Source organism: Rissa tridactyla, chromosome 3 (assembly GCF_028500815.1).
Source record: "Rissa tridactyla isolate bRisTri1 chromosome 3, bRisTri1.patW.cur.20221130, whole genome shotgun sequence".
Taxonomy (NCBI): Eukaryota; Metazoa; Chordata; class Aves; order Charadriiformes; family Laridae; genus Rissa; species Rissa tridactyla.
Genome location: NC_071468.1, coordinates 41,148,519 through 41,436,876, shown reverse-complemented (window position 1 = coordinate 41,436,876; position 288,358 = coordinate 41,148,519). Strand labels below are relative to the sequence as shown.

General features: G+C 37.7%; 2 protein-coding genes across 13 annotated transcripts; one reads left to right on the top strand and one right to left on the bottom strand.

Annotated features, from left to right (window-relative positions):
• Positions 1-66,226: 66,226 nt before the first annotated feature.
• Positions 66,227-171,814, bottom strand: CEP170 (centrosomal protein 170). Of its 6 annotated transcripts, none has more exons than XM_054194951.1 (19): positions 171,603-171,814; positions 147,917-148,062; positions 142,206-142,295; positions 136,702-136,780; positions 136,007-136,065; positions 135,738-135,900; positions 133,834-133,968; positions 125,141-125,617; positions 121,905-122,551; positions 107,119-107,268; positions 99,497-99,623; positions 92,230-94,059; positions 85,863-86,097; positions 80,876-81,053; positions 79,291-79,458; positions 78,919-79,007; positions 72,688-72,781; positions 70,242-70,293; positions 66,227-68,593 (listed from the first exon to the last, which is right to left on the bottom strand). In XM_054194951.1, exons 2-19 carry the CDS (start codon positions 148,019-148,021, stop codon positions 68,307-68,309), a joined length of 4,965 nt encoding a protein of 1,654 aa, XP_054050926.1. In that variant the 5' UTR covers positions 148,022-148,062; positions 171,603-171,814; the 3' UTR covers positions 66,227-68,306. The 6 variants fall into 6 exon arrangements, with proteins under 6 accessions (XP_054050926.1, XP_054050928.1, XP_054050929.1 ...); XM_054194953.1 differs by having other exon boundaries at positions 80,906-81,053; XM_054194954.1 differs by having other exon boundaries at positions 85,863-85,989.
• A 139-nt stretch (positions 171,815-171,953) lies between these two features.
• SDCCAG8 (SHH signaling and ciliogenesis regulator SDCCAG8) lies at positions 171,954-286,300 on the top strand. Of its 7 annotated transcripts, none has more exons than XM_054194070.1 (19): positions 171,954-172,227; positions 183,532-183,690; positions 183,802-183,881; positions 188,432-188,545; positions 188,956-189,081; positions 189,371-189,511; positions 190,883-190,947; positions 193,148-193,336; positions 194,506-194,644; positions 197,824-197,976; positions 200,712-200,846; positions 204,120-204,236; positions 216,427-216,569; positions 236,012-236,139; positions 238,270-238,378; positions 245,220-245,351; positions 279,963-280,089; positions 281,604-281,686; positions 286,003-286,140. In XM_054194070.1, the coding sequence occupies exons 3-18, from the start codon at positions 183,840-183,842 to the stop codon at positions 281,652-281,654; spliced, it is 1,911 nt and encodes a 636-aa protein (XP_054050045.1). In that variant the 5' UTR covers positions 171,954-172,227; positions 183,532-183,690; positions 183,802-183,839; the 3' UTR covers positions 281,655-281,686; positions 286,003-286,140. The 7 variants fall into 7 exon arrangements, with proteins under 7 accessions (XP_054050045.1, XP_054050038.1, XP_054050039.1 ...); XM_054194063.1 differs by lacking the exon at positions 171,954-172,227 and adding an exon at positions 172,239-172,470; XM_054194064.1 differs by lacking the exons at positions 171,954-172,227; positions 286,003-286,140 and adding exons at positions 172,239-172,470; positions 283,835-285,242.
• The last annotated feature ends 2,058 nt before the right edge of the window (positions 286,301-288,358 follow it).

Sequence of the window (288,358 nt, the reverse complement as noted above, 5' to 3'; positions counted from 1 at the left end):
AGGTTGCCATGGAAGACTATTATTCCATTACTTGCTTAGCTAACACACTTAAAGAGAATTATCAGTGTAACTCAAGGTACATGCATAGTTTCACATTACTACCTGATGGTGTTACAAACCCTAGATACCTATCTCATCCTAAGTACTCCAAGAGTTCGATTTTTCCTTGCAGGTATTTGTGGAAAAATCTAATGATTAACCAATCCTTTTTCCATAGTAGCTTTTCTTACCTATAGCAAGAACACCTATGCTTCTGTAGCTATTACTATCAGCCATTCTTATTTCTAGCTGTTTTCTGTTCCAGCTGCTATCAGGAGATAAATTCAGACAGAATGTATAAGAGGATTAGGCATGAGACATGGAGGTTTTTACCAGAAGGCCTCTGGGTTCTGCCTGTTCAATGACCTACAGAAAATAAGTTTGTCTCAGTTCAGACTCCAGGGGACAAGCATTCTCACTGCAAAAAAACAATGCTACAATTCTTTTTGATTTTTCTCCTTACTTGTAGGCTTCAGAGAACATGAGTTTTAGAAGGACAAAGGCACCAAGCTAACTTCCCCAGGTTCCTGAAAATCTAAGACATGAGAAATTGTTAGTGCAACTTTAAAGAAAGCTTGCAATGCACTTGCCTCCACTGATTTGCTTTTTTTCTTTACAGTATCCATAAGTACTAATTTTATCATTCATTTTTTAAGAACAGAGAACGTAGTTTTCAAAAAGATATCAAGTATTGGCATGAACACAATATAAAGAAGTATTGGCATACTTCTTTATAGTACAAGCAGTGACTACAAATATGCTTGATAATACATACAATCAGCTGTTTAATCCTTCTACAGATCAAATCGTAGATTTACATGTGCAACATTGTCTCTAAATGGTGGTAAGCAGGCAGCCTCCTCCCAGACTCTCATTCAAAACAAAACTTTCTTTGGATTTTTTTCTTTCTCTTTTCTTTTCAATGTAGTTATTCAAGTCAAGTTAATCATGAGAAAGCCATACGATTTTTTTAGTATATGAGCAGTACGCTCAGTCATATACACATTTGAATCCTGGAACAGAGAAGCAATTAAGTTCTTTGCTGTGGCTCAGGGTTTACACTGAAGGGGTAAATAGTGTCTTTGTGACCAACCAGAAGGGGGGCAATAATTGTCAAGGCAATCATTTATATAGCGCTGTAAACAAATTCAGAGCCAGACACTGTTTATTAAAGGCTGAAAGTGTGTAATCCATCCCTGCTTGCACTAATGCTTGACAAAGCTGCTAGGGGTTGATATGTTATTTTGGGATACAAGATATTTATCCTCCACTCAAATGAGTTTTTCTATCAGATATTTAGTAGCAGAAAAAGACAAAAAATAACTTTAAGGAACATTTTTAGAATATGAGTCAGAGTATTCCTAGCCTATTTAAGGTAAGAATCCTTGTACCTCTGGCTATCTTTTCTTCCTACAGACTAACCTACATCAAACGGAATCAAGTAAGGTGGGAAATCACCAAGAATGAGCCACATAGTTACAGGCTCTGGTCCTGAATCACTGCTAAAAAACATAGAATGGTGTCTAGAGAAAGTAACCTCTTGTTTCCCACTGTGATTTTTCATTTAAAAAATGAAAATTTCATTTTCACTGTGATATTTCATTTAAAACAAGCAAGAATGGGGAAAACGTGGTTCTCTGGAATCAAGTAGCTGACTTTTTCAGTTTTTTTAATGTCAGCTGAAGCCAAGCATACTTTAACAGCTCTGAGACGCAGAAGAGAGATCCTATTTGTGACCTGCAACCAGATGGATAAAACGAGTGGTGAAGCAGGGCTGGTCCATATGACCACACAGAGTACTTCAGTATCTCAAGTCCCTTCCCAAACAGGTTAAACAATGTGCTTTCAATCCTTTAAAATGCGTCTGCAAAGTGATATAGCTTTAGGTGAATGCAAGAAGTGGTAAAAGAAGTAGGCAACACCAATTTTACTCTTCAAGTGAACAGTTTGGGGGAGGAATGGAACCAGGAAGTCATCGGACCTCTTAAAAGACAAGGATGATGCACTGACATGTTAAAATTGCTACTCACTAAGCTAATGATCAGTTCATGGTTGCCTGATGCTCTTTTCAGTTTTCTTGCTTTTAAATCTACTAGTTATGTTTTGGGTTGTTGGCTGGTGGTTTTGTTTCATATAAATTGGATACGCTCTTTTGTGGTGGCTGTCCTTCAATTGCACCACTAAGTTGTATGTTTAACATATCACAGGCCTCTAAAATTCTTTCTGATTCACATTGGAGGAGTCTACCCACATGCTGGATCACAAGACAGGATGTCAGGATTCTTCCCTCTCTCTGGAAACTTGTTTCACTGCTACAATATTCCTTAATAAATGCATTTGGTATTCCTTAATAAGAGCATTCTTTCTACTCTGAGTGACATACTAATACATAACAGATTTCACATTTTGATGACTTTTCCCTTAGCATTTTTTCTCAATATGGTAGTTTATACCATCTTAACCGATATTTGTTTTTCAGCTGCCTCAAGCAAGTCCCAGACTCTTGAATATGTTCTGCAGGGACCCTCCCAATAGGCTTTCCACACAGATATCTGCTGTTGAACAAGAGACATTTTACAAGGACTGAGAAAAGGGCAGTACTGAAAGAGAAATTCCCAGGAAAAATTACTATATATAACTATTTCTCTAAAAAAATAGATTAGGGTAATAAGACACGCGAAGAGTATTCAGTGTAGAACTAGTCTTCCCCTCTTCTTGCATCTCAAAAGACAGCAGACAAATCTATGTCTTCAGTCATCATTGAACAAGTGTTTTGGATATAAAATCCCTGGAGAAGGTTGCTGTTTCTGTTTACTGCCTGGGGACAGTGTGCTGGAAGCAAATAAATAGCTTGCAATTCATAGATAGAAGCAAAACCAGCTGGTAAAATTCCACATAGCTACAGCCTTCTGAAGGTGCAGGCTCTGTTTTTTCAGGATTATTTTTTCCTGTTCTGCATTCTGTACTGACCCAATGCAAATGAACAGTGCTGATCTCTGAGAAAAAAAGAACAAGATCATCTAAAGTAATTGTAACTATCTATTCAACACTGAAAAATGAAATAGGCACAAGTAGTTTTAGATTCGTTACAGCTTTCTAACTATTCTGTATGCCATTCTTTTAGAATTCTCAAATACCAACATACTTAACTATTGACTGCCGATGTGGTCAGTAAATCTCCTGCAGTGAGTAAAGAATATTCGTACAATGGAAACTGACAGTAAGAACTTCCCAAACAGATTAAACAATGTGCTTGCAATCCTTTAAAATTGGTGAGGTCCTGTGCAGAGAAACTCCCAAGCAACAGGAAGCAAAAAGCTGTTCTAAGGCCCTGAAGGGCAAATATGCACATGTCCAGCAATCTACAGGGCTGCCTGATGACAATGATCAAGTATGCAACGTAAACCGTCAGGTTTTACTTTGTATTTCTGGGTCTGAAAGCTGCAGTGCCATTGATTCTTTCTTTGAAGCCAGAAGGGTACAAGCTGTGAAACTTCAACATGTTAACATGGGGATTCCCAGCTGCCAAGACGTAATCTATGGCCTGAACCTCCTTTCTCATTGATTAGATGCATTTACAAAATTGCAACTGAAATATATTGTTACCACTAACAGTAGTTTTTAAAACTTTCTCTTGACTATACACCCTAAGTAAGGCAACAGCCTCAAAATATGTAGTTGTAGATAAAGCGTCCACTGTCTCATTAATATGATGAAGCTGAACACGCGTTGTTCTGTATTTTTTCAGAGGACCCAACACTAACTATAAAGCATTTTTGTTATTTCAGGAGAAAAGCAGAAAGATTCTAATTTCTAATTTTGAAACTGTTCATGCATTGAACATGTTTGCCATATCTTTTAAGGATAAAAGTTTTCACTACAGTTTTCAGCTGTTCAAAAGTGTATTCTAGATCTCAAAAGTACAGGTAAATGCATGGTCATAGTCTAGTTACAGAGTTGATGTTCTCCTGACTCAAATTCTTCATTCTAGGGAGATTTATTTATATGTGTGTGTGTGTGTGTACTTCTGCCTTATTTCTGACTGTGCTGCAAGTTTCTAGATTTGAAGTTCTGTGGTTTGAGCTTGGAGGCTGTGGGGGTTTTTTGTATTGCTTTGGTTTGGTTTTGTCAGAGATGGCCTCTTTCCAGTTATGGTATGGAGATTTCAGTTCATATACATTTTGTGTACCTTCAGGATAGACAATACAGTAGTATAACTTTACTATTAAGTATTACCAATTGCAAAGTAATCCTTACAACCAGTCCATTCATTAAAATTAAAATAAAAAGTTGAGAAAAACAACAGTTGATTTAATACTTAGTGAGCTGAACAACTAAGCTACCATAAAAATAGCACTTCTTTTGTTTATAAAAGTACAGAACATATTTCCTTAAAACCTATTACATTTTTGTGCTTGTTGAAAGTAAGCTCTGTCAGATATGTAGAAAAACTGTCCTACAAACTCAGAAGCACACAGAAAATGTTCAACAGCGTGAGTAACTAATATAGTGAATTATCCACATAAGAATAGAGAACCTTTCTCTTTGTCAAGAACAGAAATAGCTATATCTTTGTCATCAGCTTTGAATGGTATTAAAAAATGTTGGCTTACATAACTGTATAAAAAGACTCCCTCCAAAAACCAAATAAGCTGAATCAAACTGTAATACATTTTCAGAAGTGAAAGAAACTCTGTTCAAGCGAAAAACAGTCAACCAGAAATCCTAGAGAACGAGCCCAAAGCAGGATCCTCAGACTGGGTACAGATGTTCTCATGTTTGACTAATCCAGTTCCAGCTTGTACTTCCTTTCTTCACAGTATGTCCTTGACATTTGTTCCCCAACAGCCCCACCTTTGTCCCACAGCAACCTCGATCTCCCCATCCTTCCATCCACAAAGCTGTGGAAACTATTTGCGTCTCACTTTACCCATTCTGCTTTTGTTCCTCTGTGCCTTTTAGTCTAAGCAGATGGCATCTCCTTCAAGACAGAAGCCCTAACCTATTCTCCGCTTTGCAAAATACTCAGGTACTGGAGGGACTTGAGCGGAGAAGGAAGGAACCCTAATATGGCTTTGGTTTCTTAAAGGAAAATGTGGTGAGTACTCCTGCCTCATGTTCTGGCCACATAGCTGCTGCAGTCCTTCCATTTATATTAGGGCTGTGTCTCCGTTGAATGCCTAATACCAGACAGTCATGCTCCTGATCAGCCCTTAAGTACTACAATAAAAAGTAGTTATAAATATGATTCCATATAAAATGCACAAGTAAAAGCAAAGAAAATTACTGAAGCATGTCTAGAAAATGTTTCCCTACTGATGGATTTCCTTGGGCTGCCATAAATACTGACTTGACTGAAGTTCATGTAAAGTATTGACTTTTTAAAATTGAATGGAAGGAACACCATCATCATCATCATCATCATCATCATCATCATGCAAGTGCACTGAAACTTGCTTTCAATCAGATATCCCAGAATGCTCAGCACTTGCATGAGATAGGCCATGATAATAAAATATTTTGCAAAGGGGTCAAACAGGGGAACTGAAATGAAATTTTATTGGAACAAGTCTGGTCCTTACAATGTCTCATGGAAGAATACTTCCTTATTGCGTGGTGTGCTCCAGTTCGCAACTTCCAGCAAACTCTGTCATTAAACTTCAGCCAGCTAGTCTGCTGTAGTCTGGGAAAACAATCCTGCCCACAACAGCTTTCATGACTTCTAGCTTCTTCCAGTGTTCAGGTTTCCTGCCCTTGCTAACCATAGGGGAGGGCAAAGCCTCTCCAATCACAGCCAAGCTTTTCTGAATGTAGTCTACCCCTTACATTTCCTTCACAGGCTTTTTGCATACTGCAATGGTTCTGTACACATGCTTCCAAATGAGTCCTCAAGGAATACTTACAGACTAGATAAATAGTACTACCAACCTTTTTAATGGCTGGAAAAAAACTGGGATAAAGAGGTTCTAATTCCACAGTGGCTCAGAGCTAAAATTAAAACTACTCTTTCTCTCAATGTCTACTTTCCTCTAGATTACACTAACTAGAACTAATGGCAAAGGAGGTTCTAGTGAAGGAAGTTCAAAAACTACCCTACACTTAAGAATAACACATAAAATTTCATGACATCTCAGAAGAATTCTGACATTCTGAATTTGGCTGTATTCTGCATATTCCAAATGTAGGTTCCAAATTATTTTTTCTTTTTAGTTGAAAATAGCTACTTTAAAATATTTTCAATAATTTGTAACAAAATTATTTCACACAATTAAAAATCTTTATTCCTAATGTAAAAAATTTAAAATACATTGTCAGTATCTACCAGCATAGTAAATATTTTAGGCTACTTTACCAATGTCTTGAATTACTTCATCTTTCAGAAGATATTGTAATATTTAAAACCCAATACAATGACAAGCAATACCACTAGGAAAAATCCAAGACTAGAATGGGGCAGAATGGCGGAACAGGATTCTGGTTCCAAAGACAAGCTCTAGAATACAGCAGCATCTGTCTGCTAACTCAAAGCTAGTAATCCACCGAACTTCTGCCCTCCAAACATAGAACTTTTCTTTGCTATAAAAGATTCTTAATAAATTATCTTGGCAGACTCTTTTTCTAGTACTTAATCAGTTTATATTAAAAACTATTTAATAAAACTTTACTAGGACCTAATCAAAGGCACTGTATATTAAGCATATGATAGTACCATAAATTAATAACTTGTTTCACAAGCCAGCAAACGATGAATTCTTCAAATTTAATCTCAAAAAGCTGTTTCAACAGCGTTGTCTTATTTCTCATTGGCTGAAAAACACTCTTCATAGAATATGAGAATTCTCTTAGACTTAAACGCTCTAAGTGCAATTGCAACTCTCTCTTTACTTGCACATCCTCACAGGTGCTATTCTGCTAACTGTTGCACTGTAAACAATGCATCTATACATCCACACATGTTCAAAATAGCCTATTTTTTATTTAAATTCAGAGATGAGGTCAACTATGGACTAAATACATTGACAAACTGAGTCAAAATTGGACTGCAAAGCTGAGAGTCTACTGTAATGTCTGTTAGAGAAAATTAAACACAGAAAGGTGAAAAGGCATGAAATAATTTAGATGAATGCTGCTGCCAAAAAAATAACTAACATGATAATTTCATAATCATAATTTCACCTGGTCTTAGTGGGAAGTTTATCCAACATTTCCTAGAGCAAACATATAGTAAAATTTAATCTTTCTGCAGAAAGCTCATACAGGTCTTTGACAACTCAGCCTCACAGTCTGTACCCCATGAAGATTATTTTATCACTTAAAAATAAATTGAGACAAGATAGTATTAAGGAGAGGCTATCTAGTTAAAAGCAACATCAAAAATCTCAAAAAACAAGTCAACTATGAAATCAAAGCTTGAAGGTGACATCCTCATACACAGATCCTTTCAAATTATAGTTCATCCACAGATCATGGAAACAACATAGATGCATAGATTTCACAACCAACCTGGATAGGCTGAAAATTGCCACAAACCCTTAGACGTTTAAAGTAGGAAAAAAGAGGGACAGTAGTGAAAATCAAGAACACACATTTCAATGTGCTTACTTTTTTTTTCACCAGATAATAGAAAAAAATATTGGAAATACCAGTAACACAGATGGTTTTGGCTAATAAAAAGTGACTGGCTTGCAGCTGCTTTAGGCAGGTGATATTGGTTTTTCTCACTCAAGTTTTATTTGTTAAGTGTAGTAGAAGTTGTGTGTGTTGTACCGCCAACCCTATTCTCGCACAGAAGATAACGTAGTTGTGTGAAAATATTTTAAAATTAAGAGAAGATTTTTAAAAATTACTTTAAGCCTGTCCCTTTTTTGCTAACATTTACTGCTATTTAAGTGTATTTAACTCATTTAAATCTGGACTGGTGTTAAGTGGCCTCTCTTCAGCAAAGAGGACAATTGTACTGTATGTTTCCATGCTCCTGTTTCTACATGGTTACTAGCACTGTTTTGTTTCTTCATAACGTATTCAACTTCATGGAATTCAGTCCCATTCCATAGCTAAAGAACTTCCTTTTAAACTTGCTTTCTGAATGAACTTGGCTCCTGCAGCAAGGAAGGCATTAATTTAGCAACAACCTGTTTCAGCAAAGCTTTTTTGTCCATGAAATGATTTTGACTTTGCCTCAAAGATAATTCTGCTTTGTGATATTTTGCACTCAAACATTTTCAGATGGCATTCATGGAAATACTAATAAACTGCTTAATAAAGAGCCATCCAAGGTTTTGATTGAGATGGGTCATGACATGTGAATTTAATTTCATAAAAGGAATTGAACTGCATAACTTTCTATTATTTCTGAAGTCTTCTGTGTTCCAATTGTCTATTCTGGGAGTTGTCTCTTTTTATTCTATTGCTATTTAATATATGCCATCACTCCATAATGTAGGAAACAATGGAGTGCAGTTGCAGAATCAAAGCCAGTCTGAGTGGGAGGGGCTATAAAATGTTTTAAAAAACACCTGGACTCACTGCAGGAAAAGTCTATTTCAAGGACACATAGAAGCAATGCTAGAAAATGAAGTTAACCCTAATATTCACGAGGAAAATAATGCACCCAACATACCAAAGTCCCACAATAAACTAATATTTTAACATGAATTTCCAGATACTTTTGGGAAAGCTCCGATAATAGCTCACTCTAGAGATATACTCAGAAATACAGCAATATAATTTGACACCTAAAGGTGATAATATATGAACTGCACAGAAAGCTTTCAAATACCAGAGTAGGCCAGTGGAGGTGGGCAAAAGGATGAGGCACAGCAGCTAATACAGATTCCTACCTCTGTCGTCTTAAAGTATGTACCTAAGATGTAAATAAAATACAGTGGAAAGAGTTAAGTACCTTGAAAGAGTGATTCAATTACTAAGTTGGAATCTTAGAGCTAAACCGTGTAAAAATTTCCCTCACAGAACATTAAAATTGGTGAGAAAAGTGTCTCCTTATATATGGAGGCTGTATGGAGAAAGCAGATCAATCACTTGACGGAGTTGCCATTTTATGTTCTCCTTGCCTTTGAGTAAAACTCCATACCGATGTTGAGATGGGTTGTCTGCAGAAATGCCCCAGACAGCACAGCTGAAAGAAAGGCAGCAAGGTGAGAGTTAAAACCAGAGATTCCATCTGGATTATAGCTGCCCACATCAGAATTCAGTTCTATCAATCAGGACTGCAAAGGATCTTTCAGGTGGAAATGAAGAGTAAATCCACAAGGGAAAATGTCAGGAAAAATCTGATTTTGATTAAAATCTCTTCACATAAAGCAACACCAGAGACTCAGAGCAGAACAGTAAAAGTGAACTCTGGATTTCCTAGCTGAATCTCTCTTTTGTTCTCTTTACACATTCTCTTTATACACTCTATATAAAATGTCTACATATGTGCAATATATATTGCATTGTCGTTTTTAGAATAATTTTTCAAGGAACTGCAAGTTAAATGTCAGCTGCTTTTACACGATTTAAATTTCAGGTTGTTCGTGAACCACAGAAATCCTGGAGCTTTTACAACTATTTGACTTTGAACAGGGATAAGGAAAGTATGTTTCTAAAATAACACAATGCGTAGAACTATAGATTTCATATTCAATTCTAGTGTGATGTTCAACATACACTCTCTATTCTTTCAAGATCAACACATTTCTTATCCAGTAAAATGGTGCACATGGATAGGTCAGATGATAGCATTAATAAAAATAATCAACTTGAAACACAATCATTTATTTTCAGTTATATCACCTTTACTTTCAACAGCAGAATAAAGATGCATACAGTTAGCTATGTTCAATTCCCCAAAAGGAGACAAAGAGGGTGGAGAGAAGAATCATAGAATGTGTTGGGTTGGAAGGGACATTTAAAGGTCACCTAGTCCAACACCCCCTGCAATGAGCAGGGACATCTTCAACTAGATCAGGTTGCTCAGAGCCCCATCCAACCTGACCTTGCATGTTTTCAGGAATGAGGCATCTACCATTTCTCAGGGCAACCTGTTTCACCACACTCATCATAAAAAATCTATTTTAAATACCTGATCACATGTTTACAAAATAATTCTAGTATGTCTTAATGTAACCTTATTATAGAAATTATGGAATGTATAGTTTGTCAAATTGAATACAGATCTTTCCTGATCCTTCTGATCCCACTGAGACTAAGATTTACAAACATAATTCTGAAATGGAAGATAGGTCATTGGGCATTCATTTCACAGGACCAGAGCTGAGCTAGCCTGAATAAACCCCTGAAAGACATTGTGAATATCAAGTCCTCAGCATCAACCATTTCACTCTACCATTCTATTCTTACTTCAAAACAATACTTGCTTATGAAGACGTATCTGGAAACTCAACTTATAAGTATGCCTCCTATAGGAAAAAGGACAAAAACTTTCCATGTTGCCCAATTACTTGACTGGTTCCTGAAGATAAAACAAGAGTTCTGCTACAGACAGCATCAAACACCCTAAATTCAACAGAATATGGATGTATTACCTGTTTCTATTGACAGCAAAAAATAATCTTCCAGAGTAACAGCTGTCTATATCAAAGCCATAAGTTTGGTCAGGAGTGATACTGGATTCTTACAGTATCCAGGTAATAAGAATTTTTCTCTCATTTCTCTCTTAATTTGCTTTGAAAAGGAAAGGTGATAACCAGAAATCATATATATAACTGTTGTTATACATTCAGTATGAAAACAGTAATACTTATTAACATAGTATGGGGGTAGGTCCAGCAAAAGCAGTTACAAGCTGGATGGAGAAGTTGTGTGGCTGCTCCTTTGCCATGCCTACATGCACCATTCTGGGGTGCTAATGAGAAAGGGTACAGCAGATTTGAGCTCTTTTATTACTCATCTGTCTTATTAGCACTGAATGTGCCCCTGGAGGAGATTTCGGGGGATACAGGCCGAAATGATACAGGTATCATTTTAGGAAAACATAAATCAGATCTGCTGTTTTGGAAACTTTCAAGTGAACTATACTATTGTATAGCACCTTAAGGCATCATGGACATACATTATTTGCTATTTTAAAAGTATTGTTATTTCCATTCCCCAGATACCATTTAAAAACCTGTAGATTATAACTTCAGCAGGTTCACAATAGCTAAGTGAAAAAGTAAATGAGTGTTGATCTGCACTAAGGAGAAGAGAAGAAACTATATTAGGACAAGCAGCTTGCTTTGGTGTTTAGAATAGCTTTCATCTGTGACTGCAAATTCTCTTGGGTTCCTAAGCAGCTGGCCTTTCTTTCTTCTGCAGTCTTACTAAATTGATTTTACATACACTATCTTTTTTAATGAGTTAGCCAATCATTTTGCTCAAAGCAGTGAAGCTCTAGCTATCATGTCATTTCTTCTTCACCAAAAATCCTTTCAAAAATAAAATAGAATCAGAGAAGACAATATGTTCCATATCACGTCTTTCCATTTCCAGATATCCCTAAGGCAATGAGAAAACACTTACAATGTAATAACTCTGTATGTAACTATGGCAGTGATTACACACCTTGCAATTGTTCACACACAAATTTGGATAAGGCATTACAGTATATGTTAGAGGGAAATAAAGTCGGTTAAGATACAGGTTCTTAAACAATTATTCTGAGTATAACTCATGATCCTGAGTACCCTTTTTAGTTGTAGAATAAATTATATGTTCAGAAATACCAAGCATGATTGTAATGCCATTGCTACATGGACAGATATAGCTTGAAAAAACCTAGTGAAACAGGATTAAATCTTCAGGAAGGAAACATAGTTTCCAAAACTATCTTCCTTACATTAGGTAGACTACAACAAAAATCAAGGAATTTTCTCTCTACTTCTTTTCTAAAAGGTTGTGCAGTGTTCAGACTCTCACTTTGTTAAGCAATGTCTTCTATAACAATACTCAGGCTTCCTGTTTAGAGGATGACAGATTTAACCCTGCAGCTGGTGCCTAGTAGTGCACCAACACAGCAGCAAGCCAGGGGACTGCTATGTGAGGTCTGAGTCTCAAAACATTCTGATCAGTTCACTGTGTTTGACTTAGACATGATCAAAATAATCATTTGGGGAATGTTAATAGGTCAAATTGTAACTTGCACATTTGCGCAAGCAAGCAAGTGCTATTGTGTCACCCAAAACAGAGGGAGGAAATGAAGGCAGAGAAAGGGAAGCAGAGGACATCTACACACCTTGAACAGCTAAGAAGCACTATCATTATCTGCATACAAGGAAAATCAAACAAGTTCTAAATGCAATTAAACATTCCCCTACATCCCAAATTTATCTGTGGCATACTGCAGACTTTTGGGTATTGTTTAGTGTCTGCACCAGCTCAGGCATAAAGAGCTGCAGCTGACAGTAGTAGAACACTGATCTCTCAGCAGTCATTATAGAATGAGGAGATAGCTCCTTTAAGAGCAATCTTTTTACCCTGAAAACATGTCCAATGACACCACGTTACACACAGACGTACTTCCACAGGGTATGCCATATGTCTACCAGAGTAACCTGCAGCACAATCACTTCCATTCGGTTTCTTAAAAAATTCCATCTATTAAGCTGCACTGCTCTTGCACAGCTGTTTGGCTGCTGTCTCGTGCTGAGAAATGTTCTCCAAACACACTAGTGATGCATTGGCACACTACAAAAATCAGGCTCCTCCTATCTATAGATACAACAGTGTTGTGCCTTGCTCATTTCACATAAATTACATCATTTGCCATCTGTAATCTCTCTGCTATTTTGCATCGAATATAGTATAAGCATGAATTTACCAGCAGGGACAGGTGCTTGTTTCACTCTCCTAAGCCCTGTCCAGTACAGCACATGCTCCTGTGTTAAGAGACCTGTTTGAAACACTACAGCTGCCCAATACCTTTTTTTTTTCTCCTCCCTAGATTATGGCTGAAACCCCCATTTAGTCATATACTTTATGCTCCGGACAGACTGTGGCTCCATTGCTTAAATATAAAATAAACAGTACTATATCCTTCAGATTCATGGTAGCTGCAATATAATTCACATTCTCTTTAATGGGATGCGTACCATACATGCATGGTCTGACATTATAGCTTCAGTAACGTCGCTCCCACTGTGACTTAGTGAGTCACAGAGCATTCTTCTCAGCCAGAGCTCTTTGTTTCACATATCCTGCTCTCTCTTGTTGTTTTGCTTGTAATCTACTACCAGATCTTATATGCAATTTCTTATAGATGGTCGTGCTGAAAAGTTTGTCTTCTTTTCTTCACTTTTGGGAATAAAAATTTACAGTATATTGTGCAACAGCAGATAGCACGAAAGATTATTTTTTCCCATGTCAAAATCAAATGAGGATATAACTTCTAGTACCACGAAAAGAAAAAAAAAAAAGCTAAGAAATCTGAATGCAAAGACAGCGGTCTTGAAGAGAAAAGATTGTGTACATACATGTTTGTATTTCTTCTTTTGTTGTGCATTACAATAGCAAGAACTGAGAAGAGCTGTACATGGAATAAAGCTGATGCCACACATTAAAACAGACATAAACACTAAACTCCATGTCTATTACAGAGAAAATGTAAGCCTATTAAACTTTTCTTTTCCATGTTAGATGGCTGATAAGATAAACTGATACAAAAAACATGTGAGTACAGGCTTTTGTAACTAATTACTTGAGTAACAAAAATTTCTATCTATCACCATCTGTTTTCATTCCATATGTACAAAGATATTAATAAATGATGGGTCTAATTAAAAGCATGGAAAGATATATTTAAGTGTGCTTCTTTTAAGAAAGGAGAAGAACTTTAAGAATTAAAATTGCATTCATTCAGAATTGAGAAATAAATTCTCAGAGATACCATAAGTTAGATCTTGTCAGTCTGACTGCTCTGTGACTTGTGTGACATCAAGCAAAGAATGGTTCTGTTTTTCCAAAAATACTTGTTTTCATATAATAATAATTATACTTCTATTTATTATAATTACAGCTACTTGCTCAATACGAAGGTTTCACAGGTATAAATTGTGTAAATTGTTTAGATCTAGCATGCCACAGAAATTTTAATACCAGTATGTTTCAGAACTAAGTTTCAATAATACGGAGAGATGAGTTCATTTCTTGTTTAAAGAATATACAGATGAACTTCACTGAACTCTAGTTCAGCGTTCAGTCTTATACTACAAAACTAAAACAGCTTTATGAAGCACTACAGGGAACACTTCAGCTCACTTCAGACATAATGCACTCCGGTAAAATCTTTCCTTAGTTTCCAAAAAAAGCCAGACATTTGAATGCTTTTCTGTAAAAGTCAGGAAAATGTTGTTCTCACTGGCCATAGAGAATTTTACTTCCTCATCAATTGTGCCACTATTTTCAATTAAAACGTGAAAAAAAGGATGACAAAAACCAGTAGCGCACTCAATTATGGACAAGGTTAACAATCTCAGGGAGGATCAAAGACAAGGGAAAACCATGTTAATTTGCTATAAAATTTGTTTTTGAACTTAGATGAAGAAAAGCACTCCTCCCTGTTAGGAGTTTTCCATTCCAAATATCTTTCTGTTACAGTTAAGAAAACTAAATTTCCATTAGAAGTGATATATTCGTGTCATCTTCCATTGTCAACAAATAAACAAAAGTATCCTAAAATACAGTGACTGCGCAAAAAAAAGTAAATCCCAAATAACCCATTTCAAACAAAGGCTCAAGAGTTACCAAGAGTTTGCAGAAATCTTCAATATTAATATGCCTATTAACATGCCTATCAGAGAGTATAATGATAGGTAGATTTTTTCAGTTATAATAAAGATAAATGGAGAAAGAACTTAATAAAGCCAGTTCTATACATTTAGGTATTAGTTTGATGATTTCTGTAGTTATGCTTGTTAATACAGATATGGAAGCGTAGACCTTAACAAGGATGCAGGTCTCCTGTGTAAAGATGCTTATACTAGTGCAGACCAATCCTTTTCTAAAAGGAAAAAGTGCTAGCACTATAAGCATTCAGTTCTGCCACCACTGTGACCAGAGTGGGGAGGAATACAAAGGGAAAGGAAGTGCATTTGCTTGTGCTGCATTAAGCAGGCAATATCAATTTCAATGGAAGAACTTGTGTCTGAAGGCAAAGCCTTACATTTCTTGTGAATGTAAAGTCCATCTTTCCCCTTCTGATTTAGCCATCAGGTCTCTCCCTCCTGCCTTTCATGTTGTTGAGTGAGGAAAAGGATTCAGAAACTTAAGAACAGGAGATGCAGGACAACTGAGGCCTTTTCTTCTATCTCTCTGTCTGCCTCCTTGTAAACTAATCCAATATGCCTCATTTTTTCATTTAATCTCTGATTAGAATCCTCCCCTTTCATACCAAACGCAAATTATTGAGGGTTGTCATAGCTGATAAGACTACCTTGAATTCAACATTTCTGCGTTGAGACTCTACTCACTACAGAACTAAAATCCCCATTGGTGACAGAGGCAGGGGGAGAACTCAGACGTCATCATCTCAATCTTCCTGTTATCAAATACTCAGCCACTATACTTAATATATGTTCTCATCAGGGAATAAACATTTAGGATACAAATGAGCAAAGTACTGAAAACACATGCTTAATTTGAGGCACATCTTGGTATCACCAACTCACATGCTTAAAACCAAACATTTGTTACAGCACACGTTGAAGAGTTTCACCTACATAGGTCCTGTACAGAAAAAAAGAAAGAAAATCCTTGACTCACTGAGCCAGGGGAGGAGGGCCCAAGCTAGGCTACAAAACTGCATGCTCTTGAGAAACAAATGGAATCAAATGATTCTTTAAATGATTATCTCATTCAATATTCCTACTTTCCAGAGTTTTTTAATGGTGAAAAATTAATGTCCTGATTGATTTTCCAATCATCTTTCATTTTCATCTGTAGACAAATGGCATTAATATTGAACTGCCCTGTAACAATTAGAGGCTTCTTCACTCTCTTAATTTCATAACCTATTATATTCTGGACAGTTAAAAATGTCTAGTTTTCCAGCTATGTAATTAACTTTTTGTTTTAAACAAGGGTCATGCACATTTCTTACTTGTATCATACCAATCATGTAATTTTTATTTTTATATTGCTATCTAATTGCATTTAAGAAGATGGAGCAAATTCAGAGCTGAATCTAAAGGAAACAAGATCACTATCAATGACCTCTTTTTCTGACCTCTATTTTTTTCTTCCATGTACTCCCTGGACTAAATTAGCCTTTGCTGTAACAACATGGAAATGAAACAGGATTGTAGCTGGATGAAGCTGACAGACAGAGTGTTTAATTCTTTTACCCCGTGAGCACTATGCACAAGTAAAGGTATAGCAAAAGGGAAGTATCCATAACTACTCTCTCTCTCCCAAATAGGTTTGTGCTACTTTTGGCCCTAGCGTAACTTAAGCAATCTCATAGCTGTCTAAACTATGCTAAACAGTGTCCTGAAAGCAATCTCAGCAGTTAGATACCTTTTTTACTGTGCCATAAAAGCAGGGTGGAGAGAAGTAAATTCAAAAGCATGAAGCAGCCTAGGGATTCTCTACACTGAAAGGATGTCTTACTGAACTGCTATTTTTAAATATTCTATTAGAAAAATTGGCACAAACTTGTAGGCTTAATGACTCACTTGAAACTATTTATTGATAAGTGATGCGCATATCTTTTTGCTCTCTGAGCTTTATACTGCAGTTCTCATATAGTAGTCTTTAAACTGCACTTTATTAACACCTCATTAGAATCTTATTAAGCTCTTCAAAAATATGTAAGAAACCACATGACTATGAAGAATAGGAGAGAAAAGCCAAGAATCCCATCTGAGGCAGTACATGTCAGAGCAAGGTTGGTTATGTGATTGATTTCTTTAAATACTGTGAGGTACCAGACATGTGCAGACACTACTGATACTACCCCAAATTAATATGATGTGGCATTTTTGTGGAGCTTGTCCTCTTGTGGCAAGATAAAGTGTGCCAACGTAATGAAAACATTAATGCACACACCAATACTGTATGTTCTCTTCTCAATAAAAGAAATAAAAGAAAATTTAGAAGAATTAATGAAAGATGAGGACAAAAAAGAGGACAGCCTTACCACATTTTGCATTGAGGCCATCAATAGATTTTTCTCTTCAGGTATGTTTTATATTGTTACGAAGCAAGCTATCACTGCAAAATGAAATCTCTGACAATGCATTTGTATTTTTTTAATTTACTGAGTCTTCTCAGCAGCACAATATAGTGTCACTTCTCACCATTTAATACCCTTTCTTTTATACAAATATAGAGCCCTTGGGAATCACACAGGTGCTTGAAATGCTTTATTTTGGATGAATCTTTATGTACACATGGGTATTATAAAACATTGCTTCAACTAAAGACTAACTCATTGATGTCAGTATCTGAAAAGAAATCTACTTTTTTTTTGTCCTTAAACATGGTGCTGAATCCAGCTTTTAGTCTAGCCCTTCACGAAATGAGATTTATAGAACACATTGGTCTTTTCTCCCTCCCATGTAACTTTTAAGCCCATGGGCTAAATTTTCAACAGAAGGGTAGCGTTTTCAGAAAGTTAGTTCTGACAAATTCTAGGAAAATGGGTAATTGGTTGAAGGAAAAATAATTGATTAGAAAGCAATTTTCTGAATGAAAGATGGGGATAAATCAGCTTTTTTTCAACTCCTTGGCAGTGGAAAGCTGCTCTCAGTGCCTGTATGGTAGTTTACTTTTAGGCATGTATCAAATTTTGACAGAGTCATGGTACCTGCTCTTTTTGCCTAGAGAATAAGTAAGCACACAAAAGAAGGTAGCAGTATTGGTACAACCTGGCATTATTTTAGGTGTTAGGGAGAGAAGGTTATAGAGTATATGAATGAGTCAGAAATCATGATTTGCTAATGCCGTCACTTATCTACTTATTGTAAGTCTAAGACAGCAAAGTTTATTTACTTTAGCACAAAGAATGTATTAGTGCTCATTCCGTATGGTTTGATTGTAAGCAATGGCACAAAACAAACCTTGATTTAAATCTGTGACTTCATTTTTTAATGGATCTGTTACACCATGGATTAAGTTGGACAGTGGCCAATACAATGGCCAGTATTGTTCAACATCACCATGGACTACTCATACTGTTTTCCTCAGTTTCAAAACAGAGATTGTAGTATTTTCAAATGACTAATTTCTTTTCTTGTCTGAGTGTTTTGGCCACACAAATTCAAACACCTGAAAGGCACTAGATATTATGGTACTGTTTAGCTGTTTAAGCATCAAGCTTACTTAGAAAGGATCGGGTTAGGCACCTAAATGTTTAACATATAAAGCAGGGGAAATTAATGGTCCTCTTATTTTTACCTTAGGCAAAAGCTCTTATTAATCATTTTCCAGTTAATCTTGTCTCTGTCCTCTCCCCTTTGGTCTGCTGCTTTTGTATTTTTCACCCACTCTTGGTTATGTTACTCATTAGCTGACTAACAGCTGGAATAATATCCCAGGAAACATACAACAGCCCATTCATATTCCTCATTCAATATCTCTTAATGAAGTGTATATATTTCAAATTATTCCAGTTCTAAAGTCCACATACAACACAGAAGGTTTCACTTTTCTTGCAGATGTATATGATTTTCATATCAGAAGTGGTAGAAGCAATTACGAAGACTTCTTGGGAACAGGGAAGGGAGTTTAGTTTAAGGCATTACAGGGAGAACAGTAGCTCCAACACTTAATGAAACTCCCCCAGATAGTGTAAGGGGGTCTAGATTAAACATGAGCAATAGCAACCATTCCCCAAGCTATATAGGGAAGAGTGTTAATGCTGGAGAGAAGTCATTTTCATTCTTCACATGGTGAGCACAAGGTGATGTGGGACATCAGACATACAGCGAAAAAAACGACAGACAATAGAATGTCAGAAAATAGAAGGCAGAAATAGATGAAGCGGCAAAAGAAGAGAAATGAGAGAGGAAAGAGAATAGAAAAGCAGATAAAAGCTGAGAGATTATTTCACACATCAGAATAATGGATCATGACAGGTAAATTTATTTGCATTTGGTGGAGTATGTGCTCTCCAAGTATCTGATATTCAGAGAGTATCCTTCTAGTAATCTGGCACTCTGCCCCATCCACAGAATCATAGCACCTCCTGTATCCTGAAAGCCACAGCTACCGTCTGTCACAACTACAGATTCCTTATCAGATTAAGCTCAAAGAATGCACCATTCAGATCCCTCCTTTTTCCCTTACGCATTTTTATTGCCATTAAAAAAAAATATCTGGATGTGCAGCCAGGAAGGGAGGCACACCCTTCTTCAACAGATGTTCCAATCATCCAGGCTCATGGAGTGTGCCTCTTTCAAATGATAAAAACAGCCCTTAAGAGTAACGCTGTATAGTAACATAAAAGTACAGTATAGATAAACAAAACTCCTCTATGAACATGCACTTATGTCAGAAAGTAACCTCTGACTGCGAAATTCTTGAAGAACAAGTCCCCTTCAAATTTTAGCCAGCTTACTTTACCAATATAATGAAATAATATATTTAAATATATCATGTAGGACAACAGTTACTTGTAGTGCCTATCTTCATCTCCCTCTGCTCACATTTTTCTTTCCCATTCTTCTTTTTTCTTTTTAGAAAAAAGAAATGGAAAGTGACCCTTCAATGAATGCTTCTCTGGTTTTTTTACATCAGTCCTGATTTATACTTTGTTTATACCAGCAAAAATAATGACTGAATAAAAAAAATGGCTTTTGTACACTCAGTGAACCATAACTCCATATACCATAATTTATGCATAGTATAAACATACATTATTTTCTTTTCCTACGCTGCCAAGCACAAATGTTTAAAATGATCAGGTAGAACCCTGGATTTTCATATCAATCATGTCTAAACTTACGAAACATTTTGCTTCTAACTTTTATTTAGTTGTTTGATTTTGTACTTTGTGCACAATCTGGATATATAGACCAAAAATATTTTAATACTCAAAGGCGCATACTTAGCAGCCATTTTCACGCTCTGCTCTGGTCCTGAGGGCACTGTACATATGGACACTTTGATGTATGAGATAATAATTCTATTTAAATCAGTTCTAGGTTTGCTTTTTGAGAAACTTTCCTGTCACAAAAATGTAATTGGCAGGCATGTCTTTTTACATTTTAGTGTCAAATAACAGGTGAGGTCTTACATCAGAATCTACTTACATATTCCAATACTCTTGATGGTCTTTCTATTCATCCAAAGGCTGTAGATTGGCTTTACGGTTGCTGTTGTTCCACTTTATGTGCTACAGACATTGTTATGCTATTTTAAAGAAAGAAGATTTAATTTTAAAAAGCTTGTAGCAATTTATTTGAAATACACTGACATTCTGCTTTCCCAATTTGTGTCAAATGTATTAGTCTTTTACGTTTTTAACCAAGATTTTTCAATATTTTTAATGTGTACTTTCCTTCCCGTACACAGTTCACTGGAAGCCAAAATAAAACCCTGAACTGAGGGGTTTTCACCTTTACGAACATTTGTGTATCCAGTCACAAAACTTCCCCTCTGGACTAGGCAGAAATTAACACACCACCTACATTTATGGTTATCATATATAAGGCTTCTAAGGAGGCAGACAGTTAGTAGGAAGTACAAAGGCAACAGCATGCTCCGCAAAACACAGCCCACTTTGCAGTCTCTCATGCAGTATTAGCAGAGCACAGTTCTCCTTTCCACTGCTGCATTCGTCACACCTGCATCTTGCCCTGCTCCTTCCAATGGCTCCCACGTGCATTAACGGTGGAATAAGGCTAAACGCTCCTTAGGGTGACTATTTACCTCATGCCCAGTCCCGTGCTAGAGGAAACACTACTCTATAGAATCATTCGTCTCCTTAACGCTCATGTCGTCCGTGCTTTAACCCCAAAGAAATAAGCGGTACCAGTGAGCGACTGACGAGAAAGCAAAGGACGAACACCAGAGACCGAGCGGGGCTGCGGCACCTGCGGCTGCCACCCTCCCCTCAGTGACAGTGAAGGGGGATGGGGGGGGGGGGGGTGCCGCTGGAGTCCGCAGGCCTGACGGCCGTTGGCCGTTAGCCGTTGAGCGCGAGGGTGCCGGGCGGGGACACAGCCGCCGCCGCCGCCTCGCGCTGGAGGCGTGCCGGCGTCGCGCGCCGCGTCTTTCTTCGGAGCTGAGGCGGGGGAAACGGCGGCGGCCCAGGCAGCGTGCGTGGAACCCCGCGGGTGTCACACGGAAATGCTGCCCGTCAGGCGCTGAGGAGATCTGCCAGTACAGACCCTGTATACCTACTGTGTAGGCCCGCAGCCTTAGGCGAGTTTTGAGTCTGTGTAACGGGATTTAAAACAATCGGCTTCCCCTGGTAAAGGGCCCCAAAAGAAAGACTGAATAAAAGTCAAAGGCAGGGCAGTGACAAAAAATGTAAACGATTTATAACAAAACCCAAAGTTCTCTGATTCTAGCCCTCTGCCTTGCAACTTTCTCTGCTTTCTAGTCAGTATGTAAGTTAATCTATCTCAAAAGTCTGAAGGAGCAGTATCTGAAGCGCCTAACGGTATGGGTCACCTCGAAGCTGGGATCACTTTTTTTTGCAGTTTCAGGTTTGTGCAAGCTGAGGGAAGCCAATCTCACCTGCGAGGTCCACAGAAAAAAAAACAAAAAACAAAACACTTTGACATATGCCTTTTTCTCTGTGAACATGAAAGCGAATCCATGCTTCTAGTGGTGAATGTCTCTATGCCTGTAGCTGGAGGCGGTGGGGGGTAAAGCTGTACCTCAGAGATCTGCAGATATCACGTGATAGTACTCGCTTGCCTCAGAAGGTTGTTGACAGGTTATGTTCACTAATTTTTACATGAGTCACACTGTTACTAAATTGATAGAGCTACATAAAAGCCTACCAGTGAACAAAAATAAATAAGAACATTTCTTCTCCCTAACTCACCATCTGCCACAAGCTTATGATACCTCCAAATTAGTTCAGGTAGTTAAGGCATATTTCCATAGACTAGCCTCACTGTTTACATGAATTTTCCTCAGAAAGTGCAAGCAATTAACATTAAATTAATATGATCCTGGGGAACCATCCTGTATTTGGTCCAGTCAACCACATCTGTGGGGTTTTCTAATTGCATTCAAAAAAATCACAAATTCAACAGCTCCATGGACTTGCCAACAAAAATTGCTCAGATTTGAGTACTACTAGCAGGTATTTTCTGAGTTGGAACTTAGTGTGACTAGCATAACTACATAAAGTCAGACCATACCCAGGACTAACTCCAACAGAGACCAAGAGCAGGTGTCTCAGGAGCAGCAGAAGAACAAGGCAAGCCAATATGCTACTGCTCAACAGTGCTTCTCTACCTCAACACAGGCAGTCCGTTTTGTGGCAGCTCCCCTTTTTAGCAGAGTCAGTTACGGTAAATGAGACAGCTAATCTTTTAGAATTATAGTCACTTTAAGCCAAATGTTTTCTTCCAGTTCTATTATATCAGCAGTGAATTTGGAACCAAAACCTTTTGCAGTCCTTGGGTACGCAGAATGAAGGGAATACTTAGGTTTGACCAGGTGGTGAAACGAATCTATAAATTACTATCTGTTATTTCATTCTTAAGAAGCTGTTGGTTATTGTGTAGTTTTCCTGCATATATAAATTTTTTGCATATTAGCAAAAAAAGAAGAAAAGCTATATAAAATTACTTAACATTATTACAAAAATGGATGTTTTTTCACTTCTTAGAAATACTATCCAGTGAAGTAGATGGTTGAATAGTTGAACTGAGATTGCCATTGCCTTATGGATTCTTCTATTAAATAAATGATTAAGGACGTCATTCAGTGTTTTCTGATTCCTGTGTCTGGGCTTATCTCAGCAGACCCTAACACAGTTTGTCCCACCTTTATCACCCATATTCATAAATTGAATTGCTGGATTGTGTAGATCCACAGTCTAGGATGCTTGCTGGTAATGGTTTTGGCATACAATTTAAAAATAGCAATTGCACTACTGCCAATTGTTCTATTATTGCTAAAGTGGTGCCAAGGTTCAAAACTACACAGGATTGGGAGTTTGGTTTATTGCTGGCCTTCAGGAGCAGGAGGAAAAATTATGTGACATGAACAAATAGCTTCTGATTAGCTGCAGGCTGTTACAGTTCACTGCATTTTGGCTAAATCCATGCCTCGGCATAGGAGTGCAACTAATAGTACTAGGGTTGACATAAGGATTCAAAACAGAACAAGACAAGGAGCTTGCTTTAGTTCTGGTTCCTGAAAGGCCTACAATAGCAGGATAGTGTCTGTTATTTAAGGTTCCTTCCCAAACGGAAGATTCTCAGTGGGCAATGTTAGGATTTGAATTTGGATCCTGCAACAGAAAAAGGGTAACTTGAGAAATGGTACTGGCATTTACTGCTAGCAGCAGTAATGCATAGCTAGTCTTCCCTGCGTAGGATGCCCTGAAAAAACAAGGGGTTTAGCCCTTTTTGCCATACCTAACCCCATCTGCAGTCGTCTTCCTAACATTGTCTCAGATGAACATGAAACCTGTACAACCAAATAACTTGCTGCTGAAGTACTGCTGTGCTGCCATTCAGATCAAGTTTAGACTAGACTTGGGATTAGTAGAAAGATGATAAAGATTCAGTTTATGATTAGATGAACAAAGACAACAAAGATGACGGCTAATACTCACTTGGGCAATTTTTCATGGGTATTTCTGGAGCAGATACAGGATAGCAGGCTACAGCTGGATGGTGGGTTAGCAGCTAGAATTTGTGTAACAGGTAGTGAAGGGCAAAACTGTTGTTGCATCTTGCAGTATTTGTGAGGCAATATGTAGACTAGAGAAGCACAGGGATGTGGCTCATGATTTGTTAAAGTTAGGACTGGGTTCATTTAGGCCTCCATTTTCATGGATGCATATACTCATGATGCCATAGAGAGGACCATTATTTGCTTATTCTACAACCTACTCGCCCCCATCACAGCACTTGGGTGATTTGCAGAATCCATCAGAAGAGCAGTCCTTTCAGTCCCTACTGTTGTGAATACCAACTCTAACCCTATACTTGAACTTAGTCTATATGCTGGTCCAGTAATATATATTCACTCCACAACTAAACATAAAACCCATTGTCTGTGTTCTGCTAATCCTTATCCTGCTGATGGGTATTTTGCATGACCTGTCAATCAGCCTAAAACTTCATTCATTCCTACTTCTATCCATAACTGAACTCTAACATGAGACCCAATTCTAAACATAGATTTGGTTTGTACCTCACCCTGCGATTGGTAGGGAATTAACCCATTCTGTCACTGATCCTAAAGTTAGCTATCTGGGTTACAGCAGTTACAGCCCCATTTCTCCTTGTTTTCCTATGTATCTTGCAGGATTTAGTGACTAGCCTTAACCTTGTTCTCAGAATTAATCAGGAAGCAATCGTCTTGCTGGCTTCAGCATCTTTATGTCTTGCAGTATTCAGTCATAATCATAAATACTTCAGTGCCCGCTGTTCTAAACCCCGACTCTTATACTTGGGCATAACCTACTATTCCATTAACCTTTCCTGCACAGACACAGAATTTCTACTGCTGGAGAACTACTATCCTTTCAAACAACGTTTAACCTTTAACTCCTTTTTCAGATTATGCCATAAGAAGCATGTGCTCTTTAAGTTGTCTGACAGCCGAAATCCAGGGTAGAACAAAGTGCTGTCATCAGACTTAAGTACTGTCATCCTGAACACTACAGCATCTAACTAGGATATATTTGTATTGGGTGCAGGGCAGTTCAAGGCAGTATTGTGTAGAACTACAAGCTCTGGATGAACTGATAGTTGCAGTTTTAAAGCCTGAAACTTCAGGCCATGAAAAAGTTATTTCTGCATTATTTGGGTACCTCAATCTAAGGTATGTGACAGTGCCTCCAAGCACGTGATTGTGAAGCCATGATCTCGCTTCCAGACTTAAGTACTGTCACATCATTTGTGCAGAGATGGATCTCCTGCACATAGTAGCAAAGTAAGTCAGTGGTAACACTCAGATTTTACAGTATCTTAGTAGCAGGAGCTAAATTCTTTTCTAGCTGTCTGGCAGATCTCCTCTGATGAGCACACCAACTATCAAGCTTGTGGATTTCCACAGTGGAGAGCACCAAGAGCCACTAGTGAAGCTGCTCTGTTTTTTAAAACTAATTCGAGAACGACTTGGGAAACACAGTAGATACGGCTTTCCAAATAAGTGCTTAGGATTATAAGAACTGATCAAAGGAGGAAGACGTGAGCTCCAGTCACTTCTCTAAAGACTGTTCATGCATTTTATTCTTCAGTGTTTTCATACATAAGCAGTTGGGACAAACACCAGGTCTCATGTCTTCCCCTCATCAAGAAAAGTGTGAGGTTAGAGGGGCATGCACAGTTTACTTCCTTCTACACTTAAAAGAAACCATTGCGCATCTTTCTTTACTACCAGCATTGATATTGTTAGTTCTCAAAATATTGGTAGATTTTCAATGAAATTCACTATGAAGAATTGGTTAAACAGGCTAATTAACTCTCATAACAGTTCCCAAAAGAACAAGAGTATATAATATATAATGTATTCTTATCCTATATATAGGGAATACAGAATATAGTGGAACTGAGTGATGCATTCAGTCATAGACACAATCCAGTTCACAGCTAGGTTTTTAATTAAGTGCAAGCAGTTGATTTATGTAGGTTATCTCGGAAAATTCTAGTAAGAGCGGGGAGGAGTATGGGTACAGTTTGGGATCCAAAGTGAATCACAAGCCCCACTGAGGCCAGCGGATGCCATGAGCATTTGCTGTCTCAGCTGGAGCAATCCAGTCCCACTCTGTAGTAATAACAACAAAAGGGAGCTACAGCCCGAGTACACTGGGCTGCATAACCAGTGCAGAGGGGAAGCACCTATGTCAGTAGTGGGTGTAGTGATTGCCACTGCAAAGGTTCTGGGTCACTGGTTGCAGCCTGTGTGGCTTGCAGGAGAAAGGCAGCAGCAGCAATTGCAAACATGACTAATTGAGAGCATAGACACAACTTGTAGAGGTCAGGGTACAGGAGATGTGAGGATTTTGAAATAAAGCCGTTGCCCGCTGTATTTAAAGAAATATGACTTCATGCATGTGAACAAGATTAGGCCAGAGACTGTGCCAGACTTTAGAGTCTGCCTTTAAGTGGAACAACTGAAGTCAATAGGTTTGAATCATATGCTAAAAGCAGGTACCATATGCAAGTATTTTCCATATTTATGATCTCTCCTTTTTTTTAATGAGAAGCCAAATTATTCAAAGCACTGAAAGAACTGAGGAAAAAAAGAAAATCAGTGACTGCCTGCATGCCTCTGTTTCTTGTCCATCAATAGCAGCTCTGAAACTTGTGGCCTAGATACTATAAACATTATACTCAGGTTTCGGTTTATGCATATTAGTCATACTGAAGACAACGGAATTTTGTTTGAGTAGTTCCTGTACTATTTAAGAGACCAATGTGTAAAAATGACTGCAATACCAAAGTCAGGGAAAGCCATTTATTTTCATAATTCTGTTTCTTCCCCCACAAAGAAAAGGAAAATACAGAAGGCAGCCTAGAATTTAACTCAGGACAACAGGCTTTTCAGTCTTAGCAATGAATTAGCTGAAATAATTACGGCAAGTTCCATGTTGCTAATGCAGATATTCAAAAGCAAGAGATATTATCATGCTCCTGATGTCAGGTTAAAAATAACTAGTACAAGCTTTGAGTGAACACAAATGCATTTCTCTCAATAATGGCTTTCCAGAAGATTAACACGGAGACTTTGATTCTACAAGGATCTGTATTTTTTCATTTATGAGAACAAGTAGTTGAAGTAAATCTACTGAAATGAGATGCAATATTTGCTTAGAACTTTGCCTTGTTTGATAGGAGACGATATAATTATCATAAAGAGTTTTAAATCAAAGGAATGTGAAGATATATTTTAACTGGTTACATAGCAAAAGGAAAACATTATGAAATAAAGACATCATGGGTTTCCTATCAGTGAGTGATGTTATGTGAGTAATGAATATAAAAATGATTTATCAGCACTAGATGGTAAAAATCTGTCCATTATATCTTAATGTCTTGCAAAGGAACAAGCAACATATTAGATCTGTTTCTACTATTCTTCCATCAGAATAAGTGACTTAAATAGGGTCTCTGTTATTTCAGAACTGAAAGGATGAAGAATCAGCCTGTCTAGCTCTTAGAATATTGTATTTGACAAAAAAAATATTCCGATGAGCATACTGGGAGAGGTTAATATAAGTCACACTGTTTATGAATCTAGAAGATTGTCTTCAGAAATTGTGCTTAGTCAAAACATGTTCCATCAAAGTGATAATGAAGGTGTCACAACTAATCATATAAGGAATAAAATCACTTTACAGGACAACACAAAACAATACATCCCACTTAGTGGGTGAGGGAAAGGCTGTGGATGTTGTCTGCCTAGACTTCAGTAAAGCCTTTGACACTGTTTCCCACAGCATTCTCCTGGAGAAACTGGCTGCCCATGGCTTGGGTGGGCGCACTCTCCACTGTGTAAAAGACTGGCTGGAGGTCTGGGCCCAAAGAGTGGTGGTGAATGGAGTTAACTCCTGTTGGTGGCCAGTCACAAGTGGTGTTCCACAGGGCACAATACTGGGGTAGATTCTCTTTAATATCTTTACCAATGACTTGGACGAGGGGATCAAGTGCACCCTCAGTAAGTTTGCAGACAACACCAAGTTAGGTGGGAGTGTTGACCTGCTTGAGGGTAGGAAGGCTCTACAGAGGGATCTGGACAGGCTGGATCGATGGGCCAAAGCCAATGGTATGAGTGCCAGGTCTTGCACTTGTGTCACAACAGCCCCATGCAATGCTCCAGGCTTAGGGAAGAGTGGCTGGAGAGCTGCCCAGCAGAAAAGCACCTGGGGGTACTGGTTGACAGTTGGCTGAATATGAGCCAGCAGTGTCCCAGGAAGGCCAACAGCATCCTGGCCTGTATCGGGAACAGTGTGGTTGAGTAGGACTAGGGAAGTGATTGTCTCCCTGTACTCTGCACTGGTGAGGCCAGACCTCAAGTACTTTGTTCGATTTTGGGCCCCTACAAGAAAGGCATTGAGGTGCTTGAGCGTGTCCAAAGAAGGGCAATGAAGATGGTGAGGGGTCTAGAGCACAAGTCTTATGAGGAGCAGGCGAGGGAACTAGGATTGTTTATCCTGGAGAAAAGGAGGCTGAGGGGAGACCTTCTTGCTTTCTACAACTACCTGCAAGGAGGTTATAGCGAGGTAGGGATCAGTCTCTTCTCCCAAGTAACACGTGATAGAACAAGAGGAAACAGCCTCAATTTGTGCCAGGGAAGGTTTAGATTGGATATTAGGAAAAACTTCTTCACCAAAATGACGTACTTTAAAAACGTAGAATGTACTTTTAAAAGTGTAAAATATATTTTAGAAGGTAGAATCTCTCATTAAGAACAAAGAGCTGTAAAAAAGGTTACAAGGCCCTGTGAAACTAGATACTTGGTATAAACAATAAATTCCTTGCTAATGAATACATCCTTGAAGAAGAATAGAAGGCTGATAACAAGGAACATCCCACCACAGGAGGCACTGAAATCAGCTGAAAACCAGACAGCTGGAGGTATTTAAAAGATGTGTAGATGTGGTGCTGAGGGACATGGTTTAGTGGTGAACTTGTCAGTGCTAGGTTAATGGTTGGACTGGATGATCTTAAAGGTCTTTTCCAACCTAAACAATTCTATGATTCTATGAGCAACCATGATTCTGCTAGTTAATTTGGATATGAGACTTAAAAAAGAACCCGATCCTACTGAAGATTTCTACTCCTTTTCCACTCCTAAGTCGAAAGAAAAAACAATGGATATTCTGTCTCTGCTAGGTAAATGTAATTCTGTAAAACACACCTTTGATACAAAGCAACATCGAATGAGATCAGGATGAAGAAACCAATCTCTTCCCAGTTTTTGACCTATGTTGAGAGTCATATGGAGCCAGAAGACAGAGAACAAAACAGGGACATTGCAAACTTGAAATCTGTTCCAAGCTCTCACATAAATCTTCTGCATGACTTTGGACAACTCACACCACATGCCTTTCATTCCCTCATGAACACTTTGCCCGTTGTATGTCGTTCGATAGCAGTCCCTGTGAGACAAAGGCTTTTATTGTGTGTTTGTACAGCACACACTGCTACAATGTCAGGGCTTAAATTAAAGTCTCTAGGTACAATAAATAAACATGGTTATGTTCAGCAAAAATAAGATAAACAACAAATGAGATTGTACATGACAGTATAATCAAACAAAGAAAATGGACTGTTTGGATTTGACACTATCTGGCTGTTAAATGTAACACTGAGTAGAGGTACATAGCATAGTTTTGATTCTTGCTATTGACATCAAAATGAAGCTAGAGGGCAAGTTTAGGATTTTTGTAAGACAAGTTCTGCCTCGCAAAACATAATTGAATCCATTGTAGCAATTACTCTTAAACAGAGAATCACAATTTTCCCTTTGATAATTATGTTACAAGGTTTGAAAGAGATTTGAATAACAATGCACCTAATTGTCCTTTCACACAAGTGAAAGTTCCCAGTAAAGCTGATAGAGTTATGTGACTGAAAGCTGAAAACTCAGGCCATGTGAGATATGGCAGTTCCAGCAGTTAGTTATTATCCGCTACTCCTACTCTTAGACTTGCCTTGTTTATTACAATGTCCTCTTAAAAACAATGGGGAGATCACTCCTCATGCAGCACAAGAAGAATAAGTTTTAACTTATTTGAAGACAGCTTCATTGCATCAGAGAAGTAAACTTAGTCATGTTTTTCATTATTGTTAGTCAATCTCTCAGATTTCCTGGGCTCTAGATAGCAAGCGCTTGGAGATAAGAATCTGACCTTGTTTTTTCCCCTTGTAAGGAAGTCTGTGCAATGAACAATAGATCTGAAGAGTTTGTGGTAAGCTGTGTTGCTGAAGAGAAATAGTGCACCATGCTGCAACAGATCAATTTTCCTGAGTACTTAGGATTTCTTGCTCATTTATAATGTCTCAGAAGATATTACGAAGACATGAATAACTGAAGCCAGGTTATTACTTCAGAGTGAGAAAAGTCTTCTAGCTCACAAGAATTCCCAGGAAGTGTCACTTATCACTGCTCAGGGTTCTGGATGCTTGCAGGGACCCTCATATGTCAAACATAAATTGTTCAAATGTGTGTGAGAACTGTTAACCAAAGCAGAATACATTGTGCCTTCTCCCAAATGGATTCCTACAAGCTTCATCATCACCTCTATTTTGCTGAGATTTGCAATGAGGTATTTATCCTATAGAGACAGACTTTTTTCAAACACCATCCCAAAAATGGCAGCATGTGCTTATGTATGTGGTTTAAAATGGGAAGCATAGCAGGGAAACATTTGCTTATTGATGATGTTCAAGAACATGTCACCTATTTCATTCACTGGAATCATGTAGATGTTGCCTAGGACCAGTGGACAAGTGATCATTGTGAGATTTTATAATGAAAACGTCTGTTAGTAAAGAACTTTCTCATTACTATTCATCAGATGTGTCCATCCAGGAAAGATTCAAATCATTATGGGCACCATATATTTTAGTTATTGCTATTACTAAGTATATCCAAATCTTAAATATAAGTATCTTTTAAATTATAATGAAATGCTTTTAATTCCATCAATAAGTAATGCAGAAAAATAGTCAGTAGGTACTAAAGTTGCATTTTTTTTCCGTATCTGGCTAATGAGCTGGCTACGAATTCTGTGAGTTCCAGGGGGATTAGTAGAGGGAAGCTGCTTTACAGAAAATGACCTACGGGTCCTGGTGAACACCAAGCTGAACATGAGCCAGCAATGTGCATTTGTGGCAAACAAGGCCAACAGTATCCTGGGCTACATTAGAAGGAGCATTGCCAGCAGGTCAAGGGAGATGATAGTTCCCCTCTATTCCGCACCAGTGAGGCCACACCTGCAGCGCTGTGTCCAGTTCTGGGCTCCCCAGTACAAGAGAAATATGGAGCTACTGGAGACAATCAAGCAAAGGGCTGTGAAGATGATTAAGGGACTGGGGCACCTGTCCTATGAAGAATGGCTGCGACAGCTGGGACTGTTCAGCCTGGAGAAGGGAAGGTGCGGGGGAGCAGAGGGGAGCTCATCAACATGTACAAATATCTGCAGGGAGGCCGCACAGAAGACAGAGACAGCTATTGCCAGTGGCGTCCAGTGACAAGACCAGAGGCAACAGGCACAAACTGAAGCACAGGAGGTTCTGTGTGAACATCAGGAAACACTTTTTTACTGTGAGGGTGGCTGAGCACTGGCATACTGAGCATTGAGCATTCATTGTCCAGAAAGGTTGTGGAGTCTCCCTCCTTGGAGGTATTCAAAAGCTATCTGGACATGGTCCTGGGCAGCCTGCTGTGGCTGGTCATCCTTTAGCACGAGAGTTGGACAAGATGACCTCCAGAGATCCCTTCCAACCTCAACTGTTCTGCGATTCTATGAGTGCTCTGAATCATTCATGCTGATGTTTGGTAATTCTTGGAACACTGGCAAAATTCTAGATAATGGAAGAAAATTTATGCTATTACAATATTAAAAACACCTATTAGAGACTATCAGTCTGACATCAGTCTTGGCCAAGAGACCAGAGAGGCTGGAAAAAACTCTGTTAGTGAGGAGTTAAAGATGACAGTGTAATTACAGCTAAGCAGCATGGGTACAAACAATGGATATTTTCATTAACTTGATTATTTGATGGCATTACAATTTGGGGTGCAAATACACCACCACCCAAAAAAAAAAAAAAAGAAAATGTTGATTTAATAAATTGCATTGTGACATTTTTATCAAAAAAAAACTTTGACAGAATTTAAATTACATGTATAGAATCTTCACATTTAAGCCAGGATACAGCAGTTACATTTATAATTAATTTCTCCAGGTTTTCATTCCTGAATCTGAAGTATGAACTCTGAACCTAAAAGAAGATATAGAATCATAGAATGCATTGGGTTGTAAGGGACCTTTAAAGGTCATCTAGTCCAACTCCCCTGCAGTAAGCAGGGACATCTTTAACTAGATCAGATTGCTCAGAGCCTCATCAAGCCTGGCCTTGAATGTCTCCACCACTTCTCTGGGCAACCTGTTCCAGTGCCTCACCACCCTCACAGTAAAGAACTTCTTTCTAATGTCTAATCTAAACCTACCCTGCTCTAGTTTATAACCATTCCCTCATCCTATCACTACATGCCCTTGCAAACAGCCCCTCCCCAGCTTTCCTGTAGGCCCCCTTCAGGTACTGGAAGGCTGCTATAAGGTCTACCCGGAGCCTTCTCTTCTCCAGGCTAATAACCCCAACTCTCTCAGCCTGTCTTCGTAGCAGACGTGCTCCAGCCCTCTGATCATCTTCGTGGCCCTCCTATGGACCTGCTCAAACAGGTCCACGTCAAAGCTAATCACACCTTAAAGTTACTCCCAAGTCCTTTTCCGCAGGGCTGCTCTCTATCACGTCATCCCCCAGCCTGTGCTGATAACAAGGATTGTCCCAACCCAAGTGCAGGACCTTGCATTTGGCCTTGTTGAAGTTAATGAAGTTTGCATGGGCCCACCTCTCTAGCTTGTCCAGGTCCCTCTGGATGACATCCCGTCCCTCTGGCACATTGACCGCACTGCTCAGCTTGGTGTCATCTGCAAAGTTGCTGAGGGTGCACTTGATTCCACTGTCTATATCACTGATGAAGATATTAAACAGCACCAGTCCCAGTACGGATCCTTTAGGGACACCACTTGTCACCCCTCTCCATCTGGACATCGAGCCATTGACCACTACCCTCTGGATGCGACTGTCCAGCCAGTTCCTCATCCACCAAACCATCCACCCATCAAATCCATATCTCTCCAACTTAGAGAGAAGGATGTTGGGAGGGACTGTGTCAAAGGCCTTGCAGAAGTCCAGATAGTTGATATCCATATAAAATCACGAATAAGATTTACAGGTGAGATTGGAGAGATAGAAAGTAATTAAAAGGATAGATTACTGACAAAAGTCAAACCAGGTTACTAGGTAAACTGTCCATAAGTGAGGGAAAAAAACTAAGCAACCAGATAAACAGCCCATACTCACCAAGAGAATATGGGATGTTTTACTTATGTCACAGGAGACTATATGCGATGTCTTAAAAAGATTATGTATGTCCAGCACTGTATGGTCACATCAATATGAGCACACTTTGTGAAGCTGTGACCAAGAGGAAATAAGACATAATACAGCTTGGAACTCAAAATTGCATAGGTTAAAACATTACTACTTTTTGTACCCATGCTAATGCCACTGGAGTCATGTGTCCAGTTCTAATTGTTAAGCCTCAGGAAGAATAGGAAATAAATTACAGAAGATTTAGAAAAAAATAAATCACAAGGATAACTAAGATGTGGAAAATGTTCCTTCCAGTGGACAACTTTCAACTGCTTCCAAAAAGCAGACTAACTTATTTAAAATGAGCGTAAATCTCTCTGCATTACATGGTGGTGAAAATGTCATCATATCTCTGAGATAGCAGTATCTTCAATCCAGTAAAGTCTAGTTGAATGCTGGAACATGCTTAAGCATAGCATCAACTACATTTAATTGGGTTTTATGTTTCTCTAATTCTCCAGCCCACCCTTTCAAGAAAAAATCTGCTGGAGATCTTCTTAAGACCTCCCAGTGGCTGATGACTCACACAGTAAAAGAACTTTGTGCAGCAGAAACATAATATATGCAGATAGCTTTTTCAGCTACCTCAGAGAGTCCCTTTGGCTCATCTTACTAATTCAATGCACATATTTGAAATTTTATGCTTTGAATCATAACTTCTTTTCCCTTTGGAATGAAAATATTACTAATTATACAGTGGAATTCCTGACATTTAGCCTCTCTCAATTGTTCATAACTTTAAACTCATGAATTTGTCTCAGACTGCTGCTTATCTCTATTTTTCTGTGTTTCTTTTTCAATTGTTGTAGCAATGCTCAGGTTATGATTTCAGGCAGGAAATATCCACAAGGATTTGCTGAATGCTAATAAGATGATCACATAGAAAGTAAATTTCTTTAGTAATAACAAAAGTGGAAGGAGATACAGATAATAAGGAATGGTACTGTGGCAGAAGCATTCTAGTTTATGCCTTTTATGATGTTCCTTTAAGCATCAGGCATCCAAACTGTAAATGACACAAGCAAACAGTAACAGGCTCTTTTGTGCAGAAAGGAGCGAACAGCCCCACTAACAATAGTATTGTAATCCAGCAATATATCTTTGAAGTTCGCAAAAGAAACGACCACTGAGATTAAATGATTAGCCAAAATCTGTGTATGACAAGAAAAGATGAGTGAAACAACTATCACTTTGATGTATAGCTGTGTAGCTAAATACACCTAACATCAAGAGCCTCAGTAAGAATCAGATTGCTGATAATAGCTTTTGGCTATATGTCTGAGTGAAGCCAGAGAGAAAGGTGAAAGGTAAAAGGTCAACACCATATCTCAAAAACTCAATATAAATGTGCTTGTCATTTAATGAAGCCAAGTAAGATCTTTTAAAGCCGATGATTTAACCAAGTCATTCTGAAGCTATAACCCCACAAAAGACATAATCCAAGTCTTTGAATCCATGGTCGCTAAACAAAAAGCTCTAATTGCAAACTTCAGCCTCCCTTGACTAATGTTTTTAACAGAATCAGGCACTGTTGTGACAGTTCCTCTGAATTCTTACCATTTTGTCAGATCATTTGCTTCCTTCAGCATCACTTGTACGTTGCTGGTTCTGTCAGATAGGCCTCTGACATAAACGCACAAACTTAATTCATCATCATCTTAAATCTGTTGTACTTGTCTATCTAATGCAAAGTGGAGTAGATGATAATGTTCTGATTGAATAGCACTTTTTAAACTTGCCTACCATAGATATAAATGAAAATGTAGGCTTATGTAAATTTTTATATCTTTATTGGTAAATTCAAGTTACTTTAGAGAATGAATTGAATTAGTATAGAGTCTTATTTAAAATACGTTTGTTTGCTACCATATCATAAAGAGAAATGTGTCATTTGCATGTCTCAAGCTGTTAATGCATCTGATTTTTTAGCACTGCAGTATATCAGAGACAACTTCTAAGTTTGTAAACACCAACAAATTAATGTCAGTCCCTCACGTAGGAGTCAATTGCATTTTCATATTAGCCATGAGTTGCATCTATTTTCCCTAGAGATATTAAAACATTGTTTAGAAACAGTCCCTTGGAAGGGAAATGTTTTTATCACTTTCCATAGGATGACAGACGTTGATTTCAGACTGTTGTTTTCTGTCGCATTCTTTGAATTTAAACCAGCGATGTCTGGAACTAACTTGTCTTTGTATATACAGACAGCAGAAAAATGCCAGCCTGCATCTAAGTGATATGAAATTCTGTTAATGGTATGACCATTTGCAATCATTGTTTAAGAAGTATGCATCCATCCAGTGTTTTGTGGCAAACCATGCCATGGTTTGTAGCTTTTCATAATGGCTTATGCACCTTTCTTCAGCAGCACTGAAAAACACCACCAACCTTGTCACTGTCACTTGGTTCAGCAGCTTCTCTGTAATTAGCCATGACTGGGCCCTTCCTCAGACTTTTCAGTTAGGTCCCACCTAAAGCTTTAATAGGTCTTGTTTCATAATATCTGTAAGACAGAGTCTTTCACACTTTTGCACCACCTACCCAGGCCTTCTTCATCTTCTTTTTTACCCACTGTAACCTCCTCTTTATGGCTTTCACAAATACATTTTACTCCATTCTTGTGCATTCAAAATGCCAAGGGAAGCTCAGTTCCCTGTCTCCCTGCTGGTTCCTCCTCCTTCACCAGACTGAAGAACTCAGTTTCCCTTTTGAGTAGCAGAAGGATAAATTTCGACACTGCTCATTTCCATCACTGAAACATAGACCTCTGCCAGTCCATCTGTTAAATTTTCAAACAAGCAGCTGAGCACTTTCTACCATGCCCCAAGAGGTCCCAAGAGGTGTAAAGAGGTCTTCAAACATAAGTGTCAGAGCCCTGAGAGCATGTCCCTTCTGGGAGATGCAGCTCCCAGGGCTAGGGCCAACTGAGAGCTGGTGGAGCTGAGCGTGGCCCCCTTCCTCTGGTGCCCTTGGAGGAAGGGTCCAAGGCAGCACTTTGAGGAGGCCTCAGACAGCCCCGAGCCCCCTTCACTGGCTTTGAAGCTGAGGCTCTACCAATATATCACCTGAGCTACTTACTGCTCCTGCTACATCACAGCCATCTATGTGGCTTGGCTGTGAATCCCCTTGATCCGGACTCTGACTCAGGCTGATTTCCTGGCCTGGCTTCAGCCTCACCCTGTCACCATCCTGAGACTGTGTCTGACCCTGGTTGCCTTCAGCAGGCCTGATCCTGCCCGCTACCCATGAGCTGGTGGCCTGTCCTGGCCTCGTCCCTTTCCCAGGGAGGTGCCCAATGCCCAGGGCTGAGGCTGCCCCTGCCTGCCCCCCAGCCTGCCCCACTCCCTGCCTGGGGTGGTGGGACAGACTCTGGCTGGTGATGCCCTTCCGTGCCGGCTCCTGGCTCCCTGGGACGCCAGGGAGCTGCCAGCCCACACTGTGCCTGGACAATAGGCAAAACTACCTGGTTACCTTCCTTCAAAGCCCTCCCTGTGAATCTGATCTGTGGTGAAAATCAAAGCTAAATCAAAGTCTGATTTTGTTTAGTTTGGCTTAGTATATTCATAGTGCTTTGTGTGGACCACTACACAGTTACGTGTTGTCATCCCCACTTTCTCTTCATGTTCTTAGCTGTTTGTGCAGAGCCATGTAAAGGAAGATATTCATTCATAGCATATTGAATCACTGGGAAATCTTATTGTCATTAGAAAAGTCAGTTTGGACTGCCTTTTCAGTCAAGTAGCTTGGAAACTTTATATTAATCACTCTTACCTGGAAACCTGGGGTTGAAGCGCTGAATTATTTTACTTTAAATTAAGCCACTGCTCTAAAATGATTTCTTTTATTTTAGTCTCTCCACAAGCTATATGATTTTGAAAAACCAAACAAGAAATAGAAGGAAGTTGAGTATTTTGCATTTTGAAATCTTGCTATGCCTTGGCAATATTAAATGCTTCCCATGTGGAACTAGAGGCCCCTTTTTAAATCTTGGTTGGCTGTACAGTGAACAGGAGTCCCTCAGTCTGGGGAAGACAATCTGAAGTATTTGGTATCTCTGAAAAGTAAATATCTTCTCTGCATATACTTCCCATAAAATTAGGTCAAATTCTAATATCATTTTTGAAGTGTAAATCAGAGTCACTTCATTGACTTCAGACTGGAGACCTGGAGAGTTCTAGTACTTACATAATTTCATGTTTTCTACTGTCATCAAGATGGCAGCCTTCCCAAAATCTGTATGGATGACAAAATTATATCACCAGTTACTTCCCCCAGAATGATATTGATTAGTTTAATAGGTTTTGGCACTATGTCCAGAATTGTCTTTAATAAATAATTTTCCTACTCTCTAAAGATTTTTTTCTGTCTTGAATTTACATAGTTTTTATAACAAGTCTCTGATTAAAAGCACTATTATATATGGTTAAGAATGAATGGAACCAAATTTGAGCAATTCATCATTTTCGATTCCACAAGCCAATATTGGTAAGTATGGAATAGCTCTGGCTGTCCTTCACTGAGATATGGGTAATTTTTCAAAGCGTAATGCCTGTCCAACCTGGAAAACAGCCACAGCATATCATAAAAATTCCATTCACCAGCATTGTTGCAGCTATGATGCTCAATAAGACTCTGCACTGGTTGTTGACTGGTCTCTGTAGAGTTTACAGTTCTTCCAGACTGTAGGTAACAGGTTTGCTATGGCTCCCTCTAAATGACCTTCTTACACTTGCATTATTTTCACTAATAGTGACTAGATTTTCTTTTTCCAGGCAGGTATTCCTAAACTCAGACAGAAAATGGAACTACAAGCTTTAGGGATCTGCATACTCAGGTGTGTGGTCTGCAAACTCAGAGGAGGCAAATCACTGATCTTTCATCCAAACTGTTTTGTCTAATGTACCCAAGCCATGTTCACCTTTTCCCATTCTGTACTTGTGGGTATTCTCTGAATGGTGTTAGGATTCAAAACTAAAGGATTTCTAAGACATGGACAGACTGACAGGGAATGATGTCTGTGGTGGGTTGACCCCAGCTGGCAGGTAAGCCCCCACCCAGTCACTCACTCACTTGCCCCAGTGGTGTCGGGGAGACAATCAAAAGGGCAAAAGTGAGGAAAAAAACCCCTCGTAGGTCAAGATAAAGACAATTTAATAAGTGAAGGGGAGAAAAAAAGAAAAAACCCAAAGATACAAAAGCAATCACTCACTACCAGCAGACCAATGCCCAGAGCAACGCCACCCAGAAACAGCTATTTTGGAAAAACTCCCTCCTGATTTGCTGCTGAGCATGATGTTATATGGTCTGGAACATCCCTTTGGTCAGTTGGGGTCAGCTGTCCCAGCTGTGTCCCCTCCTAAACTCTTGTTCACCCCCAGCCTGCTCACTGGAATGGCAGAGTGAGAAACAGAGGTGGCCTTGGAACTGTGTAAACACTGTTCAGCAATAGCCAAAACACTGTTTTGGTCAACCATCTAAAACACAGCACCAAACAGGCTGCTGTGAAGAAAATTATCTCCCTCCCAACCAAACCCAGTACAGTGCTTTTCAAGAAATGGGTGTATGTACTCTTTCCCGAACAACCCCTAGGGCAGAAGTTATTTCAGCCCACCATCAGTTGTGTGGAGCTTGTTTGGCTTAATACACTGAGGGTATTTCCCTGGCCAGAACCAAGTGTCTTTTGGTGATACTTTGCTTAAGCACAGTCTTCAAATTTCAGTTTGTGGGAGTAATCATTCAGACAAAGAGGATTCTTTAATATTACAGAATAGAAACAAAATGGACACAAAGGTCACTAAAGTACTTTGCAAAACAGAGCTGAAAAATATGATAAGTACTGCTGCCTGTCCTGTCAATCTGTCTGTTCACTGAAGAACTGCAGCATAGTGGAATCATGCTCATCTGCAGACACAACTTGGCTAAGAGCAGCTCCTTCTTCCAAGAAAGCAGGTGTGCAGGCTATCTTCTGTACTTTTAAGTAAAACAAAGCCAATGAATGGTTCCCTGGCCTTGAAGCCAAGTGGCATGGGCTACATCCACACTGGCTAGCACCTGACCCACATTCTCCCCTGAGTTCTACGTTGAGTTTGATTTTCAGTTCTCAGGGGCTGTGCTGCCATATCTCAGAGAGGTGTTTTTGTAGGATGAGACAAAACATGTCTCTTCTTGCCTCTCTGAGTGTGACACAAGGGCAGGCAAGAGCACCTGAGCATACAAAACCCACTGGGCAGTGCTGAAGGATAGTGAAGGACCGAAGGAAGTAAGTCAAGTGCAGCGTTGTTCACACAACATATTGGAAATGGCCTCTGGCACATGCTTTTTCCTGGACTGTTCCTGGGCATCATCTCAGAGAGTGCTAGCTGGCACAGACCGAAATGGTGTCAGGAGTTAAACAGTGTGAAGGATTAATGATACCTTACTCAATCTCATGTCTTCACCCAGATCTATTCCGCAACATAGACAAAGCCACAGGGTCTGAAAAAGACCTTTTGTGCCACAGCACACGTATAAAGAAGGCCGTGGTCTTACAGATGTGGGCTTCTATTGCTATCAAAGATCCAGCTTCCCTAGACTGCTATAGTTGCATGGCTAACCAACCATTGGCAAGTGACTGTTTTGTTGCTAGTGATGAAGGGTTATATTGCTCTTGCCAACTGGCAACTCTTATTTTAAGAATGTACCTGCAATTAAGTATGGTTTCCAGATAAAGTAGATTTCCAACTGTAGCATAAGAACTCAGATGTGTATAGTTTATGCTCAGACAAAAGAGTACAAAAGAGTACCATGTCACGGATTTGGGAAACCATATGAACATTACTGCAAAGCAGTGGCAAGTTGCAGCGCGGGATTCTCAGAATATCCAGCATTCATATTCTTTGACTCTGGCAATGATGAAGCAATCATGAGGATGCTTTTGATCGCCTTTGTTTTGGGACTTTCTGTCTTTTCTTTCCCAGCTGAGGAAAAACCCTGCGTACAAACCATGTGTCTGCAAAGAAATTCCAATATGCTTTCAGCATTTGGTGCTGGAACACCTGTTTGAGAGGCTGAAGGAAAAGTGGCACTTGATTCAGAAGCACAAAAGGCAAATATTACAAACTGCACAGAACTGCAAGTTCACACCAGGATACTGTGTCTACAGAACTAAAGAGAAGTATTCTATGTGCTAAAGTTCACTGTTGTTGAAGGACTCTTTCACCAGTTCACACAAGTGCCCTCTCCCAAGCAAGAGGGAGCTAGGGTCAAGGAAAATTAAGATGTTAACATCTGTGCTGTACATGGTGGTTGTAATAAGTAATCAATTGCTAATTCTTATTTTGTTTTATGGATTGTGAAATACCTTGGGACATGTTTTAATGACATGCTACAAGGTACTGAAATACCTGTTGTGCTTATTTTTTTAGACTCCTGGTGTGAATGCACTGCCAGTCTGCAAGGGTTACGGTATGCCAAATTAATTTTATAGATTGTGTTGGTAAAGGTCGATTCATTTAGCAAATAAAATATCAGTTAATTGTATCTCTGTGCTTGCTCATTAGGGACATGGGGTGCCATTTAATTGATTCATGTAAATTGCTTGAGCTTTTGTATGTGTCTGTGCCCATTTTAATAAAAACTTTTTGCAGATCAGTGGCTTCCTCTTTCTTACATTTAAAGCACTGAAAATATGTGCTTTAACATGGTAACTTAGAAAAATACTGACAAGTAAAGGTACTTCAATCACTAAATGAGGTTCAACTTGTAATCCAAAAATGGATGGGGAGGCATCTTTGTAGGAAGAGAGAAGGATTTCTCAGTAGATCAGTACTGAATTCAGTAGAAAGGGAAATTTTCTGGTTTGCCAAGTATGTTTGTCTTAATTATTCTGCATCTCTTTCCCAACACTGGATTTTCAGCATTGCCTACCCCAAGGTGGTCACTGCCCACATACAAAGAAACTGGAAAAAACACAATCCAAGCACTAAATATAGTACTGCTTCATAAATGTAACAACCATAATGCATCATAGGCCAGTTGGGAGTTGTTGCCCAAGATCAGATGCTGGGAGTGCTTTCAGTCACATCTTCAAATTGCACAAATTTTTTTTTTTTTGGCTTTGCCGGACTGCTGGTTAGCGTCTTTTGTCTTTCGTGATTGTTCATTTGGCACTGCTACCCAAACCTATAAATGCCCATCTTAGTGAGATTGCATTATGAAGATTAATTGTTTTATTATTCAAGCCAAAATTATGGTGCTTGGCCTATTCTCTTCATCTGTTTACCAAAATATAAGTATCCCTCTCTGTGCAATTATCTGCATAGGAACACATCCTTAGCTTCCTGTAACAGGAGTTAGCTGGCCATCAGGAATCAGCATGTCTCTGCTGGTACCATGTAGGAAAAATGAATGCTGAATAGGGCTTTCTAAAATGCCATCTACCTTCCAGTAAGTAAATGGACAGAATGGTCAGAAGACCCACAATCAAGGAGCTGTAGGGAAAACAGGGGCTGGGGCAGTGGTCATCTGTACTCGAGGCTGTCACTTGCATCTTCATGACAATCTTATTGCAAGCTGAACACATAGACAGGCCAGAAGTAAGAGACTGGCAGGTACTTGAGGCCTGAGGAAAAAGCCTCAGGATGGGGCCTGAAACATCATTGCTACACTATTGGCATACTTTAAGTGGAATCCAGGCTGTTCCTGTGAGAGTAGGCTTTGAGGAAGAAAATAACCTCATAAAACCTTACAGATAAATGCTGTAGAGAAGTAACTATAGCAGCTCCCAGGTCTTTGACCATCTTAGTTTGATGGGGGTGAAGAAAAGCATGCAGTGAAAGACTATATATTTTAAATGGAAGAACAGTAACCCGTATGATATTGTAAATATTTATTACTCTCTTTGCAGTAAATAATTTGAATTCCCTTCTGATTTGGTGAACATTATTTTATCTTCTCTGTGTGCTTCTGTGAATTACAGTTGGAATCAAGTTCACTTTAGTTAAGATAAGGGCATCTCTCCATCCTACGCCCTATTCTGCTGTCAGTAGTCAACTATACACAAGAAGAGCCTCCCTGGAGCAAGGTACTTTGGAGTGAAGGAGACCCTTAATTTTTATTTGTGAGTGTAACTTGATGGTTCAGGGCCAAAGCAAGGTAAAACTTCAATAGAATTGCACCACTCTAAAACTACTGTAAGCAAGAGCAGAATCAGTAAAGGTATCGTTCTGTATCTCACGCTGTTGAGAGGGCCTCAAATCAGAGCTGATCCTGAGTTGCACTGCCTCCATATTTAGTGTGGCATTGCAACTGTTTTAATATCCCACAGACAGAAAGGGGATGACTAATTGAAGAACGTTCTTTTATTAATGACCTAGATATTTAATCAGCAGCTGTTTACTTTATCCACCTTTCCGCTATTTAAAGACACTCTGTTTGCTTATCTTTGAAGTTCCTTGTTTACCCCTCATTGAATGTGACGAGTTTTGACATACTGTGCTAATTTAATTTTGTTTTCCAAGTCTATGACATGAGAACAGATCTTCAAGCTGGTTTTCATTGTATTTTTATATTCACATAGCTGAGAGATAATCAGCTAGATTCTTCCAGAAGCTCTGGATGTTGTAGTACTGTCAGTAGAAAGAAGATGGAGCACTGCTGCAGCCCAGAGCGTGCAAAGTCCGCACATGGGCTGCATCATGGCATCTAGGTGCTGCGTAAGGCAGCATGATAATCCCCCCATCTCATATCTCCTGATGTGAATTGCCTTGAAACATACCCATGATATAACTAAATAGCAGTGCGTGTATACTGAGACATCTTAATAAAGGTTGCATTAAGCTAGTCACTGGGGGCAAGAAGGCCTTCAGCTGATGGTTTAACTGCATTTATTTGGTGAGGAATAATAAATTATTGTTGCTATGAAGCACGAATATTTTATGGGTAGTGCTATCTGTTAATAAATGTCTGTTAGTTGTGGGGTAGCAAGGGGAGAGTTAATGCCAGGCTCTGTAGTGTTAAAACACAAATCAGGTATTTCTTGACTTAAATAGATAGGATAACATTGACTTGCCCCAGTGGAATGAATCTCACTGACAGTATGATTCTTCTGCTGGTACTCATTATGGTCTGGGATGCAAATGTAACTGGTTTGTTTTTTAAAAAACTTGCTATCTGAAAACCGGTATTTTGCTCGTTATAACAAATTACCAGTTATGTAGATGAGTGACAGATTTAATAGTGCTGCAGTATGTTAATTGGACTTATATCAGCAGTACCCTTACAGCAGGAGTGCAAGATTTGTTTGTTTCTATCTCGCATGGCAGTGGAATATACTTGAACACAGAAATATTTTTCAATTGTAGAAGAATGCATTCAAGCATTAACCTTCAGGGTATCAGTCATTATCTGTGATTAACGACCGACTGGTAACAAACAGCTCAAAGCAAAGATAAAATTAATGTTGTAGCCAAACATCAGCAGATAGAATATGGCTGAGCAACTGTGTTTCTAAATCAACTGTCACCTAAAATGTCACATAATCCATGTCATATTCTGAAGTAGATGTTTTGCTCAAAAGAGGATCAACTGATAAGTATGCTGTATTGTTAAACTGGAACTGGGCTTCACCTGTGAGGCCTTTTTTCTTATGCTGACAAGTAGCTGCCCTGCTGGTGAACCTGTGCTGGCGTGTTTTCTTTTTTCTGTAGATGGGAGTTCAGACGCTGGGCATTCCCGAAAGACAGAAAGAAACCCAGGATGCAAAGCCCTCATTGTTTATACGACAGTTTAAATGGGATAAACGTGTTCATACATAATACTGCTGTGGTTTTTTCTAAGAAAACAGGGAGCAGGAATGTAAATTTCACGTGATTTCACTGTTATAGTTTCCCTACAAAGCAGACTAGGGAGAAAGAAGCTGACGCAACTGAAGAACATTCAAGATTTCTGAAATCCTGCATTTGACACAGTTTCACTTTCTTCCTTCTCTAAACTTCAACTCATATATTTGAGTTCATTTTTGTGGGCACAAAACACAGAAGGTCATTTTCTTAGGTACAGAAGGAAAGCTGCCAATACTTTGAGTGATGTGACTGATACCAAGATTTTAGAAAATCATCTTCAATAATCTAAGAAATGTAAGTTTTTTTCCAGAGCTCCTGATTTATATGAATGCCACATGAAGGAACACACATAATAAATCACGCACATGCAGGCTCACAGGACAGGAAAGCTACTAAGCTGGGCTACTGCCTAGAAATGAGCTCCAGCAGCACCTTGTTACAAACTACTGCCCAAGCCACACAGTGCTTGTGTGAGTTGTTCATACTGGAGAGTATGAGAAAAGGTGCTACATGGAGTAAGTTTGGCATTCAGAATAAGCAGCCTTTTGCCTTCCACTTTGAACCTTCTTGGAGGTATTTGGGTTAAAGTTTCAGAATTATTTCCACAAGCATAAAGATGTCACACATTTTCCTCATAATAAAATAGGTGTGGTCCATACCGGTAACATCATTCCGTGGGCTGCAAATTAAATAAGGCATGTTGTCAACAAAGCCTACGTTGTAGCATGATGATAGTGTGAAAGATGTTGCTGTGGCTGTGTTACCTAAAGCAAGAATGTCTATTCTAGTGAAGCGCTTCCTCACGGATAGTTAAACTCTGTAATGCTACTATTGCCCAAAGTTAATTTGTATAGCTTGAACTACCAATCAATAATTTTTCCATTAACTTTGCAGTAATGAAAAGTACTGGAGTGAAACTATTGATATATTCAATAGCTAATTCCCAAATAATAGTTTTGGAAAGGATTTGGGCTGACATTATTTATCATCTGTGAGAAAGGTTTAAGTTTCCAATATTTTAAGTTGCCCATAGAAGCTACAAAACAAAACAAGTCCCTTAATCTTCAGTGCATATTCAGCCATACTAATTTCTGTACCGGCACTGGGTCTTTTCTTCACTATGCTTCTCATCTGTCTGGGTGTTCTCTTTATCTTTTCTGATTTTTTTTTAACTGGTGAAGGTGTAGATTTTCATTATGTGTGGAACAGCATAAAAATACCTATTATCTATAAGTAATCAGAGCCTGCCATTTCTCAGATTCCTGAAAAGGGATCAGATGAATGTCTCTTCTAAGAGATCTAAGACCTGATCCTGGATTTCTTGTCCAAATCTTCCACTGACTTCAGTGTGATTTTAAGGACTATGAGAAAAATGGATGAACAGTCCAAAGAAGACAGATTATCCCACGGTGTTGTCAGGGTCTGGAGTGATTTATTCACGAACAGCTTTCCTCTTCTTTCTGGCTGCTAGTTTTTTTCCACCAAACAGAACAAGAAGCCTCCCTCATCCAAGACATATAAATTATTCATCCCATGTAGAAGCAGCCTATAAACCACAAACCAACAAATCCTAACCCCTTCCCACGCTCAGGTACGGATGACAAGCAAGACTTATCGTTGGTTTCTGTTCCACAGGACAAAGAATAAACTCTCCACTGATCCAAAAAAGGGATATCGACACATCCCTCTTTTTACCCCAACCTGCACCATGTGGTCATGTTTCTGACTTTTCTCCTGAGTATATCAACTGAGAGAATCACCCTTAGAAGTATACAACCCGTCTTAAAAAATCTCTGGTAAAAACACACTACCAATGGTGTCTGTCCCTGCAGCTTTTATCTGCTTCAAAAACTGGGACAGTCCTTTAATTCCTACCCAAAGGTCACAGCAGAACTGTTAGCTCATTCCTGAAGATTGAAAATTCAAGACTTTCCCAGACTTGGTAAAATCTAATCATATTTTAGAATTGGGATTGAACCCTAAGAGAAGGACGAATCCAATTGCAAAGATGCACCACTAATTCTCACATTGCACCAATAGTAAAGGTCTTTTACCAAATCAATTTCTGTAATGTGAGAGAAAAAAAAAGCCAGTTGTTGAATTAATAGCCTTTCCCCTGTATTTTAACTGAATCTAAATTTTCATTTAATGTATGCTATTATAAATGGCCAGCCCCACAACTCAGGACAAAAAATACTTAATGCATAACAATTCATAATTCATAAATGAAAAAAATATTGGGGGGGAATAGAAAGCCACTGAATTCATCTATGTTCAGGATGAGTTTTACTGCACAGTAGAACTGAAAATGAGCCTGATGTGCTGATTCTCCTGTGGATTTCCTGCTTCATTACAGAACAGCCTTACCAAGACTGAAAATTATTACTACACTTTAGTAAGCTTCCAAATCTGCCTGGCTTTTTCCAGTGAATTGAGAAGAGTTAGGGTAAATGGAATGCTTATGTAATTAATTAAAGAAATGCAACACCTTCTCCACAGATAGACATCAGTCCTGTGTTTTTACTATTTATTAACCCTCTGCCTTCTTTTTAGAGTCCAGAACTTGAAATTACTTCTGATCGTGAAAGCTCACAGTAGTCTCAAATGCCAAACCCAAGCATTTTCTCAGTATACAAATACCAGTCTCAGGGGGTAAACCACAGCAGAAAACAGGTAAAGAGAAAGATTACCGTGAGCAAAAGACAGCATGCAAGGTAATCTCTGCACATATCTCTTCCTCAAGAAGCCATAAAATTGTTGGAAGAGGTGACTGCACTGGAAGTTGTTGGAAAAGAAGGTGTTTTCCACACATAAGAAAACAAATCCCTGAAATATGCTGCTAGTCCCAGGGCATTGCAGAAATTCATGTTCAAGTTACCCATCCCACTAAGCTGCAGTGGGCTTCTCAAACTTGGCAGAAGTTGGCAACTTCGTAAAGAATGAGGGTTGAGGCTGGGGGGGGAGGGGAGGAGAAAAGGGCAGTAGATAAGGGTATGAGGCACTTCTTTGTGGCTTAAAATAAAGACAACACACAATACAGTGTGCTGGGCTCTGATTCATCGCCCTTTTTCAAATTTCAGGAACAGACATCTGAAATAACATCTGAAAGCACCTTATTGAGATACCGGAGGGAGCCTACACCTCTCTATCTGAAAACTAATATAACAATCCTTGTTATCTGTCCTCCACAGGCAACTTATTTTAGTCACTTACAAGAGGAGGTCCTTCACATGTTCTCTTAAATATGAGGTCCTAGATAACAAAACCTGCTTCAAGGAGGCCCTGGTGCGTACAGTCTGACCTGACCTTCACCTGCTTCAAGTACAAACCGGACCAGTATGTACAGATGGTAGTCAGACAGACGTCTTGATTTTTTTTCTCTCCCCATCCCTATCTTGGACACCAGTACCTAAACGTCAAGTGTCTGTATCTAATGTAATGTATTATACACAGCGCAACAGCCTCAGAAAAAGCATCCACACAACTGTATTCCTATATACCGTACTGGGACTTGTATGCACCGGCACGTGTACATACGCACACACGCGCGCACACAGAGCAATTACATACATAATTACTGGCTGTTTTCCATCTCTAACTTGCTGCTTGTCCATGCAGTTGCTATAACAGAGAGCAACAGCACAGTGATGGTTCTGAAACTTTAGACCGATGTGCCATCTAGTGACAATGCAGACGATTCTGAAAACCAACCTCAGATTCTTACTACCATTTTGCCTGAAAGAGAAGTTACTGACTCTTGCCACATGCGCTCACTTCAGTTTGCAAGAGATTTGTGTTTTCAATTTTTTACTTTGTGCTGCAGGAGAAGCTTTGGACTCTGTACTCAAGAGTTTCCACACAAACCTCTGTGTTTGTTCTGAAACAATGCTGAGCCTCCAATGGACAACTGTGTAGCTGCTTTTGCCAGCATCTCAAGTTATGTTTACTACCCACATCCTTAGAAAGTCTTCCTTTATGGTGGTCCAAGAGCCTCCCAGGTATTCAAGACGCTATACCAGACATTAATAGTCCTTTCCTCTTCTCTTTTTCCTGTCTGCAGTTCGAACAGCTTGATTAGTTTATAATGGGGTTCATTTATATTTGAAAATGTACCGTTGCCAGGAAATTAGTGTAGAAAAAGCAGATGAGGGAGGAGAAATTAACATTTTATTCTGAAAAACGCCCTTAATTTAGATATTAGCGAGAGGTGATCATTCAGCAGAGCAATAGCATCGTCTGCATTGCAACCATACCTGAAAGGCAGTGAAAAGATATAAGGAAGATGACAGAAGACCTTGAGTTTAATTTTGCATTTTTATGATTTGCTTGAGGTTTTGTTTTAAATAAAACATTTCTTACACTGGCTATATATTGGTTACATATATGTTAAACATTTATACATATCAACATACGTATAAAAGTTTAAAAATAGACACCTGTCAAATTAATGTCTAAATAAAGATTAATTACTCCAAGAATTCTTGAGTGAAGGTTTCTAACGGTGAATGCAAGAGAGAGAGAGACAGAAAAGAGTAGTACAATGTACTTACCTGTACAAGGCAGCTGACATGGGTCAGAACTGGGATGATAAAACACTGGAACAGTCTACCAACAGAGGACTTGGCTAAAAGTCATGCATAAGATACACTTAAGCGTGAATAAAGGTCGAGAAAAGGAATCGACTGTTCTCAATCATTTTATAAGCAGAAGATAATCACTATTCAAACTTTTCTTTTTTTTTTTTTAATTAAAGTTACTCACTCAGCTGATACAAAAGTGGAACAAGATCAGAAGAGCAGATCCAAGCTGGAAAGTACTTGAGGACCTCAAAAGAGAAACAGACAATTAACAAGAGAAACAATTAACAGAGAAAAAAGCACAGTCAGCTCTGGTAATAGAAGTGGCTGCTGTCGTAGCAATGCAGTTGTTATTCTAGGTGCTGTTCAGCCTAAAGAATAAATTCATTCATCTAGGCTAATGTCAGAGTCATGTTCTAGAGACAAGATGTGTACAGCAGCGACCATTATAACTGTTTTTACTGCCTTTTTTTTTTTAAAGTGACTAATGAGATTGATTGGCTCTAATTTTGACATCCGAAGACTCCAGTTTACAGGATGAGCTGCACAGCGATACCTGAATATACCTTAGCCTTGTCATTTTTGAAAATTTCACCATAGAACTATATAGCTACTTTTAAAAATTATTATGATTTTTGATTACTCCTGCAATTTTATTTTAATTCATTTTAATTACTCCTGTTCCCACTAAGTCTTAGTTAGTGATTTCAGAAATCAAAATTGGGTCAGGTGCCAATCCTAAGCAGCTCGCAGGCTAAGATTGGTGATGCCAGAGGGTAGTGTACTGATCATCTCTGTTTAATATGCCCGTTTTCCCCACAAGCAAAATTTAGCTTTGACTACACCACTCAACAATCCCATCTTTGTAAAGACATTGTCCTTTTAGTGATGTATTCAGTACAACCTGCAAGAGAGTCTGCAAATCTCCACGTCATTCTAAAAAAATAATTGCTTGTAAAATTGTCCCCGATGAATTGATGTGTCTCTAAGACAAATTTCATGGGCTAGACTAGCCTGGTTTGCCTGCCGCCTTTTTGCTATCATTTCTCACTCGGAACTATCAAACTTTAAAAAAAAAGGTGCAGGGTGCTCTTTGGGATGACAGGTGATGCCAGTTCCACGCCTGCAGTTAGACAAGCAGTAGATCAGAAGCAAAACTGCCCTCTCACAAGCTTTCATGGGTACAACATTCATAAAAGAAGAAGAAATGTTGTTTCATCTTCTGAGCTGAAGTTTCTGCAGAGGATGTTCAGCAGCAAAGATACAGAAAGATATCTATAGTCCACAGAGGCACAGTGTTCCCTTCCCAAGGATGACCCATATCATTAAAAGGCCACCATATAGATTCAGTCTGTAGTCTGAATACATCGGTCTCTAGACTTCAGTCACAGGATACACAGCTTTACAGCAAGGCCCACAGAAATTCTCTTCTTCCAGAGCCATGAGCAGGAAAATAGGCAGAAACAGCCATGATAGCACTGTCTTTATCAAGTATGTGGTACACCATGACTTCTGTGGAGCTGTGAAAGGCCAGGTCAGCATGAAATCCTCTCTCCCTGCTCTGTGATGGTCTGGAGCTAGCAGCTAGCCAGAGCTCATGGTCTCAACCAGGTCTTTTGCTTGTGCTCAGATCCAATGGTGGACCAGTCCCCTCCTCTCACTTTCTTCACTGAAGTTTCCTCTCTCAAGGTCTGATAGGACGGGACTGACTGATAACAGCATGTTACTAAACCTGACTCAAGCAGCACGCAGGTGGAATACCTCATCATAGTCGGTATCTGTCCTGGAAAGGCTGTAAACCTGGGAAAATTTACAGCTGGATAGGAATTTCAGACATTACTACAGCAAATAGCAGTTATAACAGTGAAAGAGCTATACAACTTGCCATGTATCTGTATGCAGATAAACAATAGTGAAGGTCAGATTTCCTTTTATTTCATATTATCTTTGTTTCCCTTTTGGAAACACCTTTTTCAGTAACATAGGTTCAGGTAGTAACACCAGTTTCCTCTTTTATGTCAATGTTATTGTAAAATCTGCATTCCGAGTAAAGCTGTTGCTCAATTTGTAGTTCTTCAGTTATGCCCCACGAGCTGAAGCCACGCACTCCAAGAAGCACCCCAAGACACCAAGGGCACCCTGGGTCAGCCCCTAGGAGTTTGGTCAGACCCCACTCAGGTTGCCCCCACGGTTTCTCTTACTCAAAACTATTAAACTACCAATGGTGTACAGAAGGAAGAGCCAAGCTCCTGCTGAGTTCAGCTGGAGTCTAATGGAGAAGTTTGGAGTAATTTGCATGTCTGATGCGTTTCTGATAGCTCCCTGATAGCACAGAAAAAGGTAATAATAATGGGTACAAAGTCAGGGCAAGAGCATCAGTAAGGATGAGGGGATGAGGCAAAGTCAGGCAGTGCAGGTCCCCAGCTCCCCTCAATCGCACAAGACTAGAGTATCCCTGAAGGGTATTTTGCACTATCTGTTACCCTGACGGGTAGCAATCCACAAGGCAGAGACTCCATGCAGCAGGCAGACACGGGGAACATGGACAATTACCATCTTCCCCTTTCTATTTCTGCCCACAGTGGTTAGTGAAAGGAGCTGAGTGGGCAGGCAGAGAAGAGCTCGTATGCCAGCTGTGGGGAAGAAGTGGCTCCAGCCCCACACCATCCAGTACCCTCTGCTTTTACTTCCCTTCTTGTATAGCTCCACTCTCCTCCTCCTGTACCTGCTAAGTGGAGGAATGGTAGCACAAGGAGCTTTCTACATTGTATGTGGCAGTACTTCTCCTTCAGCCCCCTACCTACTGTCATACAGCAGCTACAAGCCCAAATGACGTTTCTGTCCCTTTCTCCCATGACTGCTGCAGTAGGACATCATCCTACCAGGTCTCAAGTGTCTGAAGGAGACAACACCTGAGTTTTGCTGTGCATTGCTACAAAAACAGCAGATTCAATGGCTTTTAAATCCAAGACCTGTTTTTAAGAATTGTGATGTCTATTTGAGTCAAGCAAGGCAATTTTATGGTTTCTGAAAGCCCAGAACAATCCAGCAACCAGTTGCAAAACTGGTCTGAGTCACTCACTAGATCAGATTTGGTATTTATAAATAATTCTGCATGGGTGTATATAGGACAAAGCACAGTTCAGCCATCTGCCACACAGCTGGATGGCTCATGTCTCACACTGGCTGACTTGAAGGTTGACAGGTGTAGCTTTCCTGAAAGAAAGAAAGAGAAAAAGAGAGAGGCAGAGAGAAGGGAACAAGTAGTAGTGCAGAGGCACAAAATCTCCACAGTCTTTTCTAGTTTATGTTTGCTCTTCTGTTTCCTCAGCAACGTGCTATTTCAGCACCTCCCAGGTGCTCATTCAGCCACAGAGCTGGTGTATCTAACGCATATGAGACTTGTGTGCTTCCTTTTTTTGAGCTCTCTGGTGAGAAACAAGAGCCTGTGACGGTGAAATGCACATAGTGGAGGGGACAGAGGCCTGACAGCCACCACCACAGTCTGCTGACTCCCTCGTTTTAGTTACAATGAATGTTTGAGTTCTGGATATGGTCTGCATTGCAAAGAAAGTAAGTGTAGAAACACTTCCACCAATATACATGTATTAAAGAATCTGGTCTGATCTGTTTATTCTTCACCAAGACAACAGCACCTTAGTTTGCCATCTGGTGACGTGCAGGATGTGAGAGAAAGAGGTACTTTTGTGGAGCTGAGACAGAAAAGTTTGTGGAAGAACTAGTTGCTGACCAGGAGCAGTAGATGGCAGAGAGAACAGAAAACCTGAGCATCTGCTCTTCTTTTCTAAGGCTTCCCTTCTTGCTGGGCTGGGAATGATTGAGAAGCAGGAGACAGCCAAGCGTCTGTGCCAGGAATCATGACAACAATTGTCTCGTAGTCCCTACATGGTAAATAGCCAGGATAACCTTATAAATGTTTAGAAAAAGCTCAGTATGAATGTGGGCTGACACGGCTAACATTTTGGGTTGATAGAGTGTAGTTCAGGCACTCAGTCTAGAAGAATCGACCCGATTTTCAGCAGTTCTCATTACCCATATGCCTTGTAATGGAGTGAGTGTCTGTGAAGGGTAAACAGCTGAAACGCGGCAGTGTGAACCCTTGGTTTAAGTAGTAGAAGGTAAATCAATATAATACAAGTCTTTCTAATCACTTTGTACTTCAGCTATGTGCCTCAGCAAAGTCTCCGGAGATGAGGAGTTAAAGGGAAAAAAAAATGAAGGAAGGAAACTGAAAATTTACTAGTTCTTTGGATCTGAAAAGTCTAAAATTAGGGTTTCATATCATATCTGAAATCATGGTTTTAGACATGATTTCACATGTTTTCTCTTAACACCTATGCCATATTCCAAATGTCTATAGAATAAAAATCTAAAGCTTCAAATCGCTAACTCAGAAGCGCGGTGAACTCCTTTCATCTCCAGATGCCAGTCATGTGTGAAATGAGTTTGATATGTTCAATTTCTTTTCACAGCTAGCAGAAGTCTTGGTTCCTTCCTTAGCACCAGACATATATATGAATATATGGTTTGCAATTCTAGCTCACATTACAAATTATCATCAAAGTTCATTGGCAAAGCTGCAGGGAGTTGCTTGCAAGGAGGTGCTTACAAAATGTCATCTAGTTCTTTTAAGTGTTTCACTACAAATTCCTCCTATTAATGAAAAAAAATCATAAAGATAAAGCAAACAGCTATACATAACATAAAAAGGAACGAGGATGAAAGATAAGTTCCACGTTCCTCAAGAGACTGATTCTTCTTTGCAGAAATCTGAAGAAAAGGGTAGAAATTCACAGTGTATATGGGAAGTAGGACTGAATACAAAGCAAAGAAAATAAATATTTTTGTCAGCTTACCTTGCATGCCCAAAGCAATACCACAGCCAAAATTTGCACCAACAAACACCAGTTATTTTTTACGTCAGCCACTTTCACAGCCTGACCATTAATTATCTTTGTCTGAATTGCTATATTTGGTCGCGCAGCTGGGACAGGAGAGTTGAAATTTAGCAGGAGCTATTGCATATTGCACTGCGAATCAGGAGGAGGTTTTAATGCCATTTGAGAAAAGCCATGTTGTAGTTTGAACTTTAATTTGATATCATTAACTGTACTCCATGACTAATGCTGAAATCCTAAGGGCTGTTTCTCATGGCCTCAAGCTTAATTCCCTAATGATTAACTATCACGTTACCCTCTCTGTCTGCCATTTCTCAAACATGCACGGGAAATGTAAACGCTACAAAGGCAGATTTAAGCCTTCTGTTGTATGATGGAAAACGTCTGTGGAATTATAACCAAAAAACCCCGTAGCTTTCTTACAAACCACTCTATCAGATTCTTTTCTCCAAGCTCAGTAAAGTGTCGCGACATAGATGAGACAAAGAATAAAGTACCCTGTCAGTGATGAGAGCAAAACACCCAAAAATCAGATAGTGAACTTAGTTGTGTCGCAGTGTTCTGAAGTGTAAATGTAATGGCGGGAATCAAAGGCCATTGATACCAAGATTGTAACGTTTAGTATCAAATAGGAGACAGATGTAACTGTCGGTTTCATTTTTCTGACTGCAAAGGAGCCCCTTCTAGGTGAAGGAAAGCCAGACGAGGAGACTGACCCAGTACTTTCATCTTCTCATATGAAACAATATCCCTTATTCTCAGACCATCAGGACCGGGCACTCCTGCTGAACAAGCCACAACATATCTAGGACTATACTTCGAGGTGTGCTGAAATGTGAAAGAAACACCAGGGCCTAAGGTTCAATTGGGTCTAAAAAGAAAATGGTGGAGGCAGAACAAGAAAAACAGCAGTAAAAGCTGGTGCTTCATTCAGTCTCAAGGCTGGAGATGTTGTTTGGTTTACATTTTTTACCTTTTCATTTCATGGACAGTAAGCATCCCGACTGCCTGCAGCACACTTCTTTCAAGACCTTCCAGTTCAAATTCCTGCCTCTTCCTCCACCTCTCCGAAGCGCACAAAAGCACGGCAACCTGCAGCGCCCGGAGTTTTGATATGTGACCTGGCTGGTGATGGCCAGCCTTCCTCCCGGCCAAGGCAAAACCTGGCCTTTGCTACAGCTGTTCTTCCCTAAGTGAGCCACAGTTGTTTTAGTCCTCCCTAGCTGGTTGTTTACAGGAGCTGGCTCTCCACAGCTGCGCTGAAATCAGGAAGAGTTGTTGTTGTTGTTGTTGTTCAGCCCTTGTAAGCATCTGGCCGTAGCAATAATAATGTCACTATTTAAGTACTTAATGCAGAATCTCCTCACGCGTTCCGCTGCTGAGATTACACAGCACAAATTGCTTTTTGTTTATTAAAGCTATCTCAAGCTAATTTAAATTAATTCCGCTTGGTCATTTCTCATCTAATAGGTATGGTTCATCACTGCTCAGGTAACTCACACTCCTGGAAACAGTCAAATGTGGGAGCCTACCCTTTTCATTTATGTAAATTTTGAAAGCTCAGTTATAGGTCATTGATTCAGCTTTTGCTGTAAATAAGAATACAGGTTGCTGAGAGCATGACAAATCTGGAAATCAAGAAAAGTACCAAATGGCATTTTGCAGCAAAGGGTTAGCTTCTCAACATGAGCACTTAATGACATTGCTCAGCACAGCTGACATGTATTAATTCTTATTGATGTTCCCCTGGAAAACAGTACAGAGTACTAGGGAATGAGTATGGGCACAAACATACCAAGCTGAAATGGTGCTTTTGCTTCTTGTGTGGTGTCAGTGGGATGGAGTCTCTGTGACTGTTCCTGTGTAATGGATGCAGTGACAGAGGAAACGGTTTGGACTTGTGGGAGAAGCAGTTTTTCTGATGAGCTCCATTTTGGGCTTTCTTAGAAGTGACTGACTAGAGAAGCTGCCAGCAACCAGAGAGGCAGAGAGAAATGTGGATGGTAAATTGCAAGAAAACACAGAGCCTGAGCTGCTGGAAAATGAGTCAGATATAGAAACAACCTGCAAACAGACAAAATGTGTCACATAAGAGGCTCCTAGTTACCCAGCTATGGGGCTTTTTCGGTCCCAACATCCCATTTCCATTACTGTTGTGATCAACTCCATACAAAGATTTGCTTCGAGTACCAGATGACAGTCAGGAAAGCCTTGGATGCTCATGATTGATCTCAGACTCATAACAAAACCATGAAAATTCAGATTTCTTTGGTCATGTTGAGTGTGTCCAATGAACCTTGCACTCTCCTTGCTCAAACACCTTTCCTCACCTTCTTTAGGAGAAGGTGGCATGTCCCAGAGTCACGAGGACAGACTCCTTCACAGCTTCTGTTCTGTTTCTGTATGAGTGAAATCAAGAGCAGTGGGTCCTTCAGCTTTTTGAGGTGTCACTGTCATCTTGTATATTTAGTCAAGGAGCAAAAAGATAACAAATTAATTCAATTTCATTTGTAAGTGTAGAGGCCAGTCTGGCAAACGCCCTCTCAGCTGTCAATACTTGACTCAGAGTTGAGATGCAGTGAACTTACAGGATTCACTGTACAGGATACAGGAATTCTTGGCTTGTTACACAATCCCAAAATGTTAAGTTCTCTTGAAAAGAGGAGCCACTTTTCTGACCCGGTGGAAAGGTTTCAGCGACCACCATGCAGTTTAAGGACTGCAGAATTAAGTTACATCTATCTCTATCCTGTGGATAAGAATTGATTTATCTTGGCTTCTGCTTTTAGAAAGAGCTCTTTAACAACCTAAATGGAAATATGTGATCCTGTTTTGCTCTTCAGAAAGCTGCTTGATAATAAAAGACAAATAAATGACTAATCTCTGTTATGCTAGGCTATGGTAAAACAACACAAAGAAAATCAGCCGAGGAAGGTTCTCGTGAATCTTTTAAGACACGTTTTGCTTTTAGTCATAAGTTCCTCCCATTACAAAATATAAGAGTTATTAATTGTTGTAGATCTAGATAAAAATCTATTATTTTGAGGAAGATGCAGATTCAGTTATCAGTGAAAATCCGGTCAAACTCGTTTAACTTCAGTGTAACAGAGATAGGAAGTTTTGCTGAGGTACCGTGCAACGCAGAGCTTTGTTGTGCATTCACCCTGCAGTTTCTGTGCTTCATCACTTGAGAGCAGCTGCTTGATATTCCTTCCTGCTGAATATCTGACTCTTCAAAGTGTCCCCTCTACAGAGAAACTATTTGTGTCCGCATCTTAAACAGCTCGTGCTGCTCCACTCCACCCACCAAGCACTTTGCCGTCCTACTTTACTACCTTTATGTGTAGCGTTCTATAGTCCCTGTGCACTCACTTCTTTGCAACAAGACTGTGAGGGTACTGAAAGGCCCATAAAGTGGTCTTCAAACAGCTCTTGAGATGGTGACATTCCTTTGAATGCAGGGATATTCGGGACTGGAGCGCCATGGTTAACTGGGCATGAGCAGTAATTCTTTTGAATAATCCCATGATGGATAAGGACCAGAGGAATCAGCCAGAGGCATGTAGGCCACAGAAAACTTTTTATTTGCTCAATCGTAATGTTAATATTAGGGATTTGATACCCAGATTATCAGCTTTATTTTGACTTGAATTCTCTGCAAAGCACATTTGGATCCTTATAATCCAATTTTCTGGTGGGAGAAGAGGAGGCTGCTTTTTTCCACCGTGTTCAGTCTTGCTGGCCAGGCCGAGGGCAGCCAAACATGTGAGGAGGTGACGAGCAGCCATCAATCACGCAAGCACTTCTGGAAACACATTGCTGTCGAGGTGGTCCCATTGGCTTCCACTGCACTGCTCCAGTGGTGATGGCTCTACAAAACTCTTGCCATATGTTGTTTATCTTCATAAATTCAGCTGGAGAATGAGAAGGATACCGTGTAAGAGCTGCAATGGGAGCTTTAATCCCTCAGAGCCCTGGGGCTGGTATGTAAAGGCACCAAATACTCAGGCAATGTCCGACCTGCTTGTACAGGGGTCTTTCTGCGTGGCAAAAGTTGGAAAATGCTCATTCCTACAACATTGATTTTTCTTCTGAATATTGATCATCAGGCGAAAAAAAAAAAAAGTTCTTACAAAAAAAGTAAGTATAAGCCAAAGTTATTCTCTTTGTTATGCATGTGTAGGTCATGTGCTGACATGGAGAGATAAAAATATTCCAGTTATTCAAGTTCCAAGTAAGTCAAAACAAATGTAGAAATGATAAGCTAGTAAATTTGTAAGTTTAGCCAGAATGACTCAAATTACATCTCTGACATGAAAACCTCACTTTAAAAAACGAAAAAAATAATTTGGAGAAACTTTAAAATGCAGAAGGATATAAAATTTGAGGAATAAAATTATTTTTGCCTGGACCACATATAATTTCCATGCAGTGAATACTCAAGATACCTTTCCATTAATTTTTCTTAAATTATTTCCCATAATTAAACCCTGACTGGTTGTTAGTGCTCTACCAGCTCCATCCGCAAGCCCAAAGTTCAGGGTCCAGCTTTCTGATTTTTAGTATCTTGAATTCCCAGTCATTTTCCCTGTTTGGCCCCAAGCGATAGCATCTTGGCGTCTCCATTTGTCAGCATTATTTGTACATCTGGGCAAAAAACTACTGTGTTTGAGTCAATGTCCTGCTTTTCTTGATTCTGTGGATCGTATTCACTTCTGCAACGCCTTTTATTTTTTAACACTCCAGATGTAGCAACACCAGCTGACTGGTTCTGGTATCCCAGTGCAGCAACGGCCCTTTCCTCCCCTCTTTCATGTTTTTTGAACAAGTTTAAGGGATTTCACAAAGCCCCTGAGGCATTTTTTTCAGTTGCTTCAAGCAATCTCATGTAAGAACCACTGCTTCACAGATCTATCGTTTAACTGAACATCTGTTCTCATTTTTGCATTACCAAAAGTTTCACTTATTCTAAGAAACAGATATAAGCATTGACTCGAGCTTTCAAAAGTGTGCAAAATGTAATGAACTGGATCAGCACCCTATTTTTCTCCCATAAATTAGACACAGAGGAAGTCTCGCTTTCCAAAGCCCTTGCTGGCATTTCCCTCTTCTTCAGTTTCTGCTGGAAGGGCTGGAAGGCTGTCCCCGTCCCACCGGCGACAGCCTACAGCCGCTCCGACTGCCTCCACGGCTCCCGTGCCCAAGGTCTGCCAAACTGCAGAAACTGCCCTGCCAACTGCTAGCTCCTGCAGTCCTTGCTGTTCCCCAGTCAGAAAATTAATGAGTTAGAAAAGCGCAGCATGCCCTTGTACGCGAGTCCTCCTGGGAGAGGAGCGAGCCTCCTCTGGATAGCTTGATTTTCCATCCAGGCAATCATCTTCCATAGAAATCTCCGACACTTTGAATTTCTTTGCAGCATGACCTCTTAGTTGTTGAAATCCAGACTGGGAAAGTTGTATCTGGGTTTGCGGGTTTACCTGAAAATTTGATAGAGGTTGGACCAATCAAAGCTATATTTTCCTCAGTTCTTTCTGGGAAACTTAAATCCTTTAAAAAAATGTTTTCTGGGAAGTTTCTCCTCCCCCCACCCCCGCCATTTTATTTACTTGGGAAATTTCTAGATCTGATGGTAATGCATTTGAAAAGCTTTGATTCTGGTAAGACCATGCATTATTTGTTGTAGCTTGGTTCAGCAGGAGTACCAGGTCACAATTTCTTCCTTTAGAAGTTCTGCTGCTACAAATAGCAGCACTGCTTTGTCTTTATTATCCACCCGTAGGACTTCAGCACACTGGTTTCTATCAGAGAGAAAATCAGCGAGACAAATCTAGTATATTCCCTGGTGAAATTGCCTTACAGGAGAGAAACAGGAGAGCCAGAGCCAGGAGGGGCCAGGAAGAACTTGACTGTCTGAAAATGATCACTGCCTCTCCTGACTCTGGTTTCTCCTTTGACAGTGATGCCAAAAAATCTCGTACAGAACGTGGGATTATCCATTTAGCTCTGTCCTTATGTGCCCCAGATGAAAGCTTGAGCTGCAGTCCTTTCTGGTTTGTCATTAACTTTATATAATTCAGTGGTAGCCATGATAAAGAAATAAGGACATTTGATCATTTTTTCAAAGGCAGGCAGATTTAATGGGCCATGTGGCTTTTCTCAAGATAACAACTTTAACATTTGAATTCTTGGTAAAATGGCAGCTTAACTAGAATATTTTAGAGGCTTCAGATTATTTTTTTTCTTCTAGATGCAATCATTTGCTCAACAAGGTGTATCGCCATATTTTTCTTTTTTCCTGAAAAGCTGACAGGCAGGTGAATGGCTTTAGGTCTTTTCTGAACTGTATATACTCTAAATACCAATTTATTTTTTTTTTTTGGTACCACGATCCTGTGGACATTTAACATACATGAACAATACACACACAACCGGTAACTGAGGCTCTAGACCAGAGCGTTTTTACAAACTCTCCAGAAACACCTGGGGTCCACAGCTGCGTACTGTCCTATGGTGAAACCGTTTTGTCACTATGTGTAGGTACAAAATATCATCTTTCATATATTCCTGATAACTTTTGGACAATTGAACAAGATACAGTTGCTTAGGTGCCTTTCACTCTGGGCTTCTGCATACATTTAGAAATGGAATCCTTACATTAGAAAACTAAAACAAATGGCTACACCAGTGCGTCTGCAGTGCTGCAAAACTGGCAGAAAATACAAAGCCCCAGGTATTGGTGGCTGAAAATTTCTATTGATACGATCTCTGTTAGCCCACTAAATCTTAAGATAAAAAAAAAAACTGGACACTTTCAAATATATGCACATAAATCAGGATAATTTGCATGAAGAATTAGCACACTTCAAGCACAGGCAGACTCTATTAATTAAAATAAAACTGATACACATCACTGCATTCAGCATTGTCTAAATAGGGATGAACCTGCAAAATAGATTTTCAGGAGACCTGTGAAGATTTTGAGATATGCACAGCTCTAAAGATTACGCGTGACGATTCCATGTATAACGGAAAGAAGAAAGTATTCCAAAACGCTGAGTTAGCCTCCTGTTCCGACCGACCACTGGGGAGGCTGCCGAGACCAGCAAGTTAACGCAGCTCGCTGTGAGAGGTACCTACCTCTCATCAGCTCCGCATATGCCAGCAAGGAACACTGTTGGAAACCCAGACAGGGGAAAAGAGGGAGAAGTGAGCAAAACCGATCTGGCTGGAAAGACACGGGTCACTGGCTCTGTCAAATCCACTCAGGAGTCAGGGATGACTTTGATATTAAAAAATGGGCACTGTCAGATCAAATGGTGCATTATTACGACCATCGGGCTGTATGTTGTCACCTACTGAGATGTCAGCCGTGGCAAAGCCTTGCCTCAGCACTTTCTAGACAGCAAATACAATAAGAGTTTTCTTAGTCTGTTTTCCCACCTGTAAGAGACCAGGACAGAGCTATATCCTCATAGAAATTTCGTAACGGAATAAATGTTTGTGAAGTGCTTGAAAGATTTCAGAAGGAAAGCACCACTGGAGGGTAAAATCTTGTAACTGTTTCTTTGGCTTCAATACTGCAGTGCAAGCCTACAAGCAATATTGATGTTCATAAAATTATCCGGGCCAATCCTCAGTGCCGCAGTCGGGGAGGCTCCAGAAAGTGGCAAGACTGGTTCATTGATCTGCAGTGATTCTCCAAAGCTCGTTTAGCTTCAGGCTTTTCACTGTGTCTCCCTGAAGAAAATCCTTAATTAGAAATTTCCTTCAGCTATACCTTTTCATCATACCTATTGCTTTATAGATTTTTTTTTTTTTACTATCCTGTGCTTTCCATTTTTCGGCTCACTGCATTTTAAGCAGCAAGACGAGTTCCAGCATGTTCCCTCGTCTGGAGGAATTTAAATATCAATTAAAAGAAACCATTGATGTCAGCCAGGATGAATTTCTTCCTACTAATTTTAAAATCATTGCTTTTGCACCACCAGGTTAAAGCTTACAGTCAACTCATTTAAAAATGCTTTAAAAAATGCCTGTGCTGGGGTGCAGCTTTTCCGAATTCTACAAAACTGCATATAAGCAAAAACCAAATGTAGTGATCTGGTTTTGCACTCAGTTAAGCAAGTACACGAACATGAACGGTTATGTGAAAACCTTTCAATTGACTTCATGGAGACCAGCTCTGCTTAACTTGTAATTGAGTGCTGGAGCGTTAGGGCACAAATGCATGATTTTATTGAACACTTTTCTCCCAGTTGCAGAAAATGCACATCATTAAAAGGGAAATTATGGCTTTCCATGTTACTGTCACTTTGAACTTTGATACTTAAATTGGCCGAAGTTAGAAATTTAGATACTCACGCAGCTTAGAAGCCTAAAAACACATTCTCAAAAACTCCAAGAGGCCAACGCTGCTCACAGCAAAGAGCAAACCCTGCTCATGTCGATTGAACCTCTCCTCAGCTCAGCATGCCTCCACTGCGATCAGCCACTAAGCTGTGTTTTCAGACTTCTATTTGAACTTCTGCTGCCCTCAGAACAATAACTTCAGTGAAGCCACAGATGTGATTTTTCAACAAATACCAGCATTTTTAAATGTGCAAAGGTGTTAGAGAGGAGCTATCTTTAATGAGGCTGTACATTTAGAAAATCAACTCAAGAAATCACTACAGCAACATTTTTACCTCACACTTGTCCTGGGAAGAAAGCAACTGGTAAGGTCTTAAGAACATTGCATAAGTTGCATTAAAAAAGCACTAATTTTTGTAAATGACCATTTTATCAGCTGTTCATCATACTGAAAGCAGCAGTGACATGAGGAGTTTGGCTTGAGTATATCTTTGCATGTTTGGAAACAAAGAAAGAACGAACACGGTTGTGTGGTAAATTTTTGCTAGCACTTGAGTTCCCAAGTGTGTTGAGATCAGGTATTAAGATTACAACATTATACACCCGCATCTTTAGTCAGTTAAATAAATTTCATCTGTGAGGTGCAAAAATGTTTTTAGGAAAACAGCACAAAATAAACTGCACTGGAGGACATGAATTTGTTTGGGTTTTTTTATGCCACTGTGTGGAAAGAGCCTTCTCTTGTTTCAGTCATATTTATTTGAGGAACTCCAGCTATTCTGCAGAGTGAAAAATGATGTGATTACTAACATACATCATAATTCCTAAGTATTTCCAGCTGCCATCCTCTGCCAAGGAGCAGGGAGGCTGGAGTCTCTCTTGCACCTGAGGTACATGTTGGAGTAGGAAGTGCGTATCCCTGCACAGCTTCTGACCAGCTCTGAAAGCACCATTCTCGTGGCCAAATTCTTATGTGCCATCTGCATCTCCCAGTTCTCCTTTGCATTAAAATTGCCTCGAATTAGCTGCGCCGCTCAGTAACACATCCTGCCCTAGCCTGGGACTCGGTATTCCCTCCCCACCCCCCCTGACTTCTGGTCATCCGTCATTTGATTTCTTTGTAGAGTTTTTACAAAAGTTTGCTTAGCCTTTTGTGCTTTATTGATTCTCCTAATCCAATAATGTCTGTTGAGAACACAGTATTTTGCCCACCCATTTATTAATCAGTTGTCACACTGGAAAATACCATTTATGTTACTTTCTCCAATAACATTCCTAAGGCATTTCATTTCTTAAAAATTCTAAAATCTCCTGATTTATCTGCAGTCATCTGTCTCATCTCTCAACAAAATCAGCCAGTGATAACCTGAACCACAGCTCACATCCCCATCAGTATTACTTCCTCAATAAATTTTTCTTGACTTATAAATGACATCTTAAAGGTGATGCTGTGAACGAAAAGTGAAGTCACCCATTAACTTTTTAGAATTCTACATATAATCCTCGTTCTTTGCGCCCAGCTTCTTGTAGGCCCATATGGGCACGAATAAACGTACGGAACTTAAAAACCTCACATTGCATGTTTTTTAAAAGCCTTATTATTAATTCAGCTTTTTCTGTTAAGTAAGACCACAGGTTGCTTGAAAGATAAGTCATGCTGCTGCTAAACTGTTATTTTTTAATAAAGACCTCTAGAGTCCTGATAGTGCTTTTAGTTACTCCATAGGAGCAGAAAGCCTTATAAATTATAAACGCGTGTATTAATTTTTAAAACAGGTCAAATAAATGCTAGCCCTAAGGAACTCATGGACTGGAGTAGCAGATCTTAGCAAGGAAACACATTAACTGGTAAGTGAAAACAGGGTTTATCCCTGAAATGAAGAAGTCTCTGTCCCCTCACTCCACCCCTAAGGCCCTAATGCTTGAATAATTTTGCAAGTGTAACTTGAAAATGTTGCCCTGCATTCCCATGAGGATATTCCAGAACCACAAACTCCTATTTTAATACCGACTCCCCAAAGAGCACATTTCATAATACCCTGTAATTTTAAGAGCTCTCCTCAGATCTGAGGTAAGAATGTTAAAATCTCACAAAACAGTAAGGGCTTGTGAAGTTGTCAGCAAGACGAAATGAGCACTGGGTTTATTTTTTCGCTATTAACGCTGGTCTTGTTGGAGCAGGTGAAGATCAGGATCTTTGACTGCAGGCTTACAGTTATCTTGTCCTGCTTTAGAGTACTTCCACGGCTGCAAAATCCCACTTATTTGCTAACTCCATCTTTTCCTCCAGAAATATAAGAATAGTAAGAAAAGAATCTGAAAAGGCAACGCCTTGCTCCCTAGACATCTCTGTTGGCTGTCACGTGCAGAAACAGCAGTGAGTAAGGCTTACCAAGTTAAAAATTGTTTTTACAAGATTACTGAGCTAGTGCAGCTGGAAATGCTGTTCTTTAGCAAGAGGCAACCGCCCTTGGGCAATATTGCCAAGACCGATATTGTCGGATGTATTTAGTATAGTACCAGGACTGTAACCTTGTCAGCATTTACAGGTGTGCTCTACTTAAAGATGATATTCTTATGATTTTAAAAATCCGATTATTCATCAAGATGAAGCGAAGCAACTTGTATGGTGGGTGGCTAAGTTTCTTCCTTGTAATTCTCTCCAGATACAAAAGACTTGGTGGTATGAAATCTCCTTGGCATGTAGCGAGCGGCCTCCTTTTACTGTACACACTGTTTCACAGAATGCTTCACGCATTCCTGCATACCCTGACACGGCTGCATGTCAAAGAAGTAATTGTAGATCTTTTCAATGCTTGAAATCTTTCCAGTTAAAATTACAAAGGCCTTCCAATGGGCATCGACTGAAATTCCATTTTTGGTATGAAGTGGTATTCTCTTCAGAGACTGAAGTACCAGTTGCTGTTAGTATAACATACATGCTGTAGTGAAACACCATCTTGCTGTTACCGGGTCAGGCACACAAATTATACTCTTATTTCTGTATGCTACAGCTAGATTTGAGTGCCATTAGAAGTATTTGTTGGGTGTATAATTAGACCAGAGCATGTAGCTAAGGGAGGAACCAACAGTGCTGATCAGAAAAGGCTTGAACTCTGCTTTCTCTGTGCCCCTGCACGTCAGCCCCGCTTGCTGATGTCAAAAGGAAGCAGGGGACTGATGCAATCTGGCTGGATTTCCTAAGTACTTCTGAAAAACATCTCTGCATAACCTTGGCTCAAAGTACTGGGGAGAGATGAAAAAATTACATGGGAAGAAATAACAAAATGCTATGCTATTGCTTACAGAAACGGGGCTCTGCGGATGAGAATATTAACCCAGAAGCGCATTCCCCTTACTTCTGCAAAGATAAAGGGATACTGGCAACAACCGAGGAAACAACAGCACCTGAATGAAAAAGTCCTGAGCACCTGGAAAGCCCTTCGAACTTTTTCATGTCTTTGACTATACCAAACTGGCATCTCTGAACATCAGTAAATACCTCCTGCCCTTCTAGAGCTGAGTGCTCTTGAGTGTCACTATGTGCCATTACTGCAGTCTTAATGCCATCAGACTGTGGATACAAAGGAAAAACAAGTGCACAGAAGGGCAAGACCAGAGCTGGCTGCTGCCAAGTCACAGCAAAGCTTTGCAACGCTGAAACATGTAAGGAATTCTTGGAGCTTTATACTAAACTCACAGTTTTGTTCCTGCATGAAGCGAGCTACAGAAGAGGAATTTTAGTGTTTTGCAGGAAAGTATGTATGGAGTCAAAGCCGTTGACAGAAGGAAAAAAACCAACTCACCGGTCTGTAGCCAAATCAGAATGTTCAATAAAGTTTTCCAATATATGAAGCAGAAGGAAAGCAGTCTGAAAAGCATCTACTGTTGCACCTCGCAGGTGCATCAAAACTCATTTACTTTTATTCTACAAAGGGAAACACAGTCACTATTTGGTGACTGGCATACTGGATTATTATTGCCTCTAGCTTTGCACACAAAAATCAATTCAAGTGTGGAAATGAACCCGAGTACGGGAAAGTGAGCCAATACTGTCAGCACAGAATAAATGATGCAGGAGTGATAATAATATAACTTTTTCCAAAGAAAAGATGTTTATGAAAAACTGTCATTTCCTATTTCAGTAAAGATAAGTTAGATCGCAGGAAGACTGTGAACTTCCCAGCTCTCAATTACATATTCACACATTTGTAAAGTTCCAGAAACACTTTATTTAAAAATGGAGTTGTAAATGCATATAACAAAATAACATACATAATAAATGTAACAAAAATAAATAAGGAGAACATGTTCATACAAAATAAGAACATAGTAATGCAAAATGCTTATTACAGAACGTAAAAGTATAAATGCCTGAAAGAACACAAACAGAATCTCGCATGAAGAGCCTGCACCTTTAATCATTCCTAGCCATTTTCTACTTTCCACTCGAGTCTGTGGTAAAATTATGTTCCCAAGCATTAAACAAAAGAAGGAATTATGGTGATGGTTTGGTACACTCGCTTTTCAACACCTAGCTCTAGTTTCGGTTTATTTTTGCCCTTCTGCACCTTCTAAAACTTTTCTTCTAGCCTCTGTAAACTAGTGTAGTTCAGGCTTCCACAGTTAGCTGGAGTAGAGCATATTGAGTCATACATGAAGGCTGTTTGCTTTTAATTTTTTTAAAGAAAATATGAAATCCATTATACAACAGATTAGTGGTTTCGTTTTTACATCTCTACAAAAAAAGTTTTTGCGTTTTTATTAACTGGTCCAACTTTTACTGACTTCTGAAAGCCTGTACAATTTAAAAGTGTACAGAAAGTAGCTTTTTAAAACAAATGTCATATAGGATTATTGCTGAAATATTAAAGACCATTTCATAAAAGCTGCAAAACTGTATCTTCAACCTTAATATATAGAGACTGATGCAAACATAGGAAAATTCCAGTCTATTAGTTACATTTAACAGAAATAACATTCCTCCAAATTACAGTGTTCTGGAAATACAAAGTAATTTACTTTTATTTTTATTATTATTTCCAAATGTGAAGTTACTGGGACAACTTATAAGGAAAATAGGCTTATATAGGAAACTTTAAATAGACTTGCTTTTCAGTGGTATAAGCAAAATGTCTATGTTAGCAGTCATCTTCCAGAATCCTTTCAAATATGTAAGACAGAGACAGCTTTACTAGCAAGACTACAGGAAAACATACAGAAGCAAATAAAATCATTTGCTTGGGAGTGCATCTATCGATCAAGCAAATCATGACAACTCTATTTCCAAGTCCCCTAAAGAAAATTTTACATCTCATGATCATTCCAAGGAATAGTAATTTCTTCCGTAAGCTTATGTTGCTTTTGAATTGGTGAGAGCCCATTTGCCTCAATATGCTTTAAAATGTCCCATGTTGCTGTATGTTTAAATTGTTTTTCTAGTTTCAACAAACATTTGGACAGAAATGAGATATGAAATACTTCTACTTTCATTAACATCAAAAAGACATTTGAAGAAGATCAAAAAGTGCCAAATAGTCCTTTCAGAAAGTGGGTTAAAACACTGCAATGATAATACAAGTACAGTATTATCAGATTTTATGTACACCAAAACACTGCTTGCTGTTTAATGATATCAATATGATCACCTATCACTCCCAGCAAATCTTAGTGCAAACATAATACGTGAACTTTATGTAAACCCCAAGACAATTTACGCAGCAACAAGGTTATATAAATCACAGAACTGTTTGAGATTTTCCATACACAAGAATGAATACTTTCTGAAATCTGTCTTACTTTTTGTAGTAATGTGTCGTTGTAGTCAAAGATAATGTTTCATATATAAATCATCTAATTCAGAATCAATTGTAACTGTTCAACAGTTCTGTACAAACTTTAGTGGAGGAAGTCCATTCATTAGAGCAGCTTGGCAAAGAGATTTGGGGTTTCGGTAACATTAAATGTTAGACTGCTTGCATGGCTTTTAAAAAGAAATAAATCTATTAAGGGGAAACTGCTGATATAATAATTCTTCTGCAAAGCACACAACCACAAAGGGCAAACCTGCCACAATCTGCTTTCCTACACTGGTATCTATGCGTATCTTTATGATTTGAAAAGGATTTGTGTGACAATCAAAGCATCACAGTTAAAGAAAATTGGTTTAATAAAACAACCGCTGTTTGACCAAGCCTTTTTTTTTTAAAAATTATAAAACCAATATTATATTTTTTCCTTTACTCCTAAACATTTCACATGAAAGGTTTTTGTATCAACACTGAGACGTCACTCACGCAGTGTGGCATCTTCCTCTTCCCCATCTGGGTTAAACCTATTGAAATGTATGCTGAAGTCTGACTCGGATTCAGCATTCTCAAATTCAGGTGCAACAGGGACGGTGGCCGGTCGAACAGCCCGAGCTTCGGGCTGGCAGTTTGGCTGCACTTGAGGGCGAGTACTTTGGGAAACGGGACTGGACTTCGGCTTCGGCTGAGCTGGTAAGATGGGGCTGACGAATCCCAAGTTGCTCAGAGCATCCAGGGTACCATCAGGGTCAATCATAGCATTAATTGCTAAGCAATTAAGAAAAGATGAAAGGGATAGGGAAGAAACCATAAAATTTACAATTTTCTGTTATCATAAAAGACCAAAAATCCTGTTCAAAAACTTTTATTTTTATGACAGATGTGAGCTTTTGTGTTCTGCCCACTACAAAAGAGTAGCGTACCCGACATACATGTAGCTGATACATATATTTAAAAGCTTTTACATATATTAAAGCTTTAGAAAAAATGAAACTACACAAACGAAGCACTGCCCGATGTGTGAACAGGAAATAGAGATGCCAAACTGTCTATGACTAGCTTATAGGGACTGAAAGATGGGATTTTTAGGCAGCTTTTTCTCTAATATTACCATTACACTATGCTTCATTCCATCCCACCCCACATATGCATACCTGCTAATTCCATGATTGAATGAAATTTGTATGAGAGAGCTATCATTTATCCTTTTTAATGCATAAACAATGGATTTATTGTCCCTCTCCCTCCGCATAGTGAAAGCAAACTGAAGCACCTAGTACGATTTCATTTTACTGTAGTGTTAACACATTTGTCTCATTTAACAGAAACGTTCTCTCTTTATTTCCAAAACTGTGCTAACATCTATTTAAACACCACTGCATGCACAAGGAAATGATTTGGCCTCTTTCTCTGGGCCTTATTTCTTTGTTATATTCTCTAAACACAATATAATTTACAATAAATTAACATTTTTTAATTATGGCCGAACGTGAAATAAATACTACTTTGTCTCTAAAGCTGGCTAATGATTCCTCCTGAAACATTCCTTTTTAAAACATGTTTTATTGTAGGATTAAATCTGAATACTAAAAATTACAAATATAGGAAATTTACATCAAATGCAGTGAAGATTACATATAAGCAGCACTAATCCATTTGACCACTCCAATAAACTAAGTATAAACAATAAACAAATAAGACTGCAACTTCTTTTTAAAAGATACTAAGTTTCTAAGTTGATTTTGATAAACATATGTGTCAAAATATCGGACTTTGTAAGCGCAACATACTCTTTCCATTTTATACATAGTTAAGTCATCGCAGGTGAAAAGCAAAGTAACTTTTCTATTTTGTAGTCTTTGGGCTCCACAGTTACAAAGAGTGGATTCAGTAGTGTGCAGGGAAGATGTCAAGAGCTAATCCTCAATTTTCATTTTATTGTATTGGATAATTATATTATTTTTTTTTGGATTTCCTATAGGTTATGGTCCCAGTGCATTCGTTACACTGAATTGTGCTACACATGAGGGTATTACTGATGTGCAAAGACTATTTTATAAAGCCTAATCTCAGGATTCTCTATCACCTAGTCTTCAATACTTATCCACAAAAAATATTTCTATTAAGAATGTTTCACAAATAATTCCTTTGAGAGTCTCTCGACTATTTCATTTTTAGTTGAGTCTTTTCTCCCTTACATAAAAAGATATCCTCACTCTCCTGTTTTAAAATAATTCTGTGATGTTTCTTTACCAAATGTGCCAGCAATTATATGATACTAATGTATGTAACCAATACTGTGAATGTATTTGAATAAAATGTGATAACCTTGTTTCATGATATACGTATGTGGATACATATTAAAAAAAATTAAAGCAAGCAACAGTGAAAGAGAAAAATGAGAAAAGATTTGTACCTTGCAGCTGTTTCTCAACTCGTTTCAGTTCCTGTAAGATTGATGATATTTCCTAGGAAAGAAAGAAAGAAAAAAGCTTCATTAAGGAAAAAAAGAGACTCAAACTACCTATCAGCAGTAAACAATCCCCCTCCCCAACCTTTGCAAATACGCTATTTGGGTTGTCCCTCCTGGCACCAAGAACACCCTTGCTGGTGGTGACCCAGCCACATCCACCCTGTGTCCTGGGAGGCAGTACTTGAGGCTGGACAGCCATGGCCCACTCAGAAATCAAGAGCTCCTCCGCACTGGTAGATTGCTAGGGTCAACAAAACCTCACTCTGACCCTTGCTCATCTGCCTGCACTACTACGTCTCTAGCACAGACTTACAGACACCATGGTTCTGTAGAAATGGGGCAAAGTAACAGCAAACCCTTAAAGGAATGTAACAGTACAAACCCAAACCCAGTATTAATAGAATAGCGTGGTTTATAACCTCATTCAGATGTGAGTCAGAATAGTAAGATGACTGCATCGGGATTTTGTCTGCAGCCATTGGGCCCTGTGCCTACGAGACCCTGTACAGCACACCAATGTTGCATCCTGAGCACTCTTTTGCCTTACAGATTTTTCTCCTCTGTGCTGCACTGCTTGCTAACACAGACATAGCCACAGCAACACACTCAGAAACACAATGATCATTCAATGTACTGCATCTTAAATTACAAATATGTAAATCCAACAACTGAAGGATCCTACACTGAAGGATACTGTTAATCCAGCTGCTGAGGAGAGCTACCAGTGGTCTTCAAAAGCTGAAAATTTTCAAAGGCACTGATTTCAGAAACCCATTTAAACCCATTTAACCCAGTACAGAATGAGTTTTTGAAATAAGTAATGTGATTTTTGTGGGTAGCAGAGATTGATTACCTTGGATTTTACAAAGTCATTATTGTTAAACAGATTCCATATCTGAACTGGACATAAGTGTTCCAAGGACAAAACAAACACCAGTTACAGTTAAGTGTTAATGACAGTTAACTTTTAATGACATTCTGTGCTATAAATAAGCACTGCATTTGAACAATATATGGCTCTGGAAACTGAGCAGAAACTTGAAAAATCACTGCATAGGCAAAAAAAAAACCCCATACACTTTCAAACAATGTGAGATGTTTTACTGCATTGAAAAAAATATTGTAAAATGCTAAGTTTAGGAATAAATATATAACTAAACTTTTTCTTTTTTTCAATGAATGCCTCAAAACCCCACATTCATGGCATTTAGAATGTAAAACACTAAACTTCAGTCTTATTCTGGAAATGGACAGGATAAGAGAAACTCCTTATATTATCATGTTTCTAAAATCAGAAACTTCCATGAGTAACTTGCTTAATTAAACTTTAAAAAAAACCCAAAACTGTCAGTGTATCTATTAAATTATAACACTGAGCTACTAATGACTGCTCTTAAAAAATATACCATTCTGCAGAAATTACAAGCCAGGTTTTTAATATTTCCATCAATCTGTATGAGTTTAGTAAGGCATGATGAGGTAACAGAGAAGTGTTAGCCAGTTCAAACAACAGAGGAAACGAGTTCACATTTTGCTTCTGAGCAGTCCAATATGAACTATGTGAGAAGGAGTTTCTTCTCCCACCTTTCCCTCAGAAAAGAAAACTGCCTCTGCAAGCTGACATTCATGATACTCCAGACAGGATAATGTAGCTGGACTCTTTGTCTGCTCTCACATGCAGAGATGTTTTTCAAACCCTACACTCTGTGATAAGAAGCAGAGGAGAAGTATACTAGGAAACAACATGTATGCTCCGTTCCCTCACACCATCACACAGTCTGGTCATGAAATGTCCCTAATTAGGCAGGGGTAGAAGACTATGTGAATCAACTAGAGCTGTAGTCGATTCCCTACATTTATCAGTTCCACACAAAATCAACGTGTTTATTTTTCATTGAAGAGTGCTTTCATTGCAATGTGTCTACAGATTACTGTCATTTATATATAGCAAAATACAACTAGTTCTCTAAATATTAATAATCAGTATTAATAGCACGAAGTATATATTAGGTATTAATAATCAGTAGGGAAAGCAATCTTTAGATTGTAAAACAAGTTAATACGAAAGCAATCTAACATTCAAACTAATGGTTGTTACCTTTTCTTAAACAAAAGTACTGATGGTCTCTATAGAGTTCAACCCCTTTTATTCCATTCTTTATCTGATAATTTCCCCTGAACAATTACTTAAGACTGTTTCTTTATAAGATAGTAAGTCTTAGTAATTATCAAAGGAGATCGGGTTTATTCTTGAAATATACCGAGTATCTAAATAAAACCTGTTAAAGATTTTTGCCTTTGTATCACTGAAAATAACACATTCCTCTACTGCTCATTTAGAAATTAGGTAAGAGGCTCAAACAATCCCAGTAAAGATAACAATTCATACCATGCTTGATGTTTTCACAATAGGAACTTCACTTTCAGCTCGCAACTTGTTTTCAATTTCTTCCCAATTTCTATCTTTGTCCTTAAATAATATTCTAGAAGAAAGGAATTCAAGAACACTGTTTAAAATAGACAAATATAACCAAACTAGAACTGAAAGATTAGATAACATGATATGAGAAAGCAGCACGGGGAGCACTGAATAGAAGTAAAATCTGAAATACTGAAAACTGACAGAATCCAACCACACAGTTTAAATTTTCAGGGAAGCATACAGGGTTTCAGCAAGATCATTATTATTGACATTAAAATGGCAGTTCTGTAACTAAATAATTGCTTATGGTGTTGAAAAGACACAGCTGATTCTTTCCTCCAGCACTGAAAGATTTTTTGAAAAATCCAACTATTTTACAACAGTCAGAGAATTCCCTATTAACACTGCATTTTACAACAATGCAAAACACAAGAGAAAGATTAAAAATGGTAAATAAATGCAAATACATTTGTATTTTATATTAATTTAATGAAAAATAAAACACAACAGGAAATTAAAAGAAAAATGCATTCCATAGAAGTTTTCATTGAAAAGTTTCAACACACAAACTGTGTAATGATTTAGTAATGTTAAGTATCACTTGTATTACACACTTAAAGAAGTCACTTCTCTTACGTGTACAGAAGTGACTTCCAAAGCATACTGTGAGATTCCCCTTTTTTTATATTTTGCTTCCCTTTTTGCTTCTTTTCCTTGTGATAAATATTGTTTGTTTTCATTGGCATATCTTGAACACTGTTTAAACTGTCTACATTTGCACAATTAATTTCAGACTTAAAAGTATAAAAATAGCTGCAGTAAAACTGCTAAGCAAACAAACCAATTTAAAATCATGACTGAAAAGTAGTACATTTTGAAGAAGTAATTAGTGCACGTAGGTGTCTGAGGAAATAACTTTTAAGGTGGAAATTCACGATACCTTGAATATCATAAATACCTTCAAATTAATAAGAATTTGAAAGAAAGCTGGGAGACTTAGTACTGCATTTCTGTTAATCTTTCTTCAGTTACTTAGACCGTATGGAAAATCTCACTCTCTATTATTATCCTGTGTCAAGAAAGTCTAGTTTTTCAAAACATGTACCCTGTCCTATTTTATTAGTACATAGATATGCGTAGACAGCCCAACCAGAAGATCCTTTAACTCTTCTGTCTTTGAGATCTTCCCTCGCTGCTGCTTCAGAACCTGATTTTTGTCAGATGCTTCACTGAGAGGAAGTGCTACTCTCATGACACAATGTCATGGGATCAAGGCAAATCACTGCTTTTGCAAATGACTTTCGTGTATTAACGTACAAAGCATAGGAACAGTAAACATTAATACATACATCTTTTGGGGGAAGGAAAAGATAAATTAAAAGAGATAAAAACTACAGTGAAGAAAGCATGTAACACTTCATGTCCTCAAGTAGTGCCATCATCTTATTCAGCACCAGAGATCTGACAAGATTGCTTTTATGTTCTGGAAGAGAATGCAAAAGCTTGCAAAGCAATACAACTGAAAATCTGGATACCAGAAAGTACAATTAAAATGGAAAATTTAGGACTTCCTGACACTGATGAGTTAGAATAAATAAATAAAATGCAGAGCCAATTAAATCCTTTATAGGATCTTACACTAAAAACCAGGCATCTTCTGGAAATACTTGGATTCAGTATACAGAGAATCTTACGCAGCTAAACTTTCTGTACTTTAATAGCATCTATATCACTCTGGAAATCAGCAGGAACATGGAAAATAAAGTTTTATTTAATACTAAACAGCACTAGTAGGAAAAATATGCAAGTTATTGTGACACTCCTTGTTTTTTTTTCATTTGCCATCTTGCTCATGTTATATTAAAATACTTCTATCTTTATGTATGTGATTAGTGCCTTTGCTTTTGTATCTGGTGTTTTCAGTCTTACTCTCCTTTAGAGATAATGTTCTTCTCTTTTACGATTTGAAAGCTTTCCATTTCAGAGGTCATTTTATTAAAAGAAAGAAAAAAAAAGAGGAAAAAAGTGAAAGCAGTAGTTTTAAAAATGTTATTATTTCCACTATAAAGCAGACAAGACAATTTGTTTTTAATATAATTTTAGGAAGCGTATTTCCTTTTGTCATGGTTTGGGCCGGACTTGCCACTGAACCTCAAACCAGGATACCTTTTTTCCCAATACTTCATTTAGTACATTTTAACCTCTTGGAGTGGTCTTTGTCTCTGTCTCCTTTGCTCTTCCTTCTTCTAATCGTACCCTTTATATTAAAAGAGCATATTTATAAATGCCTGCCACTTTCTGCTCTTGCCTTTCCCTACTTTGTGGGGCAAATCTGCCTAAACTTTCATATTTGGTTGTGCTCAGTTCCCATTTTTCTTCCATTGCACTTAACAGGATGCACAGCAAACCGCAGAGACTGACAAGTAGTACCTGCACTGACCTGAATGCTTTGCCTAGATTTTGCCTGACTGAAGAGGTACCTGCCTGCTACAAAGCAAGCCAATAACACTGCAAAACACTGATAAAACCACGTAGGTCTTCTCACTGCAAAACCTACTTACCCCCATAATCTCTGAAAATTCTTGCAAACTCATTAAAACATATAAAAGGCAGAAAAGCAAACAAACTGCGTATTTGCTTCCTGAGAAGCCACCACAACAATTTGTTAGCAAAGAATGGATTATAGGATACACGGCAAGAATGCTGCAGAATTTTTAAATATGATGTGGTTTTGTGTACACCAGCAAATAAGAACCTAACTGATTATACAAAGTAATGAATAAAAATAAGTTATAAAAAAGTAACTTAGCAATACCCAAGCTATGACCTTATCCAGAAGACAATTACAAATATATAGAGGATTTGGTGAAAGGAAAGAACCAGGCACCTGAACTGGTTCAATCTGAACACCATGCTAGGACTCGGGGAAAAAAAACCAAACAGTTTGGCCAGCACTGGGAGAAGTTAGCCAAAGAATACAGTGTCAAAAACTTCTCTCAATCCTATTTCTTGATATAAGGTAGGAATGATGATAGAACTCAGTGAAACTCAGAACATTATCTATAAATTAGAAAACAGAAATGGCCGCTCTAATGAAGTGGGGAAGAAACTAGTCAAGCAAAAAGATATATATTTCCTTTCATCCTCATATTAGTTTATTTTCATGATTGATTTCAGCTCATTTTAATTTCTGATAGGTCTGCTTGTCAAGAATGACTGAAAATACTTATGTTCTTAATACTTCAGCCAAAGTAAAATGGGTCTTTTTGTAAAGCTAGCTATTGCAACTAAAATATAAGAGAAAGAAGAGTGTTCGCTTGCACAGGAAGCACATCTTCCTCCATTTGGACCCAGACAGGAAGGATGCAATTTGTTAATAAGTATGATGCAACTTGTAAGGACTGTAATTGCTCTATACTGTCTGTGCTCTCAGGAGAGAAGTTTACATGGGTAAACAAGAAAATTTGAGAGAGGACTTTTAAAACACAGAAAGGCTTACTGGCTTACTCTTACTGGTGCCTCTAAATTTCTCCTCTCCTTTCAACTTCAAATACTTTGAAAAAATACACAATTGCTTGACAAATTCTGACCGATTCTCATTGTATTCGTTCTGGGCAGAAATTTTAACTAGCTTAACTCCAGTAGAAGGAATAGAAGCACACCAGTTGGTTGAAGTCATGGACATCAAAACAAAGCTAAGGTAAAATCTGTAATATGTCTTAGCTGCCTTATACGCTCTCTAACAGCAATTCTAAAACTATTGTTGCTTTTCTGATTCAAAATACTAATGCCATTATAAAGAACATCATATTATTCAAATCCATTCTGAGAAGCAGGAAGTTTTGATCACAGCTCTGGGGAATATGCTAAATAATTGCTTATTAAAGTTTCTCCACTGTATTTTTATAGAAATATGCAATGCCACTCTCTTTAAACGTACATAAAATGCTTATAGGTAAGCTTATATTTATAATATTATACACAAACACATGATTATTTACATTCCTTAAAATCTTGCTGACTTTACCTTTTAAGCTCAGAAAATTAATCAGAAAAGTGTAAGACTCGATTTTATAGTTATCTGCTTTTCTCAGAATATATCTGCATAAATAATTTGTTTTAACTCACTGTAGTGAATTCAAGTTTAGGTTAAGTAAACTACAGCTGTGCTAGCAACTTATTTACAGATCAGAAACTGCCAACCATCAAGAAAAATCAGCATGACAAAAAAAAAGTAGAGCATCTACTACTGCACCTGAAGAATTTAAGACACATATCATCCTAGACGCCTACCACAAATAAGTAGGTCAATAAGCAAGATTCTTGTTCCAATGATGCAGCTTCAAAAAGAAAAAAAAAATATATATAGGTAAGCAGAGTTCCTTATGGATGTCACTGTATTTTCCCAGAGAATTATGCACAAAAACCCCCTTAATGTTTAATATTTTGTTTCTATTTATGAATTTCAAAAGCATTTTAAAATTACTTTCGAAGAATGGTCACGCTTAGTTACCTCTTTGCATGTTTTTGCTCATTTTTTTAACATCAGCTATTAAAGTAAATGATAGTGTGCACTCAGAGGTTGATTAAACCTGAACAAGTTGTGAACTTTTGCATCATTTGTAACAAATTCTGCATAATGAAGTTGAACTCTTCTAATTTGACACAGCTTTTGAGAGTAACTGTATTGTACACCTGCATTTCACTAACTCATTTGTATCTGAAATTTACATAGCAAAAGACATTTATGTCTTTTTTTAAAGATATTAAAATAAATAGTATGATACATAGAAGAATGTATCTGGGGAAACCAAAGAGGGAAAGGCAGCAAATGGCGTAATTTGCAATATTATAATCCCACAGCCCCAAAGCGGTGAGTTGGAAAAAGAGAACTAAGATGAACATCAGTCCAGGAATTTGTTTGAAAATAGTGGAAATAAGGTACTCACAAATATTACCTGTAATTACCAGTAAAAACAACACATAAAAAACCTTATAACAGAAATTAAAAGAATGGGCTGCAGGCTTTTAAAGATTTGATTCTTCACTCAGTGATACTAGAAAGAGCAGGACTAAAAATGGCAGATAACCAACAGTTTTTACCAATTTAGAGATATTTTTTTTTTCTTCTTGATTTCTATCGTCAAGTCTTTTTTGGTACTCCCACGAGAATCTAACCTTCAGATATGTTAGTATTTTGCTGCTTTTACTAGTTACATCATCCTATGCTGAAATAAATTTGTGATTTGGTGACTGATCTGTAACCCATCTAAGATTTCAATATTTAACACTTCTAGACAAACAGATCAATTACAATATTTTCTCACATTCAGAAAATTATATATGAAGTTCATCCAAATGACTTTCTTTCTTTTAATGTACTCCATTTTTAAATTATTAACTGCACAAAGACATGAAGAAGGACATGTGAATTATACAATCCTGAACTTCGTATTTAGAATTTTCATTTATCCTTGTCAACCAAAGCAGTCATCAAATGGTTGTACACTCACTCATTCAAGTTAAATGGAGCTGTTGGTAGAGCAATATGTTATAATTTTTGGCATGTCTATACTTACTGTTAATATGACATTTTATTATGCAGGAATCTAACTATCTAGGCAGGAATTTTCAATTAAAAATAACAGATGGTTACATCTGTCATTTTAGATTTAGAGCTCAATAGCAACCACATTGTCTCCAGAGCAAATTCTTTTTCAGAAGGATTTACTGAAACAGCTCTCCTTTGTACCATTTGTTTTTCTTCCTGAAACCAGTGATCCCTACAATAACTTGGCAAACGTACAGGGCTCAGTTTACAGTTCAGCAACATTTTAACCTTATCTTTTAACGAAGGGAGTTTTACAAGACTTGCATAGAGGTCATGTAGATTTTGCACAGCCTTTGCATGTGTTGGAACAGCTCCTCTGCTGGAAGTATGATGGATATTGTTCTGTGCATGTGAACTTTGCTGATACTTATCTTCATGTAATGTGAAATACACACAAGCAATAATGGAAAAATTATTAATCACAATTCTTCCTGAATGCTAAAAAGGCCATAAGTAACATCGCTTTTTTAAAACACAAGTTGCTACTAAATACGTTTCCTCTATCTGTATTATACAAATCTCTTCTACTAGTAGGAATGGTGATGAAAGCAGAACATTTTCAGTAATAATAATTTTTAAAAACCCACCTGATTTTGCCAGCTGTTTTGTCTATGGATTGTCTTATCTTGCGAGAAAACTGGAAGACTGAGGACAACAGCAAACTGTCCCCCATAACCTGCAATTAGTTTTTAATAAAGAAGGGTATTATTAGTTTAATGAGAATTACATACAAACAATTCAAATTTTAACTTTAAAAAAATCATACTTATGTTCTAATTGGTATCATACACAATCATATTTGAATATTTTGCAAATTAAATAATACACCATTTTTTTCCCCAGTATTAACGCCACCTGCTACAGGTAGGAAAAAAAGAATAGCGTCTAATTAAGTGGGTAGACAACTGTAACAGCTTACGATAGACACATTACTAGAGAGAATCCTGTTGTGTACTCACTTCATCTCTGCTCCAAGTCCTTCTTCGGGTAATTGTTGGGGGATCGAGGGCATCTGTTAGCTGAGGTCTAGCATCATTAGGCCGACCATTCCCCTCTGGTGGTTTGGCATGCACTAGTGGAGGGATTTTTCTAAAATTGAGACTTTCATCAAATACTCGGTCAACCAACTGGGGGGTAAAAGAAAAATGCAGTTTATGAAACCTACTGCATACATGCAAGATCAGATTAATATTTTTTTTCCTTCTGAAACAGTTTACAAGAATCCTATCGCATAAAAATCATTCTCCTGTCTCGAAGAGTATAAAATGATGCATCTCTTATGTAACAATACCTTGTATAAATGAAAGCATTTTTTCCAAATACCAGACATACATGGCAAAATTAGACAACGTACAGAAATTTTGATTATGGGCAGGTAACATGATAGTTATGTATAAACTGGTATTGAATAATTTATTCACTTGATTAATGGAATATATCTGTGGAATTAAGCACGTTACTATCAAATTTAGGGTTTTTTCCAGATTAGTCATGGTGTTACAGAAACATCTGTACCTACTTAAAGGAGATACTGCCACCTGCAGTAGTACGTACATACTGTACAATATTTTTTTAAGAAGGAAAATAATTATCTAGTAATATAAAAATCAGAGCGATATAACTGGATCTGAGAAAATGAGCACTTTATTACTTTAAAATTTAGCCATAAGTCCATGAGAATTAAAAACAAAATTTATGTGAGTGCAGTTACAATTTTTCTGAGTACACAACTCACAGATTTCTTATCACTGTTTATATCTTTTTTTCCACAGAAAAAGACAATATTATACTAAACACACTAAACTAATGTATTAACCAAACTTAATGCACACAAAAATGAATAAATACATTTTGAAAGGAATACTATGAAGAAAAAAATGCAGTAAACATTTACAACATATTAGGGTGAACTGTAATATGGTAGAAAGTGATGACTCAGATTAACATGTTTACCAGCATTAGACCTGTGATGGTTACTAGAACAAGTTAGTCAATATTTTCACAGAACAGCACACCAGAGATAGTAAAAGAAAATAAGAATTATTAGAAGCACAAGGCAAACTTATTTCAAGGCAGTTTTTACAATGTTATTAAGAAAGAAAATCTAAAGTAATTGTTAACTGATGGTACCTAAGTATTTCAGTGTTCAGAATGCGAAACTTTATGAACTTTATGAAGAGAGGGACTTTTTTGTTTTTAATAGCTACGGAAAGTATTAAATGTATACATTTACATATATTTGTGCATACACACTAATATCTTTAAATGCACTTAGATACTATCCAACGGTATCTAAGGCTACATACAAGTAAGAAACAAATAACTATCTTGTCCTATGTTTCGTGGAAAAAAAGAGACAGACAGATAGTCTGCATTCTTTTGACAAGCTGCATTCGTAGAATAATTTCTGGGTTGTTTTGTCGAAATGTAAAGGAACTTTAAATCAAAAAACAATGTAGAGATCATGCATACGGGTTGAGTGGAAATAACTAAAAAGGGCTATGCAAAATGCTTAAAGCAAAAGAAATAAAGAAAAGGAAGAACCTTATGCATTTCTCCATGAAGATCTCCTACCTCTTCTCTAGTGTCTATGGCAGAGCCAGGGGTGGTGGCAGCAGTGCTTACTGTGGTACTGGGGGCAGTGCCTGATGAAGTCACTGAATCTATCTCTCCTGCTACATCGTTGATTTCCCGTGCGATGAGAGCCAGATCTTGACTGATCCTAGTAACAAAGAGAGTGTTACATTCTCCCCTACAAATACTTCTGGATCAGTAGAGCCCCACCTGCAGCCTTTGAACTTCTTAGTTCCTGATAACTGTGCTATGAAAATGTGTATGCCCTTCTAAACTGAAAGTTTACTTGTAGTACCATAAAAGCAAATTTTTAACTGAAGCTTTGAATAACTTGCCTTTCTAGACGAATAAGGTAGAAGGCAATCTCAAAAGACACAGCATCCTTGTATCTTTCTAGGATTCCCAGGCACAGATGTGTGCAACATGCAGTAAACGCAACACACGGGATGCACTGGAAATATGCTGAAAATACTGGACAGATGACCTGCATACATACAGTAAATCTGAAATGTCCAGAACACATTTAAGTTATACCTCAGTTTACCTACTTGCAAAGAACTTCTTCAGGACCTCTGATTATGTGGCAGCCCTGCAGCTTGCTCAGATGAAGCTGCTTATGTGTCTGAAATTCCAAACCAGTATCCTAAATTCTCGAATTTAATCAAGACAAGCTTTCTTGCTGGAAAAATAGAATATGCCTGCAAAAACCTGGACATGATGGCACTACATAAATACATGTGAATTCTCAGCTGAAGATTCCTTTTCCTTTCTTCTGATCCGTCGCATCAACAAACAGCTCTGCTGTCCATTCTGCTCAGCACAGGAAGGAAACTTGCCTAGTTCTGCTTGTGCTACTCCGCTCCAGGACACCCCAAAAGAAGGAGGGAAAAAAACCTGATGCAAAGGAAAAGCTAAAAGCCCCCTACTAACTACAGCACCCTGAAGCTCCAGCTTAGATCAAGCAGTTCAGAAGAGCTAGAATTCAGAGCAGCCCACTAAGTGATCCCCTTTCATACTTCCGTCTGAAAGGAGTGAAGGCATAGAAGTCAACAGTGCTAATTCTGCACCACCAAGGACTCTGTGAACAGCAGCACCTGCCACTTAAGGGGAAGGAGTTGCACAGCCATGTGACAGTGATGCACACCATGCTGGCCAGTGCGTGTTAAAGGTGAGCTTCTTTCTGCTCTTTGTTTTCACTTTGTCTTCAAGTCAAGAAGAATGGACACCATTGACCTAGAGATAGTTTAAGACCGAGTGAGCAGAATTTAAGAAAGGCAAACACAATTAGAGACATTTCCAGTCAAATTCCAACACCGGATTTTGTGGCTAACCATCAGCAACCCACAATAAAGTGCAACCTTGTGTAGCACAGATACACATATACTTGGGATAAAGCTGTAGAAGAATAAGCAGCTATCACCCATGACCACTCAAGACACTATTTCCGAACTCAAACTATCAAAGACTGGAACATTAAAGCAGAAACAAAGTCAATTAATCATTTTAATAAATTGAAATATGGTATGTGCCTACTACTACATTAGTTACTTAATTACTACATCTTTTGGGTCAATTTTAATTTGTATTTCGTGTTCTCATACATACATTACATTAGAACTCCAAGGTTTGAGCTAATATTCTGAGTAGTAGAGATACTAGAGCACCTACTTCCTTTTTTCCACACAACCAGCTCGCTTTTTTCTTAAACAGAAAAGTTGCTAATAATCACATATGAATTTCTGGGACAAATTTTGGTATTTAATGAATAGTTGTGAAAAAAACAGATCCCAGGAAATTTCAATTATCAGTAAATCCTCCAGAAGACAAATGTCATTAAACACCATAATGAAAAGTAGTATCAATCAGCTGGGACTTAACTCTCCACAGAAATCAACAATGTGTCAACATGCTACAGCCACTTCAATTGAGTTCTTACCAAGCAATCGTGTAAAATGTCAGATGTCTACATTTAAAAGAATTCAAATGAATCCTGAAAATATCATAAGAAATAACTCTAACATGAATGGCACGCAACTTGTTAGACAATCATCAAACACTAGTCAAGTGAAAAAATAAATCTGGAATTAGTTTCAATGTTACAGTAAGCTACAGTCAGTACTCAATAATGTTTCTGTAGAAACAATATAGATAGAGCACTAAACAAAAAGCATCATGAAAAAGAAAATTAGAAACCAGCTGAGAGCTGAGCCTGACTCTTCATAAATGAAGATTTCAAGTCATTCTACATTAACATTTAGAAACAGGAAGTATTGCTTAAATATAAGGAGTATGTTGTGCATAATCAAGGACAACAGACTTAGGCTTTAGGTACACACTATTTATACTGTGGCAACTGTAGGTTGCCTTGCAGGTTTCTACTGCTTTCTGCATCAGACTTAGCAATCATACAAGGCAAATCAATTCAGGGAGGGAAAACTAAACTTAGCTTCAAATTCCCTAAACCCCGCCAACTGGCTTCAGGAAATGTTGCTATTAGATTTGCTCAGTGAGCAAACTCCCACAGCTGCATAGCTACATTAAGGGACAGACACAGTTTCCAACACAAGGGAAAAGGTGAGAACACAGGGCTTGGGATAGGGAGAGCATGACCATCTTTTTCAACACCCTGGAACTCTAGTTCTTATTTACCTGTAGTGAAAGAATACCCACAGTATCAGGATAAAACACAACGAAATAGGAATACTTCTAAGATATCTGTAATAGTTCTGAGCTGCTGGATTACTGAAAACATTTTTATGCTTAGTATACCATGTCACACTTCCTACACTGAGTCAGTTTATTGTCTAATGATACTTTAAAATCCTTAAATAAAATATATATGAAGCTTCTTTTATTCTGAGGGTGTATATTCTCCTTGTGCCAAAGTGGTTTTAGTTCAAATTTAGTAATTCCATTAGTTTTTTTAAACACCTCTTTTCAATTTTCAGTTTTATTAACAACTGTAAATTGTAGAGTCTGTGAAAACTGCAAACTGGGTCAATCTTGGAAGACCAGTTAAAAGACAATATGATGGTAACATGGATGCAATGAGAAGTTGTCATACAGTCTCTACGCTACTTTGAGCTGCACATTTACTTTATGAAATAATTACCTTTACACCTGCCTAATCTAGTCAGGTATTCAATAAAAAAAAAAATTAAATCAACTAATTTTAATGAGATAATATACCTATCTTTTCCTGTTTTACAAAACTCTAAACAGAGTTGAAGGGACTCTGATCATAGAAGCTGGGCTGAGAAGGAAAAAACCCAGGGTAGACTATGGTTAGGAAGGCAAAGGGAGCAGAGATAAAAATTATCTTATAAAGGACAGAAGTTAAACTTAAAGCTATGGGAACAACAGTGTGAATCAGTACAAAGAGATACTGATGCACAGAAAGGATCAACTAGTGACCTAGAGCCGGGCGTCTGGTAACCAAGGAAACTGGTGTCGGAAGCAGTGACAATACATGACAGCAGTCTAGCAGTTCTCAACTGCTGACTGCTAGCTTTCTTAACCTTATATATGCTCATTTAATGCAGTTTGTGTGAAATTTCTATACACAGTCACAAGTTTGGCAATACCGATTTGAGCCTCTCACCACTTTCATTAGAAACAAAGAAGCTGAAAAAGGTAGGTTAAGTACATAGCCTTCAAAGCAAATTTAAGACCAGTATATAAATGAAGAAAATGGTAAGAAGCCCAAGGGAAGTAAGAAACCTGCAAACCTAACCACCGCATAAGTTTGGACTGAATCATCAATTACTTCCAGTGGCAATCTCTTCTAGATCAGCAAAGCGTACCAAGAAGTTTCACTGAAGTAGAGGTTCAGCAGCATTTTTTATGCAGATGAAGCAATACGCTATGGCTATCTTCAATTGTTTTCCACATACACACACATTCCTCCCTATATCCATCTCTATACTTCAGATTCTTGGAAAGAAATGTTCTAGGAAGATGCCTTTGAAGATGTTTCTTTCATGATTTATGAGGATGCTATCAGACTCCCTTAAATATTTTCCCTTTGCACAGACCACACTAGAAAAACAAATGTTGAAAAATATTACCAATAAGAGGGAAAAAAAATTAATCACACTAAGCAAAACACAGTGCTTCACAGCTGCAAGACCACAGTGTTAATATTAATTTTAAAAGTGCAACACTTTTTTTGTTTCGGCTTCCAAATTAAGTTCTGTGAAAAGGTTCAGAACCTGGAACACTGGCATCTAAGTTTTAAATAACATTTATATGTTAACACAGTTTTATTTATTTGGTGCAAGGTATCTGAAGTTTTCACTGCCTGGGTATTACATGATATGCAATAATTGGTTACCAGAACGTAGAACTGACTACCTTTTCCTTGATTCACTTGAAGCAGTGCTATTAGCAATAATGGAGGAATTGCCATACTAATCTCAGGGACTCGCAACAAAAAGAAATTACTTTTTGATGAATACATATGATTTAAATCAGAAAATACCTAACATGAAATAATGTCTAGATAAACAAAAAACTGAGAACATGGTCTCTCTCATTGCCAGAATCACTTGTTCTCACTCTGTCACCTATGCATTTATCTGAAATTTTACCTTGATATGTATGTAAAGATCAGATAGACTTCAGCCTCAGGAAATATACCATTAGCAACTAATAGTTCTACACAAAGTACCTCTGCAAGTCCTACTAAAGCGTCCAGAAGTTAATATTCTGGGATCTGGCTGTCATAAATCAGAAATTATTAAAATTTTCCATTAGAAAGAGATGTGCTGGCAACATGAGTGTTCTATCTGCCAGTATGTCATAAGAAGAATTTTAAATTACCCCTCCAGTTTGTGAATGAAAATGTTAAGTAGAGTGATACAGAAAACCCATTAGTTCTCTTTCTCCTACATAGGTACCTGTATAACTGTTTGGGTACAAATGTTTGTTATTTTACAGGCACTCCTTTAAAACCAACCTTGCTATTTCTTCTCGGTGAGCAGTCCAGTCACGAATGTAGTCTTCCTGTTCCTTTATTCTGTGTTTGAATGTATTGCTACTTTGAGCTGCTGTCCCAGTGCTCTGCAGTCGCGTGGTTTTCAGGGCTGGAGAGGTACGTAGACGGGTATGTTTAGGGGAATTACGGTTTGATCCGAATTCATCTTCTGAGGTGGAAGCATAATCTGTAGGAAAGCGCCTCCATCTTGCACTTACTAAATTAGTTTAATTATTAAAAGAGAATTATTATTGCATCTTTAATAAGAAAAAAACAATATTATTTCAGTAACGTCACAAAAATAAACAACTATTCATTATCAATCCCCAGATACCTCACAAAAGGTTTATTTACTACATCTTAAAAAGAAAGCTACAAAATTTGTGTTAAATAATAAATATTAATAAAAACATAAAATGGATGCTCTTTGTATAATGATGAGTGAAATAACATGTAAAAGCCAGTAACTGTATATGAGCTCAAGCAAACTGTGTTACAAAACAAGGGCCCAATTCATTAACATTTAAGTATATAGTCAGATTGCACTTTTTCTGCAGATTTTTTCCCAAGTTTAGTTCAAGATTTACGTGATACACGAAAAAAATGAAGAGACATGAAGGAAGGATGGAGCTGGCACCAAGCCTGGAATGCATGCTTACATAAGGAAAGCGTAAGAATCCTAGATGATGCATTATGTACAGTACAGAAAAAATATTTTAAAATTAACATTGTGTTACAAAAATCAGCAGCACATCTACAAAAACTGCAGGCCTCAGAGCAAAAAGCATATATTTTCACATGTAGCACATAAAGGATATACAGCTATGTTGCTGAAGACAGCCTGGAGTATTAGAGAGCTGAAACTAAATAGGAGGCTCTCATCCCCCTATGAATTCCTACAGTCTAGAAAATGCCTTCCAGATATGCTGTCCTGAAACATTCCCAGCAGGAAGAGATATCACGAAGTCTAAAGGAATGTTCATCATGAGAACCTGCTAAATTCTTGCAGGGGATTTAGTCCCCCAAACTTACTGACATTCATGAGGCTCTATAATTACTGTAGAAATTTTTAAGAAGTGTGTGATCACCTCTTGATAATTTAAAAAAAATAGATTCAAGTAATGTATATTGTTTTATTACAAAAAAAATGCAAGAAGTAAGAATGATTTCTCCTGAAACATTTTGAAAAATTGCAAGTGAAGTAGACATCAATATGAATATAAACAACAAATAATGAAAATAATTTTTAGGTGAGAAAGATTTTGTAATGCTCTCAAAGGTTACAGTATGTAGAATATGACATTGGTGTATAAGCTTACATCCCTTCCCTCATATAAATAATGCATCTTTAATCACTGAAAACAAAAATATGCTCGTGTAATTTTTTTCAGGTTCAATGTGGGCTTCACATCATGTCCAGTTCTACTAGTTTTTTTAATATTCTAACTTTACTGAAAAAAATAAAAATGTCTCTCCAGTCACTTACTGTTCTCTTTTTAGAGGTTTCAAACATGTTTTAATCTTAGGGAAGTACAATATAAGCAGAAAAAGCACATTTCCCCACCAACAGCATGCAAGCAATGTGTGACCAAAGTCCAAAGAGCTTTATGAGTTGGGCCCGTATTTTATTATCAATTTTTGTTTAAATTCTTTGTCCCAGTTCAAATTATATACCTCAAAATAAATACATATTTTATCTTAAAATCTTTCAAGTGCAGCAGCTCAGCACTGTACAATGAGCATATGTAGTCATATTTTTAAAACTAAAAATTGAATGAGAAGTGAAGTATCAGAAACAGATTTGATTTCTAGTACTCTACCACTGTAAGTTTCAACATCAGGATCTGGGTCTGGGAGAAGCTTGGATTTCTCTGTGTACAAAATAGCGTTTTATCATGTTAATTCGTATTTAAACATTCAGATTAGAAGCATTTGCTTAAATAAAATATATTGATGATATTAGTCTTAGGTCCTCTTTTCCACCCACACTTTTCAGGAAAAGATTCTTAAATTATACATTCAATCATAAGTTATGAATTTTGTAACGCGTAAATGTTTCAGAGATACTAACTGAAACTACATCAATAACAATTGTCTACACAGTACCATATTTTTTAAGACAATTAAATTTTAAGGCCTTAGAATGTTGTTTATTTATATATTATCAATGGATTTCTCATTAATATGGGGAAAAAGTTATGTAGGTTTAACATTAAAAATCTCAAAGTTCTATGATTCACGACAAGCAATATCCAAGCATGTTTCCCATTAAGCTAGCTATACATTTGCACATGTATGATTTTAATACTGCTCATAAATAACGCAGCCCCAAAATGTCATTGTAGTTTACGTATATTTCTGAAAGCTATTATGCAATTAGTTATCTTAGATACCAAAGACTGTGAATATCAGCACCGATAACTAAAAAATCCTCCAAAAACCTGGCTAAAATAATCAGCAGACAAACCTAATTTTGTGACTACTCTGTGAGAAGTACAATGTGTTGACAGCACCTTAAGCTGGCAAGCTTAATGACTGGACACACCATAATCTCACTTTTAACACTTTTAAGATCTGAGGACAGACTTTATTAAGCATATCCCTTATAAAATACTCTTCTCTTATTGATGCATTGCCTTCTCGAGGTTCATCAGTTTCAAAGATTCTGAAATTTGGTGCTCAGTAGTGCAGTAATGCTAAGGAGCAGTTAATAAGGATTACTTTCTCTCTATGCTCAAACTTTGATCAACCTACCTGCTAGTTATTTGCAATGACAGCTAGGTCAGCAAACCAGCCAAACACAACTAGTTGCTCAAGGTCTCTCTGTTCTGACTCAATGCTTAATTTTACAGCTACAGCTTAGCACTTTTTGACTAGGTCTGATCTGGTTGCTCGTTTTCCCAATACATAGCTCATTCTGTAATATCATCGATTTTCCTCCGCAATTGTGAAAAACCATCTTTGGTCTTCTCTGTTTTTATTGATCACACTCTACTGTTAAATGGTTCAGTGCCTTGATTAAATCTTTCGTTGCTTGTGCTACAAAATTACTAATTCTGTTTCGCAGGTCTTCACAGTGTTGTCAGTTATCAAGCCTCCTACCACAGAAACATCCTGGTAACTACTTTAATGCTGGTAATTCTCATCCAAGATGTTCCATTTATCTGCCTACCCTTTCATTTAAAAGTAAGCAATACTTAACTGTATCAAGGCTTAAAAAAGATCCTTGAAATTATGGACTCGCTGACAGCTCTGACAATTTTAATGCTATTACGCTGCAATTCATTCACATGAAGTACAAGGCAATAAAAAAATCCAATGAATGCAGCTTTTTTTGCCCCCCTTTTACAGGCATGTATGTTCGAACATTCAAAAACATTTGGGAAATGCAGAAATAATTTTCTCTTTGGTAGACTGGATTTAAGAAGCAAGATTCTGTTGCCAATGTTTAGTGATGTACAATGTGGTAATATTAACTGAACTCTGATGAGAAGACCAATGGAACATTTTTAACACTTCAGCAGCAACCAGTCTTCTGGTAAAAGAAAAAAACAAACCAAAAAACCCAAACCCTATCTTGGTAATGATTATTCATTTTCCAGTCTTTCTAGGTCCAGGGATAGAAGAAAATACATCACTGTTATCCCTTGATTAAATGTGCCCAAAGTAAACCACATTCAAACAGTTAAGGCACTTTTGTCAGGCGCTTCATTAATAATTTCCAAAAGTGCTAGAATCAAGTTAATTTTTGACTGTTCTAGAATTTTTTGAATTTTGCATTTTTCACATTTTGAATTTTGACTTTTCTAGAAACAAAATTAAATTCAGGAATTATATGCTTTGCATTGAAAAGCTTCTGCTACATTACATTTGTATATATTGCATACAAGTAACATTCTAGTCAAAGACGTTTTAAATATGTATATCTAAGGATAGAATAATAAATAATATTATTAATAACCTGAAGCATTGGTTAGTTATTAGCATCATTTTATAAGATGCTAATGGAAAAATGGGGATGTACTGGAGTAGTGGCTTATATATAACAGGGGCGGGGGACGGGACGGGGAGAGATACTCCTATATATACTAGATAACATCACTTTTAAAGCAATTCCCACTTTCCTAAAGGATACTCTAAATAGTCCAGTAAAAAAATTATACATTTAAGCTTACAGATACAGACAAAATCCAGAACTCCAAACCGTAAACAGTAGTAATAATATTCTTTACTTACATCGTAACAAGACTTGACTGATTTATTAAGCCATGATTTTGTTTTGAAAGTATCTGACTGCTTTAGATACAGTCAGATACTCCCAATTTCCAATTTTTGCCTTTGCATTGAAACAGGTTTCTCCCTGATTTTGATATATAAACTGATAAAGCTTTTCAGGAAAGAAGCAATTTCTACTGTAGATTTTTTTAACAACGGTCTTTTTAAAATACCTAGCTTATTATGTGGGGGTAGCTCATGGGAAGGTGGCATCATTTCTCTCTTGAAAACATAGTATGAAATGAACATTAAACAAAGATGGCCGTACTAGACTAGTAGACTCACAAGAGAAAGATACACCCACTCCCCTGAACAGAAGCAGCAAACCACTACAATGCAGCAACCTGAGAAAACTTTAGGAAGCATGCAATAGTTCACATGGACACAAAATCCATATACAGGTTTGTGAAAAACACAAGACTTGAAGTGACAAATAACATCTGGAGTTTATCTTTTCAAAAATTAGCAATATCACAATGTGAACTAGTGTTAATTATTACAGTAAACATATAGAAGCAGTCTTAACTGACGCTCTTCCCTGACCTAATGTTGCCACCTTTCAGGCTGTACACATAAACTTAAAACTTTGATTAAAAATGAAAACATGCTACTTTTACAATGATATCTTACAAGGAAAGACTAGAGGTTTTCTCTGAAGTTTCACCTTTTTTTTTAACCTTTGTAGTCACCTGTCATAATATTAAACAGATTCAACTTTATAGTTCAGTTAACAGCCCATTTGTGTCTCTCCAGAATTTTCTATTCAGCTAATAAATGACACAGCCAAAAGATACCTCTGTGGGGAATAAGCACTGCTAAGAAAGCTAAGAAGGTACATTTATGATATACAAGCAACAAAAGGGCAGTAGGACTGTGGGAAATGTAAGTATCACAGAAGTTTGTATCAACTGAATGGGAAGCAGTAAAAGAGAATATATAATCCCAGTAGCAACACACAGCACTGGAAGCTTTTTTTTTTTTCTCTCAGATTGGATTGGCTTCAAATAAGGTCAATCTGGTAGTATGACAATTCCAAAAGCAAGAGGACATCAATTTCAGATGTTCATTACACATGAAAGTTGACGTACTTAGAATTACTACATTTTACTTTGGTTGATTTAATATTGCTGTTGGAAAAAAACTAGCAGCCTTTCACACTGCTTGCACTTAAAGTGTTACAACAACTTCTAAGAGAATAGTATGTTAAAATTTTGATTGTACAGATTTTACCTTCCATACATAAGATAATACTATAGCAAAGGAAATACCACACAATAGAAGATTAACATGATTTCAAAATCATGATGAAATCATGAATCGTCATGATTTGTAACAAAGAACAGAAACTTCTCCAAGGCCAGGCAAATATTTTAATATAAATTACTTAACTTTATGATATTTAGCTAGGTAGTGTTTGTGTTTAATTTTTACATTTGTTACTTCATTGTTATTATTCTTACCAAACAGATCTCACTTCTGTAGATCATAGAATAGTTTGGGTTGGAAGGGACCTTTATAGGTCATCTAGTCCAACCCCCCTGCAACGAGCAGGGATGTTTTCAACTAGATCAGATTGGTCAGAGCCCTTTCCCGTTTTGTAAACTAATCTTAAATTATAAATACAATTATCCTACACATGCTAAGGGAACACTTGCTGTTCAGTATATTTACAGGCCTACCTTACAAACAAATATTATATCTTCTATGTAGTAAAAAGTGCTGCTGACTTTCTGAACTTCTACTACTATGACCTGAGCAAAAAAATCTCTGTTTTTTTAACTAATGCAAATCAGCGCTGCCACATCTGAATGTCTCAATGCAATTCTTTGTTACTGGTTTCCAGTTAAAAAAATACATTCAAACAGTTAAAGCTTTAAAATTTCTCATCTTTGTGATTTTAAGTGAGAAACATCCAAAAGCCCTGCCAAGGAACCCTCTTCCTCCAAAGAGAAAGACTGCATCAACTAAAACTCAACAAATGTTTTGTAAGAACTGCTCCTCAAAAAAAAAAAACTCCTCCAAATATGCAAAACATCTAGTATTGTATAAGACTAGTTCAAATAATCTCACATACCTGAGGGAGAATTATGAGCTGAAGCCAAAGATTTGGATTTTGAATCTGAAAGTCGGGAAATGCTATTGGCTCGAGTTCTAGCAGAAACTTTACTACTATCTCCTGCTGATGTTAACCTTGCACCACTTCTGATAATAGCTTCTGGGGTACGAGATGAGGCAGTGCTTCTAGTTATTGTTGCTTCAGAATCACTACGTGCTGATAAAGAGCCAAGTCGAGTTCTGCGAGGTTGAGCAAGTAAGTCTATTCTGGAAATATTTCTCCTCCCTGATGGAGGTTTTGACGTAGAACTTGTAGTGGACACTTCAGAAGCCACTGAAGCCTTATCAGCATCAGCAAGCTCGCTATCCGAGGCTTCACCAAGACGTGCTCTGCGCAAGAGAGAAGTCCTTGTAGGACGAGGTCTTGGAAGAGTGGTAGATTTACTAGATTGCCCAAGTGCAACAGGAGAGGTTTTTGATTTAGATGACTTTCCTTCCATTTTGGAATGTAAAAGTTCATCTGCTGAGGCAAAAGGAACTCTTCCATGTGATTTGCCAGAGTAGGTTTCCTGGTCAGATGATAAGATATCAGAAATGGCAGAATGAGGTACGCTAGATGTTTGGTCATCATCTGTCAAATCCACTGATGGCTGTCTCATTCTTCCACTGGATTGCACAGTTTTGCGAGCTTCAGCTCTAGACCCACCATCTGAAGATCGATTTTTAGTTTTCTTTTCCATCTTTTCTCTGGCACTTGTCACAGAAGATTTTAAAACATCCTTTGAAGGGGAACCAGAGGAACATCTATCTTTATATAAGGTTGTAAAGCTCTTCCGCTTCTGTGTGGATTTTCTTTCAGTGTCACCTGTAACGAGGCTGATTGTGCTAGCTGTATCTACATCTGATTCTGGTGATATGGAATTATCTCTGTTATAGCTAGGAGTCTCAGGACCTTCATCAGTTTTATTTTCTTCACGCAATTTAGCTTCAAGGAAAGCCATTACAGCTTCTGTGTCTTTTAAAATGAGTGTTGTATCTAGACTGGAATCAGTGTCCATTGAATCACTTCTGTCACGTATCCTGTTTCCAGATGCTAAAGGGGCGGCAGATCCACTATGCTTATTAATGTGAGGAATAAGTTCTATAGGTATATTAGTGCTAGGTTTATCTATAGTAAAGCTACCTTGCCTTACTAATGGTTTTGAAGATTCCTTTTTTTCTCCTCCAGATGCTTTGGGACTTTGTCCTTTAATGGTTTCCTCATTTTTTCTTCTTTTTCCCTCACTCTGTGCCAACTTCATTTCTGCTTTATCTGTAACATATGCAGGAGCTTTGTCTTGAGTATCTGAAGTTTTGGGTGACATAGCAATCTCTTCCCTACCTGTCTCAACATGATTTGCAGCAGGTTTTGCAGAGGATAGTTTTGTGGGTGTCCAGTGTCCTTGTTCCTTTCTTTCTTGTTGTTGAATTTTTGCTAAAGCTTGTTTCACCACAGAAGTTTCTCTGCCAGTTTCAACTCTCTCTTTACTAGAAGAGCTAGGGAAAGAAAAACCTTTGTCTCCAGTAGCTTTGGGCGAAAGACCATTCATCGTTCTGCTTGACTTAGCTATACTTCTGCTGTCAGCATCTGAGGCACGAGCTGGAGTTTCTTTCTCCTGAAGTTCAGTGTCTTGCTTTTCACCTATTTCTGATCTCTGATGAGATGTAGTTTTTGCTTTTGAGCTTTCATTCACTTTCTCCTCTTTGGGAAGCTGTGGAAGCGTCCTCCTCTTTCGTTCACCTTGGCTGGTCATAGAAGCAGCTGAACCAGTGCTTCTAACAGAAATACCAGACTCACTGATGTCTGTGTCTAAAAATGAAAAAGAAGAAGATAGCTGAGAAGTCATTCAATAGCAAGGTAAATAGAAACATTAAATCCTTAAGACTGTGTGAGACTAATAAAACCACATAAAAGCGAATTGAAAAAAGTCATTAATCCATCCCTCTGTTCTATGGCAGGATCGATTATACTTAGACAAATATACATTTAAAAACATTTAACTAGTTCTTAAAAATCTCAGTTGATGGAGATTTGACTATCCCTAGAAGCTATTTGGGTCGATAACTCTTTAAATAATTTTCTTATTCTTTGGTGAAAGCCCAACTCATGTTAATTTAGACCATTACTGCCTGTCCTATTCTCATTAGGCATCATTTCCTCTTTACAGGAAAAGAGTGGAAACACTCCTCTTATTACAGAGTGGAAACTCTGTTAGTGAATTACATTAACTACCTCCAAACTATAGTAAGTTGTACATAACTAGCTATATTACTTCATTATTTCATTTCACTGTTGCAATATATTTTGTAATAAAACACGAACAAAATCGTGTGCTAACATAATTTTAGAACAGGTTTCTCTAGACTGGATATTACATATATCAAAACAATATTTCTGTATTACTAGAAGTAGAATGTTAGAGTGTTGTACAAAAGAACATTTCATTCGATGCAATCCAAAGTGCTGATGCTGAGCACATATCTATCAAAACAATGTCTAAAAGGTTGCAATGGAATTACTGCAATGAACCATTTCTGGTTTATCACAGAGACGTGACCAGGACAGAAAAAGCCATCTTCCAAAAGTGTACTTCCTAGAATTAGCAAATTGCAGGAAAAGGGAAGGAGTCATTTCAGAAGCAAAGACAGAACAACCTTTCCTCCTGCTCTGCTACAAACAGGCAGAATTTCTTCCAAACAGGAATCATTTTGGCTGTGATTAAACGATCCCCTGTTTGTGTGACATCTTGGGCTAATTATTACCTTGTTGACACTCTGTGACTGTATTCTGGGAAAGGGAACACTTCACGAACATTTGTATCATTCTTGCAGAGGGACTATGGTATTTTTTCCTGCTTCATTGTAATTTCAGTATGTATGTTGCCTAATATGGGCTAGGATGACTCTCATATACAAAGGAAAGTTTTCATAGATAGAAGTAATTAAGCTACATGAGATATGCTCTTCCTATAATGAAACTCTTCTAGCCATCAGTGTACACTGGGACTGTATATATGAACCTAAAGTTTTGTGCTCCCAGAGTAGGTTAAAATAGGTACACAACAAATCACTATTATATCAGCAAACCATTACAACAGGGAGTGGAAAGCAAGTCTTAAATTCCTAAACACATTCAGCACCAGATTGCAAAGCTACTGTGAAGAGCATGATCCCTGTCCTTCCTCCCTACTTGCCTGTTCCACAGCTCAAGGTCTTGTCTCACCAAGGGGCTACAGCCTCTCCCTGATAGACCTCCCCTCAAGGAAGAGGCTGCAGTGCTGGAAGACACTCTTTCAGCAGTACTGAAAAGCCCTACTTGTGAAGAAAGAGCTTATGATGGTTGAGAGAGCAAAAAGAAAGCTTTTAACCCAAACAAGACACTGTAGTATAGAAATACAGAGAACATGTATAAAAAGCATCAAAAGAAGGCAGTACTACCGCTGACGCACTTTCATTGAATTCTTAGTGGATATAGAATGCTCTTTAGGCAGAAAAATATGGCCATCCCATGAACTGTTGCAAGGAATAATTGATACTGAATAACCCCATTTTAGAAACTTTGTGTTTTCAGTGATGACTGTGCCCTCCTTGCCCATTTAACAAACGTAACAGTTGTGCTGTCAGAAACAAGACTTTATTACTCAGAGATAATATGAATTTCTCTATGAATTGCTCTGAATTTGAATGTTGTTTAGAAAACAATTCCTTTTGCAAGTTCATTTGCCAGTTGTTGCAATATAATGTGACATACTTACTAACACACATCTGTTGAATCACTTTTCACCAGGAGAGATCTATAAACAACTGCTCTGCATTACCCTGTTGGGATCTTTCTATCAAGGCTTGCCACCAACACTGGTTGTTACAGGAATATAAACAGAAGTATAGGGCTTACCCCTCTGCAAGAAGTCTCTAAGCACCTAATTGAATATCAACAATCATACTATATGGATACAATTGTACATACTGTACATATGGTACATATGTGCTACTTTCTATCTGAGCTCTTCAATCTTTCTTTTATCTTTGTACAGTGTGCCACACCTTTGATGAAGAATGCAAAATGACTCACACATTTTTTGTATAATCCATGTTAGGACATTCATTTGAGAAGTAGGAAGTACCTCTGAAATCTAAGCAAGGTTTTCTAATTCTTGGACTATTTTTCTCAGAAATTATAAAAACATTGGAGGTTCAATGAAAATCAGTGTGATTGCTATCTGTGAGGACTGACTTCTCTCAGACATACCTACCAGACCAAATCTTTTACATATATTTAGGCACGTAACTTGCTTCTTGGTGAATTTCAGTCTTTAGTAGAATAAAGATGTAGATTTGTTCAGCATTGTCTCTGGCCGTGTATGTTTTGTGAAGTTTAACTGCTAAGATTTCCAAAGCCAGCAAGAGAGATTTGTCAACTGGTCTTTGGACATACATATCAAACTGTATTTTCATTACATCTTTGGCGCCTGAATGTTTTCAGTATTTCTTAACTATTTTAGAATTCTTGCAGTATGGGTATGCATTGTGCAGTAGTTGCTTCACTTAAATCAAAAAGTTCTTATAATGGTAAAAGATCTGAAGAAGATCCTGGTTAGTGTCCCATCTGAAAGTGGCCATTTAAAACAATACCAAAAAAAAAAAAAAAAAAAAAGAGAGAGAGAGAGACCACCAACCCCCCTAGTTAACCACCCAAAGGATTAGTCTCAACAGCTATGATTTTACATGCTGTGTGTGTACACCTCATCCTTCCAAGTAGTGCAAATTTTGCTCTTGATTGCCATTTTTCCATGTACAAGGTATATCAAATAATTTAATTTTCCCCCTTTCCACCTCCATTGACTTTTAGTATCCTATGCAAAATTCAACTGCTATGAGGAGCGGAAAAGCTACTATAGAAACAGCAGTTACTGGTAAGAATTCTTCCATGCACTAATACAGAAGTTTGCATTGCGGAAGATCAGAAGTAAAATTTCTCTGTAAACTTCCCCAAAAAGTAAAATGAGACTATGAACTTGGAATGTTATTTTATTGCTTGCTTTAACAAACAGCCTCACTTTCTATGATTTCAAAACCATGTGAACTTACTTCAAGATCTAAATTATCCGAAAAATATCTGCATCTGATGAACCATTTAATCAAACATGCTTACATATACTTGCATCTGCTGAATACAAACCTGACTAGAAATTCAGTTACTAATCAATACATAAGAGCAGCTTCATTTTGGAAGAAATTTCCAATAATATTTCAGTTTCACCTTTTTATTTTTTTTTAAAAAAAGTAGTTAACTTATTTATTCAACTTTAGAATTAAAAGTCATGTTCTTTCTCTTCCTTTCATTGTGCCAGAATAACACACAGAATTAAAAGCTAACTCTTTTGAGAAGAAGCTAACTGGCTTTTTTTTCAGTAAAAAATAAATTGTACAGGTAAGATCTCTATAAAGAACACAGAAAGTATCTAAATTAATTGATTAGTGTTATCTAAAATCTGAGGGCCGTAAAATAAATTTATCACAAATCCACTTAGGAAATGCATGCACTAGTTAAAAGTAAGTTATGGTGCAAGAGAAATAGAGGGAATTTGAAAAAAAAAAATTATTGCCTATGGGATTCAAGGTTGAGCAGTTCAGACAATGGTTCAGTTCATCTCATGTGGGCCAGGAGCAATGGCCCAATATCTAAATTTATCAAGAAACGTAAAAGTTGGGGAGAAAAATATGAACAATATAATTATTTGGGTTTTGGAACCTCCTCCCCACTTTTTTTTTTTCATGTATCATGTAAAATAGACAAACACTTTAGAGAAATCTCTGTCACTATTATTTTACACTGGTCTGAGGACTCAAAGTGGTGGTGGTGGGAAAAATGGTGAAAAAACGAAGAATTTAGTAATAGGCAATTTTTCTTCTGCAGAAGACCTGACTGCTGGGCAAAGTGCTGGGACCAGAATCACAGGGTTCCACTCTGAAAGCAGTAAAGACTTGTTTTTATCAGTTGAAACTGCAGTCTTCTGGGAGACTACCTTATAGGTCAAAGATGTAGTTTGCTCTGAAATTGTAACAGACACATGGATTCTTGAAAACCTGAAGAAAGCCAGCAGCTATAACAAAAAAATAGGGAACACTTACTACACTTGTGAATGTACTTTTTGGGGGGGAAAAAAAAAAAAAACAAAACACAAAAACACCTGAAAAAAGCCCAAACTAAAAAGATGCTCAAATCCATAAAAAAAAACCAAATAAAATTATTCTACTCACCGATATCTAACAAGAGGTTATTAGACATGTTCTGTAGATGGTAGTATACCTTCAGAAGTGGTTTACACAGGAAAGCATTTTTACTTCTAAACGACATTTTTTCCCCCTAATTAAAAATCTTTTAAACTTTATTTTGATGCTGAAAATTTCAAAGTTGTCTGGAATAAGAGGAAATGCTGGAATTGCAGGAAAAAAACATCTCTCAAGTAGTACACTGATAATTAGTTACTTCTTGATCACTAAAGAGCGTATCACTTTCAGAATATGAAGCATTCATTAATATGACATTGCTTTGTAGTTACCAGTCAATTTTGTAATGAAGAGGTACATTAACTGCTCCTCAATACACAAGTATCAGCATGAAAAATACGCTAGAATTCTGTGTTAAATCATCACATCTAAGGTGAAATCGAGAGCAAGAAAACAGCGGAGGAGAAGTAAGTTAAGCAACTCCTTTGTAGTCAAGAATGTAGATCTTAAAGAACAAACCATTTAAAATAAGAAATGTGAATAGTTTAACTAGTGAGAGACATAGCATGAACACCTGGCACTCACAAGAAAGGGAGATAAAGTTGTTCATCACTGAGGAGGTGGTTTCTACGGTTTTCAAGAAATATAAAAGGTTGGACTGTTTAACAATCAATCTGTCCAGTTTGGGGCCAGTACCAAGAAAGATGTAAGGAAAGAAACATACTATGCAGACTAACCCAAGTAGCATTCAAGTGTAAGTTTCTTTAATATTAAATAGTTTATGTATTTTTTGTTTTAGTAATGTTCAGTTTAATAGTGGCACTCTTCTGCCGTGCTGAACAACACTATTGTTGGGCTTGTTTTTATGCTGTTTCTTCTCAACAATGTGGAAGAACTTCAGGTGAAGATGTGGCACTAGTGTGAAAAAGCTACTGGGGTAGGTACATAATCACTCTTTTTTCCCCTTCACAGGTTCCTTCAGCAGAAATTATGACAACAAGAACAGCTTTTAATACCGTTTTCTAATGGAGCAGGCACAGATGACTCCAACCTGATGTCATCTTGGTCATGACGTGTGTGATTGGCAGCCAAACTGGCCCACTGTGATACCCAACGTTTACCTCCAGGGGCAGGAGAACCTTCCTAGAGAAGAAAAAAAAGCAGAAGAAAAATTACAACTGTTTGATAAAAAGCATGTCCTCTTTCCATTTTTTTCCTGAATAGACATGTCAGACACTATTTACCTGGAGGAAGCTGAAAAAGGAATTTAACTCAATAAATTTTAGAGTTACCAGCTCTAGAATAGCAAACAAACGAACAAAAATCTGTACAGTTGCAGAATCAGTACAGAATAAACAGCATTTCCTATTGCAGAGAACTTATAAACCTCAGAACCTGTATAAAATATATTAGAACATGTGCTAATTTTAAAACCGGGTTAATTTCAGTCCCCAGCTCAGGAAAAAGAGCAGGAAAAAAACAAGGGGTGTAGGGGGGTGTGTGTGTGTGTGTGTTCAAAAAACAAAAACGTGCTTCAGGAAGACAAGAAAGCGACATTTTACCAGTTTAGAAGACCCTCTTGTCCAGATGAAATATTGTATTTACTTCATTACAGAAAGACTACCTGAAGGACTGAGAGAGCAAGATTACTTATGATGGAAAGGAAAGGAAGATCAGATCATTTGTTTGGCCTAAACAAAAAAAGAAGCAAAGATTAGTTTAAACCATCCTATTGGGTAACAGTGAAGTCAATGTAATCACTATCTGATCATTTTTCGCAGCTGACCTAGAAAAGAAGTTAATTTACTTTCTTGATGGTAAGCCTTTTGAAACCTTGAAAATTTCTAAAGTGTAATAAAAGTAAATATAAAATTAAACAATCTTCTTATGTTGTTATAGTATCTGAAGTATTTTTTACTTAAGACACATGCACACACACGTGGGCTGTACGCTATCAAAGGCTTTATAGAAGTTTACATATTCTAATTTATTGGACTCAAAAGGCAAAGCACTGTAAATAACAGAAGTCATTGACTACAGTTCCAAAGGAGTTACATAAGCCTAGGCAAGTCAAGTGAGAAATCACAATTCAAGATGAACAAAAGAGGTGGAAAGGACATGGACATACCAGTAATTTGCTTAACAAGGAAATTTGTAGGAGCTATTTCAAAGGTTCTGCCTCTTCAAATCTTGGCACTTCCATTCAAAATGCTGATTTTTGCCTAATGCCTTGGCTACTCCTGGATTCTAGTCTGACCAGGAAACGACTCCATAAGTTTTATAAAATTTATTTAGCAGAAATGGAGTGGTGAACAGTGTCATCTAGAGTATGATGACTTCTTTCAAATTAAAAGTTACTTAGACATTTGAGAAGATGATCTTGAATTTATGATCTTGAATTTATGATCTTGAATTTCTCCTGATTAAAGGAATGACCCTAATTAATGCAAACAAACGCAACATCACTAATCTCTTTCAGAATATTATGAATGAAGTAAGTCAGAGATGCACCAAATAATTTGTTTGAACTACTACGTGAACTTCCACATTGTGAATTCATTTCTTAGAATCAGAATGCTATAAAATTCAAGTCTAATAACAGCAAAGGAAGGCAGTTCAATGTTTCTGTTATTTATGGGCATTTATGAACACAATGCAAGGAAAAGGGTGCAAGAACAAGTATTACAAAAATACCATTCAAAAATGTGCAGCATTTACGCATCAACAACTATTGCTGAAGCCTCATTTTTCTTTCATATTTCTAAATTTTCTTTTCTGGTTTCTTGTCCATACTAGTGAACTTCCATCTTTAATAAAACGATTAATTACAGCGAAAACCAAATATGACAGATGTCCCAATTATCTTTGCTACAGAAAACTCCCACTATTTCCTTGTGTACCACCTAACCCATTACACGGATACAGATATGGTACATATTGGAAATCTGGATTCCACTTCACAATACAGAAATATATTAAGACTTTGCAGATTAACTGTAGTAAAGCAACATGATAAATTACTTTTCTCTGAAAGTAATTACACTTCCAAAAAGCCATTTTCTACATAGCAGCGGATGTAAATGTGTGTTTTGCCAACTCTCGCTATATACATGCACAAACAACAAAGCTACAAAAAGCATTTCTTTGGATAGTAGTTCAAGCATATTCAAAAGGTGAAAGGTTTATAAAACACACATTAAAAAAGTCACATTTAGTTATCCTAATGTTTTTCCTATAATCCATACCGATTTGCATCTTGCAGGCTCTCAAGGAAGCAATCCTCCAAATCTTCTCTTGAATACCAAACAGGAATTTCCTAGTCTTCCAGAAAAGCTGGTTTAGGTAAAAGACACCAGCTTTTAAAATTTGTATTAACTCTGCTTTCCCTTATGCTTATTGCATATGCAAACTAAACTGGAGTAATAGATCTTCAGAAAATGTACCAATGGATTTCTGTGGACTTAGTATTCAGCCTGAAGATTTAGGGCTTCAGGCTCTACATCTGAAGAAAACCCCACAGCACACACACATGACCTGACATACTTGGCATTTCAGAGCAGAATACTATTTTTTTAAAAATAAATTTCAACAAGCTGTATCATAAAACTTACTCCACTTACTCCAGTCATCTCCAGTAATCAATTTGTTGGCCTTCTATGACGGGGTTACAGGATTGGTAGATAAGGGAAGAGCAACTGACGTCGTCTACCCGGACTTACGCAAAGCGTTTGACACTGTCCCACATGACACCCTTGTCTCTAAATTGGAGACAGATGGATGCGATGGATGGACCACTTGGTCGATAAAGAATTGTCTGGACGGTTGCACTTAAAGAGTTCCAGTCAACAGCTTGATGTCCAAGTGGCGACCAGTGACAAGTGGCGTTCCTAAGACGTTGGTACTGGGATAGTGCTGTTTAACATCTTTGTCGGTGACCTGGACAGTGGGATTGAGTGCACCCTCAGCAAGTTTGCCAATGAGACCAAGCTGCGTGGTGCAGTCAACATGCTGGAGGGAAGGGATGCCATCCAGAGGGACCTGGACAGGCTTGAGGGGTGGGACCATGCAAACCTCATGAAGTTTGACAGTGCAAAGTGCAAGGTCCTGCACGTGGGTCAGGGCAATCCCAAGCACAAAGACAGGTTGGGCGGAGAAAGGATTGAGAGCAGCCCTGAGGAGAAGGACTTGGAGGTGTTGGTTGATGAGAAGCTCAACATGACCCAGAAATGTGTGCTTGCAGCCCAGAAAGCCAACCGCATCCTGGGCTGCATCAAAAGAAGCGTGGCCAGCAGGTTCAGGGAGGTGATTCTGCCTCTCTGCTCTTCTCTTGAGAGACCCCACCTGGAGTACTGCATCCAGCTCTGGGGTCCCCAACAGGAGGACATGGACCTGTTGGAACAGGTCCAGAGGAGGGCCATGAAGATGATCAGAGGGCTGGAGCACCTATGCTATGAAGACAGGCTGAGACAGTTGGGGTTGTTCAGCTTGGAGAAGAGAAGGCTCCAGGGAGACCTTATAGCAGCCTTCCAGTACCTAAAGGGGGCCTGCAGGAAAGATGGGGAGGAAGTCTTTATCAGGAATTGTAGTGACAGAATAGGGGGTAGTGGTTTCAAACTGAAGGAGGGTAGATTTAGATTAGATATTAGGAAGAAATTCTTTACTGTGAGGGTGGTGAGGCAGTGGAAGAGGTTGCCAAGGGAAGCTGTGGATGCCCCATCCCTGCAAGTGTTCAAGGCCAGGCTGGATGGGGCTTTGAGCAGCCTGGTCCAGTGGGAGGTGTCCCTGTCCATGGCAGGGGAGTTGGAACTAGATGATCTTTAAGGTCCCTTCCAACTCTAACCTTTCTACGATCTCATGTTGTAAGAATCATATTATGCCATCCTTTCATAAATTGAAGTGCGTCTTGAAAGCAGTTCTTTTAGCCCCTCCCCAACCCACTCCCACTCTTTTTTCAAATTTCTATACTCACTTTATTTACAGCCAATGCCTTCATGTTTGTTCCTGGAACAACACTGATACCTATTTTAAATAGTTCTTTTTCCTTTTGTTGCATTTACTCCACTTATACAGCAAAACCCATCTCAGCTACTACTTTGCTAGACTAAATGAATTCTATCAATCCGTTCTTATAAGGTAAATCTCAATTTCCTTAATAATCTGGGTAGACCTCTTTGTACCTTCTCTAGTCTTGTATTCACCCTTCTTAAAGAATGGTAACAATTCTACTGCCAGTATTTCATAGGAAGTTTTACCAACACTTTCCACCCTGGTGACAACACTGCCCTTTTCTACTGACAATACATTTTCCAGGGTATCCAAGGGTCATATTTGCCTTTTCACAGCCATATGACATTGGTGACGCACTCATTCTATGTTTCAGTATAGCATCTAAGTTCAAACAAAACTAAGTACCAAACTTCAGACTGAATGGTTTGTTCTACAGAAAGACAGAAAATTAGTGTAATTAGAGAGGACAAAGAAAAAGAAATACAGCCTCTAAATATACACACCAGTTCCCAACTTCTAAGAAGCAATATAGCAAATATTTACTGGAATGAAGTTATTCAGTATTCAGAATGTCATCAGTATTATTTATTTTATCTTCAGAGGGAAACACATGAAATGGGCATTCAAAGTAGAAAAAGAAACACTGTAGTCAATGGCACTGATGTCCCTGCAGACGCAGAACCAGGTTTCTAACTGTGCTGCAGTCTTAATAAAAACTTTAAAAAAACCTCACAAACCAAACAAAAACCACGTATGTCCTTAAGATGCACATCACAGACAATGTAGATAAACCACGTGTTATTTAAGAACTGTGGTTAGCATAGATAACTGGCCGCTAAAAACTCAATGGAAGCTGATGGATAAATCATAGCCCAAATATCTGCAGTATTTGTATTAATCAAGCTCACACAGTAGGAATAACTAAATATAACAACGACAACAACAATAATATTCTCTTTGTTCTCTATCTTATTTAACTTTGGTTCTTAAATCACACTTACCTTGGTTGGCAAGTGGCAGCTTATAATATAGAAAATAACAACATTTAAATATTTTAAATAGACGGAATTAGTATTTTTACTGCCTACCTGTAATCACTGAAAAAGCAAGAACCAGTGCATGCAGGCTCAGTCCAACTGTGTCAGACACTCACTCCACAGTTCATTTAGTCTCATGACATACACTAGTCCAAAGTACCAAAACGTACCGTATCAAAGGAAAAGCTAATAATTTCTTTAAAATAACAGCAGTATTTAGATCCTTTCCACACACCTTGTTCATGATACCTCACAAGCGCTGTAAAGTTAAGATATTTAAGTTCAAAATAATCTTTCAACCCCAAAATCCATTTTATAAAATTGTCATAATTTCCCGAGACGTCTTTTCCATCTTCCTGAATTGAAATCTCTAAAATGTTTATTCTTGAATTTTTCTATGTCAATCATGTTCTGGATTCACCTTATTCTACTAAATCATCTATGGATACAACTTTGATGGGCAGCTGGAACAAGGTCCACCCACAATCTAAGTGGATGCAAGCCTGGAACACTGAGCTCCCCCGAGGTTACCTCACTATTTAGCCAAGATCTTCAATAAAGTTTATTAACTTATCATCTGCAGCTCAGTCTTCCAGTAATGCAGCAAGTCTTCCAAAACCCACAAGAAGTAAAGTTTGTATATAACGAGAACATCATACCTACGTACTTTACAAATCAAACACATTTGCCTCTCCCTTTCCTAATGATACAACAAACAGAGTGTGAGTTTTGGTAATAAGACTTTAAATACTACAATCTTCTCTCAACAGTTATCCTCATCATTGTTTTCCCATTATGAAACTACAAAACACACCTCTGTTTTTCTGAATTAGCTTATCTTTTACTTATCAATACTTATATACATATATATATCAATATGTATATACGTATCAGCCAACTTCTATTTTTAACATTTCTCTAGTATGCTTTTTCCACCTTCATCTATCCTCAACTCTTCTTATACTAATTCTTGCTATATCCACATTGCTTATGTCAGTTTTTCTCCTTTACCTACCAATTTTCATTTTTCCCCTATTATGCCTCATAACAATCTTGTAAATTAAGACTATGCCAAATAACCCATTCCCTTTCCAATATACAGACCTTTTTATTCAGCAAAGCATCCACAGTAATAAAAAGGCATCATCCGTTGTAATTTCAACCCAAATCAAAGCGAGTTTTAGTATGCCATCGCCAGAAGGATCCTTAAACCTGCCCTATGATTGCTGAAGTCCCAGTCCTCTAAAATCAAACCCTGTTATTTGCAAAATATGACACCTAGAAATCTCAATTATGTTCATAAAATAATGTCTTCTTTTGATTATGAAATTATAGAAATGGAAAAATATCAATACTTTTAATAATCTTGAAAACTGATATAGCACAAAAGAGCTGAATGCTGCAAAAGGCATGAAAAAGAAGAGAAGGAAAACCTGTGGTTATAGATTCATGCAAACAGGCAAGGTGAAAGGCAAAGTTTGTCAAATTCTTCCACCTGATATGCCCATGCTGTACAGCAATAATTTGCTTGAAACAGTAACCTTAGAGAAACTATTCAAAGATACTAATCGAGATACAGTAACATACTTAGTGTATCAAGATTGCACAGTAGCTAAAATACAACCATGACAAACCACACCTTCTCTAGGAGAAACAGATTCCTACATACTAAAACCAATATATTTGCATAGCAGGCACACACTCATACTTTAAGCTCTTGATATATTCCAGAAAATTTGATCATTTTTAAAGTTTGCTAATTTACAGGATCATACTTCAGAAACAGTTTGCCATGGCAAACAGAAGTAAGTGTGGTGTGCTTCGTGACTGTTTCCAGATTAATTCTGCTCCAGTGTAAGCCCGTTCTGTTCCCAACACGTTTTAAGTTACAGTTTATCCATCACAACGATATCAGAATGTCTCCCAAGATTTCAATATGAAATACGGTTAACATCTAGCTTGTGTGCATATTCTGAGTCATATATAAAGAACAGGCATTTTCCTTTGCATACTTTTTTACCAACTGATTACACTGCTTCTGAGGAAATTAACATAAGTGACTTCTCACGAGTAGCATCTCACTTGGGAACTCAAACCCTGAACGCAAAAAGCTAAAGTCCTTTGGCTTTGGAAGAAAATTTGAAATGTATTATCCATCATTTTTTTCCTAGGTGACCTTGTATTTCACATTGAATGCATACACCTTATTTCTGAATTTGAATACAGTTGATTTGGGCTATAAAACATATCAGTTTTTCCTCAGTTCTGCTGCAAAACTTACAAGAAGTATATATTATGCAAGTGTATGTTACAAACATAATGTCGCAAGGAAGCTCCTGCTACATTTCCAATACACTGGTGTTAGTGCACATAGAAAGGTAGCAAAGTTTAAAACACCTTCACAAGGTAACGTGCCTGTCTCTGACAGAGAAGTTTTGACAATGCAATAATGGCCTAGGAAAAATAAAATACTTATAGATCTGAGCTAACGTTTTCTAGGCAAGGTTTTGTTTGCTGTTTAACACTTACTGGTCAGTTATTAGTGCTCTCTCTTATTGGAAGAAAAAAGAAGACCATCAAAAATTAAATTCTACCTCTGTGTCAAGAAATCCAGTTGTACTCAGTGGTCTTTTTTCTTCCAGCACTACTGTAGCAGAATTTATAGCCCAATCTTTTACTAAATCTTTCTGGTTCTCGTTGATAACAGGCCTATTATAATCCTGGCTGTCATCCACTCCAAATACCTGAAAATGAAACAAACCATTACATACATTAACCCAATACCATCCCGATACAATGTTCAATGTTAATGGATGGATGGTGGCATGCTGGATAGTGAGTTTAAAGAATTTTTGTTGTATTATGCTTATCTGTCATCTTGGCGAAATCTACAGTTAAATAGAAGAAATGTCTACAGCAATTAAAAAAAAAAGCAGAAGTCTATGTCAACACTGTGAAAATTGAAAGAACTGCTAGTTGGAATGGTCAGATATGAAAAAATGACATTTTGATGAAAGAAAGAAAAGGTAAAGGCAAAATCATTACAAAAAACATTTTACAGTCCATTTCCCAATTAAGGAAAAAACAATTAAGGAAAAATGGAACCACCAAATTTTCAGATTTTTGCTATTATCTAGTGAAAACAAGAAACACAAACACTTACATCTGCTACTCATACGCTTGTTGAATTATTTCTCTAATACAAACAAAATTTCCGCTTTTCATTTGTTAGGGACTTAGCAGATGTTAAAGTTCACCAGTTCTCACAAACCATGCAGACACATCTCATTCAAGAGGTGACTTGCCATGTTTCTTCTACTACACTGTTTCCTACTGATACTTACATTAATCCCTTCTGCTTCTGAGAATAATTTTCCTACGACATTTTAAAATCATTGCTCAGAGAAAAATACTAGAAAAATGTTATTACCAAGGAAATTTAGTGATAAGGACTTAAAGAGGAGAGCTAGCATATTGTCTACCAAATTTCTCATGAGTCATAGATACTAAGGAATATGAATTGCTTTCAGAACTGATGTATACTTCAAAGATATTTTACAGAATATTTTGTATCTTGGAAACATAATTTATAAAATTTATAAATTTCTGCTATGAAATAAATTCACTACTTTACTACTAAGGACTTGGACATTAAAAAAATTACAGAATAAAAATGGAAAAACCCCATGCACATTAACATTGACTGCTAAAAAGAAACTGTTAACATCAAAAATTGTTTTGTCTTGGAAAAAGACAGAAAAGAAGGAAATGACCTTGACAGATGTTATCCTCCCGTACAAAATACTACTAGTGCAAAAGAGAAAAAGATATACAGAATTATTTTTTACCCAAAACTGTTTTGTAATTCAGTTTTGCACAGCAAACCTAGAAAAGTGGTTTATTAAAATGCTGAACAAGTTTAGTGTATTTAAAAAGGATTCACCACTAGATGGCCACAAACCATAATGTTTTTTAGTGACCAAGAAGCAGATGAAGAAAAAAAATAAATTAGGCACCCTGTCATTCAACTGCTCCTTATGCTCTTCTGAATGTCCAGAAAGATGTTGCCATAGCATTTTATACATTCATAACCGAGGAACCTTTTACAAATGCATTAGATTTGTATTTTGCTCTCATAAGAAAAGTCTGCTTTCTGCAATTCTAAAATTCAGGCAATGCTCCCCAATTTTCAATTAATACATAAATCATGTCTAGATACACTTATGCACCGGTTGCTTAAGAGTATTTAATAATATCTATTTTCTTTTAAAAAAGTATGATATAACTTTTCTCTTTAATGATATACTTTTCATTTGTAGAGCTGTAGCAATTTTTGAAGATATAAACCAGTTATCATTGACTGTCTCCTTTCTTTGAGTATACTGCTATTCTGCAGCCACTTTTTTCCTTGTTTAATGTAGTTGCACTGACTACAGAGTTTTACATGTTCTTTTGAATGAAAGGACGTTCTGATTTTATCAAGTAACCATCTGAAGGAAAATACGAATTCAACACTTCTATATCTGATTGGGACTACAGGAGTAAATTGCTGCCTGTAAATTACTTCATATTATCCGGTGCCACATTAATTTACCATCTCAAATTTCTTTACTTGTATCACAAACAGCAGCACGTAAGGCTTCTTTCTTTCAGCCTTACCTTTCCTATTTAAGCAAATTTTGTTATTCTTCCTCTATTACTGAAATTACTGCAAAACCAAATTTGAATATTGCCTATTTTTTCTGTGGAAGGTAATATGGATATCAATAAGATACAGGTAATAGATTTACCTCCCAATACTACTCCTAATGCTCCCTCTGTATATATAGTGTGGATATCATAGACCAGAAAAGATAAGCAAAATATTTGGGGACGCTATTACTAGAAAGAAAGGGAAAGCATCTTCTTCAATAAATGTATATTTTTGCACTACACATTCATTCTACATCTAGGAGTACTGGTACATGCATGCACCCGCCCTGTTGAAGTTCCATTGCTACACAACTGTAAAGCTCCTATTCTCAGCAAGAAAGAAGAGATTCACAAAGGTGTGATCTAGTCCAAAGCCTAATTTCAGAACCGTGATACATAAAAGCCCTTTGAAAACAACGCCAACAGACTTTAAATATGAAAACTATTAAAAAAAGTAAAACAACTCATGTTTAATATTTGACAAAATTTAGGACATCACTTACACACCTGTCACACATCTTCAGAAAATGAATACCATCAGAATTTCACGATTAACCAATCCACTTATGCTGTTTGCCAATTAGTGAGAATCTACCCTCATCAGAAACAGTCATGGAATAACTTGAAGGTTTCTGCTGGAAACAATCTCTCTACCATTTAGAAAAATGCAATTTGAACTTGATGGATAGCTATGATAAGGTATGTGTGCAAACACTGGGCTGTTGTGATTGAAGCCTGAATGGATGGACACCTGTATCTTCCTGCAAAGACAGAATAACATTCTTCAAGGCTTACAATTCTTCAGATGTTTCTGTTCTTTAAATATCTTCATGATTTCAAAGTCATTTAAGTGGGGTCTAGGGAATAATGTAACCAAAAAAATCCTGATGACACCCATCACTGCATCTCTTATCTACTTATACAAAAAGACTGAAGTTTCTTTCTGTAAAGCTTGTGTTTGTCAGAGACAGCAGCTATAGCTTTAAACAGAAGCAACCACCATCTATATTTTGATTAACTGTGTTTTGGGGAAGAAAAAGATGAAGCCAGATTCCAAGATACAGGTTTGGACATGGTGAGATGTTGGAAGAATGACTTTTTTTGTTTCATTTTTGATAAAGGAAGTAAAGAGAATCTATGCATTCTATGACTTCAAGAACTTTCCTAACCATCTCAGATCACACGTATCCACAGAGCTGTCAAAGAAAAAAGAAGCCTCCTAAATCTTTTACACTTTTTTATATCACTGTAAACAATACAGACTTTCACAAAATCATGATCTTGCTTTTTTGGAGAGAGTCTGGGGAATGTGGAGTAATATGTTTATTTTTTAACTTAGGTAGCTGTATGCACCATGAAGAAGAAAATTCCTAGAAATCTTTTTTTTAAAAAAAAAAACAAAAACAACACAACAAACCAACAGATATTAATGCTGATTTTTAAAGAGATGACATTTAAAAATTAAACTACTGGAGAAAGGTATTTTCAAGCTAACAGCTTCCTATAAGCAATCATTCTGGAAAGTTAAAATTTTCTACCCTGCTCTGTCCTGTTATTTATTTTTATGAAATATTTTATATATTTTAGCATAAAAAGTAAATTATTTCATCCTAAATTCTTCAAGTTTCATAAAGTTACAAAACAAAAACCAGGTTAGTAATTTTCACAGAATCCCCGAAATCTGACTGACAGGGAAAAATCTGGGCACTGCACCAACCTACACTGTTACACAGGGTTCCTGCAGGGTTTCTGCCACACAACTGTAATAGTGGAACTGTCGGAAACATCATATGAACTGTGGTGGTGGTGTTTAAAAATAACTACTTCATTGTTATGGAGCATGAAACAATTTCCATTGTATATCAGGACATTCTGAATGGCAAGGGAATGACCACAACATTGCTGTAGAAAATCAATCCCCTTTTATGAAATGTAGTCAACATAATTTTGCTTAACCTGCAATCCAGTTGACCTCTTAAGCAAATGGATTAACAGGTGATAGACCGTCCAGTTGTGGTCCCCCCAATACATGAGACATTGTCTAACTGGAGGGAACTCAACAGGGGTCACCAAGATGGTCAAGGACTTTCCCTGTGAGGAGAGTCTGGGGAAGCTGGTCTTGATCAGTCTGGAGAAGGGAAGGCTTTGAGGGAGCCTAACAGCAGCCCACACTACCTATGGGGAGCATACCAAGATGACAGGCAGGCTCTTCACAGTGGTGCATGGCAGAAGGACAAGGGTAACTTGCATAAATTGAAACAAGAGAGGTTCAGACAGGATATAAAGAAAAGCTTTTTCATTCTAAGGACAGCCAAGCAAGGCTGCCTAGTCTCTGTCCTTGTAGGGCGTGAAGGCCCAATGGATAAAGTCCTGGGCAACCTGTCTGACCTCAAAGCTGTCCCTGCCTTGAGCAGGGGGTTGGTCTAGAGACCTCTTAATGTCCTTTCCAGCTTATGTGATCCTATGATCCTTAATAAGAGTATCCTAGGTAATAACTTATCATCTCAGGTCAGCCTTCCAAGCTCAAAGAATCAGCTTTGAGAAAACCCAAAGGGAAATCCAGCAATTTCTCAATTGCAGAACTGCTTACATTGTGGCTGACACGTAATGAAATCTCCTACATTAGCAGGGAAAAAGTTCATGAAACACACTTTTCAATTTCAAAGCAATGAATGGTAAGCTCACCAAAGATTCCTCCCTACGATACTCCATTTACAATCTGTGGTTCTACAAGTAAAACAAAGGGACAAAACAGCAGGCTAAAATATAGCAAGTCCTATGCATGACGCTGTTACTTGCTGGAATGCAAACTCAACCTGAAAAGTGGAGAAGTACAAAATAACTGATAGCAAAACAATTGCACCTTGATGTAGTCATCAATAAATTCCGTCACTTTATCTCAGCAACAGTCTTTCCAACATTGTAACTGAGAATATAACTTTATCTAAATAAACAAGTAATTTTAAAAATTCTTTATCCAATAACAAACAAGAATTAACACAATCTATGTAACACAATACAAGCAAGATGCAATAATTGCAAGTACTGTTGTGTTTTTGGAGACAGTACGAGTTACAGGGCCAAGCCCGGGCACATGCCTTGTTCTTTTCTGCAAGGGCTAATTTTGTAGAAAGTGGAGTAATCTGTTTTGGCAGGCCATACACATTTCCCTGTGAAAACAGCTCATGACTCAGAGCACACCTGCTTGTCACAATAGCTGAAACATAGCTTTAGCACAAGCTAGCTTTAGTGGACTGGGAATTGGTCTTGTTCACTCTCCTTTTCCCCCTTCCCTGTCCCCTAACACATGAATTAATATCTTTTGTACCACAGATGAACTACACTAGAAGTCAGTATAATGACTTTAATTATCAAAAGCGATGATACTTTAAAACCACAGAAGCAGTTTTTCTTTACTGATGTATGTGAGACCTTCCAGAAATTAAAATAAAAACTGATCAGAAAAATTAATGGCACAAGGAACCATTTTTCTGAATCAAAAGGAAGAAAATGGGTTAGCTAAGAAAAACCCAACAAAACCCGACTTGATGTCTTCCTTAGGTGCTATTTATAAAGTTCTTGAGTAAGAATAAACTTCTTCCAGTTGTATCTCATTTACGTGCCTTTCAGAGTTCCTAGTGTTGGGAGACTTAATACTTACTTTTATTTAATGCCAGGACATTAATTTTAAACTATTTCATGGTTTATGAAGATCACACTGCAGTTCTACAAAATTATAATTACTCAGTACCTAACATCCACAGATACAGTTCCTCAGGCAAATCATTGCTGAAGATACTGATATCAATGGAAAAAAAGGTCTTATTTGAGACTCCTAATATGTTCACTCAGTTTTATAGCAAATTATGTGTATTAGAACAGAGATTCTATTGCTCTGCATACATACTTACTACACAAAGCATTAGAAAGCATTCTGAAGAGCACTAACACAAACTAGGAGCATAAATTTTATTCAAAATAAAAATCTGAAGAATTCTATCTAGTTTTAAAATTTGGTGTGGTCTTAACAGATAGGCAACAATTAATAATAATATTAATAAGATTAACAGAAAACCAACAAATAAATAATGATTCTAGTTGCAATTCAGAGAGCTACCCATTAATAATGGTATTTGTAAACTAAAAGTATTTGAGTAATTCCCCTTCTGTTCTTTCAGATCCTAACAACAGTTACAGCCACAATCTGGAGATGTATTTGAAAAGGATGATGACTTAAATGTTAATAATTTCAGTGTAGAAAATCTGTACACAAGGAGCAGAACAAAACCCAAAGACAGAAAGTATGTAAGAGGGAATCCAAAGGTGAACCGTTAAAAAGGCAAACCAAATCAAAGCGGAGAATAGGTGAGGCACAAGGGACTGTACTCCACAGTGCATTAGACAGGACCATGGCAAAATAAAACAAGGAGCAAGTGATTAAATTTGAAATAAGGTATTCACCATCGTAAAGTGATGGGAATGTAAATTATAATAGCAATTATGTTTCCTAACTTTTTAGGGGAAAGGAAGATGAGATTTGATTTTCAGGGAAGTAAAATAAAAGTATGTTTCAGAAACTGAGCTGCGAACTGATACAGTCAGACCAGCAAGAAAGGAAGAAAGAAAAAAGGGGAAAAAAAAGAAACAGGGAAGAGACATGAATTTGGAAACACAAGCAGGATTTGGACACAGTTTGGATGTACTAAGCAAAAAGAAGTGTAAATAAGCCACACTCAGAGGATGCTTGATTGACAGGAAGAGAGGATTCCAGACAGCAGAAAAATGGAAGAAGCTTCAGATCGTTACCGCAGATCATCTTGGCAATGTGTTCAGACTGAGCTCCTCATGATTCTTCCAAAGAAGATAGTCCAGACATCCATAATATACAGTAAATTGGTTGTTAAAAGTCAGAGTTACTGATCAGATAGAAAAGACAAAAGGCAAGCATTTTCTTCCCGCCTTTGAGAAAGCGTGATAAGTCAGAGCACAATGCCTAAGTTCACTTGGTGTTTAGCTACTGCATGAACTGTGTTTAACCAAGTTGCTTCTGAGAAGTCTGATTTTAATAGTTTTTGCTTGTTCTTGGCAGTTATCCTAACCACTCCAGGCAAACAGACTGTGTTCTGTGCAGGGCATATCTCACGAATAGCCACGGATTTTCACAGAAGCTGTTTATGTCATTTTAACTATATAATGAAGATATAGAATCAGATGCAAGACAGTCTGGTATAAAAAAAGCTACGTAAGCGAATGAAAAGGATCAATGTGCCAAGTCTAATAACTTCCTGTTACCAGACGCCAGTTACATATTTACATGCACACATATTTTATACCTATTTGCTATAGTGAAGGATTCATTTTCTTTAGAATTCCAAATTCAAAAGGAAACAATAAGATTCTTCCCCTCAGAAGAAAAAAGATTACAAACATCCTTGGAATTCTTGACCAAATACTCAGATGATTTGATAGGCTTCAACTGTTCTACTGCTTTTTCAGCACTGTATTTATAAAATATGGTCATTCTGCAACCAAGACTCTCTGTGGGGCTAAAAGGCATTCTTTATAGATGAAACTGCTGAAGCAATGCTAAAAGCAATTAAACCTAGAGGGTGTGTAAAGACAGATGATCTGAAAATCATTTTCTGAAAACAGATATTTGGTTTCTTAAACAGTCATTGAAACATGCTGAAATTTTTTTTTCTCGTAACTTACTCCCTGTCCCTTGATTCTTTTCAGAATATACATTTTCTAAAAAAACTTGCAGATCTTAAAAAAATGTTTTGATTTGGTATATGGCTCCATGTTTTAAAATCAATCCCTGCTGTGCATTGTACACTATTTACAAATGATAGAAAACATCTGAATTAGTCGATACTTCTCACAGTAGAGTGATATATACAAATATAACAATGCAATAAAATACCTACTTATGACTTTGTCACTCTGACTTTCAAAATATTTAGAATAACATTAATCTTAAACTTGTCAGTCCACAATTCTTCATTTAGCAGTTATTTTACACTTAATACAATGTTTCATGCTACCTGCAAGATTATTGATAAAACTTCAAGGTTTGAAAACAGAGAAGACAAGATCTGGTAAAAAAGCTTTATGAAAACTTAAAGCAACAACAACAAATCATTCAAAAATAAAGGTACGGAGTCCTTGAAGAACACATTAGCCAGTAACATAATATGGTATGAACATACCCTGCGAGCAAAGCGAGTAAGGAGATTCCATTTTATTATAATTGCCTTTCAGAATAGATTCCCATTCAAACACATACTCAAAAAAGAAACAAAAAAAAACCAAAACAAGAAGAGGCAAACTAAACTGAAATATAGGTATCATCGCAAGCAGTAAGATGTAAAAAGCGAAAATGGAAAACCTGGTGTCCGTATGAACAACAACACAGCTTTCCCTCCAAAATTTTAGTTATTCCAAATTTTTAAAGAGGAAAAAAGAATCTCTCTCAAGATTGCGTCAATAGAATATTATTTTATGTATTCTCTTTGCACAGTATATAATAAAGTAAAATTAAAGATGATAGCATGGACGTTAAAAACAAGGTCATTACTATTATGGCCTGGGTAGCTATGTAAACAAAGCCTTTAAAACAGCATCGTTTTGCGATTTAAAATAAATTGGAACATGATCTAAAATATGAACTTTGCAATGAAAACAAAATCATTAAATAGTTACAATAATTCTTTTTGAAGATGGCAGAAGGATGGACTGAGGTTTGTTTTTTTCGTTACCTTTTTTCAAGTTTTACTTCTGGTTGGAAATCAAAATGTTGAATTTGAGATTTAAAATTACTTTGCTAATGAAAAAAATCAATTATTTATCAGGAAATTTAAATAAATATAATATAACTGAAGAAAACTATTTTGTGACCAAACAAAACTTTATCTAAGCTTCCATACACATATTAGCTGCTATAGCATTCTAGATTCCCTGGTTAGCTAGGCTGATGAGAATTGAAACACATACATAGCCTCTATTCTGTTCCTTCCCTTCCCACACATGCACAGAATAGTTTAACTCTGCTATAGTTCCACAAAGTATTTCCACTCAGAAATACCCTGAAATGAAATTGGCTGAAAAACAACAAAAAAAACACAACACAAAACAAACAAAAAAGGACAGCCCTCAAGAAAACCCTGGCAGAGCTTGCAAAAAACTCATTGAGTTGCTTTTTATTTATTGCAACAGCCTCAAAGTATTTAATATTCCAAACACATCCAGAATTATTTGCACATTCATTTATTAAAATTTATTACTGGTAGTATTTTGCTTTATTGAAAAAAGGAAGCTCATTAGCCTGATAATTTTCAGTCTTTTTATATCAACAAAAAGGAAGATGAACTGCAGAAATATAATTTTGAATTCCTTCATCCACTGACAGACTTACCTTTTGTGTGTCCTAGGAAGATTTTTTAACCTGATACGATGGCAGAGAATAACCTCCTTCTAACAGAACAAATTAAGTTATTTAAAAAACGTAAAACAGATGATAGAAAATTTATAACTTAGTGCAAAATAGAGAGCAATTGCTAAGTGTTAACAGAAGAAAGCACTGAACCTATCTAAGGGGCAGAACGGCTGGATGTAAAGGAAAAACAAATCCTACAAACTGCCCCATTTACTTGTGTATTGTATGGGTTAAAATTAACACTGAAAATATGTTCTAAATCAAATAGAAATCCTGAATTTGTTTTATTTTGTACTTATCTGTCCGCTGCAACAATAAAACTATTATTCTGCTAGAAAGAACTGTGGCTTTCTGAAGCTATTTGAGTAGAGAGTATTGTATGCCTGGTATGTTCAAGGTGGTCTTTGTAGCATGTAAGAGCAGGTTTTCTTCTTTACACATTGATGAAATTTCTCTCAATGGTAATTTTGAAGAGAACTCTACAAGTATAAAAAGTGAGCCAGCATCTATTATTCAATCATAGCTTTCTTTCACCTTGTTAATGTATTTATTTTATAAACCTGTTTGCTTACTAACCAATTCATACTTCTCTATGAATTTAAGTGACGTTTGAACACCTCGATGTAGAAGTATCATTGGCTAATGAAAGGACTTTTAGGAAACAAGATTTATTGCTATTTTTCAAGTGTTCTCTATTTATAAAGAACATTAAGACACAACCACACATTTATACTGTAGAGAACAAATAAAAATATCTCACACATTTGTGAGGAATAGCACCAATCTTGCTTTATATTTTGTAAAATAAAGGTAACAGAGGACCATATGGAAACCTATGATAGAATAAAAATGCAGGTAAACTTAGTGATAGACGAGGGAAATATACAACACATTTCCATACCAGTAATAATGGCAGTATTTGTTCTATCTCTATATATATCAAAACCAGCAGGATTTGAAAGAAATAGTAACAATGTCAAGTTACTGAAAAATAAAATGAGTCAGAAGTACTAGGACGTGTTTTGGCAAAAATCTCAGTAATACAAGTTGGAGTTTGTGTGCATGGGTTTGTCTTACTTGTGAAAAGCATAGCTGGATCCTATGTAAGCACAGAAATATTGTGGAGGTAGCATTCTCACCAGTTGATTGACTCACAAGAGAACACAGTTACAGCAGGTAACAACTGCAGATTGCAACTGTTTGCAAATTATAACCGCTATCTCTAAAATGGGAGATCTTTCCATTCAGAAATACCATGAAATGAAATTCGCTTAAGCAAAAACAAAACAAAAAACCCCTAAGCCATACCCATTTTTCTTCTATGATAGTTTCATGTTTTGATATTTGCCCTGGAAATGTACATGTATATGCCTTATATTTTAAAACAGAAACAACTACGAAATCTTCTTATGAGGACTGCTTCTCTGTCTCTGCTTAGTAATGTAGCCAGAGATTTCTCCTAACCTCTACAAAATCTGATGCTGTTTATTTTTCTACTTATTATTTAATTTTTAAAATTTATTTTTTAGTTATTCTCCAAGATGTTTGTTTTGTTCTAAAAGACATAATTAGAACTGGTGTGTCATAAGCAACCTGTTCAAAGCTGGCCACAAGGCAGAGATATTTACTTGCTCTGACAACACCTTTAAGATTTATGAATAGAATTCAAATAACAGCACAGAAGAAATAATTACTAGTATTTCTGAAATAATAAGTAATTACACCAGTTCCTATCATGGCTGGCATGAAGCACAGAAGATCTTAAAATACAATCAATCCAAATGATTAACTGACATACAAGTGAAACAGGAATAATCTTTGGAGGATTCCAGGCATGTACAGGTCTATTTTTTTTAAACCTTGCAAATTTGCAAACAATTTAACAAATTTATCTTTTCCTACTCAGTTCAGTCTCTGTGGGCATTTATACAAGCTGATTTTATTCCAGTGACCTTGCCTGTCAGATCTTGATATCTTGTCTGATTTTAATTTCATTGGCTCAGCAAATTATTTACATGTTGAAAGTTGCATAAGACATGAGTCTCAATGTTTTTGGAAGTGACAGAAGTAAATTTCATTTTAGGTAAGTGATAGACATTCACTCTGAGAAGTCATCACTGCAGATAAATGATTACACCTCTCTCTCAGGGAAAAGTATCTCACACTAAAAAGCTTTCCTCTGATACTTAGAAAATGTCTTCTTTCCTTCAGACTATTTTTTCAAAATTCTCTTTTCAAAAGCCAGGCTTTAAAACGTTAAAGAAAAAAAGAATACGTTGGTTTTTATTCTACTCCTTTTCTGCTGTAGAGACAATACTTTTTTCTTACTGACTGAAAGAGGAGCAGTGGAAAAAAATGGACCGTTGTCAATTAAATCAAATCAAGATATTGAAAAAGCAGGAAAGCATTTTTGGATTTTTAAAATCATTTCACACAAACATCTATTTTCCTTGAGTCTACTTCCTAGCAACTTTAGTAAAAGGCTATATCAAAAAAAAAATGGTACTTTTGAAGGAAAAAATATAGCTCAATATTAAGGTCTCCCCCCCCCTTTTCAAATTATACAGATAGATATTTTTTCCATTTTTTTCTGAGAATTTTAACTTCAATTTCCTGCATATCTCTCTTGCATTCTTAATTCAGAGAAGGATTATTAATCATGCCTTGATTTTTGACAAGTTAATGCCACTCTTGCATTTGTGGTTTGCTTTTATGTTTCTTTACAGAGAAGAGTAGACTCTACCTACAGGAGCAAGGCTAAGGCTAAGGTTTCCTAAGTGAATGAGTCACACCGAAAGTAATCTTTGTGTATTTTGGTCATTCTCACCCTTTCTTCCAGTAAAAGAGAAAAAATACCCAAATCCAGAAGTATTTTATTCCATAGGAAATTCTTCAGGTAAACCAGACACGACCTCAGCACCATTCTAGTGTAAATTGTTACTGGCAAGACTGCATTATGTGTGCAAATTTTTTAGAAAGTTATCCTTGCTGTTTGCAGTGCATTTTCACCCCAATCTTAGCAAATGCAACTCTTGCATCTCAGTCAATCTTTTGAACCAACAGACACTCTTAAATGAGACTCAATTGAGCATTGTAACTGCTGAGAAAAAGGACTGACCTGACAACAAAGAAAGAGAGGTTACCCTGGAATTATTGATAAAAGGTACACCAATAATTCTCTTAAATCTTCAATAAAGCAGCACGGCAGTAAACAGGCTAACAGAAGTCTTTGTCTTATTCTTCACTTACCCACCTTCAGCAAAGTAACAGACTGCAGAGCATTAGCAATTTAAAATAGGAGGGAAGCAAAGCTGAGCTCAGCTGGAGGAAGAAATTTTGGCTTCCATTTGGTTTTGATTTTCTTCACTGTTTTTCTGCACTTCATAAAAAAAATTATACTTCTTTCATATTACCAAATCCAATAAGAATTGTGCAGCAGGACTCTGAACTGGGTGTAAAATATACTGTTCATAATGCTTCAGTACAGATACTAAGTGAAAAGACACAGAAGATCTCAAAGAAAAAACATCTGTGCTTTACTTCCTAGTAAATCTTTAAGTTCCAGTGGTGACACTTTTTAGGTTAGCAGTAAGGGGTATTTATGATATCCAAAAGCTTTTTATATAATCCTAAGAATATTAACCAGTACTTTACTACTATCCTTAACACGTACGTTCACTTCCTGTTCCTGAATCTCTCCTGTAAGAGGAGAGAATTGTTTCAAACAAAAAACTGACTGTGGATATCCTGAACAGATATTAAAGACCACAAATAATTTGAAATCTTATTAAACATTAGACAGTATTAACATTCTTATGAAGTACATATATTGTGGATTTCCAAATGTTATTATTTTTTTCTGGTTTCCAAATAAAACCTATTGCTCAATTATACTTAGAAAAACAGGACTTACACGTTTTCTGGTGCAATTTAATTGAAGATTTATAACCTAAGAATTAAATGTAGATATTTTTAGTCACTACGTCAAAGCAATTACATTCTTCAATATTCACTTGCTTCATTTGGAATGAAGCAAGTTTAGTTCTGAGAAATTCTGTGAATACTGACTCAAAGAAGTCAAAAGTCCCCTTTTCAGAATTTGTAAGAGGTGAAATTATTTATGATTTTACTGAAGGTGATTGTTTTAATCCCTCCCTCCCAAATGCTCCATAAACAACTTTTATAATATAAAGCCATCTGTAATAAAATTTCCCATTTCGCTACCAGGTCAGCATTTTTCTACAAAATCAAAATAGAGAAGCTAGCTTTTCTTTCAAAAAATATTTTTCAACATTTAGTCAAAATTCATTCTAAATGTATTAATGTATTTGTTCAGCTCTGAAAAAGTTTTAGACACACAGAATCAACCGTTAGATAATTTTATAACAAGTAAGCTATTAATTTCCTGTTAAATTGGCCAAAAAATTGCCTAGATTTGGATGCCAGCATTCTACCACAATGGATTGTTTAGGAAAACACAACAGTAACTGGAAAAAAAAATAAAATCATCTTCAACAGTCAGTTAAGCCGAATGATTAAACGTAGCTTTGCTTACCCATATCTTCCGGTTGAATCAAATGAAAGAGTTATTTGCAGTTATTTAACTGTAATTGCGACTTGTATTGTTATTTATATTGTTACCAAGAAGCAAAAGTTGGTCATCATAAGATTCCTAAGCCTAATGAAGCATATACCTATATTCAGACTAGGAAAACGATATTGCTATCACGTAAAAAATTTCAGAAAATGAAAGCATTCTTATACTTACTTTTTAAAATGGATGCTGAAATTTAAGCTACTGTCATTGAATATACTTTTTTTGTAAGTATAGAAAACATTTACATGCTATTCTATATGACAAATAGGATGGAACCAATTTATATACTGAAAATTACAGAGACCATAGGATTTTAAGAACAGGTGAGTATTTCCACAGGGACATAATAAATTCAAATCTAACAGTTCTCATAAAAATACCAGGTAATTGAATTTTGTTGCCTAGTATTCTTACAGTACTTAAATCTTTTGAAGATGCATTAAAACTACCAAACTAGAAGAACAGCAGTATCAAACAGGAATGATTTTTAACCAAATGCCTGCTGCTGCTTTTATGACATTCCACATTTCATCATTATAGATCGGTTAAAAAACTTGTATTATTGCAGTAGCTTTAATAAGTAGAATCAAAGTGGTAGACTGTTGCCCACACATCGCATACCACTTTGACATCAGTATACATTTTAAGTTTCTCACCTTGTCAATCATTTTACGGGCTTCCATTTCTTCAGAATTAGGATTTTCCAACTCAATAGTGTAAGTACCTTTGTCACTCTGGTCATCCTCATTGTCCTTTTCAGTAGCAGCAGAAACCTGTTGGCTTTTCAACTTTTTGTCCATCTCCTGGTTCTGACTAGGCCTATGGCCAAGGCTTCCTGAACTCCTTAACAATGCAGCTTGTAAGACAGGTAACGCGGCAGAGGGTTCTTCTGATTTTTGTTTTAGAAGTTTTGCATGAACACTGTGTACTGCTCTGTGATGTGATGAGCTGGCTTGCACAGATGACGGGACTGTTTTCTCTCCTGATGTAGGTTTCACTCTTTCAGCTCGTGCATGAGGTGTTGGAGATGGAGATTCTGGGCACAGAGCTCCTACATTCTGAGAAAAAGAGTAAGAACGTCTCTTTCGAGGATGGTCTTCATCAAAAAACTCAATCATAAAGGCAGTCTGACTCAAACCAGTTTGCTCTTGCTGCTTTTCTGCAGAATGGACTTTCTGGTGTGACTTCTTCAGCTCTGCATGATGATGCCTGAAGTGTTCTTCAAGTGCTGCCCGCTTACTGTAATGCCGGTGTGCACCAGCATTTTCTGAATCACTTTGTGTGCCATCATCATGCTTATTCCCTACAAGAAAAGCAGAAGAATATATAGCACAATGGAACAAACAAAAAAACCCCAAACCCCAACCCAACACATACAAAAGAAACCAGCAAAATGAGAAAAAAATTTCAAATTGGTTTTCTGTTTAGACACCAACAGCTTTCAGCACCTGTCTCTGCAAATTTTGTGCAGCTCCTGAAAACGCATTCAACTTTCTAGGAGTCAAACAATGAATTACCCTTTTCACCAATATTCTCACCTGTGAATACTTATCAGTGACTTACAAAAGCCAGTATTTTACCAGCTGTACTATAGTATGTTTCCCATTTATATTAATTTTGTTAGACAGCCAGTTGATTACAAATGACTTCTGAAACATTCTAGGCAAGGTTAAGAGGAAAAAGAAAATCCTAAAATAGTCCCTTTTGGTAGCTGAAAATACCATTTGAAAGCCACAATTCATATTGTTGGATTCCTCATGCATTTACAACAGTTTATCATGAGAAATGTCTACTGAAAATTGGAATGAATTCTTTATTACTCTTTGCAAGAAATACAATGAGTTTTTCCGTCACTCACTGCCCTTGGCATCTGATGTATGCATGTGAAATGGTTGGTACTACTACTTCATTCCACATTTCCACATTCCATTCATACTTTGAGATATATAAATAAGGATTTTGAGATATATAAATAAAGATTAAGTATTTATTAAATCATATATATGCTTATAAATATACTTTGTAATGATACCTGAAAATGCATGGATGCCTGGATACTCATACACATTAAGTCACTTTTAACACAGAGCAACTTCGTGCACTATGAAAGTATCTACACTTTTGAGTGTTATCTCAGTTCCTGGGAAGGAACAGTTTTACCTTATTTGAACTCTTTTGGATCAAGTGTTACTCATGTGTACATAGAATGTGCAACTATTTTTTTTTTTAAGGTTTTCTCACTTGCATAGTTAGCATATGCTGCTACTATTCAGTTAAACAGTAATCACATATTGGGAAACCTTACTTATCAGATGAATAGCACTGAATACAAAGCTGAAATCCTAACTTACATTCCTGTTTGCCACTTACTTATACAGTGCCTAAGAAAACAAGATGATGGTTCATATACTTCCAAATAATAACAATAAATATCAACACTACAGTGAGAGTCATACAACATAATTTTAGCAGTGTGACTTCAGTACAGGATATTGTATGAAAAAGCTGAAGATCTATTTATTTATTCATTTATTTATTAATCAAACTTTAAAGTGGCTAAGTATGTTCTCTACCTTTACAATTTGAAAAAGGACAAGCAATGAGTGAGAATACAAACAGATCACAGAAGCTTACAAAACTCAGATATTTATTATAGCCATATGCACCCCATAATTTGCACCTCTCAGATGAAAATTTATCAAACTTTGAGCAGCTTCTGCCAGGAAAAGGCTAAGGCCTTGTAAACAAAGCCCTGCCAATTTATCAAAGTGACATGGCAAATATTTTAAAGAATGTTCATGAATATAATACAGTATCATGAAAACCAAAGAATGCTCTGTGATATACTCTATAAGAAATATTATGCTATTATCTTAATGTTAGCTCATTGGTAAAATTCTGTTTTCAAAATTTTATTTTTTAGCTTAATTTGGAAAAAAGTCAGCTTTAAAAAGCAGACTTCTGATCAGTAAGACAAAGCAGGTTGTACCCAGTCTCAGCTGGTTTAAGAGCTATACATGGTAACGTTGCAGAATCAAGAAAAATCAGAATTGTAGGGTTAAACTGCCGAAATTAAAAACAGAAAGTAAGAGAGGCTTGAAAAAGTTCTTCAGAAGTTTTCATTCTGAAAGTTTGAATGTCACCAGAATCTTCATCTGAACATCTAAACTACTTTCTTCTCTATTCTGCTAAGTGGCATCCAAAAGAAAATACACTTTTCACACTTAACATGTGATTTAATTTTCTTTGAAATGTCACTGTCTGCAGTAAATGAACAAGTATAATCACCTGGAATGCCATTACAAATACAACATTCTGCAAGCTTAGTATAAAAATTGAAGCTCTTGGTCTCTTTCAGATTCCTGACTCAAACTTGACTCTGCTTAAATCAGATCATACATGATCTGATTTAAGCAGAATAACTATATGATGTATTCTTTGCCATAAATTATTTTCTTAGAGTACATGAATATTCACAGAACATATGCTAATGGAAGAGTTGCTAAAAGCATAATTTGAACTTCAGAGCTTTGATTCTAGAAAGCAATTCAGCTTTTTAAAGTCATGCATGGGAAAATGGGAAATATATAAAGTTTAACTAAGGTTTAGTGTTTTTCCTTTTCCCTTTAGAGATCAATGTTTTAAATTTTTCATCTGTACTATAATACCTCCAATTAGTATACTTATTTGTAAGATGATTTAGGATTTGGTTTTCTATCCTCTTTATAAGACTTAATACTGCAATAAGATTTTCCAGCACAGATCCTTGCGCGCATGTGGAGTATCTGTGACTTTAACTGAACTCCGCAAGGGCTCAGGGATCCAACTTGCTGGATGCTGGTGAGGAATCGTTGCTTTCAAAAATAGGCACATCTGGAATTATTCACTTTACCTTTCAGTCTCTTCAAGTACACTGGAACATCACTCTTAATACTTTTGGAATCCTCCTCTGTTGGTTCCCATATCATTCTAGGGGGATTGTTCTGTGCTAGCCAATCTGCTACTTTGCTCTCTGCGGCCATCATCACCGTTTGAAGCCCAGGCAGGTCCTGACCACTGGAGGAAGAAGGCTTTTTTGACTTGTGACGCTGTTCCGATGTGAATTTTGTCACGTGATCTTTGATTGTTACTTTTCCGGGAGTGTTGTCATCAAATTCAATGGTAAAGGAAGCATGCCCTGCACCTGCTGCATGGGAGCTTTGGGTGTCTTTTGTTGGAATTTCATGAATAGTGCTCTCTGCTACCTGCGAAGGTTGCTGGAATTCTTTTGTAGGGATTTCAAAATAACTTGGTTCCCTACAGAAAGGATAAAGTTCTTCACTTGCAGCTGCAGATTGCTCCTCAGCTTGCTTGGCATCTGTGCTGCATCCTATTAAGAAAAATAAAAAATAGATTTCACAATACTTGGGAACTTCAGGTTCTTCAAGAAGTTTTCGAACTCCTGTAAGGGCCACTTGAATAATTTCTGGAATAAACAGTAAGACTGTGGAGAAGACTGAGCAACGTAGTTCTGGAAAAATACTTCCAGAATTACATATAAGAAGTATCGCTAAAAAGACAGCACAAGCTTTGGCTGTACAGATTATAAAGTGGCAAAAAGCTCACTTAGAATTTGTCAAAGGAAATTTGCATTCCAAAAGTTTTTACAAGACGTAAAGGTCAGATGACTTATTAGCACATTGAAAACAGGGAAATCACATTAGAGAAATAGTTGAGATGATCATTACTGCAATTCCAATCTATTGGAAAAACATAAAATCAAGGTGCTCCCAAAACAAGTGCTAGTGATCTGGCTTTCATCTACTGCAGTGAATAGCTAGTATAATTTTGTTTGGTAATATTCTTAGGAAAAACAATTCACACATTAACTCAACATAAACATCAATTCTGGCTTGAAAAGTTTAACAGTGATAAGCATTGGAAAGTGTTTTGGAATTCAAACACTTTATGTTTCTACAAAAGATAAAATCAAAGAATCAAGCTAAATCCTACTGTCATCTGCTCTTATTTCACTTGTTTCCATAATTTGTAGATGAACAGAAAAAGCAACAATAGCTGGAAGCATGCAGAATGTTACCAAACCATGCTCTAACTGGGTAAAGAAAGCAGAATGTGGAAAAAGCACGGGGTAGTAACTGGAAGTCCCACTGCATAGCCTGAAAAAAGGCTAAACAGCTTCTTGTGGTTGCTAGCAAAGCTACCAATGTGCCTTTAAGAAAACAAACCTTTTGGTTGCATTTCATGAACTAATAAGCTAGCCAAAATATCTGCTGTAGAGATGTGCTATAAGCAATGGATGCTTATGATGTCAGTAGCAATGGCAGGTTACACTCCAGCAAAAGAATTCTGAATAGCTCCTACGTGATTTATCATGAACCACATTAAGATGCTTAAGAAATCATTTCAGATTGCCAACTAAAGGAAAAAGAATGTAATTAGTAGATTTCTGGCGATAAAAATAGCTACACTATATCTGCAGAGAGAGTTAACATTGGTGTATGAAACTATTATGCAATAAGGTAGCAACAGAAACATTCATACAGGAGTCAGGAGTTTAAGGGGTAAAGGATGCAGGATGGTATAATGTGCCTATGGTGTTCTTCACAAGCACATGCTTCTTGTGAAGATTTAGGAAAAAGTCAAAAATCAAGAAAGGATGGTAGTTTGATACAGAGAAATGGAACTAATTATGGGACAGGATAATAGTTGGAAAAGTTAAAAAAAGAATGACATTATGGAGTGATAACAAAAATAGTATACATTCTTTATTATTGCCATGCTTGGATACCAGCACGATAAAATAGCTCTGATGCAGGTAACAAAACTGTTTTAATTTATTTTAGCTAAAAGTAGGTGATACAAACACTAAAGATGTTCAGAATTCAGACAGTTTTTTATATTGTGCTGTTGCATTCCAAAACCACCGTAGCTAATGCTTTTCACTGCACTGTCAGCTACCTCATCTCTGTGGGGTAATTTTCAGGCACTACAAGAGCAACTCACTACTCCCCTCCCTAGGAAACGGAATGCCTTTTTAGTCTCCTTCCCCAAAACATTTATACCAGCAGACAAACAATATAGAATGAATCTATTTTACTGATGCAAAGGTAATTTAAAAAGCTTCTATGTTTAGACAGAAAATGTACAGAAATAAACAAAAGCCATGCTTTGCAGCTACTAGATTTCAGGTAAACTACTATCACTCTCTGTTTGCTTCATCTAGCTATCAAGCTGGAATGGTTCAAGCTCTAGTAGGATCAAATCTAGAGCCAGGATCCTTACAGTCAGCAACACTGTCATTGAATAGGAGAGTAATCCACCAGGGAGCCAGTTCATATGTACCTTAGTTTTTTTCCCTGTGGTTCTATTCAGAGCTGCAAGCCTAATTTCATGCAATTCCTGTAACAAATAAGTAATCAAAATATAGTGTGGAATGCTCCTTCAAAAGATAACTGGCTAATACAGTATGTTTTGAGAAATATTTCTACTTTTGGGCCTGGCAAGAGTAATCTACTGGCCACACAATAATATTTTTCAGCAAACATTAAAAAACTGGTTCATCAATATCTTTTGAAAATTAGCCAAATTGCATCAGATGTGTGGTAGGGGTATGATGAGGGGATCTGTAACACTGGCTTGTCAGCATAGACGGACAACTTCATAAAAAAATTTCCCCTTTAACATAATTTCCCAAATTTAACATCTGAAATCAGCTCTTTGATCTATGATACACACAGTATTTGATTCTAATATTTTTGATTAAACAGATGCTGTAGTATCATTTGAATCTAAATTATGACAGTTTAATCAAAAGAAGTGAGAAACTGAACTACAACTAAATTGTGAATTCTTCTAAACTAGAAAAATTCTTAGAAATGATACAATGAAAAATATCTGAAGTACAAGTTAATTACTTAAAAATCCCATTTTCAGTCTGAAGTACTTGCATTTTTAGAAGAGTTAAATACATCAGAATTTATTACAATAAGGGATTGAAAACAATGAGGAAACAAAAAATTAATACAGATTCTGATCTGAACCACTCTTTGGAATTTTTCACACAAATTCTAAATGCAAGTCCTTACAGCTTTCTAAATATTACAGAGAGTCATCTATAAAATAGCCTTACCTTTGAAATCCTATTATAAAAAGTCATCTGCCAAGATGAAGGAAATTATGTATCAGACTAAATACAGGTAGCTTTAAGAGAAAACCCTCAAGCAAATACTGAAGATAGTGGTCATCACAGCTCTATAATTTTTAAGCAGAGCAAGCACAGTATCTGTACAGCAAAAAAGAAAATTGTGTGGAACTGAAAGCGTATTTTGGGAAAACGAGGGGACGGACAGACACATTGTGAACTGCTATCTCTTCAGGAACTGAAGAGATTTTTTTAGTTGGCAAGGGTGAAAGGAAAGGGGCAGAAAAAGAACAAGGGTGTCTGTAAAGAAGACGTTCTCATTCTACAAAGTTCTAGAGCTACAAAAGGCAACTGTGCAATAGTTTCTGCAAGGCAAGTAAGAACGCAATAAGAAGCTATGTATTACTTGGGAAATCATAGGCTTAACCAAATGGAGATTCAGGGAGACTCTTTACTAGAATAATCCGAGAGATGATCATTAGGAAAGCAACATTCACCTTGTGTCACTAGCAGAAGCAGAACTGATTACATCTTTTAGGAATTTTTGGTTTTTTTAAGTTTTATATCTTAATCTGTTACACACACAAATGGTCAGAGTCTTAAAATTTTACTTGCCAACCTGGACAAGAAATGTCATAGGTGTTCTGTGCTACTCAACATCATCTATCAGATATGCAAGAAATCGCCTGGGTTTATGAGTATATTATCATCTGCAAAGATAGGATGAAACCTCAGAAAACATTTTGCAGAGTTTTCAGATATTTTAGAAATGTTCTTTTTTTCTGCCTTAAAAATACAATTTTAAAAATGAAACTTGTAAAAGAAAATGATCTGGAATTTACAAAGCACTTGAAAAAACATCTGTAAACCTGAAGCAAAATATTTATTTGCGGAAGGTATAAGAAGCAGCCAAAACATCCTATTTCCATAATACCCCAAAATATTTTTTATATGTTAGCTTTATATTGGTACTGTGCAATATAATTTTGCAATATAATTTGGTTTTTTCCTTTCTCTTTCTCTCTATATTACTACTTTTTATTTCTCACTTACCTCTTAGGTTCTTTTTTTGCTTTATGGCTAAAGCATATTTTTCATTTGTTATTTAAATACAAGATTATGAAAAGTACATGTAATGATTCACCAAGTATTAAATAAGATCTTTGTCTTTTAATGTTGTCATAACCTGTCTTATGAAATAATATGAAAATTGCTCTCTCTAAATAAAAATATAAAATAACATTACATAGAAATGCCCATCTCTTATAATAAATCATTTAACAACATGCTTTAAAGGAGTTAAAGTGAAAAAAGTGCAAAACTAATCTTACTTAAATATGTTGGTGTGATGGCTCTAAAGTTCTGTAAGCTCCCCATGACATACCGTGCACATTCACTGCTATAGCTTTGCAAAGCAAGCCTTATATATCCAGAACTTGCATGTATTCCAGAAACTTTAGGAACTTCTAGGAACTTTAATGTTAATACTAATGATTAAACACATGTGTAATCTTTTACTTACAGTGATTACTCTGGTACGTTCAAAATAGTAGTCAGCCTGCTTTAGCTTAAAACGACACTGTTTCTTAAATGTAAGGAGAGTTTATCTCATATATTGTTACACAATACTGTAATTAAAAAACACTTCATGCCAAATGGAAAAAATACTTTGGATTCTTAAAGCCTGTTTAAAAATTGACTTCTATCTTTTCTTAGACTTCTAGTAAAGGCATTAATGACATGAAATTCTAGAACTACTACTGAGATCAGAAGGGAATGCAGTTTTTGCTTTCCCAGGAAGTGAGGGTGTAACACATGGCAATAATAATAATTACACACCCAGTAAACTTGCCAATAACATGTAAGTTTAACAGCTGCAGCACCGATAAAGTCACACCATAGGTGTATACACAACTGTCCATTTTAATACAGTCTAGTAGATCTACAGATCACTAAATTAGAGCAACATGCATGTCTGAAAAAAGCAGAAAGTTTTTTTCTTTTTAAAGTTTTCCAGGCTATTTTGCTCTGTTTGCAAATGATTTCCATTAGTGAGTTTCCATTGTGACAGAAAGACAGTAGCATTGAAATAATCTTATTAACTTGAAACTGTAAAGACTAATTGTCTATAGTTGGCTTAGCAGAAACAAATCTCCCATTTCAATCTCCTCATTAAACCTTGCCCCATCTGTTACAATTCATGCCTTCTTTTCTATTCAGCGAATAATCATGGACCAAATCATTAAAGCATGAAGCAGGTTCTTCATAGGATTAATTTGTTAAATGATAGCAGGCTTTATTGATTTGAGTTACTGAACAAAAAGTTTATGTACTTACATATGTGAATTCACCTGTAATGTACTTACTTTTATGCAGTTTATATTAAGAAGCATGTTCCAAGTTGTTGTTTTAAATGCTTAATACAATTTAGCCCATGAAAGAATAAATAACTGCATTGATCTTGAATGCTTTTTATTGAAGTTCGTTTTTATTTAAAAGATAGCCAAACACGAGTCTTGTGAAATTTCCCATTAAAGTGTTCCTTTATATTGATTTCCAATTATTATATTATCTATGTTATAAAACCTAAATGCATGAAGAAAATATATACTAACTTGTTGAAAATTAACTTAATGTTTTCACAGAACTTAACTGTAGGCTAAAGGGGCCCAAAAAGCTTGTATCTGTTTTATAATTGCATGAAAACATTGGGGATAGTTTTTTTGTACACATCTACACAGACATAGTGTTCTGAGATTGAGAAAAACGTGTCCATAGAGCCAGATGTCAAGTCTTATCTAGTCTGTCAGGCTCTCCGTCAACACTACTAAAAAACATCTACAAAAATCAAAAGCCAGACTAGTAAAACATATGACTAATGTCTACTGAGAGATTAAGTGATCGAGATAAATAAAACACTTGTCTATACATAGGATTTTAGTTCCACATCCTCCCAAATTAAATTGTTTTGCAAAAGTGTCAGGTTTTGTTTTTTTCCCAGCAGTGTCTTCCCATAACATTTCACATAAGCTTTTGTTTAGTATGTGCTTATTCAAACTAAATTCCATTCTTGCAGATTTATTACTCTTTCAGTTTGAGGAAATAGAAGCTATCCCTACACTCTACTTAGATTAATTTTATTTCTTGGAGATAAATTAATAATTAAACAACAACAAAATAAACAAAAGGGATTTCTAACACGTACATTTAAAAAAAAAAAAAAAGAAATGTATTTGCAAAGAAGGTTCCATGCCCAAGTTTTATTTTTATATATAGTGTATATATATATGGAAAACAAACAAACAAAATCAGTTAAACAGTGTAGAAAATATTAGTCCATCTTCTCTATTCATCATTTACCTTATGATGACTTCACTAAGGTAAAGCATGTCAAAATACAACCATCACTGATGTTCTGTCTAGAACAAATTTGTTTTCATCTACTACTGATGCATCTCCTTGATTAGTTTGAGAGGAAGTTGGAACCTTATTTTATTTTGAACTCAGGAACTAAGACAGAAGCACTGATCGATCACATTCTGAAAAATCTCTTGGTAAAATAAATACAACAGAATATAAACGACGATGCAATATCGCTTCTGAAAAGCAATTTAAAGTTATGAAAAAATAAGAATAGGCTTGCTACTAAACAGAAGCTGGAATCTTGTATCATACCTTGTTAACAGCATGGCGCCAAAACCACAGATTTCAGGATACTACTTTTTAATACTCCCTATATTTAATGAGGGCAAATAACATGCATGTTTTTTGAAGTAAAACAACGTAGATAGATACATGCGAGTATAAAAAGCTTGATGAATTGATATTTTTGTTGTATTAGTTTGCTAAACACTGGCATCTAAGCACTAAAACCACAGACTACCATCCCTGTTTTGGCATGCACAGGAAGATACAGTCACAGGTTTCATAGACAATATGTAATGCTTCCTGTAATCTGGAAAGCAAGGAGAATCATGTGGCTAGCAAGTCTATCACTGGCATGACTTGAAGGTAAGGACTTAATTCTTTTTCTTTGTAACTGATGACATGCATGCTTTTCCATTCTGTTGAGAAAAATCGAAGTGGAACAACATCTAACAGTCACTGCCTCTCACTATTATTGACATTAGGAACAAAATTTGTATTCCTTAGGAATGCTTAAAAGTATTTGAAGAACACAATTCTAGACAAGATTTGAACTGCAGTTATAAATTACCAGTGCAGGATATTAAACCTGTAGTTAAAATGTCTCCACAGGAGCACACAATAGCATACTCTACTCATGCTGCGTACGGTAGAGAAGTTTTTAACGAAAAACCCAACCAAATGAGAAAGTGTTTTATAATTGTACTGTTATATAACACAGTTCTTTTATATGCAACAAAGTTAAGTTGCACAAAACTTGTCACTAATTTCAATGTTTTCACCTAGTTTCTTTCTATTAGTCCAAATCTCAAGAGACTGACTTTACTATCTTTCTCATGACAACTTTAGACTAATATGAAAAAGGTCATTAAAAGCTATGACAAAAACTTAACACCAAAGACGTTAACATTATTACATTGGACTGTTAGCTTCATTTAATTTTACATGTTTTTAGAGTTTACTCCAACTACTGCAAACTAGGATTCATGATAACCAAGGCAACTACTATTGCAGGAAGAGAGACATTCCCACCTCAGCTAAAGTACTTTAATAATCTGCAAATTTAAAACTGCTGGGCCTTAAATGCATGTCTAAACAGCTCAACAAACATGGCTGAATTTTGTCCTAACTTGAGTAAGTTTTAAGGTTATTATCTTTATTAGAATACCGGTCACTTTATTTATATGCCTGATGATAGACTTAGAAGCCTAATTATAGCCATTGAGTTTTAAGATTTGGCAAGACATACTGCGTATAGGTAAATAACAATAAAAAAAAAATCTGTGTTATGGGGAAACAAACATTATCAGTTTAACTTTAGATTATGTGAATCTTTACTGCAAGAACTATGAAATGCAATTCCCACTAATGCAACATTATTGAATTACAGGAGAGAATCTTAGTGTAGATCACCTTATATAGCTAAAAGTCAAATACAAAAATAATATAGCACCATTTATATTCAGAAAGTACTTTAATGAAATATCCCTATGAAATCTCTAATTTTGAGCACATAAAATGACAGGTATGGATTAAGTTGATAAATAAGACACACTGGTTCATGTAACGTTATTTTCTATATCTGCTGATAATAAATTGTATTATATACTAGAAAACATACATTATACATGAAATTGGTCTCTGGAAATACACGGTTTAAATTTTTTAAACTAACTTAATTTTAATAGGCTTTCATCTATGCAAACTGTCTATGAGACTTACAAACATTAATATTTATTTAGTTAATTAGTTAAGAATGTATGTACAAAACCCCCACAAAAATAAGACAACAGACTTACCTGAAGCCCCCGCCTCATGCACTTTTTCTTCATGCTTGCTATCTGGCTTACAACCACTTTTTTCATCAGCTTCATCATCACCCCACCAGGCTGGCTGCCCATACAAAGGTGTCCCACGAGGCATGGCAGAAAGATCTATAAAATCAGCCCAAAGCAGAAGAAATTACTTTTCTGTTTAGTTGTGATATTTAAGTGAAAATCGTATCTCCTGGAAGCTGATATGAATTGGTTGCATGCATTTGCCTAAATACAAAACAAACTTGGAGGCTAGATAACTGATCTGGGTTCTAAATATAAAAGCTTACTAATGACCTGATCAAAACTTCTGGCGCAAACATTTACGCAAAGGCAGCTGACATCCCTTATTGTTACCCTGATATATCTGTAAACATTATTTTCTGCTTTCAGTTTGAAGTCATCAGCATAGCAGTACATTCCTAAAAGCTGTCTGCTGCTATTTCTGAGAGAAGATTCTCACTTTTACCCACATTGACCTTTCAGTGAAATCTGAACTCACTGCACAAAAAACTGATCAAATTTTGCAATGTTGCCAAGATTCCAAATTGCTGACAGCTACTACAGAGTGCTGAAAGTTACCTTGTGTAAAACTTTACTGAGTGAAACCATTTTTTTATTTTTAAAAGGTAATACTTAAATTACAGTACAATTAAAAATGCTATTACTTATATAAGAAGTATATACATGATTAATTAAACACATTTAAAAATAAAGAATAAATAAGAAAAAACCCACTGATATAATTAAGATTTCTACCTGGATACATTGACTGGATTAGTTTTGACCTGTTCTCTTGGAAATATAGTTCACCCTACTGAGATTTAGCTATTCTAGTATCATACAGGTGTTCTGAAGATACTTTAAACAGTCTGTATATAAAATAACATGATCTGTTCAAATCCACCCTAGTAGCTTGTCTGTAACTTTGCCTATTGTGAATGTCAACATTTTTATTCAATGTTTTATTCACTGACGTTCCAAAGATGATACAGAATTTCATAGCCATGCCAAAAAATTCCATACAATTTGAAGATACTAAGTACTTAGTTTTTTAAACAGCATTGCACTTTAGTCAATGGTGAATTCTTTTTAAAAACTTGATGGCTGATACTTGTGCACTGAATTAGCAATAGTAAACAGCTATGTACATATACAGCAACAGTGAGACAATCAATCTCCATAAAGCTTCTGAGAGTTGCACTCAAATATAAATCCCTATCATTAACTTTGACTGTTATTTTTGGAAGAGTGAAAAGAAAAATGGAAGATGAGGATAAAAAAACCCCTCTGTGCTACTTTATGAAAATTTAAGAGGACTTGAATGCTGAAAAGACATATTGAATAGGAACACTGAAGTACTAGGTAGGCTTTATGTACCCTTAATAGGATGTGAGATCAACCAACAAAACAAACAAGTTAATTAGTTATACCACAGAAAAAGAAGGAAAGAGGGAAGAGGATGAGAGAGGAGGAAAAAAAAAAGGAAGAAAAAAAAAGAAACAAAAAAAGAGAGCACTTGACAATAGCGGTGGCAAAAAGTACAAACTGTTCCTGAACAAATATTTTCAGATTTTCAGTAAATCTGCAAAAAAATAGCACACTTTCCTGCCACAAATGTTGAAAGTTTGAGATTTTGTAAAGAGAAATGCAAAAATCTGATAAATGCTGATTAAATGTCCCTTTATGAGTTTTCTTAACATGTGGATACTACAGTAAAAAAGGCAAAAAATTCAATTCTGAAAGTTATTAATTACACTTAAAGTATGTTTAAAAATTCACATATGTGAAGTTTTTACATCTATCTATAGAACTTCACAAGCATCCTAGCAAAGCAAATAAATATCCCTTACAATTCTGTGTGCTTCTGCAGGAAAAATGAACCTTACCCATTGATTTCTCTTCAGATTTCAATGCTTCTGGAGTTTTGTGGTGCCCTTCAGCTGTGGAGTCTGCTACCTTGGACTCTGAGTTTTTGGAGCTAGTTTGCTTCGACCCTTCTGCCTCTGAAGATTTTTGGGATAATTGGAGTTGGCTTGTGAATTTTTCATGCTACATGACATTAAATAGAGAGAAAAAACACCCTTAAAGAATGAAAAAACCCCAATGTTACCAATAGACAATGACAGAAGAACATCTAGGAACTGCACACTGTTACCTTAAGTGCTTCTTCAGGGACTCTCATCTCTCCCCTGACAACAGTAAAAAGATTAGTATGTAAGAAATGCTAAGGAAAACAGTGGAAAGATTTCTCAATTCACAAGAGGATTTTACAGAAAAGCAACAGTTCTGCAGCCTATTCTTACATAGACATGGTGACACTTGTTCTACAAATATGTCACTGTTAGGACTAGCATGTACAATCATACTCATCACAGCAAACGCAAACCACAATATAATTATTTACCATTTGTAAACAGAACATTGAGTAGACACATTACTGTTGTAATAATATAAGTTCTTTTTTTTTTATTTGATAGTTTACTGAGTAATTACTTGTAATTTTCTCTCCTTGTATACAATGTCATCTGATACAAATATTTGTATATTTGCCTCAAAGAAAAGTAACGTTGCTTTGTAAAACAGAAGTTGCATGTTAGGTTTTAAATAGTAATTGGAATTTGAGGTTTCCTGCCGTGAGAAACAATGAAATGTACTTTATCGGTGGTTCTGACCAAGATACAGTATTCTAAAACCCGCAATTTTCTCTACTGTAGGCATTTTTGTAGTAACGAGAGAGATAAATATTTCGAAGTTGCTTCTCAAGTAGTATGAGAACTCTTCATTTAACACCGCCATACTTTCAGCAAGAAAAGCGTGTCAGGACATTGTGCATTTTTATGACAAGGATATCATATCCAAATCTCAATTTATCTTCTAACTTCAGAGTGATGTATGTCTGTTCTGGAATCCTCACATCATTCACAAACGTCTACAGAATTAAACAAGGACAGAAAGAGATACTGTTAAATTCCAAAATAATAAAATGACAAATCACTTAACCGATTTTATAAGAAAGTTTTCAGCACTGCAAATATTCTACTAGTGATTCACTGGGGAATTAAACTATAAGTTCAAATTGCCACCTACTTCACAAAATATTTCAAAAGAAAGGTTAAACACCAACTGCTGACATCACCTTGGCCTTGAAAAGCTTCTTACAAGTTTAATCTTGTTAGCAGTATTTACTAAATTGTTGATTAATGTTCCCTCAAAATTTGCACCTCCACTCATTATTTTTCTTGTAGTTTCCTTTTTCAATTTGAATTAGCTGTCAGAATTGATTCATCATCACATTTGTACAGTACTTAATGTTGGATATGAGAGTTCTGAGGTAGCTTATCATTTCTAAACATTGTCAAACGACTTAAAGGAGAAACAAATGAAGTTATTACATCTGAGTAACTCCAAACGCAGTGATAAAGAATTCAATATATTGCGACTCTTTCAAGAGTAGGTATAAGAACATCTGTAAGCAGAAATAACATTATTACACCATCTAGCAGCAAAGCAGAACGAATTCTGTAGGCTTGACAATACTTTTTGAAAATTCAGTTATTGTAAAATAAATAATCCTCTCCTCCTTGAAATCACTGTTGGAAACATAGTTGGAGACTAGCTTTCAGTTATTTGGAAAAGAATTTATGTATCTGAAAGTTTGCCCAATTTCACCAGCCATATCAGTTGACTGTTAGAGGCAGTATGGAATACCAATGACTCCGATTTCAAGGTCTGGATTAAACCTAACAACAAAAAAACAAGGATTTTGCAAAAACATGCTGGCATAAATTCCAAGAGAGCACCCGAGATATATAGAACGACTAATTACAGAGGCAGCAAGAAGGAAAAATAATACATGTTCAAGTAAAAATGGACCTCAGAGATGTAATTTGGAAGGAGCTGGAAAACAATTTCATCTCTGTGGGAAAAAGATTAAATGAACATAAATAGGGCTTGAAGTTAGATTACTCAAACCCTAAAGAAAATTCCAGGAAGTCACTTACATAAAATTCTAAAAGAGAAACCAGACCTTGTAAGAAATGGGGTGGAGGGGGGAGCTCATTCCTTCACTGGAACTGAGGCTGATTGGCCTCCCAATGACAGCTCTCAAATTGACCCTTCGCTCATCTCAAGTCATACCACTGCTCTTAGAACTCTCCAGATTAGGCTGAATCTCTAACTGTGAAAGTAAATTGCTTCTTAAATGGAATTTTTTACCTTCAGAGAACTCTATATTGTGTCAGTATCTTCCAAATTCATTCAGTGACAGACAAATATAAAAGGGTGAAGACATGTTTTGTCTACCAGAATAGAATATTAAGCTCTCTATTACAAAAACTAGAGATCAGACTACATAGAAAAACGTAAACAGTAAATGTAACTCTGAATAATATTTAAGACACTTTCAGAGTTATAGATCCCTGAAAACTCCGTCCACAGTGTGAGCTGGCAAAAAACTTCCACACAGCATCTTGCCATAAACTATTCCTCAAGGCTTGATTAAAATCTGTATTAGGAAGCTACAATTTACACTCTTAAGTTCCTCTCCCCCATGTTCTCCCCTGGCTTTCTTGAAATCTTCCCTCTTCTTTTACCTGAAAAGAATGTAATATCTGAACTTATAAGAATGTAGCATCTTCCTTGTACGAAATATGAATAATCAGCTGTATGTGATCAGTCTCTTGTTCCTTGGTGTTACTTCCTTCATCTTCTTTTAAAATCCAAAATGAAGCCTTAATTTAGGGCAAATAAAAGATTTATGGTTTAGCTGGCATGAGATTGTTACATTGTTTTATGAACTATTTATCAGTTTTACATTCTCCCATACCTTAAAAAATGTACAGCTTCTTGCTCATTTTTACTTTTCATAACAACTACACATTAATACTGCAGGTAGATGAAACATCCAGGGTGCTTTTCTGAAATACATTAACTATTGGTTTGTGCCAGTTTTGAGGACTCAAAATATTGCAACCCCACAGGATCATCCTATTTCAAACTTAAGAATTCTACGGCAACATGTACATGTTTCTAACAAATGCAGCAACTGAAATATGCCATTTTTGAAGCACTATGAAGTTAGGGACACACAAATGCACAAAAAATCTTGAATAATTAAGCCAGCCAAGAATCTGAATTTTTGAACGCTTATGTTGCTCACCTAAATCTATTACTACTAGGTGAAGCCTGGAAAGACAGAAACAATGTCCTTGCCCAAAATTGTAACAGGATCTTCTGTTTTATTTTCTTTTTCTAAATAAAAGTAATGTTCAGTTCATTATTTACAAAATTGCTTACCTACATCATAGAAAGTATCTTCTGTGAGAAATAAGAATTAAAGGTCCCACCATTTACTGGTTTGTAAGCACAAAATTTTGAGTGGTGTTCAATACATATTTATTCCACATTATGAGAGTTCAGAGCAAAAACCCAGTGAAGATTATCCTCAACACAGTCTGAATTTTAGTGAATCACCATAATTTAGGTTGCCTTGAGGACACGAGTGTATATATGTGCATTTATCCTTCCAGGTCAGGGTTCTGAAATGTGTGTGCAGTCTGAAGACATCTCATGACTGAACTGATCGCATACAATAACCAAGCCTCGGTAGCTTTGTCAATGGAGTTTTGAAATTCCTTCACAGGCTTTGGGATGCAAGACAAAGCTAGCTTGAAAAAGCTAGTTTCTACGTAAATAAGAAATCCTTTTCCCTCTTTAAATCATGCTACACACATTTTTATATATTCACATGATTTCCAAAGCTTTATTCTTCAAATAGTGAGAGTCAACTCTCCTTATGCCACCACGAAGTTTGCCGAGCATTTCGCAATCCAGCCCTAAAATATCAGTGTGAAAGAACTTCGCTGTTTTGCAATTATCCCTGAGAAGAATGTTATTCAACAGGGCCATAGATGCTTGATATTTTTTCTGGTATGTTTTTGAGGTGACAAGGAGACAATTCAGTTGAATTCTGCTGATATTGGTGAAATAATAGATTATATCTTAGCAACTGTACACATTTTTTTCAGAAAAGATAAATTCCTTAATCTTTTTTGTATGAAATAAAAGATAAGTAGGAATGACCAGGAGGAGTCATAGTGGAAATAAAACTTTATTTTGGAAATAAAACTTTTACATCATGTAAATCTCATTAAAATTTACTTTTGTTTTATTTTCAAATCTAGATCTACGAAGTCCAGGATGAAGACTGCTGTAACCTTTTCACCAAACTGAGTGTGAATCAACCATATGGATAAAAATATTCAGGCATTAGGGCATCAGGTGCAATCACAGTTCATCTCGTGAAAGTATCTGGGACTCATAAAACTCAAAAGAAAAGCCCTATGTATTGGTAGTAGACATCTCCCCTTAAACTCTGAATTATCTTGAGCAGTTAAAGTGCATTACACCAGAAATGGAGCAGTCCTGTAAACTAAGAAAAGTACATATCTATTCTCCAAAGAAATGGGACTAACAGGAGGCCAAAATAAACGTTTGCTCTTGATGAAGCAAGCAAAATAAGAATTGGTAGAAGCTGATGAGGCACTAAACGAGGGGCTTGGCTGCTTGGGATGTGATGTTCTCAGTGGAAATAGTAGCTAGACTAGAAGAATTAGTCTAGCTAATAGTTCACCACATGGTACAGAGGCATTGCACATATTGTTCTGCTACACAATGTGGTTTAATTATGATGTTACAAATTATGCATTTCTTCTTTTTACCTGAAAGCAGGTAGCTAGAGGTATGTAAGAAAAGCACAGTTGGAAAGAAATTGTAAGGGAAGCACTGAGAAGACAAAGAGCAAGGACTGAACTCCTAAGACTTAATATTCCCTGTCCCAAAACTGGGAAGAAAGAGTTCCTTTGATGCCTCTGGGTAAACAGCTATTGAGCAACTGACGCCTCAAACTTCAGAATAAATCAGATCAAGCGAAGCAAATACATGAAAGCTCTTTATTGGAGGCAAAGAAAGGAGGCGAATGAAGGCTTTTTAACATATATTTTTTCTAAATCCAAGTTTTGTGACAAGGCAAGGAAAATCTGAAGATATGACTATTGACTAAAGGAATAACAGGAAATAAAAATCAAGTGGCTCAGCCAAAAATTACTATGTGCTGAATTAATTTTTTGGTCACAGCCTTGAAACAGCGCACTGACTTTCAAAATGCAGAGGTATATTAAATATTTAAGGAGCAACATTCTCATACGTCTACAACTGTGCAAAGGAAATAATCCTTCAGGTTATACTGTTTTCATATGGACTTGAGACTCTGAGTCTTTGGAAGGCTGAGTTAGTTACCCTAAAATTACAGAAAACCTAATAGAGACAAACTAACAGGGTTTTTATTTTGAAATGCACTTCAAGATCAAAAACCTAAATCAACGCTTACAGGCAGAACCTTGACATGTCTCCTTCAGCTTCTATTTTTTTAAACCTTTGACAATGCTTATTTGAATTGAAATTTAGAAAGCTATTGGTAGTGAGTAGCTATCACAGATGAACTCACAAGTTTACTCAGTACATATTCATGACACGGCCAAACATTTAAAAGTTATATAAAATAACAACCATAACTAGTGAGTATAAACAGTTCATAAAGAAATATCTAAAGGGCTACAAAAATATGACAAAGTTACTAAGTTTTTAATAATCTGTTCTACTATTCAAAACATTTATAAAAGGTGAAGCTTACCTAGAATATTGTATACGCAATCCCTAGAAAAGCCTTAAATGTAAAATGACATATATAACTTTATGTTTTCCCTATATTGGTTTGTGATAACTTGACACTGACACATTAATTGTAGACCTTTTGACACTGAAAGGATACTGAAAAACTAAATGCAAATACACAATAAGCTAAACAGGTTTACATGCAACATGGTTATTGCATATTTATTTATTTTTCCACATATGAAGTACAGTTTAACATTCTTTTCTGTATGAAAAAGGAGAAAAAAGGAAGAGCATATGAAATAAAAGTCGATTTCTTAACCAGACATATTAGAGACCGAAATGCCTTTTTTTTTTTTTTTACAATAGAATCAAGATTTTCTTTTTTTTTCCTTATATTTCTGAAATACGGAAGAGTAACACATCCCTTTTTATTCTTTTGAGGTTTTTCCTATCGCCAAGACCCTCCTTTTAATGGAATTTACTGCAGACCTTTAAAGAATCTGCAGCAGAAAACTCCCGCAAAAGCTATATTTGCCTTTCAAATGTTCCCCATTTTCAAACTTGCATTAAAAAAGGTACTAATGTACACTTGATAGGTCATATTCTCCTTGCTCAAAAAGACCCACCAAACAATCACAGAAAAGACTATGGGGGGCTATCCATTTCTGATGGTAACTTACCCCATTCAAGCTGCCCAAATCCTTGACCAAGTGTTCATCCGTAGAGGCATCATAGTTCAGTACAGCATGTTGCTTGTCCACACTTCGTGACTAAAATATATATATATAACAAGAAAAAAAGGTATTTAAAAAACATATCGAGATAGCATTTATCACTATTTCTCAGAGTAGCACAATTATTTTCTTTCTACATAGCATATTTCTTCAACTGATATTAAAAAATTAGTCCCACACATGAAAAAAACTCAATCTCTAACCATACCCAACTCTGGCCCTGGGTGCCCACAGCAGAACCCTAAAATTAACTCAGAAGAATTATTTTCTTACTGTTTCCCCATTGTGATTATAAATCAGATCCACGCATATCTTATTCAAAAATATTATTTTTCTGGTTCATCATAGTATCATAGAATGGTTTGGATTGGAAGGGACCTTAAAGATCATCTAGTTCCAACCCCCCTGCCATGGGCAGGGACACCTCCCACTAGACCAGGCTGCTCAAAGCCTCATCCAGCCTGGCCTTGAACACCTCCAGGGAAGTAGTATCCACAACTTCTCTGGGCAACCTGTTCCAGTGTCTCACAACCCTCATAGTGAAAAATTTCTTCCTGATATCTAATCTAAATCCACGCTCTTCCAGTTTAAAACCATTACGCCTCATCCTATCACTACATGCCCTTGTAAAAAGTCCCTCTCCATCTTTCCTGTAGGCTCCCTTCAGACACTGGAAGGCTGCAATAAGGTCTCCCTGGAGCCTCTTCTTTTCCACACTGAAAAACCCCAACTCTCTCAGCCTCTCTTCATCAGAGAGGTGGTCCAGCCCTCTGATCATCTTTGTGGCCCTCCTCTGGACCTGTTCCAACAGGTCGACATCCTTCTTGTACTGAGGACTCCAGAGCTGGACGCAGTACTCCAGGTGGGGTCTCACCAGAGCGGAGTAGAGGGGGAGAATCACTTCCCTTGACCTGCTGGCCACACTTCTTTTGATGCAGCCCAGGATACGGTTGGCCTTCTGGGCTGCAAGCTGGACCAACATCACTGATGTTTAATCTAACATCATCAATTTCACCTTTATTTCTCTCTCCTTAACTACATGCATCTTTCAAAACATGAATATGATTCTACGGTATTACTGTTCTTTCTGAACCATAACGTTTCCTGTCATGCATCAGTAAATCTTCCACTGTGTTGCCCTGGATACTTACCATAGTAAACAAGCATTCAAATTGTTTCTCCTTGATCTCAATTTCCTGAACAAATTAGCTACGGATTCTTCACTTAATGCCTGAGTGGCTCCTGAATTACTACTCCCATCAGTTCTGACTCGTTTTCTTTGATCAGTCCTTCCTTAAGCACTTAGGCATTTATTTAATTAATTCTTTATTTTCCATCCAAATGTCCACCCATAGATCAGAAACAATCCTTGCCACTATTTTCTCTGAGAATACCACCTCCCTAACAGCCAAGTCCCTCTTTTAGCACTTGCCCATGGCCAAGCATTTGTAGCCTGAGGTGCTGACTTCAAGCAAGGAAGCGGTGGGGCTGGATATACGCTTCCTGGAAGCATGCATGTGGTCAGCACTTTGACATCTAGAAGAGTTCACAACTGGATGCAGGACACAGCTCACCTTCCCCAACTGTGCACTCAGTCTGTTTTCTGGCAATTCTGCTAGTGCCCATGTCCTGACACGATTGCATAGCAGCAAATTTCTTCCAACGATATTCTTTCCAGTTTCAGGTTCTCATCTTCTGTCCTTGCTACTCAACTCATTGTTCAGGACTGTTCAGGACTCAACTCATATAGCACTGAGAATGGTAAATTTCTAACTAAGACTTCTGTGCTTATTTTTGTCCTGGCACCTGCAGTCTGACAGTTCCAGCAGTCCCAGGTTACCACAGCATTAGCCAGTTCAAGGCATCAGACCATGCAATCACGATTCCCAAGGAAATGCTTTCTCTTCTCAGAATCCCACATTTATCATCTTGTTTCTTCTTTATTTCTCGAGACTTGATAATATTATTTTCCTTCCTTCTTTTCAATTTACTTTCTTATTCTTCCTTTCCATGTCATCACTTGGCTACCTCACTTTCTCCTCAAAGAAGTGAGATCAGTCCTCTTCTGCTTATACTTACTATGTTATTTTTAGACTTATCATTTGAGCCAATTTTCTCTGCAGTCTTGAGGAGTATAGAAGGGGGACCAGGATGTAAAAGTGTAGGGGAGAATTAAGGAAGAGATAGAGGACTGAACAATGAGGTTCATGCCAATAAAAGCTGCACTAGCATATATCAGTTAAGTGTTCTTAACGGTAGATGAAGATATACTAGTATAGCTCATTTTCTATTAACATAATAAGCTTGTTTTCACTTGAAGAAAGATATCTCAGTAAAATAAAATCCACTGATGTGGGTGTTCTGCTGAGCCTACAACATCAAGCAGAGATTACACTTTTCCACACTCAAGTGATGCAGTAATGCAAGAATTATCCTGTCTTCACCTAGGTTATGGGAAAAATTTCTCAACTCCTTTCAATTATGTTATTCAAATAGAAATTGTATCGGTCATCAATAGTTTTATTACCTTTATGTGCTACTTCCTATTAAAAATAAGGCAAAATGGAAACGACCCCAAGGATCCTTAAAGTTTCATGATATTCTGTCACATCTTCCAAAATGATAAGAATGATTTCGGAAGTCTGTGACTTTTAGAGAAATACCTGAAATTTTGCAGAACATTATCGTTCTCCTCAGGCTCAGATTACTAGCATATAATCAGACACATTTTTTTTCATCGCAGACAATCTTTACAGGTGAAAGATCGTGCAAATCTTTCAAACGCCACTTTTCTGCTGGTTTCTTATTGCAGCTCTCCATTCAAATTTAAGTACTATCAAAATTACTTTTTATAAGACTGTGGTGCCTTGGCTGGCAGCTAAGCACCACACAGCTGGTCACTCGCTCCCCTCTGTCCCAGTAGGATGGAGAGGAAAACAGGAAGAGCAAAAGTAAGAAAACTCATGTGTTGAGTTAAAGATATTTTAAGTAGCAAAGGAAAGAGGAAGAAGAAAGAAGAAATAAAACAACTGATGCAAAGGCGATCACTCACCACCTCCCATAAGCAGACCAATGCCTAGCCAGTCTTTGAGCAGTGGCTCCCTTCCCCAAAGTCCCCTCTCTCAGATTTATGGCTCAGCATGACATTGTATTGCACAGAATATCCCTTTGGCCAGCTTGGGTCAGCTGTTCTCATTGTGTTCCCTCTCAACTTCTTGGGCACCCTCAACATAGACACGTGTGTATAGGAGTAGGAGGTGCAAAGCAAGAAAGAATGCCTTGAAACTGTGCACACACTGTTCATAACAGCCAAAATATTGGTGTGTTTTAGTCACAAATCCAAAACATAGTACCATAAGGGCTTCTATAAAGAAAATTAACACCATCCCAGCCAGACCCAGTACAGAGATTTATACATGACTGCAAAAATAATAAAGACCACAGAATAATTTTGCTAAAAGGTATACGAATATAAAGAGGCAAACTCCATCCTCAGTTAAAATAAATTTGCAACTAGCATTATTTCAGACAAAGACTCTTCAGTCCAATTCAGACTACTAACAAAACGTTCAGAATACAGAAAATAAGAGTATTCTTCTTTGGAAATAATTTTTATATTATGAATAATGTACAATTTTACACTTTGGGGATGATTCCCCTATCAAGACTCAAAAACTTTTCAAAGTTTTCTAAACATAATGGTGAAAAGAGAGGAAAATGTGACATTTATCCACAAGCAGGGTGATGCACTGGAGTGGCTAGCTAAATACAAAGACTGCAAACTATGTTTGAGCATATTTACAAAATAACCCAGTGAAAGCAAATCTGTATTCCCAGACATGAACAAAACCTCTGTTAGAGCAACAGTGGTTAGGTACAGATCTGAGGTCTACTTCTATCAAGCATGCAACAGAGTTGAAATGTTTTTTAACAAGGCTTTTATAACATGTTTTCTGTCAAGAGATTATGAATAAAAGCATTACTTGCTACTTTCTTTATCATGCATTGTCCACATGCTTTGCAGGAAGAGAACAACCAAGTTGTCAGGAGTGGAAAGGAAGGGCCTATACAAAGAGCTATACATACAGAACAAGAACACATTATTAGCTTCTCCTTTGGTGAGTTCCTCCCCCTTCAGCAGTATGTGGTGTTACAGTCATGCTGGCATGTAGACCTAACATAACAGCAGGCTAAAGAGAATATTCTTGAAAATCATCAGGCCCCTGATTCTTTTTACTACCTGTGAGGTCAACACACAACAAATAACATTGGTAAGTGACTGGAACCTACTCACAATATTGATCAAAGAGGAAGCTACTTTTGAAGGTGATGATGAATGAAGTTTTGTAACACAAAATAATAAATGCCCGAATATTCAGCTGATCAGGACTGATCAGCCACAGACAGGAGATGGCATAGGGGAGAGAGAAGGAAGAAAAGGGTCCCTTATTCAGAGACAACAACCCATTACAACAAGCTAGTGGTAAAATAAAAGCATTTTTTGATTATGATCTTCTGGGCAAGAACGAATGGGGTGGGATTTTTTGGTTGCTTTTTTTGGTCCTTTTGTTTGGGTTTTTTTAATACTTCCCTCATAAATCACCAAGACATCATACTGTCTGTCTTTAAAGAGAAATTAAGATTATTTTCAACTACTTTCTAACACGACAAAGTATTTCCATCACCAATAAAACTTTTGTACGCCTTCTGAGGTTGAGAGCTAAATGCAGTTTACTAGAGATATTACATTCTGAGTAACAGACATAAAAATAGGTTTCTAGGCACTTCATTTGCAAGTGAGATTTGGCCTTTAATGGCTGCACACACACTCTTGGGAACAAAAAATCCAAAAGAAAATATTTTATTGAATGGTACAAAGGGTTGAGAACATTCGTTTTGAAGTTCAGTTCTCCTAAGAGTTCTACTGTAACCAAAGACAAGAATTCAAGAAGAAACTCCCCAAATATTACAATTAACCATTCAAAAATATACTAGAAAGAAGCAGCTCAGAAGACTACAGCTTCAATAAGACAAAGAGCATGAAATATGGCTACATAACAATAGTTAGACACCTCTAAGAGTTCCGCATAGCGATCATGAAAATCGAGGAAGTTACTGGAGTATCAAACTATTTTGACTAAGACTTGTATTTTTACAGTTCCACTGAAACCATTCTGTGACACTGAGTCATTTAACTTCCTTAGAGATAGAGAAATACTCTTCTGTACTAACTTCATTTGCCTTTGTACAACAAGATCAGGACATAGGGTAGAGTTACATCAAATCATGTGACTAAATTAGATTACAAGTTGCAGAAAAAATAAAGCTCTTCTCAAAAGCATCCAGTGCACTTAGCATTAACACATTTTATGGGAGCACACAGTCTACTTTACTGGTCATATGGCAAAATTTATTTCATCTTCTATTCTTGCATTCTGTATGTGATTCATATTAAGGAAATGTGATCCTCTGTACTTCGACAGTGACTATATGTTTGATGGCAATATATTTAAACTAACTTTTCCCATGAACACAAAAGATTAATGAAAACAATTGCTCCACCAACATCTGGGAAATTTAATTTTCAGAAGGAATATAAAACTGGTTTATTAAGTTCACAATTTGAGCAGTTGCACATATAAGGCTGATGCAATTACCTGTAACATCAGCTCACAGTCATCTCTTCCAACAAAAATCATTTCTCGTGGCAGCCTATGGCGGGTGCCTCCACTGCTCACCAAAAACCAGGATGTTAAGCTCATTTTCTGCTTAGCTGATAAATCCTTGGCAAAGCTACGTCATCCTGCAGCGAGAAAGAGAGAGAGACAGAGAAATTCATTTTAGTTATTTTTAGCTACAGTTCCTGCTCAGCAAACACTGTGAACAGAATACATAAAGCCTTTGAAAATACAGCATTCTCAATCGCATGTACTGAATCCAGCAATCACAGGAAGTGACAGGCTCCAGACTTACATAGTCTGAGGCTTTATGCAACTAGGCAAATTTAATCGGAGGTAAGCTTCAAAATGAACAAGCAGCTAGTTAATCCCAAAGTCATATGTCAAGTTGTCAGAAAGCTTTTAACATTTGACCACTTATTATCAAGATAATTGCTACCTTAATGTTTCACTATCACAACCAATAAACAACGTGGCAAATGTTCACAAAATACAGCAAGTGACTTGCATGTGTGTCATTACAATTTCCTGTGAAAAAGAAGTACCTCATTTAGCTTTAAGCTCAGGTCCTCTGTACAGCACCAAGTGAAAGCTTAAATTAAAGCAAGTTCTGCTTCTTATTTAACATTAGATTTTCTCAATAAAACTAATATTTCAGAAATGTAACAGTGTACATTTAGAATTATAAACAAAGCAGAGCAAAACTAACAATTTAAAACTTATAAATAAGTAATAAAAACAAAAGAAGTGTTCCTACAAAACTTTACCTTTATTTTCCAATAAACAAAATGACATACAACATACTTACACAGAAAAAAACCCACAGCTATTTAAAACATCGTAAAATACAAAAGAAAACAAAAACTTGGAAACTGGATAAAATCTTTTATGGAAAACTTCTTCACATATTATGGCCTACTTGACACCAGACAAAAACACGATAAAAAGCACTCTCCAAAGTAATTCAGTGGCTGATGCTTGGAAAAGCCTTTAAGAAGCATTTTAAGAATGCTTCTCTCTTTAAGAAAAAGCAAGCCAAAGCAATCATTTAATTCATTTGTTACCACTCCGTATTCACTAAAAGGGAAGCTAAAGAAAATAAAAAGCAATCAGTCTGCATTCCTCTCAGAACCAAACAGCTGGCATTTCTCTTCTCTTTTATTTATATGTCATGTAGTGAAATTATGCAAGGGTAACAAACGTACTGTAAGTAGACATAAGCCTGTAGCAGATTTGAGCATAATCTGCATAATAACAAGAATGCAGTGAGGTTCTCAAAACCAAGACGAACATGTAAGCACTAAGACGACAATGCCAGCACTGCCCCATTAGGCAAACTACAATCAAGGAGAGACACTGCAAACTATGAAAATTTATAAAGAGGACTGAGTTAAGTCAAAACTGCATCTGAAAATGACAAACCAGACATTTACAAAACAGTAAGTAGAAAGCATACCATGGCAGGTGCTAAAATGAACCAGCAGAACTGTCAACCCAGTTAAAAAAAAAAAAAAAAAAAAAAAAAGGCAATTCAAATGGAAGAAACTAGAAAGATTTAATGTGCTAAATATTTACTTAATAAAAAAGTAAATACACATTGCAATGAAGTGTTCTCTTTTACAGTGATACCTACAGTACCGTTATCTTTCCACAGCAGTATCACAACAAATACTTAAAATGAAAAGTTATATCCACTTAATGTTCTTCAACTCAATGGAAGAAGTGATACAGCATCTCTATTACACTTTATACTTCATTCATAGAAAATATGAACATTACAAATTACATCTACAATGTAATCTACAATAACTTGCTGAAATCAAAATTAAAGATCTCTTATTACCCAGTAAGTGTTTTAATAATTAAAACATTTTATTCAGCACCTTTGAAAGAAATTAACATTTGCATTTTTAATTTAACCTAGTTTAAAACTAGAAGATAATCTAGGTCAATCAAATGACATATTTCCATTCTTTTTAAGAAAGGAAAGGGAAGTATCAAAAACAGCCAGCCTAGGTACCAGCTTTTGACAAGTAAATTAAATGGATGTTTGACAGAAAGCATGCTGTTCAATATCAAAGCTCCTCATTCCGTTTATATTTTACAGCCTTTTAAATCTCCCATCTGCTTATCATAACAACATTTACACCATTTGGCCTTCCTGTTCTAATTGGAAATTCATATGAAAATCTCCAAGAAGATATAAACTATTTGAAAAAGTTCTTACTCAAATATTATATGCTTCAGTTTACATAGGAAGACTGTCAGTAAAGAAGAAAAACTATTTTTATTTATAAAACAGACAAGTAGGTCAACAACTCCTGAGCTAGAAAAAAATCCCAAACCTCACACAAATGAAAAGCCTGACAACAAACAGATTAATTTAATCTATCTGAAATAATTTTTTAAAATGTATTCCACAGAGCAATCATTACCACACAGCATGGCAGCACATTTGTAGTTAAAAGCCCATCACCACGTCTATCGAACTTAATAATGTTGTTCTTTTCAAACAGTACTGTCTCAAATGTGACGAAACATCAACCTAGATACATACTTTATTTTCAAGTATTCTTTAGAATAAACCAATGCCTTTGATCAAAGCCATGCTGAAATTCTGCATAGCAAAACTGGCTGAAAACAGAATACAGTGGCAACAGTTGCTTAATATCTGAACAAAAAAGTACATTAAAAATTTGATATGAAACTGCACACTTAGTTATATAGACAGTATATGGAGAATTATATTGCACCCCAAAAACTTCACAAAAGCTAACAATATTTTAATACACTGCTCTGTTAAGTACTCTGGCTGTAGTATTCTGAAAAACACAAGGATGAAAGATTGTTCACTGTCTAGGAGATACCAATTAAGTTACTACAGGACAGGTGCAAAATCATCAGAAGAAATGCTCTTTACAAAGTGTAAATTTAGGTCATGATAACTCTTGCAATGAAATTTTATGGATAATAAAAGGTTACACTGGGTTCAAAAAGCAATAAGTATTCATGGAAGAAAAAATTATCATGCCTATTAAATGCAATGACCCCACTTATAGCTCGGGTACTTAATGAGTCAGGCATTTTGAGAGGCTGGGAGCGTGCTCAAGTGAGGTTTCACTTGGTATCGTCCTAGTTAATACACTCTCTTCCTTACCGTGCCTTGGTTTATGGGGAACAGGATACTGGTCCAAATGGACCTATCTTACTCCAGTACAGACAACACTTTTTAGACGATGTATTTGCCAAGAATATGATGATTTCTTGCCTAAAAAGAATGAATTTTAAATGCTTCACTGAAACTGCCTAATATAGCAGTATTGTGTTGTAATCTTTAAATGAACTAGTAAGCATTTAATCATTTAGACTTGATTATTCAAAGCAATACTTCATTCTAGATACGTGGAAGTCAGTTGCTGAGACATCTATTGCAACTGCAAAATGTCTGCAGAAGAAACAGCATTTTATGGTGAAGGACTACGAATTTCAAAAGGCAGTAACCAGAGTGTAAGAATGAATACATGGGTGAGAAGTCATTTGAAACAGATGATGCAGCAACAGGGAAATTGGCTGCATCACCCCCTGGAAATATAATTCAGTCCTAAAAACTAAAGCCCTGCATTATGTAGCCAAAAGATGGGTGTAACCAATTTGAAATATGTCTAGAGAAACACTGCCAAGATTATATTTTTGATACAGTAATGTTATTGTAAGCAAAAATCCTTAATAATCTCATATTTGAGTAATCTACAGTCTACATTTTTGTATTTGCCTGTAAATGAAAACAGCCAACTGTTTTCTCCAACTATTAGCAAGTACTGAGACACCGATCCTACAGAGAAACAAAAAGCTATGTTTAAAATTTAAACTGAATGCTGACTTTTAAGCACTGCAGCCCTCCATATTCACTGAAAACAGTATAATTTTAATGATACACAATTATCGCATTACTGTACAACCAATTTTATTTAAGAATATTTTAAAATAACAAAAAAAACCCTGCATCAAGCTGAGACACAGCTTGATGATAATGTGCTGCCCATTATTTGCCCTTAAAAGTTCTCGTTTCCAGCTGCTAAAAAATTTGGTAAAATTATGTTTACCTTCTCATACAATTGCCTAGTACTGTTGGGGAAGATTCAGAAGAAATGACTCAAACATCTCCTAAACAAGGCTAGAGAAAAATATTCTATGTTATTGCCTTTAAAAAAAAAATAATATAAGTGATACCCCATATACAAAAACTGGTAATGTAAATGTGACAAGAAGCCTTAGTATCAGTTTGTACCTTTTACTATTACTCTTGTGCGTATCTATCCAAAAGCAGACAAACAATAGGCTTTTGAAAACTTCCCATGTGTATATTAATTCAACAAGTATACAGATAAATTCTCTCAACGCCATCTGTCTACACACAGCATGATCCACAATTTACTTTAACTACCTGTTTTTAATGTTATAGTGCTAGTAAGAACCAAAACCAGGGCACCTTTTCCCTGTACTCTCAATTCATCCACTGTTGCTGGTAGAGTACAAACGTGATGGTAGAAGACTCAGGAAAGAACACACCTGGGCAAGACACTTGAGCTGGAGCTAGGCAGCTGGAATGAGGAATCAAGAAAGGCAAACATCAGGCATAAGCCATGACAAGGGAGAAAACAGAATTAAGAGAGCACTAATGGACCCTGTAACGACTAGAGAAGACCTGAAGTTGAAGCTGATTCCCAAGTCACAAAGAAATGCTGTCAGTAAACAATGCCCACTGGAAAAGTGCCTACCATGACTGCTACATTGACTATTCAATGTAATTAAGGATACTGGTGCCAGCAGTACTATTTTTGACTGAAATGGAGAAATTTACGCTATAGAAAGAAAAGAGCAAAGTCAAGGTAATTACAGCCCTGAGAAGATTACTCTATCAATATAATTGATATTAAAATGTAATCTATAAAAATAATGGATTTAAGTCTATGAAGTTGTTAAGTGGAAAACACCATGATAATATTGTCTATTCTGCAAAACATTCTGAAGCTGGGCTGTATCACAAGCAGTGCTCCATGTGCAATCACAATTAACCTACTTATACAGATGCATTAGAAAAGAACCTTTAACTACATCACATAATATTTTAACCAGGACTCTACCTTATTCAGGTTAAAACAAAAGCTCGAGAGTCAGTTAATCAGTATTTTTCCCCCTCTCCTCATCAATTGATTAGCCTGTGCCTTATTTATTACACATCGCTAAAATCCTTTTGTGAATTATTAACTTCCTACTGACTTTATCTGCCATGCTTATCATCACAGCATGAGAAATTCATTAACATTTACAGTAAAATCTCAACAAAATCTCTATGAAGGGTTTATTATAAATGAGGAACTGTAAAGAGCACTTTTTAACAATGAAGTATCTTAATCTTGAGTATTTCAGTTCCAAAACCATCAGCATTTCATCTTAAAGTACCTAGTTTTACACAACACTACAGGTGTTCAAAGGTTCTCATTTATTTGTAACACTGAATGCCTAATTCTTTTGCAAGTAAGGTTAAAGCCACACATAGAGTGGCTAGAAAATCAAGAGACCTTTCCAAAGTATGGATAGATGGCTCATCTGCCACCAGAGAGACTAAAAATACAAGAAAATAATTCATACTCTAGAGTAGCTTCTAAATATTTTAGGCATAAAACTATCCTTGGTGCTTTCATAATTCCCTGCTTCCTTCACTACTCACATTACTGTCATCCCAGAAAGGGAGACAAAGGGCTCCACAGACAACAGCCTCCTGGGTGAAGCTATTCTCACCAATTCCTAGGGCTAGTCCATCACGTGAATTTGTTAATAAAGGGGGTATCTTATGCTAGAAAACAAACAAAACAGAAAAGACACGTGGGTGAAGAACCTTTCATTGGGAACTGGAATTCAATCTACATAAGCCATCCCTCATGCCACAGCAGTGTACAATGTTGCTCCTCGAAACCCTTAGGTAAATAAATACTCATCTAAATTAAAACAGTTTAGGCTAATGATCAATAAAAATACTTCTTTAAGAATTTATGGACCTTCTGAATTCACAGCGCACTTCACAAGGGGAAGTAAGAAAACTAGAGTGTTGGCCATTGCTTGCAAACAACATGGGATACAGCTATAAAAGTTTAGCACAGTGAAAAGACACTACCCAAGTAACGCTTTGGTCAAGTCAGGTTGAATGAAGTTTTCAAGTGACAATACTTTTCACTTTGAGGCTCAGGTTAGTGTCATAACAATAGCCATCACGGTTAATAAAAATACACCCTTAAAAGGCTGTAAAAAAATAATAATAAAAAAAGCAATGGAAGCATAAATAATAAGATAAATTATGCTTAAAACCACTGAAACTCTCCATCAACATCCCCAAGGAAGATGAGCTTGCATACTTTGGAAAACTGACCAAAACAACCCTAGATTTTCAGCAGTTGTCGAACAAGCTATAATTGCTATTATTGAATTATTTCACTGACTGGAAAATTCACCTGAACACATTCCTCTAGAAACATTCAAATGCTATATACAGTCCTGAAGAAGAAACTGTTCTCATTCATACTGCTATAAAGAAATATTGCTATTAGTTAAAAAGTTCATGAAAATTTTATGCAATTACTCTAGGGTTACACTGACATAACAGAGTAGAACTGGACAGCAAGCATACAAACAGGTAAAGGGAAAGAAAACAAGAACCCAAAGTAAGAAAAGTGAAGCATTCATTCAATTTAATTTCCTTGCTCAAATGGAGAGCAGCACTCTGTTTAGGATGACCATCCCTATCACTAAACCAAAACACCTCATAAAACCCACAGTCCTCCTTGGTTTCAAACGTACTAAGTTTTAGCTGACAAGGCAACTGAATGACAGCCTTGGGTATTTATTGTGCTTCAGAAGTATTTGACCTGTTCTACCTTAGCTCAAATATCCAAATTTGGCCACAATTTCTTGGAAAAAAAATATTAGAAAAATCATACTGAAGCCTTATACTACATCTAAAATACACAATTTTCAGTGTGCATTGAAAGATGTAGCTAAGAATAAATTCTACAGAACAAGGGAACCACTGAGAGCAAAGAAACCCTCTTAATCATTACCCTGCAACTGTTCTCTTCCCCTCTTTTTGCCCCTTCCCCTTTTTATTCTTTTTTTTTTTTTTTTGTACACAGAGACAGAGGAGGACAGAAGGCAAAATAAGAGTATGTAAGCCTCCTTGAATCTTTAGTCTACAAAATCACCTGGACCTTTTGCTTACGAAGAAAATTGCTCACTTGCAACATCTGCTTGTTCTTAAAACTTATTTTAAGAAGAAAAAAAAATTAAATATAATAAAACATAGAACAGAAACAAAAAACAGAGCAAGAAAATGCCTTTAAAAAGCATAAGGAGATCAAGCTGGGTCATGCCCCCCACTTTTTTTTTTAATTAGTACACATCCAACACAGGTAGATATGCACATTACCTATATTAACTATCATAAAAGACTGACTAAACCAACAAGAGTTAGAGCTATACCAAACCAATAAGGCAACAGCAATGTATTTCTCAGGGGGTCTCTGCCTGGAAAAAAAAGGAAGAAAAACAAAACAGAAAAAAAAAAAGGGGGGGGGAGGGGAACAGGGAGGAGGAAGAGGAATTGAACCACACCTTCTGCTTTACAGTGATGAAGCTGGAGGGTGCAGCCTGGCACCCTGTCGATCTGGCCCTAGGGTCAGATTATCACAGCAGGCTCCTCAGCAGCATTTGTGGGAAGAACCATTTCTTCCTCATATTTTAGTTACAAAAACGCATAAAAGCCTTGTAGCTGGGAATGCTACTAAGGACAGGGAGAGATTTTCCGCCTCATTCAAAGAGTTTGAGATGTCTACAGAAGGGACACAGATAGCTGTCTTGCCCTACAGGTTGTCCCATGCATTTGATGGAGTAAGGACAAGTCACTTGGGAGGCTGTTGCCCTGTGGCAGTCAGCAAATCTATCCTGTAATGTGGCTACAGCTGTGGGGTTGCACAAGCATCTTCTCCCGCCGGCCCAGGTCAGAATTAGTTCTACGTCTAATTTCTTGCTGTGACACACAGGAATAGCTGTCAGAAAAGCAACTGAAATAAACCCCTTTTTCTGCTAACAGTGCAGCTGCACTGAAAGGTGCTTGGGGTTTTGATTTTGAGGGACAAGGGACAATGACTTAAAAGACCATATCCTACTCCACTTTTGATGTAATAATGACTAAAAGAAAAACAAAAAAAGCCCAAGATCTTTTCCTTTGCTATTATATCAATATCAACTTAAAAATATTGCAGAGAAATGTACAAAAATAAGGCATACCTGATGGCTATTGATCATTTGAGTGTCATGGTGTCACAGTGCAAAAAAATATTATTTGCATGAATAAACAATCAGAATGTCTACAAGAAATAAAAAGTCCAACATTAAGACTTTCTAGCAAGTGTAAGCAAACTCCCACAACTGAAACTAAATAATCTCCCACTTAAAGCACCTAAGAAAAGGAAACTAATGTTACAGGTACTATGAAGACAGTCATGCCGCCCCTTACCACAAAAGCCCCCTTTCCAAAGAAAAACCCCACAAATCCTAGTAGAAGCTAGGAGATCAAATTGTATTAAGAATAGCAGTTAGAAACAAAGACTTCAGCAATTTAACAAAAAATAAAATACTCGGTTATCTTTACAGAGAATACTGGTAAACACACAAATTCTTAAAAGACTGATTAGAAAACTTTGCACGAGACTGGTACTGTATATGGAAATAGTCTTATACAACAATCATAAACCTTTTTATGCATATATTTTTGTTACAGTAATCAGGGATACCTGAAGGTTAAAATCTAATTTTTTTTTTTTAAAGTTTTATGGTATTCTCAGTCTAAACATTAGATTTCAAACTGTTAAAAGCATACTCAGTTATTAGCCACCAGGATAAAGCCAGTAAGACTTCAAAAAAGCAATCCTATTTTATTCTTTGATAACAGACATTAAGGATATTTTGCACTTATTAAAGAAAATGGACAGCTCATTTTGCATTCCTAATCTTCACATTCAGAAGAAAAAAAAAAAAGTTGTTCTTCCCAGCCTTCCTGCACTGAAAGGCAATACTTTTCAAAAGCTGCTTTCAATAAATAGTTGAAATAAAGGGTAATGACTGCTTGTAAGGGTAACTTAACTTATGGTCAATCAATCAAGTGCTCACCTTTTGTCCATCACTCTCATTCAGATTAAGGAACTGCATAAAGAAAAATATTTTGAAGTTGTCCTATTTCACCATAATCAAACAAGGTCACCTATACAGAGATTAGCATACCCAGTATGATAATAAAATAGTACAACTTATCAGTAGCCTTTAGAAATGATTGCAGCAAGCAGGCCAAAGAAACCATAACCAAATTGCCTTTGGGAAAAAGCTTACTTTAATGAAAGCTACAGATATACTTCCTTCCCTCCCCCTCCATATCAGACTATATTATCAGGCTATACTATTGCCAAGATAAGCAAATAGGAAAATAAATAAATAAATATGAATCAGGCATTGCACTGAGGTAGAATGTAATCTTAAAGAAGCAGTCAAGTCCTCCGCCTCCACTTCCTATTCTCACTGTCTCTGTTGTGGCATATTCCAAGTTATTTTCTGGGCTGTGTATGAAGAGGAGATTTTATTTACGTTGGCCAAGTACTGACCACAGTCCTGAGCACTACTGAAAAGACAAACACCACTTTGCAAATAAAATTGGACCTCTTAACCTCCCAAGGGTGGTGATTTCACTTTCCCCAAAATTGTGAAATATATAGGGTTCATCCCATGTCCCAAGACACTTAGTAAGATTAAATTACACTGAAGGCAATGCAAATTTGTTCTTATTTAATATAAGGAATTATTTACTTTGTGAGTACAAAGGTAACTACACACTCCAAAGAAAAACATATATTTAAGTAATTTTTTACTTTCAGTTTTCAATTCCATTGTACTTCTTGACACAATACAGAAGTACACAGAACATGATACTGGAAGTAATAGAGGATGATACTTTAAACCAATGTTACTGATCTCCACATCCACTCACAGTATTACAGATATAAACTGAAAAAGGTATTCACTTATTATTCTTTGCTACATCTCCACTGTAACATGAAAAACATTTATCATTCCAAGGTAGGCTCCATACAAAATATTTGATACATTCTACCCTCTCCCTTATGGAATGCTTTGGAGCTTTTTACAATTATTCTCAACAGCCAAGTCCACAGATGTATTTTTCTTGGAAATACACTAAGTTGTTTGTTCCAAGATCAGTAACACAGGCCTTACATGAAAGAAAAAAAAAAAAACGTTGGATGTACTTATTTTACAAAATAACCAAAGGCTCAAAATTGTTCCTTAAAGTTGTAAGTGATGTTTGCTCTAGTCAATCTTCACTGTCTGAAGACAGGGAGACTGTGTGCCATGTGCACACACATAATAAAAGCCCATTGATTCTGTATCATAATTATGTTGTGCTATGTGGATATTCCATAAAGGATTTACTGTCATGACAAGCTTAAAACCAAAATTCTTTAAAAGTTAGCTTGACAGCTGTGATGTAAAGAGAGCAGTTTTCTTCATGTTCCATGTTTTCCAATCTCAGACAATAACATGGGACTTGATATTTAAAATCTTTATCTGATGGAAAGTCCATCTCTTCCTGGAGATCCATGTAAAAATAAGAGCAGAACAAGGCTTAAAATGCCTGATATCTTAATTATTTGTTCAGTTCTTCAGTCACATCCCAAATCATTCAATAGAAACCTAGTCTTGCAGTTTGGAGTATAATATTTCTTTGATGTCTGCGTCCTTCCCATCTCTCTCTTTCCCATGAAATGAAACTGAAGGGTAACAAATACAACACAAACACTTTCCCAATGTATGAGCACATGAAAACAGCTGCCAAAAATACTATATCAAGAATTTAGCAAGACACAAAGCAGGATAAGACATTTGCTCAAACAACAAGAATAACCATGGTGTTAATGAAAAATATTACTTATTGCAAAGATTTTAAACCAGTCTGTAATTAGTACCTAGCAAATGGTTTCCCTAGAGAGAAGCTATTCCACATTTGCTTGCGGTGCCTACTCGCTCCTCTCTTGTATGCAGCCAACAAATAAGAATATAGCTACTAGCATGGTAAGTCTTAATTCTATTTCTTACACTGCCTCTTATTTATTAAATGTGATAACAGTTATATGTGAAATTGTCACTGTAAACTCTTAGAACTAACACATGCAGTGTGTATGTAGCTTGATGTTTTTATGCAAGGACTTGTTTGAGCAAGTATAGTACAATCCCTCAACTAAATCATGATCAGAAGCCCTCATTGCTATGTAAGCAGGATATTTTCCTTTATAAGCTGGTTTAGGAGTCACTGGTGAGAACTGATTTAAACTTGATTTGGTGCAACATTAGCATATGTTTTGCAGAATACTACAATGAAAATCTGATTAACTTTGGAACATTTGGAGACCACTGGAAAATGCTTTTATTTGCATCATACTACAAATATTTTTAAAAGCTATTAATTGAATGCAAGTGTGTCCTTCAATAGAGAGAAATCTGGAATTCAAGTAGTTCTATGGGAGGAAATCTATAGAAATTTTTCTTTGTAAGTTTAATAACTTTGTTGCCTTAAAAAAAAATAAGTAAAAGGATGAGATGTGAAAGGGAAGGCTAAATGGGAAGAGCTCTGAACTCCACACACACTGCTCCAGGCATGGAACCAAACGAGAGGAAGCGGTACTATAAACCCCTCCACAAAAAAGGATCAAGTCATCCCTTTCATTGGCACTTTAGTGAGCAAGTCTGGGGTTTTGGTTTTCATTTTTTTTAAGAACTACCCACAGTTACTACAAAAGCTACTCATTTTATGTCTCCAACAAAATGAATTTACTGGGAATTTAGTTATGCTCAGCTACATAAAAAGTAAAAGGTATATAAAGCAACACTGACCATGCTGCTGCAACAGATAAACAGTTTTCTGGTTTACCAAAAATACTTTAAATCACTTTAACATGGAACTAAATATGGACAAAAGCATAAGAAGTTAAGACAGATCATCATCAGTTCCATTTTTAAAGGCTGCAACAATTTACATCCTTTGTTCTTTAAGTTACACTACGTTTCCCTGGTATAGAAGTCACTATCATTATTGATACCCGATGAGCAACACTTCTGATAGTTTAACAAATAACACATAACATCTTAGATGTAAATGACTGCTGCATTTCTACGTTTGTTTATTTTGCCTTGGCTCTTCCTGGACTTTTTCTTGTATATTTCCTATTGAGAAGATGGTAATTATTTATTTAGTATATATGTCACATACAAGATCAATATTATCTCTTGCTTAATCCAAAATAGACCAGTTGTAGTTTTCATTTTATTTCCCCAGACATATTTTCAAAAGGCACATTTTTACTTCAAGCAACAGCGTGTTTTTTTTAAACAAATGATTTATGTTTTTTTTTAACTGCATTCTCCTTCTGCCACAGAGTTAGTAATTAAAATGCTTACTGAAACCATTTTTAGCTGCCTGAGGAAGTGGGGCTCTTTTTCTGCCCATCGCTCCTCCTAATAGCAAGCGTTAGAGAGCTGGAAATTTCAGAGATACAAAGCTCCTAAAAGCTTTGGGAGAATGGAGGACTGAGCTGAACAAGTTCAAAAGAGTAAGTCTATCATCCCACCAGCAGAAACACTACACTGCAAGTTCGACAGTTCCCAGCTCCTTACAGCCTGCTGGCTGACCTGTGCTCAGAGGGCTCCATTGTGCTCTGCCTTTGTAGGCTATTTGCCATTCAGGTTATTTTCCCCACAGAATATTGCTCATTCCCAACCAAGTGGGCAAGAAAGAGCATATGCGCATGTTAAGGTTCAGCATAGTTTGGGATACAGGACACACTCCTAGAAAATGAGACACTACTTGTTCTCTTGCACATATTTTTCCCTCCATTTTATCTTAATAGGATTGCTTTACTTTGAACCAAAAGCAAAGTGCTTTTCCAATGTTGCCAGAAATTCAGAAGTGGTTTTTTCCCTTCAACCTTGGGTGTATGTGCCATGTACTATTACGAGTTGGAAGGAGGGAGACAGAAAATAGAAACTTGTTCCCTGTATTTGGTCCACAAGATGAACAGGTTGAGGGCCATCCCATCCAGGCACACAAGCATTTTTAACAGAATGAGTGCATTCTCATGGTATTGCGAGTATAAACACACAAGCACCATAATGGATTAAACAGAAGATATTTCAATAATAAAGGTCCATCCATGTCAGTCAATACATCCATAAAAGTCAAGCTCTACAGTTAGGAACAGCTGCTCCACAATATACCAATAACCACCAATTTGCAATCTTCTGCAGACAGAAAGACAGCTGAAATTTAAGAGAATACTGAATAATCATGACAAAACCATTATCCTTTATTATTTGTATTTTAACTCTAAGAGTTCAACTCAACAGAGCTCCAAAGACTGACTCTTACTCCCACTTTCTCCTCAAGTTCAAAGTGCTTTTCAGATGTTTTTGAAAGTTTGGTTCAGAGAGAAAGTAAACGCATTTTATTTTCAAATCCTTCCATAACTTTTAATATCTGAAAAGGTTATAAAATTCCAGTGTATATATTGTATTCGGAATTTATAAGGAGATTAGAACAGCCTGTGCCCAGACTTTTACAGGCTGAAGTGCAGAAGTTAGCAGCTTAATTAAATTTAAAGATCTAAATATAGGAACAGTTTACTGGTCAGCTGTATGGGATGTGAATTTTATTATCAGCTCCTGCATCTACACTTTAACTGCAACAAAGCTCAAGTAACCTACTTTGCGTGAACTGCCTCGTGTTCCTTGCACATGCCACACAGTAGGAGTTCCTATGGAAAGTTAATACATACAAAGCTAATACATAAATTACCCTGTCATAAGTTGCTTGCATGTCCAGAACTTCACTGTATTGACTTATTTTCAACCTTAGTGTTGAAGACTCATCTGAAAAGCAAATGCGCAGTTTTAACCCTCATCGTATAAATGCTAAACTGAAGAAGCTGGGGTTCCACATCAGCCAAAGACAGCCTCACTGCTGTCAGGATCCCAATCCTCTTGCCCTGCCCCAGGCCCAAAGTCTCAACTGCTCCCTTTGCCTTGGCTGCAGAACTCACGTGGCTGAGCAGCTAAGCTGAGCTATTTCAGCATGTTCAACTAGTGACAGACTAACTTGCATGCTCTTCACTCCCACAAACAATTGAATGGTTCCCAGAAACTAACACACAGCAACCTAGCACCAAAGCAAAAGGAGGGGAACAAAAGGGAAGAACAGGGAAGGACCAGGACAGCCAGCAGCCAGTTCTTCTGAGGCTGCTATGAGAACACAGGTCAATTACACCAAATCCACCTAAGCCTCACAGGACTTGTTATATTTAGAGAGGTCTATAGTAACTGTAAGAAATATTAATATAATAATTATTATTAAAATATAAGGTATTTTTTCATATTTACCCATTACAGACTAAAACTATATACTTTTTTAAAAGATTCAGTGTGTATTTTTAGTCTTTTTTTCCACTTGCCTCAACCGTTCTTACTAATGCGTCACAATCCAATGATCAAATCTTTAGTCTCTCACCTCACGATACACTAATGCAGTCTTTCTTCTAAATCTGCCTTAGATCAGTGACACCAAATGTGAATAAATATCTTGAAAAGAAAGAAAGGAAGAATTCCTGTGGAAATAACTGTACAAATAAAACAATACACAGACATCTTTGAAATGTTTTTTTTTGAAGGCCATGGCATTGTGCCCCAAAAAGCGTAACAGATAAAAATAGTTCAGCACAATGCTTTTCTTGGTTTTTGAAATAAAACTGCACCAAGGGAAAGACCTACAAAATATAGGATCTCAAGGATCTTAATCTGATAAATCTATCCTTCTCGCAAAGTGCTGTTTGAAGGAATTTTATGAATTGCACTAAAAATAACAGTATGTTTGTTTACTTTATTTTTTTTTTTAAACTAAATCAAAGCTTTCAATTTGCCTCAACTGGGCAAGGAATGACTCAGGACTTCCCGGTTCACTGTTTCTTTTTTTTTTTTTTTTTTTTTTTAAGCCACCTTACAAAGGACTTTACTATGTGCTATAGGCTGCCCAGACAATATAAAAATAAAAATGAATTCCCCCTGTCAAACATTGAACTAAATACCCATCAGTATTAACTGGACCAACTGAAAACGGTTATTGTGTAGGGTACAAGTAAATAGAAGTATAGACTGTGAAAACAACGTCAGAAGCTCCAGCAGAAAAAAACTTCTTGCTTCTTAACAAACTAGAGCTCAAGGCGTGACAACTAAGAACTTTAAAACACTTCTACTACGTGTGGGTACTGAGATCTGATTCTGACATCAGGAACTGAAGTTGTTGGATAGTTTAGTTCCTAGTTCTGTTACAAACACTGACCTCCTCAAAGCAAGTAACCAGGCAGCATTTTGAAACGATACACTTGAAACGATAATCTTGCAAGAGATCAATGCAAACCAGGTTCTGGAGTATCAGTCTGCCCTGAAGGGGGAAGTTGACTGTTGCTATTTGCAGTTTCAGCAAGACAACACCTGAACACATTTAACCTTGACATCTGAAGTCGCCAATACAGTATGCTAAGGAAAATACAAGCAGGCTAAGGAAAGCTAGACAAAATACACACGCAGTATGCAAGACAATTATATGTGATTTAGAAGTTGCAAATACTGAAGAAAGAAACATTTATTCTAGGAAAAAAAAGAAAAAAATGCAAGGAAAGAAAAAAAAAAAGACATGCACACTGGATAATACCAAGCAATAAAGTTCCTATAGCAAGCTAAAGACTATAATGCAACGGCCTTATATTGGGCCTTGCACTGTTGTGTAAAACAGATCCCGTCGTACACAGAAGTCATCTGCAGTACCTGAAGATTCACTGACTTCACCAAGACCTAGGGAAGACAGAAAACTTACCCATGCTCAAGGAAATCAAAAATAAAATTTTGAATGAGAAAAAGAGCCAACAAAACAAACAGGGTATGAAGACCCAGCACAAAATAAATTTTGTGTGGCAACCTATGAGTAATAGAAACAACAATACATTTTCTGTGACGGTTACTGTATTTCAAATATTGTTATTGCCAAACTTAAAAAAAAAAAAAAAAAAAGAAGTTTGTGACATCGCTGGACTTTCAAGCGATTGACTTAAGTTATACCCAAGCCTGGCATTTTTTTGTGTCAGTATATTTTCTCATTGCTAATTCTTGGGTTCTTAGGTTCTTTTTAAAAAAAATATTTATTCTTTCTTGCAACACACATAACTGACTATATCCAGCTACTCCTTTTCACTAATACCAGTCCTGTGCCAGCAACATTATCTTTCTTACTGTTCTCCAACTGAAGAGAATGAAGCCATGCAGTAGCACCTACAGAAGAGGAAGAAAAAAAAGTTTAAAAAAAAAAAAAAAGCACGTTCATCAGAAGCCTCTGTGCAGCTCACCATAAGACAAGTGGACACAATTCTCTAGATTAGGAATCTGTTTTTTGAACAAACGAAAACCAGACATACGCTTCCATTCTTTAACTGATGTTTCAGATCTTTGTGAATGTGCACCTCTTTTGTTATGTTACATAAGACTTATCTGTAGGACTGATACTGGGCATGCAACTGCACCTCTCAAAAGACCACTAGCAAGAAAAAATTACATATAGGATTCCTTGCAATATATTAGGACTGCAACTGGTCTGAAAAGAGATCACAAGGTGTATTTAGAAGCTGATGAATTAAGATTTGATTAATTAAAAATATGCTACAGAATTTGTGATACAAATGGTAAAAATAAAAACATTTATTTTAACAAACACACATGAATTATGACAGAACGAATTTCACTTAGGTTGCTAAAGATAGTTAATGTAGACTTCACCAAAAATAAAGGCACTACCCAATTATTTCCAATATGGCCCAATAAAATAATTAGTGTGATGTTTAGAGGACTATTAGAGTGTGATGACTGAGCAGCATTTAGAAGAAAAATAGTTTTTGAACAAGACCTTTTATTGTGTTTATCAGCAAGACCTGCAATAGGAAAACAAACACAAAATGACCACAGAGGGCAATATCACGTGTAACATGAAAATACTGTAGTTGTTCCATAATCCTTACATCAACCAGTTGCGATTACTCTTCAAAACTCTCTGCTAATTCAAAAGCTAAACAAAAAAAAGTTCTGGGTTCTGAGAGGTTTGTGGCAGTGTGCTCTCCCCTGCCCCCTGCCACAGCTTCTGCTCAAACCATAACTGTCAGTGGGAGTTGTGATGGGTTTAGCATGCTAAACTTTGAAATCTTAGCTAAGTGATATAAAGGATTGATTGCGCATATATAATCCTTTAGGCATAAACCACTGACCAAGTCTGGGACTAAGACTGGATCCAGCTGCACCTAGAGTCCTCTGAGAAGAAATTTAGAAAGCAAGGAGGCCCTTTCTAAACGTTGTGACTCAACGGGAGCGTCTCCCTGACAGTTTTGTCTGACCCTGTCCTCTATGCAGTAAATAACCAAATGTGCCTTGCCATGAAATCTTGTTAAAATACTGTCGCATTTACTATCAAACTTTGTTAAATCCCTGTTTTACATCAATAAATAGTTCGCTGCTGCTCCCTTATGAGTGAATTGAATCGCTCTATTCATGACAAGGTTCTCCAATGGCTTCCTGAATAATTTCTGCTTACAATTAAAAAAAGATTTGTAATGGCCAGTTTCACAGTCAACTTAAAGCTAAAATCAAAGCTGTGGTTTTGACTTGTGAATCACCTCAAAAAGCATTTTTCACAGGAAGGGCTTGACAGGATACATGACTTTCCTCGTTGGAAACCAAGTAGAATAAAAAGAAAACATGAGCATTTAAAGAAAGGGGAGATGGATGAGCAGAAGTGTAATCTTCATTAACCTCACAGAACTGCAGTGGCATTTTTGTAATAAGAAAAATATGTAGGAAATCAAGCTTTTAATTATTAAATTAAGCTGGTATACAGCTGAACATGTGTAAGGAACGAAGACCTGAAAAATATAAATGGCCATTTTTGCTGAATTGTCTTTTCAAGACATAGCTGAAGAAATGTAGATCAAGTGGAAGGAATAATCCTTAACAGAAACTACATCTGAAATCAAAAGTTCCAAGCAGCAAAAAGATGGAGACTAGCAATGCCTTAGCAGAAAATACCATATACGCTTGCACCTTTCTTATGTCTCCCTTAGCACCAGGTTACCTATTCTTGGAGAAAAGATACTGGGTTTGAGACAAACTGAAGATACATCTATGTGGCCATTCTTACATTCTTGAAAATTCCAAGGGAAAAAAAATAATTAAATAAAACTACAATATTATCCATTAAGTGTAGTAAATGAAATTATAAAATTAAGTAGGATAATTCCTTACATCAAGGTTCCTACCATGGTATTGTTACACAGGACTAAATAATTAGTTAAGTCATGGAAGCAGGGGGGAGAAACTGAAACTAATGAAAGCAAGAAAAATGTATGTTCATGAGAACACAGAAAAGATATCATGACATACCACCTTCCAGCATTTTTTTTCCTAATCTTGAAATGTTATCCATGATGAGAAGACAAATAAGAGATAACTGAAAAGGCTTTGGTTTTGAACACAGAACGGAATGCATATTTAGATGGCCAAATATCTGCAATTCAATAGAAAGATCATCAACAAAATTATTTGAGCATGGCATTTTGACGGAAAAGTCAGAAGTACATCTGATTTAATGCATTCATAATGCATTAAATGGTTAGCTAATGGATTGATTACAAGTTCTTCATGCAATACCACAGCTGAAGACTAACAAAATACCCTGTGCACAAAGAAACGTTTTGGAAATGCCAGGGAGTGGCACAACTTCTGTTATTATTGCTCTGAAAAGCTCAATAATTGCAGTTCTTCCTGGAAAGAAACAAAATGAGCAGAACCAGAATGTCATTTGGAATGAGGTACAAAATGAGATGAGATCTAGAAAGCCCATCACACAGGCTTCCGAAGATTCAGCTATTCGCCAAGGAAGATACCCTCAAAGTATCATGGAAAAGATCAGAATATAAAACATTTTAGTTCACAGGAATGAAAACAAATCAACAGAGCAAAAAACTATCATATTTTATTGAGCATTCTATTCAGGGGATGAAAAGAGAGAAAATGCTTCATATTTCTGTTTTCAATTAATAAAAACAATTTCTCTAAACATATACCAAAAAGCACTTTTCTACAATTCACAAAAATCCCACACCACAAAACTAGTAAGTAGGCAAGAAAAAACTATGAAAATATTTGAAAACTTACAGCCTTAAATTCTGTGAAAGATAAGATGCCAATATTGGCTTGGCACAAAAATCCTGCTTTTCCTTGCACAAAGACCACGCCACTTAACAGAACCACTTCTCCTCCCTCTTTTCCTATCTACTTTGCAGAGAAACATTTTTTTCATCCAGTGATATGTTCTGAATATTTAGTCTGTGGCTGTGGACATTTTACATTTCAAGGACAGTAAGGAAAAGCTAACAACAAGAACAAACCCAGTATCTTAATTATTCTGTTTTCTTGGATTTATACATAACCCACCCCCTTTCTGACTGCAGTAGTTTACAGTGGCACAGTCAGATAGGACAGCTAAGCAGACCAAATGTATCTTTGCTACTGGAAAAGGGAGTATTTTCTTCCAGGCTTGACACTGCTGTCCCTATTCTGTATACTTACCCTGGCACTCATCTGACCACAAAATAAGATAATGCAATTTGCCAACCCAAGGGAGGTGGAAAAAAAAATTCAAGCAAAATAAAAGGAAAAGAAACAGTTTTCTGCTGGGTTAGTTGAGTAAATCAACTTCTCATTTACTTAGAAAAGTACCAGAGCCACTGCGACAGAGCAGTACAGACATGCTCTACCAAAACCAGAGGAGAGTGGGTAACTGGGACTACTCCAGGCAGAAGCATTAAGACACGAGAACTGCTAGTCAGTCTCTAACATCCACCTACTGCCAAGACTTACTTCTTATCTACCATCTAAGAGCCTGCATGATACACCTCAGTGTATCATGCAGCATTGAGTACTTTCCCAAACACAGGTCTCCCTCTCTGAAATCTAATTCTATCAGCAATCTACTAAAACATCTTTGTGGGGTTTATTTGAAAATTCTAGGACAAGCTGCTTTTGACATAACACATGATTAAAAAACATATGTTAGTTTAAAATATATGGGGTTTTTTTGAAGGTCAGAGAAAATTCTAATTAAAAAGGTCATTCTACCTACAACTGCACCTGTAAAATAAAAATGGCCTCCCACGTTTTTTGGGGTAAAGTAGGAGAAACTAAACTACAAGAATGAACCAAGTATTTGCAATTTATTTCAGTATTTTTAGGCTTGTATAACTGTACAACAGATACACAAAGTTCTTTAAACAAGTAGTCTGTACTCTCTTCCCAGTCTAATTTGCATGCATTATGTTACAGTTTAAGTCACAGAATCACATGCTATTTTTTCCCCAGGACATCTGCCTCATTCAGTGCACTGGATGAATTCTGATCCAGGAAAGCATTAGCACTGTGCACTGAAGGAAGCTGCTCTCTGTAGACCAGTCCACTGAAAATGTGTAGATACACAATGATCAATACTACAACGGAAGAAATGCAGGCATTCGGTAAGAGCATTATAAACCTAATAGACAACGAAAGACCCCCACAGGCTCACTTAGCACAGTGAAGATGTGTACCTTAGAAAAGATACACTTATCTAATGCTAGCTCCCAGCTAGCAAGTTTGAAGCTCCATCCCCCAGTAACAAAAAACGTTCTTATCTCAAATTTCAAAGAGTCTCCTGGTCGGAACCACATAAATTTTTACCACATTATCTAGCATGTTCTTCAAAGAGGGGGAAGTGCATGCCATTGTGTCGTTTTACAACCCCAGAAGTGCTAAAAGCAGATATGAGAATCTCTGCAAGTAAATTCTGCTATCTGCATGGATTCAATGCCTGACACCCCTGTTCAAAATTTTCTCAAGGAAAACAGAATTTCACAGATTTTCTGGGCTTTCTAGCTAAAGTAAAAAAGATCTGTTTTATCTCAGTTCCATTCTGCCTGCAAAGCCAAGAAATGCAGCGCTGACATGGAAACTGTCTTTTTAGGAGACTCAAGGAGATACTATGGTATCAATATACATTAAATACTTTTTTCCTGCATCTGCAAGAACTGGAAACAGTACTTCAAAATCAATTTCGCAAGCTACTCATGCCTCAGGTTTCCTTCTAGTCACTCAAGAAGGCTTCCTAACTCCCACCTATTTGTGAACATAGACTTTTCCAGTTCACTTTCCTAACCCAGTCCTTTTACGGCTTGTACATTATCAAAGAATTGTTAAAAAATTCTGCCTGCCAAGTCCATTACAGCTGATGAAGCACAATATAGCAAGAACCCATTCTTCTTTGCAAAAGTCAGTTAGAATAGATATGGGAAGCAGTCACCTGTCAAAAAAAATTGCAATACCATGATAAAGTAAGTTTGGTAGCAACTTTTATGTCAGAATGTTTCTCTTTAAAGGAATTAAAGAAAGTATTTTTATCTGATCCATTACAAATAACTTTTAGATTCCTGGGATTTTGACAACATTCTGTGTATCCTCAGCTACACTATTCTCACTATTCAGCCAGCCTTCCTGACCTCCTTTCAGACAAAAAAAAACCCAAACCCAAACCAGCAAACAACAACAACAAAACATTTACATGAAAGTGACAAAGTCTTTAAAAAAATAATAATCAAAGAGCAAAGGGAGATTCTTTGTGGTATTTATGTTTAACTTTTTTCCCCGTTAAACAAAATTTAAAGTTGAGGAGCTTCCACACTAACAGAGTTCAGTTCCAGTGAGACAGATTTCTCAGCATCTGGACATAAAGTAATTCCCAGAGGAAATTAATCACAGGAAATCACAGCATATTTAATCATGTCTTAAATTCAGTTTATAAAAACTCTCCCGTCCCACGTATCATTTTACACAGGCAAGCCCAGGGCCAAGAACACTGTCACAACGTCTTGAATGGCATTCCAAAGGCAGAAAAGATGATCATCGCAGTGCTAGAACAGGCTCTATTCTTTCAAAGTAGTTAAATATTTTATGAGTACCTTTGCTTTCACTGGGAAGAAAATAATTTCTTCAAAGCGCAGATCAGTGGGTGCTATCTGTAATCTCTCGTCGTAAGAACGTAATTCTTGTGTATCTTCAACTCATCAGCACAGCATCTGCATCTTTTTTTTTTTTTTTTTTTTTTTGATGTAAAGCCGTTAAGAGCAGACGGACTAATTGTCAGCTCGTCATAAAACCGCCCAAAACGACGCCCCGAGGGCTGGCACGCCCCATCCCCGGCCCCGTTGCCGCCGGGCCCCCTTGGGCTGGTACCCGCAACACCTTCGACACCCCGACGGACAACGGCGGACACGCGCGCGCGTCTCCCAACCGCCGCCGCGCGAGCGCCCAACCGCCGCCGCGCGAGCGCCCAGGCGTCGCGCGCAGGGGCGGAGGGGGCGTGTGTGAGAGGGTGGTGGATGTGCTCGCCCGCCCGCCCCGCCGCTCCGCTTGCTCTGCTGCAACAAGGCGCTTTCTGCTCGAAAATCGCCATCGCGTTTTTGTTAGCGCAGAGTAACCCCTTCGTTTCCACGCCGGAAAGACAAAGTGGGCCCGGCGCTGCGTCTCTCCACCGGGAACACACACACAAAAAAGGTTATTTTACGTTTTTGTGTTACTGTTTTGTTTTAGTTTTTGTTTGGTTTTTTTTTCCCCTGGGAAGAGCCTGAAGAAAGAAAAGATCACGCCTTCAGGGGAGTGTTTCTGGACGCGAAAGACCCGCATATTCGTTGGGTGGAAATACGCAGTAAGAGAAAAGGCAAACCCAGCTGATTTTCTCCGTCACCCTTCTCAGAAGACATTGTTCTGAGGGGACGGGGGGGGAATCACCGCACCTCAAAATGAACGGCAGTCGTGATTTTTACATCCGGACAAACACGCCACCTCCAGCCCCGGGGCAGTTCGTGAAACAGGGGTAATCGAAAAAAAATAAAAATAAATAAAATTAAACCTCGGCAAACGTCCGCTCGAATCACGGAAATCGGCGGGGGGGAGGGGACGGCAGGCTGCGCAGCCCCGCTGCCCGCGCCGCGGGCGGGCGGGTGGGTGGGTGTGCCGGCGGCGGGGCGGAACGGGGCAGGGAGAGGCGGGCAGCGGCATCGGGCAGCAGCGCCCGCATCCGCAATCTGCGCCGATGCCCCCGGGGCGGCGGAGCCCCCCGCTGCGTCTGCGGGAAGGCGGGGGCGCGGAGCGGCGACGGGGGAGGGGGAGCGGGAGCGGGCTCTGCCCCCACCGCGCTACCGCCCCCTCCGCCGGGCGCAGCCCCCACCGCTCGGCGCCGGGGCCCGGCGGGCGTGGGCCGCCTGACACAATAGACACTGGGCAGATGGCGGGGCGGACAAGCGGCGCGACCCCCGGCCCCTCTCCGCGTCACGGCTCCCGCCTGACCCGCGGCCAGGGGAGCGGCAGCATCCTCACTCACCCCTTCGAGGAAGCTCGCCGCGCCGGGGAGGGGCCGTCCCTGGTGTGGTGGTGCCGCCGCCGCTGCTCACTGAGCCGGCATCCCCGCGGGGCGGGGGCGGGGCGCTCCGGTCGGTGTCCCTACGGCAACGGCTCCGACGTTATTCCCAGCACATAGCGGCTAACGGGCACCGCGGGGCACGGCACTGCGCAGGCGCCGCCCGAGCGCACACAATGCGGGGGGGGGGGGGGGAAGGGAGGCAGTGCGCAGGCGCCAAGAGCCGAGCGGCGGAGGGGCCGAGTTGCTCATGCGCTGGCGCCAGACAATAGCTTGCTCCGCGCCGGGCGCCCACTGCGCATGCGCCGGCGGGAGGTAAACAGCGCCTCCCGCTTCTTCCCCCTCCCACCTCGGCCATGACTGGACCTGCGCCATCCCCAGCCGCTGCTGGCTCGGGGACGTCGGCGGAAGATCCACCCTGCGCGCAGGCGCGAGTTGCAGCGCGCAATCCGCAACAAAGGGGGAAGCAGAGGCCGCGGCCGCCCCGCCTGCCGCCACGGCCTGCGGGAGACGGGAGGCCGGTGGGGACTACGCCTCCCAGGGCGCACCGCGCGGCGCGCTGTATGCTGGGACCTGTAGTTTTCCTGAGGTGGGGGCGTGGCGGGTCCCGCGCTGTGGCGGCGGGAGACCGGCGGCGGCGGGTAGCAACGGCCCACGCTGTGGTGCTTGCGGGGGCCGGTGGCGGTTGCGGAGCACAGGAAGGCGGAGCCGGGTCCGGACTGCTGTTATCCACCGGCTGCTTCCCCGGGAGCCGGCGGCGTCCTCATGCGGGCGCCCCGCGGGGAACCCGCCCTGGAAGAGTCCCTGGAGCGGTACCAGAGGCGGCTCCGAGGTGAGCTGGCGGCGGGGCGGGGTCCGGCTGCTTTTTTCCCGCCGGCCGCTCTCCCCTCAGCCTCTGCCCGGCTCCGCGGGAGGACTCCGCCGTACCCGGCTGTCCCCTGTCCCGCCGAGCGCCTGCTGCTGGGGCTGTGCGGAGCCGGCGGCGCGGGGGCCGGGCCCTCCCGCCGCTCTCCAGAGCCGCCGGGCTGAGGGAGGGAGGCAGCGGGCGACGGGAGTGAAGTTGCGTCTGGTCCTCCCTAAGCCCGATCGGTGGTGCAGTTAATGCTGTCACAGGTAGTCGTCTGATCGTAGCTTGGGTTTGACAGGGACCCTGCCTCTTCTAGTGTTTTTTGGTTGTTGTTTTTATTTTTATTTTGTTGATTTAAGATATTGAAACATCGAATTCTAGGTAGAAGTGGGTGCAAACTGATTCTTACGAGAGCGATTATTTCCCATGCCATAAGCTGTTTTCATACCTGCCTTCTTATCCAAGAAGCATTGCGTATAGCCTGACAGAGAGCACCTCAGTCTCTCAGCTGCGACACCTGGGCTTTACCAGACTTCAGACTGTCTCTGACTAGTCAAAGTAAGCGTCCAAATTCTGAAGAAAGCCAGTAGATAATTTGTGGGTACGTCACCCCACTTGGTGCCAAAAATTGTGTTCCAGACGTGGTGCCTACCCATCGCGTGTTGTGATGCTATTGAATTAAATGTATAGTTGCAATATAGGAAGCGTCATTGCAAAAAGATAAAACAATGGAAATATTTTTAATAGCTACTTGATACTTGACTCTTAGCAAGTATTTTATATTCCCTTCTCAAAATAGCATCAGTTCTTTGCGCTGAGGATGGATTTTATTTGTTCCAGAAGATAGAACTTTGAAGAATCATCTCTATTTACTTCTGTAAATTAAGTGGGCATGTAGCTGCTGCTCGGCACTTACAGGTAGAACAGTTAAAGTGACAAATATCAGAGCATCTCTTGATATGCATAGAGTTCCTTTTGTGATATGTAAAAACAATGAATAAAAACCTATGAATTGCCACACATAAGACATGAGTTATCTTAGTACTGTGTCATGTCTCCTTTTTCTGGGGATGAATATGGAAAACCATGAGATAATTTTCCTGTACTGGATTTGGACTTTCATGGAGGCAAAGGGTTTCTGCTATGACTTTTATTGACAAAGGAGGAGTAATAAATTGGATTTTTAAAACTATAGTTGAACACATACGATTTTGCCGCTTTATAAATCTTCTAATGGCAGTGTGTTTCTGCTTCAAGATAGTATTGTCAGTCACAGAGGCATAGCTTCATTTAGAAAGGCCACACTTTAAGGGTTTTTGTTAATTTCTGCATAGGCATAAGTACAAGCTCAACCAATATGTCTGAAATTTGGTGTATTTCACAAGACGTTTATTTTTAGAGTGCTTGTGATTATCTTTTACCTAGAATACTTTTTCATGCTTGTTTGCTTGCTTTTTTGCAGATGTGGGAAGAGGCTACACTGTTACTCAAACATTTTATAAATCGATGGTCTCCTCCTGTGATAGCTCAGTGGTTGACCTGCCTTTTCATTTTAGGCAATGAAGGCCAGTGAATGCTGGCAGTATGGATTACTGGCAAGCCCAAAAGGTGGTATGCAGGCAGTGGAGAAGGCAGATGTCTTCTGTTCATCCTCATCTAAGGAGATGTGCAGATGTGTTGGTGCCTTTAAATATCTGAGTGTGCAGGTGGCATGCTCTGCTCAGCACCCATCCTGCTGGGGATACAGCCATCGTTGGATACAGTGGTTATGTTGAGCCACCTGGACTCCCTGCAGAATGCAACATTCTCAGCTTGCTTAGGGGGTAACAGCGGGTGAAGCCAAAAACCTTTGGTCTCCAAACCTACCATAATTTCAGGATGCTTAATACTTCTTGTGTGGGTGTAGTTTGGTAAGCTTGGTAAGGACTTTATAGTTCATTTCTTCAGACCAGGTTTTTCATGAAAGTATGCTTTTGTAGCATTTTGCAACAGAGCTCCAATCTTCCTGATTTTTGTTTTAGGCTCTTTGTGCATTTTAAATGTTTCAAAGGAATTTCTCTTTCAACTAGAAAACCTGTTGGAGTGATTGGGGACTGTCATATATGTTGATATCTTCATAGATGTGATAAGCTTTTAGGCTTTTGATATGTGTAGTTTTGAAGCATGCCTTTGTACCAAGTTACCTGGATGTTGTGAGTGACCTCTTTAATTCTCTTGTATCTTCAAAGAGCCTTTCTTAAAAATTTTGCATCTTGGGCTGTTTAACTGTTTATAAGACTAGTGTTAGAGCTCACTGTATGAAATTATTGGATGCATGTATTCTGTTCATACAACTTATATTCATTTTCTCTATTTCTGACTGGATCCCCTTACACTGGGTCCATTACTTTTTTAAAATAATTTAAAACCATGACATTCTGGTCACTGTTTCTCTTCTCCGTTCTGGAAAAAATGGACTTTTTCCATACAGTGCCAGGATAGGTTTTCTCCAAATTCAGCTCATTCTTGTCATCTGGATTCTGTAATTTCAGGTGGCATGCCTTGGGCATTATTTGATTGTTTTGAACTAGAACGTTCTTAACTGCCTGTAATGCTTGACGTTATCTGGACCTAGATAGGCTGATAGGTGGAACAGGTTACTGCCACCCATGCTGGAGATCAGAAGAATCATTTTACAGCCTTATTCAGTTTGATGAAAGGGTGTGTAGGTTCTCAAAGAGCAATCGATTACTGCAGTGCAGCTTCCTTTGTTGTAAAGGGAAATCCCTCAGAAGACTGGCACATGGGGAGCCCGGGTGTTCAGTAAACTGAGTCTAATGGCCAGAGGACAGAAAATCAGACCAGAAAACCTGACTAAGACAGAACTGGTCTTAGAGCCCAACAGAGAGGTTCTGATGAAATAACAAAGGTCCTGTAACAGGGCTTTTCCTGAATAGTGTAGACCTTGTATAACAAAAATCTTTAATGTTGTGTGTAATACGGAGTTACGAGGGTGGTATTTGTACAGTTGGGGTTATTTACTGTGTAAACTTTCCCACAATTGAAACCATTTCAAATGAACCTCAAAGTCTTTAGGAGATAATAAAAAAGTTATTCTCAAGGGAATAGAGGTATTTTGTAAAGGAGAGTAAGAGCTGTGCTATTGTATTCACGTTAATACTGAAAATTGGCAGGCGCAGTGTGAATGTCCAATGGGCCTTCTACTACACCAATGCCAAGAGCAGAGTGTAATGGCTTCCTGCTACTTTCCCCTTTTCTCCCAACAGCAGTAAGTATAGGGAGAAGACTGTTTAGAGCCCACTTCTTTGTTTCTAGCATTCACCTGGTTCCTTGGACAGAGAAGTGTTATCTTATTTTTTTTATGTTGATTTTTCTGCCTGTTTAGTAAACAGCACTGGGTCACTTTTGGGGAGGAGCAAAGGAGGGGGAGACCGTACTTTTTAGGCACAGTGCCTGATACAGGCATCTTGTAAATCTACCCTAAGAAAATGTGGAAATTGCATTCTGTATTCCACTGTGTTACCGAGTCAGTGTCCTGTGTAATTTCAGAGAATGAAGATGCAAGCTGTAAGAGGAACAGATAAAAATATAAGACTTCTACAAATGAAGTTTCATTCTGTGGCTGCTTTATGTGACTCCAAAAATAAAGTAGGAGAGATTCAAAGTCAAAGCCATCCTAGGAAAAATGAGTATGTGGCCCAGTTACCAGCTCTCCAAGTTAGCTGTGACACTGAAGCAGCTAAGAATTAAATTGTAAATGGTAACCTAGAATTGTAAATTTTTGGCTTAGGCTTTTTATTTTTATTTGGCAATTGTTTCTAAGTGTTCTGCTGAACAGAGCACATATCCTTTAGGTACTGGAAGGCTGCTGTAAGGTCTCCCTGGAGCCTTCTCTTCTCCAGGCTCAACAAACCCAACTCTCTCAGCCTGTCTTCATAGGAGCGGTGCTCCAGCCCTCTGATCATCTTTGTGGTCCTCCTCTGGACTTGCTCTAACAGGTCCATGTCCCCCTTATGTTGGGGGCCCCAGAACTGGATGCAGTACTCCAGGTGGGGTCTCACCAGAGTGGACTAGAGGGGGAGAATCACCTCCCTCGACCTGCTGGCCATGCGTCTTTTCAGGTAGCCCAGGATGTGGTTGGCTTTCTGGGTTGCAAGCCCGCATTGCTGGCTCATCTTGAGCTTCTCATCCACCAACACCTCCAAATCCTTCTCCTCAGGGCTACTTTCTATCTGTTCTCTGCCCAACTTGTATTTGTGCTTAGGACTTTTTGAGGCCTGGCTAATGAACAGCCTGGTATCAGTCATGGTTATTGTTGAATGTTTATATGTAAAATCCTATCAGCATAGGTAGTGATTGATAGCATACTTTCAGTCTCAAAGCTGCCATTTGGTATGTTAGTAGCATGGTAGCACAATTGTATTTGGCAACCAATAAAGAAGAATAGCTGCATATCGGAATGGTAAGTAAAGTAAATTCCAAGACTGCACAAACACAATAAAAAGTTACAAACAAATTCTCAGTTTCAGTATTTTTAAGCAATTATTTGGCTGAAACACTACTATTTTAGACTTCTAAGTGTCGATAGAAACAAAGTCAAAGTTGATATACTTTTGGACAGTAAAATTTTCTTTAAATAGGCATCATCTTTCTGTTTTCACTAACTGGTCCAGTTGTCTGTTTTGTTAGTTACTGTTTCACATAAATTCTATGGTGTTATTTTTTTTAAAGACCTAAAGAATCAGTGTAATTCCTTCTCTAACTTCCTAGGGCTGTTTTCTGATTGGGATCCATGGGATATCAGAGAGTGACCCGTTTGTTGAAATTATAGCCACCAGTAACTTCTAGTCATCTTCCTGTAAACATTATTAGAACCGGACCATTAGCTTTAGATGACAGACTTATGGCAACTTTTTCATGCAGTTGTAGTTTTTCTTCACTTTATGTTGCTTAACACTTCTACCAGCTGGAGTTATTTTCCATGTCTTTCAGGCAATTCTGTTGTTTTGGATGGTTGGTTCCTTTGCTAAGGTCTCCGTTAGCTCCCAGAGTATTTTCTATGGCATTTCTGAGTTCATGAATGAGGTAGCTTTGGTGCTTTCATTTAAAGGAGTGCTTTTTATAGACAGTCTTGGGCAGTGTCTGAAAAAACATCTTTTGTTTAGGCAATGCAAACGCGGTTCAATGCCTTCTCTGTTTTTTCTGTTTTCACTTCAGTGGCAAATTGTTCTCACAATGATATTTTTTTTCTCCCCCCTTTCTCTCCTCCCCAAGCTGATTACTTCTTAGGAAATACAGCTACCTCTTCTGTGTTGTATTTTACTTCAGTGCCCTGACTCTCACCCTTATCTTTTTTTTTCTTTTTTTGACAAGTTGAATGGATCTGTACTGTGTCTCCAACATAAAAAAAAAAAAAAAAAAATGTTGTTGTTCAGCAGTGGTACTGACATTCCTGCATAAAAAAAAATACAAAATTCTTCCAATTATATTTATACAAAAATACTTCGCTGTAAAAAGAATATCTATACTATATTTTCATAGTGTAATACTTAGATTTTGTAGTTCAGTGAGTATTCAAAATAACCAGAGAGATCAATGCATCCTTCAGGACAGAGAAGTATCTTTATTCAGTGTGTAGAATGTACGGCATGCATTTTTTTGAACATTAATGAATGTTTCAGTCAGGGCCCGATTGGTTTTGTGTAAAACATTATGCTTAACTGAACTTAATCTAGTCCACAGTTGCCGTCATGTTTAGATGAATTGAGGGGTAGGAATATCTTTGTACCTAGAACACTATAGTCTTGATCCCAGGTTAGGATCACTGGTTGCTGCTGTCTCTGAAATAATAAGCAGTAATGTATTTCTTTCTAATAGGTGTTTGGTCAGCTATGACATTCATAGAATCATAGAATCCTAGGGTTGGAAGGGACCTCTGGAGATCATCTAGTCCAACCCCCCTGCCAGAGCAGGGTCACCTAGAGCAGGTTGCACAGGAACGCATCCAGGTGGGTTTTGAATGTCTCCAGAGATGGAGACTCCACCACCTCTCTGGGCAGCCTGTTCCAGTGCTCTGCCACCCTCAAAGGAAAGAAGTTCCTCCTCATGTTTAGGTGGAACTTCCTATGCTCAAGTTTGTGCCCATTACCTCTTGTCCTGTCCCCAGGTACCACTGAAAAGAGCCTGGCCCCATCCTCCTGACATCTACCCTTTAAGTATTTATAAGTGTTGATAAGGTCCGCCCTCAGTCTTCTCTTCTCCAGACTGAAGAAACCCAAATCCCTCAGTCTTTCTTCATAAGAGAGGTGCTCCAGTCCCCTAATCATCTTGGTAGCTCTCTGCTGCACCCTCTCCAGCAGTTCCCTGTCCTTGAACCGGGGAGCCCAGAACCGGACACAGTACTCCAGGTGCGGCCTCACCAAGGCAGAGTAGAGGGGGAGGATGACCTCCCTCAACCTGCTGGCCACACTCTTCTTGATGCACCCCAGGATGCCATTGGCCTTTTCGGCCACAAGGGCACATTGCTGGCTCATGGTCATCCTGTTGTCCACCAGGACTCCCAGGTCTCTTTCAGCTGAGCTGCTCTCCAGCAGGCCAGCCCCCAACCTGTACTGGTGCATGGGGTTATTCCTCCCCAGGTGCAGCACCCTACACTTGCCCTTGTTGAATTTCATAAGGTTCCTCTTTGCCCAACTGTCTAGCCTGTCCAGGTCTCTCTGTATGGCAGCACAGCCTTCCAGTGTGTCAGCCACCCCCCCAGCTTTGTGTCATCGGCAAACTTGCTGAGGGTGCACTCTATCCCCTCATCCAGGTCATTGATGAATATATTGAAGAGGACTGGACCCAGTACTGACCCTGGGGAACACCACTTGTCACTGACCTCCAACTAGACTCTGTGCCTCTAATCACAACCCTCTGAGCTCTGTCTTTCAACCAGTTTTCTATCCACCTTACTGTCCATTCATCAAGCTCGCTCTTCGTAAGCTTCCCTATGAGGATGCTGTGGGAGACCGTGTCGAACACCTTGCTTAAGTCAAGGTAGACCACATCTACCGCCCTCCCCATTGCTGAGGCCTTAGGTTATTCCTGTCCCTTGTGGCAAGTACTGCCTGTGATTTATACGTTATAGTTGACAACTTGACAGAACTTGACAGCGGTTTTGTGGAGCAGTTGCTTCTTTTTTTTTTTTTTTTTTTGACGTATTGGGTTTGATCCATCAGGTTTTGTTGCTAGCCCGCCATTTTTCATAATCATCTCAGATCCTTTAAACACTGAAAACCAAAGAGCTATATAGTAAATAAAATTTATTTTTTGAAGTTTCAATCCAGATAAGTCCATTTTCATTTATATCCTCAGTTGTTCCTACAGGAAACATTAATGAAGTTTATCATACAATGGAAATACATGTTCAGATTTTATTGAATTTTGATGTGCAAATCACAGTACTGCATGCGAGCAGTTTTCTGCAGTATGTTTTTACTGAGGCCCTGTTTCTATAAAATGTACTATTGCAGGAATAGCCTAACTGAAAAAGTTGGGTTGAGTGTGTGAGTCTTAAACATTAATGCCTTCTAAATTCATTACAAAATAATCATGTTGTCTTTAAGCACAGGTTCTTTGGTGTCCAGTAGTTTGCAACACAGAGGTTCTTTCTACTTATTTTATATTTTAAAAGAATATTTTTACGTTGGCAGAAACAACAAATGTGTACCTTCCCACTTGGCAATGCATCTTCTTTTATCCTAATGCCCGAAATTATGTCCCTTATTTAGGAAAAAAATGTTATAATGTACTTATTCACTTTTAATGTCCAGTTCAACTCTTACTGAAGTAAATGTTAGCTCTTCGGTGCCTATTGAATGTAAAGACAGAACATCGGAAGCTCCTAACTCCCAGGTTCCCACTTGTGAATGCTTTGCTTGTGGCAGGAACTTTTGTAATTTGGAAATCAGCAAGCTTTTCAGAAACTGTGGCAGATGTGTGGTGAAGCTTTAAAAGATGTGGTGACGTGATTCCAGAATCAGGAAAGTGTAGGCAAGAAAAGTAGACATTGGTGTGCCATTGATAATGATTTCAGTGTGTTACGCTACTACTGCCCGCTATGTTCATGGAAGAGGACATAGCATAAGATCTATGTTATCTTCAAGGATAAAGTAGTAGCTTGGAGTTTAGAAGCCATAATATTACAGAGAGAGAAAAGTTCTGGGAAAAACTGTATATGAGCCTGTTTGGTTTTGCTTTGTTTTGTTGTTCTTCGCTGGCTATAGAGACAAATATTGAGACTCTAGGGTTCTTTGACAGTGAGTGGGGAAATGAAGCAATTTTATTGCTATCAGAGGACACATCACATAATACCTTAACTGACATTGAACTCTTCTTGGCAATAAGTAGTTGCAGCATAGTTTGCTAAATATTTAAGCCATTGCATCAGTGACATACTTCTACCATTTCTCAATTAACTCTCCCACCCTCATAACATCCTGGAACACTCAAGAATGGATGAATAACTTAAATAGAATCACAGAATATCTCGAGTTGGAATGGACCCATAAGGATCACTGAGTCCAACTCCCTGCTCCTTGCAGGACAGCCTAAAACTAAATCATATGACTAAGAGCATCATCCAGATGCTTCTTGATCTCTGAGAGGCTTGGTGCCGTGACCACTTCCCCGGGGAGCCTCTTTCAGTGACTGACCACCCCAAGTATGTGAATAGATAAATATTTGACCTAAACTCCTCTTTGACTCATTGCCTTCTGAAATGTGTTTGAATTTATTATAATAAATTATGACTATTTAGAATGCATGTTTAATATTTTATTTTATGTTAACTTGGTTAAAGGATGGAGTAGCCAAAAATCAAAAGAGGTGATGCTAGTCATGACTGGGATTAAAGAATGGACGCTGAGAGATGATTCGTATGTCAGAAGTGTCTCAGGTTTTTATTAAAAACTAGAATCGCTAAAAAGTGAGTGATGTCTGGCATGCTGGACTGACAACCATGTTCTTAAATGTGATGTTTGGGGGGAGGGTATTTGTATTTCATAAGCTATTGGTAAGTTACAACCAAGCAGACAAAAAGACTGAAAAGGACTGTGAAAACCATTACAGTGGGGGGGAAAAGTCAATTTTCCAACTTCAATCAGGATGAGCTGAACTTGAAAAAGACAGATATAGTGAAGGCAGAAATACGTATCTAGCTTTTGTTCTCTGACTTGAACTGCTATTCACTTTTTGACTTGGAAGAAAGGAGCTATTAACATTTGTAACCAACAGCGTATATTATACTCTGAGGCATGTCTTCTGAATTGTACCTAGCAAATGCTTAACTCTGGATGTTTTTGAATTTTTGTTAAGCTTTTTTTGCCTATGAGAAAATACTTTTGGTTAGCTATTTACATGTCATATGAATTTACATCTCACAGACGCATAAGAATAAAGCAAGAACATATATGCTGGAAAGCTTGCCATTTTTCTAGTTGTAGCAGTTGCTCCAATAAAAGATGTTACCTTATAAGCCTTGTCTTGCAAGAGTGAAATTCCTGTTCTGTGGGCATCTATACCTAAGTGTTTTATATGCTGTAGTCCTAGGGGAGAATAACTCCCTGAAGAATTCAGGGCTAAATGAAGAAAACAGCCATGATTTTATGTTTCTGAAAGTGAAGTAAGGTTTTGAGAGCTTGGGGGGTTTGGTTTTGGTTTGTTGTTTTGTTTTAATTATTAATAACTTAACTATTCATGAAGCCTCTCTGACTCAGGGTAGTTTTGCCTGGTAGTTACAAATGACAGTGGCATTACTTTGGAGAAAAATGGAAGAAACATGTCATCGTATATTCCTGATAAAGTGGCTGTGAGTTGTGATGGAGGACTGTCTCACTGAACATGTATGCTCTGTGACTGATGTATGGGTTATTTTGTCAGTTCACTTGATATTATAGTCAAACCTAGAGATCCTGCTTTGCTGAGCATTGCATAAAGCCATACTACTTAAGTTATTGCTCTGTCTTTTCTTGTTAGTATATATGCTGCTTAAAGGGAAGATAAACTAAATACTCGATCTCCATTTGTACACAGGCAGCTGAAAGAAAGACATAATATGAATTGCCTGAGGTCCTACAGTATGAACCAGAAGTATCATTATTTAAAACCAAGCCCATATTTTCCGATTCCCAACCCAATCATCATCTCTTAGCTACAAATCTCTCAAGTTTCTTTTCTGGCATATTGGAAATATTCAGCTGTATTGGAGTGATATGGCATATGGTTAGAAAGCTTTTGATTTTTGTGAAGTCATATGAATGAAATAAATAATAATTAAAAAAAAATAATATAAGAAAAAGAGAAAAGAGCATTACTGTATCACCTCACAGTAATTTGGTTGGTTATTGAAGGAGGTTTTTTGGTTTTGTTTTTTTCCAGAATGATGAGTGTTATTATTTATTTTTCGAACTTGTTCAGGGATTATCGATCTTTATTCAATCACTGGTTTATGTTGAGTCAATTTGCTGAGTTTTTATTTAATTTACTCAGATATTTTTCAGTTGTTCTAGATGTTGCTTTGTCATGTGCGGTGTCATCATTAGAATTCAAAAAAGCTGTTCCTGGTGCCGAGTCTTGCGCATTGTATGAAATATAGCATGAGCTTTAGGTTCATTGAAAAGTATCAAAGCTGCATATGCTAGGAAGTATTTCAGGGTCAAGTACATGATTAGTTGTTGAAACTTTGTCTCTGCTGGGGATTTCTAATAGTAGCTACTTGTGTTCCTGCAGAGTCCTAATTTATTGAAAGACTAGGATGGTATTTATAGCTTCTTTGAAAATGTAGTAAATATTTTTTCTGCAAATTCTGACATACAGTACTTGTTTTAACTGTTTGCATTAGGTAATTGCCACTGGAGTGGCTGAGTTTAGATCAAGTAGTCAAGCTAGACAGATGCCGAATGCTTTTAGTTCTCCCATTTTTTTTGCAAATTAAATTACCAGTCAGTAAATACTTTCTTTTATGTTATTTATTGTGGCTAATAATGTGGGTTTTTTTTTTTTCAGAACGTGCTAGTGAAAGCATCCATCAACTGAAATATGCCTTAGAGGAAAGACAGCTTGCAGAGGATGAGGGTGAAGCTAGATTTGACCAGTGCTTCGTGGACAGGGGCAATGATGGCAGCAGGAATGCAGCCTGGCAGGAACTGCGGCACAGTCACGCAGGTAAAATTACTCTTGAAAGCAAATAGTTTAAAAATTGTTAGAAATTGTACTAATTTCAATTAAAAACAACTAAATCTTTTTTGTTATAATGTTTTTTTTATCTCTTCCTAGTTAATCAACTTAAAATTTTGTTGCAACATCAAGAAGGAATGGAAAGTGAAGTCACTCCATCAAGGAAGATGTCATTCTGCGTATGTTTCGTCTTGTTTCTTTTATGTTGTTTGAGTGAAGGGCATGCATGATGAGATCAATTTTCTAGTGTCCAGGAAGAAAAAGAAGCGCTAAATCACTTTTGTATTCTGAAATATAGGAGATTCTTGAAGCTATGGCCAGAACTTGGTATGTTTATGACTGTAGAGGAAGAGAAAGAAATCGCTAATACAAGATTTAGACTTTTCTCCTCTTTTGTTGACCATGCAGTGTGGGTCACAGTCCAGCAAAACTTCATCCTTTTTGTTTTGGAAACAGTTGGGATAGACTACACGGAGAAATTTCTGTAAAAGGAACTTCTGTTTTCCTTTGACTGTACTTTAAGGATTTTCAAAGACCTCCTTCTGCTGTAACTATGCTTTTTCTTTGGAGGATTAGAGATGTTCATGTAACACCAGGTTTTGTAGCTCTCTGCCAAATGCAGTGATCTCTGTCAAAGTTAGTTTGCCCCCTTAAATGGGCTTCTCAGATTTAGCCTTCTTGCAGCAGAATGTGCACCAAAGTACATGCAACAGAGTTGAATTACTAGTATCTAGCAGTTGCTCTGTATCCCTATAGGGAAATAATTCAAAGGCATTGTTCCTGTTTTGTATTTTGATGGCCTCCACTGACATCTTTGGTTTGTACTAAGCAAGACAAGTAGCTCTTTGCTGTCAAAGTTGAGGTAGCAGCAGAACAATCTAAAGCCTGTATTCCTGCTGTGTTGCTTTGAGCCTGTCTAATGAGCCTAGCTCTACTGTTCTGACATTGAGAAATTTTATTTAAAGTTCAACTTTTCTGAATGTTCTAAAATCCACAAGTTTAGTCTGGTTATCCTGCCAGGTGCTTTTGCCTCATAACAGTGCAGGGTAGAATTAGTGTTTTGTAGCTCAAGGAAACGATGTATCAATGATTCATCTTGACATGACACAAATCACTATCAATTTGTATTTAGCCTTTGGATGCGAGGGAAAGCATCTTTTAATCCATCTTTATCAAAGCTCTCTACTTACATTAGGAAATTATAAATAGTGGGAAAACTCAGGAAACGGGATACTTATTTCTAAGAAACATGTGATAGCACTTTCAGGGAGTGGATTAAAGGATGGGGGAGTAAACAGAGAAAAGATGGGAATTTAGTGTATTCATAGGGCATTGTCCTATTTCTTGCTCTTGAAGCTTCCAATGAGAGAGATTCTGTGAAATGATTGCCTTTTTCTCCTTTTCAACTGTCCTCCATCTGTTTTCTAAAGAGGGTGTGAAAGTATTCTGAAGACAGACCAATTGTAAAGCTCAAAAAACATGGAAGTACAAAAGTGCACACACACCAAAAAAAACCAAACCCTTATAAAATACGAGCTTGTCTGATGGTTTGCTGGACACTGCAGAAGTGTTTCTTGTATAAGAAGAATCATATTCTTCAGAGGTCAAGGAAAACAAACTTAAGTTATGAGTAACCTTAACCTTTTGCTTTGAATTATGCTGAAATACCTGATGACTACTGAATGGTAGATGACTGCATGTGCCTATAGCTAATATAATATTTCACAGAAAGTATACTGTTTAGTAAACTTTACAACATAATATTGTCTTAACAAAATTTCCTTCTCTTGCCCGTTGATAAAAGTTGCAGTAGATATCAAATGAGTACGTCTTTGATTACACCCAGGTGGTTGGGCAGAGATTTTCCCTTTGCTCTGTACTTCATCACCTGAGGTCAAGGCCCAGCAAGATTGCTTCATCCAGCTGCATTTCTACAAGCTGAGTCTTGGCTAACCTAACTGTACCCAGCCTGGGTTCCTGACACTGTTGTTGTACCTGGAGTTCCTATGATTGATTCCCATTGTTTCTTGCCAGTTTGCAGGGCAGCAGAAATAAGACTGCCAGCAGGAGAGTGTCTAATTCCGGGGTTTAGAGGTTTGAAATTTGAGGCATTCTGGAAAAGTACAAGGTGGGCCAAATTATTTAGGATGTTGGCAAAACTATTTGTCACAGTGGAGATTGCTGGCCCCTAAAACTTCCAAGCATTTGTATTTTATAAACCCTTGTGCTTATATGGTAAACTTTTCAATATTAAGAATGCAAATGTGAACAGCATTTCTGAGACTCAGGCATAAATGTTTGGTAATTCATACTGATCAGATGTGTCTTTCAGTTCTGATTTTAATATTTGGCCTACTTAAAATATATTCCTCCCCTGACCTCTGTTCTTTCATCTTAGAGCACGTTACCTCATCAGAATATTAATGAAAAATTCCCAAATTAATTTATAATTAATTGATAATAATTGTGTACTAAAAAAGGTAAAAAGAAATAAGTCACAAATGATCTACCAGGCATTTGCCACATGAAAGGGCAGGTAGAGTCTTCTAAATGAAATATCCTAGTGACAGTGCTGTGAGTTAATAAGTTGTGCTAAGAAGTCTTCCGTTCTTTTTCTGTTGGGAAAATATACTACGTGTTATTTTCCTTTTAGTGAAACTATTCTTTATCACTCTTGTATGCATTACACTGATGTTTCTCAGGTTAAACATTACCACTGCTTTTCAGTGAAAAATAACCTGAATAGAAATGGAGTTTTTCACATTTTTGAACACTGCTGTAGTGTAATCTTTTCAGGGAGGCAGCTGGAGGTCTCAGCTGCAAGGTGTCTGTTGCACTTTCAGAAAAGAGGGAGGGATGAATGGGAGCCAGAGGAACAGAATGATGAGTTACAAATATTATCGGTGCTATATTACATATACTTTAACAAGTGTGATTCATTTTTTAAAACTTTATAAAGCATTTGAGGTTAGCAGTTTTAACAGACTTAAAAGCAAGGTGAATTGTGAGTCAACAGAGCATGGAACTTACGTGCAGTGAGCCAGGTGGAGTACACTGCAAATTCAGAGTCCTGTCTCTAAATGTTTTTCTAGATGGTTCCAGAAAACCCTCCGTTTGTCTCCGCAATCATAGTTCCAGATTTCTCAAGAATCCCCTGTTTAACATGGCCAATACTTACATTGTGTATAATTTGACAGGAAGGCTTTTGTTGTTAGAAACCTTCCCTTCAAATCCCCTGATTAGTGGATTTTATCTTTAAAGGTTGGGCAGGGAATCTTAATGCTTTGTTGAGGAAAAAAGCCGTCCATTTTTGGCAGAACCTGTACATAAGATAACTAGTACATGTAATAGCTAGCCGTTAGTAGCTTGGTTTGGATTTGGGGGTTTTTGGAGTGGTGAATGTTTCAAAAATAATATTTAAAAACAAAGATATAGGTGTCTGGATCTTTTCGGAGATTCAGGAGTCCAACTGTTCAGTTAGTTCCTGAAAATGAGTTCTATGATCTTTAAGACCTTAAGTATATTTGAGAGTCATGGAATATTTTTGCACAAAAAGGTGCGTATCTGACCTGAGCTCACAGAGGTTAGAACTGTATCAATTTCAGAACTAGCTAGGGCTTGCATTGATACGCTTTCTTTTAGCTTCAGGAATTAAAATAGTTCATATGTGTCAACTAGCATTAGTTATTTCAGTGGATGAAATCTACAATAGTAGAATATCAAACTAAGGTGGTAAAACAATATTGAAATACATAAAGAAGATGAGTGAGGATCTGATAGTAGCTGATTTATTTAAATATTTAAATATTTTTGTGATTATTCAAAGGCAGTTTCATTGAAGAATTTTATTAGGCATATTTATGCTTAATACTGTTAGTCCATTAAATTTATTTTAAAGTATGTTATACTTCATTAGAACTAAATAAATTTTTAAACTATAAAAAATATTTGAATAAGTTCTTTTTATTAGACTGACGAGGACTGTTTGTTGCTAATAGATCAAAGAGAGGCTGTAGTTTTCAGGAAACTATTTTATTTATGATTTTAAGGACATTTTAGTAATATTTACTTACAGTCTTTATCTGCACTGTATTCTTAGGAGTAAAAGCTGTAAAGTTATAGTCATTGTGTTTTTCACATTTTGTAAAAAATGTAATCCCTGTTTAAATCTTGCTGAGAAAGGCAGGGATGTAATTGTGTATCTTGAATGGGCAAGGATTCCCTTCGTTACCTTCTTTAATTAATTATTTGTGAGGCTGTCAAAAGTTTTACCTATTTATAGAGACTTCAGAAAGGTTTTTTAGAATTGTCTTAAAATACTAATAATTAAATTCTTTGATAAACACAGTATCCATTTCCTGTATTTCTATGGAGGTACTAAAATTGCAGACGTAGTTGTGTTTCTGTAGCAATCATTAATGAATATTTAGAGGAATTGCCTTTGATGCACATCCACAACTCATGAAAATTCAAGGGATTTTTATATTCATTTCACAGAGAAGAAAATACCCCCTTATGTTTGTCTAAAATGGATGATGCGCTTAAACAGCGGTATGAATTTCATTTCCAAATCGTTTTGTGGATACGATTGAATCCGACTTTATGGATATGCTTAATCAAGCAGCTGTACATTTTGACAGAAGTGACATATTTACCGTGTGCAAGCAATATCTTGTTGCAATAAATGGAAAACCAGAAAATAACACATGCTATTCTTTACTTCCTTCAGAAACCCCCAGAAGGTGCAACTGGAGACTTACCAGCCCTTTCTGATCTCGTTCCTATAATCAATGACCAGTCACAGTACATTAACCATTTAGAAGCAGAAGTGAAGTTTTGCAAGGTATTATACAACATATTTCACGTACTACAACCCTGGTTATCTAAATATGAAGAATTGCTTTAAAAATAGCTTACACTTAGTCTTGAGACTTACTGTTGTAATGACCAAAACTGAGCCAAACGCAGTTCGGTAGATACTGAGCCTTACCATGTGTCTTGGTGCCTATGTAGTGTTTGAGGGTCTTCAAAGACTTTTTTACATCCTATCACAAATACAAATAAGCAATTTTTTTAAAGAAGGTATATGGAAATTCAAGTTACAAAAATACAAAGCCTGTCTTTTGAGTATTCTTACTCTAAGAGGGGTAAAATAATTGAGAAAGTTAATCTAGACATTTGGTCTCAAGATGTATTTAAATGTTGATAGCCATCTCAAGGGTTCTTTTACAATGGAGTTCCTGTATCCTCTAGGAGGAATTGTCTGGGATGAAAGATCGAGTACAAGTAGTTGTACTTGAAAATGAGGAGCTCCATCAGAAACTGAAATTCTTAACTGCAGAACGTATGATGAGAGAACAAACTCTTCTAGATGCCTCGGTAAGTTTTTGTTTTTCTGTTGTTGTTTTAATCACTGTTCAGGGACCTGATTCTTTTTAAGGAAGGCTATATACATGGTTATCCACAAATTGATTTTTAATGAGAGTTTGTAAACATGGATTTCTGTGGATAACATCATTATCATAGGTTGCCATCCTAATTAACTTGCTTATTGGTTCTTATATTCTACTGTAATAAAAATTATAAGATTCAATACTTATATAATTAACATTTGTTTAAAAAAACAGCCTGCGTAATTGTAACTGAAGCATTAATATTTTTATTTTAGGCAAATACACAGAGCTCCTGGCCTGTAGGTGGTAATGACTGTAGCGTACATCAGCCTGTCACCTCATCACCAGCACATAACAAAGATCAGGCTTTTGTTACAGCAGCGGTTGGAGAAATAGAAAAATGGCATGTAGAACTGGTTGGTATTAATTTTCTTTGCAGAGTCATACCTTTGCAGAAACCTTTCGGTGTTTTGTTGTTGCTGCAGTTCTGATGATTAATTTTGTAACAGACATACAGGAGGAGTTTTGGTTGACTGAACCTTAATCTAATTTTATTCTCTTAAATCTAATTTTATTCTTTTAAAACTCATCTTCTCGTTATACTCTAATTAATATTATTATCCAGTTAGACACAGATGACAGGTTGTATCTGAAGATGTGGACTTCCTAGAGATAAGTCTTATTTTAAGAATGGCCTGTCGGTGATGGCTCCACTGTACTTTGGAGATTCTTAGCAGTAAAACAATGCACAAGCAGGTGGCAAGTAGCTGCTATAATATAGGCAGCCCTCCAGGCAAGCTCTGAGTCTTTGTCCTCCTGGACTAGCACAGGGTCAGTAAGGTTCAAAAGTGTCTTTGTGCAGTCTGTTTTCCCTGACCTAAATTGCATATTTTGTGCTTTAGAGATACCCTAGTGCTTTAGAGAGCCCTAGTGATTCAGAGATGATGTTTACTCTATCCTGTATTTTTAGTTTGGGAAGATATTCTAATTTTTTTGCTCTGAATTAGTGGGGTAGCATTGCCATCTTTTGGGAAAAACATGGTTAACTGAAAGTTTTGATGTTTTCTATCCATGTGCATATGTGTGCTGTGGAATTTAAAGGGTACTTTAATTCTTCAAGATAATGATATGTATTTTTAAATTTTTCCCAGTAAAATATATTTTTTGTTGGTTTTGCGCCTCATCTAGAGCTGTAAACCTCTTCAGTGTTCCCTAATGCCTGCAGTTGTTTGAAAGCTACTTTTTACAGTAATTGCACTTCTTATCTGCCACATCTACAGCAAGAGAATCATACTGATTGTGACTTATTTCTAAGCGTCATAGTGAGTTAAATTTCTGGTGTTTATCTGGTTCATTATCACCATTGTATTTAACATTGCTGTGGTTGATTTATATATCTAGTTCTTTACCAGGTAATAAAAGTAACTCACTGTATTATAAATTAATAACCTATCTACTTGAAGTTTTGTTCCTGATTACTTGTGGGAGAGTAAGAGCAAACTCAAGACCATCAATTTGTATGAATCATTGTAGAAGGCTGCAATTTGAGCTGGGACAATTTACCATATGAGGATCTGGCAAGATGTATAGAAATAAGAAAATGGGAGGGTTATTCATTTTGTAGACTTCATAAGTGTGAAATATTTTGATTTCTATGACACTAGTGTTTCAACAAGTTTATATCTTCAGGGGAAAAGAATGAATGTGGCTAAAGTCTAGATTTATTTGTTAAGGCAGTGTTATGAAAAAATCAAAAGACACTTCTTTTCTCCCATTTTTTTCTAAAGGAGAAACTAAAACTTCTTTATCAAGAAAAAGTCAATATCCTTGATGCTCAAATACAGTCTCTAAGGTAAAGTGAAATATGTATTTTTTCCTTAAAATTATTGTTAATGAATTGTCACTTCATAAGCGCATGAACCACTCTTACTCTGAATTTAAGAAAGAGAATGCCTCAATGTCTGAATGTCATGTTTTCTGATAGTGTCCCTGAAAGCTGGTTTTACATTAAGTTTTCTCAAATACAAATGTCGCAAAATTGAATGTACTGCTATTATATAGCAACATTAGCAATATATAAATTTTACGACTTCAATTGACTTGTACTTAAAGAAATTACATCTTGATATAAAATGTCTTTATCCTTTTTACCCTTTTTCTTTATAGAAACAACATGTCTCTTAAGGTATACTAATCAAACAAAAAAAGAGAAGTTAAAATTTTAACTTTTGTGAGGTCTTCCATAATTATTTTTTTTTCTACTAATATTTTATATCATAAGTTTTGAAATGTTAAACATCGGACTAGTTTAGGCCACATAATGATTTTGGAGCAGGAAAACGTGCTTTTGAAGCATACAGGCAGTGTTTCCAGTCATGTAACCTGTGTATCTTTAAACACAAAAATATTTGAAAATAAGTCCTCATGTACTCCTCAAAATATTAAAGGTTTGAATAGATAGCAAACTATGGAAAAACAGCGATAGAGGCAACCACTTTAGGATTTGGTGTTCTGGAGTAAACTTCCCCTTGTACAGCTGCATTCATAATACTGCTGCTGAATCTGTCTTAATCGTTGTTTTCCCTAAATAAATTGTGCTTTCATATGTCTGAAAATTCTACACACGTGTGTGTGTGTTTGTGTGTAAAAAGAGTTACTGGTAGGGCGACAAGTTTAAATATACCCTCTGCAGTGGTGAAATCTTAAACACGCAAAGACAATTGTGCTGGTGAAAGTAAAGGAGGATCTTAAATTTCAGCTACGTAATCCTACTTTTTAATTTCTTTTTCCCCCCACTTGGCTTGCAGTGTTATATATACTCAGAAATAAATACTGGAGGCTAAAATAGTCTGAAAATTTCCACAAGTACATTATTCAGCCTCTTGATTTCTCCAAAGGGGCATGATCTTTCAAACTGTAAGCTCTGCAAAGCACTTGAGCATTTGTTAAATTTTAATTAAAGTGAGAAATTATATTGCTTTCAGTGAGACTATCCTTGTTTTTAACATTAAGCATGAATTTAGGTGGGACTTGCTGATTTCCGTCCAAGATTTCCCAACAATAGGTCTGTTGTACCATGGCTGTGTAAGGATATATGCAGAGCAAATTCTGTTCAGGTTATAGTGGATTATATTTAATAGACCAACTACTAAAATTGGAAAAAGTGCACAGAAGATTTCCCAGATGGAAATAAGCATGCATGCAGTGTATATATCATGTGCATAGTAAATCCAATGCAACCAGAATGTGTCAGACTTACTATGTGTGTGCTGCCCAGATGGCCCGCATAACAAACCAAAAGCTTTGGATTCATTGCACAATTTGTCAAATTGATCTATATGTGCACAGTGTGCGTTTGTCTGGAACTTCCTGATGTCAGCATTCCTACTGCTTGCGCTCTCTCCGGCCTGACAGATGCTTGGAAATTCTGGAGAAAATTCTTCAGAGCACCTGGTAAAAATTTTGGAGACAAGTAAAAAATTTAGCATGTTTTTCTGGAGATGTGGTTGACCTCAAGTTTGTGTGTTTCACTGGATCAGAGAGAATGTGCTGAATACATCTGGATTTTGTCTAGAGAGCATGGGTGACTTTTACTATATATTGTAACTTTACAGTTAATTTGAGAGTAGAGAGGTCTGAAGTTAGTGATGGCATTAGTAAAAACAACAGAAAAAATGTTTGGTAGGGTACTGAAATATTTATATGCTGATAGCGTTTCTTGCTAATGAATCCTTTACTCTGTTCAGATAATATGTAAGCCTACAAATTTTGTCTAATAATTTTCTGTGTAACTTTACTATTTTCTGATACTACAGAGAGAAGGAACAAATTAATATAATTTTGTTTTGTCTATTCATAATTTTGATTGGGCTATTAAACTATTATTTCTCTGTTAAAGTCGTCCTTAGGCTGCTGAAATGTGTAAAATAATGTTAATTCCAGGGATTCTTACAGTTGTTTTTGGGTTGCATCTGTAATTATATATTGCATATAAGTATAACCTGTAGAAATGTCTGATTGCTCAAATAATATTTTGTATTTCTTCTTTCTAGAAAAGACCTTGCAGAATCTCAGAAGACATGCAAAGATTTGGAAGGAAGGCTAAAACACCAGAAGTCACTTGTTTCAGCCACGAATTTGAGCCGGGTTGGTGGTCTGTGTCTGAAATGTGCACAACATGAGGCAGTTCTTGCACAGACTCATTCTAATGTTCACATGCAGACCATCGAGAGGGTGACAAAGTAGGTTTGGGGGGTGTTTATTTTCTCAGTGAAAGTACAGTTGCTTACTTTAAACCGTGTAAGTCTCAATGTGTTGTATTGCATTCAGAGGGAGATGTGTGGCTGTGCAATGATAGAGTCCCAAATTGATGTTACCATGCTAAAACCAATGTCAGAATATGAGCGTACATCCCAACCACTTAGAAATCCATTGTAGTTTTGCTCCTTATTTTAACTGGGAAAGAATGTTAGATTAGACATTAGGAAGCAGTTCTTTAAAATGAGGGTGGCAAGACACTGGAACGGGTTGCTCAGAGCGGTGGTGGAGGCCCCATCCCTGGAAGTGTTCAAGGCCAGGCTGGATGGGGCTTTGAGCAGCCTGGTCTAGTGGAACATAGAATGAAGGAAAAAATCTACAAATCCAAACAAAACAGTTTTCAGGTAGAATCTCTAGTTGGACCTAAACCACAGACAATTATATTCTTCATTTAAAAGCTTTCAACATACCAGAATAATGAAAAGGTGACGGTAAGTATTGCAGTTTTACTGACGGTGCTTCACTGTTTGGTATAGATCTCTCTTTCTTAGTTAAAAAAAGTTCAGAAAGGGTGTACTTATTGTTTAGTTATTAAACTTATTGTTTATTAGTTATTAACCCTATTGTGTAGTCTTATTGTTTGTTTTAGTTCCAGTTCCAGCAAAGGTATATTGATTTTCATTTGACATACTTAGTGATCTGAATTACTTGTTGAACCTAGCCCTTCCTTTTATTTTTTTTCCTCCCTATTTTACATTTAACGACAGTGTAATTTAATACTGCTTCAATCTCTTTTTTCAGAAACTTGCCTTTTCCTTTTTTTATTCAGCATGGATCCCTGTTTTCTAATGCCAACAGAATGTTGCTCAGCTTCAATAGATTTATGACTTCAGCTCTGTTGTCGTTACTGGCAGTTTCACTAACAGGCCATCCTTCTGAAGTAAAGGACTGGTCAGCAAGCAAATGGTATTTTTAGCACCTGCCAAGCTAGCAGAATGCTGTCTTTCACTCTTAACCCATGCTGGTTTTAGTCTTGCTTCCCTTACCACCCTTATGTCTTTTATCTGTTAACATTTTATATTTGATATACCTGTTGGGTTTTTTCTCTTGAGAAAAGATATGGAAGAAATACCTGGTTTTTCTTTATATGCAGAGAAAGAGATGATTTGATGGATGCACTTGTTTCACTGAGACGAAACGTGAAAGAGATGCAGCAAAGAGAATCTAGTGCTTGTGAGCAAGTTAAACAAGCTGTGCAAATGGCAGAAGAGGCTGATTTAGAAAAAACAAAGGTAAATTCAACAAGAAATGAGGGCTTTTCAGTATTCAGATCTACTGCAAATGTTAATTAGTTTCCATGCTAATGAGCGAATTTACGCATATGACCTTTATAGTCTTTATAGCAGTAGATTTAAAAGTATTGCACTGCGTGACTGTTTCTGAGCAGTAACATGAACTCTGTATTTGAGTTCTGAAATTCTTACCAAGGCTGTAGGGTGTGTTGCATTCTAAGGCCATCACTTTAATTCTGACATAGTTTCACAGCTAGGTGATAGAAATTGCATGGTAGAATTTTTAAAGGCATTCATGACATGTAGGAGGACAATTCTCATATCACATTTCTGAGCTGATCTGGAAAGAGAACTTGAAATGCTTACAAACAATTTTTTTGCCTCAGATGGGTTCAGCGCAAGCACTGATTAGCTAACAGAACTCTTTGAAGATGAGAAGTCCTGTCTGATGCTACCTACAGGAAGCTTTTGGTGCTATGTAAATAATAATAATGACAAAACCGGTTTTGATCTAATGCTTGCGTTAGCCCTAGTTACTATATACAATCAAACGATACTGACCTAAATTATTTCCTTGATATTTAGTGACATCTACTGTATTATTAGTGAATTACTATAGAACTGAGAGAGGGTTGGTGGTTGTTGTTTTAATAGAAAAAGCTGTTGTTTTAGTGGTGGACAAGATTGATATAATTGTTCTGTTGATCAAATAAGCAGCAGTGGTTGGTGTTATTCATCCAATGCTGTAAGAGCGTGTGTATGTAGAGTCTTTTAACTATAAACAGTGGTGAAAAAAAATGAGAGTTGGAAATCCTAGGTACTTCTTAAATTTAACTTCAGAGTATTACAGCTCCTTATTTTTTACTGAACAAAGAGAGAAAGAATCCTTATGAGCCTACTGTTCACCTGTCACATCCTGTCCCTGAGGGGTTAAATTTTTTAATTGCTTACTTGTTTACTTTTTTGGGGGGAGTTCTACAGTTGTCTGATAGAAGTGTTATTCACTTACTGCTCTTTAAAACTGCACAAAATACTTTTCCTCCTCTATCCAATGAAGTGATCTGATCATCTTTCTTCATTTGGTGTTGGAAATATTTATTTTAATATTTAAATAGAAAATCCCTATAAAGTCTTATTCAGTGTAGCTCAAATTACGAATGTGGCCTAAGAATAAAACTTAGTAAGATGGATTAGTAGAACCTTTAATAAAATGGATCTTCATACCTGTACTATTTCTGCCACATAAAGACAGCAGCTCTGTACGGTCTCTACTGGCCACCCTCTTCACTGCAGCAAGGAAATGTGAAGTGCTATCTGTGTGTGTACAAGACTGAATAGTAGTCCGTTTATTCCACGCTCAAAAACTGTTGTAATATGAAGGAACAGGATGAAATATTTTACTTATGCTTCATTAATTTAGCATCTTCACATGTAGTGGTATTTCTTTTGATAAGTACAAACCATCCTTTATTTTCCCAGTCCTATTCTACTCCTAAGGTGAAGCGCTGTTTTTCTTTGTAATTATCATGGAATCCAACAGAAAGTCTGTATAAGAGAACCGAGGAGTTAAACATTTTTGGCTTCCAAATGCTCTAATTGCAATTTCATAACCCTGTTGACAGAAAGTCTAACCTCAGGTGCTTATCATTTAAAGCCACCATTTTTTCTTGTCTTCAGGTTGTCTCTGTAGTTTGTGGCCTCCTCCCTATTACATAGAGCAAGGAGGAGATTTGGTAAGGTTAAACTTCCATAGTTGAAGCAAATTCAGGAGTGTATTTTCAACATAAATGTCATAGAAGAATAATTGTTTGAACTGCTCATTATATCATCAAAACAGTGAAGCTAACAAAATACACGTCTTCTTGCAACTTATTTCTTCTAGAGTTGCATTGTTTTACATGTTTACCAAACTACACCAGTCTTAAGCAGACAATTGTTTGCCGATGTTGATGATACATTCCTACCAAAAAGGATTTAAAGCAACAACAGAGGGATTTCCTCACCAAAGTAGACTTATGATAGGAAAGAGACCCTGAGGAGGGTCATGTAGAATTGACATAAACCTAATGGAGACTGTTAGAGCATTATCTACAAATTATAGTTTAATTTGCTTCCCTTGTGAACAGTCCAACATCAAGGAAATTGCATATAGGGAATTGATGTTGAGTAAAAGAAAAGTAAGCACTCTAAACTAATTTGAAAATAAAGGGTAATAAGGTAGAATTCCCAGAAGGATGGTACTTTAACTTCCTTGAAATAGGATATGCTGAATATCAGTGAAATGATGACATGAAATCTAGTTTACTCATGGGCTAGCAAGCTGCCTTTAGGGTGCTTTGAATACTTCGATTTACTTATATTGGAGTAGTGTATTTCTGATTTAAACTGACATAACACTCAACTCCTATCCCTTTGGCGGGGATACATCAGCATAAATTGACAGATTTTTTTTTTTTTTTTCCCCTAGCTTTTTTAGAAGATAGTGTCTACTGTGCTTGTTGCATATCAACTTAAGTTTCTTCTGTTTTGATAGAAAACACATCTATAAAACCTATGGTTTAGCATGTCAAATTAAAGCAGGTAATTTATGAGTTTTCAGTAGAATTAATCTTCATTTGACAAACCTGAAACTAAAAAAAAAAATTCTTTCTTTGTATCTTTACTTACTACTTCCTGGTTTCTTCTTAGCCTTCTGCACTCAGTAATTCACTTCAGGGGGAGAACGACTGGAAGTGCATATATTATTTGTTTTATTTTTATTTCAGCTATGCAGTTAGGCAGTAACCACAGTGTTTACAAGGAGTCAAATATTGGATGCTGATTCTAGTGATGTATATTTGGCAAGGCAAATAATAATCTTATTTTTTGAAGAACAGCTACTTATTTGGAAAATACACTTTGAAAAATGCCTCAGTCTTCGCCATGACTCCTAAAACAATTACATTTCTAAATTACAGTAGGGCATGTATATATGTGCAAACTTATATATCTGTTTTCAATTTGTTAGTCCTATTCTAGAGGTTAACACAGTAGGGTATGTATAAACATCATAATAACTTTGTAAAAAAACAAAATACATCCTTTCTAATAGCAAATTGGTTTCTCTGAAGGCGTTAGATAAATACTACGTTTCTTTAAAATTTTAGGTTTCTTCCACTTAAAAAAAAAGTTTTTTCTAGGCTCTAGTCCAGTGTGAGCAGCTGAAAAGTGAGATGGAACGGCAAAAGAATCGTCTTGAAAGGGAGTTAGCTGCCCAGCTAAATAAGAGGACTGACGAAAAAGAAGCACTGCGGGAAGAAATGAAGAAGGAAAGGGAGGACTTGGCAGCAATGGTATGTGTTGGGCTTTTTCTGTTTGTGTATTACAAGTGCATCATCCTCTTTAAACTTTCTATTTGCTTGTGTTTCATTTTGTTTCAGTTTTGGATTTGAGAGCTCAGTAAATTGCTTCCACCATTGCTTTAAAGCAGTGGTAGATAAGCGATCCTTTGAGCTGAGTAATTGGGTTTTATGCTGTGTCATTAGATACATACTAAGCTGTTGATGTTATGCATTTTATTTTAGTTTGCATAATATTTTCTAATGCACTTTGTTAAAGTAGGAAAGGGTTAACTAATGTGTGCTGCAAGGTTTATACCTAGCTGCTTATAAATATTATTATTTAGGTTGCCGAGTCAAGCATTCAGAACTTAGCACATGTCAAATTTAGGATTCTTTGCTACTTTCAGCTTACATATACATATATATTGTGAGGGTGGTGAGGCACTGGAACAGGTTGCCCAGAGAAGCTGTGGATGCCCCATCTTTGGAAGTGTTCAAGACCAGGCTGGATGGGGCTTTGAGCAGCCTGGTCTAGTGGGAGGTGTCCCTGCCCTTGGCAGGTTGGAACTAGATGATCTTTAAGGTCCCTTCCAACCCAAACCATTCTGTGATTCTATGATATTCATGTTACAATATCATAATTGCATTCTAATATGGTATTTTTCAGAGTGATCTTATCATATGCTTAGTTTGCTCACCTGCAGAAATGTGTTGGAATATCTTTTCTCACTTTTACTGCTGTTTATAAACTCTCTGAGACAGAATCTTTCTCATCATTTATACTGTGACCATCACAACAGAGCCTGGATAACCTTGTTTTAGACTTCTACATGCTAGTGTAATCTGAGTATAAAACGTATGGGTTTTCTGCCCAATGGAATCTACACAGGAAACCTCGTGCTAACAGCAATAAGACTGTGAGACGTGACAGAGGAGCCACTTTTAAGGTGACTGGAGAAAGAAATGGGAAGAAGAGTAGAGATAAATGTTCCATGAATTAGTGGTTTTCATGCTTGTTTGGTATTTAACCTCTTCAACCATTTTCTGGTGAAGGTTTGGAAACAGTATAGTGAATTTCTCCTCTGATTGTAGGCTTTTTCCATATTTTTGGGCTCTTCTTAGCAATAAACCATACAGCTTATAAAATCTAGAGAGCACAGACTGAACAGGATAAACTGGGTGTTTAAAAAAGAGGAGGTTCTTTAGTGGTGTTGCTGCTTTTGAAATGGCTAGAAAGGTACTAACGTAAACAGGGAACCAAGGTGATATGGTTGTATTTCTGGTATTATGAGATGGTGGAATAATGTTCTGAAGCTGCTACAGGAAGTCAAACCCTTTGACTCCAGTTCTAGGTATTAAAATAGGAATTATGCGTAGTGGCAGGGGCTAAGTCAACTGCTATAAGTGGTCATCAGAAATCTGTTGCCAGGGAAACTGAAATTAAAAAATTGACCTCATACTGGAGACAATGAGACATTATTAAGCAATTCCTTGTTTGAGTCCTTGCTATCTATTGGAAGCTATCCCTCTTAGGTGTTTAGCTGCTTTGTTACAGATTTACTTTAGAGCAGAGTACGCACTCCAAAATATAGCCTATTAGCTAAGCATTCCATACCTTTTTTTGGTAGAATAGTTCACTCCATGTCACCACATTACTTCGTATTTCATCACCCACTGAGAGGTGTTTTACTGGAGCTGATTCCCACTTAGAGGAGTTGTCCTTTTTTAAATCCTGCATGCACCTTAAACAACATATAGTGACACTATGATGATGTCATGCTTGGTAATTGAAGATATGGGATGACTTTGTAGAAAACTATGACCTGAATGAACAATTTATGCGTACGTATGATTAAATACTTTTATGTTTCAGGATTATGAGATGGTAGAAATCGTATACTGTGCATCAAGTCAACCTGCATATGAATATTTTATCACTTGCTTTATGAAATTATTTGTTTGAAGGGGAGAATTGACATGATACATAAATCAGGTGGAAGTATAATGACTGAAGAATAGTTATGAATATATAATCCTCTAGGTTTGGCTTTGAATTCCTGTAAGTTAACCTAGAACTGTCAGACACCATTATTTCCACTTACATTAGTAAGCTTCTGGGCTAAATAGCTGAAGGGTCACTGTCTCTGTTTTATTGTTACAGTTTTTTACCATTCAGCAAAATTTGATCTGAATTACATTAGAATTTTTAACACACTATTTCTGTATGGTTTTTGTACAACATCATGCTTTGATCTATAGTGCTGAAATGTTTTCTGAACTTGAAATTTAAGTTAAGATCTGTGGTTGCAATGACAGTTTTCTTTAGCTGGGGGAACATGATTTGGTGTAAATCAATCTATGTTAAGGATGGATAAGAAAGTGTTAATAAATACTCTTACAGCTGTGAGACTAATGCAGCCAGCTGCTTCTGACACTTTGTCCATACTAACAAGTCCTGGAGAGTAGTCTGGTTGATGAAAAATTTCAAGTGAACTACTGTATGATAAATTAATTCAAAATAATTAACCTATTGTTTAAATATTTGGGCCATATTCTGTTATATTTATGTTTATGTTATATATATTATGTTATATGCATTTTTATTGTATACGGGAGTTTTTGTATAATTTTAAATCCTGCGTATTTTGGCTACATACGGTTGCTCTCAAGGAGAAAGTCCTTGAAAGAAAATTTAGATCTGTGATTGGTCAAATTGCATCATTACAACGTTCTTGGGCTTTTTGCAGGTGATGGCCATGTCTGAGAATGTGGCCATGTTGGAGGCTCAGGTAGAGAGAATTACAAGGGAAAAAAACTCTCTGGCTAACCAGTTAGAAGAATCACAACATCAGCTTGCATCTCATGAAATGGAGACGAATAAGGTAGGCACATTTATACATGAGTATTGAGTTTGAGTTTCCTTATCATTGTGGCCTGAAAGATGAGAATATTTTTTGTTCCGCGTTTTCCTCTGTATTGGTAAAGAACGTGTGATAAATGTAAACTTCATCTGAATATCCCAGAGGCAGGTTTTATGAGTAAAAAGATAACTTTTTCAGGCTGCCAAGTCACCTTGTGATGCAAAAGCTAACCTTTCTACCTTGCAGACTATGCAAATCACTATTTAAAACTGCGATCCAGTGTTTCTTCCGAATTGCATTCGGTGTGAATGAGACAATGTAGTATTCAACCCTGTCCTGTAATTGCTACCTCTGGGATATGCAGCGCTAAAGGGAGATGTATCAAATCATTGTTTTTCAAGTACATTCCTGTAGATTTTGTATGTGCTATACTGCTTTATTAACTAATACTGGCAGTATGCCTTTTACAAAGAGATCTTTCTTCCAGTTAAGAATTATAAACGTCTATCTATGCATGTGTATCACTTCTGGGTGCTTTATGTTGCACATTTCTCAATCTATTAGAGCCTTAACGTGGGTCGTAAGATGAGAAAGAAAAAAAAATTTCCATACAAAATGTGTGCTGGGAGATGACACAAGAGATTATTTTATTAGCTTAGTTAAAGAGATTATTTTATTAGCTTAGTTTCATAATTCACTTGTTATAGAAGTAATTTCAACTTCATGAAGATGAAGGGATGCTAAATTTCTGTAGAATAGACGATTTGAGAATTCAAATTAGTTACATCCTCTTGAAATGTCTATATACTTTACGAATAATCCCAGGGCCAGTCCTACCTCCCCAGTCATTAATTGCAAGGGTTTCAGGAGCAATTAATTCTTTAGGCCTCTGGCAACTTCTGGAGGTTTTCAACAGTTCCTGTTTTCCTCTGCTGGTAGAAATAGGTGAAAGTATTGCAGAAAATTTACACCAAAAAGTCATCCAAACTTATTAGAAAATTTAATCCCATTTCAGTTGAAAGAAAAATGAAGGAGAATTTTAAGAACGTCAAAATGACTTGATTTACCATTTCTAAACCACACTTTTGGTTTTTTCACAGATGACTAGCACCATTTACATGGGTGGGAAAGGGGAAGAAATAGTAGGTCTGGAAAGAGCAATTTTATAGTCTACTGATTTGAAGCAGTCTCTCAGGAGAGCGACACTGTGGTTCTAGTCCCTGCTTCAGTTCATGTTAATCAATGCAAAGTTGAATAGGTGGCCACCTTGCAGTAGTCTATGCTGTGTTTTTATCACAGTGCCCTCCTGAGAGGCTTGAATGTTGCCTTTGGGTACTTGTTCTGAGTTGAGAAGTCTCAAACATCCTGGAGGAAGGTCCTGACCATTGAGCTGTTGGGACTACGTGCATGACCCTGACCTTTTTCATTGGCTATGGAAGCAACAGCTGTGTCTGTTTGTGAATCTGACTCCTTGTTTCCAAACTTGGTTTGCCATTATTGAAAACAGCAAAGAGCAACATTTTTCCTTTTCAGTTTTATCTGAAATACTTTTTTCTTCATGCATTAGAAGTCAGGGAAAAAAGTTTGGAGTAAAAATCTCTTCCCTTCATTGTGAACTATGAGGAGACTGAAAAATCTCTTATCAGCACCATCTGCTGATTCTTCTGCATTATTCACTTTGTATGATGTACGTGGGAGCTGAAGGCGAGGATGGCTGTGTTTTATTTTTTATTTCGCTTGGAGGAAGTGACATATCCCACTTTGTTACCTCCTTCATATAAAGAAAGGAGGAGGTAGAAAGACAGGGTTGGCAACCCATGCAGTTGCATTTTAGGATTTTTAGTTGCATATGATATCTCAGTATTTAAAAAAAAAAAATAATGCTTTAGAACTCTGTCATTCTTCAGAGCATTTGCTACTTTGCATTAATTGCAACAGGGCTAAATTCACAAGCTGCTCTTTGATTTTATGCTGCTTCTTAAAGTTATGACAGTTGGTTTTGTTTTTTCCTAAGGTGATTTGTTTCCAGTATGCATATTTACTTTTACCCTGTCTTTTTTTTTTTTTTTTTTTTTTTTTTTTTTTAGAAGAAGAGGAAAAAAGGTAGGCGGTATGAGACTGAAAAATAGAAACTAATTTGGGCTGTAAAATGTGCGTAGGGAGATTGAGAAGAACAGAGGATTGTAGCAGCAAATAAAGTGTGCACATTTAGGAAGCATAAGAAGCAAGTCTGGTGGAAGAATGTAAATGGGGCAGGAAAGCAGAGTGAGTTGGAAAGAAAGTTCTCTAAGAGTAGCTGCAAGCAAACACATTTGTGTTCTCATTAGAGAATGTTCATGTATTTATGTTTGGTTAATTAAGGTGAAATGAACAGGCACAAATAGTCGGTGATTACACAGGATAAGGACAACAAGTGGACAGCTTGTCCACCATCCTTCTCCATTCCCAACAGATAAGATCAAATAGAATCCTTTAAAAGTCTGAAATTGGACAACGGGAGAATAACATCCCTGCCCAGCAGTAGTGAAAGTTATGTGGGAGGGATGGTGTAGGGTATTTTTTTCTTTCTCTTTCTTTCCCCAAGCCCCTCTACAGACCCTCTGAAGTTGAGCTGCCTGCAGGTGGACAGGAATGAGGAGATAACATAACAAACATCCCAACAGCAGAGAATAATTGTTGCCCTTGTGGAAGTGATACTAGATTTCTTTAAACATTGCTTTGATCCCTTTCTTCTGACCCATGCATATATTTGAATTAGGTATTGTTTTTAAGGAGTTTACCTTCAGTTTGTCTATAAAGCTCTGATATAACTTTGAAAATTGTTGTATTAACATCTAAACATTTTCTTTCTTAACAGTGGAAAACTGGCAAGATAAGAAACTACGCCCTTATATAGGAGTGTGATAGATCCTTTACTTCTAGGTTTTGAAAGTGTTGACATAGACTTCCTTGGGATTTTGGAGAGAAAGGGAGAAGAATATAGAACCAGTGACTGTAGTTTAACTGTATTTAGTAGCACATATATTTACAACATAAATATTTATACTTAGCAAAATCTTGATCCAAATATAATTGAATCTAGAAGGCACTGCATATTTCAGAGTTAATGACTATATAGAGAATTCAGATCCACCTTTTTATATAAAAACATTTACCGTATGTAGTCTTACAATATCTTAAAATTAAAATATGTTGTATTTAAATGACCTCTAGAGGGCACCAAAAGATCTAAATGCAAACCATAGGCTATGGATTCTTCAAGCTACAGATCGTGTTGTCTGCATAATCTAACAGGTGTGTGGAGAAATGCGCTATCAGTTGAATCAAACCAAAATGAAGAAGGATGAGGCAGAAAAGGAGCTCAGAGAGTACAGAACAAAAACTATAAGGGAGCTTGAAATTAAGGACCAGGTAAGAGATAATACTGCTATAACTTTGCAGTTATTAGAAGCCTAAGTAGGGTTATTTCGGAAGCTGGAATGATTCGTTTTTCTAATAGTGGTCATTTATTACTGTTAAATGGTTTTTAAATTAATGGCAACAAGCCAGCGATTACTGTTAAATAAATACCTCTTGGTTATCTTATTCTTGTTTTCAGCCCTAGTATGTTCAGGTTTACATAATACTCATCCCATGCTTTCATATAGCATTACTCTATCATATGTATTCATACAACGTACTTAAATTGTATGTACTGTATACATATGTTTATACACTTTTTCTCACAAAGAAATCCACACATAATTACGTATACATGCAGCCTGACAAAACATTAAAGTCTATAATTATAACTTAACTATACCAAAAATGAGAATAATTTATCTTCCAGTTTTTTAAAGATTCGAGGTTAATGAATGCTAGGATTCATAGAAAAGTTTTAAAAAAAAAAAAAAAAAAAAAACCAAACCAAAAATAACCTTCTAGAAAAAATAACTATATAAAAATTACACGAGGCATTAATTGTTGATTATCTAAAACTGTGTTTTATAATAATATAAAAAACAGCTTATGGTTTACAGGTAGTCTGTGAGAAACCACCCCATGCAGTAATAAAGATTATTAGAGTAACCTGCGACATACTTGGCAAAGAGCTTGAACAGGTGTAATCTGCATCTTTTAAAGTGCCCTTTTTGTGTAGGTTCTGTCTGTTTTTCTCTAGATACTCAAACCTCCAGTTATTCCTTTATAAGTTGTGATTTCCACATGAGAGTGGACGTCTTCTGAATACCCAGATATATAAGATGCACATGAGGATAATTTTTTTATATGAATTTTGTTATTAGAGCAGCCTATCCAACAGGTTTTAAATTATTCTTTTTCTTGTAAATAAGTGAACAATTTAGTCCCTGTGTAAGAATATATGTAGAGAAAAGTGCAGTCTTTCTGAAATTATATTTTTATTTACCAATGCCCCAAAATCTTCATGTAGGACAGTAAGTTTATTAACTTAAAAGTACGAACTTAGGCTAGAAGCAATATTAATTTAAATTATAATCAAGAGATATGTAAAATCCAAAAGTGAAGTTTACTAGATAAAATAAGTTTTCAGTATGTCTAGATAATCATACAGTGCAGAAAACAGGGGCCTTAAAGCATTTTATTTTCAGGGTTGGCTTTTTTTTTTTTCCCCCCCACTCCTGCATCCTTTAGGCCTAAGGACACTTTAAAAAACAAAAAACAGGCTTGTCGTCTGTGTCTTGACAGATATCACAGATAAGAGAGTTGGCATAATCTTGGCATACAAATAAAACAGGATGTGTTTAATAACATATTTGAAGAAGTATCTTGGATTTTTAATCATGTTCTCCAACTTGCCTCAGGATTACCTTTTGAGCAAATTGCAAAATTTAACAAAATACTTTAACCTCATTTATAAACATACTGGTATTTTATTCAGTGTGGAAATGAATACACCAAAATGTGGTGATTTATAATTTGATATAATTAAAGTGAAGTGATGGGAGGGCAAGTTCCTATCAGGAAAGATTATTTGAGTAATTTGGTAATTACATAAAGTAAATTACGTAAAGTAATTACGTAAAAAAAGTATATTTTTCAAAAATGGTTGTTGTTTCCTTAAAAAAAGGAAGACAAACTATTTTGAAATTCTCAGGCTCTGCATCTAGCAGCTGTTTTATAGCTGTGGCTCTAGTAAACAAGAAAGTTCTATATAGGTCCTATTATTATTTAACATGTTAAAAGGCAATGAAAAATAGTGTGTGTCCGTTTTGGGGTTTTGGTTTTGGGAGAGGTTTGGAGGGCATGTTTGTTTGGTTTTTTAAAATCAAATGTTAACAAATGTTAATAAGTTGTTGCAAATTATTTCATTTAAATTAAATGAAAACAGCTCAATCACATCTAGCTTTGTATTTAAAGAAAAAACTGAAATGTTTCATCCTATATGGTGAAATTACTAAATAGCAAACAGTAATTGTTCTTTGGTCTCTCAGCCATGACCTGACCTTCTGGCTAGGAGACAGAGTTGATACCTTCCTTGGCCACCATCTGTTCATAATAAATACATATTTATTTTTTAAAAGTAGAGAGGCAATAATGTATGAATATTTTCATGCTATTTTATATTAAATGGTTAATTTTTCTGTTTTAAAAGCAAAGAATTGTTTTTCAGATTGTCTTTGAATACATTGAAATGAGTTTACTGTTTCTTGAGGTATGATTGTATTTTTATTTGTGCTGTGGATAAATTTTGGGTTTGAATATGTATTTGATTTTATATGTAGTGACTTTTTAAAATGGATTAAAATTATTCAGATGTGTCAGAATAGGCAAAAATCCCAATATGTACAATTTAGGATCATCAGATACATATGTCAGTAAGTACAGATATGTATTAATCATACACTGATATTTATAAAGTTCTTCAAAACTGAATTTGTATCATTTAAGAATATTAAAGGGAGTATATATCTTTGGTATCATTCTGTTTTATTCTAATATCTCTTTTCCTATCTATTACTCAGTTAGGACCAATAACAAATATTGGCACTTAGGTATGACTACTGGTTATTAATATTTGACATGAATATTTTTTAAACTAAAAACGAAGCAGCAATGAGCAGTATTACCACTTAAATTGAATGAGTGTTTTGTAATATCATCCATCATGATCCTGATTAACATTAGGATTATGGAGGACGGGGGGGAGAAAGCCATATACCACACAGTTTCTCTACACAAAACCTGCATCTGTTCATCTGGCCCAGTATGTTGTAAAGTAGCATACCCTACTGCCCTCTCTTTTTCGCTCTCAGCCCTCCCATTGTGGACGTAGCTGTGCTGAAATAACAGTGCCTTACTTAATACTTTTTCTCCTTAGGAACAAGCTTTATAAGTTATACGGATATAATGCCTTCATGGCAGTAAACTGTGTCCACACTAGGGGTTGTACTAGCACAGCTATAGCGGAGAAAAGTCACGCCCTAACCTAAATAGCTGTTATGAGAACAAAAATTGTGTGGCATATTTGACACAGCAGGACTTCACTTTTATAATACTTTTTCCATGAATTTCGAAGCACTACATGGCATAATTTGTGCATTTCTAATAGAAATCATAGTTCTAACACACTATGAAATCGTTTCCTCAGATTAGCATCACTTGCTCTTTTCTGTTCTGCATTATAAAAATAAAAATGAAGTACACTGTTAATCTTTTGCTTTCTGTTTGTCTGCAAATCACTTTTATTTAGTTTATAAAAATCTTGCAAGCTTCAGCATGTAAAAGTGAAAATGGTTTTGTAGTACTGGTTTATGTGGTCCCAGCCAATTTGGGTGTCATCCTTATTAGATAGTTCTTACCGGTAGCGTTGCACCACTGAGAGTTCTGGTCTCCTTGTAATAAAGCAATAGGACATCGTTAAACCCAACTTCAGAAACTAAAGGAAGCTTTTAAATTTTATTTTACCATGTTTTGAGGAATCAGATAAATACCTCTTGTAGAAATAAATCCAGGCTGGTGATCTTAATCTGTAAAAAGCTATTATTTTAATAGTGCCTTTAAAATTGGGCGAATGTAGTTTGAAGTGGGTGACTACAGAATTCTGCTGCCTACCTTGTAGGTCAAAGAATGAAAAGCTCCAGAAATATTATAGTAAAACCCACAGGTTTTTAAGAGTTGCCTGTATGGAAGTTCATGAGCCCAAATGAAAAGAAGTTGGAGAGTCACTGATAGGCACAACCTATTCAAATGGAAAGGGCCGCACATCAAAGCATTTTTGTGTAGTATGACAGAACCTAAATGATGTCTCTGTACGCTATAGACCAACAGTTTTTCAGACAAATAAAAATCTGGCAAAATTGCAGTCCAAAGCATTTTGCCAAAAGGTATTTTGGGAATGTTTATTGCATTTGTCATAAATCCATGATTTATAGTAACCTAATTTAGTTTAGAGATTATAAGTGGAGAGATTACTGACTCTGTCTTCATCAGAAATAGTGCAGGCCAAGAATTGTGTACATGTCCTGGAAGTGTTGCAGAGTATCCGAAGCAAGACCAATACATCCCTCTGAAGTCACTGAATCACTGAAACAACTTTTTAGGAATAGGTATCAGGCTTCCATGAGTCAGGCTTTAAAAGACGATTTTTCACAAGCTGGGCCATTCAGGATATCACCCGATGTTTTGAAACTTAATAGAATTAAATGTTTTAATAACGCTGCTGAAGATGGGTTAGGATTGTGTGTTATGTGTATTCTTGTAACCGTCTTATATGTGAGATTTTGTGACCTCGTTAGTTAAAAAGATGCTCTGGAAATTTTGTTTTGGAAAGAAGTTGTGTGAAATCAATAAACGTACTTGAATGCTATTTGGCAAGGAGGAGAAAACACAAAACCTAGCAGACAGCTTGAAACTCTTAGCATCAAATTTTCTTACCTGCTCTGACCTTCAGTATAATGAACTTAAAAGCAGCAAAACCAAACTGCTTTTTGGACAATAAAGCATTAAGAAGATGTGATAACCCTTGCTGGAACTGATCTCCTTTTAATGTATCATTTTCAGTTTGAGGCATTCAATGCGCTAATTTGAAAATGGGTAAATAAGGAGTAAAATGATAGTACTTTTATGACTTGCTATGGTATGGTTTTTCTGACCTGTTCAGGAGGAGTATCTTTTTTTTTTTTTTTTTTTTTTTTTTTGGAACTGAACTTACTAGCTCATCTCCAGATTTTTGAGGAAAAACATTCATCTAGAACCCTGCAAGATATAACAAAAGAAACGTTTAATTACAATTATGGTTGCTGCTTTTCTGCTATGGCATTGCTTTCCTCTGTCAGCCATCCATTCCTCAAGAATCAGTGGTATGAGCAGCCTTCATTAAATTCATTGTCATGTTCTCATAAGAAGAATCCCTGGGACCGGGATTCCCAGTAGTAGAATTTTCTGTACTGGTCTGCTTCCGCTAGGCAGGTGGTCTGCTAAGAGGAATGACCTAGTTAGTAACCAGGTTTTTATTGTTTATAGGTACAGTTGGCCCATGTAACCTTGAGCCATGGTCTGTCATCCAGTGTGATGTCACCCCGTTAGTATACCGAAAGAGAAAATAATTGATGTGGATTAAACATTATTCAAAGTAGGAAAAGAGTTTCATAGCTCTTGGTATAGTGCGTATATGCATTACATATGTAAAGAAATGCTTGTTTTCTGTGGTTTTTTTCTTCCTCCTTGGACTAGAAAAATGGTTGTTTTATCAATAGTCATTGTGCCAACAATCAGAAGAAAAAGAGTGTAAAAGTCCCTGACTATCACTTGTCGGTTGTTACAGGCGTAGGTTTTCTTTCCAGCTATTCCTTAATGCTGTCCAGGAGAAAAGAGCCAATCCCATATCAGTAATCTGAAATATGTGTTGAAAAGGATAAAAAGTGTAAGTTTAGTTCTCTCCTGTTTTTCAATAATGAAGTAGGAGTAATCTTCCCCTACCTTTTTTCTGTATGTATCCCTCCTTTTCTCAAATTCCTTTATCAGCAAGCAAACCATCTATTTTGTACCACCCCGTTCTCCTCCTGTCCCTGTGCCCCCCCCACCCCGCCCCTACCGTCAGTGAAATCCATTAAAAATATAATAAAAAAACCCCCATGTTCCACTGTGGAACAAAATAACTTTCTTATCTCTGCTGGTGGCTGCTGAGCTAATCTGTAGTACCGCAATGCTGGCTGTTAAAACGTGTAGTAATCTCTATGTGTTTGGAAGTTTTGTTCCTGGAATAGTATTGCAGTTCAAATATTTTGGCAAATTGAAAGCAAATATTTTCAGGGAAATAATGAGGTAAAATCCTTGTATAACACATTTCAGCCATTCACTCTTGTCTGTTTCACAGGTTATTTATCCACGGTATCCAGGGGCCGTATTGTTCTTTGAGAGTTTGTACAAGGACAGGCACTTAAGATTACTGCTTAATTAAAAAATCGTGTGTATGTATTCATGAATATATACTTAGTAACGTGAATTTTTCCTTGCCCCAGGTAACAATTACAGGTAGAAAATTTGCTTCAAGGGGACTTAAAGATGTGTGTATTTAAGAGCAGCCCCCCTCCATGCTGTTCCCAGGAAGTTCTTCCAGCGCCCCTGCTCTTCCTAGCAAACTGCAGCATCCCCTCTTGGAAGCAGAGGGCTTGTGGCTGCTGCCCTTTGCTTAGGTAATGGCTCTCATCTTGAGGCTCTGCCTTTTAGTGGTGCACATGGGGTGCCACAGTACTGCCAGGTCCCGTTACATTTCTTTGCAGTTCAAGTGACAAAGTGGTCTCTAAACTACCTCTCTTTGAGAAATTCAGGAGTCCTACCGGATCAGACTATACTAATCGCGGTCCAACAAATGACAGTCTGTGTTGCTTATCTAGGTTATGTCTTTGCTTGTCCTTCTGGTCTGTAGAGGTCAATTGATTTGTGAGCCGGCCATAGGGTAAAACCCTTCAAAGGAACTGTGGGTATTTAGTGGGGTAACTTCTCTTCTTGCGTTTCTGCCTAGGTTAGTTGCCTTTCATGTCATGAAAGGTTTTCATATTTCTGTTTTGGGCTAAATGATTTGTAAAATTTGCAGCTGTCTTATGATTTTTGTGAACTGACCTCTTCAAAAGAGGTGGTCTTTGTGGACTCCTTTAAGCTTTGTGTACATTTTATTTTTTACTATTATTTGTACATTCTCATAGCTTTATAATAAATCTACTTCTGGAAAGGAGATTTCCCCTTTAAAACCAAATTTAGTTTTCAGAACTGCTTTGTATCCTCATTCAAATTCAACTGGGAAGCAGCAGTAATTCATATAGAGTGCAAAAGGGAGAATAACATTGTTGGGACGTGGTGCGGGTCAACCTCGTGATGGCCCTAGCTTTCTTTACAAAGTTGGATAGTTCTTCAGGTGCAATATGCTATGTCAGATGGCCGTGCCTGGGAGGTCTGAGGTTTAGAGACCACTCGGAACCTCGAGTTGCTTGATTGATATCAGGATTAGGATAGAAATGGCTGCAAGTGACCCCTGCTGCATATGAACCAATAGTCATCTTTCCAAGTGAAATACCTCGAAATCTCGCTACAAAAATTGGCTTGTTCTGTTGGGCTTTTTCAATTAAGAAATAAAAAGTAATTTTAAAAAATTAGTGTTATAGTAGGGTATGATTGTTCTGTCCCTAATCAATTAGTAAAGAAGGCAGCATGGATTGAGATCAGTGTCAAACGGTGCAAAAATTTCCTGTCACTAATGTACATAATATTTAAAGGTATGTGAATGCCCATACTGGTGGCACCCGTTAGAAAGACCTTAATTATAGTCTCGGTCCTGTGCGCTGTCACTGATTTTCATTGCTTTCAAGGGCTACTTTAGTAAATGAAACTTAACATGTGAGCATCAGGGCCTGTAAAATTTTACTGTGTATTAATTTGAAGTGTATGTGTTTTTATAGAAGTTGATTGGGGGTGTAACTGCAAATACCATCTACCATAGTAATTACATGTTACTTTTTATTACTTCATATTCGTTCTTCTGGTTTTGGTTCTATTTTATGCCCCTTTAGTCTTTTAATAATGGTAGACAATGAGGTACGAAACAGAAAGAAAGTATTGGAAATTCGCAAGAATATTTTCCCCTCCTGAATTATTTTATTGCAGAATTTGTGCAATGGTATAGTCAGTGCAGAATTTATTTTTCAGGTTATATTGCGTATTTTCTTACCTGATGTGTGAGCATACTGGTACAACAGTGAATGTCATAAATCACTTATGAATTCATTTGGTTTTAGTATATTTTTGATTGGGTTCAAAGTCTTCTGAAGTTGCTTTTGCATCTACTTCAGAGTACAAGTTCTTTTATCACTGCTTAATCATTCTCATTTGTTTGAAAAAAAAGCATTTGTCTTTTCTGTCAGTTTGCTGCTATTTAAAATTCTGTGAAAAACATCTGCTAGTTTGGAATTTAAAGTTGCATTTTTCTGCATACAATAGAATCAGCAACAGTATGAAAAGAATTAAACAATTATTTTAATCTTTAATTTGGCTTGTTTTGAGTGAAATTATTATTTCATTTGATCAGATTTTGTAGAGATAAAGAGATGCCTAGTTAATTAAACAGCACTTTTTTACAATGTACATAAGTATTGTTAGATGAAGATAATTTCAGATAATCTATGAAGAGGATATTTGAAGATTGATCCAGTGCTTGAGAAATAATCTTTTATGTTTTCCAATAAGTTGCATTTATGTCACTGAATAAGAATCTCCAGTGTGTTCACCTAAAAATGCGTTCCGAAAATCAGAACATAATTTGTAAACTCATCATAAATGAATGAGAAGTGAAACACTTATTTTAAGTGTTTCAAGAAAAAAAATAAATAGAAGGGTCCTATATGCATCAAAGTGGACAACTTAAAATATAAAAGGTGGTTGGTGGTAATACTGAAAAAAGAATAATTGATATAAAATAAAATTTTACTGCAGTGTTATTTCACCAATGGTTTAATTTTTGTTTAGTAAAACTTCTTTCTTGTAACTGAGTTGGATATGTGTGCCGAATAGTATTAATGTATTTCAACTTACTAATAATGACGATTCTCTTACTGAGGTTTAGCCTGACATCTTTCAATGGCAAAGTGCCTGTTGATATTCCTGGGAGTTTAGGCAACTGCAGTGCAAGACAGATTAAATAGTACTTTTAAAATTATGTGCAGAAGTAATAAGAATATTAAAGTTGTGGAGTTAAGCACCAGAAGTTGCCTGTTCCAACCTTAATGTAGTCTTGTTGTGCGTATACATTATGATAATTCTGTTCCTTGTTATACTGAAAATCTGTTTCAGATTTTCTTAAATGCAAGATTGTCATCTGTCTTTTTGCAGTTCTGTGCTCCATCTCTTGTCTCTCACATACATTGAAAAGTTAAGTACCTTGAAGAAATACTCTCTGATCATGTTGTAAAAAGCTGTATCACAAGTGATAGGCACTGAGGGATCAAATTAACGCTGCATGAAAAGCAGTTGTCAGCAAAATACTTTAGTTTGTGGTTTGTTTCTGTTTCTGTCCCTGCAATTACGTTGAGGCCCAGATAGCAGCTACAGAACTGCTTGCAGCTTCCCAGTAGAAGAAACGGGAGCTAAAAGTAACACCAAAATTAGTTTGAGTGAGTAGTTTTGGAAAGATGCTGCCTGATAAAGTTCCCTGCAGGAACAGTGAAGAAGACTCATTGGTTCTGTAATTTCTCTGTATTTTAAATTCTGATTATATTGTGATGACCTAGTGATGGCCTGGACTTGACATATTTCAGGGTAGAGTGTATACATTTATGAGACTATTATTGTTTGCAGGAGAGAGAAGAGGTTGGGTTTTATTGTGTGAAGAAGTCTCAAGTTCTGAGGCTTCATAGGTTTCAAACTATTGTCTGAGTTTTTAAACCAAAGTAACATGTAGCATTCAGAGTACGGGCTCTCTGTTTTCAGCATGATGGATGGATCCTACCAAAATATTTTCAGGGAACGTTTTATGGTGTTTCAAAAAGAATTTAGTTGATATCCATAAATATACCTGGATTAGATGCTTCTGGTTTCTGAGTTGCTGTTAGCATGTTCTCTTGGATGGCATTTTTCTGCCATCCCTTTCTCATGAGGTTGTCTGCTGTTTCTGACGTGGTCATTGCTGGAATTCTTGAGTAGAGTTCCTACTCTTCATGTAGGTCATGCTGGGAGTACCTCTAAATATAGGTATTTTAAGATATATTTCTGTTTATCTATATACACCTACACACAAGTGTGTGTGTAAAGGAGCTGATTCTGAATTTTGGAATTACTGATGAAAGTAGCAGAAGTAAAATTGTTCTTCAAAACCTATGCTTGCTTTCTTGACTTTTTTTTACAGAAATCATAAGACTCCTGTGAATCTTTAAAGATCCTGTCATGGAGTCATTGTCTGAGAATTTCTCTCTGCACTTTGATGACAACTGAAATCTATGGATGTATTCTTGGGTTCAACCCTGCAGGTTCAGCATCTGGCTGATGGAAGCAGAACATTTTCACCAGAGGTTCTTGCACTTGGAATTTGCTTCCTTCTGTGGATCTGTGTCAAAACCTGACTGAGCCTGTTTAACTCGAGGCAATGGTGTAAAGCCCATCTGTTCCTTGAAACTTCTCCCTGAAGGAGTCATCTAGAGTGTATTTATGTTCTCAGCTGTGGTTGTGCTTTTTCAAATACTTAGTTGATGCTTTTTGACTAATTTGTGGTTTGGTTTTTTTAAAGGTATGCTGAATGGGTGTATTCTTAAAGCAAATTTTAAGAATGTTGCAGAACTTCCCTATCTTTAACTTGTAAAGACAGTGAAGAACTCATGTCCCTGTTTACTATGAATGGAGAAATAACATTAATGAACTGCTGCCGTTAAGAAGAATAGTGTAGAGAACCCACTGAGACTTCTGTTGTTCTATTTAAAATATGCAAAAGTCTCTGGAAATAAGTGAAAACGCAAAGGATATGTAACTGAATACCTTTGCACACCTGGTTCTTAAATATTCTGGCAGTGTAATAAGTTGTCACATTCTTTAGAGGGGAAGAATACTAACAATTTTGTAGATAGTTTCACTATCTTTGTATCTGAACTTGGAATTACTGATTTAATTTGATAGGTGGTCTGGTCTATGTGAGCAGGTGACATTCAAATTTTAATCACAATTTCCTTCATGAAACTTTATTGAGTGCTCTTGGGGTAAAAAAGTGTACAGTTAAGTAATTAGCAAAATCAAAAATAAATGTAAAAAAAAAGAACATCATGAAACATTCTTCTGGATGAAGAGATTGTGTTTGTCTGCGACATCATAACTTACTGTAAGTGGTTTAGGTTAACATTTTCATGGGAGGAAAAGAGACAACATTAAAAAGGTGCTTCAAGTGCAAATATTGGGACTGAATTACACTCATTTGTTCTTGTAGGATGTTTGAATGAATAATTTCATTAACTGAAGAAGATATTGAGGCTTGTCTACATAAGGAAGCTATCACAAAATAAGTTATGGTATGAATTTAAAGTATAATAGCTATTCAGCACGGACTCCTTGTATGAACAATTTTATTCTGTACTACAAATGACCTTTCACAGTTTAGTTGACTGAAAAACGTGCAAGTTCCCTCCAGCCCCAACAACAAATAAATATTTATATAGGGAGTTAGTGCAGAACAGTTACTACATGATAAGATTACATTGTCAGTTTATTCTGTACTCCACTGGCCTCCTTAAAAGCATCCTTAGGACGAAGTGTAATACTACGTTACAGATGGATTCTTACAGGTACTTGTATGTTGTATATGTATATGGACAAAATGTAATCCTTCTGAGAATATTTGTGAAAAATGTTTAAATTGTTGATAGTATGATTCAGTTAGAGGTACTAAGTCCAGTATGCTTCACTGGAATCAAAGATGCTGGTCATGTAAATTGATTATCGTTATTTGTAAAATAACGATAATCGACTCATCAACTAAGTTAGATTTATTTACTGGGTTTAGTTGACATATAAGGACTAATCATATTAAGAAAATGACAGGATTAACAGCAGCTCATATGTTTCATGTTCAGTTATAAGACATAAATAACTTCTTTTCAGTAATAGTAAAATCACTAAATGACCTTTATTCTCTTGCATAATATTATGTGAATATGGCAAAGCTAAACTCCTGTGTGTCATTGCTCATGTAATACAAAAGTAAAATAAATGACGACAAGAGCTATCCTGTGCCCAGCAGCTTCTGAAGATGGCCGCTGTTCTGCTGCCTTCTGGCTCTCTAACACAGTGACTTTGGGACACAAATATGGAAGCCTTCAAATGAGAAAATCGGAAAATGATTGAATGCGTGGATCTCCTAAGCCACATGAAGACAATAACATTGATTGTGTATTAATGTATTTAAATATGATATGCATTTTGGTTTTTCGTAAGAATGTAATTTCAAGTACTCGAATTTGCGCGTTTTCCATTTTTTAGCAACAAACTACTTTTGCTCTAAAACAAAAGCGTGCATTGTTTTTCAGGAGCTTTGATCACACTAAGACTTATTGTCTTAAAATGCATCTCTGTGCATTTCTTAAATATATTTTCTTTGGTTCTACAATTTTCTAAGAAAATAGAAAAACTGGGATTAGAGCTGAATGGAAACAAACAGCGTCTGGAACAAGCCCAGCAGGATGTGACAGGAGCCAGAGAGGAGTGCCTAAAACTGACAGAACTGCTGAGTAAATCTGAGCACCAACTGCACCTCACCAGGTACCCCTTATCCTATTACATGCTGTAGTACCAATTTCATTCTGCTAATTTTTTGCCACAGGCTTCCCCACAGTTGTTGTAGATATTTGCAGTCATTGATTGCATGGGCAGCCCTCAGTCATGTTGAAAGTGGAGGTTTAAATAAGTGAGTTATGAACTACAACGAGTTATGAACTATAATTTACAAGAGGGAATTACTAGTGTGAAGAAAAGACAATGTTTGGCTCCGTTGATGGGGTAGCATGCTTTTGGGCTGGAAGAAGAGCAGGGGAACCTGCATTCTTTCCGTTGTTTCTGTGTTTGGAAGGACAAAGACATTTTAGCTATTGTTTGAGACTGCAGTGTACAGCAGCACCTTTCAGCATAGGAGTTCTCAGATTAATAACCTGAAGTTTCTGCAGTAGCATGACCAGGAACATATAAATGTACATAATCATGTTAAGCTTCATTGAAGATTAAACAATCAAAAGGTAGCATTACTGTCTATGAGTAGCAGGTAAGTTCAAGTATGTGAGGAGGGTGTTTAAGTCACTTGCTCAGTGGAGATGTGGTATAACACAAACACTGTGTGACAAGAGACTTTTCCTGAGCTCGCTCCATCCTTGGATGTAGCTCCCAAAGCCATTTACTGTACTATTCATTACACAATACTAGAAAACACCGGCAGGTTAACATGCCAATTTTTCATTGCAGCTTGACTTTTGGTAACTGCAGGAATTTCTCCTTTTGCCACAGAAAATGCTATTGTCTGACTGTTTGCAGGGTTTTGGTTGTGTGGGGGGGTTTTGTTTGGTTCTTTCCCCCCGTTCCCCCCAAGAGTGAACATCCAGAAACAAATCTGGCAGCTTTTACTCAGTCCTTAAGGAAAGAAAGTTAACTTAGCTTAAATTTTACATGGGGGGAAAAAAAATCCTAGGTTTTTATCACTTAACAGAAGTCTGCATGTTTATCCAAGTCTTTTACTCTTTGGGCTTTGTGAGAATTCTGCCATTGAGTAACTGGAAATAAAATAGAGCCTCGCCTAACTATTAAATTCAATGAATCACTTTTTTATTCAGCTACATTTCTGTGTAATTCAAAGCACGGTTGTTTAACAGATGGAAGAAAGTACCACTCTAACAGCCTGTATTTAGAGAAAAAATATGCTAGAGGTTAATGAACTTGAAAAAAGTTTTGGGTGAGTTGTTAAGATATCTAAAGTTTGGATTTAGCAGAACTTTATTAATAATGATTTGTTGTGATAGTTAACCAAATGGCTTACCACGCTCCTTTTAGCAAAAGGCTGATTATATGCAATAAAGCTCTGGATATCTTGGAGGAAATCTGACTAGCCAATTTTATTCTTTTTTTTTTGTGAAAATACTCAACTTTTAAAAATTAGGACTATTGCCTACTTTTACATAGCGAGATACTAAAAGCTGGATACCAAAAATACAGATGATTTGGGTAGCTTTTCAGTCTGTGATCTCTGACTTGGGAAGTTTCTGAGATGCAAATCACTGCAGGCTGGGAACAGTATTTTGGGCAAGTAACGATCTCTGCTGGCCCTGTTCTCATGCAGTTTCACAGACATCTGCTTTTTGAGACTGATGCTGAACTGCCACAGCTTCTTTGTCTGACCTGCTGCAACCGCTTTTCTGCAACGTCCTTATCTTTATTTTATTTTTTTTATACCTTGTGTTTGTCATGGCCTCTCTTTATAAGTATGCTTATAAGTAGTGAAATGTTTTCTATGCTGACATCTAATTGCCAGAACAATATATACACTGAAGCATGGGAAGTAGGTTCAAATCGTTCTCCTTGATATCCCCCAAATTCTGTAATACTTTGTTCTCTGTAGGTTTTTGTGTCCTTCTTATCTTTGGAGTGTCAGTCTACTTTCTAGGAATACATTAGGTGATGTTGCTGTAGTGGGTGAAGAAGGGGGGAAAAAAGAGACGAGAGATTAGTTGCAGCTGAACTGTCACCTGTTGTCTTCATGTACGTGGATTGGTAGGGCAGGGCTAGAGATGTTCTCGCACAGTCATCTGTTTTCCCTGAGTTGCAGAGGAAAAGATCCCCTACTGAAATGAAACCTTTCCTTAGCCTGTACTCTTTTTCTTCCTCTCAGATCACTTCCTGCCAGAACAGATTTTCTCTATTAGTGAAGGTATAAAAGTTACACGTCTCTAGTGGCATCAGTTTTGAATTTTGAACTTGGTAGGTTTTTGATTTATTGGTACATCCATGGCTGTTGCACGTGAACTTTAGTGGCTTGTGGTCTGCCTTCTTTCATTCTTTTTTTTCTCTTCACCTCAAATGGCAGCTGTGCCAGTGAAAAATACTCACTTGAAGGGTAGTGGTAATAGCAGTCCTGTGGGGGTTATAGAATCATTCACTGTGGCACTTGCCAAGGAAAACAGATTTTAAGCTCTAGAGTCCTGCCTGTGGGAGATTGCTGCAGAAATTGCACTGATTTAGCGCATCTCTTGGGTATTCTGGCCTTGGCCTCGTCTTGCTGATTTCCCTCTTTTCAGGAGAGGACCAGCTGGTTCACTCCAAGTCTTCTCACAACGCTGGACATGAGGGAGGCCTGAACTGCTGTTACACGGTTGTGGATAGTCTTTCTGTGGCCTTGCATGACCTGTCTGGGTGGTTCTGGCAAAAATTAGAGGTAGCAGAGGAGGTACAGAAAGAATTCATTCTTTTGTATGAACTTGTATATTACTAAGGAGAAAAGTTCTTCGCTAATCCACTAATTCTATGTTTAGATATTGTAAATAAATAGAATAATAAAATGAATACAAGAACTTTGGATTTTAATGTATGAAAATGATAAATATTTTATGACTGCATTAGATGAGAAAGAGCATGCAGTCTATGTCTTAAAGAGAAAAAGAAAATGATCTGCAGAACTGCACTCTTCTCCAGGAGTCCCACTTCTTTTTGCTGCATCCTAGTTTTCAGACACCGTTGATTGATTACCAACTAAACAGCTTCTAAGTTAACAAAATGTACTTGTTAAAAATCAAGAAAAAGGTTACAATTAGCTATTCTAAACCATTGCCACAGAGTTTAAATTTGCCTTTTCCTGTCACCTTTCTTCCTGGAGCAATATGTTGCTTAGAAATCCTTGCTATTAACATGCATTTCCTGCTATTGAACCTAGTTAGTAATTCTAATTTGTATGTCTTCAAATGACCGGGAAAATACAGAACTTTTGCTGTGTAGTTTTGATTGTCAGTCGTGTAACTTTCCAGATGTCACCATGCTATGACACTGACCGTGCTTGTTTCAAGTATTTATTTTTTTTACCTTAGTTTCAGCTTTGTGGTTATTTATATTACAGCTACCATAGTAGAAGAATCTTACGAAATTACTTCTGGAGTCGTTGTTAAATTCCCATTACTTTGGCCAGGTTGAGTCTTGCTAATGAAGCTTCTCTGAATTCATTCTTCAGAGAGTAGAAAACATACAGATCTATTGTTCTTAGTTCTTGAGAGAATAATAGTTAAAAATCATGTCAGTATGCTAGTGGAAAAGATCACATAAAAGATGCAAGATGTTAACAGCTTCAGGTTGCAGTGTGTCATCTAATTTAACAAAATTTTTCACTATTCTTGCATAATGGAATAATCATTAAAAATCTTTCCTCTTTTTGTTACAAAACAATTCTGAAGCTATTATTTGTTTCAGTTGTAGTCAGGTGTAGTTTCTGTTTGCATGTGCCAAAGCAGTTAAATAAATCTTAAGAAGTGATGGAATCGCTGAATTTCAAAATTTAACTTTTTCTATGCCATCATGCATTTTCTCAGACATGGAGACAGGTAGACGGCTCAAGATAGGTTTGACTAAAACTTCGTCTAAAATTTGCTGGGACAAGTAATTGGGTAGAATTGAAGCAGATTGAGTTTAATTTAATTTTTTACTCTGCTTGTTTGAAATATTGAAAGCAGTATGGAATGTCAGCTTCTAGGTGGGGAAAAATTACTAAACAGTGGAAGAACCCGTGCTTCCAGTTTCAGGTGACCTGTCAAGCTACTCTGAATCCCTGTGTCACTCACTTGAAGGATAAAAGTTTATATTACAGTGAGGACAGTGGATGTTGTAGTTCTTGATTTTTACACCCCACTCCACCCCCCTTACGTGATATTTCTTTTCTCCCTTAATTTTGAAAATGATATGATCTCTTAGAAAGCAGCATACCAAAGAAAGTGGGGAGTACGGGGGGTTTTAGCAGTGCTATAGCCTTCCTCGTGTGCATCGCTCCTTCTTGCTAGTTTCAGTGACTCCATTAATGCTAATTTGTATTACATGTATCGTAAATAAAGCGCACAAATCTGTAATTCCACCTCTGGGTTCCTGTGGCATTATTTAGTCACTGAAGCTTTGGTGTTGAGCTGTATGTCGTCACCAGCGTTCCTCATTAGAATCACAGCATGCCTCATACATTGGTTTCCCTATTTAAGATATACTATTAAATAATAAAATATAAACTAACTTCTTGATTTATAGAAGGTGGTTATACTTAGCCTTCCAGGGAGCTGCACAGTACTTAGTATTATCTATTAGGTTTTTTTACTAGTAGTATCTATTAGTTAGCAGTACGCTTACTGTCGTGCTTTTTCCAACAATTTTAGCACGTCAGAAAGAGTCCATCATCTATGCTGGAACGGAGGTAACATTCAAATAAATTCTGTTACTAATATTAAATGACTGAGATGATAAGTTTTACGTTCCCAGACTGACTGACTGATGAAAGGACCAATAACACTTAAATTGGGGGGAGAAAAGGGGGGAGAAGGAAGAGGAAGAAACGAGGTGTAAGCAGTGATTGATTTCTAATTTTTAATATATTCTGGTCATCTTGTACAAAACTGTTATTTTAAAATGCAAGGAGGAGTGATAACATGAAAGAACTCTGATAAACTAATAAACTTTTTAGATTTTGCTTCATATGTTTACTTTTCATTAAATTTAGGGACAGTTGCAACTATGTTGTTGTGATTCAGTCAACATTTATTTCTATCTGGTTTTCATATACAAAGGCATCGGGATGCCAGAAAATAAACTGTTAACGGAGAATTAACTTCTTTGGCACGCTTTCATACTTATCTTCCAAATTAAAGAAAATGAAATGGGCAGAAGCAGAGTGTAGATTACCTCCTTTTTGTCAAAAATGGTGGGAATTTGAAAATTAATAATAAAAAAGGGAACAGATGCAGTAACATGCCAGAGGGAGATTAATGTGGAGAGTAAAATCTGTGAGCAACAAAACTGAAGCAAACTGAATCAGTGGGAGGTGGTTGTACAATCAAAATCAGGATAAAAGAGAAATTACAAACAACCCTGCACTTGTCAAAGTAGTAGTAATGAAATCCTGACTCTGCCAGCAGCGAGAACCTGTGTTAGCACTTTGGGGTAAGGCCGGGAGCCGGGTGCCAGGTAGGAGGGCAGTGCGAGGCTGCTGGGCGGCAGCCATCGCGTGTGGAACAGATGGCGGGGAAAGCTGGCCGGGGAGGGGCTCCTTCGCAGAGCTAATCAGACAGTAACGGATAGGGCAGCTGGGAGGACTGACCACCGAGAGGCAAGCGGCGGGGTAGCCGCAGCTTTCCACGATGTGTGCAGTGGTGTGCCCGTCGGCCGGAGAGAAGACCTTGCAAAAGGTCTTTTTGCCGTGCGGCGACCGCACAAACTTTCGCAGGGCATGCGGCCAGCCTTGCTCCGGCTTCGGGGAGAGGGGAGGTGCCGGTCGGCCGCCGGGGTCTATCCTGTGCCCTCCGACCTCAAAAATACATGTCTTTGTCCTGTCGCGTGATAAGGTTACGTGCTGTCGTATTTTTGTCTTGTTGCAGCGTCTTGACCACAGAATTTGGCAATTAAGAGAAACACAAAAGCACGTGGGTCCGGGGACCGATCCAGCAAACCGCTAAGAAAACTTTGCTCCTGTTGAAAAGGGGGGAGAGCTGCAGGTCGGCACCTTCCCACAGGGTTGGGCCCCTCCGATGAATGAAAACAGTTTTCTCGTGTTTTATTTTTGCTTGGAGGAGGCACTTCCCTCTCCATCAATGAGAGCTTGTGAGGAGTGAATGGAGGTCTGAGCCTTCTGATCTCGAGTCCCATGAATAATTTGACTTGCGTAAGAAGTAAAGATCAATAGGATTTCTTGTGCGACTAAGAGGTAGTCATGTGCGAGAGGATTACGAGGTCGTGCCCCGTTTTGATGACCGTCAGCTTGAACGAGAAATGAAAACAAAATTTTATCAAGGAAAGGGGGAAATAAAATCCTGAAGTGTATCAAGGGAGACCTGACCTATCAGTGCCCACTTTTGTTTGATGGGGATGCGTGATACTTTTCTAGACGAAAAGAAACAAAGACATCTACATCTCCTGCATCTGCTTTTTGAACTTGTATATCTCGTCTGCAGAAGGTTTATAGCTTGGCTCAATTATTCATTTTGAGCAGGGAGGGGAGGAAACATTACAGGGATTTGAAATAGGTGGTATAACATAGCCATATGCTATTTATGCAGCAGTTTCTGCAATAAATCTAATTTGGTGCTGTCAAAAAAAATTAGACTTATTTGGTATAGCAGCACATTAGTAAATGATTGTGGTAGCTTTGAAAGTTGTCATTCACTCTGCTTTACTTGCAATAGAATCTTGCAAAGCTTTTTTTTTTCCCCCTTCCTTTTCCCCCGAGCAACTCTGTGAAAATGTCTCAGTTCTTTGTCCTGCAGCTGTAGAAACTGCAAATATTTCCACAACTGAAAAGAAGGTCTTGCTTTAAGGTAATTGAAGAAGGGGATGGAAGAAAGAATATAACCTCTATTGTTAGCAATTATATGAATGTATAGGCGGAAAAATCAATAAAGTGTGGGGGATAAATTTCTCCCTTGCCTACAGGTTTTCATAGTGCAGCTGAAATTGTTTATCTGATTATACAGCATGTAGATAAATTAGCTGCTCTGCGTTATTATAGAAGGTAAAATATTTTACCTGCCATGATAAGACCATATGCTGCTTTACGAAGACTGATACTGAATGATTTGAAATAAATCGGCTCTGTCGTCTTCTGGCAGTGCCTTGTAGAAATTTCGAAGCTGATATACTTTGTGTCAAGATAGTACACAATTATTCCAATATCTTTCTATTTAATCATTTAAACATATTTAAGGTGATTGTACAAACATGTAAAGGCCATTGATGAAGTTTAAAATGAAATGAAAGAAAATATAAGTGAATAAAGAATAAGTTCAAAATTGTGTGTTAATTTTTGAATATGAAAGTCTTCATAAATCACCTTTTTTTTTTTTTCATTTTTAAAGAGCTAAAACATGGTTGACAATTTATTGCCCTACAATCAGACAAATTTCTCAAGGAAAAGGCAATAATATGTTTTCAGATTTTAATCTTGGGTTCATCTACATCTTTCTCTGTGGCATTTAAACTGCAACTGGTCACATCAAATTTCTCTAATGATTTCATCTTTTATACATCGCATCAGGTTGTTGAGGCAGCCAAATTGCTACTGCATGTAGAGTGTGGTTCAGGAGCAGTGACAATACTTAAAGCGCTTTGGAGCGAGCAGTGAATTCAGATGAAATACAGAAGAGACTAACTGCTGTAGAAAACAAACATCTTTATAAGGTCTTTGTTTTGAGCAGTTATTATTCAGCACTAACAGTAATAAGTTTGTGCATGTGTATAAAATATTTACTTTGATCTCATTCAAATTAGGTTTTCTATTTGTGTGACTAATGACAACAGGATAATGATTTATTTTTTTGAACCATAAAAATCTTTCAGACACATGTATTCAAGGCTGCTGGATTTTTTTGCTGAATTTGCTACTGGAAAAATGGTTCTGATTTCTGTCTTTATTTTTGACTTGTTCTAGGGCTTTTCTTTCAAGTACATCTGAAAGCTTGTTTTTACAATAAGCTAAAATGTACTTTTTCTATCAGCGCTTGGTATTTGTGAACTTAAACAATTTTAAAAACTGCCTTAAGCTTTCAATAGTGTATTCAAAGTTGGGGGTTTTGTGCAGTCACAGTGGTGGTTGGTTTGTTTTGTTTTTTTTTCTTCTGCGCAAGATTCTGCTTCTGAAATTCTTGCCTAGAAGAATATCCAACAGAGAACGCAAAGGGTCCTCAACTGGGGTCTTTATCAAACTTGACACCGAAGAGCATCAGCCTGTAAGATGTCATCTCTGTGGAAGGTAGCTGATGGATGGAGGGAGGAAGAAAAATCACCTGAGCACGCCAGCTTTGGCTGCCTGGCTGCTTTTCTCACCCCCTTGCTCAGTGTCCTTGTGCCGGTGACTGGTCAGGGGGAAAGTGTGAGCTGGGAGATGCCTGTCCTGAGCGAGCAGATGAGCGCAGCCGCTGCTGTCGGCTACTTGACAGGGCTGACCTCCTTCCCCTGGCTGTGCTGGCAGCCTGGCAAGCTCCATAGCCTGCCGCTGTTTGTTGCCCCTGTGTTCCTGGTGGTTTGAGTATCAAACTACATTTTTGTAGAAATAGGAGCAACGGTTCCTGATTAGCTTCTCCTTGTGGTTCAGTTGCCTTCTACAGGGCTTAAATCAAACTGGGGAATAAAAGTTTCTCTGTAGTTAGGTGGGACGCTGCTGTGTATTCTTTCTGTTCCCGAGTCCTTCTTCTATTTCCAGTGCTTTTGGTCACCTGCTTGTCCTTTCCTATGGGAAAAGATCAATGCATCAGACAACAAATGCAGGGACTAATCCCTATATATCAGTATTAAGTTATTATTCAGATAAACTTGTGCAGTATTTGCCAATGCAATTTTTATTAAAGTCAAATTCAGACCTAACATAAGTATAACTGCATTTCTGCTAATGAGATTGGATTACCTCCTGGATTTGCTCCCAGAAAGATTTACTTTAAATTAATTTTTGGTAAAAGGGTAATAAAATCGGTGGTTCATTATAATTGCTTACAAAACTTAAAATATGTATTTTATTTTTTGGTACAGTATTTAATCTTGGTGAAAGATTTTATTTTTTTTCTAAAGCATACCCAAGGTATGCAGTGAAATTGAAAGGTATTTCTTATTTTAGAAGAATGAGACAGTTGAGGAGGTTAGTTAATAATTCAGGAGCTTGTGGTTATCAGAATGTATTCCTGAAAAGAAATATGGGCACAGGAATTGCTAAAAATAACATATCCTGTTGACAATATGCATTTAGTCTCACCCCTGACAAAGAATCTTTACAATTTGTCTCAACGTGGAAGGCAGTATTTTAACAAGGAGTTGCATATGTGTGTTTTACAAGGCTTGAAAACAGGAAAAAATATTCCAGATTTTTTTTCCCCTTAAACAGTGTTTCATGTGAAACATCAGTAGGTAAGTTTTTAAAAAAAAAAAAAAAAAAAAAAAAAGGTGCTGCAGATGAAATAATTTACAGTGAATTACAGTGAATGCAGTTGGCCGCTTTAAGGTTTTACTGTAAACTTACTCATTCAGCTGTTCCCATTTTCTCTTTGCATTTTTAGTCAATATCTTTGTTACATGGTGTTAAAATGAGAGTCAGAAGCTTTCATTTATTATTTTATTGGTAATATTTTTATTAGCCTTTTCCACTTCTTTCCATAGCTCTGCAAGTCTTTCTCAGATTCTGCTAGTCTTTGCAAAAAGGTACAGATACACATATATGAAGAAAAACACATTAGCAGTTGGAGTTAACAAATGATGATTAAAATCTATTCTTTTGCTTCTGTATGATTTCTCCTATACCCCAAACCGATCTTCACAAATACAGGACTGTAAAGAACTTCATCTTCTGCTGGTTAGCAGAAGTGGATTTAAATCCACACCGACAGTTCATTTGACAATGACCTTGAGGGGCTTTGCTTCTTGAAGAAGAAAGCAGAAGCTTGCGGTAAACAAAGTTCACTTCTGACAGATGGATTGAATGACAGAAAGGTTGCGAGTGCCAGAATAGCCCTGGCAGAGGAGGAAATGTTCAGTGGAATCCAACAGGAGAGGAGGTGTGAACAGGTGCAGGGTTGCTGACGGAAGGGGAACCAGATGGAAGGAGCCAGAGCCAGTTTATTTAAAGGAAAAGGCAGAAAACACTGAAAGGCTGTGCGATCAGTGGCTAAAAGTGTGCATGGAAGAAGGTAAAAATTCACAAAGCAAAACTGCACAGTGGGATATCTAGCACTTAACATAATGGTAGTAATTTGTGAGTTTCGTTTTAAAGTTGCTATAGAAATCCGTTTCTCCCATACTCTTGACAGCATAAAGAAGAGAGATTTATAACCTGACCAAAAAAAAAAAACCCCCCCACCACCAAAACCCTCAATTGTTATACTGCCTGTCCATTATTTCTAATACTAATGTGCAGACAGTTACAATCAGGATAATCCAAAAATTATGCCACAGTTGACCAATACGGTAAAAGGCATATAAGGCTGGATTTTTATTTTTTAACTCACCTGTTCATATCTAGCTCCTGTGATATATGGGTAGATAAACATGTCTTTTATTGGGATGTTTCTGTAATATCTAGACCAAATCAACAATGATCAAGTACAATGTAATGTTAGCACAGTATTTCTCGTCTTTCTTGTTTTTGGTCACAAGTTAGTCAGTTTGCTGGAATATGTGGTATCTGGGATGGGGGAGAAGTCTAGCTTACCCTAGATCAGATTCCCTCAAAATCAAATATTGTCTTTCAAATTGTCATCCTGAAGAACACTTTGTTCTGTCAAATTGTTCTGCTTCTTCCCAAGCTGTTCATGTGAGGCTTGGTCCTCTGGAGGCAGAGAGGACTGTTCCTCACTTCTTCCCAACTGCTGCACTAGTTGGGGAGAGTTAACAACTTCAAACTATCAGGCCTGTGGGAGCTTAACTGCAGGTTGCGTGTCCAAACCTAATTTCTGTGAAAAATGTGAGTGACTGTTCAGCAGTCATTCGTAGTGCATCTGTGATCTACTGGATCATTCAGCTGCGCTGATCTGATCCACATCAGGTGTGAGCCCACGGTCATTTTCCTTTTGAATCAGCTAGAGCATGCAATGCCGTGTTTATGCTGACTTTATGCCGACTTTATGCCAGCTGCAGCAGGACAGATGATACCTGATTCAGCATAAAGCTTGCTGGTACAAAGTTAACGTACCAAAAACATTGGATTTTTGAACAAATTTAAATTGGCAGAGTGAGTTCATAGCAGATCAGGTCTCTGCATCATTTAGCTGCATCATTTTTTGATTCAGTGGTAGGAGCCTGACGGTTGGATTTACTGTATTAGCAAGCTGAGCCTTGGAGGACAGAGTCACAATTGTTTGAAGCTGGTCTAAGTCTATGCTGCGGCTGAAAAGCAAATCCCTAGAGTGGTAATATGTGGCTGTGTCTGGCCACACATGGCCGGGCCCTTGCTTTTGCTGACACTGGAAGACAAGCACCTCTATGGTCAGGTGGTTCAGGGAGTTAATCAGATTGAAAAAGAATCGTTTGTTCTTGCACACTAAGTTGCATGAGTGCTAATTCAAGAGGTTGAAAAGAGGGGCCGCACCTTACTCTGGCAATATTGCCTTAGACTGGCTTAAATCTGTCCTCAAGATGCATCGTAAGAGACTGCTGGTGCCAAATTCAAGAATCACCATAAGTCAAGAAAATTACTCCTTTATTTTAAATAAAGTGCAAATAATTTAAATAACTCTGTGTATACAGAATAAATGTCTGTACAATTCTTCTGTGGAAATCAAACATTTCAACATTCAGCTGTTTGTAAAAGTAGCTTGTGGAACAAAGATCGAAAGAATGTTCCAGAGAAAGGGGCATAGTACTGTGAAGTGCTTAGGGCTACATACTAAGACTTCACAAAAAACACTTCTCTCATTGCATCTTCCCATGCAGCTTCTGTTCTGTACTTAGTTGTCTGTTTCTGTAGGGATTTATCAGCCAATTAGTTCACAATCTGATGGTAATAACCACTGTAGGATGGGTGTTTACTTACAAGGTACCTATCTTGCTGGCAAGGCTTATAAACGTGTCAGAAAGATTAGATTTTGTTTCTAAGTCAATATATTTGACCTAATATGAGATGTTAATTACTGCTAGAGACACTTTTTTCCTTCTCTAACAATGAACTAGAATACAGTTAATGATAATATTTAGCTGTGACTTGGTATACAGAAAATTATCCAGACTGAAAATTAGTTATTGTCTACATTGAGGAACTGGTAGTTTTCTGTAAATATCTTGAAGGCATAACACCAAAAGAATAAAATCATGTTATAGCCTAGGTGTTTGCAAATTCTTTCTTTTGTGCTGAATTTGAAGTAAGAAATCCAATCCTTTCATTTTGTTGATAGACCTAGTAGATAGAAGTAGAGATGGAATATACCACCGGTTATGTATGTACTCATGTTTACTATATTCAACCTTCTTTACGTCATAAACTTTAATAGGAGTAATACTCTGTGTCTCTCAGTTCCTGTGCCCTTACAAGTTTCCATTTTTCTCATGCCCATCAGTATCTCCAGTTAGTGGTAATTTTGAAGTAGTTTTCAAGTACAGCAAGCGCTTAAAAATAGCGTAGGAATCTTTTTTTATGTACAGCCATTAATGTATAATATCTTCTGATGCCTCAGGGTGTAAAGGGCAAAGTGGAAGTTTTAGACTTAGTGTTTTATTGTTTCTGTAGACCTCCTAATACTATATAAAGTGCAAATATATATAAAAATTATAAGGTGGTTCCAGTGGTGTAGCTGCAATAGTGAAAGCTGGAAAAAATTTTCAGTGGGAACAAGGAAATCATAGGCACCGATTTTAGTTTTAGTAAAATTGAAATTCTTAGAAAAAAAAATAGAATGTAGCGTAACAAATCGATGTTATTTAGATTCTGAATAAGGATATAGTTGGGTAATTATTTGCATTGTGGGGAAAATAGTTTTAAGCTAATTTGCCAAATAATTTTGTCTCTTGACAAAGTTTGAAATCTGGACAGAGCTTAATCTTTTCATGTTTTCTCCCTGAAAAGTGTTTCTTGCTTTTTGAGGTGTTTTTGTGAAGTAGTAGTAGCTTGGCAGAGCTGTCTTCTCCAGTCTTTACTCTCAGGTAGGATAGTAAAAAGTTTTGTTTGGCTTGTTCATTAAAATACTTTAAAGGTATTTCTACTTTAAAGATATTTCTGTAGCATCTTCTAACTTTCTAGATCCATATTTAAAGAGCTGAATCGATTTCAATGCTTAATTTTTTACCACTTTTAAACCCTTGACCTTTACATAACTTTTCTAATTACTTGTAGTAGCTTCTCCTTCACATCGTTATGAGAAGAAAACTCTGACATTTCATTTATTTAGGAACCTCGCTGTATCTCTTGTATCTCTCACTTAATGTAACTAGGCACCTTACACTGTAAAAACAAAAATTAAGGTTTTTTTTTTTTTTTTAAGCTTAAATTCTCACAAATAGGATCACATGCATCCTTAACAATGACTCAGTCCTCCAACTCTACCAATTAAATTAAGAATTAGGTCTCTGCAAAATTTGACCATGCAAATGTAGATTGTACTGAAGCTCACCAAACACAGTGTGCTGGCTGGGGCAGTTTCCAGAAACTTGAGCTTTCTGCTGAGAAGACCTGGCAGCCGGCTCCCGAATCAGCGTCCGGTCACCTCCCAGAAACAGACATAAAGAGCAACTCAGTGGGTAATTCCCACAATGGGATACAGGAAGGGCAATTTTTCAGCTCCTTGGAGAGGTTTAAAGAAATTACCTGATCATGATGCTTTTAAAAGGTATTTCTACATAATTCTTGCACAAGCAGGCACGTGTGCATCTTTTTTTTTTTTGTTTTTTTTTTTTGAGATAAGTACATTCATTTCATGCCTGTCCTTCTGCCCTGTAAATGCACCAAGAGCTGTAAAACCCAGCCAGTCCAAACATGCTGTGGCGGATTTACGCACGAACTGAAAAAATCAAACCCTCTATTACAAAAAATTGGATGGCAAAAAGTCTACAGTTTTTTCTAAGAGGAAACCAGGAAATACTGTGCAGCTATGTCCTCTGTCTTAAGTATTAATAAGGACCTATTAGATGAAAATACATAGGCCTTACAAAGGCAGATAACCAAAACCATCAATGCTAAACAAAATGTTCCTAGAAGCCTGGCTTAAGGGAAAGGGAGAAATCCTGTGACCCTGAATCTTATTACTGACTTGACCCAAATATATGAGCAAGGTACATGCTCTAGACTTCTGTTGATTTAGGTGTGGAAATTAATAATTTTGAATCATAGCAACACGTAAAACCAGCATTTAGTTATATACCTGCAGAATTTGAGGTCTTAATGTTTATATACCTGCAGAATTTGGGGTCTGTCCTTACCCGAATGTTTGAAAATACTAAGACTTCAGACAGCATGAGCTAAAACTCTGTAAACATGTTCTCTATTATAAATAGCTGGATAGGATACTGCAGTGCTGTTATATTGAAGGGCAGGTCTGAAAGCAGTTTTAGGAGTTTTACATTAGTAGAGAAAATGATTTAAGACCGTTCCTCGGGAGAATGACTTCTTGGTAAATTGCATTTTTTTTTTCATATTTGCAGACCAACCTTTAGGCTTCTCTGATGACCTGAAAAAAAAGACGAGCCCTTATCCTTCTGTGTATAACATAGTTATGAAGATACATATGGAGGACAGAGGGAAGAAATTTGTGAAGTGTTCTGACCCAACATATAATCTTATTCTATATACATTCTTTTATGACCTTTATTATTGCAGTATTTGAATGCTTTCTGGTAGTAAAGTAAGAGACTGCAAACATTTTTCTTATGTTTCCCCTTACAGAATAGGATAGGTATTGTGACCTCTGGTTTCAGGTTTTATTCTGTTTTTTTTTTTTTTTCACTGGGAACGTTGTTGTGGTTCTTTCTTTTTTCCTATAGACTCAGAGAAGAGCAAAGATATACTCTGATTTTCCACTCTTCCCTTTGATGTACTTTGGGACAACACCTTGACACTTGTAGCTGAAATAATAATATGAAATAATGTGTGAGAAAATGGTTCAGAAAGCTGCTTGTAATGGACAGTCCACTAGACTAGACCTGTATCGTGGAGGGCTTGCAAAGTAGGCTGCATAAAATATTGCTGGGCCTTTGTACCCAAAGCTGTTGGCTAAAATGTTAAGAGTTCCTGATACACGTAGGTTTTCAAATCTTATTTCCAGAAGCGTTCCAGTTGATTTGAGTGCTCACAGGCCAGATTTTATTGAAGGTACTGGGAATTAAGTGCTTGGGTACCTTCTCAATTATTTTTTTTTTTCCATTTGGTATCTCGAAGCTTGTGCTACACTTTTCTTTTGAAAAGTGGTGGGAGAGGCTACCTGTTATCTGGGAAGAGGTCTGTGCTCAGGTCACTCAGGCATGTTAGTAAAACCATCAGTGTTAGGCACTCCTGGTCCTCTTGCTGCCCAAATATGAGTGTTGATGCTGAGTTCCAGGACTGGTCATTATTTAGACTAACAGTCTGTTAGTTCAGATGCCTCAAACACTTGAAACATTAAATGCCTTAATGCCTTAAATGCCATTAAATGTCCAAGTGTTCAAGGCCAGGCTGGATGGGGCTTTGAGCAGCCTGGTCTAGTGGGAGGTGTCCCGGCCCATGGCAGGGGGGTTGGAACTGGATGATCTTTAAGGTCCCTTCCAACCCTAACCATTCTATGATTCTAATTTATGAAGTCCAGTTTAAAGTTAGTATATATGGAAGTCTAAAATATTCCTACATTTTTAACTATAATTAATAAGGAGTTAAGATGTCCAAAATAGGGTTATGATAACTTCTTGTATGCAACTGAACTGAGATAATTGCTAGAATATTTTAATTTGTCCAGTTAAGTTCATAGTCCTTACTAATGGATCCATTAGCTTTTTACAAAATGCCACATGTTGATCTCATGGAAAAATCAAATAGTCAATATAGGAAGCACGGTTGCTTCACATCATAGTTGCTTTGTCAGAAGACTTACTGGCTATTTCCAGTCAGAGGCCTAATTCTACAGTGAGACTCAATCCTGTGTTTTTTCATTTTGTAATTTTATTGTTACCAAAGCAAAAGGCTCTTGCAGAAATACCTACTATTGAACTGCATTGTGAAATTCAAAGCTTTCTCAATCTAGGTTCTGTTCTTTTACAGTCAAAAATTGATGAGCTATTATTTATGTCAAATATGACTTTCACATCACTAGCCTTTACATCCTTCCTTTTTCTTTATTGCAAAGCTGTATGACAGGGAGCATTCTACTATTGAAAATGGATCTGTGATCCAGTTTTTGTTTGTTAGTGGTGGGAAAGGGTTTTTTTTATTAAATTTAGTGTCTCAAATTCAGCCAGCATACTTTTATGTTAGCTTTGAGGTCAAAGTGAATTTTTACTTCGTTTTCAGGAAGCATTTTTTTAAGGTTTGCAAGTTAATGGCAATTTTGTACTTTTTCCTGTGGTATAAGCTACATTTTACTGTGCCCTTTTTTTTGTCAAGAATATTTAGAAAGCATAGCTTTCAGTCACTGCAAATCAATATCCAGTTCATTGAGATACGTGAACAAGTTAACTACTTAGGCTGCTCTTGATAGCCATAACTCAGGTTCTAAGCAATCAGTGTTTAGAACTAAAATCACTGTGGAAAACTTGCACTTCAGAACAAGGCTCACGGAGACCTTGAGCTTGCCTCTGTGTGAATATGTCTTTGGTTGCTTCTGACTTTATGGCATGAAAAATGAAAGTTACCATGAGTTCAACACTTCTGCTTTACTAAAACTGATCAACAGTCCATAGCTTTTCTTAAATCAAGCTCCCCTTCTTTCACAATTCAGAGTAATTGCAAATAAGCAGCCAGTGTCAAACCTTCTAAAACTCCTGCGGTATATGCTGGTTGTAGCAGGAACGTTACTGTTAGTTCCTGAAATCTCTTGGGATGCCTTCTGCATGTTTTATCTATGGGGGGGTTTGTTGTTTTGTTTTTTTCTATTTTTGTCTGTATATATAAAATGTGTTGTGGAAATTTTCTGTAGGGGGGGCAGAGGGATTGGATTTAGAGAGCAGGGAAGGTGTCAACTCAAGGTGTGGGTGAAAGACTTGCCACTCACTTTAGACAGCTTTGGCTCCAGGAGATTTTTTCATTCCTTGGCAGCTCTAGGCACCTCAGATATTGCTCTTCCTGTGGCACTGGATGTGTCTCAATCCCAACATTTTCTAGGTGCTAAGATTGAGACAAGTCAGCTACCCTTCTGCATAAGACTTACCTGCGTTTTCCTAGTCTTATAGTTGAGCTTTTATTCACTGTATAAACTCATTTGTTTTCACCCACCCCACATACATTTCAGCCGTAGGGAACTCACCATTCATCCATGGTTTCTGAGCTCCTAGTTTGCTCTCTACAGTAAGTAGCGCAGGTGAGTGGCTTTTTCAGATGGGTCCCCTTAGCAAGAGAGTGTTTCTGGTGGTAGTAGATTCTTCATTTATTTTGAACTTGCCTGTTAGCGTGTGCTCGGCAGGAGGGATCCTAGCAATAAGGGATGGACCTTTCCAGGCTTGCCTTGGTAGCTTGAGCTGTGCAGCTTGATACGTGCTGAAGGCTACCCCCCAGCAGAATGCTAGCCAGCCAGCTGTGTGCCAGATGACAGCACAGCACCCAACAGCACACAACCATCTCACAGGAGACACTATTAGATAAAATACTGTGCTACTGCCACTTCCTTTAGCTGAAAGTGTCTGGAGGATGTGTTAGGTGCTGGTGTGAGGTTTTTTTTGAGCAGTCCAGTGCTCATGACAACTGTCTGAAGGTAGATGATGTTCAGAAGGGGGAAAGGGGTTTAAATAGACTGGTTCCCAGCAAATATGGAAAGATTTTTCATAGTAATGCTTTCCATATTTGGAGCTTACACTTAGGAAACGATGCAAGCATCGCTCCTTAGGATAGCCCCAATATGGTTACGAAGTAATTCTGAGAATGATGTGATAAATTGCAGTTCAATGTATGAAATTTCCTTGGAAAATGTGCTTTGTTTCCTTAGCACTATAATATTCTTGCTATCTAAATGTATTCTCTGTGTCAAACTATTCTCAGTTTTACCTCAGAAAAAGCTGCCCGTGATTTCCAAGGGAGTTTTGCCTAAGGTAGAGCTTGCAACATCAGGACCAGGAATTAGTGTAATGTGACCCACCATTTGTATTGCTTTGGGGTAAATTTAAGAGAGAAGATTTAACATTGTGTGTGTCATGCTGAGATATTGCAATATCTCGGATGGGTTATTAGGCACCAATCCAAGGGTTAAGTGCAGCAACCACATGAGATGTGGCTTTATCCTTACATGATCTATGCCCGTGTTCTGTTTTGCAGTCCCCTGAAATAGGTATTATCTCTAAAATAAAACAACACAATTATAAGACCTGATTGAAACCTATCCCAAGCTGTTAAATATAGTTTCAGTAGAAAACTTTGTGCATATATGTCATTTGAAATCTAGAAATCAATCCTTGTATGTGTGAACTCCCTGAAATTTTGAATCTGGATCCTAGTGTCCACCAGATAAATATTCACGACCTTTGGGAAAGTCTAGATAAGAATTTGCAGTTTAAGACCTTTTCTAATTTATATGCATATATCTTTTTGGGTTTTTATTTTGCATGCTGTTTTTGCTTGGCTTGCATTAAATAAAATGCTTCAATGGAGTGTGGTAGTCTAGCATTTGTTTTGCCTCAGGAGTAGATTGCCCCATCTTGCATATCTGGTCAAGTAAATTGCTCTCTTGCCTGCGTACTTCGATAATAGTACTGGGCTTTAGACCTTCCTGTACAACCCCCCAGTGAGCAGAACCACAAGGGGCTGGGCCTCTGTTATACTAACAGTCTTCTCTATTGTAATGGATGCATTCATCTCCTATTTACATAAATTAATAGTTAAAACTTGTTTGGTTGCTTAAGAAAACTCATTAAGCTTTCAGAGTAGCTGTATTATGAGCACTGTGGCAATCGCTCCCATTGACTTATCTCCTGCTGGTTCACTGGGAACCAGTCCATCTCAGGGTCAGGTCCCTAAGCTTCACTGCAGAATTAAACAAATAGCATTTAAAAGAAAATGCAAATAATCTGTTCAGTGCAAAATGCATGCTGGGGAACTTCCTTATGAAAAAGAAGTTGTGTCTAAGATTTTTAAAAATAAAATCATAGTTTTGTCTGAAAGGCTAATTTTCGCTCAGGAAATAGATCATATTTTTTATCCATTTTCTACTAGTCACTGGAGAATGTTTGACATTGTAAGAGAAAGGTCAGTTTGTATAACCTGAAGTGGGAGGGGAATGTTTAATGTGCTTGGCCAGATAATTTTTTGGGTTGTTATTATTAATTGAATGTTCTGCTTTGCCTTTTTAATTTATCATCTTCGGCATATATTTTTATTTTTCTTTATTTCCTATTTGTTTTTGTTTTTTCAATAGATTGGAGAAAGAGAGCATTCAGCAAAGCATTAGCAATGAAGCAAAGGCCCGAGCCCTTCAGGCCCAGCAAAGAGAGCAGGAGCTGACACAGAAGATGCAGCAAATGGAGGCCCAGCATGAGAAAACTGGTAGGTGGTAGGGAAAGATTAGAGCCTGGGCACTCACTCACAAGCCAGGCCCACGCCTTACTGTGAAATGACATCAGGAACACCTGTAACCTTTGGCTGGCCGAAGGGAGCAGATGCTAACTACACCGGAGATTCCGAATTACATATTAGTTAGCGTTTAAAAGAGAAAATGGAAAGTATTGCCCACTGTCTGTTGATTTCAGAGTGCTGCTCTCACATCTGTTGCACCATCTGGATTATGAGTTTATTTACCTGTGTTCAAGAAACGTAAAGCTGAGAGAGACCACAACAAAGTAGAAAAACAAAGGGCTTGTTTTTGGCTGGATTTTCAGGCACACATGTTATATAAAGAAAATAGCATCAGAAGCTCTGCGGGAAATGCTCTGAGCTTACAGTTAAAGTCTCCTGAATAGCATTGAACAGTTCCCACAGTACACACATTATAGCTACTCTAAAAGCTTAATGAGTTTGCTTCGGCATCCAAACTGGAGAAAAGCTTTAGCCATTAATCGGTTCTTAATTCACTGTCGCAGCTGGATGTAATTCACTGGCTCCAAATTGATATGTTCCTTTATTTAATCTTTGCAGCCTCAAACATTTTTAGCATTACCATGTGCCCCCCCCCAACACACACACCCTCAATCTAGAAGAAAGATGTTTAATCCTTTGCATACTTCAGGTTCTCATAATAGGAGATTTCATTGCATTGACTTAGCTGATCAATAACTTCTAACCTTTAATCTGGAAGTAAAATGGGTTTTCCAAACAAACAAAAAAAGCCTTTTGTTACTGTAAAGTACTGTGCCAACAACGTAAATAAAGGTACATATTATAAACAAGAAAAATAAATTTTTAGAGAGGAAATCTCTAACCCCTGAGCATGGAAAGAAGGAGGAGCTTCAGCTCTTACGGAACATGGTATATTCATATGTTTAATAAAACATCATTTTGACTCATCAGTCCTGCAATACCTTTAGAAAAATAACGTAGCCTGTATTAATTCTGAGCAGCGTCAGATAATACCTGAGGTAGCAGGCACGTTTACATCTGCCATCTGATTTTCTGCCTTTTTTGCAGCATTATCACAGTACTAGAGGACCTTTCTGTGTGTTCAGGGAATGCAAACAGCTACATTATGGCTGCTGTCTACACAGTGGGTAAAGAAAAGAAGCTCTCCGAATCATTTTTCTCTATTCTAGCCAGCACATCTGCATATGACCAAGTGTAATTTTGCACAAGAGATGTGTAATTTACCCTCGTGGAGCATAAATTGTCCCAGTATACAAAAATGAAACAACATTAAGGCTGAGTTTGTTTTTATGTATCTCTAGTAGGATTAGAAGGAGTTGAAAATGATAGTCATTTATTACGCACATAAAGAAACATTTGTGTATTATGACCCTACACACATACAAGGAATTTAGGTAACAGTGGTCTCTCTTTCTCTGATTTTAAAAGCAGAAATCAAGAAACATAATTTTGCAATATCTTCCTTTTGAAAGAATAAAGGTGCTTTATTTCTAGGTCACGAGTTTTGGTGCAGCCCAAACTGATAGCAATTGAAAAATAATTTATAAAATGGTTTCACAGCAACTATCAGTGGACAATAAGTCTATATCATATCATTAAAGAGCAAAAAATACATTAATCATAGTAAGCACAGGACCCAGTAAATAAAAGAACAGCTTTTTTAAGGAGAGAATGAAATGAGTCTACAGTGTGAGAGTTTGGGTTGCCAGTGTATCCTCTGCACTGGTTGAGCAAGCAAAAGGCTGCTAAGGCACCGCTTGCCAATTTTATTCCTCCCAGAAATGTCAATGAACTTCCACCTAAAAAGCAAACCCACCAGATTAGGTATGTAGTCTTTATGGTGATTCTTCTCATACAAGACCTGATTCCGTGTTAACGTCACTTTAATGCTTTAGGTTAGCTTATTCTGACATAGAGCCTTTATTTGGTGAATGACGGTGTCATAATTCCGTGTCCAAGTAGCTGAAGTTTAAAAAACATACTGAAACCAGAAGGATCTAGAGGGAAGAAATTAAGAATATATAAAATTGTTTCTAAATTACCTATAAATTTATATCATTGTAAAATAAATTTCTAGTTTTTTCATTTTATAATTTCTAGTAAATGAACTGGATTCCTTGCTGACCTCCCAGAATACATTCATAGCAAAACTAAAGGAAGAATGTTGTTTGTTGGCAAGAAAGTTGGAACAAATGTCAGAAAAATACAGGTTGGTATATTTTTCTTATTCTGTCCCTTTTATTATTAGGACAGGCTTCCTTATTTTTTAATTTGTATTTTAATATTTATTATTATTCATCTTGTGCCAGGTATTACACAACATCCCAATATAATATATGCCATTTAAGAAACATGGATGGATTTTCATCCAGAGTAATTCTAACTTTCTGCTTTTCAGATTACGTTTCCAGCTATTACTTCCAATTTCTTAGACAATTACAATGTAAAAATTGCATACTATTTTCTTCCTGATGTTCCTATTGTTAATATGAAGAGTGGAAAATTATTAACAGAGCTACAATTCAAGTTTATCTGAAATTACATGAAAAGTACTAAATATTTAAAGTTCTCAAAACTGTAGTCTGTTGGTTTAATTATTTACTTAAGACTCCATTCATAATTATCTCTGAAATAATTGTCGTCAAAATTGTTTCTCATTGAAGCTCTGATTCTGCTGCTGCTTGTTATGTGGTGCTCTTGTTAAAATCAATAGCGGGTCTAAATACAAAGCCATTCAAAATTCAGGAACAGAACAAAACCTGGAAGCAATAACTGGTTTAAATAAATACAAAAGTATGAAGGTATCTATTTAAAAGTTTTATAGGACAGGACTATCTCTTTAAAAAAAATTATGAATTTTATAGTAAATAATTTGATTTTACATTTTTAAGTGTGAAAATAGTCTCTGTCGAAACTTTCTGCAGGGTTCATGTTTGGAGTAGTAAACAGGACTTAAGTGGTGAGTTGGCATTCTGCAGCTTCTGTAGATTTCATGCAATGTGAATTTGGTAATTAAGGGTAGGATTCATCTCGCATGGCTTATGTGAAGTAAGGAAAACATTCAGCAAAGGTAAAATCGGTTTTCAAGATAGGATTTTCTTCTGCTGGGTGGATTTAATCATCCTGTTGAGTTAACATAACAGGCAACACACACTCAGGAGGAGAGCTCATTTATCCCAGTATCCTGTTTGCAGGAATGGTCAGAGAGGAATGATACAAGTAGATGACAGACAGATATATACACACACACATATATATATAAAAATATATATACATAAAAAAAAAAGACTTCCCACAGGTACTGCCTCCACTGCCCATCCTACTTTCCACTGAATATAAAGTGTTGACTAGCTGTTAAGTGGCTGAAGTTGGGAGATGAATTCCATCCAGAGTGTTTGGGGAAGAAACGAGAAACTTGAGGAAATGTAAGCGATCTTCCCTTGCAAGTGTTGTGTGATGGGTACTTGAGAGAAGCAAGCAGATTTTTTTCTTCTGAAAAAGCAGAGCTCCTCTGCTAAAGTAATAACAAATCTAAATAGATTCAAATTGTATTATTATTCCAGCAACAAAAATGCACACAGACTTTGTTGCGAGAGCTCACAGTCACAGGCTAGTAACTGTAAAAGGATGAAGGAAAGACAGAAAACATACTGTGAAAACACATTATTCTCTGAAAATAAATAGAAGAGATTGCCAAGCGTTTCTCCACCTAGCAGCATTAGCTGACTATGTCGAGAACCTGAAAAAGGGAACAGGAGCCCTCTTGGATCTCCGTAGAGTGGTATTTTGCACAAGAAACAGTATAGAAGAATGTATGAAAGCAGTTCTGAGAAGTGGCCCTGAAATAGCTTGAGCTTGCCTTCGTTGGAGCGGGAGCTGCTGCAGGCAGTAACAGGAACGGAGAAATAGGTAGGGACAAAGAAAGCATGTGAAAATGAGAACAGAAAGGTGGAACTGGAGGTGGTGGAAAATGGTAAACTAATAGATGGCTTCAAAAAGAGATGTGATCAGGACATCAGATGCAGAAAATTACTTCGGCAAAGTTTTAAATGCATCATCAGTATGTATCTTTCAGTTGTATCTCTCCAAAAGGCAATCTTCTTGCTCATTGTCACTGGATATAGTGTAAAACCACAATTCTGGTGCAGAATTTGTCTTCTGAAAAAAGTAATCATTTTTGAAAGATTTTATAACTCAGTTCTCGTGTACATTAATAAAAGCAGCATGAAAAAGATTTTTTCCCATGTTTTTTGGCCTTATCATGAACTGAATTTTGGACCTGGATGTGTATTTTCTTATTATACTTGTAGAATCTTTGTGTCTTAGTTTCCATGGGGTTAAGAAGTAACTGTATACTAGCAGTACCATTATTTAATTGGTAAAACACTCAAGCTTTTTTAATAACAAATACAAGAGTAAGTTTATGTAAAATTTTTAGGTTTTGATAGGAAGTGCCCATTTGTAATAAGAGGCATTTCAAATTTATCTGTGACAACTACATATCTGCATAATTTCAGTGGGATGCATCTGAATTGCACATGTATTTTAAATTTAATGCAAGTTTTCTGAGAAATCTAAACTGAAGTTTTCGTGTTCGTATGTAAGCTGGAACCATTTTTGTGAGCTAGCCCCTACACAGGATTAGAAAAGCTTCAGAAAGACAATGTCAGACAAATTATAAACCCCTCAAGCTGTGCAAAAAGAAGATAGTCTGTGAAGGTTTTTGTATGCATAGGCATGTTTAAAAATATAGTCCTTTGTTGATTTCTTCTCTGTTATTTTGTTCTTTTTTTTTTTTCTCTGATTGTCACTGTCTGAGTTTCTAGGTTGTAGATTAATGCTTAACACTACCCACTGTGTATTTGTGATTTGCGTTTTGTAATTAAGGGGAACAATGGGAGTCCATTGGGTCTCGTTATATATAATGGTTGGTTTAATTTGTTTCACTTCTATCTTGTTAATTGTAAATTGATCATTAAGATTTGAATTCTAATCTGTCACCAGGGTTGTGAGTATTGAAGCTAGAGCAATGATCCTGGTTTTAATCACTGATGATGAGAAACAAATTTTATAATTTTGGTACATATTGCAGTTCATATATTTTAACACTGTATTTTATGGTGTTATAAATATTGTTAAATGACTTTTAGTGTAGTTTTACTGTTTGGACTATAATGTATAAATTATATTACTGGTTTGGCAACAGTAAGCATCCAACTGTGAGAGTTTAATTGAAGTAAAGAACACACACCCGGCTGAACTATTTTTCTGCATGTTTGGTTGACTGCAGTCATTGTGCTCAATACCGGGAGTGAAATGTTTGTGAAGGTGGCCGTACGAAGATGTGAAACTGTCTGTCTGAAGGATCAGTCATTAAAATTATATGCAACAATTCTATGTCAGCAGAAAATATTTTAGAGCATGTATTTAATTGCTGTACAAGTAAACAATTGGTTTTGAGTAGGAAAAGGCAGTGCTTAAAACGCACTGCAGATGAGTTCAGATGAGTAAAGGCAGCATTGACACCTTAGTGTTCAAAAATCAGCTCATCCTGAAAATAGCTTGAGACCGACTTTGAATTGCGACTATTTAACATTTCCTGTTTCTTTGCCTCCAGTACTTGAATGCTTTGGAGGAACTTGGGTTTTGTTTGTTGTTTTTTTCCAAGGTTCTTTGGTAGACAAAGACTTACGTTTGTTTTCATATAGAAGTTGAGGCTTTCTTGGTAGTTGAATGGATTCAGAAGAATGGAGGGTTTTTTTTTTGGTTTTGTCCTCATCCTCCCCCCCCAGTCATCATCAATTATTTTTAATATAGTGACAAATAAATAGATTTTGGCAAAATCTACCCGTCTGCTTACAGACGTGTATTTTACATTTTCATTTTCATGTGATGATGTAGCTTTGCTCTATGCAGTTTTGAAGTAATATTGATTTCTTACAGATCTTTTGAGTCTATCAGATCTCAGGAGCACACACAGATACATTAAAATGACTGTATGACTTGTGGGGCCAGCCTGAGTTGGCAGAAGTGCAGAGTTCAGCTCAGATGGCCACACTCCAAATGTCTGCCCACTTCAGTTTCTTCTGATTCTATGATTCTATGATCAGCATGTTCGTCCTGCGCCCTTTGGTTGTTCTGGATCCATCAAACATACTGCTTAGTGCATAGATTTTTCTAAATTACCTCTGTCCCTGGCTATCTCAGAAGTTCAGGACTGTGTCCATTGCCATCTGCACCCCTCTCTCTTTCCCGTCCCTGCTGTGACAGCATGGGAGCAGCATTTATGGAGACCCGGTCCTGCCCCTGGCTGGGTGGAATAGCTACTCCTAGTATAAACGTGCTGTCATGTTCAGTACAGGTGTTCAGACTTACTATAATTACAGTGTTTTGTTTTGTTTTTTTTTAACTCAACAATTTTGAAGTTATTTAAATATAGAATCATAGAATTGCCTAGGTTGGAAGGCATTGATCCTTCTGATTGATTGAGTCCAACCATCAACCTAACACTGACAAAAGCCATCACTAAACCATATCTCTAAGCACTACGTCTACCTGTCTTTTAAATACCTCCAGGGATGGTGCCTCAGCCACTTCCCTGAGCAGCCTGTTCCAATGCTTGATAACCCTCTGTGTCAAAAATAACCCTTTCAGTGTAAAAATCACATAGAAACACATAGAATTAACTGTTCTGTCTTAATCTTTGGAAACTGAGGTGGGTGAGCGGTATAGTTAAATATGCAGAGGGAATCTTTGTCAGGTGATAACGAAGCCTCTTGCTGTGCAGTCTTGTATTGGGGCCAGTGTTGTCTCTTTAATGCCGACACACGTGAACCTTTTAACATTGACCTTAACAGGCATTCTGCCCTTCTATGTGTTGTCCTCCAAAATTTCAGTGTAATGAAGTACTTCAGTCTGGGTGGCCGAACTCTTAGATATTTACTTGGAAGGGACGTTGTATAAATAATACTTTCACTGGAATGAATTTATTAATTATTTTTTGTTGTTGCTGTGTTCAACTGTAATTACAAAAGAAGTTTTAGAAGAAAATGCAAGTAACGTGTTTCAAAGCATCAGGCATTTAGAGCTGTATTTTAGAGATTAGAGATCATGCTACTCATGTTTTCAATTAATTCAGTACTTTCATATGTTTCATTAATTGTAATTTTCAGTAGCATTTTGACTTTGGTTGATTTGAATCCCTTGATCCGTCCTTCCAGAAAGACTTCAGGCACCTTCAAATGTGCTGGAGATGCATAAGTCCCTTTAAAGCTTTGAGATTTTTATCACCTTGAAAGTTGTTTCTGCTGTTTCCATGAATGAGACAGCCACATATAAGTACAGAAAAAGAAGCAGGATCCTCCAGTTGGGAAACCCTACAAGCATGATGATTTACAGTATTCCCACGTGGCAAATGCTGTTGTTGCATTGCGCTGGCAAAAAAATGAATGCAATCTTGAGTTTAGTCCCTGTTACCACTTGGTTGGGCTTTGTTACGCCAGGTCTGTCGAGCTGCTCTGCAGTGGATCTTTGCTTTTATCCACTGGTTGTCTTTCTTACAGTACCAAGTATCAAGTACAGACTGCATTCATACTGTGTGATAACAATTGGTCCAACTGAGAATGCTTTGTAAATGCTGACATGACATTTAAGTTACTGGTGTTAAATGATTGGTTTAAAAATTTGACTTCAGTTACCTTCCTATAACATCCCACTGTTACATACCTGTCCAGGAAGCTCTTGTGCTTTTAAGTGTGATGTACAAATACATCAGCATGATTCTGATGTATTTGTCAGTGATGTTCCTTAATAGAGCTGTAACTCCCTCTCTAAATTCAATTACATACAGTCTTCTTCCAAAGTTTCCCTTGCTGAGTTCTTTTAAATTCACAGATGATATCACGTATTGTTCTCTATTTAAACATGAAAAGATTATGTTGTCATTTCCAGATTTGACTTGTCAGTGTAACAACATGTTTTTCAGGGAGGAGTATTCCTTCCCCCCCTGCACTTTGTTGTATTTTTCAGAATGTCAGTTGTTGTTGCATTCTGTAACAGCCAGGAAGGTAAAGTATCTTTCTGCTGTAATTGCAGCATATTTAAGTTTATGATTTAAAGATATATCTGAAGCTTTTTAACCTCAAGATCTGGAGTGTCAGATGCCATAAAACAAATTTGCTTTGCTTTTGATTCTTACTTTCTGATGGTATAGCAGATTCTGACACGTTCTCATTAACCTTTTCCAAAGAGTTAAACTGTACAAGTGCATAATGTATATTTTATCACAATTTAATCTGAGATCTTTTCCTGATATTAAGAAACAGCTCATGCCTGTTTCTCCATGGGCTGATGGTTAGAGATGTAGCAAGTAGCAGTCCCAGGTCATTCATGGATCTGGTGTCTCTGCTCAGCCGTGAAGAATAAGAATTACTTGAAGTGACTAATTTTCTTAAAGGCTGTGCCGAGTTTTATGTAGATTAGGGTGTGTCTGTATGATTTGTCCCTTGTTTCTTAAGGTTTTATTAATTTTCGCTTTTTTTTTAATCTGAGTAATGGTATTTTGGGCATATTAGGTTAATAAAGTTTCTAAAGCAGTGCCACTGTTGAGAGTTCAACCTGTACAACGCAGTAAAGGTTGAACAAGTTTTTAGTAGCTATTTTTTAAACTGGATGTTAGCTTTTACTAATAAAGAACTTAAAATGTCTTTTCAGAATGCTGTCCAAATTCTTGCTTAACAAGTATGAATTTACATTTATTGATCTTACTTAATATCAAATGACATGCCTGTTTAAAATAGGCTGAAATTAGCGTAGCCAACCTATAACTGAGTGATTGCCATTGGCATATTTACCAGATACCCTTCAGCATCGTCATCTTTTGTCTTAAGATTATATGAAACACTGTTTTGTTTCTGTAAGTTCTAGTAATAGCCTGTTTATGCATTACATATACATGTATGAAATTTTATAAATGCTGAAACCACATATTGATGGCACGCTGCAGGATGAAATCTGACAACATCCATCATCACTGTGTTTTACTTCTGTAGATCTGAAGTCAACCAGCTTAGTCAGGAAAAAGAGTATCTTCATGGCAGATTGGAGAAGATGCAGAAACGGAATGATGAATTGGACCAACAGTGTATCCAGCATGGGAGAATGCATGAGAGGATGAAGTCGAGGTAGGAGGTCCTGTTAATCTGTCAGTATGTGGTATGCTCTACTGTACCTGTTGTGTTGTGTAAACATAAAAATGACACTAGGTTGTTTGAAAGTAATATTCTTTCCTTATGAAAATGACCACCCCTTCCCCCTCCCCAAGTATTCTGTCAAGTTTTTTTATAACATCTTTTGCTTGTGCCATTTTGGATAAATAAAAGGAAAGCTTGAACAACATAATCTTCCAAAGAATTTAAGCCTAGTACATATGTGTGTGGGCTGCTTCGGCTGTTCTCTGCACTAACTTGGATGAATTGTCTTACCATATTAAAAAAAAGAAAGGGGGGGAAGGGGGGAGAGGAGGTTATTCAGTAATATGAATGTAGAGTACAGATGTGGATTCCATAATGCCATGTACTAGGTGTATTTTGGGGGTTTACAGTCTTACCTTTCACAGTAATATTTAACTTGTATAGACAGACAAATCCTACTGAAGATCTTAGTAATCAGAGAACTATTAACAGTTTCCAGGCACCATTAGCCTTTTCAGAGAAGCAGCATCTTCCTCAGGAAGAGCTGGGAGCAGCTACAGCAAGACTAGTATGGAATATTTCCACAGATACTAATTGACTGTTCTGGCAGGATTGTCCAGACTGATAATGCCTTGTGCTGTGATTTGGATTAGATGTCCTTAAAGATCACTGTGGAGACTCTTCTTTTTTGTACCAGAAAGTTCATCGAAGCTTTCTGGTTCTGTTTTCTGTTCCATGTTCAGTGTAACAGATACTGGAAAGAGCTTAGGCATGGTTGGGAAGGTAGAGGATAAAGTAGGAAGATGACTGAGGGAGATTAAAAATCAGTAGTGAAAGGCAAAATGCAGTTTAACTTCATTTGGACTAGGTAATCCTGGCTAGCCAAAATTCTGTTTGCTTTTTTGACTACTGAACCACCAGAGCTTGCATGTATTGAAGCCGCCAGTCTTGTATGCTTATTCTTTTTCAACTACTGATTTTTAATTTATTTTTTTTTGCTTTCTTTCTCTGTGTGTCCATATCATCTTGTTTCTTGCAGGCTTTCCATACGTTCTTTGCAGTCGTCCAGACCCGCTTCTTTCCTCTTCCTTTTAAGATTTCTGTCTGTACCTCATCCTGTTCTTCTGTAACCCAGGATTGTCATCATCTTTTATAGCTCAGAGAACAAAGAAATCCAAAATGCTATGACTGTGTCCCTAATCTATGTGACCACATAATCTTTCCATTCATCTCACCTCCCTTTTGGTTTCTTTACTCGTGGTGGATTCTTAGCATATGGGGGACATGCACTGAGGACTCAAGGTTACTTTCAGGGGGAAAAAAAGAATTAAATCTTTTTCTTTTTTTTTTTTTTTTTTCTTTCCCCTAGCTGTTCTTCTGTAGAATTATTAGGATCTAGTTGAATTTAAGACCGCTTTGTAAGATTTCAGGACAACCTTTCCTCTGCCAGAACCAAATAGATCTACTGGAAAATGCTGCTCATTCTCTGCTGCAGCAGCGATGATTATACACTGGAAAAGATTGAAAGCATTAATCCAGAACAGAAAAGTGGTTTGAAAGCAGAGTGGTCATGCTGCAGGCGGTGCCTTACCTTCTGCTGCTGTTTTGCTGACAACAATGAGAGAAAACAGGACAGTGATAACATTTGTCTTATTTAATATTTTAGAATATGTAAATATAGCAGAGATTGTGAGGTATTTGAATCATGAACAGTATAGTTGATCAGCATTTTAAGAGGGGTCTCTTTTAACATATTTTTAATGATGATCTTGCACTATATTTATTTAAAATCCAGGTAGTAACTTACAAAGCTGATATAATAAACTGCTTTAAAAATTCAGTGTAATCTATTTTTAGTTTCCATGTGAAAACTGTAGTAGATATTCAGTATCAGTTCCCAAGTGCTATAAGTTGGCTATGAAGTATTCAGATCTTAGTGAAGAAAAGCAGAAAGTATAACTACTACGACAAATAAATCTCCCAGTTCCTTATATTTATGTTGAATGAATTCCACCAAATGAAAATAGTGATTTTTCTCTTCCGATTTTGAAAACAGAGATCTGACAATACTATTTAGTAAAGGCAGAAGAACAAATAATAATAATAATGTGTTTTGCCGCAGATTTTCATCCATCAGTCAGATACTAATAATCACAACAAAATAATGTTAAGGATGATTACTTCTTAACACAATACGTTTCCCCTTTGTATGCAGCTACAAATAGCACTAGTCTTTTTGCAACACAATCCTGCAAAGTGGGTTCCTACCTAACTTTCTCTCTGTTGTTATTCCGGTTCTCTTTAGAAACTTTCTTGTACCAAATTAATTTTGACTTAACTTGGGACCTAACATGTGCATTTGAATAATAAGGAATTGTGACATTTGTTTAAGAAGAAATCCCTGTCACTACTTGTGTTCTTCTAGGAGAATATGGCAGGCCCTGTTGTAACTGTTTTGTGGAAGGGGCAAGATCTAATTGATCAATCGGAATTTCTTTTAGAGCAACAATGTTTGGGTGATTGTGATAGTGGCATTCCTGAAAGTGAACAACAACTCTTTCTTTGCCATTCCCATCCTTATGTCTGAATGTGCTGCGTATGACTATAATCTGAAATAACATAAAGCAGGTTTTTTAAAAAAGATGACTTTAAATTGCTATGGTTAAAGATTATTTTAAATCAGTCTTTTCAATGCCATGCAAATATCCACCTCTTTCAGCGTGTTTTTGCTCAGTGAAATATGGCATTAAAAGAAGTAGGTTTCCATCTAAATGATATAGTTGATGTACGCTGTTGGGGCAGACTTGGATTAAAAGATATATGGTCTGCAGGACTAGGGTGACACATTAAAACTGCCGTAGAGCTTATGAAGAGATGTTCATTTAATGTTTTTAATCTAGTAACCCTGTGGCTCTTTGTTTTGAATACATATATGATTTTTTTTACATTAGCTTGTTCTTGTTTTGATGTTTTTTGCAGTTATGTACTTTTCAGTACATACTTTTCAGTACAGTACACTGTCAAAACACAGACAGTGTTTTGTTTAGCTAGGTAGATTATCTCAAAAGTATTAATTAACATGACAGAGGGTCACTGGTGTGCGTGCCACTGAAAGGGAGCTGGTCAGCATGTGTGACTTTATGGATCTGAATCTTGGAGAAACAAATTATTTTCTGCTATGTGGCAAAGAGCACATTGGTATAAATTTTCAACCTGAAAGAAAAGGTTATTATTAAATTCTTCAAATTCCATTCTGTAGTTCTGTGTTCATAGTAGAAATTAGCAGGTAGCAGAAAGTACAGAATTTCTTATAAGGTAGCTATAAAGATAGAAAGCTAGCCAAGAATAAAAAGAATATTTAGCAAAAATAAAAGGTTTAACTACCCTTCTGTTTTCCTTCTATGCTCCGTTCCACCAAAAATAAGTAGATTCCAGAGTAAGGAAAATCCAAAACCAAATTAATTGAGTAACTGTATGCATAATGTTGGTTCATTCTCTCCTTTATCCGTTTTCCCACCAAATTCCAAGCCATGCGTTTTCACCTCTGTAACTAGACCAGTTCTGTAAATGCAGATCCACTTTCTCACAAGCTCTTCTGGTTTGGGGAGCAAGAAGAAAAAGACAAGAATCTGCCTAGATCTATTATTGATGGAACATACTTATTAAAAAGCAATATTTGCCAAGCTGCCGTGGGTCAGGGTTTCATCAGGCTATTTAAGCTTTCACTGACCTTAGTTAACAACTCTTGTAGGTACAAGGTTCAGTTATGGTTTTGCTGTTCTGCATCTATTCTTCTTCTCATAAAGCAAGCATTTGATTCTAAGCCATCTATTTAGAGAATTTTTTCTGTGGACAGCCAGTGTCTAAAATGGGAAGCATTTAATTTAATATATCTAGCTCTTTTCTGTGTACATTTCCTGATGATGTGTGGAAATACAGCAAATATGGAGTAGTGTCTTCAAGCAGGAGAAGAAAATCCTAGGCAATTGCTTTCTGTTTTTCAAGATGAGCCAGCCATGCCTTTACATTTTATCAAGCAGCAAAAAAGAGCATATGGACAGTAGTTTGTATGAAGTATGAGGCTCTTACAAAATCTTTTCAATAAAACATCAATTTAGAAGCTTCTAATGAGTTTTTTCCAAATATGTTTCCAGTATATGGGATCTGGGGCTATGAATTTTCTCTAAAACTTCAGTTTTGGTGATTACAGTTGGTATTACTGTTATTTTTGCTGTAATGTGTGTGATCACTGTCTAATCTGTGTAACGTTAATAACACGTTTTATGCAAATTTTTATGGGGCTTTTTATTGTGGTAGCTTTTTGGGGGTGACAGTGTTGCGTGTATTTTGACTGTATTTTTGGGAGCTAAAGTTAAAAAGAAGAGCCTACAGGACTGGCAGTTTGGGGCAGATGTGTGTCTATTCCTCAGGCATCAGTGGTTGTAAGTTAACTATAAAAATGTTACAACCATCTGTGTAACAAGACGGCAGAGATCTGCTCTTGCCTGTTACTATAAATAAGAAGGAGATTTGTTTGACTTCATAGACATTGGATTTATAAAGACTATATGTGTCAAATCGTAACTACGTGCCATGTTGCTGAGATGTGTCTGCAGCCAACTACCTGGGGTGTCTTCCCCTTCAGACATTCTAGTGTAGTGCAGCAACTGTGCAGAAATGTCTGTATAGCACAACATGTGACAAATTATATTTGTTTTCTACCTATGGGGAAATGTATGATTCTTACGGATAAGCTTATCTGGAAGAGTAGCTAAAATGGATTCTTAAATGGACCACTCAAGGAGTTAGAGAGAAAATGTGATATTCAGTTAGACAATGGTTTTAAAGGTTTTTCCCACCATTAAATTTCTTTTTGTTGTTGGTATGAAGTGATAGTGTATGAGAGATCATGTATGCATGAGGCAACACATATATATGAAAACTGAGACGTGTATAATGAGAATATACCAGCAGTTTCAAGCAACTGATACAAAAAAATCACAATAGCTGGTTTGCTGTCACTATTACACTTATGAATAGAGATTTTGGATTTCTTTGGCAAATCTCCAGCAAAGTATTAAAATTATTCCTTGATAACTGGAGCAATCAAGTTGCATTTAAAATTTTCTGCCTAAAGTTCTTGTACATTTTGTGTGTGTGTCTGTGTTTTCAAGAAATAGTGATGGGTGGAAGAACTCAGTTTTGATCATTGCCTAAAAGACTTTTTTTTTTTTTTCAGTCCAGTTCATTCTTTGTTGAATAGATTGTCTCCCCTATTTTTATTTTGCTGATACGTTAGTATTTTTTTAAGTAACATTGAGGCAATTTTTATTATCTTTTTACTAGATGAATCATCTCTTTTGAAATGCAATTATAGAATAAAAATGCACTTCATTGTGGCTTTTTAGTTTAAAATGCATTAATTTTTATATTTAAAATAGAGATTAACATAGGTAGTGTCCATAACGTCTTTGATATTACAGTTGCCTCAATGTTTAAAGAGCAGTATGCTCCACTTTTTCCTGAGCATCGTGATTCATACCCACATATCTTTGGTGTGTCTCCAGTAACAACTGGAGACAGACTTGTTTGTATAGCCTTTCATGGAAGGAGTTTGGAGAAAGGTTTGTGGTCACTCTGTCCAGCATTGTGGTGCAACCAGAAAAACTCTCAGCTCTGTCCAGAATTTGGGGTTATCACTATTACTTAATTTTACTTGAATATTACATAATAGACTCACATTTTAGGTTTAGAAATGTATACTCCAGAGAAGTACTATTAGAAAATAATCGACAGATGATACGTATACACATGCACACATATACACATATATGTTGCAAATCCTGTCGGAGTCTGAAAGTGTATTTGGTTTTTGTTTAATGTTTGGGTGTTTGCACACAGTTCTCATGGTCTGGAATAGAAACTCGATGTTCAAATTCTCTCCCTCCCTCTTCCTCTCCAGGTCTTATATTTGTCGTCTTTTCCACCCTCTTGCTTTAAATACATGTCTATATGTAGTGTTTATATAAATGTATATATTGTTTATGCTTTTATATGTATAATATTCCTATTCTAAATAGTTATTAAGTTATATAAGATTATATAAGCCACCAAATACTGCTTTTAAAGATTTATTCCCCAGCTATTTGAACAGTAGACACATAAAGCAAAAGATGATGTTAGTTGTTAGAAAACCTGAAAACGTATACCAAGAGTGAAATACATGGTCTTCAGAAAATGCTGCAAAATAGTAAGCAAATAAGTTGTTAGCCTTCTTAAGAAGCAAATGACAAGCAGAGAGAAATATCACATGCAATTTTCAGAAAGATGTTTAGGGAACTTAACGTTCCATAAGATGTATTCTAGGGCACTGAGTACGGTGTACCTTCACTGCAGTTGTCACTAAATGTGTGTGTGTGTGTGTGTGTATGTAAAATATATATATATACTTATATATATATAGGTTTTTTATATATATATATACACACATACTTTTATATATATATAGCTTTTATAGATAGGTAGATTCCTTTGAGAATGTATTGAGCTCCTTTGTAAAAGCCATTAGGCGTCATTGCTCCAATTTGGACAACTGTTTCCAGCAACATTGATCTTCTAGTTGGGATCCTTCTTATTTTTGGTCTGATTGTATTTGTGTTTGGCTTGTACCTACTTATCCTTCAGCCAAAATTGGAATAAGTAGTTCTTTTGTTCTGCTTTTATTTTATCTGCACTGATAATGCAGATAATTATAGACAGTGGTTGTATCTATTCAGTCCTACTTCTGATTAATCAAGTGAAGCCTTGCTCTTTTGTTCTTCTTTTTGCAATAAGCTCTGCGTCACCCTCAGTATTTTGATTGTTGATCTTTTTTGAATATGGGCAATCGGAACTGTCTACAGGGTGTTGGATGAGGGCATTTGAATATCTCAGATGGTGGAATTAATGTATTTACTGGAAATTTCTAACTGATGGATCCTACCATCACGTTTGCCTTTTTGACAGCTGCATAATATTGGCAGCTGATAATCCTTCTGTATCCAAGAAGTGCATCCAGGACCTCTTCCTCCCAAGTAAATTCAAGTTGTTAGCAGAGTCTTTTCCTATGAACGGAGAATGCATTAAGTCCCTTGTGTAAGATTTTGTACAATAAAATTTCATCCCATTTCTGCCGTTCCAATCTTCTGAGTCATCTGTTTCTTTCTGTGCGGTATTCCAGACCTTCTCTAAGCTGATAACATCTCTTAAATTTATCAGCCCACTCCCACTTTTTGTGCTGAGTCATAATTCAAAATATTCAAAAATCTGTTTAAACTTGAAGAAATCACCTTATAATTTTTCATCACCTTCAATTTTTCCTGTCGTCTGTGCTCTTCATTTTAGTCAGTTACTTATCAACAACAGCGTAGTTAACAATTGCTGATGGGCCATGATATTTCATGTTTTGCTGAAGTTAACATAGGTACGGTTTATTGCATTTCCTTTATCAAAAAATCAGCTGTCAAAGAATTTAGGATTGATGTGACAGAATCTGCCTGGTCTAACTTATGTTTCAGTTTCTTGTGTTTTCCGTTTACCTTCACGTCCTTATATATTCTTTTTCCTTCAAAATTTGTAGGCTTTCCATGCATTTGAAGTCATGTTAATGGGCTGGTAATTATCTGAATTACCTTCTTTCAGGATTAATTAGTGCTGCGTCTTTTTCAATTGCTTAACAATGTAAATGTGGGGAGGAAGGTGTGGCGGGGAAGACGACGATGTCTGTGTTCACTTTGCACATCAAGACAGCTGGCCACCACAATTTCAGAGTTTTAGAAACTGGAGAATAATATCTGGGAAAGGGATACCATAAACTTGGGGGATAGTTGATGCCACAAAGAAAAGCTAGGTGGAAAAATAGCCGGGTTTGCTTGCTTCTGTGTTGGACAGCTATCAACACTCTGACTAACACCCCCTCTCCTAAGAGGCTGGTAATTGTCCATTCCTGAGAATATTTTCTACTCTACTGCTTTGATGTACTCTGTCTTCTCCAAAACAGACGCGAGGATAGTTCCTATTCGTGCCATCAACTTCTGGGAGTCAAAGCCTTCAGCTCACTAATGGTAAGCTTGTGTTCTTGTCTACCGGGAATGTAAAAAGCCCTGAAATATGTGTGACATAAAACAGCACAACATAAGGTTCCAGGCTGTTCTTGTTACTTTCTGTTGTCAGCACAGTTGTTGGTTTTCAAATTTAAATGTTAATTTAGCATTAACGAAGAATTCTTGATTCTCTCCTCCAAAATGGAGGTGGATAAAGGTGATGTCTTTGACAGCTCAGCTCAAACTCTCCTTGATATGGCAAGATCTAGAAATGGTTGGCTCTATGCAGATCATCAGTGATGCTGAAAAAGATGTGCATCGTGGGAGAGAAGTGTACCCATGGTTTTCCAGTGAAACCCCATTTTATTCTCCTATGTTTGCTACAAACCTGCAACTGTTTTAATTTTGGTTTGGGCTTGCTTCTGGTGGCAGTATGTGATCCTTCTTGTCTTAATCCACCAGTTACCTCTTAACCACTACCATATCTTCTACTTTGAAACACTTTGCCTTCAGTGCCTGATAATATCACCACTGGTCTGTGGTAGTAGTCACGAACCACTCTGCCTCACCCCGTTCCCCAGAGATGTGAAATAAAAAGGGAGCAGGCTGGATCAAAGTGCTCCTTTGCTGGCAGGTTCGTAAAAACATAGTTGTTTAATGGCAAGAAATAGCACCAAAAAGCATGTCACAGCTCATTGAAGTTATCTGCTAAATGGTATGCAGAGTTACAGAATAAATGTTTTTAACCAGGATAATAGCCTTTCCGAGGTAGTATAAACTCTGGAGGACAACCCTCCCCATGTTTCTTCTAGAAGTATATGCCATTTAACAATCCTTAGCAAGTCTTGAGTGTTTAGACCACCTAAAAAATTAAATTATTAAAATCCCTGACTGTTATACTCACCTTGTTTTCTTTCTTCCATATTGTGTTGCATCTGCATTTTTAAAGTTCATTTTTCTGTATGGTATTTCTGTGATATCTTTGTGATGTGTCAGAACATTAAAAAAAATATGTTTTCAAATAGCCACTGTGAGACTAACACTATGCAGTAATTCAGCAGCAAATATCTAGTTGGGATATTTAACAGTAATTGGGATCTTCCTATTGGGCCTTAAGTGAACTCACAATAATAGTAAAATCTGACTATTAACCCATTTGGCAAACTACTTTAAGCAGTAGCAAATTTCCTTCCGGTTTTGATCTCTGTGTATAACTCTGAGATTTTCAGACTAAGGCTATTTAAAACCCTCCATTCCCATATAGTGGGGAACTGAAAACGAAGACAGATGAATAACATTTAAGCAGCTTTGCAAGTGTGTCATGAAAATTTACCAGCTCTGTAACAAAAATCTATGCACCTGCCTGCTTTCAAGGTTATCGTTGTAAGAGAAGGAGACCCAAAACTAATGACAATTTATGTTCTTAATAGAATGAGAGTAGATTTTTGCAAGGCAATTGCAAGGCAGCCTTTTCACGATGACTTCAGTATTTTGATTGCTTCTGCAGGGTCCAGTCCTGCTCCTATGGAAGCTGTGGATGCTCTCATTTTCCATGTATAAGTCTAACCTGCTTTTAAATCTTTGAGTGTTTAGCCTTGATGTGTCTTGTGGCAGTAGTTCCATAACTAATGTTGCACTTAGGTGTTTTGGGTTTTTTTCCCCCTTCATGATTTTTGGTTTGCATCTTTCAAATTAATTGGAAGTGCTGTTGTTTCTGCGTTATGAGACTGAAGACTTATTTTTGCACTGGTTTTGTTCTCTAAAACAAAGATATAATCTTATTTTGCCTATTTCTTGTCTGACTTAAACTGTCATTCTTTTCTGTAGCTCCAGTCGAATTCATTATCAGTTTCTGAGTGCACTCCAAAAAAAATGCCATCCCAAAAAATTAAATACTAAAAAGTAGTTGTGTTTATTGTGCTTTGTGATAGTGCTAATCGGTGGTAGCCTAATAGTAACAGGCATTGTGCTAGTTTCTGGAAATACTCTCTTAAATGTGTTATCCCTCAGCTACTAATCACAGAAGTTGTAGTGAAATAGATATTATGGAAGTGGCTATAAGGAAGGACAGTATGATAAGAGCTACTTAGCATCTACATTTCTAGTGTACTCAGGACAGCCTCATGTGTGGGCTCCTCGGTTTGGTTCTGAAATAAAGTAGTGACGATGGAAAATATGAAAGAAATGGAAAAGGGTAATAGATTATTCTGTGTTTGTTTGACTGGTGCTTTGTGAACAGTAAATTCATATATGGAGGGAAAGAAAGAGGAAATGAGGTTAATTTTTTTAAAAAAAATTTCTTTTTAACCTCAGAGAGCCAGATTCCACCTTTAGTTATATGTATGGAAATACATCCTTGTCCCAAATATATCTCATTACCTGGGACCTGATCCTGAACAGTCTTTAGAATTTTGGTTTGATTCAAGTCAAGGTTGCTAAATACTTCCAGGTCTCCGTTTTCAAAAGACTGTCTCAGTGGCATGGCTGAAATTACAGTAAACTTTTCTCAGCTTATGTAAAGCGGTGTAATCTTTTTGAGTGCTACACTAGCACTTCCCACACTCCCAGGGATTTAGCCTTAGTTTTAGCTATGTGACTTGCATGTAGTCATAAACAACTTTCAGGTTTTTGGGTTGTTTTTCTTTTTTTTTTTTTTCCCCTTTGCTTGGAGCACTTGAGTGGCTGACCTTTTATATATATTTAAAAAAAAAGTGTGTGTGTATATATGCATATGTATACACACACACACACACACAGAGTTTCAGAACTTAAAAAAAAGCTCATCTGTAAATTGACACCAAGCACGGACAATTGCACAGCAAAAATGTTTGGAAGCATGTGACTTAAAAGCACTTTGACTTTAACTTTTACCATCATGAAGGTTGTTGTCATCTGCTGTGCCTTATCACGCATGTTTAGATGATGCAAATACTTGTGCTTCCCAAATCAGTTTTATGAATAAAATGCACAAACAATCTGAGCAGAGGCTTATGCATCCTTGGGAAAAGGCTTTCATAGGCTGGGCATAAGTGGAATTTCTTCATTGACGTTCTGTAATGTTTAACCCACGTCAATTAAATCCACAGGAAACGTGTCTAACACTTTGTCCTTTTTGAATTTCCATTTTTAATAGCAAGACGACACTCCAGGCAGTGCATTTCTGGGGATTATTGCATTTCTCGGGTGGCTGAAGTCACTCACCCTTCAGCCTTGTGCCTCGCAACACACCCGAGGCGAGCAATAATCCCCAGCAAGGCACTGCCTGTCTTATCTTATTGCTTAATTATTATACCTATTTAATGCTGCTTAGAACATTGTCAGCTGTTGAGAAAAGGTAATTATCACTAGTCAAATGAAAAACACTTTTTGGCTGCCTTACGGATACACATTTTACTGGTACCTTGATACATAATGAAGCCTGATAGCAAAACTTTTGCTTGTCTCTTCTTCAAGCCACAGCTGTTTCCCTGCTAAATTCATCCCATCTGTCTCCCCTTCCGTAAGGCTGTAGGCAGTATAGCATAAGTACAGAAGCAGTTCAGTGCTATTTTGGATAAACATAGCTGAAATTTGAATCTTTGCCATTTGCAATGCACACATTTTGTTTTACTGCTGTAAAGAGAGCTGTCAAAATAAAAACTACATGGATAATTTACTGAAATACAGTCAAATAAAGAGATGATCAAAGGGGAAAAATGAAGATATAATATAGGGTCACTCTGACTTTCATGATGTATTCTGAACAATGTAATTGTTGACCTTTTAACATTGCTGGGTTCAGAGAAATTGGTAGTGAATAAGAAAAGTAGAAGCCACTGAATTAGAATATAGCATGAAGAAGTTTAGACTTCATGTGACAAAGGTTGATTGTTGCAGGCAATTATTTGTGATAGTGCCCTGTTGAGATATCTCACCAAGGTATAGTTCTTTGATTGTTTTGTAAGGAGTATATATTGTGTAAGGTAATACAGCTTGGAAATTAAAACCAACGTTTCTGTGTGTGACACTTTGTCTCCGAAAATGGAAGGACACCATAAGGATCACTGTGAGGCAATGATCATCTACACCTTCCTTTACTCTTTGTAGTTTTAGCTGACATGGAAAAATATATATTAAAGCTGAATACAGTCATCTTCGTTGAGTTTGTTGTTCTAAATTGGATTGGTGGTTAGCTACCCAAGGCTTGTGTTTGAAATTCTAGGTTTCTGGAACAAAAGATCCAAATCCCAGTAAGGTCTGTTTGATAGTTCACCTTTGCCACTTGAATAAATTGAGTACTGTGCGATATACAATATTTGAGATTCTTTCAGACAAAATTCTTTTTAAAAAGATCCTCTGTTATGAGGAAGTGTTGGAAATCCTGTGGCGCCTCTTGTAAGGGAAGGGTTTTGACCACTACATCTTGGATATGTTTTCCTTTCACTGCTCTGTTGTGTTCTCTGTGGCCCATCTCAGAGAAGACTGTATTTCATCAGCACTGTGGCTGTATGGCTGGTAAATGCTTATGAGTCTTTTTAGGAGAAACCTTGGAAGCTTTTTCTAGTTTAACCCTGATGTCTATTTGGGATAGTTCCATGTTCTGTGAAAGTTAATTCTTGAAGTCTAGTGCTTCCAAATTTATATTGTGTTAGGTAACGGTGAACAAAGCCATGTTTGTCCTAACCTCAAAGATGCTCTTATTGACAAAGAAAGAAATAGGTGAAGAGAATAATGTTAGTGGACGATGAAATTATCTCAATATGAAATTAATCTAAGTTACAAACAGAAAGTTCCTTTGTGAAAAAGCACTTTGTGGAGTTCACTACTACTGAAATACTGATTTCGGTGCTCTGTATTGAGGTAGAGACAGGGAAAAAAGGATGTTAAGTCATTAGCTGCTTCAGTATTTACAGGATTGTTTTCAAGCTGTATCAAAAGAAACAAAGCCTTTTGTAATATTACTAAGAAAGGTACTGCTACATGAAAAGCTTATACAGTGATTTTCATGTAAATATATGTAAAATCAATACTCTGCAGCAAGAACCAAGACTGCATTATTCCTTCACATTTACAGAAATGTTAGAATTTCTCTTTCTATAGACACTAAATTGAAATATATTCAAAGGTTGTGAAATATTATTTTTAGTTTGGTTTAGTAATGTAATAAGGATGTTATAATCTGGGAGACTGTATGATGGTATTTAGTCCTCCTGTAACTAATCCAGGAGCTGGTAACACAGCTACAGCACTGGAATTAGTACTCGCATGTTTCAGTTTAAACGAAGAAAGACTCCACTAGTTTTAAAGGAAGCTCAATTCTTCAAGGACTTCACCATATGTAAAAGCATCTCCCCCTCTGCCTCCCTTCGGGCTTGACTGAAAGAGTAGTTGTATAAACTTGTCTGAACACTTAGTAGGTCACCGAAATATTGCAGTAAACATCCAGGTACTAGGGCCATCTTGGAACAGTTGCTTTTATGGTAAATATATTGTGATACTCTTGAAAGTCTTACTAAGATCTGAGCTTACCGTTTAAAAATAGTGCCTATGGCTTGGCCGTCCACTTTTGTTTAGACCTGCATAAATTGCTTGCAGTAAAAGGAGAATGTTTAACATGTGAGGAAACATGTGCATGTACCAACTTAATGTTTCAAGAAACTTAATAAGATTTTTTTTTTATTTTCTCCTCTTCAAAATGAGAGATTTACTTTTGTGCTGTGTTACATATTGGAAATGGTTAGCCTCTGTTAGAATCATTTAGGTAGCTGCTTAAGTTCATGTGGGAGGCCTGGACCTTCATGTGTAACAAATTTGACAGATCCACTGCGTTTTTTCCGAACATTATTCCAAAGCTGTAAATATCTAAAGAAATCTCAATTTTTACTTCCAAAGCTGTAAATATCTAAAGAAAACTCAATTTTTACAACGGGTTTTACTCTCTTACAGGCTTTGTGCAAATGAGAATTAGGGATAGAAGAATGGACAAGATCAAGAGCAAAACAAGTTATAATGGTTTCCCATGTACAAAGTATTGAGCAAGCTGTCAATCTTACGCTATTCACATATTTATTACACTTTATTTTTGCAGTCCGAAGTGCCGTACCATAAGTATGTGCATTTGTTGATGATGTGATCAAAAATCCAAGATCATGTGAATTCCAGGTGATCCTTCACCTACAGTGTTGAGTATGCTTCAACTGGTGGGATTGTTTGTGGTGATCTGGGTCTAATAAGGAGACTTCCTTTCGTCAAATCTAGCACTTCAAATACTCATCTGTTTTTGTCTGGCCATCATCTTTTTACTTACATCCAGGATTTTTTTTTTTTCTGCCTGGGTTTTTTTAGATCAGACAGAAGACCCTATATTCCCACCCTTTCCTTCTGCAGGTTAGTGTAAAGACAAAAGGAAAAGAAGGAATGGGTCAGAGGGGATCACATACTGCCAGACCAAAAAACCCATTCAGTATGGAATTGGAAGTATAGAAGAAGAAAAACACTGTAAAGACAGAAGAAGAAAAACACATCTTACAGTGATGATTTCTGTTGTTTGCCCTTTACTTTTTCATGCTTTTCTTGGTTTAAGGAAAGTTTAGGTACTCCATCTCTACACGTGGAAGAAGTGTGTCCTGATAAAAATGTTCTGAAGATTTCTGGATCTTCTGAAATAAATACATAAATTTGGACTGTACACAGTGAACAAAAACCTCTGAGGAGACAGGGATTTTTTTATGCAAAAGCAGAGGTAAAATTTATTTTGGTAAAAGCACAACTGATTATAGAGTCCTGATAGTTAAATTCATTAGCAGAGCTCCCAGTTCCACTTCTGTTAAAGCAGCGTTGCAAGACAAATGAGTGATCCCTCCCGTGCTACTTTCTTTCCTTTTCATAATCAGTGGAACTTTGGTTGCTGGAAATGTCTGAATTTGTTCGGTCCCTTAAACACAACAAATAACTGTAGAGCAGAATTGAAAATGAGGGTTACCTGAGATGTTAGTGTTACTTCTGTGAAAATATCATCTTAAAAATTTTATTCCACTAAAATTTGTTCTCTCCTATTAAGCTAATTTCTGTTCATATTTTCAAATAGCACACTTGGGGATTCTTGCCTTTGTAATCTTTAGGGGTAGGAATTTTTTCCTAATATTTCAGTGACTTTGTGCATCAGGTTGGAGGGTAATGTTAGTCAGTAATGTTTACTTCAACAAATGTAAATTCAAATTAAATCTATTATTTAAATAGCATAATGGAAACACATGGTGCTTTGTAGTCATGTAATTAAAGAAGATCTGTGCCTCCAGGAGTTTATGATCTAAAGATCAAAACCAGTTCCACATGCAACAGACCTCTTCTAAATATCAGTGTACAATTTGGGGATTTTGTCTTGCATTTCCTTCAGCATAAATTTTCTTGAAATCTCTTGAGCAGGGATTTCACCCAGGCCAGTGCAGTATTGTTTGGGATGTAATGCGTAAGTGTTGTACTTGATGCTTTGTGCCCGGACAGTTGATGCTTAGCCCAGAAAAGCTTGGTGTTTTGATGTCAAGATTTATACCTTGCTTATTTAAAAGTGAGACGGTGAGGGGAGGAAAAAATCAAATTCTTACCTTTAGCAAGGAGTCTGACTAGCCATGCTTTTTTTTTCCAGTTGTGAAAGTAATTTTGTGCAAAATTGCATTTGAGTTAAATTATTCACTCGTCCTGGGGCAATAGCCTGTGTTCACTTTCCAGCTGAGCCAACTAAAAATGTGGGAAACAGACCAGCCTAATATTCCATTGTTGCCTTATATAATGTGGTGTTTTGGAAATGATGATGAAGGCAACCTGGATATTTCATGGATGAAATAGTAGATTCATAAACTGAAAGCTTTGCTTGCTATTTGTAATGGTGTTTTCTCCCTTCCTTTCAAAACTCTGTGCTCACAAATCAGAGATGTTCCTTTTATTTAAAAAAGAAAAGAGGAGGACAAAGAAAAAGAAAAAAAAATGAGGCCTGTTCATCCTTTGAAGAAATCTTTGCCTGCATTGCTGGCTGGGTTCCCTCAAAAGCTCTGGACTCCTTCAAAACTTGGAAACAAGTTCAGACCCCAACTAGGGAAGGTAGTGTACTTTGTTTAGTGTACTTTAAGTCTTAATTTTCTCCCCACAATATGTTACAAAAGAGTCTGGGTGTAAACATATAGGTTGTTATTGTCAAGTGTGATGGTTTGGGATTTCTTCCAATTATGATCCTAATTAGGACCCTGAATCAAAAAGAATTTTTCGTTTCTTTTGGGCATGGGGAGCTAAATGAAGACCTGTCTATGAACCCTGTGACTCCTAGGTCACTGCAAACCATTAAGCCTCTTTGAGGCTGTAATGACTTAGATGCAAAATAACTTAGCAGGTCTAAAAGGCAACTTGTGCCTCCAACCTCCTTGCCTGAGCGTTTTCCCTAAATTAAGGTACCTCCCATGTTCACGTGTTTTGTTCCTTATTCCAGTGCTTTTTTTTTCTCAGTCGATGCTGTCGCTTAGGATCGCACAGCTCCGAGGTGCTACCGTGTTTGGGTTTCCTCTGTTACTTAACTCCATAAAACATGAGTTCTGGTCACTTGCTGATCCTCTCAGTTTTGAGTTCTGGCAGCTATCAGAGACTTGTGAGCATTTTGTTTTGAACTATGGCAATTCTCCTCCAAATGCTGTGTTGTACCCATACTGTGGCACAGGTCCTGGCATTGCTGGTTTAAGGTCATTTGTGCTGTGTGGAAATAATGGTGTGCCGATCTTTTCTAACTTCTTCTAAGATAAAGCTGTGAAATGGTTGCATGTTACGAGTGGTAGGCATTTATGAATGTTGACACTTTTCTTCCAGTCGGCTCTGAGCAAAATTTTTGTGCTTCAGATATGGCTACACACTGATCAGGGTAAAGTAATAGATTTTCCCACAATGAGTGATAGTACAAGTCCTACCTTCTTCATGTTTGTAACTGGATTTCCTTTCTACTGCACTTCTTTTTTGAACTGAACTGTAGCTTTCTGAGCAAAACGAACCTTTGGGTCATATGGTATGTGGCTTCACACAAGCTTTTGCTACATGACAGGCTAACTTAGCAACCAGGATTTGTTTTCCACTTCTTGCTACTCATTGCTTTTGTCTTGTGCTGACATTTTGGATTCTGTGCTGTACCAAAGGAAGCCCTAAATGACAACTAGTGTAGCATCGTGCCTGGGACCTGTGTATTTAGATCTAGACTCAGATGAAGGACTTGTGCTCAAAAACATTCAGTGCTTGGCAATCCCAAATACCAGATTTCTTTTGTAACAGTTGCATCAGTGGTAATCTCATGGTTCTAATGCAACACTGAAAAAAAAAATCCTTTATCAGTTGGGGTACCTTAATAATTCCAGGGTGCTTTGGGTGGAAGAATTAAGCAAGAAAAATGAGATTTCCTAAGAGAGTGTAGTGTAGGTAGTCTTAAACAAATAACCCACCCCCCCAAAAAACCCCAAAAATACAAAGTAAAAAACCCAAACTACAGAGGTGCTATGAAAAGAGACAATAATTCTGACATCAGGCAGTTAAATAAAAGACTCTGATGCGGAAAACTGTCTCAGATTCCAACATTCCTTTCAGCTGACATTAGAAAACAAGGTAGACTTAGCATGAGAAATAGTGTCTTTATATGAAGAGATTGCTCTCGTTAGGCCCATATGTGAACCATATATCCAGATTCTCTCTACATCCGCTCACATGTCTCCCTGTCAGCATCCGAAGAGAGATCCCCAAATGTTCAAATGTACCTTTCAGATCAGAGTTTAATTTTAGAAGACTATCTTGGCCTATTAATTTTGATTATAACAGTGCTGTGATGGAGGAGACATCAGATTGCAAGTACAATTTCAGAAGACAGAATGCTACAAAGCTGCAGATATAAATGCAAGCGCATCTTGCAGTAATAGGTCACAATACTTGTATATAGTAAAACATGTGTGTGCAAAATATATGTCATTATTGAATAATTAATAATTAATTGGGGAGTATATTGTTTATGTGCACTTTTTGTGTTACAAACTACAATACGGAGGCTGAATACTTCCATGATCTGTGCGTGTCGGATGAGGAAGGCAAAGTTTAAAAGCCAAAGTAATGGTTCCAGAGCTGACACTTGTAGAAATTTGGAACTTCAGTACTGCAGAACATCTTGGACATTTTTGCAATTTCTGTGTTTTCACATATTTAATCTGTAAACATTTTTTTCAATTTAAAGACAAGCTTTAGAATATACCAATAAAAGTCAAACTTGTTGGGCTTCTTAGAAAAAAAAAAAAAAGGGGGGGAGGGGGGCAAAAAGCTTACTGCTTGGGATTGTTTGATTGTTTAATGCACATAAGCAAAGTAAGCTCCTAGGCAATTCAGAGGAATCACCCTGATTATTAAAATATGATCGGGTGATACCTAAGAGTTAGAATCATAAAAAATTATTGCATTACAATAGTTTGAATAGCATGAAACTTGTAGAAATGTTAATTGAAATCTTTCAGATATCTTATTGAGTACTTAATTTCTTTGTAAGGTGTATTTTCTTATTGTATCCTTAAAAATAAATACATGAAGTCACTACCCAGAACTCGAAATGATACTAAAACAGGAGGTGCAAAATTAAAAATGCCAGAATGAAGTTTGGTCATTTTTCAGCGTAGTTGTTCTATGCTTTCTGTTTTGATAACGGATGTCTAAAGGCATTCATGTGGTTATGAAGGAAGAAATTAATTCCTTTGTTAATATCCCTGCTTCCCCATGTAGTCCTTTTCAAATTGAAGGGGTTTTGTTTCCAATTTCCCATTTCTCATTGTCTCAAAAGAGGAAAAAAAATGTTCTGTTATTTCTACAAATTACTGTAGAACTTCTGTTGTTTCTACAAGTTACAAATGAAGTGTCCAGTAAATCTGGGTGGATGATTTACAATTATTATTTATTGATATCAGACACTTCAGGTATATGTAGAATATGAATACCACAAGCTTGAAACCTATTTGTATAATCTTTTTTATTCCATATAAAAACGGTCTTCACTTTAAAAACTTTAAAAAAACCCTCACACACACCACCACCACCCCCAAAACCAAATGCAAAACCTACTTTTTTTTGCATTTGTAGCAATGGCCAAGATATGACAGTGAATTATTCATCAGACTCAACCCATCTTTTTCTTAAGTGGTCCAGCCTGCTATCCAGTGAACTCATTGGCACTTTGGATCAGAAATCATTAAGGGTGAGCCTGTGTAAGCAGCAGTGCAATTCACTCTGCAGTCAAGGGAGAAGTTCTTGACGTACACTGGACCTTTGTAATTTTCCATTGCTCGTCAAGAGAACAAAGTATATTATTTTTTCTTAATCTGCATGAAATAAGAAAGCATGCAGCTTTTACATTATTTCTACAGTAGTCAGTTTGCAGCAGGTCTGTCCCAGGTGACAGGTGCCCAGGTGAACCCCTGGTTTATTTTTATTCACCTGTCGTGGGACAAGAAGATACAGCACATACACAGAGTTCATTTTTTCTCTCATATGTAAATCTGGGACCATACTTTTTACCTAAACAGTAAATTTAAAGTTCTGAAATGCTTAATCCAATGCACGTTTCACATATGCAAAGGAAAGGATCACTGTTGGCCAGCCCCTCTGTTTCTGAAATTCTATTTCTGGTGTTTGAATGGGCTTTTATTGAAGGGAGGGCAGTACTGGAATTTGCTGGTGAGGGACTGGGCGAGAGCGCCTGTGTGACAGCTCTCCAAGTATGTCTTCTTCCAGAACTTCAGTCACAGCTGATGTTGAGAGACATAGCAAATGTGGTCATAGACAGTTGGTTTTGACTGATCAGTTCAGAAGTCATCCTGCTGAGTTGATTATCACTTTGCAACCCAATGGATAACATAGGCATTTTTAGACCCATTAAGAACTACTGAGTTTATTGAGAATTTTTCAGGAAAATGCAAAGAGGAAAATCTTTCTTCACCCCTCCTCCATCAAGGAAAAGAAAGGAAGCTAACATGTATACAATCAGATGATTGGGAAAAAATTTCTCAGTCATTTTCCAGAGTCCTCTGAGAAGGCTGGGTCAGGTTGGCTAAGCCTGGTCGTTAACACCTGAAATGAAAATTGACTGATGATCATGAATGTCTGCAAAAGAAGCAAGGTCTGAAAGAGATTAAGCCAAGAAGTTGGGAAGGTTTTATGTTGATTTTTTTTTTTTTTTTTTTTACATTTAAGTAGTTTCATAATTTTAAGTTTTGAAGAGTATGCATATGACTAACTGAACTCTTAATCTGTAGTTATTTATAAACATTTCTCGTTACTGTAAACACCCTCTATACAGTTCTTTATTTATTGTAGCTGGTAAATCAAGCCATATCAAATTTAAACTGAGCTAAATTGCTATATTATTGAATACATTGCCACATTTTGCATTTTCAAATTCAAGTGTGTTTTGAACTTCTGTCATCTTTTTCTTAAGGAAAAGAGGAAAAAAAAAAAAGTGGAATTATGGGAGGAGAAAGCAGCTTTTTAATTTTGTTTTTATGTAAAACTATCCATAGCAATTTTGACGAAATTTAAAATAGCCTTGGGACAGAGAGGGAAAGAAAGGAAAATACTAGCCATAAAATAATCATTTTAGAAATCGAGTGTTGTGTCCTCAAAAATGCTGGTTTGAACCAAAGCCTCAATTTTAGTCTGTTCTTTCTGTGAGGGTAGGACATGGTCTGCCCATCGTTTGTTTAGGATCTCTGACTCCTAAATAACTGAGGGAAAAACTGATTTGCACATTATCTAGTCAAATGTGAGCATTCCCATATTGTGAGGAAAGCTGTTTTTGTGAAGGCAGAGGAACGTTCGGTGCCCATTGCAATGGAGAGTTGATGTGGGGAGACTATTTGGAGCAAATACATGTTGAGTTTCTATTCTTCGTGAAAAATGCTAGAACATCCACATGTGCTTCATGGTCCTTATGCTACACACTGCTTCTCTCTGCACAGATGATCACACGAACAATACATGTGAGCAGCATTTGAGGTAGAGCTGTTATCTTTTCTCTCTTTGATGTCTTATTTTACTGATGCATGAAAAGTTGAATGAGGAAATAGCATTTCTGAACAAAAGGTGCTGCAAATCCTCAGCAGACAGAATTGCAAAGTTGTGCCGTCTGTCCTTACACATTTCTGTCTCTGCCTGTCCTTCGTTAACTGAGATGGTTATTCATCACAAAGTGGTTGATGAGAGTTTTATTGGACCATTTATTTATAATTTCTGTGTTCTTGATCCTTCTTTTAATTTCAGGCTCCAAAGTGTGTATTTTCTTTTCTGTTATGGTCAATTATGTCATAAATGGTCAAATGATAACTCATCGCAAACAAAATTATTTTTGCAGCCTGTCTTCCTAGCGTCTGGATTCTAAAGAGACAACCTGGATGCCTGCATGCCAGTGCAACCAGGATTTCAACAGTGTCAATAATCTCTGCTCATCACACTAAAAAAACCAGTGTGTCAGTGTATTCCTGCAGAGTCATTAGCATACAGACTCACTCTGCTTGCTTAACAAAGCATGGTTTGGTGTATTATAGTTTCCTAGTCTGCTTGTCTGATTCACCTCTGACAAAAGCAGGGAGAAAATTCAGTCCCTTCTTCAGTGGCACACTAATGTGGGAAATAAATCTTCGGGCATAAGGTCTGAAATGGCAGTCATTTAAATAATTCAAATGCAGCGATCATTTTGCCCGTGTGCCTTTCATTTCTTTGTTTTGTTTCTCTGTATTTCTCGAACCACCGAGAGACAAACGATCTTCTGCGACAATCTATATTTTTAAAATATCTGGAGCTAAATAATCCCCGTCCTCTTTAAATGCAGTTTAACTGGTTACATGTTAAATAATTATTTGCTCTCTCTTTTGTGGTGTGGAGGGGGGAGTTGGAGGGGAGAAGTAACATACAAACAGATGTGCTGCTAGATCTACAGGCTTCTGCCAACCATATGGCATCTTAAAGAAAGATGGTTGGAGCGTCTGGATTAGCAAAGAGTCGGGATGGAAAGCCATGTGTCGTGTTGGTACAGGCAGTTGTTTTAGCTCTCTGTAAAAGGCTTCAGGAGATTGTGTAATGGAACAAATGGTACTGCAAGCCTAGTAACAGCCTTACCGCTGCTGGAGAGGCAATTGGCCCCCAGGCGGGTACTGCTTCATCCTTGCTTGTTGGTTTTTTGTGAAGGATTTTTATATCGTTATTCTGTGTTCTTTTAACGTACGGGAAACTTGGGAGATCTAATGCTGAACTTTATACTTGAAAGAGAGCTATTGTGTGTTTAGGATTTTTTCACACTCCATTTTTTCTAATGAAAACATACATTTCCCTCTCTTTGAAATGAGAAGCTTGTGCCCTTCTGCAAATTTCCTGCATCCTTCGTGAACACTTTGAGACGCTGATTCATTGAATTTGTAGCCGATGCCCAGATTTTGGGGGAAAACTGCTCTCTCTGGGATTTGCTTAGTTAAAAACAAGATTGGGGCTATTGTGCTTGTGGCTATAACGTACCAGCTTGGCATTCGTATTCTGTTTGACAAGTTGCTCTTTATGCAAACAAGGGGCCTGCTCCTATTAAAGGCAAAATTCCTTTTGTTTTTAGCGACACAGGATTGGGCTCTTGGTGGGGTTTTGTGTGCTTTACAGGAGTCTCTGTAGTTCACATTACGGCTCCTGGGAGTTATTCTGGATCAGGATGAAAGCTTTTGTGTCCAGATCTGTAACAGAAATAGGTTTTAGTCATTTCTCTACTGTCACACAATAGAAGTCTGAACTCCTCTGTATGTCTCAATGAAATCAGGCCTCTTAAAACTGCATTTACAGCTGTACTATCTCCCTGATACTGTTTGTTTCAAAGGAAATTAAAAATCTGATGTTTCAGTAAAGGAGTTCAATAAAATTAGGATTGGTTTTTTTTTTTTAAGAGACTTTTAAGTACATCAGGATCCCATATCCCAATTTTTATGTAAGGAGATAGCATGAGGGATGCCCAAATATTCACTCATACTTGCTGAGCAGGTAACGTTATGGTTTCAGAGACATTAGAAACAAACCATTAACTACAGAAGCATCATCCCTACTGAGAATCTGTGCTGAAAAAGATACTATCCTAAACTGAGACAAATGCTGCTCTAATATAGGCTAAATTCCCAATAAGTTAAAAGTACAGTTACTGGTCTTTTTTTCTCTTTAAGGTTTTTTCTTGCTCTCCAGAAGGCTCCTTATCTGGAGCTTAGGAAACAGCAGTCCTCAGCTTAATCTGCAGTTTAGTTACAGCAGCGCAGGCTTTTTCCTGAGCTGCCTGCGTGCCCCCCTGCTCAAGCCCGCATATGTTGCTCAACACTGATCAAAAGTGGCCTCCCTCGGGAGGGAGGCTTTGGGTTCGTTTTATCGGCCTGTTCATTACCTCGCCTCAGCCGAGGCTGAGCCAGGTGTGAGGTGGACAGTTGTCCACCAGGAGCAGTGCCAAGACCACCAGCATCTCTCTGGAAGCTCTTGCGGTGGCTGCTGAGGAGGAGCGGGAGTCGGACTGGTGAGCCCCAGTGGGGACCTCGGGCTCTCTCGGGGCATCTGCTGAGCTTTCACAGGCTTTCAGAAACCCAGGCTGTTTTCTGGGCCATGTTAGCGTGTGAGTTCACCAGCATCGTGGTGCGCGTTAGCAGAAGTGTGCGTTTCATTCAGAAACGGGCATTTCTCTGTTTAGGTTTCCCAATAATGAATTTTGAGTAATGGCATATTTGTGCTGCAGCAGCAGTATCAGAGGTTACCAGCTCTACAGAGAAAAGTAATTGATTGATAGTAGGTGGATCTCTTGCTTTTCATTTTACATACATGTTTGTCTTCTGTATCCCTACTTAGAAGAACAAAAACCATGGTTGTGTTTTTAAATAAAGAGACACAGCTTTGTTTTCTTAATTTACTGCTAGTGATTTCAGGCACTTAATTTTAATTGTCCAACTACTTATGAGAGAAAGAATGTTCAGCTCCCAAAAGCATATCAAGGCTTCTCAGCTTTCTTGTTTAAACATCTGTTTCATAAAACCGTTACCGTTGCTTACCACTGAAACAGGGGGAAGTAATATGAGAAAAGCATAATTTACCTAACAAAAATTAGCAAGACCTTTTGATGTCATCTAAGGGGGAAAGTATTCTTCTCTTCTTATAGTTACATTGAAGATGTGTCAAGAAAATCAATAACAATTATTTCAGCTTTTAGCAAAGAAAAGACCGATAGTTTTGCTACAGTTTTTGACAATAATTAAAAAAAAGTGGAAACAGAAGAGTCTGTGCACTCACGCACACAGTTGCGTGCAGAATGAATTCTTCTGTGGGAAGGTGCCAGTGGTCTTACCATGGTGGGATGCCCGTGCAGGGTCCAGTGACGGCTGACTGATGTGCTGATCTGTGACACAGGAGAGCCAGGCTGGAGCCACATTTGTGCTAATTTTGGAGGGTACTCCAGACAGCCCTGTGCCGCTATTGCAGGGACACTAGAACTGCTGTTCTCATCCACAAGCTAAGCTGCTGCTACCAAAAAGGCATTACTGGCCCTTCCCACTGGGTGTGTTGATACTCATCTCCAAACTGCCTGGTCGCAGTCATATTCCTTATTGTGGAGGGGTTAATGGTTATTCGGAAGATAACTATAATGATATTTACCTCTAAAGCAAATGAAATTCCTCTATTTCATAGCAATGATTGAGTTCAGCCTTTAGGTTTGACGCAGTAAATTCAGAGCACAATTGGACTAATATATATACATCATGAAATAGCCGCTGTCTTACAGAGAGTGTGATACTCTCTGTAATGTACTAATACATTTTCAAGATGTATTTTCTGTGAAATGCTTTCCTGCTTTCCTCCAGTGCTTCTAAGCAATTGCCGTTTTCACTAACTTCACAGGCAAATTCACTGTGTTTTTAATATAGTGCAAAACAAAACACAAAGTGGACTCTCTATTCACAAGACCTGAGCTGCATGAAGGTGGGCTGACAATACTGCTCACATCCTCCAGCTTTTCTCATTATCTGGAAAACCTCTGGTTTCTCAGGATGAAACTCCTTTCCTCTCAGCCCTTCCCAAGGCAGGTACCTTTCTTTGTAACCTTCACCATCTCCCCTGCATTTGATCTTCCGTGTTACATTCCCCCCAGCTGGTGTTTCCTTGATGTTGTGACTCTCCCTTCAGTCTCCGCAGAACTTCTTTATGGTGTACCAAGGGACCTGGGGAGATTGGGGCTCATCCCAAGTGGATGCAGCCCTGGTCCGCAGTGCTGTGTTGCGTGACAGCCTGTGAGGTGGCAGCACGTTTGCTTGGCCAACCAGCGCTAAAAGAGAAAGAGAGGCTGAAGCCTCCTCAGGTCCCTTGGGTATATCCATGCATATCTGAGCACAGCTCTTCCCTACCTCTCACGCACATCCTAGGCTCTTCTGCCCACCTTGACCTGCTTCCCAGCCACTTATCTACATCCTCCTTTAATATGTGCCCCTTATTCTCATTTTAATTTCCCAGGCAGAGTTAAGTTTGGAAAATAGACATGTGTGATAGAGCTGTGTTTGAAGGGGACTAGGCCAGACTTGGTAAGTTCACAAATGGAAGCAATCTGGTCTGTGCGGAGAGAGCAACAGGGCCTTGTATGGAAAACATCTATCTGAATATGCTGCACAGTAAAATTATCTCTGTCACCAATTTAGAGTCATATTCCTCCTCTTGTATGTCACAAGCATAAAACTACACTCCATACAAATCTTACATCTATCATTACTTTCACTGTAATTTATGAAAACCACAGTAACCCTATGTGAACCCTGACAACAGGCAAATGTGTATCGCCTGCCAGAGCTTACAGGCAAAATCACTTGTTTGAAATGAATTGGAAAGAAGGGCATATTTGCACCTCTGGTGTGGAAAATAAGGGTGATGGTGTTTAAGCAAAGGAACTAATGAGTAATGACTACATAAATATTTAACACTTTGATATTTTTATAGCTTATTTTCATAGTGGTCAAACTGTACAGTATAGCAGCCTTGGGGTTTTTTTGTGCTGAAGAACATTTTTGAAGGACTACAATGTACAGTCATTAAACTGGGAAGGCTCCCTTGCAGATAACAAAATCGGGACTCTACCCGGCACTCCTGAGCTCCCGTTCGCAAGGTCGCTAGTGAGAAACATTTTACCTTTCAAACACGGGTACTAACAGCTATAAACATGAAGAGGAGCTTTATGCACTCCGTAATACGGAGCCCGTGGTCCTTGCTGGTTGCAGCTCAAGTGGGGACAGCAGGACTGAACCCAGAGCTCTTCCGTTAGTCTGCGATCGCGACTGTCAGAAACAACTGAAGCAGTTGTAGCTCAGCTGCACTGCCCTTTCTAGCGTTAGTATTTTTTTAATTAAGTCAATGTCTGACAAAGTAAATTAACAGAAGCTGATGCTTTTAGCGTTTTTTTTTTTTGCTTCAAATGCCTGATGTCAGCTTGGGCCACATGTACGTTCTGCACATGCCATGGGACAGAAAAAGTGAAGCCTTCTTTTTCAATTCTCTGCTGCCTGCCCAAACACCACATGTACTGTCTGTTGCATGTCGCTTCTGATGAGGTTCATGCTGGGAATTTCTTCTTAAAGGCAAAGTGTTTCTGAAGGCAAGAGTTCAGATTGGGCAGATTGCATTAAAAAATTGTCAGTGTCTCTGACTCGAATATAGTGATTGTTTTGTGTGGACACCAATAGCAGTCTGTAAAGGTTCGAGTTTGTCTCGTAATGAAAGAAATAAGAGGAATCAGAGTAAGCAGTGGGGAAAACGGAGCACGCATTTATAAAAAGTAAACCAATGACAAAAATTGTTGTAATAGTAAAACAAGTGCAGTAAAAAATGTTACACTAATGCACATATTTACCTTGTGGAATGATCCTTATAAACATGAGAGGGTCACTTTTGAAACCTTGATAGAATGTACATCTCTTAACATTATCAAGGTTTCTGTTTCCTGATGGGGATATTTTGCAAAATCTGTTCTGTCCAGCACATAACAAAATCAGAAATGAAGGTATTAAAAAAAAAATAAAATTAGAGTCTGACTATAATGTTAGAGGATTATAATGATTGTGTATCTGCTGCAAGACCTGCCTCCTTTTTTTTTCCCTAAGGTATTTTACAGCACTGTAAATTATTAGTCAGCCTAAATGGTTTGGAGAATTGTTTTATTAAACATTTTTCAGCAATAGGCAGAAAACAGCAACCAAGAACTATTTTTCTCTAGAGCAAACCTGATCCAGCGTTCATACTCTTAGCATAGATTGTATTATTTTGAATTCCTTTAAAGGAGGAAACATCTTCCTTCAGCCTAGGGATTCAGACGCAAATAGACATCGGTGAAGCTTTCACCCCTATCTTTTCCGGCCTGCCGTCCATTCTCTTTCATTGTTTCCTTCCTGTCCAAACCCAGGAGGGCTAAAAGTGGCCATCATATGGGCTAAGCCCAGCTGCTACACCCCCTTACTCGAGAGCAGGCTGATAATGTTCTCTCTTCAGCACGTTAGACACGAGCTATTAGAAGCCCAGAAATAGATCCAGGCTCAGGTTTCCTACGTGATCTATTTGTTTAACCTGTTGGGCCAGCTGTGGAAGATACATTCTAGTAGTCAGCGATGACATCTGAAACGAAGGGCAAGCTACTGTTGCTAAGTAAACTTTTAATTAAACCCTATTTGTAATTGTTATCATGGCATGTGAAGGTTGTTATCTTATTGGAGAAGATGTAATCCAGGCACTTCTTTAAAAGTATGTGGAAAAATTGAGAGTGCCTTTAGTAAAAGGAATTTAGAGGTTACCTGATACGCATTTAAAGAAAAAAAAAAGTGATAAAGAACTAGCTGGGTCAAGGATTTCATGGTGAAATGTGGACATTTTCTTCTTAGGTGTCCGATTCCAAACTCTGCAATGGATATTAGCCTCTAGCTACCATGTGCTAACATAAGTTGGATGAGTTTGTTCTGTCTGTAGTGTGGGCAAGTGCTTACCTTCCTGAGCTAGAAGTGGTATGGATTGCATTCCTTCTCTGCATGAACAAATGACGGTCTGGGCCTTTTATGTGCCAACATAATTTTGATAGGGATTTCAGAGATGCCACAGAAACTTGTTTCAGTGTGCCCTAAACTGTCTCCCTGTGTCCGATTAGAAATCAGGAGTTCCGGTGTGGCAATGGTGAGGAGGCTCGTTCACTGTCCTTAGTCCCTACTCACTGTCACGGCTGCTTTTTTTTCATTTGTGTGGGGGTTTTACTGTTACACTTTGTTTCTTTTATTAACATGAGAAAGGTGGATCATAGTGTTTTGCTTTTGAAGCTAGAAGGCAGAATGGGGTTCGGTTAAAGGATGGGTAGTATAGATGTTCCTCTTTAATTTTGGGAGCATATGGGGACTTCTCTGAGATGCTCATCACTCAAGGTTGTCTCAAGGTCCTGATCTATGGCTCAAGATCTTAAGTAAATAGCAATTTAGGACACTAGTGAAACTTCAAGGGGTAATTTTCTGTTTGTCTGCATTTCTAAATTTATAGACTCTTATTTAGTTACCTCAAAATTTACTCTGTGAATTTGTCAATGCTGCTAACCACAGTGAAGATGCAGGTTGCTCATATGAGGACTCATTTTACCCGTGGTTTAAATGTCCTAGTTGTCGACAGGGCTGATTGAAGATAGGAAGAGATGGTGAATATAATTTTTGCTGCCTTAATGAAAAAGACAACATCGCTTCTGCTCTGAAAACAGGAGACAGAAGTAGCAGAGTTGAGGTGGAAAGCAGGTCGTAGTGGGTAGTTATCTCGGGAAGAGATCAGCGAGGCTGGCCGGGGCGCCAGCAGTGGAGGTGGGAGCCAGGGCGGGAAAGAGTCGCACAGACAACCTCCGCTCTGGCATTTCCTAATTCTTGAGTGTTTGAATATACAAATTTAACATCCTTTAATGGGTTATAGTGTAAATATCTGTTAAGTACCACAACTTAAACACTTGCCATCACTTCACTACATGATAGCAAATTTGTAGGATGTCCCGAAAAAAAATTATAAAAGCAGGTAGAAATTTGCTGATGGAAAGTTTGCTGGGGTTTGTTTTCTTTTCTAATTGGCTCGTTCCCTGTTTTTGTCACAAGCTTGTTTTTAAACCTGTATTTGCTTTTAAAATTTATAGTGTGTTGAAAACATTTGAGATTCGCAAATGGCTGATAACCAAATCCGGCACTGCCTTCGTGTTGGGGCACAGTCCACCCCCTTCAGTTGTGTCTCTGCGGCATGGCGGGGGTCTGCGACATCGACATCGCCCCCGATTTTCCCCCCTTGTAGCCAGGAGCAGCATCAGATCACTGCGTCCACCTACAGGCAAACGAGCGATGCGAGAGCGACCTTAGAAACTAGTAGCTTGGTGCTCTCATCCTGACAAGGGAAATATTGATTTTGTAAAGGCAGTTTGCGGCACCGTAACCTATTCTCGTCACTTTGGGTTTTGGTAGTTTTGTGGGGCAGGAGGAGCCGTGCCCCGGCACCTGCTCGCCCACGTAGCCGCGGTCCCGGTGCTGGTGGCCCCCGTGGCTGGCCGGAGCCCCAGGCTGGCCGTGGGGTGCCCGGCGGGCGCTGGGGGCGATGGGCTGCTCTCCGTTACCGTGGCAACCGGCAGATGGGGGGCTCGGTGGGGGTCAGCGGGGAGGCGGCCGCAGCAGCAGCGCCGGACGAGCCGCTCAATAACAGCCCTTTCAGCTCTGACAGCTCCGCTCCGGCTGGCCAGAAGTAGTTATCAGATTACTTGTATTAAAACCTAATTAAGATGTGTGCCAGTAAATGCAGCATGGTTATTGGATTTGGTGATTTAGCTGCTGCAGGTTGCTGCAATCCAATCACGCCGTTTCAGCAAATTCAGCTCCGTGGAGTAGAGTGAAAACACTTTACATCAGTAACCTGCCTGTGCTGGAAGAGTAAATAACCTTTTAAAGCCTCTGCTATGTCAAGGACTGATCCCCACTGCTGGGTGGATGGGCACTGCCCACAGATCCTTGCATATTAATTCCTTTCAAATCAACTTTAAAACCCAGAGGAGGGCTGACAGGTTGTATCAGCTTTTCCCTTCACTGCTTGCGGTTGCCTGTGGATTAATGGAGCAGTGAGTCCCCCAGGGCAGCGCGTTTGCAGCGGGAGCCTTGTGGGTGCCCCTGTGCTGGCAACGCGTCTTGGTAGAAAAGAAGGAACCTTTTGTTTTTGTCTGTAGGCCACAGACAATCTAAATGTAGACACGCTGGGTGCTAGTCCAGCTTTGTGGTGGTGTTGTATGCAATGGAAGTGTATTCCGCTGGGTAGAATTCCCCTTGGTGCCAAAGCTCTGCTTTATGTTTGATGTCTCACGTAGTTTCTGCAGGGTCTTGCAGTGGTTGTCTACCCACAGTTCTCAAAATGTAACCAGACCTATCTATCCCTTTCCATTTCACTTCTGGGCAGGCTACGCCATAACCTTGTCTCAGATCCAGATTTTATCGCTGTACCGAGGGAGAGATGTAGCAAGTAGCAAGGTAGCTTAGAGCCGTTCTAACCTAAAGCTACATACGAGCTCCAAGTACTGAGGATCAGAGCAAAACGTTTACCCTGAAGCATTCATTACAGCTTGTGGTGCCTCTGTTTTGCTCTCCTGTGGAACCACTGGTATCACAAAGCTACCTCTTACCTGCCTTTGTATAGAAATAGGACTTTTGGTTTAGAGTGGTTAATGGAAAATTATTTTAAGGGTAATGTTGTTACTAAAGAAGAGCTTACTCCTTAGTGCCAGGTTGTCCTGTAAGTAGTCCAAATGTGATGTGGTTCAAGAGCTGTGTCTTCACCTTGTGCCTTGAAGTAACATGACAGAGCATGGAGTCAGTTCCTGCTTTTCAGTGCTGCCAGGTCAAGGAGCAGCAGCCACCCGACATCCCAACTGGACAGATCTTGCCACTCTGGTGGAAAAATGATCTCATTTGGAATGGAGGGTGAGGATGCGGTGGTCACTCAGATGCTCAGGACACAGTACACGTTTGCCTGGTAGGTGGTGTTGCCAAAGTGAACGTGGCGACCGTGCAAGCCCGCTCACTCACTCGTATTAGCAAAATGTGCAGAAGGTTCTGTCACCCAGTTGTAAAAATGATGGCAGGCATCGATGTGCAGTTGTAACATATGGGAAGTACAGTGAATGTGGGTGGAGCTGTTCATTTCTCATCTTGAATCATTTACGAGATCAGCAGGCAGGCCAGATACAATGCATATGGGAATGTGTGGCTGTGCTGCACATGTCACACGTAATAGCAGATACTGTGAGAGGGCCCAGAGCCTGTCCTCAGGAGCTAAGAGCACTGGAGCAGGCTGGTAGTCCCAGCGTGTGGACCAAGGGCCAGCTTGGCAGCAGTTTTGGGAGAGCAGACTGGTAGACAGAATTTGGGAATTGACGGACCGAGATCTGCACTGACTAAGAACTACTCCCTCTTTATCCATCGTGACCCAGAATTACAGAAAGGAATGTTATTAATCCTGCACTTAAGCACTGGAGATGGATACAGATGGTAAAAGTAAAGTTGTGGCCTGCTGGGTCATCTTTCTCCCTCTGCTCAAGGGGACAGTCTAAATGTAACACAGTGGGTGGTGAAGTGACAAAACAAAAGCACAATTGAGTACTATTGCCATAATTAAAGACTTTTCTATTTACAGTAGTTTGTGCGAATCACCCTTTGCATGATCTGAAAGGATATAGGGCTTTACGATAGAGTTGCACTAAGGCTCCTATCCAGTAACGTTTTTGAAATTTGCACGGGCTGCCTGTGAGTATCTAGTAGAAAGTGTTGTTTTGATGTAAAATTCACATGAGCTGGAAATGACTTCTCTCGGGGTGCCAGAACCGGAGGAAGTTCCTCGCACCAAAGTGGTGGCTCTTCAGCTGGAGCCTTGTCCCCGCGAGAGGAGAGGCACGCCGGGGAAGGGGCTCTCCCCGGGGCTGCGTCAGCGGCGTTTGCTCTTCTCTTGCAGCTGGAACGGGCCCTACAGCAGCGATGGCAATGCTCATCGTGTTGCTGCAGAGACGGTGGGCAAGGGTTTTATCTACTTACTCGTGTCTTTAGCTGCCAGTAATAATAATTTTGTGCAAGAGCGTCTCTCAAAGACCATATGATTGGTCTTAAAACAGACTGAAACACTAGCAGAATGGGAAAATTATTAATTGAACGTAGAAATCAGCAGAAACTTAAATTCTAAGGCCCTGAATCCAGACTGTAGTTGGTAGTTGTTGCGTCGGGCTCTCACGCATGAGGAGGATTTCATAGCCTCAGGGCCCTGAATGGGTAGGGCAGCACCGGAGTTCTTCCCTTGGCTGTCTGAAGGCAGCACTTCCCAGTTACACCTCCCTCCCACTACTGCCATAAAGTAGCAAGTACTCTAGTAATAAAGGACTGGAAGATGGCTTTATTATAAATCAAGAAGTGCAGTAAGGTCAGATATCCTCCTCGAGTTAAAGGAAATCAATAGCAAAGTAGTGAGCACGACGCAGCTCTCCAGTCTGAAACTACCACGTTGCCTCCAGCAAACACCGCAGTTGTTCTTGCACTCCTTGGGAACAAGATGCTGATGGAAAAGCTACTCTCTTTAAAAACAAAACAAAGAACAGCACAAGGGTGGGGGGGTTGTATGTATTGGGGAGTTTTGCTTTGTTTTTTTGAAGTTCAACACCCCTGAAATCACCTTCAGCAAAGAAATCAAGCGTGAACAGCTCCTGTGGCAACCTGGTATAGTTTGGAAGGCGTAAGGAGTGTGAAGTTAGACACAGAGTGTTTAAGTGTGTATTTAGTGGGATACTCTGTGTTACCAAGGTGGTGGTTTTGCTTGCTTCATTGGACGTTTCCAACCAGCTGCCGCTGTTTGCAGCTGGCTGCTTTTAGTTTTGTTCTGATCCCCAGGAGATGGTCCTGCAGCTCCTCAAATCCCTTTTGCAAGGACACGGTCGCAGAGTAAGCGGACGCTATCAAATATGGGCGTTCGGTGGATGCTGCGTGATTGTTGCAGTTTGATTTCAAGGAAGTTGGCTGGCAGATACCGATCAGTAAATACTAGTTTTGACATAGATTTTGGCAATTTTGTTTCAGCTAGATTTTACTAGCTTTTTATCAAGAAACCTGGGGGTGTTTACTCGTACTCGTTTGAACAATCCTGATTAAGAATGTGAATATTCAGAGTCATTAGCTTAGCCGAGTTATGACAGCTGTACAAGTCAAAACTTCCACATGGAGATGAAAGTAGAAAGATTCAGAAAATCACATGCCTTATTGTAAGCGTAGAACTAATAATTCCATTAAAAACAGCCTGCGTGAGAGATACAACCTAAAAACCTTGTTCAGCTGAAGCCGTATTTCAATATGTTGAGCAAGAAATAGTTTACAAAAGCAAGTGCAAAGTTGAGATCCAGAACCAACCTTGACAAAACCAGAGTCGGCTCATGCTCCCTAAGTGCATAGGGTTTAGATGTGTAGGTTTTTCTCTAGTATTTATTTTCTCTCTTATTTATTATCTCTGTTATTTAAGGACAAGAAGTTCCGAAGATATCCAAAAGGACTTCTAATTAAAGACATTTCCATTTAAAGAGTGCAAAGTATTTGATGTAAAAACACCATTTCCAGCTTATTTGTGTTTACGTCCCTTGCTACGAGTCCCAAGCAGACTTTGTCATTTTTTCATGGCAGGAGTAACAAACAGTCACTGGGGACGTAACAAGCCATCCTGAGTTTTGTGGTGAAAGGTGCGGTTGCCCTGTCCACAGCAGCGTTGTCCCAACTCGGGCACTTGTTTTTTAAGCGTAAGCGAAAGGCCTCTGCCTGCTCCTGCTGATACCCACCAGCTTGTTCCCTCTGTTTTCCAGCCCCTGCTGAGGAGGACCTTTGGAGCGACGGGCTCTTTACATCCTTCCCCAGGAATCCCTCTTTCACTATTAAAGGATCTACCCTGATGTGCTTAATTAACACTAAGCTTACTTGAAATAAAGGTCGCATTCTGTATCGAGTTTAAGGCATTGACCAGGTTGCAAAGAGCAGCGGACAGAAAACAAAAGGTTTTGTCACTTTAGGCCCAACTTGTCAAAGGGTTGGGATATTTGGATTTATAATCTGGGCTAGTGTGTGTGTTAGGAAGCCAGTTATTGAAGCAGCTACAGGTATCAGGGTGCAGTCCTGCGGTCTTTACTGAAGTCACTTAATGGCAAAACAAATTTGCTGTCATGTCATGATGAGCCTTCTAAAATAGAAGTGCAAACCTTTAAAAGTGCTCGTTTAAAGTGTGAAGATAGAATGTATTGAATGCCCACCCTTGGAGTAATACTTTAGTCTCAGCCTAACCACCAGACCTAGCTCTGTCATCTGGGAGCTGCGCCCGCCAGTGCAAACATCAAAGCCGCTCCCGTGAACTCCAACTTCAGATGCTCTGCAACCCTTTTATCTATGTTTTTTTCCAGGTTACAGCAGCTTGACAAGCACTGCCAGGCCACTGCCCAGCAGTTAGTGGAGCTGCTCAACAAACAGAATCAGCTCTTCAAAGAGAAGCAGCTGCTTACAGAAGAGGTGCAGTTTCTGCGAACGCAGGTACTGTGCCAAAAGAAAAGAAAGTCTGAGGGGAATATTCTGCAGCTTTAGCAGAGAAAGCTGCCAGCAGTCTCATTTCAGCTGGTGGGTTTTGTTGCCGCTGTTGTTTTAAAGAAGGCATTACCTTATGAGAAAAATAAAATAAAAATCCATGCAGTTGGAGAGACTGGTAGCTGGACTCCAGTCTCACTTAAACTAAGTGAAGACGGTGTTTAGAAGTGACAGCAAAACAGCAGAAGTTATTCTTGGTGACAGTTCCTAGCTTTCTTATCAGAAGATTTTGTGTTCCCTTTTCTGTTCTTTAGCAGCACTAACATTTAAACGGTAGCTTGGTGTTGGTATCTGTTTGAGCTTTTTGCTGACACTTGTCAGATTTAAGTCCCAGTATCCCTTTGTGATGGTTTTTTTCCCCCCTGTATTTTTAAAAATCATTTCTGTTTCCTGCCGCTCCATGACACGGTAACAAAAGACACTCAGTGTAGGAAATTTAGTCCAGTAGCGCGCCTAGCACTTAACAGAACATGAAAGCATCTTAGAACTTTAAAATATTTCAGTCATACTATTTTCCGTAGGCCTTTTAGCTGTAGAATTTAGTAAAAGTTTAACCTAGGAGAATAAAATCCGTACTTCGATGTGCCTTTAATCATGTCAGTGTGTTTGGTTTTACGGGATTTCCTGTTACAGTAGACAAACTTGGTAGTTCAAGACAGCGTAAGGTTTCCGGCACGTGGTAACTAGTGGCAAATTTCAGTGCAACCATAGTGTAACGTAGTTAAGGAAGGTGGTTGCTCAGAAAAGAAAATTAAAATTTCGGTTTTAAGGGAAGCACTCTTGGTAACATGAACAGACTTTGCAGGGTCCACAGGGATTTTGTTATTGATAATCTATTTTATCTGGAAGCGAGCATGCTTTTATGAAGTTGGGCAGAAGTACAAAAATGATACAAAAGAGGAAAAAATCATTCCGATATTATACTGCTATCGAGACTTGACTGGCAGAAGCATCCTTCTTTATGTTCATTACCAGTTAATTGTGCTCCGGAGGATACTTTTTAACTTGAGAACACTCAGAAGAGAAGAATTGATATAAAAAAATTATTACAAAATGAGTCCTAAAAATCTATTTGCAGCTATTTAAAGCAACGGTGGTTATCTGGGAATTGGAATTCAGCCCAAAAGAGCTGCCTGGAATATCAGATGATTGGTTTAAGAAAACTGAAGAGCAGCTCACCATAAATGGGAGATTTTAGCTTTGGAAAGATGTATGTAGTTAGCGTAGAAATAAAAAATCAATTGCAGAATGAGTGTTGATCAAAGGTGAAAGTGACATCATATTCCACATTTTACTGTATTGTTCGACAGTTCTTTATAATCAATATTTTTGGGGGGGGTGGTGGTGGTGGTGGAGAAACCAATCATACCTAATCTTTTAAAAATGATGCTAAATGCACTAACCTAAAAGTGCTGTTGTATCTTGGAGCATAAGCCACTAGTAACTGCAGTTGCATATTTCAGGAAAAAAAATGGGATGCAGATCTCAAACAGGACACAGATGGAATCAAGTAAAAACCTGGATGGATGAAGAGAAATGAGCAGAAGTAGGTATTTTTTCTATATCCTATATATAGAGAGAGGGGAGGGAGAGGAAAGGAGGACTAAAACTATTTGCAGATGTGGGCTGAGTCTGGCAAACACTTCAAGACAAAAGGGAGAAGAAAGTGTATGAAACATTTTGGGGTTTGAAATTGTTGGAGCTTTTTGTGTTTGTTTTTTTTTTTAAGCCCTTTCAAAATTTAGGACAAGCATTTCACAGCAAAGATGCATCTACCTGACAATTTAAAAAAAAATAAATCTTACAGATTTAAATTGGAGGGACAGGGGGACATATAACTCTTAGCAAGGTGGGAACTTCTGGAAGAACTCAGATTTTACCATAGGTACTTTTTGGTCTGGATAATCACTGGGTGTTTGTCCTTTGATTCGGAATTGGTTAGTTTTGTCGCTTCCAGTCGAATTTTCCTTCTAAGGAAGCAGCATCCTCTCTATTTTTTTCAGAAAGACTACAGTTCTGTGATAAATCATAAAACTTAGTGTCATGTTGAAGGAAACATTATATAAATAATTGTCTTTGGAGCAGTGCTGTTGGAGTGACAGTACTGCTATGGAGTTACAGCTGTTCCTGTTGCCTTCTAAGAGTTATTTTTGGGGGGATTAACTTTAATTTAACAGTCGCAGATTTTAAAATTGCATCATTAATTTTAATCTAGCGGACCTAGACAAAAAAACCCCCAAAACGCTGACAAACCTATAACCTTCATAGGATTTGCTTTCAAAACTCAGGTCACTTCCACCACAATTTTTGTTTCTGGTGTTAGTGTTTGCTGTATGGGGGGAAAGGAAGGAAGAAAGAAACGGGAGAGGGGGGAAGTCTTTAAACCCAGCTACATTCTGGTGTGTTGGGGGTCTGTTTTTCATGGAAAACTCATTTGACACTGTAAGGAAAATTCTGGGGTTTACAGCGAATGAAAAATTCATCCTAAAAGAAATACCTGATCCTGCTACATGCTGAATTCCCCTACAGGCAACATGAGTTTAAAAGACTTTTAGCGTCCTTGTTGAAGGAGTAACCAAGACAAATACCGCAGTTTTCAAAAACATCTTTCTCCTTCTCAGCAGTGAATTACATACTTTTAAAATGGTAATGTTAAATCTCCTGTTACTGACAGAAGCTCAGTATTATTATTTCAGAATAACCACCTGCCTACACCATGACGAAGATGCTCACACTGTAATTTTCATTTTCATAGAGCTAAAAAGGAGCAGTGGCCTGACCTTACAGCACTAATATTTAATAGATGGCACTAATATTTAGTAATGCTATACAGCATAACATATTTAGGTCCATGTAAAGGAAGGCAAAAGTTTAATTATGGGATTTACACCTCTTATTTTGAAAGTTTTTGAAAGATTCGAGTTTTGAGTTTCTACCTTTGAAAGTCTCTCTTACATTGCAACTCGCTCCAAGTCAGGAGGATAAGAGATATTTAGCTCCCGTCCTGTATAGTTACTAAATACAAATGTGCATAGTATAGCAAACAAACATCTAAACTGAGATTACTAGAGACCTCAGCGCTGCCCGCCCAGTAGCAGTATGCTTGGGGAAGCTGGGATGCTCCGCACTTGCGGGATCTGCCTTGGTGTCCATCACTTTGACAGAAATAAGCGTCCCGGTTGCTAATCCCCTCGCAGCCCCCGGCTGCCGGCAGGGCTTGCTGGCCAGCTGAGCCAGCGGGAAGCGCAGACTGGCAGGATTCGGACCTCAGGGATTATGTCCGGGCAGGGCCGGCGTCGCACGCTGCTGCTCTGCCTTCCCTCCTGAAGATCTCCTCCTGCAAGCCAGGCCCTCCCTGGCAGGACTCAGCGCTCGCCCCATGCGCTCCCCATGGCCCGGCCACTAAAACTAGCTCCTCCCTTACTACAGATGTCCCGTTTTTCACAGGGAGCGTATCTGTGAACAGACTGCCTTCTAAACAGAAGATAAAACATACTCACCTCTGATTCCGTTCCCATCCTTGTCCTTCTAGTCGCTTAGTGGGAGGTGTCACCAGACTTACAGCTGCTCCTGAGCGGTGGTTTTCTTACGTCAGCATGAATGTTCAGTGAGGTCCCAGCAGTGAATGCAGTGCTTGACGTGCTCCCAAGTGCCCTATTTGCTTTTTTTTTTTATTTTTAATTATATGTTACAGAAGGGGAGCTTTATGTCTAGAAAGCAAGTAGCTCGTCCATCTCTGATGTCAGAAGTGATTCAGGCTGATCCTTACATGGCTCTCAACTATTCTTCAGGGGACCTGAAGACTGCCTAAGTTATTGGGGAAGAATTTTGGGTTTTGTTTTTTTTTTGTAGTTTAGTCTTAATGCACAAAAATAGCGCCTCTGCCAGGTGTTTGTAACAGTGATATTCCACAGACAGGGGTTGGTTGTTGGCTTTTTGGTGGCGTGGTTTGTTTTTTTTTTTTAAGCAGGTGAAAGGAAAGTCTGCATTACTCCTTGCATGGCGTTTAGTCAGAGGTGCTGAGAGTTAAACTATGACAGGATACTTGGTGTCTGCTCACTGAATACCAAAGCACTGCTGGGAGGAGGGGAACCTTTAAGCCTGGAAAGGCCCCTGCCCCTGACTATCCAGTGACCAAATCATTTGCCAATTACCTGGACATCAGGAGCGACAGATTTGTGTCCATTGAGGTAGAGAACTGCACATCTTAAATGACTGCTTTAGCATCCAGGCTGTTGTGTAGTGGGGTGCACTGAGACACTGCCAGTATTTGTGCCTTATTTTGAAAGCAGTTGAGGCCTGGGTGTAGTCAGGTGGAGAAATGGCTGAGGTTCAGCATCTTGGAAAGCGTTAACACCGGAGAACTGGTAACGAAAGACAGGTAGGCATCCCGAGGCTTTGGGGTGGAAGTACTGGTACCTAACGGGTTTACTTATACGCAGGCAGGGCTAATGAGACGCTTTTTGTGGCTGTAGGTGATAAGCAGAGGAAAATGAGAGCTTTTGAGTTAGAGGCATATAGGACAGTATGACATCTGCAGGGTAGAAATGTTTTGAATTTTGGTGGTACAAAATGCTACTGTCTGCAAAGGGGGTGCTTAAAAGAGGGAGAGTCTCTACCTCGGGGTACAGCTGGGCTCGCTCGCTTTAGTAGTGGGGGAGAGAGCGGCAAGTGAACACGTCGGGCTATCAACTGGGCCACCAAGGGCAGCTGTGTGGCAGAGGAAGGGGGTGGCTGGGCCTGCTGCAAGGCACCCACAACAGCAGCAAGTGCCAGGGGACTTAGGAGCTGAAGTGTTTGCGTTTGGTTTTTTTTGCCTTTTAATCTTCTGCCTGTACTCTAATGCTGGCCGGAACGCAGGGGGTTACTGCAGCATGGAGGAGGTGTCCCCTGGCTGTCACTAACCAGTCACTGACACGGAATTCAGGCCCCAAGGGTTGCTGTGGCTGTAGTTCATTTTTCCTTGCACTGGTTGTAGACACAACTGTAGCAGCTGTTGTTGGTGCATGAATTTTGGCGGAAAAAAGTACCATGTTATTGTTGTTAATTATTTCTTTAATGAACTGCAGCTTCATAAATTCTCCTTTTTTAACTCAGCCCTAATTGCCTTACCAGCTAAGGGGGCGGGGGGGGGGGGGGGGGGGGGAAGCAAAACCCTTTAGTCCTCTAATGCAAAACCAGCAAAAGTAGAAAGTTTATTTTTATTTCTCAGGTCATTTACATCTCTTAAATTAAAATTTTAGAACTCCAGTGGCTTAATTCTAGGTATCTCCCCCAGCTCCAATTGAGTTTGATGCCTCGCTCTTAATTCAGTCCTGCAGTGCTGCGGAGGAAGCACGAGTGATAGCGATGCAAGAGCTTCAAAACTGCGAATTAGCCTTCCCACCAGAGGTTTCCTAACGGCAGCCCGGCGGCAGCAGCCTGTTTTGCTGCAGCTGCCCATCCGTGCACACGCCGTACAATTCACAGTAAACACGCTCTGGCACAGACCCGCCACCTCCTTCCTGGAAAGGAGAAGGGGCAGGATCTTAGACGTGCCCCAAAACAAGAGCTCAGTTATTTACTGCTAAACACAAACGATGGCTAAAGCTCATGGAGATCCTGTTTTTCAGAAATGAAACAGCTCTTGTTCTTGGTACCTGTAAGACTTCGGATCTTGGAAAGAGGCGAGGAGAGCAGGCCGGCAGGAAGCGCAGGCTCTGACACAGCGGTTGTTTATAGCGCATCACCACAGTCTTAACCATTTCTCTATTTCTTTTCTAAGAACTCGCCCGCAGGCTGAAGTGCCACGAATGAGAAACAGAAGCAAGGTGATAGCGACTGCTTACTTACACGCCTGCCTCTCTTGCTTTTACCTTTCAGCTCTGCTCTGCGCCCAGCGGAAACTCGGGCTCGTCTGATGCTCACCCAAAGACACCTCTGCAGAAAACACTTGCTGGCTCATTTCAACTGGTTCCTATTTAACTACTGAATCATAAATATTTTGAAGCATTATCAGCCTACCAAACTTCCTAGGAAAACAGCTGAGACTTTTCTGAAAAGCCTAGGCTTGCAAGCCGGTTTTAACAGCTATCACATAGTGTGGACTTAATTCATAATTTGCACAATTTTTTTTATAAAATGTTCTTATCTGTTTTTTATAATTGATGATAGATGTCTTATTTACAGACTGAAATATCAATAAACTTAATTGGATTCTTATTTTCCTCATTCCGTCCTTCTGAATTCAAGGCAAAACCTGTGCATGGGGAGGAGGGAGAAGGGGATTGCTGGTAAGTCCTGCACAAATACATTGCGCTCCTGTTTGTTCACAAATTCATTACCAGAATCTACCTGGGAGTTGATTTTTACAAGACGTTTGTCACTTTTTATACAAAAGTGAGAGTCCCAACAACTACTTATCCATCCAAAAAGCATAATAATAATTGAGAAATATTCTGTATGATGTGGAAGAACTTCCATGGGCAAGTTTGACGGTCTCCCTTCAAAACATTTACTGGCTAAAGGCTTTAAGAGAAAGGAACCCTTAATTAGTATAGATTAGCCTCGAAACGAGGTGCCCAGCTCTTGGCACTGAAGTGGTGACTTTTCCACCAGCAAATATTTAGCAGTCTCTGGGATGGGCACCAGCTGAACTTGGCTTCAAATTATTGAACTCCAAACATTTGGAGGCTACATTTGGAGAGCTTTTCTTCTGGTTAACGGCACGCTTCTGTTTTTAAGTGTTACCTTCCAAATAATACCAGACTGTTTCAGAAAGAATTTATCTGAATCTTTTGCTAACTGGTGTAGGATAAACTAAGTACATACCTAAGATAAGCTTCTACATCTATTATATTCAGTGTAGTTGTAGAATTGCACTAGTAAAGGGGGGAGGGGGGAAGCACAAAGAACGGTTCCCCATTACTGAAGCTACCTCCGCCAGCACGAAGACATAAAACGTAACAAAAATAGGAATAACAACACATGCAATAAGTTACCGTTTGCTGTGGGACACAATCTTTCCTTCCCTTGTATTTTAGGAATTATTAGTGGTAGGGCCCTAACATCAAAGTGGGTTTTCCTCCCCATTTCTATTTCCTGCCATATTAAACTGCCAACCACGTCTGATCTCCTCCCTCAACCGCTCTGCCGATACGCCAATAAACACGCTTCAAATGGCTTCAGGTCTTTAGGGACGAGAACGCCCGATGAAGAAAAGCCCTCTCGAGTTGAACTCCGGGTTTTCCACAGAAATCAGGCTGACGATTTTTTTTTAAATGTTACTACTTTATAGATGGTTACACAGGTAAGTATACATTTATCAATGTAGGAATATGCAAACTTTTTTTTAAATTTTTTTTTTTATTACTCCACGCATAAATCTTGTGTTTAAATAGGAGAAAGTGCCCACAGGCTACGCACACAAAGGAACTCGGGGCACCTGGTCCCAACACTTCGGTTTCACTGAGATCCTGGAGCTGCCGTGCCCCGGCCCCAGACACAGCTGGACCCTCAACCTTTCTGGACCTGCCTCACCGACCTGCTGGTGGCTTCTGGTGGCTGTGAGCAGAGCACCCCTGCCAGCCACCCGCGGGCACGTACCTGATTTCAACAAAGCATCCTGGGCTGCGAGTGTATGCAGCTGGAAGGAGGTTTTCGTACTCATCCCAGGCGCAGGCTCAATTCATTATGTTGCTGCAAGTCTAGAAGGAAGCACTTTCCCTGCAGCAGCTACTCTACTTTGTAGCAATTAATTAGCTAGGCACAGACAGCACCAGGTCTACCTGTCTGATGTTTCCCCTGCCCCTGCTTCTGCTTAGGCCCAAAATGCTTAGTTTTACAAAGTTCACAAGTGTCAGACCAAGGGATCAAATCCAGGAAATCCCACATCCACAGCCAGAGTGTGAAACCGCGACGGGCTGCAGCCTGGCCAGACCCTCCTGCCATGGCCACAGCTGAGCCCTCCTCACTCATCCCCTAATACCACTCCTTGGCTCATGCTCTGTCCTACTACAAGGTGGGAGAGAAAAAAAAGAAGGAAACAAAAACAAAGGAAAAAAACCTGAGACCTGGGTGAAGCACCTCTATTCCAGGGCAGGGTTCACGTCCGAGAATGGAGCCAAAACCCAGCTGAGCGACTGCTTTAGGGACCTCCACCCTCCCGACTGCCTGGGTCAAGCGGCCCTGGACCAGCCTGTGGGCTTCAAAGAGTCCCACTCCGCCGTGCCCTGCAAAT

Bases quoted from the DNA above. Each gene is read 5' to 3' on its own strand.
- CEP170 (XM_054194951.1), bottom strand. From the start codon at position 148,021: ATGAGCTTAACATCCTGGTTTTTGGTGAGCAGTGGAGGCACCCGCCAT. The intron at 107,269-121,904 runs GTGAGAAACTTA...TTTCATTTTCAG, and splicing joins CCCGTAAAATGATTGACAAG to GTATTTGGAGTGGATGACAG. The intron at 72,782-78,918 runs GTGGGTTTTTAA...CCTTTCTTCTAG, and splicing joins AAAACAGCTGGCAAAATCAG to AATATTATTTAAGGACAAAG.
- SDCCAG8 (XM_054194063.1), top strand. From the start codon at position 172,404: ATGCGGGCGCCCCGCGGGGAACCCGCCCTGGAAGAGTCCCTGGAGCGG. The intron at 172,471-183,531 runs GTGAGCTGGCGG...TTTTTTTTTCAG, and splicing joins GTACCAGAGGCGGCTCCGAG to AACGTGCTAGTGAAAGCATC. The intron at 197,977-200,711 runs GTATGTGTTGGG...GGCTTTTTGCAG, and splicing joins GGGAGGACTTGGCAGCAATG to GTGATGGCCATGTCTGAGAA.